This window comes from Rutilus rutilus, assembly GCF_951802725.1.
Source record: "Rutilus rutilus genome assembly, chromosome: 10".
In the NCBI taxonomy this organism is placed as follows: Eukaryota; Metazoa; Chordata; class Actinopteri; order Cypriniformes; family Leuciscidae; genus Rutilus; species Rutilus rutilus.
The window spans coordinates 27485771-27751554 of NC_140215.1; the positions used below are offsets into that span (position 1 = coordinate 27485771).

At 40.6% G+C, this 265784-nt stretch overlaps 7 protein-coding genes and 2 long non-coding RNA genes across 15 annotated transcripts; 4 read left to right on the forward strand and 5 right to left on the reverse strand.

The window, feature by feature from the left end:
• Positions 1-11189: 11189 nt before the first annotated feature.
• On the reverse strand, positions 11190-13773 carry LOC311299086. Of its 2 annotated transcripts, none has more exons than XR_014629054.1 (5): positions 13699-13773; positions 12914-12969; positions 12647-12805; positions 12361-12523; positions 11190-11510 (listed from the first exon to the last, which is right to left on the reverse strand). It is a non-coding gene; the product is annotated as an uncharacterized lncRNA (long non-coding RNA). The 2 variants fall into 2 exon arrangements; XR_014629055.1 differs by having other exon boundaries at positions 12888-12969; positions 13699-13749.
• A 23883-nt stretch (positions 13774-37656) lies between these two features.
• LOC311298600 (nectin 1a) lies at positions 37657-107675 on the reverse strand. 2 transcript variants are annotated; one of them, XM_084421675.1, is made up of 5 exons: positions 107524-107675; positions 48895-49206; positions 39640-39748; positions 38033-38181; positions 37657-37849 (listed from the first exon to the last, which is right to left on the reverse strand). In XM_084421675.1, exons 1-5 carry the CDS (start codon positions 107588-107590, stop codon positions 37827-37829), a joined length of 660 nt encoding a protein of 219 aa, XP_084277801.1. In that variant the 5' UTR covers positions 107591-107675; the 3' UTR covers positions 37657-37826. The 2 variants fall into 2 exon arrangements, with proteins under 2 accessions (XP_084277801.1, XP_084277800.1); XM_084421674.1 differs by having other exon boundaries at positions 38033-38184; positions 107524-107667.
• LOC311298996 lies at positions 72530-78502 on the forward strand. Its single transcript, XR_014629025.1, has 5 exons — positions 72530-72861; positions 73083-73110; positions 73267-73512; positions 73884-74045; positions 78031-78502. It is a non-coding gene; the product is annotated as an uncharacterized lncRNA (long non-coding RNA).
• Positions 107676-109826: 2151 nt separating the features above from the next.
• LOC311298181 (uncharacterized protein) lies at positions 109827-119477 on the forward strand. Its single transcript, XM_084420902.1, has 11 exons — positions 109827-110096; positions 110609-110932; positions 111059-111094; positions 111358-111510; positions 111602-111639; positions 113756-116263; positions 116480-116803; positions 116950-116985; positions 117281-117433; positions 117520-117557; positions 119013-119477. The coding sequence occupies exons 1-6, from the start codon at positions 110012-110014 to the stop codon at positions 114071-114073; spliced, it is 954 nt and encodes a 317-aa protein (XP_084277028.1). The 5' UTR covers positions 109827-110011; the 3' UTR covers positions 114074-116263; positions 116480-116803; positions 116950-116985; positions 117281-117433; positions 117520-117557; positions 119013-119477.
• A 10228-nt stretch (positions 119478-129705) lies between these two features.
• Positions 129706-145935, reverse strand: LOC311298972 (OX-2 membrane glycoprotein). The gene is made up of 11 exons (XM_084422343.1): positions 145578-145935; positions 144624-144736; positions 144461-144536; positions 144062-144382; positions 141948-142277; positions 138788-139072; positions 134605-134706; positions 133502-133562; positions 132892-133077; positions 130414-132400; positions 129706-129775 (listed from the first exon to the last, which is right to left on the reverse strand). The coding sequence occupies exons 3-8, from the start codon at positions 144528-144530 to the stop codon at positions 133504-133506; spliced, it is 1167 nt and encodes a 388-aa protein (XP_084278469.1). The 5' UTR covers positions 144531-144536; positions 144624-144736; positions 145578-145935; the 3' UTR covers positions 129706-129775; positions 130414-132400; positions 132892-133077; positions 133502-133503.
• Positions 145936-149057: 3122 nt separating this feature from the next.
• LOC311299076 (uncharacterized protein) lies at positions 149058-163238 on the reverse strand. Of its 2 annotated transcripts, XM_084422462.1 has the most exons (7): positions 163174-163238; positions 162822-163053; positions 161212-162582; positions 158686-158991; positions 152026-152082; positions 149928-150050; positions 149058-149114 (listed from the first exon to the last, which is right to left on the reverse strand). In XM_084422462.1, exons 4-7 carry the CDS (start codon positions 158837-158839, stop codon positions 149083-149085), a joined length of 366 nt encoding a protein of 121 aa, XP_084278588.1. In that variant the 5' UTR covers positions 158840-158991; positions 161212-162582; positions 162822-163053; positions 163174-163238; the 3' UTR covers positions 149058-149082. The 2 variants fall into 2 exon arrangements, with proteins under 2 accessions (XP_084278588.1, XP_084278587.1); XM_084422461.1 differs by lacking the exon at positions 161212-162582.
• A 414-nt stretch (positions 163239-163652) lies between these two features.
• On the forward strand, positions 163653-172781 carry LOC311298870 (uncharacterized protein). 2 transcript variants are annotated; one of them, XM_084422192.1, is made up of 4 exons: positions 163653-163959; positions 164179-164201; positions 164495-164535; positions 172169-172781. In XM_084422192.1, exons 1-4 carry the CDS (start codon positions 163934-163936, stop codon positions 172346-172348), a joined length of 270 nt encoding a protein of 89 aa, XP_084278318.1. In that variant the 5' UTR covers positions 163653-163933; the 3' UTR covers positions 172349-172781. The 2 variants fall into 2 exon arrangements, with proteins under 2 accessions (XP_084278318.1, XP_084278319.1); XM_084422193.1 differs by having other exon boundaries at positions 163790-163959; positions 164498-164535.
• Positions 172782-175511: 2730 nt separating this feature from the next.
• On the reverse strand, positions 175512-181215 carry LOC311298867 (uncharacterized protein). 3 transcript variants are annotated; one of them, XM_084422187.1, is made up of 7 exons: positions 180809-181215; positions 179834-179878; positions 177816-178118; positions 177243-177533; positions 176269-176383; positions 176092-176155; positions 175512-175969 (listed from the first exon to the last, which is right to left on the reverse strand). In XM_084422187.1, the coding sequence occupies exons 1-7, from the start codon at positions 180876-180878 to the stop codon at positions 175877-175879; spliced, it is 981 nt and encodes a 326-aa protein (XP_084278313.1). In that variant the 5' UTR covers positions 180879-181215; the 3' UTR covers positions 175512-175876. The 3 variants fall into 3 exon arrangements, with proteins under 3 accessions (XP_084278313.1, XP_084278314.1, XP_084278315.1); XM_084422188.1 differs by having other exon boundaries at positions 179834-179875; positions 180809-181023; XM_084422189.1 differs by lacking the exon at positions 179834-179878 and having other exon boundaries at positions 180809-181135.
• Positions 181216-206814: 25599 nt separating this feature from the next.
• Positions 206815-233472, forward strand: LOC311298599 (cilia- and flagella-associated protein 91-like). Its single transcript, XM_084421673.1, has 16 exons — positions 206815-206881; positions 213861-214018; positions 214829-214906; positions 215065-215121; positions 215241-215425; positions 217149-217326; positions 218688-218845; positions 224588-224770; positions 225285-225418; positions 225511-225624; positions 227902-227973; positions 228061-228207; positions 228867-229088; positions 230126-230277; positions 231168-231259; positions 232686-233472. Exons 2-16 carry the CDS (start codon positions 213885-213887, stop codon positions 232793-232795), a joined length of 2016 nt encoding a protein of 671 aa, XP_084277799.1. The 5' UTR covers positions 206815-206881; positions 213861-213884; the 3' UTR covers positions 232796-233472.
• The last annotated feature ends 32312 nt before the right edge of the window (positions 233473-265784 follow it).

Consider the following 265784-nt stretch of genomic DNA (forward strand, 5'->3'; position numbering starts at 1 on the left):
ACCTCTCGGACGAGTCATCGACTGACGAGAGTGAGCTGCAGGTGGATGACGGAGAAGATTCTCCTACTGATACTGCAGCGAGTGCTCTTCAGGCTGGGCAAGAGATGGCTGAGGAGGATGAATCAGATCCTCAACCTCGTCAGCCATCCTGCCCCATGTACGCTGAGTTGGTGGAAGTTATGGAGTGCGCCACTGACAAGCTTCAGTTGCCATGGAAACAGCGCGCTCAGGGAGAGATCGCTCGCGGCCGGTTAGACGATCGATTTCTCCCTGAACATAGACCACCAGCTCAACGGAGCCTCCCATTCCTTCCGGATCTTCATTCTGAGATCGAGAGGGCATGGGAGAAACCATACTCGGCCCGTACTCATCGACATCGGCGGGGTAATTTCGCTGATGTTGAGGGGATCGGGGAGTATGGTTATGTGTCGATGCCGCCCATTGACGAGACGTTTGCGAACTATCTCGTATCTGGGCGGGCGTCGACACTAAAAGCTCCGACTCTGCCATCCAAGCCTCTTAAAGCTTTTAGGCATGTAAAAGTGGTGGACCCCAGGTTCGTTGAGACCTTTCTGGTGAAGTCTTCACTCCGCACGCCGCAGGTGAACTTTTTTGGTTTTTGGAGAATTTGTGTGTATAACTAACACTTATTTGTATCTCTCTACAGAAGCCTTGTTCCCTGTATAGACCTAGGGGTCATTCTTAGAATAAAAAGGTAAGGTATGGAGACTTCAGGGCCCTGAAGCCTCCCCAGTTGGTGGCTGGAACGATCTAACGAGAAGCTCAAGGAAAATTGGCTTCCGTTTTGAGTATGTGATGGCCTTCCTGTCATAACATTTTTTATGAGTGGTGGGCCACCGCTCATTTCTTTTTAGCCGCAGGGCTGTTAGCCACCCTGGGGTAGAGTAGTTGGTCTTCCTAAAAAAAAAAAAAAAAAAAAAAGAATTTTTTTGCTTTAGGTTTAGACTGACGCTGGCGCTTCAGATAGATCTTATGTCTTACCTATTGGTTTGTGACATTGGTATCCTGAGTACTTCGCTCCCCTGAGCTCTGTAAGGTGTCAGTAGGTGAGTGTTTTACAGCCTCTCAGTCAAGTAGGCTGTGGCTCCTCCGAGCTCTCAGGTAGATCTATGCTTGTAGGTCGGCCCTAACCCGGGCCGCCTCTGTAGCTGGCCTAGGCTAGGTTTGGGATGTTGGAGGCGTTCTGCTAAGTATAGCTGCCACATTCATTATGTGTTAGGCTTCCTCCCCTAGATTTCAGCCTCCTCCCTTAAATGGGAGTTGTTGGCCAAGGCCCGCCCCTTTCACTGCATTCAGGGGTGGTAGAGTAATGCAGGGTGGTAGTTGAGGTATGATCCTTCAGGCAGGGTTAGGCTGTCTTTCGCTCTGCGATGTGATAGTTTGCCAGACCCTGCCGAACAGAGCTACTTGGATTAGGCCTCTAGAGCTGGCTCCACTCAGCCCGTTGAGCTGAACCACTCGAACGAGGGGTGAAGGTTGGTTGGCTTGCAAGCAAGCCCCGCTTCCCCAGGCTGGGCACAGGACAAATCCCTGTTACCCTTTGGAGCCACTTGCAGGCCCGCTCCCTGTCTAACATTTCAGGGGCATATGGTGTTACTCCCCCACTAAACGCGGGGTAGTTTTGAGTAATCCATTCTCAGCTCTGTATTATCTACCTCACACCACGATGGCTCCGGTTGAGCAGGGAGTTCTAACTACATTTCATTCCGGTTTTTGAACTCCGCTCCCTTGAAGCCAGAGCATTGCCATGAGCTGACGCCCATGCATTTAGTAGGTAGGCCCTTAAAATGGGGCCTCCACTAGGCAGAGTGGCGTATGTTGTACTCCCCTGCTATGAGGGTTTTGCTTTGTGCTGAGTACACTGCCTTTGGCGATGTGGTTAGGTACCAGGATGATGTAAGCGCTGTAGTAACAGTTTTTCTGCCTTGAAGGCTGCACAGTTAGGTAGTAGGCCCCAGCAGGCCTCCTTGACCGGGTAGCCCCTAAGTTAGGGCTCCTAGGCCAGCTCACCTTCGTTGGTTGGCCCTGGTAGTTCGGGCAGAAGACTCACTACCGAGTAGTAGGTCTTAACAGGCCTCCTCGGAGGTGGGTCACAACATTGTGGAGCATACACTAGGTCAAAACTTTAGGAAAGTTTTTTATTAGTATGGTTCCAGCAGTGTTCATTAAAGTAGCAGAAAGACTCGCTATCAGCTAGTAGGCTCGACCGGGCCTCCCTGTTAGGCGAGTCCCCAGCAGCAGTACACATCCAGCTGATTAGACCGTTTCAGGAAGTAGGCCTCTTCAGGCCTCCCTGAAGATGGGCTCCCACATTTTTTTGTGGGGATCAGGTAGTAGGCTTTACTAGGCCTCCCTGAGGGCTGAATCCCTCATACTGGGGCCCACTGTCAGCTGTGGTTTTCAGGTAGTAGGCCTCTCCAGGCCTCCCTGAAAGTAAGCTCCTTCATGTCATGGTTCTCTGGTAGTAGGCCTCACCAGGCTTCCCTGGAGTTGAGTTCCATCATACTTTGAGTTTCCACTTAATGTGGTTTTTCTTGAGCTCCCACGTTCTGTGGTTATCAGATAGTAGGCTTCACCAGGCCTCTCTGAAGGAAAGCTCCCACATACTGTGGTTGTCAGGTAGTAGGCCTCTCCAGGCCTCTCTGAAAGTGAGCTTCCACGTTCTGTGGTTATCAGATAGTAGGCTTCATCAGGCCTCTCTGAAGGTGAGCTCCCACATACTGTGGTTGTCAGGTAGTAGGCCTCTCCAGGCCTCTCTGAAAGTGAGCTTCCACGTTCTGTGGTTATCAGATAGTAGGCTTCACCAAGCCTCTCTGAAGGTGAGCTCCCACATACTGTGGTTGTCAGGTAGTAGGCCGCTCCAGGCCTCTCTGTAAGTGAACTCCCATGCACTGTGGTTATCAGGTAGTAGGCCTCACTAGGCCTCCCTTAAGTTGAGCTCCCACGTTTTGTGGTTGTCATGTAGCAGGCCTCTCTAGGCCTCTTTGTAAGTGAACTCCCATGCACTGTGGTTATCAGGTAGTAGGCCTCACTAGGCCTCCCTGAAGTCGAGCTCCCACATACTGTGGTTGTCATGTAGTAGGCCTTACCAGGCCTCCCTGGAGGGTTAGCTCCCACTTACTGTGCGTTTCCACTTAGCATGGTCTTTAAGGTAGTAGGCCTCTTCAGGCCTCCCTGAAAGTGAGCTCTCACGTTTTGTGGTTATCAGATAGTAGGCTTCACCAGGCCTCTCTGAAGGTGAGCTCCCACGTACTGTGGTTGTCAGGTAGTAGGCCTCCCCAGGCCTCTCTGAAAGTGAGCTCCCACGTTCTGTGGCTATCAGATAGTAGGCTTCACCAGGCCTCTCTGAAAGTGAGCTCCCACATACTGTGGTTGTCAGGTAGTAAGGCCTCTCCAGGTCTCCCTGAGAGTAGTTTCACAGTGGTGCTGGGTTTTTGTAAGCTAGTGGCCGCTTACTTTCAGTTTAGCAGACCTTATCAGGCAGCTAGCGAAGGTGAGCTTGCGCCCTGGCTCGACTCAAGTTTTTATTCTCTGCTACGGGTTCCCTCCTGGAACCTCTTTTTCCTGCTACAGCCTGGTTGCCTACCAGGTAGATCTAATGCTCCTCCCCTCACTGAGGGTCAGTATGAGTATGTGGTCTCCTGAGTCTGGTCAGTCGGTCGTAGGCCTCTCTTGAGGCCTCCCAGTTAGATCAGCCCTTAGGCCCTCACAGGCCTCCTCAGTGTTTTGAAACACAAACACTGAGTTGATCCGTGGATTGAGTAGAGAAACTCCCCTCGCTGGCAAGGGTTGTAAAGCACTATGCTGAGTCATACTCTCCAGGATATCCCGTCTCTGAGATCCGGTCCGAGTGGTTCACTGCCTGCTTCACAGTCCCTCGGGTTGGATGCCTTCCTAAAGGCAAGTGTCCAGAGGCTCTGTCTTCGGACAGACAGGAAGTGGCCAGACTGTAGTGTCTTATATAGTGACACCAGGTCAGGCCTGCCTGGTGGCGTTTCAGGCGGCACGTTCCCCTGAATAGTGACTGGCTGGGGTTCCTCAGGTTCCCTAGCCACATTCCCTAGAAGGGACCCCTTCTAAGAAGTTGAAGTTGTGGTCCTTGGCCCTTGAGCAGGCCCAGGTAGACCTTTCACTAAACTATGTTTATGGAGGTTTTCTGTGGTGTCATTTAGCTTGGGCTATGACCGTAGGGAGTGCTGTCACTGACAGCTCAGTGTGACCTGGGGGTGAGTGGTACTAGCGTTCATTTGAATTGCCGGTTCTGACAGTTGTCACTGCCTTTTGGCATGCACTCCCCTTAGCATGGTGGCGTTGGTATATCGTTCCCCATAGCGTCATTCTGACGTAGTGTAGAGTTCCCTTTCGAAAGGGAACGTCTCAGGTTACGACTGTAACCTATGTTCCCTGAGAACAGGGAACGAGACACTACGTCTTCCTGCCATGCCTCGGGGTCTGCCTGCAACAGTCCCTTCAGCCGATAGGATGTTGTCATGTTTGCAAAGCGCCCCTTTTATACTTGCAGGTTGCACGTTAATCATTCACGCTAATGATTCACGGGCTGTCGCCGGTCAGCATGATTGCTGTGAGATGATATTTGATTTCAGACAACTGTCACGCCTGAGGCGTTCCCCATAGCGTCATTCTGACGTAGTGTCTCGTTCCCTGTTCTCAGGGAACATAGGTTACAGTCGTAACCTGAGACGTTTTTAGCGAGTGGTGGGGGTGTCATAAAATATTTTTTAAATTAATTTGTAGTTTGTATTTAATGTGATCACAATTTAATAAAACGTAATTTATTAATGATATTGCTTTCATTTATTAAAAAGATTGTGTATTGAAATAAATCCTGCATAAATTCATTTTCTCAAACAGGCAGTGGTTTGAGTGAGAAAATTCCACTTGAATAGTAAATCGCTAGTCTCAAGTCTGTGGCCAGGGGAAGGCTTATGGTGCGTTCAAGTCCTCCTGGGAAGTTCGTACGTACGAGGTGGGAAGTCGTGCGGATTAGAACCCAGAACCCAGAACCTCTGACAAGCTTGGCAAAAGTTCTGCCACAACCACTTAAGTACACACTAAATAATGTCGGATCTATATATTAAATTGTCAGAGGTTCTGGGTTCTAATCCGCACTCGTATAGGTTTTTTTCTTTTTTTCACATCAAATCCGATTATGTTTATCAGTGATTGTATATCAGGCAAGGACACTTTTGTGTGCATTTTGTTTTGTAATTTCACCAAAACGAATAGTCTCCACAACGGATTGAAGCGCGCGTCCGGAGTGAAGACTGTGCGCAAGCCACAACAGAACACAGTATCCGCGCCACTGATCACAGCGGCAACGAGCACTTTGATCACTTTATTTAAAAAACAACACATTTCAGCGCTAGATATCCTCTTATTTAACAAACAAACTAACTGAATGCTCTGCTAGTTAACTGATGTTTTACTTATATGTATTGGTATATTAGTGCCGCGAGATGTTTCAAAAGTGGTTGGGACAATTTCAACCTTAGCAAAAAGTGGTGGGGACATGTCCCACCCGCAAATTACGCCTATGTTAAAATAACACTTGCCTGATGGGTTATGCTAGATTGGACGTTGACGTCACTTCTGTGAGTTGAGAAAAGTCAGTAAAAGTCCTGGCAGAAGGCGAAGCATGATGTAGTGTGATGACGATCCGAGATCCCGTGAGATCCATGTGTTTGGTATCTTGTCCTATCTTTTAAGTCACGCTACAGTAGTCTGAAGGAAATAGTGCTTTATTTGTAATTTAAAATAATGGTGCTGATGATTTTTAGAGACCCCCACAGGTGTATGATTTTACTGCTTACATGGGAGCTCATCCTCTCTCTATGGGAGATCAGCTCCCACTGGCTCCCACGTAATTCGAACCATGACCGTAAAGACACTGTTACATTGTTCACAGAGCTCATTGCACAAAGCATGATCACAAAGCAATGTTTCGAAAGCGCCCATCAGTACACCTTGTCACCGTAACAGATTTAGTCTTATTTGTGGATTTCTCTTATTTTTTGAGAAAAAAAAAAAAGACTTTGCTTTCTGCATGCTTCTTTCCAAAAAATATTACATTCCGCCCTCTTTTCCACCATGCCCCGTCATCTGCAGATTTACCTATCCCTTGTCCTAGCTTAGAAAAGATAATAGACATTAATCATTATCTATCCATCCATCCATCCTTCAAGGATGCAGGAGCCTGTCCCAGTGCTTCAGGTCACAGGTGGGGGACAGACACCCTGAATGGATGGCCAGTCCATCACAGGGCATTAGGCATTATATTAAAGAAAATCTGGCTGTCTTTTTATACAATATCTTTTAATAGCATGATCCAACCCTTATGGAAAGTACCCCATGCAAATCTCTTGGTATGGTGAAGGGCTTTAAGGCATTAGGATCAATTTCCAAAAGATGATTTTTTAAAAATATTTTAATAGCATGATCTAACCCTGATCCATATTGTATGAATAAACAAGAAATCCATGATCCAATTATAAAACCTGCTTTTAATTCCTCCAATACTCTAATTTTGTCCAATTTAATTAAACGTCCCTTCCACAACATAGCAGACCATATTTTTGACATTTATAACATTTCAGTGGGGAGGAATAAATGCACGTTCTGGAATTTTTATTTTTATTTTTATTTCTAATCGAAATGCAACATCACTTGGCTTTTCTACTTCAATTACTTTCTATAATTCTATAAAAATAAGAATTGTTTTAGTTTAATGGTGACTTTAAAGATGTTTATGTCCATTTATTCTTTGATCACCATTCCATTGCCATCTTTGCAATTATACCATAATGTGCTATGAGCATTAAGATCTCCACAACATGTACTTTTCCCTTATAATTGTAAAAAATTTACAATTTTAATATTTCCTTCTTTTATCCAAACTTCTTTTATAATATATTTCAACTTATTTCCTTTCTTCAGAACACTATATTTTATTCCTTTTTTGACAAATCTTACACACTTCCATACTGCCTTATGTGGATACCAGGGCTCCGAACCGGTTCAAGGAACGAAAAAAAGAAGAGAAAAAAAAAAAAAAACACATCAAAAATCAAATTAATTTTGGATGGAATGTAGAAAAAGAAGCCTAGAACATAGAAATAAATACTATACATTTTGGTCCCACATTGGTAATACCATCAATACCTCCTTGGCTTTTCCCTAAACCTGAGTTGCAAGGCAAGATGCAAACAAAGGAAATAATCATATAAAAGGATATAGCTAGTTGTAAAGCAGCACCTAAGTCAGGAATATTACAAAAGTATTCAAATATTCACAGACGGATCAAAGAATCAGGCTCTGGAGGTACAGCAGCAGCAGTTTACATTCCCTATTTTAAATACAGTATTGAAAAGAGAATTTCAGATCATGTTTCAGTATATACAGCGAAAATTATTGGAATTTGAATGGCACTTCAAGATGAACATCCTATGGATATAGATAGTGATTTGCTCAGATTCATATTCAGCTTTAAAATTAAAGTCAATGTCCAGGCAGGATATCTTGTATGAAATACTACAATATCTGTACAGAATATACAGAATATGAGTAAACATTTCCTTTTGGGTTCCAGCATATGTGGGGATAGATGGCAAAGAGGAGGTAGATAAATTATAGCAAAGATCTCTGAAACACACTGAAATAAATATTAATGTCTTACTGAGTAAAATTGAAGTTAAAGCAATAATAAAATCTAATCTAAACAGGATGTGGCAAGAGAGATGGGACAAGGAGACAACTATATATATTATTCAAAATAAAGTTGGGGTTGAGAGAAATAAATCCGTAAACAGAAAGGAAGATTCCATCATTTCTAGGATTCGATTAGGGCACACATCCCTTAATTACTGTTTCTCATAGGGAAAAGAGAATCTGAAAATTGTGTGGCTTGCCAGAAACAGTTGAGCATGAGTGGATACATTGCACAAAAGATAAAAGAGAAATCCGTTTTACAGAATAATTTAGTTACAAAATAATTAAGTTATCAGTAATAAGCATATTTCATAATGCACAGAAAGAGACAAGGTTTTATAGTGCTCTACTGATGTATCTAAGGGAAACAGGATTGTTTAACAGAATATAGTTTAGTATAAATTTTATTTATTTATTTAGAATTTATTTGCTTTACTCTGTGTCACTGCTTCACACTCCTGTCCAGTTGGTGGCGGTAAATGCACCTTTTAGCTGGTTTGCCAACCGCAATAAAACACCAAAAGAAGAAGAACTCAAATGTAATCGTTCTAAACAGAAAAGCTTATTTGTAACGGCCATCACCGGTTAATAATGTTATTTTATCGTTCTGTTTAATGTTTTAATTTGGCAGTCAACCAATCACAAATTCAAATATGCAAATATTATGTTGACACATCCAACGTGAATGAAATGTCAAGTCATCATATAGCTAAGTCGCAATGACAATGCACTGGCTTTAGTTTAGTTTTTCCGATACGTCACCAACCATCAAGCATTAGGCCTACATTTATGTGAAAATTAATAGCAGGTAATATGCAGCTTCTTGTGTGTTTTGAAACAAGCGGAAATGGCAGGATAGTGTAGAATATGGATTCGCACATCACGCATGTGCTTCTGTGAACGGACAAAACAGAATAAAACTAAATATATAAAAAGGAATAGGACTATATGCAAAATATATTTCACTTCAATACAGATTAACAAAAGGAAAGGAAAAATTGTGCTGAGTTTCGGTAATTGTGACGCACTCCAAAGTTCACGGAAAAGAAACGATGGCAGAAAGCGGCATCCTGCTTGTTTTCTTTATTTTACAAAAGCTTTACAGTTTTGAATCATTGCTTCTATCCATATGACCATAAATTACGGATTAACACTTTCCCCAGAGGAAAAAAAAATGTGATTGTCCTTTACCGCTGTCGTTAATCATTTAGCCTACAAAGTGTCCTCCAAAAGTCCTTCTTTGCATTTTTTTATAGTTCTTCTTACATTTGCTTGCAACTTTTTATATTCAATAAGATTCTTAAAACAGCAGTTCCTTTTTAACATTTTAAATGCTTTATTTCGAGACTTAATTACTTTATCACATTTCTTTGTCCACCACGGCATTATGCTTACCTTCTTTCTTTGGTATAGACTGCTTTGCGGCCTCTAGAATAGCTCTACAAATACAAAGATTTAAATCAAGATCAACATCTTCATTAATATGTTTTTTTCTCATTTCTTGATCACTAACATCCCTAAATTTCTCTCAATCTGCACTCCTAAAACTCCAATTCTTTAATCCTCCTGTTTCATATTCTAAACTCAATCCTACTTCTACCATAGGATAATGGTAACTTCCTATAGTTCTTTCTCTAACTACTTCCCAGAAGCAAAGCCAATGAATCCGACACTGTAAAATCAATAGCTGTCAAGCACTTACAATTTTTAATCTCCATTAACTCTTCTATCACACTCATTTTTCAACTGCCCCACAATGTAGTGGGCATTAGTATATTAGCATCTTTATGCCGATGATACTCAGCTTTATCTACCTATAAAAATGGGAGATAAGTACATTTTTAATCTCAAAACATATTACATATGTTTCCGTCATTGTCTTTTGATGAACGAATTCTATCATAGTAGCTCAAAATTGATCTGAAATTACTACTCTGCTTTGCTCTTTGCAATTTTTTTGTGTTCTTCCTCCTCCTTGTACCCCTATTTTTACAGTACTGTACCCTGCACCTCACAAACTTGTCCTTTGTCTCTGTGATACTGTAATTCTTGTTCTTTGTTGATATGAACCTGCAACCAGTCAAAATCTATTGAGCAGTCAGTGCTGTTATCAAATGGAAAGCACAATGTTCAGGGTCATACAATTTGTTCATTGTACAGTATACAACCTACAATGCACTGTACTATAGTATGCAATACTAAAAGCGACACACATCAAAGGAGTAAACGTGATCAGTGTGCTTCTTCTTGTCTTTGGGCATCATTTGAAACAGGTTAAATCAGTTTTGAGTGGTTGTGTTCAATCAATGACGTGTGTTCTCTATTTGTATTTGATTATTGCCACTTGTGTTGACCAGTGTGGATGACATGACATGCAGTTGGAGTATTCATTGATCTAAAAAAAAGCATCTGACACAATAAATCATGAAATATTAATCAGTAAATTGGAACGAATCGCGATCAGGGGGGTAGTTTTAAACTGGGTAAGTAGTTATCTGAGAGACAGACAACAATTTGTGAAGATAGGAGAGTATTCATCTGAATGTCTGGCCATGGCTTGTGGTGTCCCACAGGGCTCAGTGTTGGGACCAAAGTTATTTTTATTATATATTAATGATATTTGTAAAGTATCTGAAGTATTGAATTTTGTATTATTTGCAGATGATACAAACATATTTGGTTCAGGGGACAGCTTACAGCAACTCTTGGAATTAACCACTTCAGAATTTAAGAAAATAAAACAATGGTTGGACATCAACAGGTTATCGATAAATTTGAGTAAAACTACATTCATGGTATTTGGAAACTGTAAGTCAAATCATCAAGCACAGATACAGATAGAGGGTGTTAACTTAGAAAGAGTACATGAAAATAAATTACTTGGAGTGATCATACACTGTAAAAAATTCACCCGTAAATTTACAGTAAAATACTGGCAGCTGTGGTTCCAGCCCTTTACCGTAATTTTACGGTTTCAACAATGCTGTTATTTTACAGTAAAATACTGCTCTGTGGTTCCAGCCCTTTACCGTAATTTTACGGTTTCAACAATGCTGTAATTTTACAGTAAAATACTGGCAGCTGTGGTTCCAGCCATTTACTGTTATTTTACGGTTTCAACAATGCTGTAATTTCACAGTAAAGTACTGGCAGCTGTGGTTCCAGCCATTTACCGTAATTCTACAGTTTTTAATTTTATGGCTGTGCTTCACAAATTACTGGCAGTAATGGTTCCAGCTATAATTCTATAGTATAAAAAGTTAGAATATAAATACTGTTTTCTATTTACTCTATTGTCCGATATCTATTAACATCCCTATATTTACTCAATGGAAAAAATGAAGAAAATATAGATTATGGTACAGTATTGTTTGCCATTTATTTAAAACAGCTAACAAGTTTTAACAATACACTAACAGTTAAGGAAAAAAAGTCACAGAAAATACATTGTAAAATTTAATGTGAGGAACCAGTAGGCAAACAAAGAAACCTTACATTCAAAATGTCACATCAGCATCCAGGCAAGAGAGGAATTCTGAGTCTGAGAGGAAAATATTGAGAACCAATGGATGAAAAATCCTTGATAGAGGCAAAAAAACTGCAGAAAACATCTCAAACATCTCATCTGAAAGATCTGGCCTGAGAGGAAGTCCGGATCTGAGAGGACAAGGGATCCAATGGGTGAAAAAACGTCAAACGGCAAAAAACAGCCAAAACGTCCCACATCAGCCTTTGACACATCTGGTCTGAGAGGAAATCCAGATCTGAGAGGAAAGAAAATCAAGAAAATCTTAGTGGTAAAATAAATCACATGACAAAAACTAGTGATCACATATTCTACGAACACTTTTAAAAGAGACATAAAATGATCATGTTATTGTACATAACTAATCTTAGAGATTATCTATACTTTACTAAACACATCTCATTAAATATTCACAGTGCTGCAGTAAGTGAACTTCTTGTTACTTAATGACCCACGAATGTTTTTTTGTTTGTTTTGTTTTTGTAATAGTTGTTCATGATTCACTTGTTTGTTCTGAGCAGTTAAACTGTCCACTGTTCTTCAGAATAAAATCATCCCCCTGGCACCCTATATAACTAATGAGTAGTTCTCATTGTGAAAAGATGGATGTTAAAACCATGCAGTCACTATTGTAAAGGGTTTAATTGTTCAGAATGTGCTGGAAAACCAAAGACTGTGCAAGACATGGTGGATTTTTCTGAAGAACATTGGGCAGTTTAACTGCTCAGATCAAACAAGGTACTCATGAACAACCATCACAAAACAAAAACAACATTTGTGGTTCATAGAGGTAACAATGTAGTCACTTACAAAATGTACATTTTTATTACACTGCACTGCGAGTGGCTAATGGGATGTTTAGTAAAGTCATGAAAGATTATAATTGTTTGTGTAGCTAGCTTAAACACTTTGTTTGTCTATACATGTGACTGATGAAGACATTTTATGACCAATTAATGCAGAAAATCATCCAATTCCAAAGGGTTCAGATACTTTCTTACCACTGAATATGAATGTAGTTAAGAGGTGTTGATTCTTTTAGGAAGCTGCACAAATGTGAGTGTCAGTGGACATTTAAGTTTAGTTACCTAGACGAAGTTCCATTCAAAATCGATGAGGTTCTTCAGGAGAGAAGCAACTTTGGGATTGACAGTGGCAGACTTCTTGCTGACAAGTTTTCCAGTCTTCTTTGAAACCACCTTGCCTCTGCAGGTCTTCAAACCTCTTTCAGGGTTTATCCCAACAAATCGTCTAAGGGTAATAAAAAAAAACACACCCACACACACATTAAAAAATAAAACTTACAAAATCTACCTTTTATCAATTTAAATATTGGATTAAATATAAAGGGTACTATAAAAGGTGATAAAATACCTTTGAATGAATTCCAAGGTGCCACATGCCTCCTCTAGATACTGAAGATTGAAGACGTAGAACATTGCAAACATGGTTGCTATTGCAGTCAGGAATCTTGGTTGTATGCCATCACAAACAACACAATCATCCAGCGTTCAATACAGTTCTCTGCCCTCCCTGAAATGAATTTTATTTATTTTATTTTATTTTAAATAACAGTTTACACACAATATTCTCAATTTTCTGATTATTTACTCACTCTAAGGCCATCCATGTGAAACTCACCAAAGATTAGGGCTGTGTACTGTCTCAGTAAAACATTTACATCAAGTGAATGATTCCTAGAAGAAAAAAAAGAAGAAATAATTATTATTTCGTCATCTTAAACCAAGCAAAGACATTCGACGTCGAGCACGGAGAACATTGAATAGTGAAATGCCTCAGCTGTTGAGAACTGTCTGTCTTCAAAACTTGTTTCGCGCCGACAAGTCGAGAATATCCGCCTCGTCTTTCAGAAATAACCTCTTTGACATTTTAATAGTATGTAAGTTACATGTGAATCTCACAAAAACACAGGTAACAGTTACTCGCACCACTATCTATTTTGCTTTGAGAATTTGAACAGCTTTACAACATAATTTGCATGGAAACTAAACAAATTGACCACTAACTTTTAATTATTATAATGAATCTGGATATTTCGAGTAGTTTTGTAATTATTCTCCATCTTATGTGCATGATATTATACGATTTACATTAATGCATCTGGTAAGATTCGCATCGTGTAACATTACTGAATCAGAAATTCATGTAAATCGAGTTAAGGGTTACTACAAATGAAAGCCAAACTAATTTCTAAATGGTAACTTAACTTTAATCAAGCAAATAGTTCGCCGTGATAATCGGAGCTCAGAGAACATTCATTAGCAGGCGAAATGCCTCAACCGTTGAGAGCTCTACAAAACGCGATTCGCGCTCAGTAACAGCACAATCAAAAATACCTCATGAAAAAGGCGATTGTACAGGTTGGGGGAGCAACATAACAGAATAACAGTAAAGAAATAACTTACCTTGAACAGTGTCCTTCTTTAAGACCGTCTGAGTGTTGCGAAACAATTCTGTTATTTGACTGCTTTCTGTTCGAAATAGACCGCGTTGAAGATGCCCCGCCCCCACGTGCTATTTTTTTACAGTCCAAGACTGTTTTTTTCCAGAAACAAATGGGTTTACACATAAATGCTGTAAATTTACGACAAGTAATTAATTTATGGAACATAGACTGTAAATTAACAGGATTAAACTGTTTATTGAAATAACAGTATTTTACTGTTGGAAATTCACTGTATTTTTACAGCAATTTTTAACAGTGTAGATGAAAAGATTTGCTGGAAGCCTCACATAAAATACATCGAAAACAAACTGTCCAGAAGCATTGCAGTTCTAGCAAGAGCTAAGCACATACTGGATCTTAAATCTCTTCGCATCCTGTACTGCTCATTATTGTTACCTTATTTGAATTACTGTGTAGAGGTTTGGGGAAGCACTTACCAACATTCACTACAGCCACTCATAATGCAAAAAAGAGCTATGAGAATCATTCATAATGTCGGATTTCGGGAACACACAAATTCATTATTTTTGCAGTCTAGATTATTAAAATACCACGATCAAATTACATGTAACATGTGTTCATGCTCACATATTTAACCATTATTCTACACTGCTCTGTTCCTCCTTGAAAAACAGTCGGATGATTTCCGGGTTCTATGAAATATTTGTCGCCAGAACTATTAATCCAATACGAACACCAAATCAAATCAAATCAAACACAAAACCATGTTTAGCATGCCTGTAGATAAACAAGCATGTAGATAAACAATACATAAAAGCTATAATCAAAGAATAATTTACACTGATCACATAAACGACAACAACCACGAACATTCCAAGTTCGCTGCGCTGGTGATATTAAACAGAAGTTTGTATGTGTTTGTCGGATAAGTTAAATTCAATTCAATTCAAATTTATTTGTATAGCGCTTTTCACAATACATATTGTTTCAAAGCAGCTTTACAGAAAGTGCATTTCAGAAATGTACATAGAGAAATACAGTTAGTTAATCATGTATTGATTTAGGGCATAAACATAACGCCAGCATCGAGTCGTCTCTTCACTTGCTCGATCTTTCAGGACTAGCCGTTTCGCGAATCCTTCATCGAAGGAGGGGTTTATGTAAATATTGGCTTAGTGATGTCAGCAAGCCCGCAGGAATGTCGTATAGTCCCTATACCGGCCGTTTTCTGTAGTTCTTAGAAATTGATTTTTTTAAAAGCAAATATCTCCCTTTGCTTTAAACTTTGTAACTTTGCAGATGTTGTTTATGCTCAGACAGCAACACACACTAACTAAAGTTAGAAAAGTGAAATTGTGTTTACCACCCCTTTAAGGGGAAGGGGAAATTTTAAGACTAATAGATTTAGAACAACAAGGAAAAGATTATGTTTATCAATCTGCGGAGTTAAATTGTGGAATAAACTAGATGAAAACTTAAAGCAATGCCCTAACATATCCCTTTTAAAAAAAATGTATACAGAAAAGATTTTCAAGAAGTATCAAGAAGCACTGTAGTGAAAGTAGGAGTGCTCCTTTGTTATGATTTTAAATACTTGTTAGTAGTCACTTTGATGTATGTATGTAGGTATGTTTATGTGTATGTGAATATATATATATATATATATATATATATATATACATATGTATATGTATATGTATGTGTGTATGTATGTATATGTATATATGTATATATATATATGTGTGTATAGGTGTGTGTATGTGTATGTGTATGTGTATGTATATGTGCATAGATGCAGATAACAAAATAATAATGATAATAATAATAAAAAAATTAATTAAAGGAATGTAAGAATTAAAGGGGTAGGAGTACATAAGTTTTACTTCTCCCTACTCCTTTTCGTACATGAGATAGAAGTATATTCACACAGGAAAGTAAGGTACTTTGTTTGCTACTTATCTGTTGTTGTTGTTTTTTTCTTTTTTTTTAATGTTTTGAACATTAAACATTATTTTATATATTCTTCTCTCATGTTCGAAATAAAGATTTCAATAAAAAAAAAGGATATTTCTTCCAATTAAGGAATATAGCGAAATTGAAACCTTTTTTTTTTTTTTGTCTTTTAATGATTTGGAAGTTGTTATGCATGTTTTTGTTACGTCCAGATTGGACTATTGTAATTCATTGTACTATGGTATTTCTCATGCATCACTTTCACGTCTGCAGTTGGTTCAAAATGCTGCTGTCAGGTTTTTAACCGGGCTGTATAAAGCACTTTGGCCAACGTGTGTTGTTTTTAAATGTGATTGATTGATTAAAATGTCCTCATAATTCCACTCTCCCTCCTAAAAGTGCAAGTAGTTCATCCATTAAAGGGGCATTTCACCCATTTGAACATTGTTTTTTATTTAAAGTGGGTCATGTAGTCGAAATGTAAAAGAAATTTTGAATTTGGTGCCTTTGTGACCGAGAAAAGACAAAAAATAACTTCAGGACGCATTTGTATGAAAGACAACAACTCCCACAATGCACCACATTGCACAGCTCCGCAAGCCACTCCCACTAATCCAGAAAGTGCATATCTGCCTATAAGAGAAATCAATCTTCCGTCTACAAGTCTAGCTACCACCAGAGCTTGAAATTAATTTCACATTCACACAAAATGTCTAGTTAGTTGGCGAACTCATTAGTGCATTACTCCTCGTTTGTATTTCTTTCGAAAAGGTGAATTATTGCATGGTACCTGGATGTTCAGTCAGAACATATGCGGTGCGAAACTAGGAAACTAGTTCACAACACAAACGTCCGTGTCCTCGTCTGATTCAGAGATTTCGTCCAGGAGAAATTGTCATCGTTGAAATTCTTTGCCACAGACGGACTCTATCTCTGTGTTCGTAGCGGTTCGTAGTTGCATAGTGAGATCACCGGCGCCACCAGTCCGCCCTAACCCGAGCCAGTCCGGGCTCCTCGTCCGCGGCAGGCAGGTCTTCTGCCTCGGCTGCTCTTCGCTATAATGCGGCTTGTAAAGGTAGCCACAAACACCTGATTCAAGCATCAGACTTCCGAAATCCTCTTCCTCTAGTCTATATCATATTGAGCACTCTCCTCCACTATTGTCATAACTTTACATCTGTCTCCACAGCGCCTGTTAGCTTAGCTTCAAACAAGATGGAGGATATTGCTTTCAGTTTCAGAGAGTAAAGTCCCACCCACTGATCTGTAATAGGTCTGTAGCATGAGCGGGTCCCGCCCCCTGGGAAAGATGAGGAACGAGTGCTTGTAGTCTCAACAGAAATCCCCCCCTCTTACACTTCCTCCTACAATGACGCAAAATGACGATTTTTGCGTCATTGTAGGAGGAAGTGTAAGAGGTAAATAACGGATTTCTCCCGTCTCAGGGGAAAATGAGAGAGTGTTGCACGACCATTCAATAGTATGACTGGGTTTCTAACAATGCAAAGCTTAATGCAAATGGGTGAAGTGTCCCTTTAATTCCAGTGAAAGTCTATTACTGTCACAAACATCGGATAGGCAAGGTAAACTATATTGCAGGAGTGGATGAGAAAGCAGAGTGGAAGGTGACACGGGTAAATCAACTGGCAGGAGATGGATTATAGAATTACAGGGATTATAGAAGGTAACAATTTTAATGTTTCCTTCTTTAGTCCACATTTCAATGATTAAATATTCCAGCTCAACTCCTTTCCCCAAAACTCTATATTGTATGATTTGGTTTAAAAATAGTATACACCCTCCTCCCCTACCCTGTCTTCTATCTCTGCGTATACTATTTAATAACAAACTCTAATGCTGGTTTTAACCAGGTTTCTTGGACACATATGATTTCTGGTTTCTTTTTAAAATCTTTGATAAAACCTTTCAACTCCTGGCCATTTGATATCAAACTTCTCACTTTCCGTAAGACTTCCCGGTATCCCATCTACTTCAGGTCTCTTGTTGAAATCATCCTATTATACACCTCTAATATGGAAGTAAAATAATGTCAAATGTTTTTGAAATAAAAAAGCCTGTTGAATTGCACTACTTGAAAAAAATAAGCATTGCATTAACCATGGTTGCATTTTAATGCATTGTATTTTTAGGGCTTGCATTTTTATGGGCTGAAATTCAACAGGGTTGAATATTTAAGCTGTGAATATTTCAATTAAAAACATTTCAAACACATTTTCATTATTAAAAATTCAATAATCCATATTCACCTTTCATGTTTCACTTCCAAAATATTCAAACTGTTTAAAAATACAACCTATAATATTCAACAGGCAATTTTCGGTCCATTTTATTTCGCTTTGCAAATTCGCTTCCACAAATTCAGTGGTTCAAATTCGACAGTAAATTCAACATTGACATCCAGGAACTGCAGGAAAAGCAGTAGATTGCCGAGCATACTGTCCATCTGCTGTTAGTCGACCTCACCAGCAGGTGGTGCAAGCGCATGTTGTTGACGAAGACCAGCAACAGTTAGAACAAGCCATTCATTCATAAAACTCATTTACAGCAATGTAAGTGTATTAGTGATTATTATGACGGCTGTTTTATGTTAAATTCCGCATAAACACAACCAGCATACAGTATGTTACCCTGTGCTGCCTTCACAATTACAACATTTTTCATGCACCATATCTTCACAATCCTCAAATGATCTCCTCCAGATTTGGGACACCTCTGCTTTCCTTTAAAAACCACCGCTACTTGCCCATAATTCTGACAGCAGCGAAGCGGCATAACTTTGTAGCAGCGAAGCAGAGGAGGGATGTAAGGTCAAGTCATGTCACCTTTATTTATAGCTCTTTTTACAATACAGATTTTGTCAAAGCAGCTTTATAGTGAAAACAAAGTTTGTTTTGTTGTACTGCAGCTCTAGAAGAAAATAATGTCATTGTCCAACTTAAGCAAGTTCAGTGTTGATTTATTCCTGTTAAAAAGTAATTAATTTAGTTAATCTATACAGGAACTCTGGAGAAAACAGTGATATGCCATCGTCCAGCTCAGTTCTCATACAATGGTGTCAATGCAGGCAGATCAATAATATTGTTGAATATTAAGTGTCCCCAACTAAGCAAGTGCGGCAAAATGTTCTATTAAATAAATATGAATAACCGCACTCTCTAGTTTAGTTTAGTTTAGTTTAGTTTAGTTTAGTTTAGTTTAGTTTAGTTTATTGGTTTATAATAATGTGGACAACCTCTTTTAATGAAAAGAGCAGCTTTAGCCTCTACGGCTAATTTCCAGCTGTAGTCCCCAGCCAGTTGTTAATTGGCATACATCAATAAATACATTACAATTAAAACAAGGCTTAAGCAAGAGCTTAGACAAACAAACAAGGTGGCACAAAATTAAAACAGACAAGCAAGCACAAATTGCAAAGACATAAAAGCAGGTCAAGCAATAAACTAGAGAAAATTGACACAAAAAATAATCATAATCTAGTTATATCTCATATTTATTTATACCATGTCCACACAGACACGTTTCAGCCTAAGCCATCTCCAGTGTGTGGTGTGAAACACCAAAATGATTGCTTTTCAAACATCACAGGTGATTAACGTCATCAAATCATCTGCACCGTCAGATGCATCAGGTTACCAACATTGTAGAAACACACAGGGAATAACACAACAAAACAGGCCATAGATAATGCTCACATGTAACCCTTATAAACAATTACCAAAAAACAAAAAGACATGAGTAAAAAAACAAGAAAATATTAATAAAAGAAAAAAAAATTAATAAATTAAGTAAATTGAACACAAATTTAAACATAAGAATTAAATTGATTAAATTGATTTCAGATTAAATTGTTTCACAAGAAATTCACCGGATTCGACCCTCTCTACTGACTCTCTATTGCTATATTAGTGGACCTATGTAGGAAATAGTGAATGAAGGTACAGGGGGTGATTTCGAACACAGCCTGCTGGAGATTGCAAGAGGAATGTTTTCTTTGTGTATTTGTGTATGCCACTGCTTATACATGATCAATTTAGTTAATGTAGCAGCAATAATGAGTCACTCCAATGATCAATTATGCATCATCAAGATTCTTGCCCGCCAGAGGAGTTTGTGGAGGATTTTATCATGTAAAGCCATCTTGTATCATGGGAGGAGGGTACTATACTGCCCTACAAAGGCAAGAGACCTTAACTCGCTAGAGTGTGGAACTGAGAAAAATGACTTTAAAGATTTTTAGATTTCCCGCCAAATTAATTATAGGTAGGACACTGGAAGTCTGGCAATTAGATGTTTTAGTAATGAAAATTATCTACATAAAAAAATCTTGAGCTCAAACTTGACTTTTGACCACTATTTTAAAGGGGTCATATAATGGTACATGCACTTTTACAAGTTGATTGTACTGAAATGTGTGTTGGCAGTGCCTGTACACAACCATCATAAAATGATAAAAATCCATCCAGTGTTTTTTTTTTAAATCTTCTTATAAGTTTTCCCCCATCTCAAATCAAGCCGTTCGACCGTGTGATGTCACACGGTCGGACGCCCCTCCCACGATTGTTGATTGACAGCAGCGTTTCAACACAGACCCGCCCTCGCTCGTGAGCGAGCTGTCAATCATAGTCCGCGTGGACTGGTGTTATGCCGAATTTCGACCCCCGCCAAATTATTACCCCCCTAGTATTGGTAGGTAATAATTTGTCAGGGGGTCGAAATTCGGCACAACACTGGCGCGGTCAATGTTGATACGCTGGAGCACTGTCTATGAGCAGAATGGCCTCTAAGCGATTGTGGTGTTCTGTTCTTGGGTGTAATAAGGAACACAGCAGTCATTTTGATGTTCCTAAATCCGAACCGCTGAAGACGCAGTGGCTGAGTTTGTTTTCGAAGGGAATATTCTCCACGATCAACGTCAATGCTTTCATGTTTGCGTGAATCATTTCACACACCAGAGTGCTTTACAAACGAGGGTCAGTAACGTTATAAAGCTGGTTTTGATAAGAAGCTGCTCCTGAAAAAACGATCGGTACCAACTATTCGTGTTCCTGCTGCACCTCCAGAATAACTGAAGTGAGTGTAACGTTTTATTAACCTTTATATTAATTTTATATTAATCTTTGCAAATCGCTTGCTGCACGCTTCATGATGAATGCGGCTGTTTACACTCAGGGTACATTATGGCATGTTTTCTATGTACGATGTTCTCAATATAATTCATAATCAGTTATGGTTATTGTGTTACAAACGGTGTACGCACAGAACAGAGGGGCGGGGTGAGCAAAGCTCATTATCATTTAAAGACGCATGCACTTAAACGGCGTGCTGAAAACAGAGCTGTTTTTGACCAGGTAAAATGAGTGTTTTCTTACAATACTAATGAGAATTTTTAATTAAAGTATATTACAAACTTTTAATTTAGATCCTAAAGAATCATATTAGCTTGTACAAAAATGGCATTATATGACCCCTTTAAAGTTACTGTACTCTGCCTTTGTATTTTCAGCAAAAAGTGAGAAGTCATGCCAAGGCAAAAGGCAGTAATATTTGGTTGCTGATCACCTGTATAAAATCTAGTGATCATGGCATTTATTTTGTATGATTTACAATGACTTATAGCCATCTACTTATTGCTATCCTATGCTTTGGTTGCATTCTGATGGCATTATTAATACATTTGACATGACGAAATACCTCCAAATATATATTAGTCCAGAGTTGGTTCGACCGTGTTCAGGGCGGTGCTGAAGGCGCCGGCGAAGGTTTGGCACTCTGCCAGCTAGATGCATGAGTGTTTCAACCAGAACAGGTGTTACAATATATTCGGTTCCTGAAATATTTGGTTCCAATGGGTGGAGCTACCATGAATATTCACGAGACCATAGCGTGGGCGGGGCGACAAATACAAGCGAGTGGAACAGAAATTATTAGCGTGAGCGCCTCAGATCGCGTTTTGTCCTAAACTACTCCTAACTGTTCGTTTCTCACGAATGACTGAGATTAAGCTTTTTAAATGTCTATTATTCCATGTTTAAATAAATATTTACAAATATATTCTTGTGTTTTGATTCTGTCTCCCAAAGTTGTCTGTAGGCTATTATTGAAATAGCTTTTATGTTATAGGATGATAGCTCAAGACAACATAGGCTACTTGGAGTTGCATGTTGTTGCATGCTTTGAATGTTGCTTTACACTCAACTAAAAATCTTTTTGATACACAACTGTCAAAGGTTATCATAAATGTTAAGCTTCTGTTGCTTTAACAGCTGTTTTCTCTAGCAATGCTTTAGAACGCTGGTCAAAGTAAGTGATAATTATTTCAATTGTATTGATGTATACATAGCAAGGTCCAACTAAAGTAATGTTATACTCAGTTTGTGAAATTTGTAGTTTTGAATGTACCATTCCAAAGGTAACTGCACTTAATTGTAATAAAACAGAGACACAACTCTAGCAAATTGATTCATTTAATTTAGTTTTTTATTTGGCACTGCCAAATTTCAAATTTTCTTTCATTGATATCATGCATGGGAGTACAAAATTAAGGGTGTTTGCATCTAGGGCAAATAAAAACCTCAATGTATAAAGTATAAGACCTCATCTAAAAGTAGTATGTTTTGATCATGAAGAGACATTGAAATCACTAAGTGTTTCTTAACTCACCTCTCGTTGTGAAGGTCTGTGCCCTTCTAAGAAGGACATATTTTGCATTTTTTTTAGAAACACCATGAGGAACCTTTTAAGATTTTTTCAATTCATACAAGTTTTTAAACATTTCCTTATCTATATTGACAGCCAAAATGACAAATTCAACTAAGATGGGTAGGTTTATTTATATGATCTGTGGTTGAGACTCGTTATTCTTTTAAAACATCACCATAGCTAATTGGTTGTTGAATGCTTCACAAAATGAAGTTTTATGTAACAAAGTTCGGGAGGAGCATGTTCAGGTAATCATCCAATCAGCACAAGAAGAAGCCAGTATAAATAAAGCCTTCCCTTACCTCCTGTCTCATGACTAATTTCTCAGCATCCCGCCACCACCCCATCACCTCACATTCGGCTGGGTCTGCTCATAGATACCTATGATCTATACATTTATAGGGGAGAGTACTCTGGGGTCGGGCCGAATTCCGAGCTCGGAGCCCTCCCCCCGGACAGCAAGCCAAATACGCATTATAATATTACATCAGATTTCATTAACATGTGAACTCGTGAACTATATGTACTGAACCAATTATTTATTGGCCAAAACTGTGTACAATAGTAAATTGCACAGAAATGAGGTCAGAAAAGAAGTTTCTCAGGTGTGGTGGGATATGGACATATAATTGAAAAGTATTCTCATTTAAAGAATATAATATATATAATTTTTGTAATATAAAACAATATGCATAAAGTTATCTACCTATCCTAAATATGATCTAGACTGTTTAAAATTGATAAACAAAAACATCTGCCTCAACATATTTCTGTGTAAAAATTGAGTTTTTTTTTAAGTATTCATTCATTAACTCGCAATTACTTTTATAGTAAGATACAGTGTCTTAAAATTACATATTTTATTCATATTCATCTGTAAAAACAAGAATGTTAGACAAGAGAAAAACATGGGATCAGGGCAAAATTAATACAGCAGGACTAATCAAATATTTACTATATCACTGTATTCAAATATGTATTTATAAATATACCTTTCCTTAATTTTTTGGTATACCCATGCCTTCTACACCAGTGTGTTTTTGTGTTCACTTGTTTACAAAAAGATTACATAAGAATGATAACATTACTAAACTGATAAGATGTAGGCCTAATTTTTATCATTAATGGTTAGTCATTATTATCAATTAAGTTGACCAACGTTCTAAAGAATTGCTAGAGAAAACAACTGTTAATGCATCTAAAGCTTAACATTTATGATAACCTTTGATAAAGTAAAGGTTGTGTATCAAAAAGATTTTCAGTTGAGTCAGTATAAAGCAACTTCCAAAGCATGCAACATGCAACTCCAAGTTCTTATGTTGTCTTGAGCTATCAGCTTATAATTTAAAGGCTATTTTAATAATATGCAGACAACTTTGGGAATAAAGACACAAGAATATATTTGTAAACATTTATTTAAACAGCAATCACACACCTTTAAAAATCCTAATCTCAGTCATTCATGAGAAACAAACAGTTCTATAGAATGTCAGCAACAACTAATCTGGGAAAATTTGGAGAAATATGCCTTTATTGTAGGTCTTGCAATGCTTCCTACAGGATCAGGTCTGTAATAGTTCAGGTAAACTCAGAGTACATGCTACAAAACGATGAATTATTTATAAAATATATACGACTAGTTTAAGCTTAACTTCGTTCAACTTTATTACCTGTTTGAAATAAATAATCCATAAAACAAAACGAGGCGCTCACGGTAATAATTTCTGTTCCACTCGCTTGTATTTATCGCCCCGCCCACGCTATGGTCTCGTGAATATTCATGGTAGCTCCACCCATTGGAACCAAATATTTCAGGAACCGAATATATTGTAACACCAGTACCCAAACTAGGTGAGACGGGGCTTTAGTTCTTTGTTGTATTCATCTGTTCTGGCATGTGTAAAATGTTTCTGTCAACTCTGCATATATATCCTTCGCAATCGATATCGCAGGTTTGTCGACCATATTAAATGTTCTGACCGCGTTTGTGCAGGATAAAGCTCTGAGGACATCAGAATTTACAGGGACTGATGGCAACTGTAGTACACAGGCTACACCGTCATTACAATTTTAATGGACAGTAAAACAAAGGCAGATAACCATACAATCTGATAGGTAGCATTATTTGATATAACACCGGCACAGTAACTTCATATTGACGCGTGGCTAAACACAGGCATAGTACCGTAACTCAATTTGAGCGTTCCAAAACAAAGCCAAAGAGCGGTAACTGGTGTTATGGTGTTCTGCCTTGGTTTCTCATGGGCTTTTGGCAGTTACTGTTAAGACAACTCATTATTTTGTCAAAATTAGCTGTCAAAATTAATCATGTAACATTTCAACCTCCAGTCTGTGATATGGGTGTTCCTCAAGGCAGTATTCTTGGACCCTTACTTTTTCTTTTATACATTAATGATCTCCCTCAAGTGTGTAAATACTCAGAATGCTTACTGTATGCTGATGATACTGTGATTTTTTTTTCTCTGACTCAAATCTTGATGTCATAAATTCTAAATTATCATTTGATCTTCAGTTCTTACATGACTGTTTGAAAAAGAACCACTTGACCATGTATGTATTTTCACTCACCTAGAAAAAGTCTCTTTTATACTGATCCTATTACCTTTGCAAATCAAGATCTTGTCATTACAAAGACTTATAAATATCTTGGTGTGTTACTTGACACACACCTTACATACTGGGATCACATTTCTAATTTAACAAAAAAGCTGAATCAGAAACTTTATGTGTATAAAAAGATTAGATCATATCTTTTATTTTCTGTTTCTGAAACTTATCTACATGCAATTGTGTTTTCAACAATGTCCTACTGTCTTCCAATCTGGTCTCTTACAAAGGAAATTACTTAACCAATAGCACGATTATATAATCGAGCTCTCAAGATCCACAGTAATCTTCCAAAGTGGTCCCACCATTGCATTGCACTCACACGTTCACACGCTCTGACTTTCCATAATTATATAAACAGTCACGCTATTACATTTTATTTTCAGATTTAAAATAGCACTTCACCAACACTTGCTGCACTTCTTCCGATTCACAATATGAGACCAGTACGCCTCACTAGGTCAGTTTCACAGGCACTTATTCCAGTCCCTCCATACAAAAACAACTATGGTCAGAAATCCTTTTTTCATACATAAACCAAAATTTGGAATGATATTCCCCATCACATCAGAACAATACCATCCATCACATATTTCAAAAAGGCATACAAACTGTTTCTTCTAAACAGTTACACTTGTACTCACTGATTGTTTATTTATTGTCCGAGTCCTGTTTGCACTGTTTGTATTGTTGTTTTTAGTCGTTTGTATCTGTCTAGCCCATGCTAATGTCTCGTAAGTGTTTCTGACTTCATGTGCTGTAAATTGTTTTTTATGTTTTATGTTCTGCAGAACAGGAACCTGCTGGAAACCAGTTTTTAAACTGAGTCAGGCCCGTCTAAATTGTAACTTAGTGTTACTTTTAACCTTTCCTGTATAATAAATGAAATGTTTTTTTTGTTTTTTTTAAACAACGGAATTGACTCAGGATACTTATCCACATGATAAAGGAGGTCTTGAATGTGCCAAAAATATCAATAACTAATTTTCGACCAAAAACGAAGTTACAGTCTTTTGCCTTTGCACGGCAGTATAATGGGCCGTTGGACCCGATTGGACTATGACATTAGTCAACTGATGTCAGGGGGAGATTCCAGTTGCATACTGGCACAAGATGTAGATCTTGCTCTGCAGTTGAGTGGGTCCTCTTTTATGTTGGAAGAAGCAGAGGAGGGTTCCAATCCCTTAAACTAACTAAACAGTTCCCTCCTTCTTGTCCAAAACCTCTTGTGTCCTCCAATCCGGGCTCTCCATTGACCACAACATAGGAAGGGAAATAAATCCTCTAACTACCCTGCACTTCAGTGCTCCAAAGTCCAGTGTTACCATATCTGATGGTCCCGGAGGACCTTCCATTGTCATCTGTATTGCCTGTGATAGCTACTGCAATCTTGTGTGCTTGGGGCGTACACACAGCGACAGTTCCCCCCAAAACAGCGGTGTCTGCTGTAGCTCCTTCAGACTCAGCCAAGGAGGCCATCTCGTAACTCTCAGTGCCCCCTGTCACGGGTCATGGAGGCCATACCTGAACATTCTGTGTTCCCAGTTATTAACTCACCGTACCCCCTGTCAGCTCTGTTGCCACAACAGTGGGCATCTCTGAACTCTCTGTCCGCCCTGTCACGGCCACTGAGACTGTCTCTGATCTCGCTGTGCTCCCTGTCACGACCACTGAGACTGTCTCTGTCCACTGTCTCGGCCACTGAGACTGTCTCTGTCCATGTCTCTGTCCACTGTCTCGGCCACTGAGACTGTCTCTGTCCACTGTCTCGGCCACTGAGACTGTCTCTGTCCATGTCTCTGTCCACTGTCTCGGCCACTGAGACTGTCTCTGATCTCACTGTGCTCCCTATCCCAGCCACTGAGACTGTCTCTGATCTAGCTGTGCTCCCTGTCACGACCACTGAGACTGTCTCTGTCCACTGTCTCGGCCACTGAGACTGTCTCTGATCTCGCTGTGCTCCCTGTCCCGGCCACTGAGACTGTCTATGTCCACTGTCTCGGCCACTGAGACTGTCTCTGATCTCGCTGTGCTCCCTGTCACGGCCACTGAGACTGTCTCTGATCTCGCTGTGCTCCCTGTCATGACCACTGAGACTGTCTCTGTCCACTGTCTCGGCCACTGAGACTGTCTCTGATCTCGCTGTGCTCCCTGTCCCGGCCACTGAGACTGTCTCTGTCCACTGTCTCGGCCACTGAGACTGTCTCTGATCTCGCTGTGCTCCCTGTCACGGCCACTGAGACTGTCTCTGATCTCGCTGTGCTCCCTGTCATGGCCACTGAGACTGTCTCTGATCTCGCTGTGCTCCCTGTCCCGGCCACTGAGACTGTCTCTGTCCACTGTCTCGGCCACTGAGACTGTCTCTGATCTCGCTGTGCTCCCTGTCCCGGCCACTGAGACTGTCTCTGATCTCGCTGTGCTCCCTGTCCCGGCCACTGAGACTGTCTCGGATCTCGCTGTGCTCCCTGTCCCGGCCACTGAGACTGTCTCTGATCTCGCTGTGCTCCCTGTCCCGGCCACTGAGACTGTCTCTGATCTCGCTGTGCTCCCTGTCCCGGCCACTGAGACTGTCTCTGATCTAGCTGTGCTCCCTGTCCCGGCCACTGAGACTGTCTCGGATCTCGCTGTGCTCCCTGTCCCGGCCACTGAGACTGTCTCGGCTCTCGCTGTGCTCCCTGTCCCGGCCACTGAGACTGTCTCTGATCTCGCTGTGCTCCCTGTCACGGCCACTGAGACTGTCTCTGAACTTTCTGTGCTCCCTGTCACAGCCACGGAGGGCGTATCTAAACTCTCTGTGCTCCTTGTCTCTTTTCACCTGGCCCCACCGTGGTTTCCTACTCCACTGGCTTCATCATGGTATAGGCATTTACAATGAGAGCGCAACTGTAGTGGTGTTCAGCTCTGCCCTGGTGCTGTTCTGTCTGCTCCACGATGGTGGTCTCCTGCTCCGTCAGAGCCACCAGTTCCTCCAGCTCTGCCCTGGACCTCCGATCCTCTGGCTCTGTTGTGGCCATTAAATTCTCTGGCTCCATTATGTTCAGTAGTCCCTAGGGCTCCAACGTGGATTTCCATCCCTCCTGCATCGCCATGGTCTTTTCATTTGCAGAGACCGACTCTTTCATGTTCTGTGGCTTAAGCCTACCAACACTCCCTCTTGCATGCTCCACTGCCACCTCCTTCCTGAACTCTGTTCTTGTTGATCATCGCGTATGGCGCCAGTGTTTAAGGTTTACTTTCAGTGTTTACTTTTATTTTGTATTTTTTGTATTTTTATTTTCCATAGTTGCCCTAGTTTGTTACCATAGTGTTTGATTACCCATGTTATCCCGTGTATATATACCCCTATATTTCAGTTCTCTTTCGCCGGCTGTCGTCTTTGTGTTAATGTACAAATCTGTTATGTTTGTGTTTCCCTGTAGGATTATTCTCCTCCTTCTTCGTGTGGATTATCTTCTTTCTTAATTTAATAAATGTACTTCTTGCAAATCGATCTTTGCCTCACATCTTTTCCCTAGACTGTTAAGTGCAAATTGTGCATAGATCCCACCATCAGAGTACCTTTAAAGTGAAGACATGTTTGAGACATTTTAGAGAAAGAGACATGCCATATCCAGGGAAATGTGATCATTTCTGGTGTCATGATGAACACAAGGACTAAAACTGGATTCATGGACACACAAGGGAGTATGTATATTCTCAACTGTAGAGGTTGATGTGCAATTATCCCATCAAAACCCATGCATATGCAAGAAAATGTTTTTTTGAATAGCTGTCCACTGTAGTGACCTCTGTGTGTAAAAGGGGTAAAACCAAACTGTCCAACCTAAAACTGGACAGATGGCCACCCTATTTAGCATTCATTTGGCAAATATTGCTGTTTACAGGCTCATCATTTTCAGCTCCTCACATTCTTACCCGCATTCTTCTAAAAAGCATTGTGCTGGCCACTGTTTGGCCTTGATTTGATGGCTTCTTTGATTTGATTGGCCATCTTAAACATTTTGACATAGATCAATAATAACCAGAAAGACTTCAGAAAATGCCCTTTAAATGATTTATGACATATACAACAGTAAGAATAGCATGACCTATTACTCATGATTATTTTACTTCAATATGATTGGTTGAATCTGTGCAAAGCAAAAAACTGGCAGAACAAATTTAATTACTTCGTCTTGTGCTGGTCTGCGACACGTCACGTCATCACGTTGGAAAGGTCATGAAAAAAAGAAGAAAATAATAATAATAAATTAAAACAAAGATGTCGGACGATTTTGAAGTTGGAAGAGAAAATAGCTGTGTCCCAATTTAGGGGCTGCATCCTTTGAAGGCCGTGTCCATCGAATTGCAAGGCCGATGCGGCCTTCGGAGGACGCACCGAGACTCGTTTAAAGGGGAAAGTATAGCCGACTGTGTCATTGCGGCGTGACAAATGCTGTCCCAATTCGAAGGTACTTCGAAGGCTCCTTCAAAATGCGGCCTGCAAATACGTCCTTCTTTTCCCGTGAATGCAGGATACATCATAAGGATCCTTCGCAGCCTTGCCTACCCCAGAATTCATTGCACGCCGGAGACGAAATGGCCAGATTACACTTTTAAATGTAAGTGTTGTATTTCAATTGAATTGAGTAATCTAATGTATCTAATGCTAAAAATGTACATAATAATAATAAAAAAAATACAATAAAGGTTCAAATGTTGACTTATGTTACCAGTATGTGATTTTACATAGGCTAGTAAATACTCTAGCTAGTAAATACTTTATTATGTACATAAATTGCCCATGGTGAACTCCGATGTGATGCTCCGATTGATCGGCCGCCGATCATGATCGTCCGATATTGGCAAAAAATAGCTTGATCGGCGAACCCCAAAAAATCTGACCTCCTTTACCAGTAGAAATTGCTATTTGTGTGTTCAAAATATTTCTGCAAAAATTCTGTAATTCATTAATCAAGAATGCCTATAAAAAAAAACATTAAAATTCATTAGTAATAAAAAGTGTAAACCCTGAATAACAATTGTTTATTGAAACTTCTACAGAATTATGGAATTTCATAATTTTTTTATATAATTTTTGTATTGATCTACATCATTATAATAACTATTTAATAAAAAAAAAATATTTATATGTATTGCCACTCCCAGATTTTGTAAATAAAAAAAAAGTTTGAAAATAAGCAGCTTTGCAGATGTAAATTCAATTTCAATTTCAATCAATTTATTGCCATGTCAACAAGTTGATAGGAATTTGTCTTAGTACAACTCTCAGACGTAAATAACCTAAAAGACAAACATCATAAGTACAAAAAAAACAGACAATGTTCACCAACAATACCCAGCAAACAGTAGGACATTAGACCAAAACCCCGCAGAAAAAAGACAATACCCCTCGGCAGAGAAAGTTCACAGTGCATACCGTGATAAAGTGCTGCTAGCAGTCAGTGCAAGTTCAGATGTCTGATAGCCAGAGGGTAAGTGCTGTCTCTGAAGCGTGATGTGGAAGTCTTAATGCTCCTATATCTTCTTCCTGACGGAAGGAGATTAATGAGATGGTGAGCAGGGTGAGAATGGTCCGCTATGATGTTTTTAGCCTTTCTGATTATTCTGGTGGAGAAAAGTGAAGAAAGTGAAGGGAGACTACAGCCTATAATTTTTTATGCTCTGCGTACTACTCTTTCCATCCTAGCTTTGTCCTGAGCAGTTGTGTGACCGAACCAGACAAGCATGGAAAAAGTAAGCACGCTTTCAATAGTTGACCTATAAAAGTGGGTCATGGCAACTCGGCTGACTCTAAACTTTTTGAGCTGCTGCAGAAAGTGGAGTCGCTGGTGAGCTTTACTGATCTTAAAATTAGTGTTGAGCTCCCATGATAAAGATTCCTGGATTGTGGTCCCAAGGAACTGGAAGGAAGTGACCCTCTCCACCTCTACCCCATTAATGGAGAGCGTAGGGAGGGGACTAGGGGTCCTTCTAAAATCCACAACCAGTTCCTTGGTTTTTGGGATGTTAAGAATCAAGTTATAGCTTTCGCACCATTTCACCAGCCCCTCCACTTCTCTGCGGTAGTCAGACTCATCTCCGTTAGTAATAAGACCAACTACAGAGATATCGTCAGCAAACTTAAACAACAAAACTGAACTGGTGTGTGATTGACAGAATTGTGTGTATAAAGAGTACAGAAGTGGGGAAAGGACGCAGCCCTGAGGGGTGCCAGTGTTCAAAAACAAAAGTAGAAATATCTTCAAGGGCTTTCCAATATTGTCTTGAGAATCACTGACCTAAGTTGTCTCCATACTTCTGCAAGTCACAATCTGTGTATTTCTGCTCCATCTGTTCAGACAAATCACTCATTATTTAAATAACAAAGCCCTAATTATTCATAGCAGGTGCCGGTCTCATCCTCAGACATGCAGACGCGACTCAGTTTGACACGCTACATAATGCAGCTATCGTACAAATTGGACTCTGGACACCTTAAAACACTCCTTACACCAAACTACTCATCTAACTGAACTCTTATATCTACCATATAACACTGAGCCGACTGTGTTTTGTTTTGATCTAAACGTAACATTCGGTCACTGTGTTGGTTGGTGTCTCCCCTGTGGCTCTCTAGAGATGCAACGCTGTAGAGGGAGAACAACCAACAGCAGGAGACTTTACTGTCACTGGTTTATGGTAACCATGAAACATTGAGCTACTGGAGATATTTTAGTCACCCTCGAGGGTCGTCTCCTCTATTACAGGTCAGGTGAAAAGGGGACAGAGAAGTGACATATTGAAAAAGGAATCCTTCAAACTTGGTGATTTTAAAGACATTATTTTCTTTATGTATCATACCCATTTTCATATATTGTTATGATGATGTCTTCACCTTATACACTACCGTTCAGTTCAGGGTCAGTAAGGTTTTTAGTTTTTTTTAAAGGGGTCATTACATGGATTTCTTTTATTATTTTAATATGTTCCTTAAGGTTCACTTATAATTATATAAAGTTGCTTGCACAATGTGAAAAAAAAAAAATTCAACCCTCATTCTGAGCCTCTGTCTGAAATGATCCGTTTTTAAGGGGCGGCTCCTTTAAGGCTTGTCAGTAAATGGCCACTGTTATGATTGGCTAACTTCATTGCATAGGAAACAGTATCAACACCCTCTCGCATGCAAGTGTTTTGAAAACATTATCCATATAAAACCATAATTTACAGACAAAGCATTATGAAATCCAGTGTTTCCCTGGATGAGCCCTGCTCACTCGCTCTGTTTGGTTTCATTACAGCAGTGTTTCTCAAACTTGGTCCTGGAGGGCCACTGTCCTGCACAGTTTAGCTCCAACCCTGATCAAACACACTTAGCTGTGAGTTTCTAGTGATCCTGAAGACATTGATTAGCTTGCTCAGGTGTGTTTGATCAGGGTTGGAGCTAAACTGTGCAGGACAGTGGCCCTCCAGGACCAAGTTTGAGAAACCCTGCATTACAGTGTGCTCCTTAGCACTGGGAGCTCCCTCTGCTGTCCATAAGGTGCCTCTGCGCACCAGCCATTTCAAACCCAGCCTCCAGTATTTGAGCCACGCCTCCTTATTTGCATACACTCCTCAATCCTCAATCCTCAAATGCCCAATCCTAAATCCCCAAATTCCCAATCCTAAATCCCCAAATCCCCAATCCTAAATCCTAAATGGCTAAATGATTAAATGCCCAATCCTAAATACCAAATTCCCAATCCTAAATCCCTAAATGCCCAATCCTAAATCCTAAATGGCTAAATGACCAAATGCCCAATCCTAAATACAAAATGCCCTATCCTAAAAACCAAATGCCCAATCCTAAATACCAAATGCCCAATCCTAAATACCAAATGCCCAATCCTAAATACCAAATTCATTTTCGACTTAGACTTTTAGTTTTCGACTTAGACTTTTAGTTTGAAATTTAGAATTTTAGTTTTCGTTTAAGACTTTTAGTTTTAGACTTTTAGTTTTAAATCTGACCCAATAATCCCTCCATACTGTGAGGCCTAGCAAGTTTTGGTTTGAAACATTTTGTGGCCAATTGTTTAATTTTAATATATTAAAAAAGGCTACATTTTACAAGTAGCCTGGGCCTAAATGTGACCTCATCCCATCCCAAGTTCATCTAATGTGGGTTGGTAACTATCTGCTTGGCCTCCTTATGCTTCTCTGCCTTGTTATTTATGAAGGATGGCATTGGCTTACAGTAGCTTACATTATTTAATTTTTTGGATCTGATGTAGTTGGTTCCTCAACTACATCAGACGTTCATAATAATAACAGAAAAAAAAACTTGCTATAGTTTTGTCCTTTTTTCCTTTGTGGCAGTAACCAGTTTTGGTGTATCAAGTTTTACATTTTGCTGCCAACAATTAAATAAATAGTATTAAGAGGCTACAATTTCCAAGTATGCCTACTGTAAGTGTAATTTGATCCCATCCCATTAAGCTGATCTAATGTGTGTTGGTCTGCCTGACCCCTCTTTGTTTGGAATAATTTTATGTTACTCTGCCTTATTTGGGAAAGATGGCCTACAGTAGCCTTAAGTTATCTAATTTTCTAAATACAATTAAATAAACACTTGGTGGTTCTTCAAGATCTTGCCTGTAGCCTATTTCTACTGTTTTTGTTTTGTTTTGTTTTTTTCCAGTACAGTTAATACATAGTTAATGTCATTTCTACAAATGGTGCAAACTCTGCTAGATTATAGATAAAAGATTCCCATTCCCCTGCCATTCTGTGATAGGCAATGATCGGCAATCGGCAGATCATGATTTTGGTGATCGGTAATCGGTGATCGGCCCCAAAAATGCTGATCAGAGCATCTCTAATGTATATATATATATATATATATATATATATATATATATATATATACACTCACCTAAAGGATTATTAGGAACACCATACTAATACTGTGTTTGACCCCCTTTCGCCTTCAGAACTGCCTTAATTCTACGTGGCATTGATTCAACAAGGTGCTGAAAGCATTCTTTAGAAATGTTGGTCCATATTGATAGGATAGCATCTTGCAGTTGATGGAGATTTGTGGGATGCACATCCAGGGCACGAAGCTCCCGTTCCACCACATCCCAAAGATGCTCTATTGGGTTGAGATCTGGTGACTGTGGGGGCCATTTTAGTACAGTGAACTCATTGTCATGTTCAAGAAACCAATTTGAAATGATTCGAGCTTTGTGACATGGTGCATTATCCTGCTGGAAGTAGCCATCAGAGGATGGGTACATGGTGGTCATAAAGGGATGGACATGGTCAGAAACAATGCTCAGGTAGGCCGTGGCATTTAAACAATGCCCAATTGGCACTAAGGGGCCTAAAGTGTGCCAAGAAAACATCCCCCACACCATTACACCACCACCACCAGCCTGCACAGTGGTAACAAGGCATGATGGATCCATGTTCTCATTCTGTTTACGCCAAATTCTGACTCTACCATCTGAATGTCTCAACAGAAATCGAGACTCATCAGACCAGGCAACATTTTTCCAGTCTTCAACTGTCCAATTTTGGTGAGCTCGTGCAAATTGTAGCCTCTTTTTCCTATTTGTAGTGGAGATGAGTTGTACCCGGTGGGGTCTTCTGCTGTTGTAGCCCATCCGCCTCAAGGTTGTGCGTGTTGTGGCTTCACAAATGCTTTGCTGCATACCTCGGTTGTAACGAGTGGTTATTTCAGTCAAAGTTGCTCTTCTATCAGCTTGAATCAGTCGGCCCATTCTCCTCTGACCTCTAGCATCAACAAGGCATTTTCGCCCACAGGACTGCCGCATACTGGATGTTTTTCCCTTTTCACACCATTCTTTGTAAACCCTAGAAATGGTTGTGCATGAAAATCCCAGTAACTGAGCAGATTGTGAAATACTCAGACCGGCCCGTCTGGCACCAACAACCATGCCACGCTCAAAATTGCTTAAATCACCTTTCTTTCCCATTCTGACATTCAGTTTGGAGTTCAGGAGATTGTCTTGACCAGGACCACACCCCTAAATGCATTGAAGCAACTGCCATGTGATTGGTTGATTAGATAATTGCATTAATGAGAAATTGAACAGGTGTTACTAATAATCCTTTAGGTGAGTGTATATATATATATATATATATATATATATATATACAGTACTGTGCAAAAGTCTTAGGCATGTTAATACACACATTGTACACATGCATGTAACAACATACATTTACTCTGGATTAAAGTATAATTTTGAAGTACTTTAGATTGTTATTCAACTCCACTTCATCTCAGAGGCAAACATTGTACTTTTTATGAAAAACAGACTTTTTACACATGTATATTAGATTATGATATTAGATTTTTTTTTTTAAACTATGAACAGTATATAATAGAAACACTTAAAATATGTCCTGGAGGGCCACTGTCTTTTGAGTATGTGAGTTAATTTCTTTTATTCCTCCTCTTTCTGAGAAGATCTCAGTGACTGGCAGCCGTCGACTGAGTCAGCCCCGCAAACCTGTTTGTGGACAGTGGAAATATGCACTGATCCCAGATGATATCTTTCCAGCAGAGGCTTTACCAGCGTCTCTATTGTGCAGCTCATCCAGGATCTCCTGCTCAGCTCAATAACAGTCTTACAATCTATTTTATGTATACTGTTAATTTAAACTTTTATTTTGTTTTTCGTATTTTAAATGTAACTTATCTTGTAAATAGTTGTAAGTAAAAATGAATAGAACAATTTATTTTCTATCAAATGTACAAATTCATTGACAAGAAAATTACAGAATAATTTATTACATTTACCAACGCTATCTCACAACCAATTCGTACGAATTCGTACAAATGATAAAAAGTTGGCTAATTCGTACTAATTCGTACGACCTCACTCGTATGAATTTGTACGATTTGTCTAAACCCACGTGATGTGTAGGTTTAGGGGCGGGGTCAGGGGTAGGTCATTCGTATGAATTCATACGAATTGGCCAATTCGTAAAATATGTACGATTTTGCAAAAATCTTACTAATTCGTACGAGTCAGGTCGTATGAATTCGTACGAATAAGCCACCTCGTAGAATTACAAGAATAAACAATGCACATAAAATATTTTTTTGTTTCATTTACAAACTATAACTCACATAAAAATAATGCATACGATTTTTTAATTAACAAATTTGAATTCACATAAGCAAAAGTGTATTTAATCTGTCAAGAAGAGAAAACAATCTGTGCATTCTCTCCCTGCTCTCCTGTGATCTCCTCTCCTCTGTCTCTCTCTGAAACTTGATGTCCTCACTAGCTCGAGGGAGCTGCAGTTTGCTTACAAGGCAAACAGATCGACAGCTGATGCGATTTCAACTGTTCTAGAGCATCTAGGACAGACCAACACCAATGCCAGGATTCTCTTTGTTGATTACAGTTCAGCCTTTAACACTATAGTTTCATACAAACTAATCACGAAACTACACCATCTGAGGCTAGATGCACACACATGCAACCGGATTTTGGACTTTTTAACGGACCAAACACAGACAGTAAGGCTGGGAAAACACACCTCATCCACCCTGTCCTTGTGTACCGGAGCACTGCAGGGTTGTGTTCATAGCCCACAGTTTTTTCACACATGACTGTGTTGCTACTAACCCCACAAACCATATTGTCAAGTTTGTGGATGACACTACTGTCATTAGACTGATAACAAACAACAGTGAAACATAAGAGGTACAGAGACTGCACACACACATGGTGTGATGGCCTGCTGGTGAACTTCTACCACAGTGCCATCGAAAGTATAATAACATACTGTATGACATCATGGTGTAGTAACTGTAATCAGGCTTGACAGGAAAATTCTGCAAAGTATTGTAAGTACATCACAGGATACCATTGGGACCCAATTACGAGACTTAATGGACTTAATGTACACCTCACTTTGCTTGCCGAGAGCTCGAAACATCATAAAAGACCCATCTCATCCAAGCCATCGCCTGTTTAACCTTCTGCCATCTGGGAAGAGATACAGGAATATCACTGCTTGGACTTCAAGGAAGAAAAATAGTTTCTTTCCCAGGGCTGTGACAATACTGAACACCACTTCTGCAACCCATAATCCCTCACACCTCAGTGTGCAATAACCTAGGTTACAGAGAGTAACATGTTAATCACATCATTTTATATTGATGCTCTTTTTCATCCCATGTTTACTTATCTAATTTCTTGTTATTTAATCCTATCTTATGTTATTTATTTTCATTTTATGTAAACCCCATGTGTAGTTATTGTTTTATAATATTTGTTGAGCATGGTGACTTTTTGTAATCGTGTTGTTTACAATGACAATAAAGCTCTATTCTATTCCATTCCATTCCTCAATATGTTATGAGACTGTTATAGACTTTTATATTTTTGATATTATCTAGCCAGCATCTCCTCACCAAAAAGTGAAAGTTCATCACCTTCACTCAGTGTTTGTCCAGTCTTGTTTGAGTAAGTGTTTGTGAATGTGAATGTGAAGCAACTATCTTCTGTTGTTTTGTCTGTTAGATTATTATTAAACCCTGCATTTGAACTATATCCTGATCTTCATCTGTCTGTCTGCAACCTTGCTAACAACAGTGGGGTCCAAAGTCTAAGATCATTTTGGAAAAAAATAAAACAGGGAAAAGTCATAACTTGAAGAAAGTTTATTTTAAGATTCTTAAATTAAGCACAATTTCTTGGTCACTAAACAAATAAATAAATTCATATATTGTTTTTCTAACCTGATATTATAATTATGGTAAATGTTTTATTATATCCATGATGAAGTTTAATCCAAATTACATCCAGGATGAAGGACTCAAAGCTCAGAATGGTTGGCTTCTGTATTTAAAAGAAAAGAGATCCATGATAAATACTGTAGTCTAAACAAACTGCTGTATCTTCTTTCAAAACATGCACTCTCAAAAATAAAATAAAATGTGTGTTATGTCAGACATTCCACATTACAATCATCTAAATCTCTTGATAAACTTTGTTTTTGTAAAGTAAGCAAAAGGAATTCACCTTTTTGCCAGTAGAGTGAGCCGATTCCTGCACCATACTCGTTTGAAGCCTCACAGATATACAGGCCATTGAGGTCAGATGTCAGTTTCAAGAAGAAGAGTTTATTTCCTTCTGTTTTAATGGCATCATTGGGGATAATCTGGTGTGTGCTGCTTTAAAAAAATTAAAAAAGAATATGAAATCAGATTAGTTTTAGTTTTTAGACTGTAGGATGAAAATGCATGCTGCCATCTGAATGCTTAGTAATTTACAAAACCTGGCAAAAGACTGAGTGAAATATTAGGGCCTGTTGTCAGGTCACTCTCAGCACTTTTTTTGCAGAAGCAAATTGTGCCTAGATATCCACTAATATCCAAATGATTGGATGCAATTCCTTTCCCCATTTAACCAAGTTCCTGTTACTATATTTATTACCATGCATTACTGTACATGTTAGAGATGCTCAAGGATCTACAGAGTCACAGAGACGATGTGTGATGCAGAATGAATCAACTTTAATAAACACACAGATAATAAATACACAGAAGAGAAAATAACTTTAATGCGAAATAATGAATAAAAAGAACAGAGGGCTTAAATACACAGAGGAAGATCATTAACAGAACAGGTAACAGGTGAGAACTAATTGGTAATTATAGCAACTAATAATGAACTAGAACTCGGGCAAAAAGTGACAGGGAAAACGACACAGAACATAACTGTGACATACAGTTGTTACATAGCAGCATCTGCTAAATGTTGGATTTATAGAGCAATCATTACATAGCATTTTGTTTTATGTTTTTTATTTATAACTGAATTTGTAGATTTTTTTTGAAGAACACCTGACAGTTTAACTGGGATTCATGAACAACTATCACAAAAAAAGGGGGATTGTGGATCATCGAGGAACTGACACACAGTAGAGTCAAGTATATGTAAATATATGTAAAGTATATGTCATTATCTTTATTTTTTTAATTACTATTTTGCAGATTATCCCAGGTGTATGTTAATTTATGACCACAGATTTGCATATAAAAGGCTATATAATCCAAAAATTAAAGAGGTTCTCCCATATTGTATGTTAAGTTTTGTTCTTTAAGGGTGCATTTACACAACACTGTTTCAAATAAAACGGAAAATCTTTTTATGTATTTGGGATATTTATTTAAACCACATTTTGGGGGTCTTAAAATGTACACTTGAAAACAGGGTTTAAAGTGCAAGCTTTGCCGTCTCTGTGTAAACTGCACATTTGTAAAAAACAAAACAAAAAAAAAAACGTTTTTTAACCTTGATTTTTCAGGTCAACAACAATTTAGATCCGTTTCATAAAAAATGTAGAAGAAAAACAATATTATGCCAACATACAGGATTTTTTCCTCTATTAATTTACCCTAATATTGGATCAAATTTTGTTATTTAATCCCATTAGAATGAAATCTAGTTATGATGTTTTAGGTTTTTTTTTATTTATTTTTTTTACCTCAATATGACAATACATTATGGTAAATGCGGTACATGACAGAACTTTTCTTTTTTTATTGTTCTTTGATTTGTTGATAGTTAACGATATTAATATTATTTGAGTCACATCATGTCTACTTGCATATTATATTTCCTACCTGTGCCATCTGAAGTGTGTAGCTGGAGGATTGGCATCTGCCTCACACTGATACACTTCAGTATTAGAGAGATTTTGGAAAGGTTTCACAAAGACCAGCTGAGGGGGATCTTTAAAACACACAAACACAAACATATGACTGCAAAGTTCTCACAAACAATCCAGCTAAACAAATTCCTGTTTACATGTGTGCAATCAGTTCAAATGACAGATCAACTGACCAATCAACAACCAAATAATAAATCAAATAATAAATGTGTAAACTGGTGGATAAAAAGATAAATCAACTCAGTAATGAAAAACAAATAGGCCTATGTAAATTGAGAATACAATGCTTTTGAAAAAAGGAGTATGCTTAATTGTATTGAATGTGTACTGTACTTCAAATCTTAAAAGTTTTTTTTTTTTTTTTTTTTAATAAAAACTACTCATAGATAATATATTAATGAAATAAAAAGCAACTTAGCATATGGGGTACACTTTTCATTTTAAAGGGAAACTGTAATTTCAAATGAAAAGTTTTACTTTAAAGTACACTTTAAATAAATTTAAAGAATTACACTTATTTTGACATGTTGTCTAACATACTAAAGCGCAAACTGAATTCCTTAAAGTATATGTATTTTAAATGGACTAAATTGCAACTTCACAACAAATATACATGACATACAAAAGAAATGAAATTATATTTTGGTTCACCATAAATTGGCCTACTTGTCAGTACATTTAACCATATTTTAATATAAGTAATTATGAAATAATTATGTACTGTATATAAGTATGTACATAAATATGTACACTCCCCTCCAAAAGTATTGGAACAGTGAGGCCAATTCCTTTATTTTTTACTGTAGACTGACTTTGGGTTTGACATCAAAAAATGTATATGAGACAAGAGATCAACATTTCAGTTTTTATTTCAGGTATTTACATCTGTATCTGATATACAACTTAGAAGATATAACCTTTTGTTTGAACCCTCCCATTGCTCATGTGACCAAAAGTATTGGAACAGATTAACTTAAAATAGATTAAAGTGAATAAGACTTAATATTTAGTTGCAAATCCTTTGCTTGCAATAACTGCATCAAGCCTGTGACCCATTGACATAACCAAACGTTTGCATTCTTCTTTTGTAATGCTTTTCCAGGCTTTCCAGGGGGTGTTTGGCTCGATGTCATGGTGCAAAGGACCCTAGGTTGATTTTACTCCGAACCATCCCTTTAAGGTGAAAGAGAGTATTACTTATGCTGAAGCCATTAAAAAGGTTGACAAAGAAGCAAAATCAAGGGTTTAAGTAGGTATGGCCCCTGTAGCTTTACACTCTAGTCAAGCTCAAACGACTCAGAAATGCTATAAAGTAACTGAAGATACTTTAATTGTGGATAAGAAAAATGTCATTTTCAATTTCAATTTGTTTTTATGGTGGAAGTGGTTAATTGCTCAGCCCAAGTGGCAAGAAGAATTGATAGAATTAAAATAATTAAAAAAGCAGTAGAAAAGTATTTAGAGATTCATGATTTGTCAGTGGATTCCATTCATAACATGGTACTAGGGGTATCTGATAGTCAAGCACCATGTGGCAGTTAATAATGACTTTATCTATTCTACAGTGGAATGCAAGGAGTTGAATTGCTAATGGTCAGGAATTAAAACACTTTATTGAGGAACAAGATGTTAAACCAAACATTATCTGTATACAGGAAACCTGGTTAAAACCATCACTTGATTTCATAATATATATACGTAAAGAAATACGTAAAGACAGGGATACTGCAGGAAGTGGAGTGGCCACATTTATTCACCAGGGGATTAATTTACAGAACTTAAAATATAGATAAAGAGATTGAAGCAGTCCTGGTTGAGATTTGGGTAGGTAAAACTAAGATAAAAAATCTTGAGAGAGATGCTAGATGGTATGTGTGAGGGAGGAAATGGAAAGCTCGTATTATGTGGAGATTTTAATGCACATACCACTCTGTGGGGAGGTACTAAGATAGATGAAAATTGGAGCACTATTGAGGAGTTTATGGATGATTAAAAGTTGGTTTGTTTAAATGATGGAAGGAACACTAGGTTTGATGCATCTCATGGAAAAGAGTGAGCAATAGATCTCGAACCGAAAACAGGAAGTAAATACAGGTATGTGCGCTGGCTGAATTAACATTAATTTTATTCATATCTTTCACATCTACTGCAGTCAGATTCACCGTGTTCACTCTGAAGGAATCACTCACATGGCTGGGCACTTGTAATGACACATCAAGGATGTTAAGAGCCTAAAAGCAGGTTTAAAACTTGCCCCATTGAAGTCAACAAGGTGCAAATTTTAAAAAGAGGAAAACACGGTGTAGGCAACACCGATTTTTGTCGTTGTTCTCTGTACTGACAGCACTCCAAATTTACAAAAAAATTAGCTCAATGTTAAAATTGACCGGAGTTCTCCTTTAAGTGCCCAAAAATATTTAATTCAGTTTGCACTTATGTATTTTATTTATGCAATAAGTACTCTTTTTAAAAGTATGGTAAAGTGTACTTTTTCATAAGGAAATACTGAATGTACATAATACATGATAATTTTAAGTCTCATTGAAACTTGATAAAACGTACTCGGTTACTAACGTAACCTCTGTTCTCTCTAGAGAGGGAACGAGTATTGCGTAAGCTAGCTTACGCTGCGGGAAAGTCTCCTTTCTCGAGATACTGAAGCCAAAAATTATCCTAATTTTTTAAAACTTGTCAACGCAGTGCGGCAGCCTGCAGACCTAGGGCAAGCGAATCGCGTGCCCATTGGCTGCTCTGCGGCAACTGCAGCAGCCTATGGCTGAGCCTTGCGCGTGACGTCACGTCCAATGAGCGCGCTTGGCGCGCTTAGTGCGTCACAGCCCGTCATTAGGGGTGTGGCTTAGCGTATATAAGCAAGGAACAGAGGCTGCTTCACTGGTTTCTGTCGCATGAAGCGAAATGAGCTCGTGGCGAGAGCACGGCGGGTTACGCAATACTCGTTCCCTCTCTAGAGAGAACAGAGGTTACGTTAGTAACCGAGTACGTTCTCTTACGAGAGGTTCTCTCGTATTGCGTAAGCTAGCTTACGCTGCGGGAACACCTTTGTCAACGCCGTGCGCGCGCCCAGCATCCTGAATGAATCCCATGGGGAGCCCAGGGAACGCGAAGCGGAGCTGGGCGGCCAAGATACCACAGTACACAAGCACATAATATGGGGCAGGGAGCGTCACAGCCGGTCCAACTAACACTTCCATATAGTGTAGCTCAACCAGTAGAGCTAAATCAGCAGCGTAGCCCGCGCACAGACAGTGGGCTGGCTTACGCGAGACTTAGACTGATAGCACTTTGGCCTGCAAAGCGGGAACTTCCAGGTTGTAAAACCTAACAAACGTGGAGGGGGAGGCCCAGCCTGCCGCTGCACAAATGTCATGAATGGGAATCCCACTGGACCACGCCCACGATGAGGCCATGCCTCTGGTGGAGTGTGCCCGAATGCCCAAAGGGCACTGCAGGTTTTTAGATGCGTAAGCAGCTGCGATAGCATCGACTATCCATCTGGACAGGGTGTGTTTCGAGGCGGCGAGACCCTTGGTGCGCCCACCAAACGAAACAAAAAGCTGCTCTGAACGCCTGAAGGCGGCGGAGCGCGAAATATAGCTTCTCAGCGCCCTAACTGGGCAGAGGAGGTGACTATCTGCCTCGCAGCCAGTATTCGGCAGGGCTGAAAGGGAAATGACCTGCGCTCTGAAGGGAGTGCCCAAAATTTTTGGGACGTACCCATGCCTCGGTCTGAGAATAACTTTAGAGTCATTGGGTCCGAACTCGAGGCACGCAGCGTTAGTGGATAACGCGTGAAGGTCTCCCACACGTTTTACTGAAGACAGTGCTATCAGAAAAACGGTTTTGAGCGTGAGGTATTTCATATCCACAGTTTCTAAGGGTTCAAAGGGATGTGCTTTCAGTGCGTCTAAGACCAGTGAAAGATCCCACATAGGAACCGAAGGGGGTCGCGGGGGGTTCATCCTCCTCGCTCCTCTAAGGAAGCGGATGACAAACTCGTTCCTTCCTAATGCGCGGCCCGGCTCTGAAACAGAGAGCGCTGAAATGGCCGCGACATAGACTTTGAGCGTGGAGGGGGACCTGCCCGCGTCCAGTAGCTCTTGAAGGAAGCACAATACTTGCGAGACCCCACATGTCTGTGGATTGAGCCCTCTGGTAGTGCACCATTTGTTAAACACAGACCATTTAGACGTGTAGAGCCGCCTCGTGGAGGGGGCTCTAGATTGTATGATCGTGTTCATCACCCCTTCTGGTAGATCAGCATGTAATTGTTGAGGCTCCACGCATGCAGAGACCAATGCTCTGGGTGGGGATGCCAAATCGAGCCGCGGGCTTGAGAGAGAAGGTCTCTCCGCACCGGAATCGGCCAAGGGGCTGAGTCTGCCAATTGTATGAGTTCCGGGAACCAAGCTTGGTTCTCCCAGAACGGGGCTATGAGGAGCACTGTGTGGCGCGCTTTCCTGACTCTCTCGATGACCTGAGGCAGCAGAGAGACTGGTGGAAACGCATATAGCGGGCCGCTGGGCCAAGGCTGGGCCAGCGCGTCCTCGCTCTTCGAAAAGAACGCTGGGCAGTGTGCGTTGTCTTTTGACGCAAAGAGGTCGACTTTCGCTCTGCCAAAGCGGCGCCACAGCGACTGGACTGTTTGGGGGTGTAGAGACCACTCCCCAGGGGGAACGTTGTCCCTGGACAGTCTGTCGGGGCCCTCGTTCAGATGGCCAGGCACATGCGATGCTCTCAGAGAGCGCAGAGAGTGCTGAGCCCATACGAGGAGGCGTTCCGTCAGGGCGCAGAGTTGCTTTGATCTGACACCGCCCTGGCGGTTCACATAGGCCACTACTGAAGTGTTGTCCGTGCGGACTAGAACATGGTGACCATGGAGGAAAGGGAGGAAGTGCATGAGCGCTTTCTCGACCGCGAGCATCTCTAGACAGTTTATGTGTAGGAGATTCTCCTGGTCTGACCAGTGGCCAAAGACCGGTCTGGCTTCGAAGAGCGCTCCCCAACCTAGGTTGGACGCGTCTGTTGAGACAACTTTCCGGTGTGAAACCACTCCCATATTCACTCCCGTGTGATACCATTCGGCTGCTAGCCAGGGCTGCAGGGCTGAGACACAGACCTGAGTCACTCTGATTAGCGAGCCGCCGGTCGCCCAGGCTCGATGGGATACGCGCGTTCTCAGCCAGCGTTGAAGCGGGCGCATGCGCAGTAAACCCAGCTGAAGCACTGCTGCAGCTGAGGCCATATGCCCCAGAATGCGCTGAAATGCCTTCAGGGGAACCCGGTTGCCTTCTTTGAAGGATGCAGCGAGGCGCTGGATGCGGCGCGCGCGCTGCTCCGACAATCTGGCCGTCATCGCCACCGAGTCCAGTTCTATTCCGAGAAAGGAAATCGACTGCCGGGGCGAGAGCGAGCTCTTGGTCCAGTTGACCGCTAGACCCAGACCCTCCAGGTGGTCGAGTAGCGCTGTTCTGTGAGACACAAGTTCTGTCTCTGACTGCGCTAGAACGAGCCAATCGTCCAAGTAGTTCAGAATTCGCATTCCCTGACTCCTCAGGGGAGCGAGAGCCGTGTCCATGCATTTCGTAAATGTACGGGGTGCTAAAGACAGGCCGAACGGCAGGACTGTGTATTGATAAGCTCGACCGTCGAAGGCGAATCTCAAAAATGGCCTGTGACGGGGAGTTATCTGGATCTGGAAATACGCGTCTTTCAGATCGAGAGAGATAAACCAGTCTCCTGGGCGAATTTGCGCGAGGATCTGTCTGGTTGTAATCATCCTGAACGGCCGTCTCATGAGAGCCTTGTTCAGATGTCTCAGATCTAAAATAGGTCTTAATGCTCCGTCCTTCTTGGGAACGAGGAAGTAACGGCTGTAAAAGCCTGACTCGCTCAGGGAAGGATGCACCTGTTCTATGGCCCCTTTTCGCAGCAGCTTTGTTATTTCTGCTTGAAGCAGATGTGCTGTTTCCAAACTCACTTTCGTTTCCGTCTGCGCTAGAAAGCGCGGAGGGCGACGAGCAAATTGGAGCGAATAACCGTGTCTTATGGTGTTGAGCACCCATTCTGACGCGCCCTGAATAGCCTCCCATGCTTTTGCATGCATAGCTAGGGGTCGAATGGTCTCTGGGTTCAGATCGCCGCGTTGCGCGGGATGGGGAACCTGTATCAGAGAAGACGGGGCGGCGCGCGCGCCGCCGATGCTCGGACACGAGGGCAGAAGAACAGGGCTGGCCGACTGTGCAGAATTTAGTAGCTCGATCTCGGACGATGGAGCGTGAACTGCTGTCAAATAACCCAGGCGCGAGAGCGGCGTGGGGATTATGGTGTCTGAAAGTGGGCGCGCGTGCTCGTGAGCTGGCGCGGGATTTGCACTTATGACACGGCCAGTGTTTGGGGGCTTTATGAGGTTTGCAACCTGTCTGGCAGAGCGGGCAGTGGGCAGGTGTGAGCACAGGGCTGTGGGCACATTTCCTACACTTGATGCTCGAGCGGAAAGTTTCCGCTTTAAGAGATAGCGCTCTGGACGCGTTGCCATGGGAACCTGGTCTGTGTGAGGCAGTGAGCACACGGGAGTGGGCACTTTTTCTACACTTAATACCCCTGCGGCTTGAGCCGTAGCAATTTGAGGTAACTGAGTGACAGAGCGAGCAGCGAGTAGTTGTGAGCACGGGAGTGTGGGCACATTTACTACATTTAGTACTCGAGCGGTGTGAGGCCGCTTTATGAGAGAGCGCTCTGGGCGCGTTACCATGGGGATTGTACTTGTGTGAAGCAGTGAGCACATGGGTGTGGGCACATTTTCTACACTTAAAGCACTTATACTCTTTTTGAGATTTATCTGGGTCGCCGTGAAAACGGCGTTTGTGTGCAGGCGAGCGAGTGTTAATACTGGCTCGTTGGCTGCGGTGTGTGCTGCTGCAGTAGCCTGAACATAGGGGACTGACAGAGCTGTGCGTTTTGATGGCGGTCCGGCCGTAGCGGGACTCAACCATCTTTTCCTCCTTGCGGATGCTAGGAGGACTTCGCGGGCTCGGGCTTCAACGCGATCTTGGGCCGCGGGCCCCGTGGGGGCGGCGGTCTGTGACGGCTGGTCGAGCGCGACCTGGGGCGATTGCCCTGGCGTCGCTGCGAAGCGCTGGGGGGCCTGGAAGAGCGCTGGTTAGAGCTGCGCACAGGAGGCTGAGTTTGAGGGCGGCCTGTGGCTGAGCTCGAACGGCGGGGCAGGAAGAGGTCCATCGCCTGCGACGCCTTTTGTACCTCAGAGAACCGATCCACAATTCCGCTGACCGCAGGGCCAAAGAGGCCGGTGGGCGAGAGTGGTGCGTTCAGAAACACAGCGCGGTCTGACTCACTCATGTCCGCGAGCGTCAACCAAAGGTGTCTGTCGATGACGGTGAGCGCGGCCATGTATCTGCCGATGGCTTGAGCAGCGGTCTTGGTAGCGCGCAGCGCGAGATCCGTAGCGCTGCGCAGATCGGTTAAGGCAGACTGATCCGAGCCCTTCTCGTCCAGTTCACGGAGGAGGTCGGCTTGAAGGATCTGGAGAATAGCCATTGAGTGCAGGGCGGAAGCAGCCTGGCCGGAGGCGGCGAAAGCGCGGCCGGCGAGAGCTGAGGTGGTCCTGCAGGCTTTAGACGGCAGGGCAGACTTTGAGCGCCATCTAGCAGACGGCGGGCAAAGGTGCGTTGCCACAGCATCCTCAACGGCGGGGATGCCGTTATAGCCGTTCTCGGCGGCTCCGTCCACCTGGGAGAGAGCCGAGGAGACTGGCGAGCGGAGTCTGGTGGAGAACGGAGCGTTCCAGGACTTAGAGAGCTCGGCGTGGAGCTCAGGCAGGAAGGGTGCTGACCTAGAGGCAGGCGCAGGGCGGCGGCTAGGCAGAAAAAACCCATCAAGGCGATTGGGCTCCGGCTCCTTAGGTGGGGACCAATCCAGTCCCATTCTCTCGACCGCTAAAGTGAGGAGGCGGAGAAGCTCTGCGTCAACACTAGCGCGGGTTCGAGAAGACTCCAGAGTCGAGGGGGCGGAGCGGTGAGAGCCCGACCACTCCTCGCTGTCAGACGCGAGCAGAGAGCAGCTGTCAGCGGCATCATCTGCATCATCCCCCAGGGCGACGGCAGTGCGGGCAGTGGCCGGCCGCTGCGCGTCGGTGAAGGGTGGGGGGGAAGGAGAGAGCGAGGCTCGCGGGAGAGGTTCCGGCGAGCACTCAGCTGTAGCGTCCAGTTCCGGCGGCCTTTGAGAGCGACGTTTCTTCTTACGTGGCCCGGAAGAAGCGGCCGGAGAAGGTGGAGTTTCTTCAAATTTAGCGAGTCGAGCCCGTAGGGTCGACATCGGTAACTCCTCACACTGTTCGCAGCCGCCCTCAGAGAGAGCGCGAACAGCGTGGTCAAAGCCCAGGCAGAGAGCGCACAGCACGTGGCGGTCTCCGTCGCTGAGCGCGGCTCTGCACGAGCCACAGGATGTGCGAGGCATTTGAAACAACGCCTCGCGCTCTTTTAGATGCAAGTGTGTCGCGGCGGACACACAAACACACAACACAGAGCAGAAAAGGATATATATGCCGGATGGCGCAGCAGGCAGGGAAGGCTGAAGGCGGAGAGCGGCCGGCGTCCTCAGGCTGAGATCCTCGGCGTGCTGGTCGCTGGTTTCGACGGCGGCTTCCTCGGAGATCAGCGATGCGAAGAGCTTCGCTGAAGAGACAGAAATCAGCGAAGCAGCCTCTGTTCCTTGCTTATATACGCTAAGCCACACCCCTAATGACGGGCTGTGACGCACTAAGCGCGCCAAGCGCGCTCATTGGACGTGACGTCACGCGCAAGGCTCAGCCATAGGCTGCTGCAGTTGCCGCAGAGCAGCCAATGGGCACGCGATTCGCTTGCCCTAGGTCTGCAGGCTGCCGCACTGCGTTGACAAGTTTTAAAAAATTAGGATAATTTTTGGCTTCAGTATCTCGAGAAAGGAGACTTTCCCGCAGCGTAAGCTAGCTTACGCAATACGAGAGAACCTCTCGTAAGAGAACCATTTTTACTTAAATTTAGCAGACAATTTTATTCAAAGTTCTTCTGTTTATGGATATGAATCAGTGGAAAATGTGTCACTTCCCTTTTAATTACCAATTACTGTGAACCAGCTGAGGCAGGAATGTACTGTATGTATATCATAAAGTATAAAGGATCATGTCACTTACAGTGCACAACGATCTTGTGATCAATTCTCAGTTCTTCGTTCAACATAGCATGTCTGATCACACACTTGACAAGCTGTTGATTCATCTGTACAGTTGGAGTAGCAATCACACTGCTTTTGACAGTCAACGTCCCATCCAGGTGTTTCACAGTGCTGGTCGATAGCTTCACAGAATCAGATAAAGTGCCCAAATGCCATGACACCTCGGCAGCAGACTGCGCTGTGGAAACTGTGCAGGTCACCAAAGTAACCTCTGAGCGTCCCGCCACAGGGACCGAATCGGCAGTCACGCTCACATTCACGGGGCTCGGAGCTGGTGGGGACCATGAAAAACTAGATCAGTCAATCAAATCTTTTAGCGCATTTTAAGTGGAAAAAAGAGATTAAAACATAGATTTTATATATATATATATATATAAATATGTATATATATATATATATATATATATATATATATAGACCCTTGTATTTGGTATTTGATAGTTTTAATGGGATGGTCAAACTCAGTCCTGGAGGGCCACTGCAGAGTCCTGCACGGGTCCGATTTTGTAAATCCGCACCCGCCCGTACCCGCAGTGCTTAAAACCGCACCCGACCCGACCCGTTTAAAATAGAACCGACACCCGACCCGCACCCGAAATAAAATCAGTTTAGCCAATCACATTATAGACACAATTACAAAAATGTTTATTGCCAGGTCATACAGAAATTATTACACGACAATTAACACAAGGACAACTTCAGCCGAAGCTATCAAAAGGCCGGTACATGAAGAACATGGCTAACGTTACCACAAAACTGAGTAGCCTGTAACATTTTACCAATCGAACAGACGCTGCTACAACACTATATGCCACGCAATTTCGTCTAGCCTACATCTGACAATTTTGGGTTCAAACACGCCCTGCACTAGGGTTGCCAACTTTGTCACTATGGAATGAGGGACAAAAGGTGGGCTGGTTTTGTGCGAAAATACAGTGTATGATTTTTAGCAATTTGTCATAATGATAGCTAATTTAAAGGCATAGTTTGTTTCTGCTGAACACAAAGGAAGATATTTGGAAGAATGTTTGTAACCAAACAGATCTCGGTCCCCATTGACTACCATAGTATATATTTTTTTTCCTACTATGGAAGTCAATGGGGACCAAGATCTGTTTGATTTCAAACATTCTTCCAAATATCTTCCTTTGTGTTGAGCAGAACAAAGAAACTCATACAGGTTTGGAACAACTTGAGGGTGAGTAAACGATGATAGAATTTTCATTTTTGGGTGAACTATCCCTTTAATAAAATATTAATTCATAACTCATGCCTTGGCAACGTACAGTAGGTTTAATAATAGTTTGTTCATTTACAGCAGCTTTAACACAGACACATAGTAAAATTAATAGGTAACGGTTCAATTAAAGGACTGAGACAAAACACTTGTGACTCCTGCACTGTAGGTTAGTAAAATTCATGTTAATCTTGCATGTGACAAACTAAAAATAACATAGCTTATGTATGCTGTAGTTTTGCTTGGAATCAAATAGCAGACTCAGAACATGCAACCTCTGTGCACACAAACAGTGGTGGGGAATAAATGCTTCACATTCTTATTCACTATAAATAAAAAATTTAAAAAATTCAGAAATAAATAAATAAGAAATAAATTCAACTATATATAAGTTGGAAAACAAAACTTGACAAAACATTTAAGTGCAAAAGAAGAAAAGAGGGGCATGCCTCTGCTAAACCAAGTCTACTTTTTCCATGGATATTTTTGGCTGCCCTTGACCGATTCAAGCAGTCTTTTGTCCTTTTGTGCAGCCAGAGAAAAGTCCTTACATGACAGGTCACAGTTCACAGTTATTTGAAGTTCATTTTTGATGAGCTCTGTGCTGCATCTGTTTCTTGAGTCTGACCATTTAATGTTCATCAGAGAGAAAATCCTCTCTACAAAGGCATTTGAGCCTGGCACACTGAGGACAAATGAGACAATCCTGAACATGTTGATCAAGTTGGCTTTCCCTAGAATTTGGAAAACTGTGACCCACTTCTCACTGGTGGATTTTGTGGTATCCTGTGTGGCATTCTTTATTTCTTCCTTACTACCACAAAACTCTTCATAGAGTTGGTCCATACTCACGGTCTCTGTCATTTTGAGGGCAACCACCACCTGCTCCAGGTCAGTGAAGGAAAGCTCCTTATGTAGGCCGATTGGTTTCAGTTTCATCATTACATTTTCTGATGAGAAATCAAACCATTTGTCAATATATGCAATGACAGAGTCATAAAACTTCAGAAAGTCATTTTTTTGCTTTGATCTCTGTACTGCTGACACCTGTTTGTCCATCAGCTGCTTGGTCTGGTATCCAAAAAAGCTGTCTTCTTTACGCTGAAGCATCTTCACTTTGAAGTTTCCCACCTCCTCGTAAACATCTGTGATGCAGAGATTCGTTTCCTCCAGCTTTCTAACAAGTGTGTCAAACACACACCCCACGTTGTGGAAAAAGCACAGATAAATCTCAGCAGCTGCAGTTTTTTCTTCGTCCTCAAAAGTCCTCCTCAGTGCCAAAGGACAGGTCTCCCCAAGGGACCTGAAGTATGAGGTGAGAGCTGGCCAGCTCTGCAGGAGACGATCAACAGCTGGATGAAGAGACAACCATCGAGTGCAAACATGACGCAGAATTTCACGCCACTCAATGTCAACAAAGGCAAAAAATGCACGCAGTTCCTCTCTTCTGGAAGCAGATACTGAGAAGTGGCTGTAGATCTTTAAAACAAGTGACTCAATGTCCACTGAGAGCTGATCACAGGCGTGCTTGCAGGCGTTATGAGCTATATGAGCCGGGCAATTAGCTTTCAAAATGCGACTGTTGGCACTGCTCAATAACTGGTAAACAGAGTGGTGTTTTCCAAAGTTAACATTCGCATTATCTGCCGCATAGGCTGTGATGTGTTTTATGTCCAGTTCATACATTGTCAGGCAGTTCATCAGAGCTCGATGAATGCCATTTGCAGTTTCATCATTATCTTCGTAAAAGTCAAGTAACTTGCACTGCACTCCATCAGAGACAGAAAAATATCTCACGCACACTGGAAACATTTTTCTATTCCCCTTGTTTGAGGCATCGGTGGCAACAGAGTAAAACACAGGCTCACCTTCAGATGGAGATAGATCATTCAGGATATCCCGCACAGTCTTTGGTCCTAAAACATTCATTGTGATCATCTCTGCTTTCGTTCTCCCCAAGCGCATCTTCTTCACAACATTTGAGTCATGAAACAAAACACCGTTTAGCTTAACAAGACAGTCGTTGCTGTTATAGCTGAGTCCATGTTTGACGGTGTGATACACGTATGAGGCTTCACTTGCCGCTATTTTGTCAGTTTCCACAGTAGTTACCCCGAAGAATCCATAGATATTGCTTGCACCTTTAGCTAGTGTGGCCTTCTTGTGCATTTCTGTGGAAGCATGTTTAGTCAAGTCATTCTCACCTCCATGGGCAACTGAAAATTCCCTGCGACATAAACTACAGAAGGCTTTTGTTGAGTCACCGCTGACTGGCTTAATCCATATATTTTTTACTTCCCAATTTTTATTGTAGCTGCACAGTCTTTTCTTTTTTGCAGGTTGATCCATATTTGCAGTTTTACCATGCCAAATCGATTATCGACTTTTTTGTTTGTGTGTGGAGGAATTGGCGCATTTACAACGTATACTGATGCGCGTGAGAGGAGGGGGGCTGTGATTGGATGATGATGATAGGTCAGCTGTGAGGTGTCGTGTGTGTGTGTTGCCGTGTCGGTGATCATTCTCAAGTGTCGTGATCAGCACTGCTGTTGTATCAGTGATTAGATCAGCGCGGTAAAAAAACCGGACAAGTGAGGTCCCGTGCGGGACAAATCAATTAGGCTCAAAATGCGGGACGTCCCGCCTAATTCGGGACAGTTGGCAACCCTACCCTGCACACCACACATACTTAACAGTGTTAAATTTGAAAAATACTGCTCGATAGAACTGCTTGGTTTGTTACCACAGTTATCTGCGTGCTTCCTCGGCGATGAAGTTCCACATTTACGGCGATCCATCCAACACGAAAATGCATGCAGCAAAGCCTTTCACAATATTTTCTTAAGATAACTCCAAATTTCTCCCACACACTGGACTTGATTTTTTATGACGTATTGTCGACAACTTTACAATCTCCACTGCTACTCTTTTCTTCAACTCCTCAGCATCCATCTCGACGACTGCAAGCAGATCGCGCGCGCGGTTATGATGAATTTTTAAAAGTGAAAGTAGCCTAGGTAACGTTATAGATTCCTGGGAGGGCGTGGCGCGTGGGCACAAATAAACTGATGTGGATTTTAAATTATTTTATCAACTTGAAATACAGGCATATTTTTGTAGATGTGTTCCTAAAAATATGCATATATTTTTACGTTTGCCAGTTGTTTGTTTTAAACCCGTGTTTAGACCATAGACAGTATAAGAAGTGGACAGAGTCATCTCATTGGAACTCAATTGAGACAAGTGAAGCCCATTTTTAGCGATTTTTTTAGGACTTCCGTTCCTGACGCGCAGACTCAAACAGAGCTTGACGACGTAGATGTGACGTGAGCAACCGTCTGTCTTCTAGTAACTGTGGCATAAGAAATCTGAATCATTCCCTTCCGAAACTTGCAGAGACGGAGAGTGTGAGTAGGAGCTGTCCATGCGCTAGGAGCAGGAGAAACTTTTGCTAGGTATTCTGATTAATTATTTTGTCATTTTGCCTCCACGTCCCCCCGATTGCCCGCGAGCTTCTCCTCCTGTCCATACGGTAATCTCTCTACTGTGCGACAGAGAGTCGCGTGGTTATGACGCAATCGTTAGCCTACTTTTACAAAAACTGCTTCTATGGGGCTGTAACGTAAGATACAAGGTAATGGAGCATTTTATACATTGTCGTGTTTCTTTAGAAATAAATAATGGACAAATGGAGTCTTCAAACGCCTCAGATGTAAAGTTATTCGCTGTCAAAGTGACGCCAAAATGAATGGGAATCAATGGAATGCTAACAGCAGGTGAAGTTCTGCTACAAGATGGTGGCACGCGGCCGGCTTCAACTTCCGGTCGACTTCCTTCCCGCTTGGTTTAGACCCGTGTTTCCTCCGTGTCCGACCCGACCCGCACCCATATCCGACACAGTTGGATATTTTTCACCCGTTTGAGCAAAATTTGCTGGTCACGAACCCGTGCAGGACTCTAGGCCACTGTCTTGCAGAGTTTAGCTCTAACCCTGATAAAACTCACCTGCCCCTATTATAGTAATCCTAAAAGACTTGATTAGCTGGTTCTGGTGTATTTGATTAAGGTTGGAGCTACACTCTGCACGACAATGCCCATCCAGGACTGTGTTTGCCCATCCCGGTTTTAAACTAAACAATTGCTAATGAAAGCAAGCAAGCAAGCAACTTTATTTATATAGCACATTTTCAAACAACAGACGTTGCCCCAAAGTGCTTTACAGAAGCGAAAACATTAAAATCCTATAACAAAGCAAACATAACTTATTCGAAAGCTAAAGAAAATAAATACGTTTTTAAATAAGACTTAAAAGTGGCAACTGATGGAGCTGACCTCACGTGGAATGGGAGACTATTCCAGAGTTTGGGACCTACCACAGAAAAAGCACAATCTCCTTTTGATTTTAAATGACAACGAGGGACCTTTAAAGGAGAACTCCGGTCAATTTTAACATTGAGCTCATTTTTTTGTACATTTGGAGTGCTGTCAATACAGAGAACAACGACAAAAATCGGTGTTGCCTACACCGAGTTATTCTATTTTTAAAATTTGCACCCTGTTGACTTCAATGGGGCAATGTTTAAACCTGCTTTTAGCCTCTTAACATCCTTGATGTGTCATTACAAGTGCACAGAAAATGTGAGTGATTCCTTCAGAGTGAACACGAGTGAATCTGACTGCAGTAGATGTGAAAGATATGTATAAAAATGATGTTACATCCTGTTTTCGGTTGAAGTCCAAAGTAGTCGATTGCCGAGTTCACACGCGTGATCATAGGTAACTAAACCTATGCGCGTGAACTCGGCAATCGACTACTTTGGACTTCAACCGAAAACAGGATGTAAACACAGGTATTTGCGCTGGCTTAAATAACATCATTTTTATACATATCTTTCACATCTACTGCAGTCAGATTCACTCGTGTTCACTCTGAAGGAATCACTCACATTTTCTGTGCACTTGTAATGACACATCAAGGATGTTAAGAGGCTAAAAGCAGGTTTAAACATTGCCCCATTGAAGTCAACAGGGTGCAAATTTTAAAAATAGAATAACTCGGTGTAGGAAACACCGATTTTTGTCGTTGTTCTCTGTATTGACAGCACTCCAAATGTACAAAAAAATGAGCTCAATGTTAAAATTGACCGGAGTTCTCCTTTAAAAGCTATTGGTCAGAGGACCTGAGAACTCTAGAAGGAGAGTAGGGAATAATAAGATCACTGATGTACTGGGGGGCAAGGCCTGATATGGCCTTGTAAACAAACAAGAGAACTTTAAAATCAATCCTGAATTTATAAGGAAGCCAATGTAAGGATTGAAGTACAGGGGTAATATGGTCTTTCTTTCTCACCCCCATTAAAAGCCTTGCTGCTGCATTTTGCACTAACTGTAAACGGACTAGCATAATATGGAGGAGACCAATATATAGAGAATTACAATAATCAATATTTGATGAGATAAAAGAGTAAACCACGATTTCCAAATCCTTCCTGGATAGAAAATGCTTTAGCAATTGATCTCAGGTTAAAAAAGCTACTTTTAAAAACGGCACCAATCTGTTTCTTAAAATTTAATGATGAGTCCATAATTACCCCTAAACTCTTTACATGATCTTCAATCTTTATGGATAAGGAACCTAAATGATCAGGAGAGGTAGGTGAGATGGGAGAACCTACAATCAAAACCTCAGTTCTCTTACGAGAGGTTCTCTCGTATTGCGTAAGTAGCTTACGCTGCGGGAAAGTCTCCTTTCTCGAGATACTGAAGCCAAAAAATTATCCTTAATTTTTAATAATCTTGTCAACGCAGTGCGGCAGCCTGCAGACCTAGGGCAGGCTTACTAGCGTGCCCATTGGCTGCCCTGCGGCAACTGCAGCAGCCTATAGCTGAGCCCTTGGCGTGACGTCACGACCAATGAGCGCGCTTGGCGCGTTCAATGCGTCACAGCCCGTCATAAGGGGTGTGGCTTAGCGTATATAAGCAGGGCTCAGAGGCTGCTTCACTGATTTCTGTCTCTTCAGCGAAGCTCTCCACATCGCTGGACTCTGAGGAAGCCGCCGTCGAATCAAGCGACCAGCACGCCGAGGATCTCAGACTGAGGAAGCCAGCCGCCTTCGCCACCTTCAGCGTTCCCTGCCTGCTTCGCTATCCGGCGAATATATCCTTTTCTGCTCTGTGTGTGTCTGTCTGTGTGCTCGCCCCGCGACACACTTGCATCTAAAAGAGCGCGAGGCGTTGTTTCAAATGCCTCGCTCATCCTGTGGCTCGTGCAGAGCCGCGCTCAGCGACGGAGACCGCCACGTGATCTGCGCTCTCTGCCTGGGCTTCGACCACGCAGCCCGCGCTCTCTCTGAGGGCGGCTGCGAACAGTGTGAGGACTTACCGATGTCGACCCTACGGGCTCGACTCGCTATGTTTGACAATCCTCCACCTTCTCCGGCTGCCTCTTCTGGGCCGCGTAAGAAGAAACGCCGCTCTCAAAGGCCTCCTGAACCGGATGTAACAGCTGAGTGCTCGCCGGAGCCCCTCCCGCGAGCCTCGTTCTCTCCTTCTCCCCCGCCCTTCACCGACGCGCAGCAGCCGGCTTCTGCCGCACTGCCGTCGCCCCGGGAGACGAAGCAGATGACGCCGCTGACAGCTGCTCTCTGCTTGCTTCTGACAGCGAGGAATGGTCGGGCTCTCACCGCTCCGCCTCCTCGACTTTAGAGTCTGGCAGGTCCCGCGCCAGTGTCGACGCGGAGCTTCTCCGCCTCCTCACCCAAGCGGTCGACCAAATGGGACTGGACTGGTCCCCACCGAAGAAGCCTGCACCTAATCGGCTCGACGGGTGTTTTCTGCCTAGCCGCCGCCAAGCGCCAGCCTCTAGGTCAGCACCCTTCCTGCCTGAGCTCCACGCGGAGCTTTCTAAGTCTTGGAATGCGCCCTTCTCCGCTAGACTCCGCTCTCCAGTTTCCTCGGCTCTCTCCCAGGTGGACGGGGCCGCCGAGAAAGGCTATACTGGTATCCCCTCCGTGGAGGAGGCGGTGGCAACGCACCTTTGCCCGCAGTCTGCTAGATGGCGCTCAAAGTCTGCCCTGCCGTCCAAAGCCTGCAGGACCACCTCAGCTCTCGCCGGCCGCGCTTTCGCCGCCTCCGGCCAAGCTGCTTCCGCCCTGCACTCGATGGCTGTTCTTCAGATCCTACAAGCCGACCTCCTCCGTGAACTGGATGAGAAGGGCCCGGATCACTCAGCCTTAACGGATCTGCGCAGCGCTACGGACCTTGCGCTCCGTGCTACTAAAACCACTGCACAAGCCATCGGCAGATCTATGGCCGTGCTCACCGTCATCGACAGGCACCTTTGGTTGACGCTGGTGGATATGAGTGAGTCAGAGTGCGCTGTGTTCCTCAATGCCCCACTCTCGCCCACCGGCCTCTTCGGCCCTGCGGTCAGCGGGATAGTGGATCGCTTCTCCGAAGTGCAGAAGGCGTCGCAGGCTATGAACCTCTTCCTGCCCCGCCGCTCGAGCCCAGCCACAGGCCGCTCTCAAGCTCAGCCTCCTGCGCGGGTTTTCCGGCTCCGGCCGAAGGTATCTTAAGTGTAGAAAATGTGCCCACTCCCATGTGCTCACTGCTTCACGCAAACACGATCCCCATGGTAACGCGCTCAGAGCGCTCTCTCATAAGGCGGACACACGCCGCTCGAGTATTAAGTGTAGTAAATGTGCCCACAACTCTGTGCTCACACCTACCCGCTGCTCGCTCTGCCACTCAGTTACCTCGGGTTGCAACGGCTCAGGCCGAGGGTGTCTTAAGTGTAGAAAATGTGCCCCACTCCCATGTGTTCACTGCTTCACACAAACATGGTTCCCATGGTAACGCGCTCAGAGCACTCTCTCATAAAGCATTGTCTTTTCATATTTTGCACTGCTGTTGAGTTTCTCCAAGGTGCTTTTTGTCTGCCACTCTTCTTCCTGACCTTAACAGGAGCAATATCATCAATTACACTTTTAACTTTTGAGTTAAAAGAATCAAGGAGAAAATCAACAGAGTCTGCAGATATGCTTGGTGTTAAGGATATAGCCTTCATAAATAGGACACCAGTGTTCTCATTTAAGCATCTCTTCTTGACAGACACAGATCTAGCTTCAATGGCAGGAGAGATCAATATATCAAAGAAAATACAGAAATGATCAGACAGTGCTACATCCTTAATAACAATCGATGAAATGTTTAGACCCTTACTGATAAGTAAATCTAGAGTGTGTCCACGATTGTGTGTGGGTCCATGTATATGCTGAGTCAGATCAAAGGTTTTTAAAACACTTTTGATTTCTTTTGCCATACTGTTCTGTGCACTATCTATATGGATGTTAAAATCTCCAGCAATGGCAAAACAGTCAAACTCTGAGGTAATTGTTGATAACAGTTCTGTAAATTCCTCAGCAAAGGCTGGAGAGTATTTTGGAGCCCTGTAAATAATGATAAGTAAAATGCGTGGAGCACCTTTTAACACAATACACAGATATTCGAAAGACAAGTAATTCCCAAATGATATTTGCTTACATTGATAAATATCTTTAACCCTCTGGGGACCAAAAACGCGCCCGTGCGTTTTGCTTGTTTTTTTTTTAGCAATGAAAAATAAACACTTAATGCTCTGTTAATTTTGATCTTTCATTTTCGTGTAATACATCAATCGATCCTGTTCAGTTTCTATTTTTTTTTCTGTATACTCACAATAAAAATAAAGTGGTTTGCTTTTTGACAAATAAAGAAAAATGAACATGATGCGATTTCTGCCTTCTCTCTGTCAGTAAACTCCCATTTGAAACGCGTTCGAAAATGATCTATAACTCCGCGAAAATTCAGTCAAACAGGCAAACAGACCCACGGACATAAAGCTTGAGATCGCATCTATTAAATGAAGTAATTTTTATAAAAAACAAATATTCTCAGCTTCTGTAATCTGTATAAAAAGAGAGCGACTCCAGTCGAGCTCATTACGAGCCATTCAAAAGTAATTTGACCACTCCCCGGAGAGCGCGTGCTATTCAAATGCAAATTCTGAGAACCATTTCAGTCTGTGAAACGCCCCCACATCAGCTGTAAACAAAGCGCCGCGAGTGAGGCATAATATAGCCTACCTTATGGAGAAAAGATTCCTCAGAACAGTGCTGATATGAGGAGCAATATCTCCTGATATGAGGAGCAGATCCCGCTGAGGAGTGAGGTAGGCTGTTTTCTTTTCTCAAGTGTTGATGTGGAATAACGTTATGGAATAACGTTAGTGTAGGCCTATGTAAACCGCAAAAAGATGAATCGCATTTCTATAATATGACTCGCCTTTCTGTGAGATGAATGAAGGTTACATATTTGTAAAGACTGTTTAGCCTAAATATGAATCGCGCGTCTGTGTGAAAGAATAAACTGCTTTGCTATAGCCTACTGAGATGAGTAAAAATCGACTGAAATATGTTGAAATAAAATATATTTGTATAAGCAACGTATTAAACAGTTTTTAGGCTACTGTAGAATATACTGCCACATCAAATAAGCTTTTGTTTAGCAATTTCTGCTCATATCTAACGTTATATATATATATATATATATATATATATATATATATATATATATATATATATACAGTGCAATGCATAAGTGAATACACCCATGCTAAAGTTGACTAAAAAGAGGAATAAAAAATCATATTTTGGAAATTGAACTTAATGCCTTAATTAAAAAAAATAGGAAAAATCCAACCTTTAAGGACACCAATTTTCTTTGTGAATGAATAATGTATCGTAAATAAATACATGTTCTTCCTTAAAATACATGGTGCATAAGTGAGTACACCCCTATGTTAAATTCCCATAGAGGCAGGGAGATTTTTATTTTTAAGTATTTTTTTTTTTAAAAAATTAGGATACTATGCATCCTGATAAAGTTCCCTTGGCCTTTGGAATTAAAATAGCCCCACATCATCACATAGCCTTCACCATACCTAGAGATTGGCATGGGGTACTTTCCATAAGATCATCTCTCAATGCAAATCAAACTAGCTATTAGGCTAACTGAAATAAAACCATGCCAATCTCTAGGTATGGTGAAGGCTATGTGATGATGTGGGGCTATTTTAATTCCAAAGGCCAAGGGAACTTTATCAGGATGCATAGTATCCTAAAAAAAAAAAAAAAAATTCTTAAAAATAAAAATCTGCCTGCCTCTATGGGAATTTAACATAGGGGTGTACTCACTTATGCACCATGTATTTTAAGGAAGAACATTTATTTATTTACGATACATTATTCATTCACAAAGAAAATTGGTGTCCTTAAAGGTTGGATTTTTCCTAATTTTTTAAATCAAGGCATTAAATTCAATTTCCAAAATATGATTTTTTATTCCTCTTTTTAGTCAACTTTAGCATGGGTGTATTCACTTATGCATAGCACTGTATATATATATAAAATAGCCTACTATTTTTGTCAAAAATAAAGTCATAGACTAAGATGTTAGATGTTCCAATGTTGGCTATATTCAAACTAATGAATACATATGATAAAATGTAGGCCTATAATCTTTTTTTTTTTTTTTTACAAAGAAAGAGTACACTTGAAATATTGTTGAAATTGTAATGTAACATTTTTAATAAAATAGCAAAACATATTTACAAGAGAGATGTAAGCGAAATCTTACATGGTCAATGTAAGTCTAAATACATCTTTTGTCCTTGCATTGTGGCTCAGTCAGTGTCACACCTGGCTCATTAGGCAGAGTCATTATGCAGAGTGGGTGAACATTGTAATCTAAGGTGTAAACTACTCCTCCTCCTCGCATATTGGCTTTCCAAGCAAAACCTGTTTTACACCATTTAAATCAATGTATTTTTTTTTTTTTGTGAACGATAAAGCAAGACTATTTTCACATAATTTTGAAGCTAGAACTCAAAGGGACAACATCCATTATTCAAAAGTCTTGTGGGCACATATTTTGTATGAGTTTTGTGGTCTTAATTCAGCAACTTTCATTTTTATTTTTTCCAATAACCACGCATAAACATTATTCTCTTAAAAATACAAACATCTACATACACGTTGCTCGCATATTATGGTAGCCCTGTTTGTGCTATATAGAGTGAATTTACACCTTAGCCATTAACATGTTTATAAATAACTGAAAAAAGCACAAATGTCAAGGCATGTCAGAACATCTCAAGGACCCCAAAAAGCTTGGTCCCCAGCGGCTAGACCCCCACCTCTCTTGACAGCTCTATAGTTGTTATATACTGTATGATCCAAATTAGTTTTTTTTTTTTTACAAGGGATGAAGAATTGCATCTTTGAAACTATTTGGTACTACTCCACTCATCAATGAGATGTTAATTATAGTTGTTAGGCTAGAACTCACAGTATGAAAAACATCTTTAAAAAGATGAGTAGGGAGAATATCCAGACTGCAGCTACCTCCATTAATTTTCAAGACCATATCTGTCAGCTGTGCTGATGAAACTACAAGTCAGTGAAAAAGTTAGACGGCGCACAATTAATTGATGCTTTCTGCACTCTTGTCTAAGAGAGCGGGTCACATTTCTTAGCCAAGGTTGAGATGTTCCCTTTTGTTTCTTTAATTTAAGAGGGGCAATACAATCTAAGGGGCAAGAGTACATGATAAAAAAGCCTCAACCAGCACTTCAGTGTCCTCTCCACTTAAGACTTTGTCTGTAACATGTGATAAATAAAATTCAGAAAAAAGGTTTGCAGTTGAAGAATTAATGGCATAATGGACCTAACATAATGTAAAGGCTGAGAAAAAGTTGGATGGATATAAGAACAAACAGCATCGAATACCACTGAATAATGGTCGGAAATGCCTACGTCTGAAACCACCAAATTAGATACAGAAATACCAAGTGATAACACAAGATCTAGTGTATGACCTTTCTTATGAGTAGAACCAGTAACATGCTGTGTGAAATTAAAAGACTCAATAATAGAAAGAAATTCATTCACCAATGGCTTTGATGGGCAGCATAAATGAACATTAAAATCCCCCAGGACCAAAAGTTTATCACAGTGAGACACCAATGTAGAGAGAAAAATCAGTAAAATCCTGGATGAAATCCTTATTCAGTTTAGGGGGTCTATATACCAAAGCACAGAAAAAAGAATCAAGAGTATCAATCTTTAGTAATTGTACCTCGAAGCTCGAATAGGTTTCTGTGTGTGGATAGTAATCTGCATTTATTATTATTATTATTTATTATGAATTCTTTATTTCAGACTCATGGGTCCATATAAATAACTTACAACATCCATAGACAAAAACAACATACATAGTTTAAAATACATACAAGCTTTCTCTCCAATGCTTCCAGAAACAAGAAAAATACCTTGTTTCACTCACCACAATATACTTCCTCAAGACAGCAATCAACGTGAGTATATTATTAGCCACAAACATTTGACTTGCACTTGACCACCTTGGGACCTTAAGTAAAATTCTAAGAGCATCATTATATGCCACCTGTAACTTTCTCATCTTTGCTTTAGAATATTTACACCACAGGTGGGCTGTATAGAAAGAAGCACAGTATGCTCTGAATAGAGTTATTTTCACATCGTCTGAACACATAGAAAACTTACGAGCCAGCATATTGGCTTGCCCATACAATTTACAGCACTGGCGCTGCACATCATCATCATCATTTAAATCAATTTAAATCATCTAAATATAAAGAAGGAAAGTTAATCTTTTGGTCCTCTTGGGTTTTAACAATCATGATTACACTCTTTTTAATATAAAATTTTATGTCATGCTGCTTACCATAATTTGAGCAAATTCGAAGCAATTGTTGTAGGCCTACACTATACGGAGACATAATGACAACGTACTCGGTTACTAACGTAACCTCTGTTCTCTCTAGAGAGGGAACGAGTATTGCGTAAGCTAGCTTACGCTGCGGGAAAGTATCTTTTCTCGAGATACTGAAGCCAAAAATTATCCTTAATTTTTTTTAAACTTGTCAACGCAGTGCGGCAGCCTGCAGACCTAGGGCAAGCGAATCGCGTGCCCATTGGCTGCTCTGCGGCAACTGCAGCAGCCTATGGCTGAGCCTTGCGCGTGACGTCACGTCCAATGAGCGCGCTTGGCGCGCTTAATGCGTCACAGCCCGTCATTAGGGGTGTGGCTTAGCGTATATAAGCAAGGAACAGAGGCTGCTTCGCTGGTTTCTGTCGCATGAAGCGAAATGAGCTCGTGGCGAGAGCACGGCGGGTTACGCAATACTCGTTCCCTCTCTAGAGAGAACAGAGGTTACGTTAGTAACCGAGTACGTTCTCTTATGAGAGGTTCTCTCGTATTGCGTAAGCTAGCTTACGCTGCGGGAACACCTTTGTCAACGCCGTGCGCGCGCCCAGCATCCTGAATGAATCCCATGGGGAGCCCAGGGAACGCGAAGCGGAGCTGGGCGGCCACGATACCACAGTACACAAGCACATAATATGGGGCAGGGAGCGGCACAGCCGGTCCAACTAACACTTCCATATAGTGTAGCTCAACCAGTAGAGCTAAATCAGCAGCGTAGCCCGCGCACAGACAGTGGGCTGGCTTACGCGAGACTTAGACTGATAACACTTTGGCCTGCAAAGCGGGAACTTCCAGGTTGTAAAACCTAACAAATGTGGAGGGGGAGGCCCAGCCTGCCGCTGCACAAATGTCATGAATGGGAATCCCACTGGACCACGCCCACGATGAGGCCATGCCTCTGGTGGAGTGTGCTCGAATGCCCAAAGGGCCCTGCAGGTTTTTAGATGCGTAAGCAGCTGCGAAAGCATCAACTATCCATCTGGACAGGGTGTGTTTCGAGGCGGCGAGACCCTTGGTGCGCCCACCAAACGAAACAAAGAGCTGCTCTGAACGCCTGAAGGCGGCGGAGCGCGAAATATAGCTTCTCAGCGCCCTAACTGGGCAGAGGAGATGACTATCTGCCTCGCAGCCGGCATTCGGCAGGGCTGAAAGGGAAATGACCTGCGCTCTGAAGGGAGTGCCCAAAATTTTTGGGACGTACCCATGCCTCGGTCTGAGAATAACTTTAGAGTCATTGGGTCCGAACTCGAGGCACGCAGCGTTAGTGGATAACGCGTGAAGGTCTCCCACACGTTTTACTGAAGACAGTGCTATCAGAAAAACGGTTTTGAGCGTGAGGTATTTCATATCCACAGTTTCTAAGGGTTCAAAGGGATGTGCTTTCAGTGCGTCTAAGACCAGTGAAAGATCCCACATAGGAACCGAAGGGGGTCGCGGGGGGTTCATCCTCCTCGCTCCTCTAAGGAAGCGGATGACAAACTCTTTCCTTCCTAATGCGCGGCCCGGCTCTGAGACAGAGAGCGCTGAAATGGCCGCGACATAGACTTTGAGCGTGGAGGGGGACCTGCCCGCGTCCAGTAGCTCTTGAAGGAAGCACAATACTTGCGAGACCCCACATGTCTGTGGATTGAGCCCTCTGGTAGTGCACCATTTGTTAAACACAGACCATTTAGACGTGTAGAGCCGCCTTGTGGAGGGGGCTCTAGACTGTATGATCGTGTTCATCACCCCTTCTGGTAGATCAGCATGTAATTGTTGAGGCTCCACGCATGCAGAGACCAGTGCTCTGGGTGGGGATGCCAAATCGAGCCGCGGGCTTGAGAGAGAAGGTCTCTCCGCACCGGAATCGGCCAAGGGGCTGAGTCTGCCAATTGTATGAGTTCCGGGAACCAAGCTTGGTTCTCCCAGAACGGGGCTATGAGGAGCACTGTGTGGCGCGCTTTCCTGACTCTCTCGATGACCTGAGGCAGCAGAGAGACTGGTGGAAACGCATATAGCGGGCCGCTGGGCCAAGGCTGGGCCAGCGCGTCCTCGCTCTTTGAAAAGAACGCTGGGCAGTGTGCGTTGTCTTTTGACGCAAAGAGGTCGACTTTCGCTCTGCCAAAGCGGCGCCACAGCGACTGGACTGTTTGGGGGTGTAGAGACCACTCCCCAGGGGGAACGTTGTCCCTGGACAGTCTGTCGGGGCCCTCGTTCAGATGGCCAGGCACATGCGATGCTCTCAGAGAGCGCAGAGAGTGCTGAGCCCATACGAGGAGGCGTTCCGTCAGGGCGCAGAGTTGCTTTGATCTGACACGGCCCTGGCGGTTCACATAGGCCACTACTGAAGTGTTGTCCGTGCGGACTAGAACATGGTGACCATGGAGGAAAGGGAGGAAGTGCATGAGCGCTTTCTCGACCGCGAGCATCTCTAGACAGTTTATGTGTAGGAGATTCTCCTGGTCTGACCAGTGGCCATAGACCGGTCTGCCTTCGAAGAGCGCTCGCCAACCTAGGTTGGACGCGTCTGTTGAGACAACTTTCCGGTGTGAAACCACTCCCATATTCACTCCCGTGTGATACCATTCGGCTGCTAGCCAGGGCTGCAGGGCTGAGACACAGACCTGAGTCACTCTGATTAGCGAGCCGCCGGTCGCCCAGGCTCGATGGGATACGCGCGTTCTCAGCCAGCGTTGAAGCGGGCGCATGCGCAGTAAACCCAGCTGAAGCACTGCTGCAGCTGAGGCCATATGCCCCAGAATGCGCTGAAATGCCTTCAGGGGAACCCGGTTGCCTTCTTTGAAGGATGCAGCGAGGCGCTGGATGCGGCGCGCGCGCTGCTCCGACAATCTGGCCGTCATCGCCACCGAGTCTAGTTCTATTTTGAGAAAGGAAATCGACTGTCGGGGCGAGAGCGAGCTCTTGGTCCAGTTGACCGCTAGACCCAGACCCTCCAGGTGGTCGAGTAGCGCTGTTCTGTGAGACACAAGTTCTGTCTCTGACTGCGCTAGAACGAGCCAATCGTCCAAATAGTTCAGAATTCGCATTCCCTGACTCCTCAGGGGAGCGAGAGCCGTGTCCATGCATTTCGTAAATGTACGGGGTGCTAAAGACAGGCCGAACGGCAGGACTGTGTATTGATAAGCTCGACCGTCGAAGGCGAATCTCAAAAATGGCCTGTGACGGGGAGTTATCTGGATCTGGAAATACGCGTCTTTCAGATCGAGAGAGATAAACCAGTCTCCTGGGCAAATTTGCGCGAGGATCTGTCTGGTTATAATCATCCTGAACGGCTGTCTCATGAGAGCCTTGTTCAGATGTCTCAGATCTAAAATAGGTCTTAATGCTCCGTCCTTCTTGGGAACGAGGAAGTAACGGCTGTAAAAGCCTGACTCGCTCAGGGAAGGATGAACCTGTTCTATGGCCCCTTTTCGCAGCAGCTTTGCTATTTCTGCTTGAAGCAGATGTGCTGTTTCCAAACTCACTTTCGTTTCCGTCTGCGCTAGAAAGCGCAGAGGGCGACGAGCAAATTGGAGCGAATAACCGTGTCTTATGGTGTTGAGCACCCATTCTGACGCGCCCTGAATAGCCTCCCATGCTTTTGCATGCATAGCTAGGGGTCGAATGGTCTCTGGGTTCAGATCGCCGCGTTGCGCGGGATGGGGAACCTGTATCAGAGAATATGATGCTCGGACACGAGGGCAGAAGAACAGGGCTGGCCGACTGTGCAGAATTTAGTAGTTCGATCTCGGACGATGGAGCGTGAACTGCTGTCAAATAACCCAGGCGCGAGAGCGGCGTGGGGATTATGGTGTCTGAAAGTGGGTGCGCGTGCTCGTGAGCTGGCGCGGGATTTGCACTTATGACACGGCCAGTGTTTGGGGGCTTTATGAGGTTTGCAACCTGTCTGGCAGAGCGGGCAGTGGGCAGGTGTGAGCACAAGGCTGTGGGCACATTTCCTACACTTGATGCTCGAGCGGAAAGTTTCCGCTTTAAGAGATAGCGCTCTGGACGCGTTGCCATGGGAACCTGGTCTGTGTGAGGCAGTGAGCATACGGGAGTGGGCACTTTTTCTACACTTAATACCCCTGCGGCTTGAGCCGTAGCAATTTGAGGTAACTGAGTGACAGAGCGAGCAGCGAGTAGTTGTGAGCACGGAAGTGTGGGCACATTTACTACATTTAGTACTCGAGCGGTGTGAGGCCGCTTTATGAGAGAGCGCTCTGGGCGCGTTACCATGGGGATTGTACTTGTGTGAAGCAGTGAGCACATGGGTGTGGGCACATTTTCTACACTTAAAGCACTTATACTCTTTTGAGATTTATCTGGGTCGCCGTGAAAACGGCGTTTGAGTGCAGGCGAGCGAGTGTTAATACTGGCTCGTTGGCTGCGGTGTGTGCTGCTGCAGTAGCCTGAACATAGGGGACTGACAGAGCTGTGCGTTTTGATGGCGGTCCGGCCGTAGCGGGACTCAACCATCTTTTCCTCCTTGCGGATGCTAGGAGGACTTCGCGGGCTCGGGCTTCAACGCGATCTTGGGCCGCGGGCCCCGTGGGGGCGGCGGTCTGTGACGGCTGGTCGAGCGCGACCTGGGGCGGTTGCCCTGGCGTCGCTGCGAAGCGCTGGGGGGCCTGGAAGAACGCTGGTTAGAGCTGCGCACAGGAGGCTGAGTTTGAGGGCGGCCTGTGGCTGGGCTCGAACGGCGGGGCAGGAAGAGGTCCATCGCCTGTGACGCCTTCTGTACTTCAGAGAACCGATCCACAATTCCGCTGACCGCAGGGCCAAAGAGGCCGGTGGGCGAGAGTGGTGCGTTCAGAAATACAGCGCGCTCTGACTCACTCATGTCCGCGAGCGTCAACCAAAGGTGTCTGTCGATGACGGTGAGCGCGGCCATGGATCTGCCGATGGCTTGAGCAGCGGTCTTGGTAGCGCGTAGCGCGAGATCCGTAGTGCTGCGCAGATCGGTTAAGGCAGACTGATCCGAGCCCTTCTCGTCCAGTTCACGGAGGAGGTCGGCTTGAAGGATCTGAAGAATGGCCATTGAGTGCAGGGCGGAAGCAGCCTGGCCGGAGGCGGCGAAAGCGCGGCCGGCGAGAGCTGAGGTGGTCCTGCAGGTTTTAGACGGCAGGGCAGACTTTGAGCGCCATCTAGCAGACGGCGGGCAAAGGTGCGTTGCCACAGCATCCTCAACGGCGGGGATGCCGTTATAGCCGTTCTCGGCGGCTCCGTCCACCTGGGAGAGAGCCGAGGAGACTGGCGAGCGGAGTCTGGTGGAGAACGGAGCGTTCCAGGATTTAGTGAGCTCGGCGTGGAGCTCAGGCAGGAAGGGTGCTGACCTAGAGGCAGGCGCAGGGCGGCGGCTAGGCAGAAAAAACCCGTCAAGGCGATTGGGCTCCGGCTCCTTAGGTGGGGACCAATCCTGTCCCATTCTCTCGACCGCTAAAGTGAGGAGGCGGAGAAGCTCTGCGTCAACACTAGCGCGGGTTCTAGAAGACTCCAAAGTCGAGGGGGCGGAGCGGTGAGAGCCCGACCACTCCTCGCTGTCAGACGCGAGCAGAGAGCAGCTGTCAGCGGCATCATCTGCAACATCCCCCAGGACGACGGCAGTGCGGGCAGGGGCCGGCCGCTGCGCGTCGGTGAAGGGTGGGGGGGAAGGAGAGAGCGAGGCTCGCGGGAGAGGTTCCGGCGAGCACTCAGCTGTAGCGTCCAGTTCCGGCGGCCTTTGGGAGCGACGTTTCTTCTTACGTGGCCCGGAAGAAGTGGCCGGAGAAGGTGGAGTTTCTTCAAATTTAGCGAGTCGAGCCCGTAGGGTCGACATCGGTAACTCCTCACACTGTTCGCAGCCGCCCTCGGAGAGAGCGCGAACAGCGTGGTCGAAGCCCAGGCAGAGAGCGCACAGCACGTGGCGGTCTCCGTCGCTGAGCGCGGCTCTGCACGAGCCACAGGATGTGCGAGGCATTTGAAACAACGCCTCGCGCTCTTTTAGATGCAAGTGTGTCGCGGCGGACACAAACACACAACACAGAGCAGAAAAAGGATATATATGCCGGATGGCGCAGCAGGCAGGGAAGGCTGAAGGCGGCGAGCGGCCGGCGTCCTCAGGCTGAAATCCTCGGCGTGCTGGTCGCTGGATTCGACGGCGGCTTCCTCGGAGATCAGCGATGCGAAGAGCTTCGCTGAAGAGACAGAAATCAGCGAAGCAGCCTCTGTTCCTTGCTTATATACGCTAAGCCACACCCCTAATGACGGGCTGTGACGCATTAAGCGCGCCAAGCGCGCTCATTGGACGTGACGTCACGCGCAAGGCTCAGCCATAGGCTGCTGCAGTTGCCGCAGAGCAGCCAATGGGCACGCGATTCGCTTGCCCTAGGTCTGCAGGCTGCCGCACTGCGTTGACAAGTTTTAAAAAAATTAAGGATAATTTTTGGCTTCAGTATCTCGAGAAAAGAGACTTTCCCGCAGCGTAAGCTAGCTTACGCAATACGAGAGAACCTCTCGTAAGAGAACATCATCCGCATACATCAAATGATTAAGAATGCTATCACCTATCAGACATCCAGTCTTACAGTCATTTAACTCCACAGAAAGACCATCCATGTAGAGATTAAAAAGAAGGGGTGACAATAGTCCACCCTGCCGAACCCCATTTGTCATATAGAACGGAATATAGAACCCATTGTACTTTTAAGGTTTGATGTATATACCAAAAGAGTAAAATTCTTATAATATAAGGGGGAACTCCTCTTTCTTGTAATTTTAAAAAAAGCTTAGAATGATTTATTCGATCAAACGCCTTGGAAGCATCTAAAAAACACATAAAAACTGTGGAATTATGAGTATTATACTTACTAACTACTTCTTTTAATGAATATATGCATAGATCAGTGCCAAGCTTACTTTTAAAACCAAATTGGTTATCTGTAGTTATTAAATATTCTTTGATCCTATCCATGAGGATTTGCTCAAATATTTTAGAAAGCACACTTGCCAATGCAACTGGCCTGTAGTTTTCTGTCGCAGTTATTTTACCAGTTTTATCCTTAATAACAGGCAATAGTAATACTGTTATCATGGAATCAGGTAACACAGCATGAGATAAAAAACCTGAAAAACACAAAGCAAGTAATAAAGTAACCCTTGAACTAGCGTGTTTCAAATGTTCAGCTGTTATTCGATCAGGACCACATGCTTTATTCACAGCGAGTTTATCAATTGCGAACTTAACCTCATCAGGTGTAATAATCATATCTTCTTCATTCGACACATGACCAACTTCAAATTCTTTCCTCGCAACACAATTAAAAAGAGCTTCATAATGTTTTCTCCACAGGTTAACAATATTCTCGGCTCCAACAGCCCCATCAATACAAGTCGGCAGTGGTATTTTTCTGTTGTAGATAGCCTTAACTTCTTTCCAAAGGTCATAGCCATTATTATGCTGCAGGTTCTTAGCCATTGAGTTTGCTCTCATGGTCAGCTCATTCCTTTTTATATATCACAGAGCATATTTGAATTTAGCATTTGCCAGTTTCTTTTCCTCAAATTCTGGACCATACCTAGCTTTACCTGTTAAAACCCAGTTTTTAAACGCAACTCTGGCCTTCAGATGTAATTCAGAAACAAATTCATTCCATCCGGCCCTAAAATTCTATTTTTTAACCCTTTTTTGACAGAAAGGTCTACTTAGGTCTGCTTAAAAGCAGTCCACTATTTCATCATACATCTTACATAGCTTGTCGTTATGCTTTAGGTTCTTACAACCCGCATTAACACACACAATTGTCTCTCAGTGGGCACTTGTATATTGCTCAGCTTTTCCTCTGTCAATAATTTATATCTCCAAAGGTCATTTACTGTAAGCCTTGCCCAGTCTAATTTGCCACTTTTTATGGAGTTTTCACATTTAGTCATCTCAGGTAAACTTTCAACATTTAACATAATTGAAATTGGTATGTGATCTGTTGTAGCTAAGTCATATAATATTTCAAGTTTATCTAGGGAATCATGAGCATCTGCTGTACATATACAGTGATCCACCCAAGATGTTGTATTCCATGCCTCACTAATATATGTATAGCTTTCTTCTGGCAATAGTAATTGACTGGAAAGAGACAACTTGCTATCCTGGCAGAACCTGATTAGCTGTTGGCCAAACAAAGAATTATTATCAGATATATCAGCGTTTAGATCCCCCATTATAAATATACTTGTACATACATTATCTTTGATAAAAGCACTTATAAAAGCAAGCCTATTCATATATTCATCTTCATTTTGGCTGCATTCATATGGAGCATACACATTCAGAATCACAAAAACCTTTTCATTCTGCTCCACTTTGATTGCGATACACCAGTCTACCTCTAGCCTAATCACAGTGATCAGAGGATCGTATTTCTTATGCCAAAAAATGGCCACACCCCCAGGTATTCTGCCACGCAATATTCTCATACTTAAGTCAGTTGTGGATTCACCAACTCCATGGAAATCATCATGCAAGGAATTAAGTTTATCTAGATCTTGTTTAGATAAAAACGTCTCTTCCCATACAAAAATGTAATATATGGCCATATATGTACTTATATTTTAAATAGCATGACATATATCTATACATATATTTGACTTATCTGAGAACACAATATATGACTGCAACATATATCTACATATATTTGACTTATCTGAGAACACAATATATGCCTGCAACATATATCTATACATATATTTGACTTATTTGAGAACACAATATATGACTGCAACATATATCTATACATATATTTGACTTATCTGAGAACACAATATATGACTGCAACATATATCTACATATATTTGACTTATCTGAGAACACAATATATGCCTGCAACATATATCTATACATATATTTGACTTATCTGAGAACACAATATATGACTGCAACATATATCTATACATATATTTGACTTATCTGAGAACACAATATATGACTGCAACATATATCTACATATATTTGACTTATCTGAGAACACAATATATGCCTGCAACATATATCTATACATATATTTGACTTATCTGAGAACACAATATATGACTGCAACATATATCTATACATATATTTGACTTATCTGAGATCACAATATATGCCTGCAACATATATGAACATGTATGTGTCCAAACATGTAAAGAAAATATTTGAGTTCATCCATATATGATACCATATATCTGCATATATTACAGTAGCCTATAGTATTGGTTTCTCGCATATATGGACAGCATTAATTATAAATATGTGACATACATATTTGTTTTCAACATATTTAATAAATGTATGTAAACATACACTGTAACCCTTTACTGTAAATTTACAACGAATTTCTTACAGAATTGTACTGTATTTCCATAATACAGTATTAAGATGTATCTTTTACAGAACAGCTGTAAATATACAGCACATTTCTGTTTTCGTCCTGATAAATTCGTTACCATCATACTGACTGAAAAGTCATTGCATTGTGGGATTGATTTCTTTCGCGCTCAATTCAGTTCAAATGTTACGCGTCATGCGAGCAGCAGCAGACAGTAACGTTAGGCAGCTACAACAGGCAAACTCGTTTTGTCAGCGGGATTCAACTGAACAAAATAATCATTCCTGTTATCAAGATAAACAATGTCTGCGAATCTGTGAGCAATTTTAAAGCTTTTTTGAGGTTCGGTTCGGTTCGTGTTTCAAACATTAGTTGCCTGTGACGCAGCAGAAAATGGACGACGTTAACGGTAGCAGCTACCTGAAGACGGATGGAAGAATTTGTCATTGAATAATCTAACCTGCGCGTGACGATAAGTGGGATTTAGAGTTTGAGAAGATGGAGAATTGTTCAACTGAGTGATACGGTAAGCCAATATATAATTTTTTTTTTTTTGCGTTTTGTGTGATTGTTTTCACGTATTTGGTTTGATTTTGCGAACGCGGTTTAACGTGGCCGCGCAAGCAATTCACTGACTCTGTTCCACCTGTTTACCAAGTAACGTTAACTTCGACATTTCATATAATAGGCAACCTTTACCATGCTATTTGCATGACGTGCATTTGATATATATTTTTTTCGTTTTAGGCTTTGTAATCTGATGGCCATTGTTAATGTAAGTGCTTTTAAGTAGTGTTACAGTTATAGTCTATGTGGTAAAAAAAAAAAATGCTGTCAAATTCTGTCAGTTCTGTGATCGTGCTTTTGAATCGTTGTCAGAATTTTGCTAGCACATGAAAATCCATGTTCCTAATGCTGTTTTCAAATGTAGTAGGCCTATTCCTGATTGCCATCCCATGGTCCTACAACTACTCCCTAATTCAAAGAAGTTAGACGGTGTTATCCTTCAAGCAGATAAGTAGAGATTATTCAGCAAATCTCATTAATTTGTAATATGTTTTATGTTTTGGTTCTGTTGATCAAGGTTGTGCTGTCCTTTTTAAAAATTGTTTCAGGAATTTGCATCGCTGATGTCCAGCAATCTACATTTGCCAGAAAGTCCACGACTTATTTCCTGGTATGTAAACATTAAAGGGGTAGATGAAACCTAAAATGAAAAGCCATCATTTACTCACCCCACTGCAAAATATGTTTTTCTTAATAAGTGTTTTCTACAATTCTTACATGAAGAAGCATTTAATAGACACGTAAAAATTGTCTTGTTTTCTTAAAGAACAAGTCAAAATTAAGTGAGTTTATGCTTAAAACAAACAAAATTATATGCCAGTGCATTTTAGCATTCTAACCAATTTTAATTTTTAGTTGAAAAATGTAATTCATAGAACTATGAATAGACAACTACATCGAACCACAGTGGAACCCACAGTAGTTATTTTAATTATTAATATTATTTATTTATTCTTTATTTTTTTTTTTATTCCATTACAGGTCAATCTCTAAGCAACCAGTGCTGGATATTAAGTTTGGAAGGTCAAGGTGTGTGTGAAGGATCACAGCCTCTTCATCACTGGCCTGGCAGCGCTGTTTGCCTCCTCCTATAACTTCAGCTTGCAGTACCAGGAAGAGGCAGCACCTTGAGTTTGTTCAGAGGTTAGTCATTGGCATATTTGCCATTCTCATATATATATATATATATATATATATATATATATATATATATATATATATATATGAAGAGTTCAGATGCAAAAGCCTCTAAGTGCCATCTGAAATTTTCTTCTAGAATGATCATTTTTATTAAGCTCGTATATTTAAGTTCAGTATTTTCACTTAAATAGCAATGAAAATTACCTATTAATTGTCATTTAAGAGAAATTACTCAACTTAAATATACAAGCTTGATAAAAATGACCATTCTAGAAGAAATTTTCAGATGGCACTTAGAGGCTTTTGCATCTGAACTCTTCATATATATATATACAGTGTTGGGGAAGCTACTCTGAAACTGTAGTTTGACAAGCTACAAGCTACTCGTAAGTTAAAGTAGTTAAACTACAGTCAAGCTACCCTTTTGGAAAAGTAGTTAGCTACACTACAAGTTACTATCAAAAAGTAGCTAGCTACATTGAAACTACTTTTGATTTTTTTGAACAACGTATATTATAAATAACTGAATAAGTGTCTGAGGAATGTTTTAAGTAAAATATTTAGTGTTTAAAACAATGCAATACAATTATGATTTCAAAGAGTATTGTTTTATTACACACAACACTCAAATATCGTCTTGCTCTATCATGGATAATATGGGTGTGTCAACCCACTTCTGTACGTCAGTGAACCGTTAGCCGCAAGATGCGTGATTAAACAACAGGTGGCGGTAATGGCAAAAAAAATGTTTGTAATCTAACAAGAAGAAGAATATCCTTGCATCGCGCTGATTCGCGCTGGCTCGACAACAAAACGCAATGTAGCTTTTGCTCGCGCTACACCACTACTTGCTGCAAAAAGTAGTTAGCTACTGGAAAAGCTACACTGTTTAAAAAGCAACTGAGCTACTGCCAAGCTACTGAAAAATGTAGTTAAGTTAGTAGCGTCGCTACTTGTAGTTAACTACTCCCCAACACTGTATATATATATATATATATATATATATATATATATATATATATATATATATATTAGGGCTGTAGCTATCGATTATTTTAGTAATCGAGTATTCTACGGATTATTCCATCGATTAATCGAGTAATCGGATAAAAAATTGTGGTAATAAAAATAGATCCAAGTGAACAACAGCCTTTAAAATTACTTAAAGACAAATAGGTAACACTTTACAATATGGTTCATTAGTTACTAAGAATGAACAATATTTATTTCTACAGCATTTATTAGTCTTAGTTCATGTTAATTTCAACATTTACTAATACATTATTAAAATTAAAGGTTGTATTTGTTAACATTAATGTAATGAACTAACATGAACAAACAATGAACAGCTGTATTTTTATGAACAAATGTTAGTTACAAATGTAGTTATTGTTCATTGTTAGTTCATGTTGATTAATACATTCATGTTAACTAATGAGCCTTATTGTAGTGTTACCCAAATAATAACAAGCAATAATTATTGGTTCAAATAAAGTATTGAAGTAATCATATGGGTTTTATTGAACAACGCTGTTAAAATACACCATGTAAATATGATAACTAATGAACATAACATTTAATTCAAATGTCAACTTAATCTTTCATATTTGGTCACTTCTGTACGATAGAAATGCAACAGCTGCCGTAATTTCTTGAAAAGAACATGTGCACGTCAAAACATGCAAGCAGTGCAAGGGTTAAACTTTTATTTTGAAATCGCGATGAACAACAATTCGCACATGAGAATATATGCGATTGCGAATATATTTCTGAATATATTCAGAAACATACTTATGTATTCTCCTGTGTTGGCGAAGATTTATAAATGAGCTGCGTTACGAATCTTGTGAAACGGTGCAGCATGCGTGCAGATGAATGTTATATAAGCCACACAAACTCACAGCACGCAGAGATGGAGTTTGAGAAACCCGAGACGCTCCACGCATAAATGATGACAGTAAGTTACTATGAAACACGTGTCCGGGGTTTTGCGTTCCCAAATGCACATTATTGGAAACTTAAACAAACAGCACATGCAGAGACTGAGTATGTGTGGAGCAGCGTTTACTGTGAACAGAGCTGAGGTACTTTTAACACAATCTGCACGCATGTAAATAATTAAACCGTCATGCTTCTCTGTGGGAGAAAAAAAAACAGCGCATATATTTATTTAACTTAATCTTAGCCTTTGTGATTTCACAATATCATGATTGTAAACAGTTAAATATATCGCGTAGCCTTAGAAAACTGTGTAATAATGCGGTTCATGGACTCTCGTCTGTGGAATGCGCCACTTCCGGTATTTTGCCGGTTACTCGACACGGGTAAATTGCAATCGAGGATTTTTTAAAATCGAGTATTCGACTTTAATCGAGGAATCGTTACAGCCCTAATATATATATATATATATATATATATATATATATATATATATATATATATATATATATATATATATATATATATATATATATATATATACATATATTAGACTGAATTGTGTCACTAACCTTGACTTGACAGTATTTATTATGTTGACTACTGGTATGAACAATATGGCCCTGGTTTCCATACAGGGCTTAGCTTAAGCCAGGTCTAGGCCTTAATAAAATTAGGGTATTTAAGCAGATTTTATAATAATGTATCATTAAAAAAAAAAAAAAAAATTACTGGTGTGCATCTTGAGATAAAACAGTGGCAGTCATATATTTTAAGATATGTCAGTGCAAGTTGTTTTCAGTTGAAGGATTAGTGAAAATTCTGTCATTAATTACTCACCCTCATGTCGTTCCAAACCTGTAAGACCTTCGTTCATCTTCAGAACACAAATTAAGATATTTTTGATGAAATCTGAGAGGTTTCTGAACCACCCATAGACAGCAACGTCTTTGCAACTTTTAAGGCCCAGAAAGCTAGTAAAAACATTGTTTAAATAATCCATGTAACTAGTGCATTTTTTTGTAAATTTGGAGTGCTGTCAGTACAGAGAACAACGACAAAAATCGATGTTGCCTACACCGTGTTATCCTCTTTTTAAAATTTGCACCCTGTTGACTTCAAGTTTTAAACCTGCTTTTAGCCTCTTAACATCCTTGATGTGTCATACAAGTGCCCAGCCATGTGAGTGATTCCTTCAGAGTGAACACGGGTGAATCTGACTGCAGTAGATGTGAAAGATCTTGTTGAAACATCTACAAATGTCCATATATAGGTGAAAATGCCCCTTGAAATCAATTTAAGGTGGCAAATATTACCCCTTAATAAAAAATGTTAATTTCTGTCACTGCTGTAAACTGACCACTGCATAGAATATGAAAAATATGAATATCTTTGTCAGTCAGTTGTCAACAGGCCTAAACAAGCCATGGCACCAAGCACAGAAACACAATCAGTAAAATGTTATCTAATTATTATCAAGAAAACTTTGAAAATATCGATCGAGACATATTTTGTCAATATTGCACACCCCTAATGCATGGTATTAATTTTGATTTCTTCGGGTCTTAAAAAGCCTTAAATTTGACTTTAAAAAATGTGCAGAAACCCTGCATCATAATATTTAGGTTGAACCACTGTAGCTATAGATTTACCAATGTTTTTACCACTTTTCTGGGCTTTGACAGTTGCAATGATATTGATATCAATGGAAGGACAAAACTATCAGATTTCATCAAAAATATCTTCATTTGTGTCCCGAAGATGAAAAGATTAAAACTTTAAATCTGGCAACCCCACTTCCAAAAATTTAGTTAGTTGACAGTGCGCATGTAAACAGACACATTGAGTTGATGTATTTTACCAGGGCGGAAAAAATATCAGTTATTGATCACAACATCCAACATTGCATTTTTTTTTTTTTTCACAACATCCTATATTGCATTTTTTTTTTATGTTGTTCAGTTTTAGACAGCTTTTGTGCTGTCTCTCTTTGTCAAAATATATACACTCAGTTAATAATATTTAATTGTGTTTTTTTTCTGCCTTTTAGACGCTTTCTTGACATCAATCCTGAACGTGGATCAAAAACAAAGAAAGGACAAGTAACTTCAAAGAAAACTGGCCAAGTTGTGCAAAACGAACACCACTGTAAGCCTACAGGTGTCCTCACTTCTGCGAAACCTTGCAGACTTTGAATGGGATTTCGTTTGCACTTTTATGGACTTCAAAAAAGAAACAGCATTTCACTGTCGTTATAAAGCTTGGAAGAGCCAGGACATTTTTTAATAGAACTCTGATTGTATTCGTCTGAAAGAAGAATGTCAGATACACCTAGGATGACTTGAGGGTGAGTAAATCATGTGCTAATTAAAATTTTTGGGTGAACTATTCCTTTAATTAAGTGCTAACTGTTACCTGTTTGTTGTTAAGTGTTAAAATTGCATTTTATGTTTAAAAAGTAATTCAGCCAACATGTTCACAGAAGGCAATTTAACTAAATAAATGTTTTAAAACCCAGAAAATTTTGTTTTCTTTTTCCTAGTGTGACTACTCTTATGAAACCTTAAAGTATAATATTTGAATTATGTAATAATAAAAGCAGTATTCCCTGTAAAAATACAATTTATTGCTGTCGACAAGTTTAATAATGTAAAATGTGGTATATACTGTATTTGGTAATTACAGTGGAGTACTGCAAATGCTGTTTACTGTAGTAGTGTTGTAAAAATACAGTATGTGGATGGCAACCCAGCTGCCAGTATTTAACTGTAAATTTACAGTGAAAAGTTTTACAGTGTACATGTGATACTGATGCATTTTTAAAGCTGTGGCATATGGTTATGGTACTTTGTGGATGTATTTGTCAAAAATGACAAAGAAATACTATATTTGGTATTACTATATTAAAATACTATATTTGGTATTCACACAATAGACAAAATCTCCAACTATAGTCATTTAATTTCAAGGCATTCAGATATAAGATTTGTACCCCTAATATATGTTAAAGTATGTACTATTGAAATAAGTACATATATGCATGTATAAATATATGCGTCATATATGCATGTATACATATATGCGTCATATATGCATGTATACATATATGCGTCATATATGCATGTATACATATATGCGTCATATATGCATGTATACATATATGCGTCATATATGCATGTATACATATATGCGTCATATATGCATGTATACATATATGCGTCATATATGCATGTATACATATATGCGTCATATATGCATGTATACATATATGCGTCATATATGCATGTATACATATATGCGTCTTACATATATTTCACATTTATGTGCATATACGGGAAAATATATGGCACTTACATGAAAACGGCCATTTTTGATATATTTTGAAATATATGTTTCATATATGTATTTGTGTTTTACATATATGAATTTTGCATATATTCTCATATATGCAGCAGACATACATGGGCACTAACATTATATATGTAATTTACATATATTGACATATATTACATTTCTGTATGGGTTGTAAACATAGAATGTCCGCTTTCTCCAAGAGTTTGTCAATAACAATCCGTTGTGCTTTTACACTCATATTCCGACCCAAGCGCAGCCCTCTGGAGTTATATGACAGAACTCTAAGATACATCGTTCATTCTCATGACTTCAAAGCCGTAGACGCAAGCGCCTCAGATGCCGACACCCTTCTTAAGCTACTAGTTGTTACTACATCCACTGGGCCTGCATTTGCCCTGGGTTTGCGTGGCTCAAAAAATCGACGTACAAATACTCCATGAGGCCAAATCTGTGGCTCATATACATCTTCCACCTTATCACATTCAACCGTTACTTTAAAGGAGCTATATCGATTCTGAGCAGTGTCCATCTTTTGGCAAGTAACATCATGATGGAATTTTTCCTTCAAATAATTAGTCAGTGTCTCAGCGTCAAGATCAGGCAAAAACTTTGTGGCAAAAACACTCACCCGCTTTGTTTTCACAGCTTGTATATTCCCCTCAGGGCAAGTTCCAACAATACCGTATGGCTTCTTGCCTCTTGATTGATTTAGACGAGGTCTTGGTTGTGCATTCGCGTCCTCACTCACATGTTTCAGCCGGCGACCCTCCTTCACCACACGGCTCCATGCAGGCGACACGATTTTACCTCCGTCACACTATCCACTACAGCGACATCCAGATCCAACGTCCCAGTCAACGGCACAGCCCTCAGCCCACTCTGAGTCGGGGCCTCCTCCTCTCCAAACCGGGTGGCAGTCGCCGTCACACCACTCGCTCTGCCCAGCTCAGGCCATCCACAATCCGAGGACACACGACGCACCTCCCGGAGTCCACTCCGGGTCGGCTCCATGTCACACCGGGAGAAGGGCGCGTCCCCCCCTCCGCCAGGTTCAGATTGTTCAATCACACATACTCGTTGGTTTATCCCTGCCGTGGCAAGCCGAAGATCTTCACAGATAGTAGTCTGCATAGACATGGCCTGTCTCATATCAGAGATATCCAAGCTTAAATGCTCAATTTTCCCAATCAGGCAGGAAATATCAAGGCTATTGAAAGTAACCGGTGTTAGATCGTCTAGGTAGTGTGACACAAAACGAGGTATGTTTTCACCTGCTTCATTAAGCAGTTTTAAACAGCTCTTGACATTGTTCACATCTTTTTGCGGACCCTTATGTGCCACACAGCGTTGAGAGGAACTAGGGCAGAGATCAAAGAGAACTTTTTTAGAGTTCTCAATCCATTCCGTCCCAAAGTGATTCACAGCCAATAAAATGATGTCATCCTGGTTCAAAGTCTTCATCTTAATAGCGAGAAAGTTTAAAAATACATCCTCCACTATTACCTGTCCATCAGTAGTCGTGTATATTACTGGTTTAATTCGAGATTTACTCAAAGCACTGGGTGCATTCCTGCCACATGCACCCGCCATCTCATTGTTCACAGGTGTCTTGAACACCTTCAGTGTGGTCCCTTCCCATTTAAAAGTGTCTCGGAAAACAATGGCAACACCACCTCCTCGTCTTGCGGTCCAAGGAGAATTCAAAAAGTCATAGCCTGGTGGTGTCAATTCACCCAACGCCATCTGATCGCCAGGATTCAACCAAGTCTCAGTAATAAACAAAAAGTCCAGTGAACGCGTGTTAAAAAGTCATTCAAAATAAAAGACTTGTACGATATGGACCGTGCATTTAAGAGACCCGTTTTTATAGAGGTGACTTCTGTCTTTTCCAACGGGACACTGGCAGTATATTTTAACACGCTAAGATTGTTAACATTAACACCCCGTTTTACGTCGTTTAGACCATTCATGTGATGGCGGTGAGTAGACCAGATGACTGAAATGTGACTGTCAGAGGAAGCTGTCTGAAAACTGCTATAACAGCGACGTGATCCACGATGCACATACCGTGGTCGACGCGTAATTCCCAGGGCAGCGATTATAAACTCCGACTGGCAATCGGTGCGAAGAATTTAAACGTAGTAAGTCAGATGATGAGTAATGTAAAGCCATATCTAAAACAAAACAACAGTATGAGTATGCTGGCAGACAGACAGGATCCGATTGAAATTGATCAACAGGGAGAGTCCAACAAACCAAGACGAATAGCAGGGATAACATTATCAGTTTCCGCTTACAATCCAGAGTTAGTAGTAGACATTCAATCCTACCATAGATGAACACAATACAGGAATCAAGCAGCATCAACCTGGTACGCATCCTTTATCGCAGATTTTGACGAGAGCAGCAGAAAACAGTTGCGTGGTTCCAAAACCATGGATGACCATAAAACAGGAATCAAGCGGGATCAGCTTAGTGCATATCTTTCATCACAGATTTTAATGAGAACAGCTGAACAAACAGTAGCGTAGTTTCAAGAACCAGGTTGATGCTGCTTGATTCCTGAAAGCGTTTGCTCATGTAGAATATTTCTTGGCCGTTTTCTGTCATATGTTAAATATAATGTTTTAAAGATGTTTTATGTTTATGATTTATACTTTTTAAGGATGTTCCCATCTAGCAAAAACAAATTCTTAGAATGTTTTACTAACATTTCCATTAAGTTATGAAAATTTCGCTATCCTCTTATAATAACAAAGGCGTAGATTGATGACGCAGTGACAAGCGGAATTAATCTTTATTTGACGAATTAAACTTGTGAGGTAACACAGCGCTGTTTCACTTGGTCTACACTATCATACTAAACTGCACTTGAGTGTGTTGAAAGTTAAAATGTTATTCTATGTGTTAGTCTGTTGACTATATGAGACTATAGCAGTAAGCTAAATCAACATTAGAATAACACTGATCATATTCTAACATTTCATCATGTTGAGCTATATAACATTGATTCGTTTTATGTACATTTCTCACCTGTCTGGTAAAGTTCATGCAAGACTGGCGTCCCTGTCAAGTCATGACTCGTGAAGCTCTGTCAAATCGAAGTTTGTCGCAGACGTGGAGCTCTCGGCATCTCGAAAACACCACGCCGATATTGATCCTCGTTTTATTTCTACTTTTGTCCCAAAGTCTGCTTGCCATGGTCCATATTGTTTGAACAAAACAACAACAGCATGAGCTAGACGTAACGCAGTTGTCCACGTCTGTCGCTATGGTTATTATGGCAGTACAAGCAGAAACCAGGGATAACGCAGATATTCCGTCATTGACAGGCGACAAGTGACAAGGGACGGGCACTATTTAAAATTGTGAATTTCTCTGAATTTACAAATTCTTGTAAAGAATTTGGATAATGTACGTACACAACTGAAAGAAATATATAAGACTGTCCAAGTGGTTTTTGGATATTTTGATACAAAATTCTCACATATTGTTCCTTTAAGACGTCCAGTTTTTTAATGTATTAAGAAAGTTTTTCTTGGTTTATGTGAACTTTAAAAGAACATTCCATTCTATCATTTTGAAAATGTTATTAAAACTTTATTTCTGAAAGTTTTCTGATTGTTCAAACCATCTGTCATCATTCTGGTATCTTTCTCTGTCTCCCTCTTCTGGCCACACACACACACACACACTCACACATTACCTCAGTTCACCTTTAATTATCTTCAGCTGTTTCCAGTTACTACTTGTCATCACGCTAATTCCTTCCCTCCTGTTCTCTGTTTTCTCTAATTGCGTTTGCTACTTAGTTCCCCTTTTTCCCTGCTTCTTTGCCAGATTATTTCGTACGCTACTGATGCTAGAAGTCTTTTTCTTATCTCCTGTCCGAGTCCCTGTCCGAGTCCCTGTCCGAGTCCCTGTCCGAGTCCCTGTCCGAGTCCCTGTCCGAGTCCCTGTCCGAGTCCCTGTCCGAGTCCCTGTCCGAGTCCTGTCCGAGTCCTGTCCGAGTCCTGTCCGAGTCCACGACCGATTATTCTTCCAGCCAGGCACAGGTCTATTTCTATCTGTTCAGTAGTAACCATTTGTTCTGCACTCTGTCCAGCCTGCCGGTTGCTGACGATCTCCCTGGACATTCGCCTCTTCATCCGTTTGCTGCTAATTCTCATGAGAGATCAGAGGACAGTGCCCGCTGGATCCTTTTCCCAGACTGTTTGCTGCTGCCTACTTAAGACGAGTCTTTCTGTTATCTGTTATTAGAGCATCAGCCTTGTTGGTGCCTTTTCTGTTGTCTTACTAAGAAGAGGAAACATTTTTCTGTTGAAACTCACCTTTTTCTCAATTAAAGAGACTGTTCATCTATTTCGCATTTGGGTCTTATCTTCATCATCACAACATCAGTGACAAGAAAGTATGTTAACTATTAATAACATTAATAAGAACGTTCCATAAACATTCTTTTAAGAATGTTTTGTCTTAACATTTACATAACTTTTAAAGAACATTAGTGAAAGGTATGGTGTAGGGCTGAGCAAATATGGGCAGAACTCTTTACTGCCCTAGTACTTTAAAAGGCCTTTTAAAGGTATACATGTGAATTAAACATGGCACAATGGCCTTCATCATCACAGTATGCTAATGCCTAACTAGTGCAGGGATTTCATCAGTATGCTGATTGAGGACTTTTGGGACACTCCAGGCACAGGATGGTTCTATCGGGAGAGACAGAGTCGTTTGCACCTCAATGACACGTCTGTACCATTTGCTTCACAGGACATATGCTTTCAACTACATACTGTTTATTTACTAGTGTGTTCTAATATGTAACTATGCCATGTTTGGTCTCATCTGACAGCCTATAAACTGAAATGAATGGTGGTGAACTTAATAGAGATATTAAAGTATTCTAATGTACAATCTAGGCACTATTGGTTAAACATGCATTGAGGAGAATATGTTAATGTTCTTCTCCCCCTCTTGATCACTACCCATTTGCCTCATCTTTTGGTTTCCTGTCGGTCGGTTTAGTGTTGGTATTCAACTCATGTTTAACAATGCTTTGCTCAGGGTATAAGAAGGAAAGGTAACTTGATCTAGGAGAAAGGCTTTAACCCTGCCACTCCCGCACACCGGTGCGTAACCTCATACCACAAGAAAGGCTTTTACGGCCTCTTCTGCACAACAGTGCATTATTTGTTACAACTAAGTTTCTATACATTATGTTGTTCCATTCTACTGTCTGTATATTTAAACATGTAACTTAATAAATAACTTTGCCTGCTTTAAAGGCTTTGGGAATCTTTCCTTTTATCACTGATTACGTTGAAAGCTAAAGTGATTATAACTTTCGTTATCTAAACCAGTGGTTCTCAAACCTGTCCTGGCGTACCCCCAACACTGCACGTTTTCTTTGTCTCCCTAATAAAACACACCTGATTCAACTCATCAGCTCATTCACCCATGTTATAATGAGCTGATGAGTTGAATCAGGTGTGTTTGATTAGGGCGACAAAGAAAACGTGCAGTGTTGGGGGTACGCCAGGACAGGTTTGAGAACCACTGATCTAAACGTTCAGGTTAAATCCTATGTTTTACTATCAGTTCTAAGAAAGACTTTTACCTTTAAAGAATAAGAGGTTAAAGAATAACAACAACTTCAATGGAGTCAGATTAATTATATTGGAGTCAGATAAATATTTGAATTATACACGTCATCCTTCAACTGCCTTTTGTTCCAATTATTGGTTCAAAATAGCAGCGTAAGTTTCCAGCATTACAATGGTAAGCTGGTTTTTGTTGTTGTTTGTTTTGTTTTTTAGATGTTTGTACACAATGCCTGATGAAGTTCATATGTCTCCAGACATCTTGGAGTTTGTGACCACGACCCCTGTGATCACGACCAATGGCTTTCTGGGTATGTTTCTACACTGTTTAGCTCAGGAAACATTTTCTGCATCCCAATTTTACTATTTAGTCCATGCCCTAAAAGTATGCACTCTTTTTGTGAAAAACAATGTGAAGACCAAACATATATTTATAAAACTGAACAAAAGGGAACTGGAGCGCTGCTGAAATCCCTTGTATCCTCCGGTGCTCTTGGAAGGGTAATAATTGAAAAAAACGTAGGAAAACATCCAGGTCCAGGCACTCAGTGGATACAAAAAGTGATACAAAAGTCTTTATTAGAGGGCTAAAAAATTTAAAAACACCAACGCGTATCGGCCCACTGGCCTTCATCAGGGTGTTAGTGACAAACAAACAGGAGCAATACTTATACAGTGATTGATTTCAGGTGTGCCACTCTGGCACATGTAACACAACTCTTTGGCCACTAGAGGCAAAAGTTAGGTTCATACAAGTAACAGGCAAAATACAATAAAAAAGATCTCTTAGTGGAAAAACAACACTTCAAATATCTAATATTCTCCACACAATATATAAGATCAATACGTGTGAATAGGCTACAGTTACCTCTCATAACTCTAGTGTCATAGACAAGATGATTCAAAACAGCATTAACCAGAAATGGGTACTACATTCGACGACAACAAACTGTACCTATAGAGGCATAAAAAAATCACAAAAAAGGTGAGAGATCAAAATCCTCATTAAGACCTGGATGTTTGGTGGCCCTCAGAGAATAGATCCAGTATGTCTCCCTTTGTTTGAGACGTCTAATTATGTCCCCACCCCTGGCATCAAGGCGAATAGCCTCAATGCCCACTACTCTTAAGGTAGAATCCCTCCCATGATTAGCATCCATATAATGTTTAGCCATTGGATAATTGATATTACCAGTCCGGATGGCATACCGATGTTCAGCTAGCCTGTCTCTTAGGGTGCTTTCACACTTGGTTCGATTGTCTGTTCCGAACCCGAGTTCGATTGCTCCCCCCTCCCCCCGATGGACTGTGTTCACATTATATTATTTGCATCCGAACCGTGGTACGCTTGCATCATTAAGCTGCAGCTGGCGCGTACTCGTGTTGCTTGGTAACTGCTATGAAAAGGCGTCAAAATGGATAGAATTGCTCGCTTCACATTTCTTTTTCTTTTTTTTAACCTTTGGTTTTGTTTTCAAAGAAAATATACAGAAACACACTTGCGTCTGTCTGCCGCAAAAGTATTAAAACCGTTCCAAAGACAGCGGGATGTCCGCCGAAGACAATTTTTGTGGAGGCAAGCAGAAATCATCTCTCTGCTTGCATGCGTCAATCCCTGTTTTCGTCAAGGTAAGCGTATAGACCCTTTTACAGTTGTTAAACACACACGCACGCAGACACGCACCACATTATACGTCATCAATAGCGGTTCACTTCCGCGATTTGGTACGATTGCGTTCATATCAGCAGCGAATCGTACCCGAGTACACATGAACCGTACCCCAGACCACCTTTTTAAGCGGACTCGAGTACGGTTCGCGGGTGCGCACCCGAGTTCGGAAAACAGCGTTCACATCATCCAAACGAACCGAACTATGACGTCATTCGAACCCGGGTGCGCACCAAAAGTGCTAGTGTGAAAGCACCCTTAATCTCCTTTTGGTGAGGCCTATGTAAAAACAACCACAGGGACATTCCAAACGATAAACAACATGGGTAGTATTGCAATTTATAAAGCTGTTAACAGTGTAAGTCTTGTTATTAAAAACATCAACAAACATGTCAGTTTTAGTCATATTCTCACAATAATTACAATTACCACAAGGAAAGTTTCCCTTGGGTTGACGCAGCCAGCATTCACGTTTAGGAGCAGGGAGGTAACTCTTTACTAATTTATCTTTAATTGTGGGGGCCCTCTTGAAGCTAATCCCAGGGGGTTCTGTGAATATTTCCCGTAAAGTCGGGTCACATTCAATAATGCTCCAGTTTTTTCTTATTATGTGTTTGATCTGAACAGCCTCCTTGCTGTAATGAGTGACAAAATAGGGTTTCTGAGTTGACACTTTTTTGGGTCTAGACTGGAGCAAGCTCTTCCTTTCAAGTGATTGGGCTCTATCATGAGCTTGAATCAAAGTTTGTGACCGATAACCTCTTTGTCGAAAACGCCGCTGCATATCCGTAGATTGATTTTGAAAATCCTGATCTGAATCACACATACGTCTTAGTCTCTGGATCTGTCCAAAGGGTATGTTATCAATAAGCCATGGAGGATGAAAGCTGTTTGCATGTAATAAGGTATTGCGATCAGTTGCCTTCCTGAAGATAGATGAATGCAAGAATCCCTCATTATCCTTTGAGATCCGTAGATCCAGAAAGTTTATGGCGTGTAAGTCATAGTCCAGACTAAATTTGAGGTTCTCATTCAGGCTGTTGACATAGGCATGAAAGTCTACAAGTTCATTTTCTGACCCTGAAAAAATAAGGATCACATCCCAGCCCAGCCCTGCCCCAGCCGTATATAGAGCACTTACTGTAGTCATTACGGTCTCGCTTGAATTTTGTTATTTTGCCTAGCTTCAATTTCGTTGACAGTTTTTCAAGATCTTCTTTTAATTTGTTTTCAAAAGGCAACCTGTGTTCCTCTGATTCTGTCTGAATGAGCTCAGATTTCAATTCATCAATCTGAGATTGTACAGCTGACTTTTGCTTTCTGGCTTCTTCAATTAGCAAGAGGATTAAGTCTAGGGAGCATTTGTTAAGAATTGCTTCCCATTTATCCTTAAAATCCACATTATCATAACCAAACGAGGGAAATTTGTTCAATCTCAAACCTCTTGGAATCATATCTTGCCTCCTTTTAAAGATAAAGTCTTGTGGTGGGGCAGATATATTGATGATGTGATCCTTATTTTTTCAGGGTCAGAAAATGAACTTGAGGCATGAAAGTCTACAAGTTCATTTATGCAGCGGCGTTTTCGACAAAGAGGTTATCGGTCACAAACTTTGATTCAAGCTCATGATAGAGCCCAATCACTTGAAAGGAAGAGCTTGCTCCAGTCTAGACCCAAAAAAGTGTCAACTCAGAAACCCTATTTTGTCACTCATTACAGCAAGGAGGCTGTTCAGATCAAACACATTATAAGAAAAAACTGGAGCATTATTGAATGTGACCCGACTTTACGGGAAATATTCACAGAACCCCCTGGGATTAGCTTCAAGAGGGCCCCCACAATTAAAGATAAATTAGTAAAGAGTTACCTCCCTGCTCCTAAACGTGAATGCTGGCTGCGTCAACCCAAGGGAAACTTTCCTTGTGGTAATTGTAATTATTGTGAGAATATGACTAAAACTGACATGTTTGTTGATGTTTTTAATAACAAGACTTACACTGTTAACAGCTTTATAAATTGCAATACTACCCATGTTGTTTATCGTTTGGAATGTCCCTGTGGTTGTTTTTACATAGGCCTCACCAAAAGGAGATTAAGAGACAGGCTAGCTGAACATCGGTATGCCATCCGGACTGGTAATATCAATTATCCAATGGCTAAACATTATATGGATGCTAATCATGGGAGGGATTCTACCTTAAGAGTAGTGGGCATTGAGGCTATTCGCCTTGATGCCAGGGGTGGGGACATAATTAGACGTCTCAAACAAAGGGAGACATACTGGATCTATTCTCTGAGGGCCACCAAACATCCAGGTCTTAATGAGGATTTTGATCTCTCACCTTTTTTGTGATTTTTTTTTATGCCTCTATAGGTACAGTTTGTTGTCGTCGAATGTAGTACCCATTTCTGGTTAATGCTGTTTTGAATCATCTTGTCTATGACACTAGAGTTATGAGAGGTAACTGTAGCCTATTCACACGTATTGATCTTATATATTGTGTGGAGAATATTAGATATTTGAAGTGTTGTTTTTCCACTAAGAGATCTTTTTTATTGTATTTTGCCTGTTACTTGTATGAACCTAACTTTTGCCTCTAGTGGCCAAAGAGTTGTGTTACATGTGCCAGAGTGGCACACCTGAAATCAATCACTGTATAAGTATTGCTCCTGTTTGTTTGTCACTAACACCCTGATGAAGGCCAGTGGGCCGATACGTGTTGGTGTTTTTTAATTTTTTAGCCCTCTAATAAAGACTTTTGTATCACTTTTTGTATCCACTGAGTGCCTGGACCTGGATTTTTTCCTACGTTTTTTTCATATATTTATAAAAGTTCACAATATTGTTGCAGATGAAAGAAATATTTTTCATCAGGTCATATTGATTATTAATCACTCAAACTCCTTTATCAGTGTATATCCCTTTTCTGGGTACCTGTGAAATACTCATTTCAACATAATCAGAATTGGGACACACTAATTGTACATTTTAGTCAGGCCTGGCCCACCAAATCAGGAGCTTGTAACCAGATAAACCATCACAAAATTGGTGCACAGAGTCATACCAAGTGATCCCAGAGCAGGGCCATCATTAGGGAACTGCGCTTGAGGGGACCCTGTGGCGAACGGACCAAGGCAAGCTCAATTTTGGGATCTCTGTGTTTATAAAGCTCTGTGTTCAATTCAGCTCCAGATTTTGAGTGGACGGGAGAGAGAAAAGCTAGGGCTGGGTCTGCCTCCTCCAAAGGCAGCGCTTGCAGGTTCACTTCCTGGTCCTTGAAGGTAGTGGTAGGAACCTTGGGCAAGTATCCAGGCCGGGGTCTCAGGAAAACGTGAGAGTTGGCTGGCACGAATTCTAGGCACGATTCGTCGACCGAAAATGCTTGCAGGTCCCCTACCCTCTTGATGGAAGCCAGAGCAGTCAGGAGCACTGTCTTTAGTGACAGGATCTTTAACACAGCTGACTGCAGTGGTATAAAGGGCACCAGAGACAGGTCCCAAGAGGGTATAGAGGGGGGGCGAGGCGTATTCAGTCTCCTCGCTCCCCTCAGGAACCTGACGACCAGGTCATGCTTTCCCAATGACTAGAAACGAAGGGTCCAACCACGGGCTGAAGGTTTGGAGGCAGTGCGGGGTGACGTGCCGCTCTGCCATGCTCATCTCAGGACTTGACCGTGAAGCCAGTGCTGAGGCGGCAATCCGAGCGACATTACTGCAGCTGTGGATGCCATATGCCCCAGGAGCCTCTGAAAAAGTTTCAGTGGGACCGCTGTCCTGCTCTTGATTATACTCAAGCAGTTCAACACTGACCGGACGCGCTCCTCTTTGAGTCGCACTGTCTGGTTGACCGAGTCCAACTCCATACCGAGATAAGAGATCCTCTGCACAGGGGAGAGTTTGCTCTTGTCCCAGTTGACCCGAAGGCCCAACAGGCTGAGGTGAAAGAGCACCATGTCCCTGTGTTCGCACAACTGATCTTGAGACTGAGCCAGAATCAGCCAGTCGTCGAGATAGTTGAGAATACGAATGCCGCGTTCTCTGAGTGGAACAATGGCTGCCTCCGCGACTTTTGTGAAGACGCGGGGCGACAGGGACAGCCCGAAGGGCAGGACTTTGTACTGATATGCCCGTCCCTCAAACGCAAACCGGAAGAAAGGAATCGAAAAAGTCAAAAAAGAATCGAGACATGAAAGTACGCGTCCTTCATGTCGATCGCTGCAAACTAATCTTGGGGACGGATGCATTCGAAAATGCATTTCTGCGTTAGTATCTTGGATGGGAGCTTGAGCAGGGCCCAATTCAAGGTTCGCAGGTCCAAGATTAGCCGTAACCCACCACCTTTCTTGGGTACAATGAAGTACGGGCAGTAGAAGCCGGTCTTCATATCGGCTGGAGGGACCGGCTCGATCACGTCCTTCGCCAGTAGGACATCGACCTCGCCAGTAGGACATCGACCTTTGGCAAGACAAAGGTGGGCGCCGGACGAACTGAATCGCATAGCCGAGTATGATGGTATGGATGAGCCAGCGAGACGAGCGGGGAGCGCTAACTAGGCTCCCAGACACCTTGCAAGCGGGACCAACGGTACCACAGACGTACCCGGGGTGGGGCAGTGAGGTGGAACACAGGGACTCGGCTCGGGAGGCACTGAGGCTGCCCGAAGCGGAGTCGAGTGTGCCACGCAACCTGGTTCCAGGGTGGGGCAGAGGGTGTGTGGGAAGGCCTGGTGGCATCCCCGAACCACACACTGCTGCCCGCTGGCGATAGAGGGGGATGGGAGTGGAAACTTTCAGGAAACTGCTCTCTCTGGTGCTGAAGCACCCAGGGATTACCGCGGCTACACAAACAAGACGATAGTGCAAGCCTGGTGTGACAAGGCTCGAAATTGTGACCATTTTAGTCGCATATGCTCCTGAAATTTAATCGGTGCAACCTAAAAATATATTTGGGAGCATTTGTGCAAGTGCAAATAATGGTTGTGGTGCGACCTGTTTTCATTTCTCTAAAAAACATTTGCAAATTACTTCACAGTGTACCTTATGTACACTGATACGCGATGGCCGGACCATCATTCTATCCAACATTATATAACCAATCCAGGGTTTTTCCTGCATTGAATTCTTTTGGCGGCCAAATCCGCCACGATTGTCAATCCGAACGTCTATCCGAACGTCTTGTACTTCTGAACGGGTGACCCACGTGACGACCTGACGTGACATCAGCGTCTTGAAATTAGCAGTTTTTTAACCATGCAAGTATCCAAGCTGATGTGTAAAGACTATACATTGACATTAAAGGCAATACATAGAGATATTGTACACCTAAAACAACACTAAAATATTAACTGCATCCTGCTGTACTGTAGCCTAGCCTACTTGAATAAGCCTTTTACAGTTTTTCTGAATAGCTAAAACACTAAACTCCATTCTCTGAACCAAATTATCAATACCCTAAACCAATTTGTCGAATAAATCATTATATCTGCAAAACTTTAAACAAGTTCAGGCAATTAGACACTGTTTGCAAATCTCCTGCACTCTTTTTTCAAAACTCTAAAGTCTAAACACATTCTCACTTATTAAAACATATCACACTGTGATATATTTGTGTCACAAAACACTAAACACAAGGGGCAAAACTTCACACACAACGATTCAAAATTGTTCACACTGATTTCTAATGATTTGATCAAACCAACTGTATAATATGAGCCAGTTCAGAGTGTACAGGTGACACAAGTGCACTGATGATATGAACAATATATGGAAACAATCTGAGAGGGAGAGGAGGAAGAGGATGTGTAAGAGGACGAGAAAGAGCAAGGTGTGGACCGTGTTGTCAAGGCTGGATGTGTCAGACGGACTAGAAGGTTTTTCTCTTCGTCTGGCAGGAGACAACATTGTCTGTGATGTGGACAAAGTCCTCAGGCCAGAGCCAGCAAGAGGACATGATGTTGAAGCAGAATAATCTCTCATTGTCCTTGCAACTTACAGTATTGCTTTTCATTTAGAGTTTTATTTGACATTTTTGGCTTTTGCAGTTGAACTGCAGTATTTTTACAGTATGCAAGTAATAACAATAATAATAATAACCTTTATTTTCTATAGTGCCTTTAACTGTCCATCTCAAAGCGCTTTACAGAAACAAATATACACCATATAAAATAATACACAATATAAAATTAAAGCAACAAAATACACCATATAAAATAATGCACAATGAAAGATTTATGCAAATATTAAATTAAAAGCTACCCTAAAAAATGGGTTTTACGGTAAGATTTAAAAATGCTAAGAGATTTGTGACAAGTGCTGATACAGACATTCAATAGGCTTACTATTCAATACAGTAAAATACTATATTTGCAGTGCATACAGTATACAATATGTTCACCTTTTCAGTTGCAATTACTGGACTTTATTATGTAATTGCAAAAATTGTTTACTGTATACAATATTATTATTTTCTGTAACGTTTTGGATGCTTTGTTCTCCTTTTTTATGTAGCGTCTAATGAATGATTTGTAGTGCTTATTTTATTGACTTGTGTATGATCTGAAAGCATTGTTTGATTTTTAGTACAGCAATTGTTTGACTTTTTGAGAAGAGTCAATGGTTTTCTGAGTTTAGTTTGAAAATTTCAATATCAAACAAATAACAAACAAATAAAAAGTGGATCAAATCTAATCAAGCATGATCTTTTATTTCAAGAACGTCTCGGTTACGTATGTACCCTCGTTCCCTGAGTAGGGAACGGAGACGTTATGTCAGTGACGACGAATGGGGTTTCGCTTAGAAAGCCTCTCACCTTCGAGTATACAAAACGAGCCAATGACAAGAAAATGCCATGGGGCTGCGGAATTTGCATAGCATAAGTCCGCCCCACATCGTGGGTATATAAGGAAGTACGCTGGCAACATGCAGATATGTTTATTCGCTGAGGAGCCAAGACTGAACTCCGGCGTTCCAGCGGTACAGCGGAAGTTGCAGGGAGACGTAACGTCTCCGTTCCCTATTAAGGGAACAAGGGTTACATACGTAACCGAGGCGTTCCCTTTCGTGGTCACTATGTCAGTGACGACGAATGGGGTTCCCAGTCTAATCACGCCACCTCGGCTGTCTTCCAGTGCCCTGCGTAAGTCTGAGCTCCCTGTCGTGAGACTGGCACAGACGAAGGACTCCAAGCTAACACAGGAATACCAAGGTAAACTGGGAAGCATATCTCAGTGGAAATATGCAATCATGCCCAGCCCGAAGGGGGGGACTTGGAATACACATATGACCCGGAGGGGCTGCATATGGAGTATCACTGGGGTATCCAGCCGCAGGTGGAATATTTCAACCCCAGGGGTGGCAAAGTGGCTTGCCAAGGGAAAGGAGCACTGTCTTAATTGACAGGAACTTAAGCTCCACTGATTGCGGAGGCTCAAAGGGAGCACTCTGCAGGGCAGTTAGTACCACTGAGAGGTCCCAAGAGGGAATGAGAGGAGGGCGAGGAGGATTCAGTCTCCTCGCTCCTCTCAGGAACCTGATGATCAGGTCGTGCTTTCCTACGGACTTACCTTCAACTGCACCGTGATGTGCGGCAATGGTGGCAACATATACTTTCAGGGTGGAGGGAGACAGTGATCGGGCATTTCGTGGGTTCTTCACGTCGAGAAGAACACCAGTTGACGAAGAGGTTCCACTTCAAGGCATAGGCATGTCTCGTGGACGATGCTCTAGCGGAAATGATGGTAGCCACCACCGCTGGTGGTAGGGTACTCAAACCTGCCTCGTCCCGTCCAGGAGCCACACGTGGAGGTTCCAAAGATCGGGACGAGGGTGCCATAGGGTGCCCCGTCCCTGAGAAAGCAGGTCCTTCCTCAGAGGGATTGGCCAGGGAGGTGCTGTCGCGGGGAGTACTAGTTCTGGGAACCAGGTGTGGTTGTGCCAATACAGGGCAACCAAAATGCTCCTGGTCCTCCCTGATCTTGCGCAAGGTCTGCGCAAGAAGGCTCACTGGGGGAAACGCATACTTGCGGAGGCCCCGCGGCCAGCTGTGCGCCAGTGCATCCGTGCCGAGCGAGCCCTCGGTCAGGGAATAAAACAGGTTGCAGTGGGACGAGTCGTGGGAGGCAAACAGATCTACCTGTGCGTCCCCGATCAAATCAGTGGATGAGTCCTCAGACTCATCCACTGATGAATTCTCCAGTGAATTCCAAATGAATGGAATTCATTTGGAATTCATGGGTCCAAATGAATTCTCAGACCCCCTCACATCAAACTGGCTGAGCCCATTCCTGGACCACACCTGTGGACATCACCTGGCCCAGGGATCACGCAGGTACTGATGTCGCCCATAGAGCGAGGTCAGTAGTGTGCGTGGCGGATCGACCAGCCCGGACATGGGAGGCATAGCGTCCCTGCGTGGGGGCATGGTCGAGTTTCCACATTCTGTCAGTGTTGGCCAGGGAAGGACCAGCGTTCCACAGCGGCCTGGTCTGACAGAACTCCCGAGTCAGCACTGCCTCGATGGCGAAGGCAACACACAGCACTGCATGCCTGTGCCACGATAGTGACAGAGAACATACAGCCCATGATCGCCATGCGATCGAGTGCAGCGAAGGCGGAGGACGCCCGCTGGCCGCGATAAGTCACGAGGACTCTCGCCAGCCGAAGGCGTCCTGATGCACGTCCGGGAGAAAGGCACTAGGCGCGAGTGCTGTAGAGCAACACGCGCCCAGGAACCAATCGTAAGCCTACAGCTCTCGGGGGGAGGGCGGCGCCACTCCAACCGATGCTTTCAGCTGCCCAGGAAAGCATGGCCATCAGCTCTGGATCTGACTCGACTAACGCTGACACTCACGAGGGAGGCAACGTAGTCAAATCCTCATTTCCAGAGGAATCAAGCCCGCCTTGTGATGCTGTGAGTGACATGACACCATCTGCTGGAGCCCCGAATGAAAACACTGGGTCCCCGAGAGGAACCAGGCACACACGGAAGCCCCACGGTTTGCGATGTGGAGGGGGGCGTGGCCCGAGGAATGCTTGTTGGTATTATGACACACCGTAACCCTCAGATCACCTTGGCCTGTATTGGAGAATTTCATCTGTCACATACATGGGCCAAATAAGTGCTGTAATTTTAGTAAAACTAGGCCTGGGAATATGGGAGGACAAAATGATGGGAAACAGAGAAAACAGGTCAAAAGAAGACAAAATGATGGGAAACACAGAGAACAGGTCAAAAGAGTATGTGAGGATAAAAACTGGGAAAGGTTGTGTGAGGACAGGATAAAAACTGGGTAAAAGGTTGTATGAGGACAAGAGTGGAAAAGTACCTAAAAACCATATATGAAGTCACTTTTAATAAAGCGCATGCGTAAGATCTCGCCGCCAATAAGAATAAGACATCGATGCAGGTGTTTCTAATCGTGGCGAAGGGACAAGGTGGAGCTGAAAGAAAAAGATAACTATACTAACGCTAATTGGACACCAAGTGATAAGAAAATATATAAGACTTGAGTGCAGGTCATTGTAAGATCAGATGTCCGGATGGCCAGCCGGCTTCTCCTTTATTGTCTGTACAATAAAGTTCATTCTGCTGACCTGGAGCCTCGACTTTGAGAAACTTCTTTGAGACCTGAACCAAAAAGAACTTTGAATTTGCCACAACACCACCAACCAAAGTATCCCCTCTCGAGGAAGAGATAGATTGGGGTGTGGCAGGACTCTACCCACACGGAGATCATTGAGTCTCGATCTATAAACATCGCGATGGTCATGTTCCCACAATGAAAACATGACTCATCCACGAGCGCTGCCGAGCGTGATTAAGCCCAACACGTGAAACAGCACTCGTGACCATTAGGCAGATGAATCACGCGCCCACATCCAGTAAATACACGGACAAGCCGTCTTGAAAAAGACGTGCCGCGTGCAGCTCTTTTAGAGAGAGGAAAAAGCTCAGCAGAGTGCTGAAGCGCCCAGGGAGAAACACACACACTGTCGGCAGATCACTGCACAGATCAGCAGTAGGCAATGCGATCTCGCTGGAACGCGTCGTCACACCAACACACTGAAGGGGCCGCTCGTCTCGTAGAGTGAAGATGATTCAGAATGGCTTGCAGGAGTGAAGAGAACTCTTGGCTCTGAAGCGAAAACATATCTGCATGTTGCCAGCGTACTTCCTTATATACCCACGACGTGGGGCGGACTTACGCTATGCAAATTCCGCAGACCCATTGGCTCGTTTTGTATACTCGAAGGTGAGAGGCTTTCTAAGGCTACGTTCACACTGCAGGCTGAAACGACCCAATTCCGATTTTTTTGCCCCTATGCGACCTGTATCTGATCTTTTCATGACATTCTGAATGACACAGATCCGATCTTTTCAAATGCGACCCAGGCCACTTGGGTATGTGGTCCCAAATCCGATACGTATCCGATCTTTTGAAATGCGACTTCAGTCTGAACGGCCAGGTCGCATGTATCCGACCCGCACGTCATTGATACACGACAAACGTCATAATTCTGCGTTGAAGTAGTCGTCGGTTTGAAAACGGACTGGTTATTCGTCGAGCTGAGGTAAATCTGCCGAACGGGTCGACCTCGACGAGCCCGTTAATAAAAAAAAGAAAATAAAAAAGCCCACGGCCACCATCATTATATATCCAATGACTAACGTTATGTTAACTTGTTTGTGCTGATATTAGATAGGTCAGCAGCTGCTGTCTGGCTCTTGTGTAACGGTCGCTGCGCGCGCTCGTGTGTTTTGTGTGTGTGTGTGTGTGAGAGTGAATCACAGCTAGTTGACGTTTAGCAACTTCCGCAAACAACAAGTGACGTCGTTGACCGTTGAGTACTCTTCTGCGCACGCGGGTCACTTCTGGGTCATTTCACGTTCACACAGGAGATCACAAAAGGTCGCATTTAATTGGAAATGTGAACGGCCTTGCTAAAAAATCTAATTTTTTCAAAAAATCGGAATTGAGCATTAAAGGGACACTCCACCCATTTGCATTAAGCTTTGCATTGTTAGAAACCCAGTCATACTATTGAATGGTCGTGCAACACTCTCTCATTTTCCCCTGAGACGGGAGAAATCCGTTATTTACCTCTTACACTTCCTCCTACAATGACGCAAAAATCGTCATTTTGCGTCATTGTAGGAGGAAGTGTAAGAGGGGGGGATTTCTGTTGAGACTACAGACACTCGTTCCTCATCTTTCCCAGGGGGCGGGACCCGCTCACGCTACAGACCTATTACAGATCAGTGGGTGGGACTTTACTCTCTGAAACTGAAAGCAATATCCTCCATCTTGTTTGAAGCTAAGCTAACAGGCGCTGTGGAGACAGATGTAAAGTTATGACAATAGCGGAGGAGAGTGCTCAATATGATATAGAAGAAGAGGATTTCGGAAGTCTGATGCTTGAATCAGGTGTTTGTGGCTACCTTTACAAGCCGCATTATAGCGAAGAGCAGCCGAGGCAGAAGACCTGCCTGCCGCGGACGAGGAGCCCGAGTTAGGGCGGACTGGTGGCGCCGGTGATCTCACTATGCAACTACGAACACAGAGATAGAGACCGTCTGCGGCAAAGAATTTCAACGATGACAATTTCTCCTGGACGAAATCTCTGAATCAGACGAGGACACAGATGTTTGTGTTGTGAACTATCCTAGTTTCGCACCGCATATGTTCTGACTGAACATCCAGGTACCATGCAATAATTCACCTTTTCGAAAGAAATACAAACGAGGAGTAATGCACTAATGAGTGCGCCAACTAACTAGACATTTTGTGTGAAAAGAATTTTAAGCTCTGGTGGTAGCTAGCCTTGTAGAGGGAAGATTGATTTCTCTTAAAGGCAGATATGCGCTTTCTGGATTAGTGGGAGTGGCTTGTGGAGCTGTGCAATGTGGTGCATTGTGGGAGTTGTTGTCTTTCACACAAATGCGTCCTGAAGTTATTTTTTGTCTTTCCTCGGTCACGAAGGCACCAAATTCAAAATTTATTTTACATTTCGGCTACATATATGACCCACTTTAAATAAAAAACAATGTTCAAATGGGTGGAATGCCCCTTTAAGCCCTGCAGTGTGAACGCAGCCTAAGAGATCTCAACACTGACTCAATCCTAATAAAATTACTAATTTATCATAAACTTTCACAAATAAACATCATAAATGTTAAAGTGGAAAAGTTAAAACCATGTATAAGAGTTCTAGTATTACATTTAGATATAATCTGCCTAATATACTTTGTAATTAAGTTTCGTTGATTTTCATGTCTGCCACGTATAAAAAATGAGCAAAAACAAGTTCCTATGTGCTTACGTGTTGTTAACACGTTCCTATGGCGACCGTTGGAAGTGCGAGTAACTGATCGTCTTCCCAACGTGTTGTTTACGTGTGAAAACACGTTGTAACACGTTTATGTTTTTCTTACCTAAGTTTAACTTCTTATGCTTCGATTGTATCCTCTAACTAGTCCACATTTGATTATTGCAATGGCTGATTTAGAAAGTTATGTGCGGTGTATTATTAAAGTTGAATAAAGTAGCAGAGGCTATTATTAACAAACCGGGCATGCTTTGATGGCTAATTCGGAAAAGCACAAGATATTCAACATATTTTTTCTCCATCTCCCATTAAAACGGAAGTTTCAGAAACAGACAATGTCTCATATTTCATAAAAATACGCTTTACCAAACATTCAAATGCAGCGAAAACTGCAACCCTATCTGCTTTTGTATGCCTAAATATTATATATAATATAGTAGGCTATATAAATATTATAAAGCCTATAAAATATACTGACCATTAATATCAGACAAATCGATTTTATAAATGTAACAATTGTGATCTCAGATAAATATAAAAATGTTTATTCATACTCTATAGAGGTCAGATCTGAATCTCAGGAGGATAGGCCTGAAGACTAAAAATGTACTGTGTAATGTTATGTATTTGTATTATTTTTCTTTATTCATTTTCATAATAATTTCATAATGTATTTTGTCAAGCCAAGTCAAGTTTTATGTGTCTGTGTTGAGTGCATGAGGAGACTATAGATAGCATGGAATCATGTGAAGATCATGTCACATGAGACAGGTGGATGAGCTATATTTTGTAGAGGGTGTGTAGGGGAGAACCGGGGCGAAAGTAATGCGGGACGAAAGTAACAAAGCGATTTTCTCAGAGCCCTGACTATATTAGCATTTCAAGCTATGACAGCACGTTTAGTACGCAACCCTTGATGGAGCTGCCAAATATCACGTGATTTCGTCATCGTTTCCCGCGGTTAGTACATGACTTCAACCCATTGTGGTAATTAACGCATTAATTTACACTTTTAGTTAATAAAATAAGTTATTAAGGAATTAATACATTATGACACATTTAATTAATAACTATTCAGATATTACTTAATCTGTTAATCATTTAGAATCTTTATTAGTTGCTGATGCAGTAATCATTAATTAATGGTTTAGTTCTTCATGAGTCTGTCATGATCCTGCCATCTAGTCTTTAATTTTCCCTGGTCTTGAGGCAGGATCATGGCAGACCCATGTTTTATGTTTTATGTAAGACATTTAGTCATCATTGCTTTACCCTTGTCACCTGTTTCCCTCATTAGTTTCTCCCTATTTTATCCCTTTGTGTTTGCTGTCCTGTGCCGGTTCATTGTTAATCAATGTTAAACCTACTGTGAGTACCTGTTGAAAGTCTTGTCTTGAAAGAAGCGTTTTTGTTCCTGTCTTAGCTGTTAGTTAATTGTTTAGTTAACTGTCTAAGTCTTAGTCTAGTCTTGTTAGTCTTATACAGTCATTCCTGTCTTGTTTTGCCCCCTCGTGGGTTTTGTTTTCCCTTTTTGTATATAATAAACCTTGTGTGTCCTGCAAACTGTCTGCTATTGGGTTCATCCTCCAACCTCATAACAGAATGAACCGGCCAACATTCGAACCCAGCAGACAGAAGGTCCTCGCCTGTCGAGTCCCAAGCGGACCTTTTTATAGAGTGGTGGCACAAGACGAGCTCTGACATCAGAATTGGCAAGCTGCCGATTCCTCCTCAGGGAGAGAGGTCCATTAAGGAGTATGCTCGGCTCGCTCATGAGAAGAGACTCTTCCTTCCTGACATCCTTCTCAACCGCTACTTCATAGCGGGTCTCAATGCTCCTCCGCCTCTTGCTGAACGGGAGAGGGAGTCAGCATCGGAGTCTTCCTGCCCGGAGTCCTCCTCGCCTGAGCTGGGCTCCCCAGTTCCTGTAACGGTTCCTGCTTCACCTCCCTCTCCTGTCACCAGTCTGGCTACCATCTCCGCTCCGCGACCCAGGAGAAAGAAGAGGAGGAAGGGAGCCTCCCGTCCTTCTTCTCTGGCTGTCCCAGGTGCTGTTCCAGAGCCCGCTACTGCAAGCGCTGTCCCAGGCGCTGTTCCAGAGCCCGCTACTGCAAGCGCTGTTCCAGAGCCCGCTACTGCAAGCGCTGTTCCAGAGCCCGCTACTGCAAGCGCTGTTCCAGAGCCCGCTACTGCAAGCGCTGTTCCAGAGCCCGCTGTCGTGAGTGCTGAAGAGAAGGCAGCGGCCGATTCTGCTGTTAAGGCTGTGATAGAATCCGTATCAGCTCACCAGGAGATGCCAGTCATCATCGCTGCCAGAACCCTGTCTGAATATTTATCCCGTCTTGTCAGTATTCTTGATGTCCCAGTCAGTCCTGTTTTGTCCCCAGTCCCTGTTCCTAATGCTCCAGAGAGCGCTGATCTGAAGCCAGCCACTGAGAGCGCTGTTTCTAAGCCAGCCACAGTGAGCGCAGTTTCAAAACCAATTGCGGAGAGCACCATACCCGAATCTGCCGCCGTGAGCGCCGTACCCCAGTCAGCTGCCGTGAGCGCCGTACCCCAGTCAGCTGCCGTAAGCGCCGATCCCCAGTCTGCTGCCTTCGACGCCTCAACTGAATTTGAAGTGAGAAGCGTCGATTCCGGATCGTCTTCCCAGATCTCTGTCCCTGTTCCAGCTCCACCATTGTCTGTTTCACCACCTGCCTTGTGTCCTGCGCCTTCGCCTGCCTTGTCCCCCGTCATGAGTCCTGTTATGTCTTCGACTGTTTCCCCTGCCCGGATTCCTGTTTTTCCTCCCGGTGTTTGCCCTGTCACCACCTCACCCCAGACAGTTTCCCCCAAGACTGTTCCCCGTTCGTCCCCGTCCCGGTCTCCCCGGACTCCTCGCCCTAAACCCTCACCCCGTCAACCAAGTACTCCTGTCTCACCTATTCATCCTGGACTGTTTCCCCCTAAGAACTGTGTGTTTCCTCCACCTCCTCTGCCTTGTTTATTGTTTTTGATTTTTCACCCCAACCCTGTCATTGTTTTTTCATGTATGCCTTTATTGTTATTTGTTTTGTTTTGTTGGTTTGTGTCCTTGTCTCAGTCCGTCATGTCCCGTGTTTAGTGTCCCCTTGGGGAGCGTCTGGAAGCCGCTCCTTAAGGTGGGGGTTCTGTCATGATCCTGCCATCTAGTCTTTAATTTTCCCTGGTCTTGAGGCAGGATCATGGCAGACCCATGTTTTATGTGTAAGCACATGGCCATTTGTTTGGGCTGTGTGCTTGCGTTGTCTCGTTCTCTGCCCCGCCCCCCTTGTTATCCTTGTTTAGTCATCATTGCTTTACCCTTGTCACCTGTTTCCCTCATTAGTTTCTCCCTATTTTATCCCTTTGTGTTTGCTGTCCTGTGCCGGTTCATTGTTAATCAATGTTAAACCTACTGTGAGTACCTGTTGAAAGTCTTGTCTTGAAAGAAGCGTTTTTGTTCTTGTCTTAGCTGTTAGTTAATTGTTTAGTTATCTGTCTAAGTCTTAGTCTAGTCTTGTTAGTCTTAGGGGCCGCTCACATATCGCGTCTTTTGCGCGCGCAAGTTCGTTATTTCAAATGTAGCCGCGCGGTATGCGCGCTCATAATGGAAGCGACGCGGTCGCGGTGCGACGCGCTCGTTTTTTCCAAGCGCGTCCGCGCCGCATCGAGATAAAAACATCTCAACTTTTCAGAATGCCGCAAGCGCACCGCAGGTCACGTGACAAGAACCAAGCTTAGCAACGACAGACGCCTCCGGAGCGCAACCACCCGAGCGCTTTGGAAAAAGGAGAACGCGGCGCGCCTAGCGTTTTCGACGCGTTTTTATGCGCGATATGTGAGCGGCCCCTTATACAGTCATTCCTGTCTTGTTTTGCCCCCTCGTGGGTTTTGTTTTCCCTTTTTGTATATAATAAACCTTGTGTGTCCTGCAAACTGTCTGCTATTGGGTTCATCCTCCAACCTCATAACAGAGTCATACATTAACACATGATTATCTGTGCATTAGTTAAGCATGAATTAATGCTTATTAGTGCACCCGTATTGTAAAGTGTTACCACAATATCTCTATGTATTGCCTTTAATGTCCATGTATAGTCTTTACACATCAGCTTGGATACTTTCATGGTTAAACTGCTAATTTCAAGACACTGACGTCACGTCAGGTCGTCACGTGGGTCACCCGTTCAGAAGTACAAGACGTTCGGATAGATGTTCGGATTGACGTTCGATTGGTCGTTCGGATGTTTAATTTTGGCACGGATCACGCGCCATAAATGGTTAAAACAACTGACCAACACTGAACTCACGGTCTGAATCGGTGTAAAACAAATCGGTAACACTTTACAGTAATGTCCCATTTATTAAATTCTAGTTAACTACATTACAGGGCGTGCAGAATTATTAGGCACGTTGATTTTCTGATCATATTTTTTTTCCAGGCACATTTGACCAATTCCAAACCACATTAATCATAATAATACATTTATTTAATCATTTATAAGTGATATATAATTGTTCATGAAGGCTGGAAATGAAAAATGCCTTATTTTCAGGTGTGCAGAATTATTAGGCACGTTTTCTTTTACAGATAAAATAAGCCAAAAAAGAGATTTAACTCAGACTGAAAAGTCAAAAATTATTAAATGCCCATGAGAAGAATGCAATACTAATGCAATTCTAGAAATTGCAGTTAAGGCAGGACCATTGGACAGTGAAATACTCATAAGGTCAGCAGGGTCAGACAAATACAGGTGGAGAAGAAAAGACACATGTCAACTGCAAAAGAATTAGGAATTAAGGTGAAGAATTAAGTGTGAAACCATCAGGAACCCTTTAGTCTACAGCGCCACTATTTTCCAGAACTGCAACCAACCTGGAGTCTCCAGAAGAGCAAGGTGTCAGGGTCTCAGAGACTTGGGTTAGGTAAAGAATCCTAAAATGTACCCCCTCTTAATAAGAATCACAAGCTGAAGTGTAGTAAAATACATGAAGACAGATTGAGAGCGACTCTTGAAGGACCAGCACCACATCCTCTTCTACCACTTTTTGAAGAATTCATCTTACAGAATCTGACAGTAAGTTTTGGGAGTTAATTTTTAGTCCATCTCTGCAAAATGGACTTCAGGGTAGGATATGGACTAAAAATAAACTCCCAAAACTTATTAAAACGTATTCTGGAAGATGAACATATTTCCGCTTCAAATATTGTGCGTAGTTAACAGTGAGTGGTGGTTTCAGACACTATTTATTAAGGTGCATTTGTCAGTGCCGCACTCGTACTGACTCTTATTCTGCCTGACAGAAAGAAAAGCTTGTAGCTTACTGAAGGCAGAGCGTTTTGACCAATCAGATTAAAGCGGCGTTTCAGCGCCGTCCACGTGTGCAAATGAAATATCAAACCCATAAACCGAAATGAAAAATCAAGCCAAAATCTCATTTTTCGTTTTTTAAACCAAACTAAAAACGAATAAACAAGCTGGTTTTCATCTCTCGTTATTCCATTCCAAACAGGAAATGAAATGATCAAAAAATACACAGACCCTGCCCGGTATAAATATAATTCAACAACACAAACTCTGTTTTTACTTGGCAAATTTGTTTTCCTTTCAAGTAGGCTATAGCCTGCAAGTTATCCTGCTTTTTGCCATGGCTTGCCATACTGCCCAGAATAAACAATATTTTCTCCACACAAGATGTTTAAAAACCCTGCATGTAGTTTTTGTGAAGACGAGCGCATATCTGAATGGTTCCAGTTCTGTTTAGGCTATTGTAGTTTGTAATGCTTGTTATGTTCCTAAATTTATATAGGCCCAACACATTTAAACATCCATCCATCCATCCACTGACTGACTGACTGACTGACTGAGCTTCCTTTGTGAAAAATAGCAGACCATCTTTTTTTAAACTGTTATTTAAAACGGTGGTCTGCTGTATTTATAATAAGCCCATTTGTGCAGTCGAAGGACATTCTGAATATGAGCCTACTGTAAAATTAGCTGGTTTAAAAATGTGGATTGATCAGTGCAGAGTTACTCCAGACGCATCCCGGTGCTATTCGTATTGGAATTGTGTAATCACAGATTATGAACAGATGTTTTCAGAGGTGGACAAAGTACACAACTTCCTTACTTGAGTGAAAGTACAGATACTACTGGTCAAATATTGCTCCGTTACAAGTAAAAGTTGTTAAGACCGATTTTTACTTAAGTAAAAGTACAGAAGTAGCCTACTTGTTTTTAAAAGTAGCCTAATTAAGTATCAAAAGTAAATGTCAATGCATTGTCTTATTATTGTTGCATTGTTGTGTGTAATACTTACAGTATAACTTATGCCTCTGAATCTATGCCTGCCTACCCGCATATCAATATCAAATTTATTTCTAGAACACAGTGGGACTGAATGTGAGATTGAATAAGTTACTCAATAACGTCCACAATGGTTTTGGACACCCAAATGGCTGTTCCCTCAAATAGTGCCCTATTTAAAGTTTTTTGGCTTTTAGTATGAATATATTAGCCTTACTGTTATCTATAAGCTAGTGTGCACCAAAACAATGACAAAATTCGCATTTAGAAGACCAAACCCAACGTTGAAAATGAAAATCAGGTTGACGTCAGAATCCAGCGCCATATTGACATTAATCTCCAACATTGGACAGATGTTGTATTGTGGTTGAAAACAAGGATATGTTCCAGTGAGTGGTGGTTTCAGACATTATTTTATTAAAGTGCATTTGTCAGTGCCGCACTCGTACTGACTCTTATTCTGCCTGACAGAAAGAAAAGCTTGTAGCTTACTGAAGGCGGAGCATTTTGACCAATCAGATGAAAGGGGCGTTTCAGCGCTGCCCACATGTGCAAATGAAATATCAAACCCATAAACCGATTTGTAAACCACAAACGAAAAATGAAAAATCGAGCCAAAATCTAATTTTTCGTTTTTTTAAACTAAACTAAAAAACGAATAAACGAGCTGGTTTTCATTTCTCGTTATTCCATTCCAAACATGAAATGAAATTATCAAAAAGCATTTTTTACTTATGTGGTAAGATAAGGGAAAATGAGGCAGAAGTACAATGAAAGTATCTAAAGTAATTTCAAGATATTTTCTATCATTTTAAATGATCAGAATGCATCTATGACAAAGGATTCTACATACTGTATAAACTGACCATTTACATTAATCTGATCCAAACCCATGTGAAATTTTACAGATAATTAAAAACTAATTGAATAATACAATTTCCTTTTACACATAGACATTAATTTCTTAAAGCTAACTTAAACATAAACATAAAATCAAACCAAATGTCTTTAATTGTTTTAATTGTTGTTAAGTTGTAATCTTCCCAAAAACAGACTAAACAGAGAGTTTGAGTAAAATGAAATAACAACTGAATTAGAATGAATAAATAAATGTCACTGAAACTAATAAAACATTTTAGTCAAAAGATTATTTGCATGGTAGCTTTTCGGCAATGTCGAACATGTTAGGCAATTAGGGACTACAGGTGGACAGATATAAAATGATTATGGTGAAAATCATCTTCTGGTTCTCATCAGAGAAGCATTTGGTGTATATATATATATGATTAACACCTCCAGCCCATCATGAATATCGCTTGGCCCATAGGACCTCAAAGCTGGAGCTGGTCCTGATTTGAGTACTAGGATTGGTATGGGAACTGGGATGCAGCAACACTTTCATTTTCCTGTCATGCAGGAGGCTAAAGAACAACCATTTATTGTGGCTGGTATTGTGTTATAGTATAATTGTGAGGTTAAGCATTCATGTAATTAAATCACTAAAAACCACATGGTCTGTTTGTCTAGATGTGATGATGACACAATATAAATAGCTCTGCTTTGGAAGCATATAATAAACATTCCATTCCATGTCATAACTAAACACAGCTGGGACAGAATAAACATATATATAATGTTTTCTCAATGAAAATAAGACTTTAACTGGTCCTGTTGACTGCTATAGATTCATATTGGTTTACTGCATGCATAGATGAATCGTGATAAGAAGACAAGCGTTGTCATCATGCAAATACTTTTCATACAGGCTATATCAATATTTTTTAAGTAACATTAAATATTTTATTTCAAATGTTATACTTTCTCATCAAATGAATTTTGAAACAAGAAGAGCGGTCTGACAGTATGATCGAAGGTTTCGATTCCCTTCACTTCGCGTAAAACGCGGACAGTATTTCCACCGCACCGCACCTAGCTCTTTATAAATGGTGTTGTGTGTGGCTAACTTCACCTTTCAAAAAGAAAACTAAACGACATCAATGCAAATAAAACGCATAATGAGCAAAGCATTATCACATGCAAACTACACATTATACAGGCTATTTACAGATATGAAAGTAGCCTACTTTTAAGGTATGCACTTGCTTCCTTATCAGTTTACATTATATTTTGTGTCGATTCCTAAACTGTCGTCAGATTACTTTTGTGCACTTTGCCAATATTTACCCAGACCGTGTCATGAAAAATTGTTTCTACATTTCTAACAGTTGTTTAACCACGACATTATTTCAAATTAGAAACATATTAAACAGGTTATCGCTTACCTTCTGTCATACTGGTGAGAAGAAAATACGAAACAATAACAGTGGTAAAAAAGTGACAGGAAAACATGTCTTTTATGGCACCTCATCCGTGTTAACTGAGTAAAGAAAGCCTCACTTCACATGATCCTATCTTGTCACCTCCGGTAAGCCTCACTGGGAAGTGAACCTTAACCATTAGCGTGGATGCAGTCAACATTCTCGAACCACTCTGATAATAAATAAATAAAAAGCACACACACGGGCGCGCACACACACACACACACACACACAGACCGAGACAATTGTTCAGCATGATTTAAGAAAAATGTAAAAATGGTCTATTGAGATTTATATTTAAATGTTAACTTTTAGCCCCATCTGCCTTCATAATACCCATTGTAAAAAAAAATATTGTGTCCTATTAGAAGCACCCAGTAGCCTACTGCAATGTTTTTTTTTTTTTTTTTTTTTTTGCTGCACTTATGTTGTAGCTCCTCAAACTTTACTTTACATGGTCCCCTAATCCTCCCCGAATCTTCTGTCTCCATCACTCTACCAATAAGCTGGTGTGTGTTCTGGCTCTACGGATTTTGTCGTATCATAAAGGGGGATGCTTCCGACTGGTGGTGGTTGAGGAGATTTTCCTCTTATAATGTAAACTTTTTGAGTGTTGGGAAAACTGCTATATACATGCAATTTGTTAATATTATTGTAAAATCCTCAGATACTCCCCTGCTGCGCACAATTGCCTGCATTTATTTTTATTTTATTTATTTTTCGATGTGTAAACGATAGACAGAGGATAAATGTCACAGATTGATTTCTTGGCTGAATTCAATGAACACAAATTTCAAAGCTGCAGTACAACTTAAAGTTTTGAATGCACTCTTAACCATCCAGGGTTGCCAAGTGGGGCTATACTACGATACAGTGGATTTCATTTAGCATAATAGTGACTGTAAAATATGTATTTTACGAGAATGGCATATATCAATCCACAAGTTGTCCTTTCAGGCTGTGCTATTTTCATTCAGTTCTTCAATTAGGAATTAAGTCAGTTATGTTTAAAGTGAATGCAAACGAGAAAACGCATGTGTAACAGTATAATGGATCCGTGCGGCAAGTCTTAAAGTGACGGGAGCCTAATATACCTGCTGCCAAATTATGAGATGATATTAAAAATATCTATATGGCAGTTTTTCGCCATGGTATCGATGTAAAAATTGTGGTCAGTGAAAATGCTGAGTGGCTAGTAACTGTGGAAAACCACTAGCAACAGTGGCTGATGAGCAAAAAAGTTAAAAGTCTATATAGTGTTCTGTCTAAAGCATTTCTGTCTAATACAGTTTTAAAGCTTCATTGAATGAAGTCTGTCCAGAACATGTTGCACCGTTGAAATATGTTTGGCATGTTGATTGTGCAACTACACAGGTGCTACACAGGTACATTCTTGCTTTGTTTCTTACTCTTGTGAGTTTATTTTTCATATTTGTGCCATACCTTTTCATAAATAAGACATTATATCACAACTGCTATAGTATTTAATTAATTTTTTGGTTTATATTTCACGGTTTTGTTTTACCAAAGTTTGTCTCTTTTCGGTATGGCTTTGAAATGGGTACCATGCTTAACACATTGTCTAGATCATGGTAACAAAACACACACACACACACACACACACACACACACACACACGAGCGCACACATTGTGTTTTCCTGTTTTATGGGGACTTTCCATATAATGATTTTTATACTGGACAAAGTGTATATTCTATCCCCTAAACCTTAACCTACCCATCACAGAAAACTTTCTGCATTTTTACATTTTCAAAAAACATATTTTAGTCTGATTTATAAGCTGTTTTACTCATGGGGACCAAAAAATATCCCCACACGGACAAATATTTTGCATATTGCCATCTTTGTGTGCCAACCCTCATAACATAGGGTTTACCTGGGTGCACACACACACACACACACACACACACGCACGCACACGTTGTGTTTTTGTTTTTCCAGTCACATGCTCATGGTTGCATGCTTATGGTTGAATGAGCTTTGTATAATAAGTTCAGACGCAAAGTTTAAGTTTAACCAGACAAGAACCTTTAAAACTATTTATAATATTCAACATAACTTGATATTTGAACAAAATTTGAATGTGTGAGGTTGTTTTTCACGTACATTGTATAAACAGCAATGGGTGTTTGTGCTCCAGTAAGGTGTAATAACTGTACATCAAGTATGCAAAACAACAAAACCACAGAGCAAAAGTGCTCTCCTGTCCAAAATCATGTGAAGCTCACTCACTACATCTGCAAAAGCACACGGAGCAGGATGATTGCATAGTGCGTAGGTAAAGGAAATGGAAACCACAAGTATAAGAATGAAGAGCACAAGTGACAGAAATAAGTGTTTAGTTGCGTGATTTAGATGGTGACTGTGAGGACTAGACTGGATTAAGTTATATTTTGAAACCGTTTTTTATCATACCTGGCTTGTGTTTAAGATGGATTGGCTATACCTGAGGAAGAAAGCTTTGTTCCTGGACGTGTTTGTAGTTTTCATGCTCCGTGTGAACACTGATGCACAAGGTGAGTTCAAGGTGAGAATATTCTAGTGAATTAGAATTTTAGTAAAAGTTTAACCAAATGTGGAGGTGCAGAAGGAATTTTTCAAATAAAAGTTGCAAGTGGAGTTGAAAACATAAGTTCAATAAATTCAAATATATTTCACAGTACTAATGAATATTTTAGGTGACATAACAAGCAAACATGGTATGTTTAAAACCACACCTTAGTTTAGATTTCCAGACACTTTTTATTTGTAGACATTATTGCAAAAAAAGATGTATGTTATCAAATTCTAAACATAAATCAGTGTAATATTGCAGTGTAACAAATGCTTAAAAGCTAATGTTTTACCGTTGGACATTTATAGTCTGTTTGCTATTAGAACAGCAAAGCAGTAAAGTGGAACGTTTATATGTTCATTTCCATAGCATTGTCTCTTTTTTTTTTTAAACGTGTAATTGTTTTAATGTTGTAACTTTACTGTTATTATTGTCTTCATACAATGAAGATAATGCTGCAATGTTATGTTTTAGGTCATGCCCCCACATGTGTCTTTAAAGTTCAGAGAGGGGCTGTTCATAAAGTCTGTACAAACAAGCCTTTCAAGATCTCCTGCAATCTGAAGTTTTGTGATCATCAGACAAGCAATATAACCTGGACTAAAGAAAACTTGAATGGATGGATTCCAGTGTCTGGAGGTCAAATGTCATCATCACAGTACTATTCAGCCCCTGATCTGTTGACTTCATATTTAACTATCACAAATATAACTAAGAATCATGACGGCCGTTACAGATGTGAACTGCAGTTACCAAACTCGACAGCAGTTAGCCATTTTATTAATATTTCTGTCTCTGGTAACTATATTCTATCAACTTTTTTATGTTAACAAATAAGATTATGCAAGGACGTCAAAACCAGCTGTGGTAATTAACTTCAAATTTATTTGAAACTAACAAATTAGGTCTGTTTTTTTTCCACAGATGACAGCCTGGGAGATGAAAAGTATTGCACTGGAAGTAAGAGCAGTTTCAGTCTAATCACAGAGTGATGTGCATGTTCTTCTTAAAAATGTTGATAAAACAAAACAAAACAAAAAAAACATTATGATTCAATTCAAGAAAAAATAAGTATTACTACATGGGTGAATTTGTGTAATATGCAACAGTTTTTGCTATTGAGATGACGGGAAAAGTCCCAGTTATCCTGAATGAACCCATGGATGCGATTTGGATGCTCAGCCAGCTTAGAGTAAACATTACTTCTCATTTTCTTTTCTTAGTAACAAGAGAAGGAGACAGTGAGACAGACAACACTGATACCAGCTTTAATGCAAACCTGTGGTGGATGCCGTATCTCTTTATCTGTATGGCTGTAGTGATTCCTGTTTTCATATTAATGCTCATCTTTATCCTGTGTACTAATGGATGTAAAAGTAAGTCATTTTGAGCTTTTGATTATTTTAAAATATATTTAAGTTTTAGCATGATCCTGATTTTGTCCCTTTACTGATATCACACTGTCAGCTTTGAGAAGAAGGAAAACAGAGAAAGCACAGGTTCAGGTATGTTTTTATAAATTACTCTGATTAATGTTGGAAAATACTGTACCTTTACTGTACAAATACTTTATTTTTAATTCCAATTCAGTTTTTGACTGAAATTGCAAAATATGTGGAATTGTACCTTGATTTTCATTTTATGAATGTAGAATTACAAAATTAAATGAAAGGAAATTCATAAACTGCTATATGAAGTTAAGTTAAGTTTAATACAGTTAAGTAATAATGTTTTGTATAAATTATGTTATCACACATGAAATTAATTTACACATGACATTAGCAACCAATGTTTGAAATGCCAGCATTTAGACATTTTTAATTAATCTAAATTGAATTGTATATACTAAATTAACTTATTTTTTTCTGTCGTTTCACATTTTGGTCCAACAGTTCACAATTCCCCATAATATTCTAATTAAACCTTCAAAATGAAGTCAAACAAAAGCAGCTTAAAAGATTAAAAGAACCTTAAATGGAAATTTAGAAATTTAGGTAGATGGGAATTTTCATGCATATAGTTGTGTTAATATTGTCCTATGTGAACATGTTCTGCATTTATTTTCCCCAGGTTTTTTTCTTCCTTTTTTTTTCTTGAAAATTGTATTTGAATGTGCGGCAAATTGAATGCACCCCCTCAATGTCAAATTTGGATAGGAGGAGAACATTTGCCATCTAACTCAAAATAACTGCTTTCAACGGATCAATCTTTATTTATAAACAAATGTATTTATTATAGTAGTATTAGAAATAGATTTAGTATATTTTTTTTAATGTAGGCCTACATAAATAAATAAATAAATATACAAAAACAGATTTTTATGTAAAATTCACTGTATAAAGACCCACATTTCTAACTTTCATTCATGAGGATAACATGGATAATTTGACATGGTTTAGTGTAAGATTTGTGCCCATCTTTTGGAAAATGCAGTTTTAAAAGTAACAAATTATCGCTATAAAGGGATGGTTCGGAGTAAAATCAACCTAGGGTCCTTTGCACCATGACCTCGAGCCAAACTTCCCCCACAGAAGCCTTTTTTCCCTTGGTTGAACATTATTAAAGTTAGAGCTTATTTAGAGATATCAGCCGAATGGCTTAGTGCAGGCACTAATGGATCCAAGGAGGTATCTCGTAAATTACCCCACTAATAATGCCCAGAATGGCACCAAACTTCTACAGTAGTACAAATGGGTTCTGTACTCATAAAACAAGGCATTGGAAAGTTTATAATAAGTATATCAGGAGTTTATTTAAATAACACTTGCCTGACAGCTCATGCTACTGCTTCAGGGGTTTGGGAAAAGCAAGTAAAAGTCCTGGCAGAAAGCGATGCATAAGGGATGTAGTGTAACGACGCCCAGGTCCAGGAATGCACTAATATTTTACCAGTTTGCAACAATTATTAGTTAACACTAAGTTCTTAACACTTCGGAAAAAAAAATAATTCGTTGTTACACTACATCCTTATGCATCGCTTTCTGCCAGGACTTTTACATGCTTTTCCCAAACCACTGAAGTGACGTCGACATCCGGGTTAGCAATAGCATGAGCCGTCAGGCAAGTGTCATTTAAATAAACTCCTGATGTACTTATTATAAACTTTCCAATGCCTCGTTTTGTACTACTGAACTACAGAACCCATTTGTACTCGGTGTCGTGTTAGCGGGCCTCTAAGTTAATAACTAATGATCTTTGAAACGGAAGTGAATCGATCAAAATTAACTTTAGCTGGACAATAACTTTATTCTAGAGGGCTGTAAAGCCAAAACAATCTCTGTTACTTTAATTTCCAATTATCAATGTAAAGCCGCTTTGAAACAATATATATTGTTAAAAGTGCTAAATGAAGGTGACGACTTGACTTATTGGAATTAATACATGATGAGACATTTAATTAATAGCAATTCACATATTACTTAATCTATTAATCATATAGACTCTTTATTAGTTGCTGTGCTGATTCAGTAATCATTAATTAATGGTTTAGTTCTAGCTGTGCATGAATTAATGCATATTAGTGCACCCGTATTGTAAAGTGTTACCACTATTTAATTCTTAAATAATGATTTTTGCACAACCATATGCACTTTGTTAATGATTGTCCTGTTATGTTTGCAGTATACAGCAACATCTGTCTTGTCGTCACCGAGCCCCAGAGTTCTGAAGCATGATGAATTTGTCTGTGTCCAGTACTCAGAAGAAAGACATCAGCACTCTCGTGACAGCAACACATGCAGTTCAACATCACCACCTGCACAGTCTACGTCACATCTGTCAGATTGCGGGGGTGATGATTGTTTGTCCAACAGGAGAGATAACAGATCAAGCCAGGTTGTATATGCATCTCTGAATCACCTCACACCAACACCATCATCTACTGCACCCCGTCCGACAAGAGAGGAGTTTTCAGAGTATGCATCAATCCGGGTCTCCTGATATCACCTCTGTGGGTTATACAACCAGACAAAGTTAAGCAGCATTTTCAAGTTTTGTAAAGCTGTACAGTACTGTCTGGCTAACAGGAAAAAGGAGATGTGTGCATGTTTTCACACCACACGGTACAAATCATCACATGACGTTACGTTCCTCGTTACATCACGGAAAATTGGAGTTCAATGTGGTTTCTGAGTGAAACTCACAGCACTTATCATAGGTGTCTGATGCAACACATCCATATCCTGTCTTCAAGACTTGTTACATTCTAAGCACTAAAATGAAAAAGGTAATACATGTAACAGCTATGTTTGTTACATAATTGATTGTTGTGGAAAATATGTTGTATTTTAGTGATTTCCAGTTGTTCTGTCAGCTCGTGATTTAAAATACACTTAGGTAATAGTTGTTTTACATTATTTAAAAATGATAAAAAATGTCATTAACATTATTTGTATTAGTCATTTATTTCATACTAGGATAGTTTATGATTATAAGTAATCAGAACAGTTTTAAGTTTTACATTTATATAGTGTTTCTTTCAGCACTCAAAGAAAAAGAAAAAAACCTTTTGTCCCCCTTCTTTCCCCTAAAAAATCCCCTTTGTCCCCTTTCTTTCCCTCTTCTGTCTGCTACTGCCCTACTTACAAAATGATTTAGGCCCTTTTGGCAATTATTAATAATCAGTGTCAGGTTGCACAGACTTCTTAGACAACAAGTTAATCATCTACTTTTCTTCTTTAGGACTGGTCTTAGTCAGTTACATAAAACTATATAGATTGGTCTAAAAGAAATCAGAAAAGTAAAACAGTTGGTCAGACTAGTTCTTAACACAGTCTTAATAAAGTTGCTGTGTTTATGCAACTGGCCCCATAGATGGAGCCATTGCTCTAAAGTCACCGAAATTAAGCAGTTTGAAGAAACATATTGACCTGATACTGATGGCTTACAGTATTTTTCCATTGTTGAAACAAAACTATGTTCATACATGGTTGACTGGTTGATTGAATACTTTATAAGGTAAGTCACAAGGAAACTGTTGAAGTGACTTAAGGCCCATTTGCACCAAGAATAATAACTATAAAAAATAACTATAACAATAACTTTAGTGCCATCCAAACCTAAACATTCTGCTTATTATGCAGTTCTGTTTCTTTAAATGCTTGAGCTCTTTAAAGCAAGATGGATTCTGATTGGCTGTCAATGTGTTTATCAATCATCAGCTGGAAAACATTTGTTTTAAAGGGATTCGATATCGTTTCTCTCGTTATAGTCGTGTTCTGAACTAAATTGTTTATGCGTTATACTGTCGTTCTTCTTCACCTTTACCATAAATGTACTTACTGTACATCCTGTTGGATTGCTCACAAGGCTATGACCAATATTTTCTGTATTGGGGTAACATGTCTGCTGAATTAATATGTGTATATAAATGAAAAATAAAGGGAGAAATTTGAAGTGTTGTTTATACTTTATTACCTCCTTAGCCAAAGGTAATAAAACATTTTTTACAAACCCCCAAATAAGTTGCATGTACACATAAAAGAGGCTAAACCTTGGAATCTGTGTAGACCATCCAATCTTTATACAGCAGTGGGGAAAAGGCCTATACCTGAGTCACATTGCCAAGCATTTATAGAGAAAGAAAAGCCAGGACAGGAAGCGTGCTTTTTGTGTTAGAATTAGATCAGCAGAGTAACTGACACATAAAAAGAATTTAGATTCTACATACACAGAATTCAAAAAAATAAAAATAAATAAATAACTTTCACATAATGAGACTGCTGGAGTCACACATGACAAGTATAGATGGTTGGATTTGCTTTGTGTATTCTTTAAGTGCAATAACTGCATGAAGTATGCAAAAAAAAAAAAAAGGGACACCACAGACCAAGAAATGTTCTCCTGTCCAAAGTCATGTGCAAAAGCACACACAACAGGATGAGTGCATGTCGCGAAAAGGAAATGGAAACCACAAGTATAAAAATAAACAGACCAGTGACAGAAATAAATGTTTAGTTGTGTGATTTAGATGGTGACTGTGAGGACTAGACTGGATTCATTTATATTCTGGAGACCATTTATGACATACCTGGCTTGTGTTTAAGATGGATTGGCTATACCTGAGGAAGAAAGCTTTGTTCCTGCACATGTTTGTAGTTTTCATCCTCCATGTGAACACTGATGCACAAGGTGAGTTCATATTCATATATGATGTCCAAGAAAAAATCCACTATTGATGCTGTGATTTTCGCGGACTAATTTGGGCTCATGAACGTTCTATTGAATTTATTTTTAGTAAAAGTGGAGCCAACTAGCATCACGGGTGTAAAGTTTATGATGAAACTGAATCATGTGTGTTCTTTTGTCATTGTCTCTCTACATTTGCTGCAATGTTTTATGTTTTAGGTCATGCCTCCACATGTGTCTTTAAAGTTCAGAGAGGGGCTGTTCATAAAGTCTGTACAAACAAGCCTTTCAAGATCTCCTGCAATCTGAAGTTTTGTGATCATCAGACAAGCAATATAACCTGGACTAAAGAAAACTTGAATGGATGGATTCCAGTGTCTGGAGGTCAAATGTCATCATCACAGAACTATTCAGCACCTGATCTGTTGACTTCATATTTAACTTTCACAAATATAACTAAGAATCATGACGGCCTTTACAGATGTGAACTGCAGTTACCAGACTCGTCAACAGTTAGCCATTTTATTAATATTTCTGTCTCAGGTAACTATTTTCGATCAACTTTTTTATGTTAACAAATAAGATTATGTAAGGCCGTCAAAACCAGCTGTGGTAATTATATGAAACTTCAAATTTATTTTTATTTTAAACTAACACATTTTTTTTTTTTTTTTTTTTTTTTTTCACAGATGACAGCCTGGGAAATGAAAAGTATTGCACTGGAAGTAAGAGCAGTTTCAATCTAATCACAGAGTGATGTGCGAAATGTTCCACTTGTCTATGCTTTTATATGATTCAGTAAAAAAAAAATTATACTATATATAATTGTATTATATAAATTTGGTTGATGCTCCAACCTTGGACATTGCTTCTCCTTTTAAAAAAGAATGTGGATGCTTTTTATTTAATTTTTTAGTGACAACAGAAAGAGACACAGATACCAGCTCTGATTAAAACAGATTGCGATTTGGATGCTCAGCCAGCTTAGAGTAAACATTACTTCTCCTTTTCTTTTCTTAGTAACAAGAGAAGGAGACAGTGAGACAGACAACACTGATACCAGCTTTAATGCAAAGCCATGGTGGATGCAGTATCTCTTTATCTGTATGGCTGTAGTGATTCCTGTTTTCATATAAATGCTCATCTTTATCCTGTGTACTAATGGATGTAAAAGTAAGTCATTTTGAGCTTTTGATTATTTTAAAATATATTTAAGTTGTGGCATGATCCTGACTTTGTCCCTTTATGATCACTGTCAGCTTTGAGAAGAAGGAAAACACAGAAAGCTCAAGTTCAGGTATGTTTTTATAAACTACTCTGATTAATGTTGTGAACATAATACCTTTTTAATTCTTAAACTACTTGCTGGTGTGTCATTCGGAACTAAATTGAAAGCCTTTTAAATTCAAGTCAGTAAACAGGCTAAATTATGAAGAAATGAAGAAAGTTTTCAAATGGAATGAAATTCATCACTGATAAAAATAATTCTGTGGTGTAGTAAATACTAAAGGAAAAAAACAAAACAAATGCAATTTTTACCTCCATAAATTAGTTCAGGCAATCAAATAAATAAATAGATAAATAGATGAATAAATAAATAAATAAATAAATAAATAAATAAATAAATAAATAAATAAATAAATAAATAAATAAATAAATAAATAAATAAATAAATAAATAAATAAATAAATAAATGAATGAATAAAAGTTAATTATATATTGGTACTCATTTTAAGATTGTAGAAATTAAAGCGTATATCGTTATAAAATTAAGTAATCCCATTCCCATCATGCACTGGGGATTATGAATAATTAATTAGGTTGCATTGTTCACTGTTTTCCAGCTGTATTTACACTGTTTTATCATTGTAATTAGGTTTATTAACTTTTTCTGTGACATCCGGAAGTCATTTTCTACTCAAAATGACACATTCAAAAAGAATCCAATGAATGTTACCATTATTGTGTATTGTGTACCAAGTATTGAGATCTCTGTGTTCAAGTACCACATTGCTTTTAAATTGTAGATGTACTGTATTATTCCATACACTTTAAATGAATGACTTAATTCAGTTATATTGTTTCAATAAAATGTACTTGAAACATATTATTGCAAAGTGAACTTAAGTAGAAAGTACTCAACGAACTTTATCTGGCCAAGTTAAAGTAACTTATTTTCTTTGTAAATTTACTTAACTTAGTTAAGTAGATTTTATCTAATTCCATGTGTGAAATTTGCTTAAAAATTGGCATGCAAAAACTTCCAAAAGTTGTTTTTTTACTTCAGTGATGTTAAAATGTCCACAGTTATGTAGATGTAAATACAACTGATTTCCAGAACATACAGTTATATTATATGCACTCTAATTGAACTTAGGATATCACTCACAAACTAATTATAAAATAAATATACAAAATAATTTAGTATATTATAATAATAATAATAATATAATAATTTAATATATTAGTGCAAAGAGTGTTACTCATAAACATGTTATGACACACATGAACATTATCAGTGTATCTCATATCTATGTTTCAGACATCCAAAGTCTTTAAAATAGCATTAAACAAAAGTGGCTTACAAGATGCGAACGTTCAACCGAGCACCGTTTTAATTGTCTTTTTATTATAATTTTTTTATTACAATTTAGAAAATTCCTCCTGTGATTCTGAGTAAAATTCTCTAACTCATAAACTGTTAATGAGCCCATTTTTAAATTCTTAACTTCTTGTCCTGTTGTGTTTACAGCATGCAGATCTTCTGAAGTGTGATGAATTTGTCTGTGTGCAGTACACAGAAGAAACACTGACCACAACACATCCGGCTTTACCTGAACTGTCTACACTTTTGTGTATGCATCTCTGAGAAGTATATTCAGGTTGTATGTGCATCTCTGCTTCACTTCACATCAGCACACCATCAGGAAAGTTATCAATAAGAACATTTTTAAAATATGTTCCCCTTGACACAAATCTTTATGTAGATTTGTACAATGTATATGTTTAGTATAGTTGATTATCCATTGATCATTTAGAAACATTTATTTTTTCAAAAAGTTTTGTGTTCTTTTAGAGGCTCATATTTAATACCCTGCTAATGCATCAGGGTCTGTTTTGAGCCAGAAGAGCTATGTACATCTTTTTTTTTTATCCATAATTTTTAGTACGAAAATGTAACTTTGGACATGTGATGAGACTGTCAAAATACACATCATTTATTTTATATATATATATATATATATATATATATATATAATTTATTTTTATTTTTATTTTTATAAAAAAAATTAAGAGACATAAATGTTACACCTGTTTTGACCCAAAAGTGAAGTGGACATATCTATTAGTTAGATTTCTGACTTCTGAAGCCTCTTTACTTCACTCACACACATTCTTCCTTCCTTCTGGGACTGCATTTTGTTTATAAACATGCTTGCATATGCATACACGCAATGATTTGGAAATTAAAATGAAATGACAAAGTAATGTCTGTTTGTAGATTAAAGTTTTATGGACCAAATAGTAAAAAAAAAAAAAAGGGTTTTGAAAAAGGAGGAGTCCACATTTCACTCCACCTTTTGATGATTCGTTGCTGCATGAAAAGGAGATTCAGGCTGTTTATCATCTTTCTTCATCTCTGTGAAAACATGGTAACATTCAAAGCTTTCAAAATTGGACATTTACTCATTAATGAGAAATTACTGATCAAATACAATATGGTTTTAGTTGAAAAATATTTTAAAAGCATTTCATAATATTGTTTTAAAAGCTTAAGTTCCACAGGGTTCAAACAGACCCAAGAATAATATACAATATACAGCTCGATCACGTCTACTATATATGATGGCAATGATTGTCGGCTTTCCTGTAGCTCAAACAGTAGTAGAGCGTTGGCGCTTGCAACGCTAAGATCATGGGTTCGATTCTCAGGGAATGCAAGAACTGAGAACTGATAATAATGTAAAATGTGTACCTTGAAATGCAATGTAAGTCGCTTTGGTCTGCCAAATGCAAATGTAAATGTTATGAACCATTGATATTAACCAGTAGATGGAGCCATACCTCTAAATATTGCTCTAGTCTACCAAAAATAATCAGTACACATGACTGGAATTCACATAAGTGTAGGGGGAGAGCGGCGTAAGTTGTCACACGGGTAAGTTGTCACACTGTCCATAACTCCAACACTAGAGGCTCTATCTCAAAAATCAAATAGCCACTTTATGTGACTTCTTCTTCTATAGTCAACTTCCTGTTCACATGTGGTCAAGATCACTGTAATCTGAGGTTAGCACAATTTTCTTATTTTTCTGCTTAAAAGTAAAAAAAAAATCACTTTACATTTTATGCAATACAACTTTGTTAGGTATGAATGTTTAAAATTATTATTTTGCACAAAATAGAGGAGACAGTAACGTGTCTTTTGGTACTTTAGCTAAAGTGATATGTTGAGCTAAACTTGAGATTTAGCCAACATTAGCTCACATGTCAATATGGGGCAAGTTGTCTCAATGACTTTGGGGCAAGTCGTCACATGTGACAACTTGCCCCTGTACAAATAAACACAGCCCCAGCACCAACCTGTCCTGCCTAGCACGCCCAGTTGCTTCTGCTATCACCAGCTCACCCTTACCCAGCAATGCTATTGCTGACAGTGGGCTACCAACTCCAGTGGACATCCGGCCATATCCAAAAGATGGCCCCCGAAAACCAGCCAGCAAAGGAAGAAAACGACGCAAATCAGCAATACTTACTGACACGCCAGTGAAGCAGAAACTAGAAATAGAAAAGAATAAGTCTCAATCTAGCAAAAAGCTGAAAAACAAGGCAGCTACATTTATATTTAGTCATTTAGCAGACGCTTTTGTCCAAAGCGACTTACAAATTAGGACTAATTTAAGCGAGTCATTGTGAAGAGGCAAAAAAAAAACCACAAGAAGTGCTCAAAATACGAAGTTCAGGCATTGTTCAGAGTAGCATATGCGTAAAATGTGTAAAATGCAACAATTGGGCCCATGATGCTTGCACCTCAGGCCAGGCAATTTATGTGTGTCAGAATTGTGACTCTGGAGATGAGTCCGATTAGTCAGATACAGGGCATCTGTTTTGATCAGAGGTTAAGTTGAGCAGGTTATCTGCAGCATTCCATTCAGTTATCAGGATCTATGTGCAAGCCATAGAACGTTTGAGTTTAAAGTTCAAAGTAAAGTGGTTTTGCCACTTAATTGAAATGTGCATTATTTGGATTTAAATAATTGTTCCCCTTCGTTACGGGGAACTCCCGCTGCGTCATATCAACGCTACGGGGAATGCCTTCGGCATGCGTTATCTGAAGTCACTATACAACTATTCCAATCTGGATTGGTGTGCGTCATCGTGCGTCATGACGTTGCATGTGACGGTGACCCGGACGCTATATAAGGGTCACAGGAACAAGGAAATGACAGCTTCTGTTCTTCAGCAGCGTTCAATGTCAAACTGTACGTCTTATTTGGTGTTGTCTGTCAAATCTACTATGGCGAAGGCAGTGTGCGTCTCCTTGATTTAAGAATAATTAAAGAAGCAAAGGATGGCGCACACTTGCTTTGTGGTGTTGGGTTGTGAGCGGAGCTTGCACGGACAGTTCTCGAGGGCACTGTCTATTTTGTGCAAACTGAAAGGATTCTGTGACTGGGATATCTCGCGTTTGCCGAGGCAGCGCGTAGGTTTATGTCTGCATTGCAATACAGAATCTATATAGTGGCTCGGATCTCGCGTTTGCCGAGGCAGCGCGTAGATTACGGCTACTCTGCAATAAAGATTCTGTGACTAATCTCGCGTTTGCCGAGGCAGCGTGTAGATTAATGTCTGCATTGCAATACAGAATCTATAGTGGCTCGGATCTCGCGTTTGCCGAGGCAGCGCGTAGATTACAGGTCTGCAGGGTGTAGACTCTGAGTTTACTCTTCCGCTCCCGCCTGAGCCTGTTTAAAAAGAATAAAATAGGCTTGCGTTCCTAGTGCATCAGCTCGCGTCTGTCGAGGCAGCGCGTTGTCTGTTTGCATTGGGTTCGCACGTGGAGCAGTGTTTACAGGTCTCGCGCACGGTTCGGAAGCCCGCGTCACTGCGGCTTCTTCCGACCGTGTTAAAGACCCGGTGTTTGATTTATCTGATTCTGAGGAGTCAGATACTATCAACACTGAACCACGAATATTCACCACATTATGAGGAGTTGCTGGAGAAAGACTGGGGCTGTAATGAAATTAAATGTTTGGTAATTTAATAAGAAGGAAGCGTCTAAAAAGAGTGCTTCCTGCAAACCCAGTCAAAATCCTTGTGTCAGAGTCTTCCTTTTTCAAACGATCTCCATACTGAGGTACTGAGATTGTGGAATAATTGAAGAAGAAAATTAAAGGGGAATTTAATGATGCAGGGGGTAGAAGAATATTTCTCCCAGATATCGTATTACCTCTGATGACTCAGACACGTCCCTCCAAAATTAAAGTGGAGCTAATATAAATATTATCTCGAATTTGGTAGGGAAGGCTTATATGGCGGAATGTCAAAAAAAAAAAAAAAAAAAAAATGCATACCTACATATGGTAGTCCAGGTCCCTCGGGGACAGTCACCAGCTCCTCATATTCTGGGAAGTCACCTCTTCCCCTCCCCTTCCCCCTGTACAGGGCTTGGGGTCAGAGGAGACGTTCTCATAAAAAAAAAAAAAAAAAAAAGCCCCTAAGTCAGGTCTGAGGACTGCCTTTCGGGCTAAGAAAAAATAAACTATGAGGTCCTGGCGTAAAAACGCCGAACCTTTAAGGGCACTTCATATTATTTTCGGTTAGTTCCTGCCGATCTATCGCTTCAGGTCACCGAATCTCAAAACCTGAGGTCAGTCTCGAGGGACTGATCTCCTTATTAGATTATTCATCGGTTACGTCCTGCCAGTAAACTGCTTCAGACCACCGATAAGCACATTATATCACCTGAGACTAACCCAGAGAAATTGATTCCTCTTGTAGATTGTTTAGACGCCTGGTCAGGCCTTCCGAATATATCTAAATGGACCCTGGGTATAGTTAAAGGATATAGAATCCAGTTTAAAGTAAGACCACCCGATTTTAACGGGGTATTTCACACACTGGTTTTCTTACATCAGCGCCAGGTGATGGAAAATGAAGTTGAATCTCTTTTAGCAAAAGCAATAGAAATTGCCCCTAATCAGGAGAGGGATTCAGGTTTTTACAGCCGTTACTTCATTGTTCCGAAAAAGGATGGTGGACTTCATCCTATTGTAGATCTTAGAGTATTGAATAAATCTTTGAGGAGATTTAGTTTCAATATGCTCACTATACCCAGTATCATTCAGCAAATCAGATCTGAAGACTGGTTTGTGACAATAGATCTCATGGATGCTTATTTTCATAACTTCATCATCCATTATCATAGGAAGTTCCTTAGGTTCGCTTTTGGGGGGAAAAGCTTACCAATATAGGGTTCTTCCTTTCGGCCTAACTCTATCCCCTTGCACTTTCTGTATGGATGCTGCCCTTGCTCCACTGAGACTTCAGGGGAACCGCATCCTAAATTATTAGATGACTGGCTTATTCTGGCAGAACCAGAGACGCTAGCAATCCAACATCGAGATGTTGTTTTGCGTCATCTTCAGTGCTTGGGGCTAAGGCTCAATGTCAAGAAAAGTTATCTGTCTCCTCTTCAAAGAATAAAATTTCTTGGAGCTGAGTGGGACTCGCAATCTATGCAAGTTCACTTGACCCAGCCATGTATTTAAAGTATCGTGGCTGCAGTTAGAGCTATCAGGTTAGGCCAGGCCATCACTGTCAAACATTTTCAAGGAATTTTGGGCCTTATGGGGCCCTACAGTGGTGGCTCGGGACCAGGGGGTTTTCCCCAAGGGGCAACCCCTTCCGTATGATTAGAGTTACGTCCAGGTACCTTCGTTCTCTAGTCATATGGAAAGACATACGGTTCCTGTCCCAAGGCCAGGTGCTTGGAGCTTCGTGTCCCAGAAAAATTCTGACCACGGATGCTTCCCGCAGGGGCTGGGGTGCGGTCATGGAGGGCCGGTACACCCGCGGGGTCTGGAAGGACCATCACCTCTCATGGCACATCAGTTGCCTGGAGATGCTGGCAGTATTCTTTGCCCTCAGGCATTTCCCTCCAGACCTCAGAGGCCATCAGGTCCTTATTGGGTCTGATAATATATCGGTGGTTTTCTATATCAACCATCAGGGGGGCTTGAGGTCTCGTCCTCTGTGCAAATTGGCCCATCATATTCTATTTTTGTCTAAGGACAAATTTCTCTCTGTGAGGGCTATGTATATACCTGTGGTTGATAATGTGGGAGCAGACACCCTGTCGAGACAGGGGCCCAGGCCAGGGGAATGGAGGCTCCACCCCGAGGTGGTGGAGCTTATATGGGAGAAGTTCGGCCAGGCGGAGGTAGATTTATTCGCTTCTCATGAGAATTCTCATTGCCCGCTCTGGTTCTCTCTCTCGCATCCAGCCCCGTTGGGTCTGGAGGCCATGGTACAGACGTGGCCGAGGCAACGTCTGTACGCCTTTTCCCCCGGTCGCTCTACTCCCTGGAGTTCTGGAGAGGGTCAGAGGATTTTGAGTAGATCTTATTCTCGAAAAACCACACTGGCCTTCTCGAATAGGGTGATCTGGTGGCCGAGGTCATCAGATCAGCTACCTCCAGAACTCCCCGGCTCAGGAAGTTTTAATTGAGTTAGCTGGACCCAGCCTTTTACTGCCCTATGGCTTCAGTACTGGGATTCTTCTATACTCTAATCGGGACCTCTCGTCCACGCTCAGAGCCGCTATGGCGCCTACGGCCTCCGTATGCTCTCAGGGTGGTCCACCCGGGTCGTCCCATGACCTCCATATTTCCCTGTAGCCTTCTAGGATGAATCCTGTTATCCTTGCAGGCTGACAGGTCTGTGGAAAGAAAAGCCCCTGTCGGTTCTGCGGGATACGTGTATATATGTTAGATTAAAAGAAAATCTACATATTTTGGAAATCTGTTAGCTTTCTAGTAGGAAATTTCCCCGGTCACCAATAAGGGTACCGGAGGCTATCTTATGATTTCCTCTGGCTCTTCATCCTTCGTTGCTATAAGTGTGACAGGAGAGCCTTCTAGGCTTTTAGGGTTATCCACTAATGGTGCCTTGGAGTCAGTGTCCTGCCTTTTTAGGCATATGTATATATTGGACCTCACTTCTGAGGCTGTTAACTCAGCCTTTTTCTTACACCAAAAAAGACAAGAATAAAATTCTTAGTATAGTGGGTTCTATAAATTCTCCCCTGTCCTTAGCAATGATCCTCACCTTCAGAGTGCTTTCTGCCTCTGTATGCTGCGTCAAAATCTGGATGAACCCTGTCTCTGCAGGCTATCATATTAAATTGCTTAGAGCCTTTATTCGGCTCTGCAGAGTATATCTATATAGGGTATTAAATGGGAGTTTGTTAGCTTTCTTTGAGATATTTCTCCCCGGTAACCAAGGTACCGGAGGCTATTCTAAAAATTCCTCAGGCTCTTCATCCTTCATTGCATGTGCGGTGTAAGCAAGAGAGCCTCTTAGGCTTCCAGAGATGATCCACTAAAAAGGTGTTAGGAGTTAAGTGTTCTGCCTTTCATTAATCAGGCCTATATACTTGGACCTTAATATCGAGGTTGTTGATGCAACCTTCCCTTTGTACACCAAACAAGAAAGAATAAAATTCTTAGCACAGTTGGATCTTTCACTCTCCCTTGCTTTAGTGCTCTTGAGTGTGCCAGATGTTTCACACCAGGGGCGCCTGTTCTCTGTGGGGGCTAGCTGGTACTCGTTCCCCGTAGCGTTGATATGACGCAGCGGGAGTTCCCCGTAACGAAGGGGAACGTCTCGGGTTACTGGATGTAACCCTGGTTCCCCGAGAGAGGGGAACGAGACGCTGCGTCCCCTCTCCCCACCTTCGGGGCGCCCTGAGAACAGCTGCTTTGAACCTTTTTCGAAGCTGTCATTTCCTTGTTCCTGTGACCCTTATATAGCGTCCGGGTCACCGTCACATGCAACGTCATGACGCACGATGACGCACACCAATCCAGATTGGAATAGTTGTATAGTGACTTCAGATAACGCATGCCGAAGGCATTCCCCGTAGCGTTGATATGACGCAGCGTCTCGTTCCCCTCTCTCGGGGAACCAGGGTTACATCCAGTAACCCGAGACGTTTTTCCAGGTTCTCCAGGCATGGATGTTTATATTTCCAGGTCTGTTTTGAGTTTAAAAGTTAAAATCAATATTCACAATTAAGTATTTGTGTTCTTATTTTTTAGATAATCTAGTGTGACAACTTACCCGCCGATGGGGCAAATTGTCACAAGTGCACACTCGCTATTCAACAGTCTACAACTCTGTAATGAGATAAGATATGAAGATGTTATGAATACAACATATGTGCCCAAGACTTCCTTCTTTCATTTGGTATGAGATTTATACCATTTTGATGTATGGTGCTCAGTAAATGTTAGACAGTGTGAAAAGTGTGACAACATACCCCGCTCTCCATACATTTTTGTTTAGTTTTTGCCTATGTTTCTGAGTAATAAGCATAAGGGAACATAGTGAAGTGACTTATTCTGTGAGAATGTACTATTGTGTCATCTCCACAATAGTACATTCTCACAGAATAAGTCACTTGCCACAGGATATTGCCACATCCTGTCATTTTGCTTTCAATGCTATACATACATAACTAATATTTTCTGTAGTTTTTTTAATACCATGGCTCAAAAATTACTCAGCGATTAGATAACATTAAGTAAATCTGAATCCTCATAAGATTAATGTCACAAATACTAAAAGTCACATCATGGTGGCAGTAACAACAGTCAGATTGTCACGATCACCAGCTGGAGTGCCCTTGAGAGCCACCAGGGGGCCCTCCATCACAGACTTTTGCCATTCCATCAAAGACTTCGTTCAAAATACAAGATTATAATTATAAAGGTTGGAATACACTAGGTGGAATACACAACTTTGAAAAGCTTTGAAAAAAAAAAAATCTGTATTGTATAAAGGCTTTAATAAAGGTGAATTGACTTGAGCCTACTGTAGATTTTTGCCTTTATTTACAAGAGGAGTCAAGACTAGTTGTCGAAAGTCAGAGCAGGTCTACAGATTCTAAGTAGTCATTGTTCTGATTTTTGCCAACTAGTGTTAACTCTTCTCCTGTTCAGATTTTAAAAGTTGTGTAGTGTCTTCCGGCCTTAAACCTCACATGTCTCAGACTAGAGGAGGCCAGTGGAGTCACAAGGCCAAAACAAATAAGTGTCAAATGAAGCAGAATCTGGGCTGTTAGTCACACAGGACAACCCGCAATCTTCTTAACCTCTCTCTGTAATATCATGAACAAACTCCTGTCTGTTTTCACAACGGATCAAAGCTGGTATCAGCAGCCTGACGTGAGAACACAAGGGGCAGGTTTAGATCTATTAATCTGGAACTCTTCAGTGTGAAAAGAGTTTAATTTGGAAAGATCACAAGTACTGAAACACATTTTTCCTGGAATATTGTCAAAATTTATGACGCACTGTGAGGAACCAAAATTATGCCTATTCATTAAACTGGCATCCAATTTACTAATATGCATTTACTAGAAACTTTTTTTTGTGACTTACATTTTTTATGATTTTTGGCATTGCTAGCTAAACTCTTTACCAGCTATAACTTAAAAAAAAAAGCTCCAGGCATATTTTGTGTAATTTTTTTAATCAACATTTGATTTACACAACAGGAAAGAAAACTGTTTTCCTATCTATCTGCTTTAAAGCGCTTTAAAGCCATACACAGTATATAAACTGGACTCAGCGACCCCATAGGTTTCAACGGAGAGAAGTGAAGCAAATTAGAAGCCCTCACTTCCTGATGGCTGATCGTACTGCGCAGACTCAAACTGAGCTTGACGACGTGGATGTGACGTGAGCAACCTGCCTGACAGTTGTAAGTTTTCTAGTAGCTGTGCCAAACGAAATCTGAACCATTCCCTTCCGAATCTCGCAGAGACAGAGAGCGTGAGTAGGAGCTGTCCATGAGCTAGGAGCAGGAGCAACTTAATGACTCTCTATGGGCTTCTCCCTTGACTTTATCGGACTTTATGCCTCCACGTCCCCCCGATTGACTGCGAGCTTCTCCTCCTGTCTCTACGGTAATTTCCAGAGAGTCGCGTGGTTATGACGTAATCGTTGGCCTACTTTTACAAAAACTGCTTCTAAGGGGCCATAACGTAAGATACAAGGTAATGGAGCCTTTTATACATTGTCGTGTTTCTTTAGAAATAAACAATGGACAAATGTCAATTGAGAAATGTCAAAGAGTCTTTAACCGCCTCAGATGTAAAGTTATTCGCTGTCAAAGTGACGCCAAAATGAATGGGAGTCAATGGGATGCTAACAGCAGGTGAAGGCTTGTTAGCCACACTCTAAAAACTCCTGGGTTAAAAAATAACCCATAATGGGTTATTTTTGACCCAACTCCTGGGTTAAAAAGGGACCAACTAATTTATGGGTTATTTCAACTCAGAAAATTGGGTTATGCTTTTTGACCCAAATTCTGGGTTAAATACCTGACCCAAATGTTGGGTTTAAAAAACCCAACATCTGGGTAGAAATAACCCAAAAATTAGTTGATCCTTTTTTAACCCAGGAGTTGGGTCAAAAATAACCTAACTTAACCTCACTATCCCAGTATGCCTTATTTCAGAAAATAAAACTTTGTTTTACATTATATTACACACTTCAAGCACTTTTACATTTTTATTGCATTAAATTAAAATCTATATGAAAAAACACACACTTGGACATGTTTATTTTCCTATTTATTTTAGGTCACACTGTAATAACAATATTAGAAATAAAAAATAGAAAAATAAACAACAATTCTCAGAAGAGCCTCAGGAATTTAAGCCTGGGGCCAACTTTGGGGAGAAGATTTTTGATAGTGTCCTCATCAAAGAGAAGAAATGCCTCCTCATCTATATCTTCATCTGAAAGACAGAAAACAAGACAACATGAGTATTGTTAATAAGTTGAGACAATTGTGAACCACTCACCAGACACTCTTTCATTATCAAGCTAACAAATAATCACTTTTAAGGGAATGCAGTGGCTTTTTTTTTTTTTCTTTTTTTTTTTTTACGTGGCCCAAATTGCTAGTTAACTAATGTGGTTCTTTTGCAGCATTAACGTTACCCATTTTGTGTGAATGACATCTTTTCTTTTATTAAAAAGTGTAATGACATTAATGCAAAGGTGAATATCTTGCCCATTCTTATGCATAACAGCTTAAAGACAAGGCACAACAAAATCTTGCACTGACACATTTAAGTCTTATTAAAAAAAAATGTAGGTATAGAGAGATGATGATATAAGGGCAATAAGAGTAAAAAGCTCACCTCTAAAATTCTCTGTCAGCTCAGACAGCTGCCACTCAGTTAGCTTATCAGCGACAAAACTGTCCATTCAAGATGACCTGGAGAAAACATAGCAATATAGAGGTTAGGTTAGCAACAATTTGAAGACTTGACCCGCTTCTTTAACTCTCACTACTTCAGCCAGTAGAGCACTGTATAATATGATAAGCACGGCGCAGCTGGAAAACATAACTCAACTATTGTGTTGCCTCGTCGCTCTTTAGCCGCGGCTATGGGGTTTGCACACCGGACGAGAAGCGCCGCGTCGCGTCTCTAGGACAACTCGAGGTATCGCTCACCGGACGTGCAGTCTCTCAAGGGGCTCACACACCGGACGCGAAGCGCAGTGCCACGTCTTTAAAATTCGAACACATTATTCTCTATGAGTGTACACACACCTGCGGCGCCATCCGGCGTCTGTCCGCGACACCCATAGATATATACATATATAGTGTATCTATGCGCGACACCCAGCAACGGCTCAGGACCGTGTTCAAAATCGCGTCCGGTGTGTGATAACGTTACCTCGAGTTGTCCTAGATGTTGTCGTGATAGCCACGGCTACATGCCAACCACAGAATTACCACGGCTAACGCTAGTCTCTACGTATTTTTTTTAGCAAATGGTGATAAACTAGCAACAGGGACATGGACACAGAAAAGTTTACAATACATCAACACTGAAAATACTCTCTTACCTTGAATATAGATGAAGTTGCACCGATGAAGCACAGGCCAAAACGGATCAGCGCGAAAGCGACGGTTATTTCAAACGACTGTTGTGAGAAAATTCCAGAACAACTGCGGGCGAGAGAGAGAGAGAAAGCCAACCCTATAACCCAGAACATGGGTTACTCTTTGAAAAATAACCCAGAAACCCAAACAACCCATGAATTGGGTCAAAATATTAGCCCTATAACCCAGAAAATGGTTACTCTCTGAAAAAATAACCCATAATTTTAACCCAACACAAATAACCCAGAAAATGGGTTGAAGAAATAACCCAGGAGTTTTTAGAGTGCAATGGCGGCTCCCGGGGGTGGTACGGAAATCGAGCGCTTGATTACCCCCCTGTTTAAAGCAGGGCTATGCATTTTCGGGAATTTCTTCGCTGTATTCTCGCTTATTGCTCGCAGGTTTCACTATAGAGCTCCCCCTACAGCTTCGGCATTTGACATATTTGACAACACTGTTGAAAAACTCGTTGGCAACTCTCAGATACCAGAGGCTATAGATCAACGACATCAAAGCAGATGGGACAGTCTTTAAACCGTCTTCTTCATTCGGGTTCGAACAGCATGAGGGAGACAGATACGACAGAATTTTAGCAGATTTTTTTTTTGCCGTAAAGCAATTCGTTACATCGCGAGACCTGATATCACGCGATACTTGGGCCCGCCGGCCCAAAGTCGCAAGGGTGGTTTTTCCATACTGTCTATGGGTTTTTCGGCTCACAGGCGCTTGGGGGGTGCGAGACGACCACCATTCAACCCGAAAAAAGTCATATAACTATTCCAGTGACTCCAAAGGTGTTCAGTTAAGGTAAAAAAGTTACTCAGTTCACTTTTAAACCATCCCATGTGTACCAATAATGTGGAAAACTGAATATTCCATAAAAAAAAAAAAAAACTGCATCTACTGGACATAATTTTTCTCTTTCATGTCTTGACCACCAAAACTGCATCACATTAAATAGGCGCTGATGTAATGAAATAGACACTCTTTGAAATACAGTAGTCAACATTTGAAGTGGATCAAAACCTTTCATCAAAGTGAACAATACCCGTTCTTGTCCTAGTATACGTTAAACTACCTTGACTACTATACGTTAACTTAATACAGTGATGATATTCATTTCAAGAGATCATAAAAATTAAAAAAAAAAAAAAAAAATCTTCTGTTGCCCTCAACAAAGCAGCAATGCTAAAAGACTGAAACTCCACAATAAAGTCATTTCATTTCATAACAGATTCAATCAAATCAAAGGCCGGACTTTCTTTGCTTATTGATGCGAAGTTACAGAAATTCATTACATAAACAAGTAAATACCATTTACACAATAAATACAACATCCATATATCACAAAAGGAAAATAAAGTACTTTATTCCATAATTTGTTGAATAGACAGAATTCTGAGTGAATTTTTTTATTCTAATTAAAGGTGTGACCTATACTCTCACATTTTCAAGAATATGGCAAAATTATTTAACATACATGGGACAGAATCAAAACTTTTTCACCTTTTATCAGTTGTTATTACACTGGCTTGCACATTTGCACATGTTTAAAGCAACATGATTTCCCAGAAAGGAAGCCAGCAAAAATGCAATATTCGTCAGCCATTTAATTCCACAGCAGACTGCAGATAATGCATTTCCACTGGTATAGTGAACGCTTGGAGAAGCTGTCACGACCTCTCAGTGTTATCTGAGTGCATCTCCAGCATGGTTTAGTTTTCCCACCACTGCTCTGGGCTCAGAGACCAAATAACTTAAAGTTCAAGTTAGTCTCTAAATATCTAGTTCAGTCTACTTAATCATCATCAACAACAACAAAAAAGAATGAGATAGAAAATATTTAACGATTTCCTAATAGTATTCAAAGACTAGAGTGAAAAACAACTGTGTAGTGTTTAATCTACCTCACTGGACTTAAATCCTTTCATCGGCAGTGCGAATGTCCACCTTAAAAAATGAAGGGACAAAGCAAAATCAAGATGATAATAAACTATATATTTGATCATAATAAAAGTTTTTAGAAAACTGAAAAAAGATATAACTATGCTTTTTTCACTAGAGAGTGTAATTCACGGTAGCTTTTAATTAAGAGGCTGTTTACCGCAGAACCAATGGGTGGAGCTTGGCGTCCAGCCACACCCTAACCTTACTCTACCCTATAGTTTTCTTATACTTTTTTGAGCGGATAGCTATTTTTTTCAGAGAATACAAGAAGTTTTTATCGTACTTTTAAATTTAGGGCTTCAGATCCCAGACAGTAACAGTGTCGGCCAAGATCCGGCCCACATCCGGGCCGTGTGAAATCCATGTGTACCAGATATGGGCCGGATCTGCGCCGACACTATGTTGCTGTCTGGGATGCATTCTGGGTGGGTAAAATAACAGTATTAAAACAGACAAATACTAACTTAATTAAATTTCCTTCTGTGTCGAGATACCTTCTGTGTCTGCCTTCTACGACAACCTTCATAATAGTGATGGATTTACAAATTGTTCAGAATAGATCATCTTTCCTCACGTAGGGATGTGTCACTGGTTGGAAAAACATGGAACATGATAACATGAGATTTCCGTCTTCACAGGTGTCTCAGCATATCCGTCTGCCACGGTCAAAATGGTCCACTCTGTGGAAACATGACCGAGCACAGAAGTGACTGTAACATCATAAGTTGTTAAGATATGCATGTTAAACCCAATACTCTCACAGTTGTAACCTGACTATGTTTTAAATTCCAGAATGATATGAATGCCAGAATATGGGAACATTTTGAAAATTAAAGATTTGTGGATCTGAATTTAAGAACTCTACCGATGTATAATAATATGACATATGACTATGATTTTTATAATATGACATTTCAAATAATAAATACTAATATGTAAAACAATTGTTAGGGTAATTACTCACACACAATAAATAAAAACTTGATTCATTTCTCATTTCAATAGATCAGGTCTGAAAGATTTGTGTTAAGGGCATACAAGGCCATCAGAGGGAAGCAGAAATAGGTCACAGGAAGAGGCTTTGCACTTCCTGAAGACACTTACATTCAACTGTCTGTTGCTCTGTCTTCTCGGCCTCTTCTCTGTAATTGATGCTCTTCAGTCTCTGCTCATGTAGAACATGTGAACATCACAAACATACACACAAAAATCATAAGCCATAATGGTTTCACATTAATTAAATGTTATCTATTACTTCAAGTGTAAATGTGTTTATATATACTGCATATGTATATATATGTATATATATACATGACACTCTGGAGGGCGCAGGCTGATTGTCCTTTACATGCAATCTGCAAGCATTCACATTATTGGCCTCTGCTGATCCTGCAGTATATTATAGTACATGCACGCATATCATACAATAACTTTAATACACCTTTTCTTTTAATACACCAATTTTTTAAACCATTAAAAAATTAAGTTGTTGTTTTGTATGACAAAATAAATCAAATTAACAGCAGTACAAAGATTACTTTACAAGGTTTGTCCTTTTCATCCTCTTTGGACAACTTAATTTGTCATTGACCCATGTTTGTTTAAAGAACCAGACAGTAATGAACTCTCTTGTCAGGAGCAGCAGCAGTAGTTTGACTTCAGAATCACTATGTTGGGTGTTTTACATTAAAATAAATTGTGCCGTTACTGGCTTGAACAATCTAGTAAGCCTTAGGTAAGTAAACATCATGGCCACACATAAACAAGCTGCTATGGATCATTTGAATGAGTTATGTTCACTGCCCTGAGCAAAAGGCCACAAAGTGAAGCTGCACACATACTGTGTCCATGAAGCTCATTTAAAGGTTGTTAATTATTCTACTTTCAAAACTAGACATCCACTTAGAGCTCAAACTGGAAAATTAAAGACAATATTTGCTTTTAATTGTGACAAACTATTTTCAATGACACAACTTAGAGCAGGAGCAAAACTGGCGTCAATTTGTCAGATAACTGGACAGACATCTAAGAGCACAACAGGATATCGATATTTGCATGGTGGGATCTTAAACTTAAATAGGCTGGCCTGATGATGACAGAAATTTGTTTTTGTATATTACTTTGTATGATTTTGATAAAACATTTTGCTGAGCTGCATGTTCTGGATTGTTCTCATTGGTCTTTAAGATATCTATATGAATACTCACCATCCTTACGCAGGACACACTTCCACAAACAGAAACAAAGGCAGAGGACCAGAAGGAACGCTACTGTAGTCACAGAGATCAGGATAGTAAGTGCAGTACCAACTGGTGAGAGAAGCAGAGAAAGCCAAAGACTATTTTAGAGCATTTGTTCTGAATTACTATTTCACCTGAGGAATTCAGAATATTTTATTATTGAATGTTTCTTCAACTTCAGGTGCTTTTATGTCACAGGGGTTGATTTTTATAAATCCTTTAAAAAATTTACTTTGTCCTTTTCTTATAGTGAGCTGTGTTTGAAATGTCCCGACGTGTATAGGCGATGCACAATCAGGAGTTTCAGTTTAAGTTCTGATCCAGTTGACTTTTCTTCTCGAGGGAAGAAAGTCATTTGGCCTGTGTTTTTAATCGCTCAACGCTGATATGGTTGCTGTGGAGAGGCTTCTGTGGTGTAAAACTAGAACAAAGGAAACCTCTAAGGGTTATTTGGAAGAGCCTTGATGCCAGTGGCTCAGGGAATTGAGGGCGTAATGAATAATACAAAATATATATAAAAAAAATATATAGCACACCAAGTTGTGTGTTCATACCCTCCTGATGCCCTCAACAGATTGTCTCGCCAACCCTGCCACCTCAGTGTTTTTTTTGCGTCAAATTTTAGATCTATGAGGCCTAAACAGTACTCTTTGGACATCCAGTTTCAAGATGCTAATCATCAAACTTCTAGTGCCACAAATTCAATTCTAGGATTGGTTTGTGACAATAGATCTAAAGGATGCATATTTTCATTTTGAGATTTTGCCAGGAAGTTTCTCAGGTTTGCTTTTGGGGGTGAAGCTTACCAATATCGAGTACTTCCTTTTGGCCTAGCTCTGTTCCCACACACGTTCACTAAGTCCACGGATGCTGCTATGGCTCTGCTGCTACTTATAAATATTTGGATCAGTTAATCAAATTAACTTCATGTAGCTGAATTAACATTACCATCAGTTAATCTGTTCATCCAGCGAACACTCAGTATTGATCGTCTATCAACTCTTCAGAAAGGATATTTTCATGGCCACAGAAAAATAACTCTTTCTTAGCATGTAGCTGTGATCATAATCGTTAAATTGACATTGATTTATAAGCAGACCTACACATTATACACATAATCACGTATACATGAGTAAAGTGAAAGTGACCAGTAACCAGAACAGAGTAGAAGAATGAAGTTATGAACAGAGTAATTTAAACTCCAGGAAGAACAATCAGTCCCTTAATACTGAATACTGACTCCTTTGTTATCAATTTAGTATACTGTACAATACTTGCATTTGTATTAGCTGTTGAAGATCGTCCGGATATACAGTTGTGAGGAGAAAGTCTTGATAGTTTGGTACAATGGTGCTGAAGTTGTAATCGATTTCTTCCACGTTGAATGAAGCAATGGAGAACTTGTGGAGTTAGTTGACTCTGTTATGGTCGAGGAAGGTACACATGGCTCGATGTGTGTGAAGCCTGCCAGCACAACTGCGGCGGCGAGGCCGGATGGGGTCTCACGTGAACAGCAATCAGGAGCAGAAGTCAACGAGTGCTAAGGGAACTTTGTGTTGGCTTTTAAGTTTCACAGAGGTCACACCTTTGAGTTTTGGCTTGACCAATGAGAAAGTTGCCATTCTTAAGCGGGAAAGTTCCTTTGTTTGAAAAGCTGACTCATTTGCATGATTGGAGTAAGCTGGCAGTTTGTGTCCATTTATACTTTAAATCATTAAAGTGTCCATTTATTTGTGTCCATTTATCATTAAACAAGGAATATTTTGATAGGAGACACCACCTAGATGGGACTACATTTACTAGTTCTATCATCAGGCATGCACACTATACAATATTAAAAGACAATAATACAAACAGTAATAATACACAAAGTGTACTTGGGAAATGCATGTTCATTCATTAGACAGATTTGAAAAATTAATTAGTGGAAAGTATTCCATTTCTATGGGACTGCATGTCTGTTTGTTGTAGCCTGTACTTTTCTGTGCAGGCACTATCTCCCAGCGGAGTGTCTTTGAAGTGTATGAGTTGGGGGAAAAGGGTGGTAATTCTCAGTGGGGAAACCAGACTTCACAGACTCGTGGGTGAGAGGTTGTGAAGATTAAGTGTTACAATGGTGCGTTTGATCTGTCCAGTCATTACACAGAAGAGCTAATGGCATATCCTCACTCATATATAGCATTTGGGGCTCAGGTTAAACCTCAGGAAGAGTGTGCTTTCTCAAAAACAGAGAACCACTTTTCTAGGGGTAATGTGGGATTTAACCAAGATGCAGGTACATCTGTCTCATGCACATGTCGATTTTATCCTAACCACTATGAGAGACATCAAGCTAGGCCAGCAGCTTTCAGTACTGCGAATTCAAAGGCTGCTAGGTCTCATGGCAGCAGCAGCCAACATTATTCCTTTTGTACTTGAGACCTCAGTTTTGTCTCAAGAGCAGAGGATTTTATCCTCTGAATCATCCTTCTAGAGTCGTAAAAAAGTCAAGTGCTGCAGACTTAGTTATTTGGCTTGATTCCACAACAGAGGCCTGGCACTAGGGGCGTGTTGTCGTCACAAGTCTCTCACAACGGACGCCTCTTTCACAGGCTGCGGTGCGGTTCTCAATGACCAGCCTGTGGCCTTTGGGAGGGCCCTCATACCACGTGGCACATAAAGTACCTCGAGATGAGGGCAGTGTTTTTAGCTCTGGAACACTTCATCCCACAGTTGAGGGGCTACCATGTGTTGGTCCTCGTGGACAACAACTCGGTAGTGACTGCATTTGCGCTCTCTTTTCAAGCAGGTGCAGCAGATCCTTCTCTGGGCAGAAAACAAGTTCCTGTCTGAGAGCAGTTTACGTTCTGGGGCAAATAAATGTGGGAGAAGACATCCTGTCTAAGCAGGGGCCGAGGCCTGGGGAATGGCAACTCCATCTAAAGTGCAAGGGACAATGCTGAGGTAACTGAAACAATCAAAAACTCTATAACTCCTTCCACTTGGAAGTTAAATGCCCTGAAATGGCAACTGTTTCTATCTTGGTGTGAGCAAGTTTGAGCTTGATGTGGATCCAGTTAACTGCCCTGTCAGTCCAGTACTGGAGTTCCTTTAAGAGCATCTCACAGCAGGGCTGGCTCTGGCTACCTTAAAAGTGTACGTGGCTGCCACTTCCCCTAGCCGCAAATCTCTGTTTGGATGCACCCCTTAGTGCCTCAGTTTTTGTGAGGTGCCAGACAATTGCGGCCAATCTGCAAAGTGCAAGTTTCTAATATTGTTCACTCTAATATTGTTCACTTTCTAATATTATTTCTAATAAAATCTAATATTGGTCCTGGGAGCCTTAACAGAGGCCCCATTTGAGCCCTTGGAATCAGTCCCAGACAAGATGCTGACTCTCAAAGTAGTCTCCTCTTGCTTAGACTTTGTTCCAGGTGATGTTAGAGCTACATTACACCCCAGACCAGACAATAGTCCAAAGTTCTGGCTGGTCAGCAAGATATCTTGAAAGCTTTCTTCCCTCCCCCTTATGAGACATGAGAGCAAGAAAGCCTGCATCTGTTATGTATGGTCCGTGCTTCGAGGATCTATGTCCGCTGCTCAGGCCAGTGGAGAAGATCTTCTCAGCTTTTGGTCTGTTTCGGTGGTCGCAATAAAGGGAATGTGGTCACCAAGCAGCGCATTGGATTACTGATGATGTCACCCTCTCCATAAGGCACGTGAAATGGCTTTGCCTCTAGAGGACAGGGCTCACTCCACTAGAAGAATGGCCTCTTCCAAGGGTCTTACTAACACATACACTTCATGATGTATGTGCTGTGGCTGGTTGGTCCTCTCCACACACGCATGTAACCCGGTTCACCGAGACGGGAATGGGACACTGTGTCGCGTTATGCCTGTGCGTCTTCTTAAGACAAATTAAATCTGTCAACACACATTTCTGTCGATGAGTCTATTTAGTATTCCCATAGCATCGTGCCACGACGCAGCGACTCGTTCCCCTCTCAGGGAACTGGTTTGCATACGTAACCTGAGATGTTTTCAGGTCTGAAAGCTACAGTAGGTTTTCATAGTACAATGAACCCATTTACCTCAAACGATCAAGAATTTGTTTTTGTATTCAATATAAACCATCGTAAGCAAAGTGCATAATAAAATAGTTCACACTCACTTTTAGTGTTCATGGAAACAGCAATGGCATTCTCCAGTCCTTTATGATGAACAAGACATTTGACAGAGATATCCTTCAGGAGTCCAGCCTGGATGGTCAATGTACTGATGACCAGAGTCGTCCCGTCACTCTGCTGGATAGCGGTGGTCAGAGGTTGACCAATGATCCGGTCATTTCCTTCCACGTTCCATACTATCTCAGCCTGTGGCCTGGCGACGGCAGTGCAGTTAGCCTCAATCACACCGGGAGATACGGTCTTGTAGCTTACTTGAGGTTTTGGTAGTACTGTAAATGTATATGATACAAGATATGGGTTTTGTGTCTTACATAGTTTAGTCTGTAAAACATTTCAAACATTTTATTTAGTCAGGATTCACAGCTACATGTGAATGACCATCAGTGAAGATAGATGACTTGAACCTGCAGAGTGAACAGTTACAGCATCCTAAAACAGCATTAACATTAGAAATGACCAAATTGTCCACCCAATTATAGACATTTTGATGATACTCTGTTTGTTGTTAGGATGACAAATGTTTTAAAATCTAAATTTTAGGCTGTTTGCCTCAGCGATTTAACTGTGCTCGTAAATATAAAAATGTGTTGAGATGGTCAATCAAATAAAAGAAGGCAGGATTTACTGTTCACAGATACAGAACATGAATTCCAGATGCTTCAGTTTTGAATGTTAAAAGAGTGCAAGGTAAGATTTAAATAGCTAAACATGTAATATTTGACAACTGTTTTACAATAGAACTGGTGAATGACCAACAGTGATATCCATTGGTGCAAACTACTCAACTTTTTTTCAAAAGTAACTGTTTTAAATTAAAAATACAAGATAAATAATTTCAGTGATTTATGTAATTTATAACTAAATGTGTTTTCGACATATTAGACATAGGAATAAGAGAGTATTTGTGCACATTTTGAAATAAATATATTATTTGCGAAGAGTTAAAATTGACTTCTTCTTGTTCTTTTTCTGTTCTTCTTACTTTTTCTTTATTCACTTAAATAAATTTAAATCCTTTAATTATTTAATTGTTTTAAATAAAAAGACCTTTGCAAATAGTCCCCTCAATGTCAAAGACATGACTACTACCTTGACAGCATCTACCAGCAGGGGCCAACAGAGCCATGCTAAAAAGCTAAACCTAGACCCCTTGATCCGGACACATAGGCTGCGTCCGAAAACTTAGGCAGCTGACTTGTTGCCTCGCTGCCCTATCAGGCAATGACTTTGCAGGCAGCGTTTGTGCACGAAGGTTCGTATCAAAACTTATTTTGGACAGACTTCTGAGGCAGCGTAACTGAGTGAATATTTAATGACTACAATAGTAATTTCTCGCTAGAAATGACATCATAAGTGGAAAACATTGATAAAAAATTTACATTTACACAGAAAATGACTACCAGCCGCAACTTTCAGATGCCATCTTTATTTTTCTAGCTCATCTGTCAAAGAATAGAATAGAATAGAATGAGGCATTTATATAGCGCTATATATCAAAGAATGGAAAGCACAGGATTGTGGGATATCAAAGGCAGCGAAGGATACATCTATGCTGCCTTCAAAAATCTATCAGATGAAGGTATCTCAGGACACAGGAAGTGAAACTAACATTGTATTCGGACGTGCCTTGATGCCTTTCAATCTTGGAATGCGTCCTACGAATGCCGACATTTATCAGTTTTCGGACGCAGTCGTAATCATACATTGACTCTGAATGATAACCGTTTGTGTTGGCTTGAAAACCAAGAGTCGGCTTTGTACAAAAACAGATCCGCATGCCTTCTCTGAGTGTTTACAGCCCACATAGTTTCACCAGTATTTCAAAGCAACAAAGATGCCCATTCAAACCACAGCATAGCCCAAAAAGAGGTATATGCTTGTCATTCCAACAGAGGATAAGCAATTCACATTCTTACAAAACCATGACACCAGAACAATACAAGATTGGTATGAATAAGAGATGAGTGAATGTAATTAAATTAATAGTTGATATACTGTCATTATTTACTCACCCTCATGTAATTCTGAACTCATATGACTTTCTTTCTTCCTACTTTCAAATATTGATTTGAAAAACACAAAATATTTTCTCTTCATACATTGAAAGTCTTGCTGTTTTGGTCCCACTGACTGTCATTGTACAGTATGAACAAAAACATTAATTAAAATATCTGTTCCACTGAACTGAAGATATAAAGTCATACAGTTTTGGAACAACACAAGGTTATAAGTTAATAATGACATAATTATAATGTTGGGGTCAACAGTCCCTTTAAGTAATCATTGGTGGTTGCATACTCTAGTTTGAGCAAATCCAACAGTACAGAGCAAAAGCAAGAAGTGAACATCAATCAGAGAGAGACAGGGCAGGAGAACAAGAGCAGCACATAGAGAAAAGCACTGTGTTAGTGGAACAGTGACACAGTCATTCACTGACACAGTCTGAATAAATCATAGATCTCACAGTCTCACCCTCCTACAATGAGTTTCTTTCATATCTCTCTCTCTGTCTGTTGTCATCATTTTCACCAGTGCTTTCGTGTTTAGCCTTGTCCTGCCCTCGCTACCACTCTGTGCAACAGCCCAACCAGCTATATACACTGAGCTGGATTTGTGTTTCACTCAGTTCAGAGTCTAAAAATCAAATATCACTGTTGAAAAATACACTCTCAACAGACTAATTTTATTATATAAAGTTAAAAAATTTATAATACATAAAATTTATATAATAATTATGTTAAGCTTGTGTGTATTTGGTTAAAGCTGTTAAATGGATAGTTCACCCAAAAATTAAAAAAATTCTGTCATCATTTACTCATTGTTGTTGTTCCAAACCTGTATGAATTTTGTTCTTCTGATGAACAGAAAAGAAGATACTTTGAAGAATATGGGTAACCAAACAGTTGATAGACCCCATTGACTTGGGTCAATGGGTTCCATCAGCTGTTTGGTTGTGAACAGTAAACACTACCTTCTATGATTTCAATGGCCATCTTGACACTGATGAGCGCTGTTAGCTCACTGAGACAGACCAACCTAAAATTAAACTTTTAAAACTTATTGTCATCTTAATGACAAATATTGGCATTATCCAACTAATGAAGATTTCACTGTAACAGTGGATTAAAACCCTGATGGGCTTACCAAAAATAGTAAGGCAACTTGTGGCACTCTTTGTGCCATCCGGGTATGTGTGGAACTCACAGGTGTAGCAGGCCTCATCTTCAGCTCGGACCGGCCATAAAGTGAGCTCTGTGTCAGACAGGGAAGGGTTCAAGCTCGCACGGTCCACAAACTCTTCTTCAATTACAGGGTCACTCTGCTTTGCAAAAAATGCAACTTCATGGGATTCTGCTTTATTCACAATCTTCTTCCACAACACCTGCTTGACTTTCTCTGGCAGGGCATACCGACAGGCCAGAGAGGCTTGTTTACCACCCACTGCAGTCTTATTGCCCTCTGTGATCACCGTTGCTGTAAAGCAATCAAAATAAGTTTATAGCATACTAACAATGGCATGACAATACAGTATACATGTAATCTGTTATAGATATGTATACTAATGTGTCCCTAGACAAACTGCATTAAACAATTGAGGTAGACTTGAGAGATCTAGTGAGACCCAGATGAGACAAATATTCAGGTCAATAGATATAGCTATAAAGAGCATCCAGAATACAACCCCCACATGATCAATGATGTATTGGAGTAAGGGAAGGACAGTAGTCAACACATCCTTCCTAGAACTGATTGGCAGATGCTGAGCATTCATGAGATGATGAGACCAGCTGGATCTCTGCCTGAACCAGCAGATGTTTCTCATCTACATTCACATTCTCCTCCAGAATCCACCACGTCACATCCAAAAACACAACCGTACTGTTTTATTGTTCCCACAAAGTTATTTTATATGAGTCAAAGAACAGAAACTGATTAGATAAATGAGTTGATTATCAGTGTTTCAAAGCATATATATATATATATATATATATATCATTCATTAAGCAGTTGCTCTGCATATCCCCCTGTGGCTATAGCTCCTTCATCTTAAACTGATGTTCTATCACACTATAATCCATTGCGCTCTGAAAGGTCACAAAACTCTGGGCTTTTGATGGTACAAGGGAAATATAAAAGTCTACTAAAGCAGCTAAAGCTTTTTCCCATTTGTCTCCTGAACTCTAGAATAGCCTTCCTGATAATGTTCAGAGATCAGTTTAAACACACTCTCTCTGTTTAAATCTAGACTTAAGACACATCTCTTTAGCCAAAGCATTCACATAATGCTTCTCATAAACTTGTCCTACAATTATACCTGATGAAATAGTATGAACAGCAGCTATGCTAATTGTTTTCGTTTTACTTCCTGTTTCTGCAAACTTGTGCCAGCTTCAGTTTGGATCCATGCAACTTTGGATCAACATATAAAACTATCAAATATTATCCTTATATTGTTATATTATCCTGTATATCCTATATTGTATTTATTAAGAGCAGAGGTTGCAACTGCTGCCTATAAAAAGTACAATCAACCTGGATGTTTAAATCATTTAAACTTTAATTGCATTAAACTGACTTAAAAAAATTAAGCTAAAATGAGCTAAATCTTGTATAACAAAAAAGTTGAAAATTGCTTACTTATTTTAATGAGTTAAAGCAATGTAAAAACATGTTGTCATAACTTATTGATCATACTTTTTTCACATGTTTGCTGTGTCTGCTTAACTCAATACATAACGTTATTTAAACCACATAGCTGTATATTACTGCCATTTGGATATTATTACTTCAATATTTTCTGCTTTGAAACAAAAAGTATAGCTAAAAGTGCTATTCATATAAACTTGAATTGAGTTGAATTGAATTGAATTGAATTGAATTGAATTGAATTGAATTGAATTGAATTGGATTGAATTGGATTGAATGGAATTGAATCACTACACAGAAGTGGTGTGTTTTGTTCCTGAATGAATCAGCGTTTTTTAACTAATCGGTTTTTACTGAATGATTCAATGACACATTCATCAATCAATTCCTGTATAAATCAGCATTTTTTAACTTATCAGTTGTGTGAATGATTCAGTGATTTACTCATTCAAACTTGTCGCCACCTACTGGTGTAACAATGTAATCTGCAAAATGAGTCAATGAAAAATCCCGACCATCAATTAAAGTCTCAGTGTTGTTGCATAATGATGTTCACGTCAAATAGAAGTTGCATAGATGCCTTTTCCAAAAATATCTCAACCAAGACTCACCTGTAACAGTAAGGCAGGTCTGTCCTTCCCTTGAGCCTTTTGGATAAACATCAAAGATGCAAGTGTAACAGCCCTCATCCCTATAGCTGACACGTTTGATGGTGATGGCACTGGCATCCCGTGGAGAGGCCGCTAGCTCCACATGTCGTTGACCACTCACGCTGTCTTGTTGACCAGGCTGGTAATTGATTAACGTCTGGTTCTGCACATCCAGCCAGCGGATCTGATTAACTGATTCTCCTTTAGCCTTGACAAGCGTACAGCTCAGAGTAAAGGGCTGTTCAACCAGGGCCTCCAGACGTGCCGGAGCTGAGACCCTGCCTGAGACACACCAATACTGAGACTAATCCAAATAAACCACTTACACACAGAACAATGAGACTACTGCAAATCACACACCTTGTAGTCTGGACACCATTACCAAAGACATACAGATCTGTAGACATCTTGCCAAGGAGACCACAAACATTTTAGCCTAGTGGAAAGGAAGTATTTTAGTAACTATAGCACCAAATTATAAGCAATAATTGTAAATAATTGTATATTTTTTTGTCTTTTGTACCTTTTGTATTGTGAGAGCATTTAACAGTCCAGGTTGGTCTTGTGTGATGAAATTGAAGGTGGTGATTTCTGTCGATTAGAGTCGTTTCCAACATCTTACTGAAGGGCTGCCATCTGTGTTCACATTACAGACAAAAAGAACATTTGTGAAAGTATACATTTGTAAAAAGGAAGGATCAGCAATGTAATTACAAGTAAAAAATAAGATTTAAACATTTAAAATAGATTTATAGATTTGATATGTGCATTAAAATGTTACAGTACATGTAGTTATAGACACTTAATATAAAAGAGGGACCAATTTCCTTTGCTTACATATTTCTTTACCAAACTAAAATTTGTATTATTATTTTTGACTTGATGATCTGGACTGTATAGAGAAGGAAAAACAACGTACCACAGTGTCCAGTATCAAGCTCAAATATATAAGATGAGTTTACGTGTTATTTCATAGTTTTCACAACTTTATAATTCCTAAAATAAATAAATAAGAATGTATATTTGTGTCCAAACCAAAGACTTTATTCTTGATGTCAATGAATATTTCAGAAAAACACATTAAAGTGTGTTTGGGCAGTGTCATCTATAACTACACTACAACAACAACATTCATGATATTAATTATTCATCTTTAAGAGGTCAAAATTATTCCACAAGGGTTATATAAATATTAATAAATATATGCTTAGTTTAGTAGACAGAATTTGCTGAGACCCAGTTAAACAGTTGATTGATTTTTCTTTTAATTTTTTTTTTTCTGTATATCTGAATCAAAATAATGTTTACACATTGAAATAAATTGTAAGGTTAGTAAATATTAGACCTTGATTTTTAATAAACTGATCATTTAATAATGCTCAAATCAAATCAAATCATCTGACAGAGCCTTTTAGATAATAAAATGAGGCTAAAGTTTGAAATGAAAGTAACCTAAGATGGTCAGACTGTTACATACCTCTATGTGGTGTAGATTCCTTCTGCTCTCAGCTGTACATGCACAACACACTCTTCAACACACTGATTCAACTGGACTGCAACCGGTCTTTTCTCCACCCATAGTAACACACTGTATATACCAACATCAAGCACGTGATGGCTCTGTCTCTGTCTCGATACTCATTGAGCTGCCTACTTAGAAAGCATTGTCAGGCATCATAGGCATCTCAGCTCGCACACACATACTCAAATGGCACCAGTGCCCAAATACGAAGCTAAAAATTGAACAGCCACATAATGTATAAAACTATATTTTAGCTTGTGCTGTATTTTAGCCCAGCCTATAAAGCTAGAATGCATGTCTTTACAAATCATTTTCAGACAAGTCTTAAAATAATCATTATTGATGTACAGAGTATGTACTGGCATGTTACATTTCATTTGTGGTTCCACTTTATATTAGGTGGCTTTAACTACTATGTACTAACATTTAAATTAATAATTTGATACAATGCATGTATTGTGTATAGGCTACATGTTTTTTTTTTTTACATTGTACTTATACTGTAAACCAGCATGTAATTACAGCTGTAGTTAATTTATGTGGTGACACTTCATTTTGATAGTCCACTTTAGACATTCTAACTGTAAGTAACTTTGCAACTACATGTCAACTAAATTTCATTAAAGTATTAGTAGACTGTCTGCTTAATATCTGCTAGCACTTTATTTTGATGCTCCCCCAACAGACATTCTACTGACTGTAAGTAACTTTGCAACTGCATGTCAAATTATTCTACTAACCCAAACCATGACACCTAACCCTAACTTAACCGTCTACTGCAGTCTAATTTACTAATGAGAGTTAGTAGACATGTAGTTGCAAAGTTAATATTAGTTAGCAGAATGTCTATAGTGGACCCTGTTGACCCTTCCCTTCGCTTTTAACCCACCCTTAAACCCATATCCCCAAAGCTGTCCCTATCCCTACCCGTATCCCACCTCAATATTTTGTGTAAGTACATAGTAGGTAAAAACACCTCATATACTGTAAAGTGTGACCCATTTTTCTATTTAATGCATTGTAATATGGGTGTCAGGTCTTGGGGAAGGAGAGAGCGAGGACTGAGTAATGAATGGGCTCGATTTAAAGTTCAAAACAAAACAAAAGACAAACATAAACTACCCTGTGGGGGTAAAACACAGTCCTGGGTCGGCGGTGACAGGACTGGAGCAAACCACGGCTGTCTGGACAGGCAATGAAAACAGGGCAAGGCAGGACACAACAGACACCTGTACAGGGAAAACATCCACAAAGATTAAGCACAAGACAAAGCACACAGGGGTAATAAATAGGGAGGGAGACCAAGAGGGGAGACCAAAGACCAAAACCGACCAGGTAACAAGGTGGCAGGGCCAAGAATAGAGACTGACAGAATGGCACATGATACACAGAAACAAACAAAAAAGCCATGTGCAAAAGGCACATAGAAAACAAACATGACAGAAGCCATGGGCTCACAGAAACACATAAGACAAGTAGAAGAGTGCAACAAACAAACTTTCATCCGCCAAGTGCTCAAACAGAAAACAACAAACAAGACTGACAGTATGAAACTGAACCGAAACAAGACTTGAGTGTCAGAACCCAGACACCATGCCCTGAACACCCGAGCACACAGCCCAGAGGACAACCCAAAGCCATACATTCACACAAAGGATAAGACAAACAATACATGAGTGTCAGGAACCTGCTGTTACGACTAAACCAAGAATGCAACCAATCAAGGTGACAGAACCCTGACAGGCAGGCATAATGGAACCTCTGGCTAAACTGTAGTTTTTTTAGCACTGGTTGAGGTTAACTTAATATGTATGCCTTAGTTTAATACAAGGGCTCGGTTTCGCAGACAGGGCTTAGATTAAATATAATCCTAATTTGATACAAACTGAAACTTAAATTGAAACTGTAAAGAGACCTCACAGCTCAGGACTGTTTCAGTCTGACCTCTAGTGTTCAAAATGGGACTGACAATTTTACTCAAATCTGAATTGAAAAGAAAAAAATCTACAAATGTGTCAGTTTTTTTTATGTCCAGAGATTTCTGTTTTATTTTGCATGATCTGTTTGCCTTGGTCTATCTCAAGTAGGATGCCACACCACTGTTGTGGTAAAAACTGCTCAATCACCAAAATACAACAGAAGTAGAAAAGTAAAAATTAACAAATACAGTAGTGGTATTTTTGTTAGCCATCAAATGCTTTCCATATTGACACACTTAAGCGTGATTTCTTTAATAATAAGACACCACAGTAAAAAAAAAAAAAAAACACAAAAAACCCCCAATGTTTACAGTAACTGAGATGACAACAAAAAAGCATGTGCACCAATTTCTGTATAGCAGCCTTGACCACAACACACCACAGATGTCACAAACTTGTTGGCCTCATCTATCACACTGACCATACAGTATTCAAATTTCTTTGAAAGTCCTCAACTAGTCATTAGTCACTTTGTTAGTTTTATTCATTGTTTAGTTTGTTGGTTAAAGGTGCAACATAATCTGCACACATTTAATAAAGCACACAACTGCAGCATTTTCTCTGTAGTTATAAAGAGGTCAGTTAACCACTGCTAGATCACCACAGAACCACTGTTTAGAGATTTAGAGACTTTTCAGTTTGACAAACAAGCCATTTGCTCAAGCCATTTGCTCTTCAAGTCTCTAAATCTCTAAATAACAGTTGTAGATAACTATGTACTTACATTTAGACAAATATGAATAATTGTTTGATTGAATTCATTTTCTGTTGCAAAACACTTGTGCTGCTATTGATGTGGGATACGGGTAAGGTTAGGGACAGGTTTAGTGGTATGGGTATATGTTTAAGGGTGGGTAAGAGAAGGGTAATTATAGATGTAATTACAGAAATTAATTACAGATGTATTTATATGCAGATTTTTTCAAAAATAAGTACGATGTAAAAAACAATTAAGTACACAATAGCATTGTTGATTTTTTTATTTAGTTGTAAGTACATAATAGTTAAATGCACTTAATATAAAGTGGGACCCACAAAACAGTAAAATAATAATACAAATTGTTATGTTGCTAATAGATACCACAAATACAAATACAAAATGTGTTCTGACATTTTACACAACAATTTCACTGCCAGTGGTAAGCACAGATTTCAGCGGTGAACTATCAAAAATGTACAACATATACACTTAACACATATGAACAGCAACAGAATATAATAATAATAATAATCACTTAACCATAAACCAAAAAAAGTTTGTTTTTTGTTGAGGGAACCAGGGTGGTGTTAACTTCGGTTTTGGCCTGCAGAAATGCATCATCACTGCAGCGCTAACATTTATTTCTAAGGAAAAACAGAGGTAAGCTTATTCACAGCGGCATCATCATGGGTTTTTACCTCTTTACAAATTAGGGGGCCTTTATCTGGTTTTGTTATCTGACATCCTTCTGCCCACCTGTGACCTTTTATTTCCTTGAAATTTAAGCTGTCTGATTTGCGTAGATGGGCTCTTCTGCAAAACAGAGCAAAAGCAAAACCTGATTAGGTAGTAGCATTTCAAATAATTATTAATTTCATTTTATATGTACTTTGATTATGCATTTTCAAATAAATACTGTCCTGTCACATGTACTGTATGTTCAGTTTTGGTTTTGTTTCACTGTGTTCTGTTACTTTTTTGCCTGCTTTAGTTCTCTAGTATGTTTCCCTGGTTGTAAATGAGTTCCCACACCTGTTCTGTTTTATCCTTAATCATGTATTTAACCCCTGTGCTTTGTTCAGTGCTTTGTTCAGTATCGTCAATGTGGTTTTCTGTTTTAGGTTTATTAAAGATGTTTTTTCTTTCTCCACTCCTTCTTCATGCGCTTTATTACACCCATATGTGACACCTAAGCTAAAGGCAACGCAGTAACTACACCAACAAATTTTGATAGAGTTGTTGAGTGGGTTTTGATAGAACTTTCCCACTCAATTTTCAATGAATCTGAGCATCCTGCATATTTTTGCTGACCTCATATGTCACTGGACAGATTATAGTTCAGACACAATTTCAATCATAACAAAATAACAAAACGTGTTATATTTAATTACATAAAATGAATATAGCTATTGAATGAGTTATATTAACCTAGTTTCTGGATAGTACTTTTATGAAGTTTTGCATTACCACACTAGTTCACATTGACATTAATTATAAAAGAGGAAAGAAAGATATAGGGTTCGTATAACATGAGGGTGAGTAAGTGATGCATTGAAAACATTTTTATTTGAAGTAGTCATATGATTAATATATAAGAGAGAAATAATAAAATACAATAACACTAACCTGAAGTGCAGCAACACTTTTTTCTACATTTAAAGATGAAAATAGCGGCTACAATTAAGAGGACTGCAAGTGCCGAGCACACAGTTATTGCGATCAATGCCGTGCCAGGAACGTGGGTTTCTACTGCGAAAGGAAAAGAAAGAAAACAAGATCTGTATGATGTATGTATATATGTAGCATTTTCCATATTGTAGTCAAGTGGATTTTGTATTTTCAGTAGCACCTCACTGCAGTACACGAGATCCAGGGGGCGGAGTTGGATCCAGATCTAAGGGGTGGAGATTGGTAGGTTTAGGGGTGGGTTTAGTGATCAGGGGGTGGAGATGGGTAGGTTTAGGTATATGTAAGGTGGGAGGAGATGGATCTGAATCCAACTCCTCCCCCTGGATTTCGTGTTCTGCAGTGAGGACCATCTCTGTATTTTTGCTACTCTGTTGCTTAATGGTGCATTGCGCAAGTCTCTGAGTTTTTGCAGAACTATGCCCCCTTCTGGCGACACGCGAAACTGCAACCAGAGTTGTGCACGCGGTCATGTGGAGTTTGCGTTGGGGTTTGGGATGAACTAGAAGCCGGTCTCATGAAAAGTTGCTTAATGCACCTTTAAGGCCATGTTATAAAAATGTTATTAAAAATAAAAATGTTTTATTTTGTGTGTGTGTGTGTGTGTGTGTGTGTGTGTGTGTGTGTGTGTGTGTGTGTGTGTGTGTGTGTGTTAAAAAAAAAGAAAAAAAGTGTCACAACAACGCTGCCTATTGGGTGATCAGAAACATGACTTGCATAGTTAAAGTGAGGTAAAGGGGTGGGAATATGAAAGATATTTCCTAAACATAACCTTGTGCTGTTCCTTATTTTTAAATAATGTCACAGTGTTATTCAGGCCTTGGGATGAATGAATGAATGAATGAATGAATGAATGAATGAATGAATGAATGAATGAATTAATTAATTAATTAATTAATAATATGACCTCTTTAAAATGTTTAACTATACTTTTTCTTCGTGGGGAAGGGACATATTGCTTTGCATATTGCACAATGCCCAGCATCATTTTTTTTAAGTATTTGTTATGAATTTGTGAATTTGTAGGTGACTAAGCAAAGTGTGAAAAGGCTAAATCAACATTTTCTTTGTTATATGAGGAGTAGAATGTGCCTTTAATCTAATGTTCACATTAAAGGGATAGTTCACTTTGAAATTAATTTTTGATATGTTTTAGCTTACCTCAAGGGCATCCAAGATGTAGGTGTCTTTGTTTCCGCAGTAGTTTCAATTTTGATATTTTTAGGTCAAACCGTTCTTGTCTGTCAGTCATATAATGCAGGTCGATGGTCACTGGCTCAAAACACAAGCACAGAGTCCAAATTAAAACAATTCCCCACGTCCAAATGAAACAATTCCCCATCATAAGTACACATTGATGGCCTAAGACACGAAACGAGCGGTTTGTGTGAGAAAACGAACAGTATTTATATCGTTGTTATCTCTTGAAAACAGCACACGTCCAAATGATCTGACGGCGCGGGCGGGTATAGATATATACATAGATGTCGCCTTGGCTACGGTTTCGTTCCAATGAACTGCAGTAGCGAAGGCGACATCTAGTGTATACATCTATACCCGCCAGCGGGCGGGTATAGATATATACACTAGATGTCGCTTGGCTACGGTTTCGTTTCAATGAACTGCAGTAGCCAAGGCGAGATCTATGTATATATCTATACCCGCCTGCGCCGTCAGATCATTTGGACGTGTGCTGTTTTCAAGAGATAACAACGATATAAATACTGTTCGTTTTCTCACACAAACCGCTCGTTTCGTGTCTTAGGCCATCAATGTGTACTTATGATGGGGAATTGTTTCATTTGGACGATGGGGAATTGTTTTAATTTGGACTCTGTGCTTGTGTTTTGAGCCAGTGACCATCGACATGCATTATATGACTGACAGACAAGAACGGTTTGACCTAAAAATATCAAAATTGAAACTACTGCGGAAACAAAGACACCTACATCTTGGATGCCCTTGAGGTAAGCTAAAACATATCAAAAATTAATTTCAAAGTGAACTATCCCTTTAAATTAAGTGAATGAAAAGGTACCTGATGGTTTCAATGTTGTGGTGTAGAGTGTGCTGTTTGGTGGTTCAGTCTTCAAGTCTTCAGCAGAAAAAAACAAATGATCATTACCAAAGAATACACATTCCTTACAGCAGTGTTTCCCAACCCTGCTCCTAAATTTCCCAACCTTGTTTACAATTTAATGTGAACATTCTGTAAGGCAGTGTTTCCCAACCCTGCTCCTGAAGGACCCCCAACACTGCACATTTTCTTTGTCTCCCTAATCAAACACACCTGATTCAACTCATCAGCTCATTAGAAGAAACGTCTCAGTTACCAATGTAACCCTCGTTCCCTGAAGGAGGGAACGGAGACTTAGTCGATCGTACCGACTGATGAGGGATCACGCCAGGGAGCCAGATGTCTAGTATATAAGCCAGATATAGTATACAAATCAAGCCAAATGAGCTTTGGTAGGTGCGCAATCCACGCCCTGCCCTGCAGCGCAGGTATAACAGGGAAGTGGATGCACCCACCATTCATTTTTTTCGCTGAGGAGCCGAACGGAAACCTGGCAGCGGTGGTCCAGTAATAGTGGCAAGGGGACTAAGTCTCCGTTCCCTCCTTCAGGGAACGAGGGTTACACTGGTAACCGAGACGTTCCCTTTCAGTTGGGTAACGTTCGACTTGGGATCCTCTAACACGCCACTATTACTGCCACCTTCCAGTGCCCAGAAGAAAGCCTCCTAATCTTTTCGCTGCAGTTCTGGGGTGAAGAAGATAGGGCTAAAACCCGGGAAGTTACTGCTGTTCCACCCCTGCTAGTAACCTTTGGATAACACTGGGAAAGCATCCCCTACGAAGGAAGGAGGGACGCTACGGAACTCACAACCGGCCCACGGGGGGGGGGTATTGTGAGAATACACATATGGCCTGGGCGAATACGAACAGGACAACATATGGACAAGAATAGATCCGGCTAACGGGGGAACCATGAGCGGCAACTGCTGTTGCCAAGGGAAAACACGAGCCTAAGGCCATACCGTGGAGTTTACACACATGGACCCAGTCCGAGGAGGGGATACAACATGCGGTCCCCCACAGCCTCCAACAAGTTCCACAAGCTTACTAGTGGTAGACCTGGTACCAAACGCTCCGCCACGTCCTATACCAAAAGGGGACTGGAGGAACTAAGGTTCAGAGAGGTACCTAAGTGAAAAATGTGTACCCCGGCCCAAAAGGGGGGGAAGGGTAACATAGCAAGCCGACATGAGCGTGCTTGACTCAAGGGTGCCCTCTATTTGAAGAGAGCACCTGAGAAGCTACTGGCTCAATACGTAAGCTATAAAACCTAGCAAACATATTAGGTGTCACCCAACCCACAGCTCTACAAACATCTGCCAGTGAGGCACCCTGCACCAGCGCCCAGAAAGCAGCAACACTCCGGGTGGAGTGGGCATGCAACCCTGGGGGACAAGGTACACCTTGGGTATTGTACGCCAAGATGATGGCATCCACTATCCAGTGGGCCAGCCTTTGCTTAGAGACTGCTTTCCCTTTCTGCAGGCCTCCGAAACAGATGAAGAGCTGATCTGAGGTTCTAAAGCTTTGCGTTCTGTCCAGATAAATCCATAAGGCACGGACTGGACAGAGAAAAGCTAGGGTTGAGTCTGCCTCCTCCAGGGGCAGCGCTTGCAAGTTCACCACTTGGTCTCGAAAGGGAGTAGTGGGAACTTTCGGCGCATATCCGGGCCAAGGTCTCAGTGTCACCTGAGAGTCAGCCGGCCCGAATTCCAGGCACGATTCGTCTACCGAGAAAGCGTGCAGATCCCCTACCCTCTTGATAGAAGCCAGTGCAAGCAAGAGAACTGTCTTGAGAGACAGAATTTTTAACTCCACTGTCCACAGGGGCTCAAAGGGAGGTCTCTGAAGTGCTGTTAACACCAGAGAGAGGTCCCAAGAGGGTATGGAAGAGATGGAACCTGACAATCAGATCGTGCTTCCCCAGGGATTTCTCACCAACTGCATCGTGATGTGCGGCAATAGAGGCAACAAACACTTTGAGGGTGGAGGGAGACAGCCCTCACTCCAACCCCTCTTGCAGGAAAGAAAGCAAGCACTGATCTGACCGAACAAACTCTGGGGTTTTCTCCGTGAGAAGAACACCAATCGACAAACAGGTTCCACCTCGATGTATAAGCCAGTCTCGTGGAGGGGGCTCTAACAGAGGTGATAGTGTCTACGACAGCTTGTGGTAGACCCCTCAGAACCTCCACTTCCCGTTCAGGGACCAGACCTGGAGTCTCCACAGGTCTGGACGTGGGTGCCAAATGCTGCCCTGCCCCTGAGAGAGAAGGTCCTCCCTCAGGGGGATGGGCCAGGGAGGGGCTGAAGAGAGAAGTATGAGTTCGGAGAACCAGGTCCGGTTGGGCCATTAAGCGGCAACTAGCAAGACCTGCTCCTCTCCCTCCCTGACTCTGCACAGTAACTGTGGAATTAGGCTCACCGGGGGAAACGCATACTTGCGTAGACCCGTCGGCCAGCTGTGTGCCAGTGCATCCACACCGAGAGAGTCCTTGGTTAGTGAATAAAACAACTGGCAGTGGGTCGTTTCTGGAGAGGCAAACAGGTCTACATGTGCGGCCCCAAAACGATCCCAGATCAGCTGAACCGACTGGGGGTGGAGTCGCCATTCCGTAGGCTTTATTTGTTGTCGTGAGATCCTGTCGGCGGCAAGATTAAGCAGACCTGGAATATGAATGGCATGAAGCGACCTCAGATGCTTCTGACTCCACCAAAGGAGGAGACGGGCGAGTTGTGTCAGATGACGTGAACGTGCACCACCTTGCTTGTTGATGTACGACACGGTCGTGGTATTGTCCAATCTGACCAGTACATGCTTGCCGAGCAGCTGCGTTTTGAGGCGTTTCAAAGCAAGTAGTACAGCTAACAACTCGAGGCCATTGATATGCTAATGCAGCTGAGGACCTGTCCAGCGTCCTGCTACTGCATACCCGTCGTGCGTGGCCCTCCAACCTGTCTTGGAGGCATCTGTGAACACCACCACATGCCTGGACGCTTGTATCATGGACACACCGGACCGGAGAAACACAGCGTCTGACCAAGGTTGGAAGGTTTTCCGGCAAGTTCGAGAAATTGCAACCGGGAACCTGCTGTCTTTCCACTCCCTCCATGGGACCCGGCCAAGAAGCCAATGCTGAAGTGGTCTCATATGTAATAACCCCAGTGGCGTGTCTGCCGCTGCAGAAGCCATATGCCCCCAGGAGCCTCTGAAAGTATTTCAGTGGAACCACCTTCCTGCTCTTGAACTTATCCAAGCAGTTCAGCATCGACTGGGCACGATCCTCCGTTAGACGTGCCGTCTGTTTGACCGGGTCCAACTCCATAACGAGAAAAGAGATGCTCTGCACGGGGGTGAGCTTGCTTTTTCCCAGTTGACCTGAAGACCCAATAGACTGATATTCTGGAGCAGCAAGTCTCTGTGTTCGCACAACTGTTCCCGCGACTGAGCCACTATCAGCCAGTCGTCGAGGTAGTTGAGGACACGAACGCCCTGTTCTCTCAAGGGAGAAATGGCCGCCTCCGCGAGCTTCGTAAAGACGCGGGGGGACAGAGACAGTCCAAAGGGTAGGACTTTGTACTGATACGCCCGACCCTCGAACGCGAACCTCAGGAATGGCCTGTGTCGCAGCAGGATGGAGACGTGAAAGTACGCGTCCTTCAGGTCTACCGCTGCAAACCAATCTCCTGGACGGACACATCTGCATATGTCCTTGAGTACTATCATCTTGAACGGGAGCTTGTAAAGGGCCCGATTCAAGATGCGTAGGTCCAAGATTGGTCTTAATCCACCTCCTTTCTTTGGCACAATGAAGTAAGGGCTGTAAAACCCTCGCTTCATGTCGGCTACAGACACCGGTTCTATTGCATCCTTCGCCAGTAAGACAGCAATTTCCGCACGCAAGATTGGGGCAGATCTGCTCCTCACAACCGTGGAGCGAACGCCAGTGAATCTGGGTGGGTGCCGGTGGAACTGAATCGTGTAGCCGCGTGCAATGGTGCCCAGGAGCCAGCTGGACGGTCTGCAGAAGTCTTTCCAGGCTTGCAGAAACCGTACCAGGGGGGCTTGTGGCACCACTGACGTACCAGGAGGAAGGCAGCGAAGTGGAGGGCAGGGACCCAACCCGGAGGGCCCTAAGGCAATGTGGAGGGGGGTCTGTGTACGTATTACACGAACCTGCCTCCACCTGGTGGCATTGAGTACGGGAGGAGGTAAACCTGGGTCCTTGAACCGTACTCGTCTGCCAACTGGCGACACGAGGGGATTGAGGCAGACCAGACTGATCTGGGGTGTCTGATAATCTGAACCTCTTGAAACCCAGGGTTGAGAATTTCTGTTCCTTTGGCGATTCGGAAACCACTGTACTCCGGAGAGACAATGGTGGAACAACAACCACCAGAGAAACTTTCGTCCCCAACCCTGGGTGGCCTGTATCAGGGACGCTTACTCTTGCCTCCTGGTCTGGCAAGATCTGACACAGGCTGGGCAGCCTGCCTACGGCTAGCTCTATGCTGAGGCCCGAGCTGTGGTGGGGGCCTAACAGGCTGAGCTGCCTTAGGGGGGCGCCCTCGGCGACGTACTGGTGGAGTGACTGCTAGCGGCGACGGGGTGAGAGGCTCAGCAGGCCGTCGTGGCAGGGTGTGTCGGGCTTCCTCCACCTGCGACTGAGCTACAGAAGGCTGTTGGGCACCACCCACAGTAGCGTCGCCGAACAACCCCGTCTGGGAAATTGGGGAGTCCAGGATCCGAACCTTGTCCGCATCCTCCAGATCAACCAGACCGAGCCAATGATCGCGCTGCTGAACCACCAGAGTGGACATTGCCAGACCGATCGCGCAGGTTGCCACACTTGTGCTCCAAAGAGCCAAGTCGGTTGCCTTAGAGAGCTCACCCATGAGCTGACAGTCTGGCCTACCCTTTTGCACGTCCTGGAGTGTTTTAGCCTGAAATAGCTGTAACAAGGCCAAGGCGTGCATAGAGGCGGCGGCTTGCCCACAGGCTCCATAAGCCGCATCTGACAAAGCAGACAACGACTCCAGAGCCTGTGAGGGGAAACACGGTTCTCCAGAGCCGGATGTAGCGGCCGCCGGACACAGATGTGCCAGAACAGACCGCTCCACCGGAGTGATCGCCGTATAACCACTCGTCGCACTGCACTCAAGGGTAGCGAGGGGGGAGGAGCCATCCTGGTCACTTAAGGCAGTAAAGGGTGCCTTCCATGACCTGGTTAGCTCCCCATGCATTTCGGGAAAGAAAGGTACTGGAGCGGTGGGCAGAGCCCGACCCGCTCCAAGAAACCAATCATCTAGCCGAGACTGAGCGGGCCCGGGCGGAGGATTCCATTCGAGCCCGACAGCCTCTGCGTCCTGTTTCAGCATAGCTGACGACTGTGGATCTGACTCAGGCCATGCTGTACAACCCAGGAGGGACAGCACGGGAGAATCGTACCCGACAGTATACAGCTCGCCCTCAAATGTAGTGGTCGGCATCCTGTCCCCCTGGTGGATTTCCAATGGAACGTTTAGTTCACCCATTACAGATGATTCAGTGCGCTCAACACTAGAATCCAAAGGTATCGATGTGAAGGAGTTGTGATGAGTCCACGGGGAATAATCTCTGGGCGGAGCCTCAAACACAACTCTGCGATCACCTGACTCACACCACCCACGAGGGAGTGGCGCAAAATCAGGGACTCTACATTCGCGAGCGAACGAGAGTCTAGATCTCAACACCGAGATAGGCATATTTTCACACAGAAAACATGCACCATCCACAAAAGCTGCCTCAGCGTGTTGTATGCCCAAACACGCGACACAGAAATTGTGACCATCACAGAGGGCTAGGGAACGACCACATCCAGCAGCGCACAGGTAGAAAGACATCCTTCTTCCGGAGAAGAAAGATGAAAAACTCACCCGTGTTTACTTCCTTGGAATAACGCCCTTCACCAGTGCTGGAGCACACAGGGATGTCCGCGGCGACACTGACGGGAAACCCAGTCAGTGAAGAACTCACTTTCCTCGCCCTTAAACCGGCCGTCAGCCAACCAACACAAAGGTTGCTGTGAGAACAGCAGTTAAGAGATTCAGAAGCTCGCGATCACCGCTGCCACACGCTGTAACGTCAGCACTGGGAGAGCTTCCAACAGAAGTGGCGACACACACAGGCTTGTTATTAAAGTACACTTTCAGAGATATTGACATAACAACCGATCGGCTCCGAAGCGAAAAGAATGAATGGTGGGTGCATCCACTTCCCTGTTATGAGTATAAGTCAGTATATCGTGAGTACGCTGCAGGGCGGGGCGTGGATTGCGCACCTGCCAAAGCTCATTTGGCTTGATTTGTATACTATATCGAAGACATCTGTCTCCCTGGCGTGATCCCCCATCAGTCGGTACGATCGATTAAGTCGAACGTTACCCGACTGAAAGGGAACTCTAGGACCTGAAATGGGTGTGTCAGAAAGAGGAGACTTTTACATTTTACTTACAGAATGCTTACAGAATTGATGATATTGTTATTGACTATAGCTTCTGCCAAAGATAATTACTCTATCATCCTATTGTCTGGTTATCTTGAGAAATGACCTTAAGTAATTTATAATATATAGAACGGTACCATTAAGTACTTGAAGAAAAATCTGCTCTGTCTCCGTCCTTTGATCATGGAAAATGATGGTGCAAGAGTAGTTCCCAGAGTCTTCATCTTTAATATCTTCAATGTGAAGTGTACCATTCTCCATTATTTGCATCCCAGGCCTCTTGCTGAACATTTTTGAATGCTTTATATTTAGATTGATGCTGGCCAGCAGGATGGTTTGGTTGATTGTGTGGTATTTCCATTCGATCAAATTAATGGTCCCCAATGAAAATTCATGGAGATTTAATATTGCAGTCTGTCCCTTCCGTATGGATGTGTGTATACCTTTTACAAGAGAGATAATCAAGATATTAATCAATTAAAGCAGGCATGTTAATGGCACATATTGCAGTCAAGCCATTAATTTTAGAACAACATTTCTAAATATTTTTTTATTAAAACATTTAACAATGAAAAACATGTTGAAATGATTGGAGATAGTTTGCTTCAGTATAGAGTTTAAAAAGCTTTTGCACCGGTACATGTTAGGAGTCAATAAGACACCATGTAGCAGATAGTTAATGAGCATGGATGGAAACATCTGTGGAAACTTAAAACTGTGGGACAAATCCAGTGGATGTTTGCAAGACTGAAAATTGTTCACCCCCTGTGGTGAAAATCAAGTTTTTAATGTAGGTTATGTCTATGTGGTGTTGTTATGCTTTAAGACAAACCATGTGCAAATTAATCAGTGAAAACAATTTCTGAGTATTTTCTCCTTAAAACGTCTCAGGTTACTAGACTGTAACCCTGTTACCTGAAAAAGCGGTAACGAGATGCTGTGAACACCCCAATGCAGGGGTGACAGAGCCTTTGCAGGAGCTGGCCCCAGGTTATGGAACAAATTGCCGTCATCTATCAAAACAGCGTCCACAGTGTCTGAGTCTTTTAAAAACCTATTTGTACTCTTGTGCGTTTAATGTCTTGTGAATGTTTATTTTTATTTTGGGATAGATATTTCTTGTACAGTACTTTGGTCAACCAAGGTTGTTTTAAATGTGTTTTATAAATAAATTAAACTTGAAACTTGAACATGTGTGGCAAACACGCCAAGAATTTGGCTTAAATAACCTCTGATGGTGACATTATCAGACGTCAGGTGTGTTTCCAGGTCACTTTGTCTGAACAACAACCTGAACACGCCCCCAGTGCGGCAATGCAGCACTTGACCAGTCCAGAGGTAAAGTCTAAGCAGGATGGCGAAACCGACAGAGCCTGCAAATCCACAATTATCTTTAGTGATGAGATAGCCATATAAGAAAACAATTTTTAGAGTCAGAAGCTTGACCGCCACTGACTCTGGTGGTTCAAAGATGTTGTCGACTAGCCCCTTAAGGACCAAAGCTAAGTCCCACGAGGGAACTTTCATTCTGACGGGTTGTCTCAGTTGCCTAGCTCCACGAATGAAGCAGGCGATCAGAGGGTGTTTCCCCACTGAAACCCCATCAATCAAAGCATGGCAAGCCGAATTGGCAGCCACAAACACTCTGAGAGTAGCAGGACATATGCATGCTGAAAACTTTTCCTGCAGAAACTTCAGCACTTAAACAATCTGGCAGTGAACTGGGTCTGCATGATGTATAATACGCTACCTTTCAAAGACGAGCTACTTAAGGGCGTACATTCGTCTAGTGGAGGGAGTCCTAGCACTTAGAATAGTCTCTATTACATCCGCTGGAAGTCCAGCATCTCTAAACTGGTCCCCCTCAGGGGCCAAACATGAAGGTTTAAAGCTCAGGCCGGGGATGGAATGTTGTCATCATCAGAGGTTATTTAATGCGCAATGCGCAGCATTGTGTGTAGCTTTTGAAAGGGAACTGCAGTGAACCAAAGACAGTCATAAAGGCCGGGACACACCAAGCCAACAGTTGGGCAATATCATTCTTAAGTGTCAGTCAGCTTAGTTTTTTTTACGCAGTCAGGGTTTTTTGGGCCGATTCAGCATGTCGAATCGGTGTTGGGCCTATGGGGAGAGAGAGAGTACTCTCTCTCTTCCCATAGGCTGTGATTGGCTGTTCAGCTTAGCAAATGAGTCAGTGCACGAGAATAAAAGCGAAAATGATGAAAGCGAGCAAAGCCAAGACGGTACAGACAGAAGGCAGGCATAATTTTACATCATCTTACATGAGCATTCAATGCACAAATATTTTCATGATAACATGAGCTGACTGGAATGAAGGAAGTGATCAGCTTGATTGATATTCAAAATGCTAAGCAAGTGCTGCTTTGTTTAAGGTTTGTACATCTGCAGGTCTAGTAACAGTTTTCCTTTTTGAATGACGAAAATAGACTATTGAAATCTGCTGATATAGACAGATATTTACTTGCACACAGGCTCAGAACACACATGCTAGTTGACAGTTGCCTTTAGTCATTTTGGTGTGGTTAAGCGCAGCCTTTTGGCAGAGACACGGCCAACGAGAGGCAACAACACAGTCAGCTTTCGTCTGCACTAGCTTTTTGAGTGAGGCTTGGTATGTCCCATACTTAATGTTTGATACATACCAAACTCCAACGGCAGTAGAGCTTGGTTCACCACGAACCTCCCAGTCTTGGGGTGAATGAGACCGATCACAAGTATAATGGATCCAGAGTTAAGGTCAGTTCGAGAGGCAATCAAGTAAAGTCCAAAGTTCCAAGTCCAAATCCAGTTGTTCCTGAGATCATCCCTCTGTCCACAGTACTTCCTGTAGTGCCACAGCTATGCTGTGTTTGTGGGCTGCATACACTTCCTCAGTAGCAGCGGTGACCACTACAGTTACTCCCAAGACTCCTCTTTCCTAAACTCTCTGTTTGCCATCACGGCCAAGAAGGCTCTATTTAGGCTATGGAGGCTGTCCATGATCTCTCTGTGCTCCATGCCACAGACACGGAGGCCGTCCAAGAGAGTTCTATGCTCCAATTCACGGTAATGAAGGTCGTTCATGTGTCTGGTCTGCCATGGCCTCCTGACCAACCAAATCCGCCATGGCGACCTACTACTTTCCTGTGGTGGTTTTTGCTTCCACTAGCTCCACCCTGGTGGCCCCCATCGCTGCTGGATCTACCATGGCCACCTGATCCTCCATAGTCTCGTCCACTGCCCCACGACCCGGGTCCGCCACTGCTTCATTGTTTATGGTCTCGTCCATTGCTCCACAGTCCAGGTCCACCACTGCTCCATGGTCCAGGCTCTCGTCCTCTTCATGGGCCTGGCCCTCCATCCCTCCCCCTGGTCCAATCCACCACCCTGTTTTGTGCTTTGGGTGGGTGTTTAGCTAAGGATTCTGGAGTCGCCTCTTTCGAGGGGGGTATATGTCCCGTTTGGTTTTGGGTTTTGTGTCATGTTTAGGTTATGTTGTCAAAGTTATGCTCCTGGTTTTGACATCTGTGCCACACTCCGATAAGTCAGTAATTAAAACCCAAATATTTATTTCATCTTAAAGGTATCTTAAAGGCAGTCATAACCCAGCTAACAGTTCATGGAATATTTTTTCGGATTTAAACCAAAAAATATATACTTGTTTCAGAACATTCAGAGAACATTAAAAAGTTCCTAATGTTCCTATAATGTCTGCAAAATGATACAATAAGAATGTTTCTGTCACATTATGTTAAGCCTAGTTTCTTTATCATGGACTTTTAGTCTGTTTTCATGTTCAGCATGTGTTACTTTGTTCAATTTTCTCGCTCCTCATCATCATTAGTTAACATGTGTCAGCTGTGTTCCATTAATCATCCTCATTTGTGTTTGCTATATAAGTTGGTCCCTCACATTCAGTCTCTGTCCGATCACAGTCATGTGTATGTTGCTCAACCTGTTTGCCTGTCTTCTGAATTGTAATAAAATCTTTGTATTGGACATTATATCTTCTTCGTCTGCCTTCCTGCTTGCACCTATAACGACTGATTATTGTTTAATTCTTTGGAAAATAAATCACATTTAGTACTACTTAACAGCATCCTATTATAGTAAAAAAGATTATAGAAAAAAAAAATTATACTTTGTGTTCTGAATAAAGATTAATGTTAAGAAAACCCTATGAGTTACATTCAGCAATTGGTTCATAAAACAATATTTAATGTTTAACCATAACCCAACTTAAAAATAATATACATAAGGTTATAACTCTCACCCAAAGTAAGCTGCAAAAGAGTAAACAAGATGATGCTCTGATAATTTTTCATCCCCTCTGAAATCCACCATAAAGAAACGTGTCTGACATCAAAGCTAAAATTGCCGAATACTTGCTGTCTTGCTCTGTTCAACTTTTGTAATATCCTGATGGCAGAAAGTGCTACAACGTGGAGGTGGTTTTACTGGATACACTGCCTTTGATGCATTCTTGGTGGTCTCATACTGCTTATCTGATAAAAAAAAAAAAAAAAAAAAAAAATGAATGTGCTTCATTGAGCTTAAGGCATACACTTATAAGCAGATTGCAAAAGAAAGTCATTAATATTTTTTAATATTATAAAGCAACTTACGGTCAATAACACAAAGCAGATCATGGTAAGAGAGTAAGCTATTATTTGTATGTACTGTGTGGTCTTGAAGGAAATGCTTAACTTCCTGTACCTAACAAGCATCAACTGTCAGAAACCAAACATCACAGGTCACACTTTGAACACACTTAAACAGTATGATTAATTGTGTTATTAGCATTTAAACATTTAAACATTAATTCATCTTTACATATAAAGAGGAATTAACAACAATTCATAGATAGTTTTGAGGAACTTGTTCTCCAACTACTCATCTACATGAAAGAATATATCAGACACTGTATTGCCTGTTTTTCCTGGTGACAGCTATTTGCATATATTTGACATGTGGAAGATTAGTGAAAAAAAAAAACAGATCAGTCTCAGAAAAGCTGTCGTGGAATAACAAATAACACACACAAATTAGACAGATATGAGATAGCATAATGACCACTAATAGAGGTGGAAACACGCAGTCGCGCACACATGAACGAACGCTTCTTCATTTCATGCACTCGGAGGCAAATGAAAACCACAGAACACAGGAAATACAAGCCGTCTGTTGTTTGACTGCTTTACACCGAATGACTCTCTCCATCCCTCTCTTGTTTTATATCTATCCTTTCATATTTTATTCTGCCTGATTGGCAGGTTGGAAACTCTGGGTTTAGACCACACTGGCAGTTTCAGCCGTCTGCAATTTGTGGTTGTAGCTTTAGTATTTATACTGCGGCAAACAAACCATATTGAGCTTGTTGGAACTATGGGAAATTTAAGTTGCAAGCGAAGGTAGGCCATCTGTAGAGCTTGATGATTTACTGAGATTATGTACTAGAAGTCTATTCAGGTTCTGTTTTATTATTAATATTATTATTTTTGGGAATTAGTAAGTAATCTAAGTTATGTTGTAAAGTCTATTGGCTGAGTTCTACTTTTTCTAAATGTTTCGGAAATGGAAAATTGCATTGTGCATGTGACTTTATATAATTTAAATATTTGTATCCTCAGGAAGAAGAAACTTGAAAGCGCTGGTAAGAGAATTTAGTCTGATAATAATATACTCTGAAATAGCATGTTGCAGCTAATGCATTAATGAGGAAGTGCCTTTTTACTTGAGTAGGCAAACCTTTGGCAGAGGTTCAAGCATGCATTCAGTTTTATGTCAAAGTTCATGTGGTTCACACAAAACTCAACACTTCTGTCGCTGACAGTCAATTTTGTGAGGATGTACATTAAAGGACAGCTATGATACTTATTGTGTACAATGAATGGCTACATTGTGAAGTGACTATTTATTGACATGTAATTTGTATGTTTTGTCTAGAAGATAATGACAAAGAGAGAGCAACAGCAGCAAACACACGGGTAAGAATGCCAATAATTCATAATGTTAGGAGTTTAATAGACTGCTTATTTGACTCATAAAGGGTTAGTTCACCCAACAATTTAAAATCTGTCAGTAATTACTCTCCCTCATGTTGTTTCAACCCCGTAAGACTTTCGTATATCTTCGGCTCACTCCTTCATAGGCTTCTATGGGATCGAAACTTGCTGGCCCAGAAAATTAGTAAAGACAATGTTTAAAATAGTCCAAGTGACTACAGTGGCTCTACCTTAAGTTTATCAAGCGATGAGAATACTTTTTGTGTGCAAAAAAACAAACAAAAATAACGACTTTATGTAACTATTCATTTTCTTCTGTGTGAGCCTCTGACGCGAGTTCATGAGAGCACCACAACACATACGTGAGAACTGAGAAGATGACGCTCACGATAATTTGATGGGAAAGTGTGAAAGGTAAGCCATTAATTTTGCGGCATTGGTAAGGCACTTTTATGTTTCTAGTTGGTTTCTCACGATTCGGACATCCAGGAAATGCACACTTTAGAACCATTTTAAACACAACATCGAGACCCATCTGCGTCATCTTCTCAGTTCTCGCGCATGCGTCGTGCCTTAAATAAAATATTATTTTAATTTTATATACATGAATAAAGTATGTAGCCATTTTATATCTGTAGTACTGATGTTCAAACTCGCACATCTAATAACATCATGTTAAAACACAAGGGCGTTAGTTTAGATCTTTGTCAGTTTCATCATAGGTATTTTTGGTTCCTTCTCAAAAAACGGTTGTTGTGTTAGCTTGTTTTGCATTTCGGGGATTCATGAAGTCTCCTATGAATGAGTCTTTTTAATGTAGTATTCAAATGATAAACATTTAGTCTCAGTGTTTTTTCCTGTTTCTCCAAATGATGCTACCAATGTGACAGAAATAGAATCCAGGTGGGAAAGTATGTCAAAGCGAATGACTTGAGGTGAAACTTACGTAACTTATGATAAATGTATGATGCTGGTACGCCTAGATTAGACAAATAGAAACCTTGAATGCAATCAATGTAAAGTTCATAATTTATATATTTTACAACATTGATAAAAGCATATAAATGATGATTGGATTACCCCAATAGTAATATTATTCTTCAGTGCAATGTTATTAAGTCAATGTCAAATTCATAAATAATTAATACAGTAATTTTGAAAAAAAAAAAAGGGATATTGGCTCATTAAAGAAGACTGCTGACCTCAAGCCTTTATGGAATACATAGACATACAGGATGCACTCCCTTAATGCTTCTGCCATGTAATTGTTGAGTTGATTCATTCATTTTGAGCTGTAATTTTACATTGTGTAAAACTGGATTGGATTTTTTTGGGATTTGGAAAAGTAAGACAGACAAGAATAGGACATTTCGGAAAGGAGCAGCATTTTCCTCTGAAATAGCAGAGACTGAGGGCAGCAGTGAAGGGGTGCTTTTCTTTTACAAGCATCTGAGAAGAGCAGCATGCCCCTTACAGGAGAAAAGTATCATCAAAGTGGTGCTCTTCTGAAGTTCTGTTACAAGCAGCTGAGAAGATCACCATGCCCCTAAATGCAGTTACCTGAATGAGCTTAAGGCAACAAGATTTATATTCACTCTAAGCCTGGTCAAAATGTGGATGTTTCTTTTCTTTCACAATGTATTTCTGAGATAAAAATATGGATGACCCAAAACTTTTTGTGTCTTAATAGTGATACGACTGGGGTCTTGCTTATTGGCTCTCCTCATCAGCTTTGTAAAGCTGGTTCACTAATGTTAACCATAGATTGCTCTGTTTTGGAGTTCCAAACTAAATAAAAACATTTACGAGTTATATTTGATTAGAGTTTGTCTTTGACCCACATGTGCAATATATTGTTAAGAATTCCTTTTTTCATCTCAGAAATATTGCTAGACTTTGCCTTATGCTATCTTTTCCTGTGACTGAAAGGCTAATCAATACTTTTGCTTTTTCCCACATTGACTACTACAATGCACTTAATGCTGGGGTTCCTAAAACCACACTCAACAAATTGCAATGTGTGCTAAATTCTGCTGCTAGGATCCTGACTGGAGTCAGAAGAAATGAACAGATTTCTCCAATACTGAAGTCCTTGAACTGGCTCCCGGTCAGGTTCCGCATTGATTTTAAAATCCTGCATGGTCTGCCCCCTCAGTATCTGTCTGTGCTTTTTTAACTGTATATATCCCTAAGCGTCATTTGCGCTCCCCTGGTCTTTTGGCTGTTCCACATACATGTTTACGATCTGTAGGGGACGGGGCTTTCTCATATGCTCCTAGACTCTAGAACGCAGTTCCTTCTCATTTTAAAGATCTAAGCATTTTTAAATCCAAACTAAAACCTTTTTTTTTTAGGATAGCTTTTTCTTGATGGTTTTAATTATTTTGTATTCCAGTGTGTTTTTATGTTTTTTTTGTACTCTTTGTATTTCTATCTGTATTATTTCTCTCTCTTTGTATTTTTATTGTGTAAAGTGCCTTGAGAAGCTGCTTTAAAGGCGCTATATAAAATAAAGTTTATTATTATTATAACAAGGATGTTGCCAATAACTGAAAAGTTTAAGCAGCTAGCATGTTGCTCTTACCCAGATGACGTAAACAAATTCGAATGTTCAAGTTCATGAACTTGAATCTGAGGTGAAATCCGTGTGGGGAACGAATTCCTCACGCTAAATTTATTTCATTTATGTCGTGCAGCGATTTTCGCTTGATTGGGCTGCACATATCAGAAGATTAATACAGAGGCAGCTGACTTTGATGGAGGAATTAGTAGCTTTAATCGCAAACTACAATTCCTGTTCATCAATAAGGTGAGAACCAGACCCATTATAAACCTAAATATACTCGTTTTAATTAAATTAATTGAAAAGTGTACTGTCCTATAATACTAAAGTAGTAATAGAAGATGTTGGCTGTCATAATGATGACCAACAAGAGCATGCATCTTGTTGGTTACATACAAATTCCTTAAACTGAGAATATTTGTTTTCGGTTTGAATTAGATCATTTAAAATGCTTAAAATTTAGGTCAGACTTGACTTACTTTACCTAACCTGAGAATAAAAAAATAGTAAGTTTAAAGATGTTAAAATACACACCTCAAAACAAGGTCAAAAGACTGGCTGAAGTGACCTATTCCCATGATTAGTACTGTCCTCTCTGTCTCCATGTGGAACGAAGGACTACATGGCTTACATGGGGCATTGGGTAGGTTATGATGTTGAGAGTGTGCTTGTTAACATAGGGGCTTGCCGACATTTGCACAGCCTCTTGGTGACCTCATAACACAGTTCAGCTGCTGTGGTGTTTTCCATGGGGGACCCATAGTGTCAGTCATGATACCACGTTGAAGTGACTGGTTACTATTTTAACCTCCATTGTCCATTCCCTGATGGAGAGATTGAGACATAATGTCCCTTCTGCCACAACGCTGAACTATTCCACTATTATACAAACTTGTTATCACTGTGAAGCTGCTTTGATGCAATCTGTATTGTAAAAAGCGCTATTTAAATAAAGGTGACTTGACTTGACTATTCCAAGTATACTTAAGTACACTTTAAATATACTCTTGTATTTAAGTTTTGAAATGCAGAATTAACTCAGCATAAACTTAAAATGTATTTTGATGACATTACAATTGCAATTCAATTACTGTAAGAGTGTTGAACATAAATTAATATTATACTTATAATAAACTTTTAGTGATTTTAAAACACACTGCAATCGCATTTTAAGTAAACTTGAAGTGTGCTAATGGCATCATTATCGTGTGCTTCAAATAGGCTACAATAAAGTAATCTTTATAAATAATGGCACAGTTTAAGAATTTTTGCCTTTTACTGACATTTTACAGACCCGAAAGTGCGTTAAACTTGAAGCTGTGTAAGAAATAAAGCCAGCAAACAAAACATTAAATATCATCTGCAGAATGTTTTGCTTCCCTTTTACCTGACATGATCTTTCATTAACGCTGCAGGAAGTGATTGCATAAATCGAGATAACATTTGGTTTATTATTGCGCACGCACTAAAACATAGTTCCGTTCATTGGTGGAAGAATGTGAACGTGCAGAACTGCTTGTGTTTCAGTGCATGCGAATTTTTTGCAAAACATACAGAGATGACGTTCATGACAACTTTGTATACAATATACAAACTGTATATGTCATCAGGAAACAAATGAGAAAAGAAGAGTTAACAAAAACTAAAAATGTAAAAATTAAAAATAAAGAACATGAGGGTAAGATATTAAACTATAAATAAAAGATAAATCTAAAAATTTTAGAAATATTTTACAAATATTGGCATGCTATGTTTAAATAAGTTTCTTAGGAAATGTTAGGTAATGCAGGGTCCAAAGATGAGACGGCAAGTTTTAAAGTTGAGACACTCACACACAGATATATAACGCGTATTTTAAAAACTTAAAATACATTTTTATGTGCAACAGTTATGTTAACAGTAATAATAAGAAATGTCTGTTGTAAAAACAGCTATTTGGCTGATTGACACCGTGCTGCGTTGTCATGGGAACATCCCAGGTGAAAATAAATGAGGAAATTACGTTGTCTTTCGTTGCTCCCTTCACCAAGTACGTTCCAAACGGCTACAGAATGGCACACTAGTGCCCTGCTCACTCCAAAGTGTTCACTTCAAAGGGAGTAGAAGGTCATAGGGACGCTCACGAGCAATAAGCATGTCCCAGCCGGGTTCGTCACTTATTGGGGTCCCCTGGAAACATTTCCGTTGTGGTCTGTGCTATTTGCAGCGCGTTTCTGTATTTGGTTGTGTTGTGAGTTTTTGGAGCACACATGTGTTATGAAACTGATGAAGATGTTTTCTTAAATTGCAGGAGTTTTTCTATTTTTCAGTTGTTCGCATTGAGCTCTCTCGGCCACCGTAGAAAAAAACCTATGCCAAAATGTATTTAAAATAGGCCTACATTTATTTCATACTAACTATAATACAAACCCATTAATATATTTACTGACATATTGCTTGAGACTTACTGGTATAAATATTATAATTAAACATTATTTGGAGTTCTTCTTTATTGCACAATGCATATTCCTTAATATTAAGCCTGTGTTTAATATCGCTATTAGTAAGGATAGTATGATCACTGTATAATTTAAATTAGGGGTGGAACGGAAAACAGAAGTCACGGTTCGGTTCATACCTCGGTTCAGACATCACGGTTCGGTACGAGTTCGGTACAATGGAGAGAAAAGCAAAACAAAAATGCAGAAGGCTTGTGCATGTCTCAGGCTGTACCACCAAAGGAAAATAAATTACTTAAGCCTTGTATTTTTTAAATAAGTTTTATTAATAAAGTAAAGGCATAGAACCAGTTTATTTGTAGTGCACTGACAATAGTTTTATATAATTAGTTTATTAATAAAATTAATGAAAAGACAAAAAGACCTTGAGATATGTTTGGTAATAGTACCTGAATGAATTTAAAATTAATTTGCTATATTTCAGATTCATATATTTGGTTTCCTTAAAATTTTAATTAACACTAACTTTATTCTCATCTGAATTCTAAATAATTTATTTCTGTATAAAATAATACTACCATTAAAAACAAATTAGATTTTTTTTTTATCACTAATGACAGTTGTAGGTTACAGTTTGACAAGAGTTTACAGTTTGGCACAAGCACAATGTTGTGTTTTATTGCGAGTGTATACAAATATAAGTAAACACTTTGCAGTTTGAATGATGTCCTATGAACAAAATGACGGAGTATGTTTTTTGTTTCCACTGTTCGATCGCGCCCGCGCCTCTCTCTCTCTCACACACACACACACACGCACGCACAACATATTCCAGCATTGCAATCTTGACATCGCAGCCTGTTCACATAGCCACAGATGGTGCGTCCCAATTCGCATACTATCCGTCCTAAATAGTATTCGAAAATAGAATTAGTACATCCCAAATCGTAGTATGTTGAAATGAGTGTTCCAAAGATACCCGGATGGTCTACTATTTCCGGTCAGAATCCGAAGTGCAGATCGATGCGCACTATAACGGCTAATATTGCCCACAACCCATCGCGCGTTGGACAAGGATTTGGTTAGAACTACAAACACGAGTGAAAAGTGATAAAAAAACTACAGACATGGAGGACGCGCGAGTCTGGCGGTTATGTAGATAAAGGGGTTTGAGTGATTAATTATCAGTATCTAACCTGACGAAAATGTATTTATTCAATGTTGTCTACATTATATTGCATGTGCAGATGCATTGTGAACTTTTGTAAAGATACGTTTAGCCATTAACTTTTAAATGCATCATTATATTCAAATTGCAAACACATGAGGAGAGTCTCCGCATGAAAGACCCACGACTGGCAGATAAACCTGCAAATACATTTCTCTCCGAAACGGTAGGAAATTAAATTAGATTGAATGGAGGATTTTAACTGTGACAAGATGATTGACAGGGCAGTTTGCGGTGACAGGATGCATGCGACAGATCTGTCCGTTGAGATGACGAAATAGTATGTCCCAAAGCTTGCCTACTCTTTTGCTACACACTCGTATGTACTTTTTCTTCACAAAAAGAGTACATACTTTTAGGACGTAGTATAAGTAGGCGAATTGGGACGCAGCAAGAGTTTCAGAGCTAAGGCGGAGCTACAGATTAGGTGTCCCTAAAGAACCCGCGTATCTAACAGTAGTTCCGCATCAGTAATTAATTTGCACTCCAGTTTTATACTGTGTATTCTTAGTGTATATTCATGCACCGAACCGTGACGCCCGTACCGTTTCGGTTCAATACGAATACATGTACCGTTCCACCCCTAATTTAAATGCAAGATATTTAAAGTGTAAGTATACTTGCAATAGTTTCACTTCAGGACAATCAAATATAGGCTACTTCAGTATATCTTTAGTTACACACCAGCACTACTTCCGGATAACTAAAGTGGATTAAGTACAAAATTAGTTGTTTAAATTTAGCAGACTCTTTTAGATTACCTATTTAGTATACTAAAAGTACAATTGCAGTGTATTTATATTAAGCACATAAATATGTAAATGTATTTGTAGTATAGTTAGCATAAAATAAATGGTTTTAAAATACATTTTAGCATATTTACTTTTCACTAGGGGAACTAACAAGGAAAAATAATTCGAATGCATTTATTAATCTTTTTTTAATGGCAATTTCTATACATTTACTGATACATTACTTTTAACATTATTTAATCAACCTGAGGTTACATGAACTAACAATGAACAGTTGTATTTTTATTAACTAACTTTAACAAAGATTAAGAAATACTGTAACAAATGAGTAACTCATTGTATTTTAGTTAACATTTTAGTTAAGGCATTAACTAATGAAACCTTATTGTAAAGACATTTAACCACAGGGTGACACCACCCTGATTTATTCTGCTTCTTTAAGCCACACAATATGAAAAAAAAGTTCACAGTTTCTCTGACAATATCCCATTGTTATACGTAGAGTAAACATTAGGGCTGTGACCTTCGTCTCACACTAACACAATGAATGCTGCTTTTTTTTTCTTTTTTTTTTAATGCCAGTTAAAAGACTTCCTCATCATAATTCGCAGGCTTGTGTTTTCTCTCTGCACAGACAGAAGATGTCCTCTATGCCTCTATTGACCACACTACCATCAATCCAGAAAGGCCTGTTCGAGATTTGGAGGACACCGATTGTGATTATGCCGTTGTAAAGCTCCCTCAAAAGACAACAGACATGGCCAAACAAAAAAGCAGTGAGGACTGTTCAGATGATTATGTGCTCATGGGTTGAGCACTGAAATGCTTATGTGGCTGAAATCAGCACATTCAGCCGGAATGGACACCTGAGATACACAAACACAACTTTGAGCACTTGTTGACTTTGTATAGGTTGGAATGATATTTAGAATTTTTATTATTCATTTTAATTAATTTATGGAGGTTTTCATTTCAGATCTGTTTTTTATTTTTTTTATTCCCCTACTGCATATTTACAACATGATTTTCGATATTTTGATGCATTGTAAGTAATAACTGCCTTTATCTATGTGCACAGTGAATAAAATTGCATATTATGTTTATCTTCCTGCATGTGTATGTGTTATATAAATTTGAATAATGAAACTCAAGAGAGATTTATATTTTTCTAATGACTCCTGAAGTTCTCAATCATCAAAGAATAATCAAATGTGTTTGGTTTGATGAATAAATGATTCATTTACATACACTGTAAAAAAATTACTTTTGTTTGACTTAGAAAAATAAGTGTTTAAAATGTTTAGTTTAGTTAACTCGAAATAAAAAGCTGCATTATTGAAATAAAGCTGTATTAAGTGTCAACTTGTATATTTGGTTGTCACAAGAAGTTAAATCCAGGAAAATCATTATAACGCAACATTTTAAGTTGTAAGAAAGTTAAAAACTTGAGTGAAACAACAACAGGGCTAGTTGTCACATGTGTCGTGTAACTACCTACAGGTCCAGTTACACGAATGTGTGTTTTCTGTGTTTTGTATGATGATTTCAAACATGCATTGTTTTGTGAATTCTGTCATCCAAACTAAAATTCTAGTATCATCATATGTTGGGTAAACAAGTGAACAAAATAAAACCACACTGACATATAATCAGATAAAAGTTAATTACATGTAATGAAGGAACATACTTTTAATAAATGTCAGGGGCAATAATAGGGCATGTATTCATATGCATTTCGTATGTTGTAATTTTATAATAGTAATGTAATTTTATTTTAGTTTCATCAACAATTGAAAAGGCCTAAAATGGACTGTCTATTGGCAGAGTGTGTTGTGACAACTTTCCCCATATGTGACATGCAATGTAAATTGTATCTTTTTTTAGTTAATAATGATAGAAATGTCCAAATAGCTTTTTTTGTATCAAAGCCAAGAAATGTACATGAATCAATTCTCAAAAATAAATGTACCATGAGAAATATTCACTGAAGTAAAAATTGTGAGAAGTAGCCTCAAGAAATTTACTCAATATATAAATAAAGAGTTAAGATTTAATCATGATGACCGAATATTTACTTATTGCTATGTTTTACACCCCTGTTAATGTATAGCTTTAATAAACATTATTCAGAGCAGCGCCATGACAGAAGAAGAAGAAGAAGTTTTATTTATATAGTGCCTTTCCGTAGCCCTGTTCCGTTGACAGGTATGAACGCGAGGCTGTGAGGGAAAGATTTATACAGTGTTTTCAATGGCATCCGCTAAAAAGCTGTATAACTCCAAGATCACTTATAATGTTGTCTGGAGTTTTTTTGTCCACTGACATTTCTTGGAAAGGTATTTTTGCAGTGTTTTGTCAGCAGAACAATTCAAAAACACATTAAATAACAGTACAACCCACGGAAGAGATATATCCCTCACAGCCTCGCTTTCATTCCCATTAAAAATCAAAGATGGTGATGCTGTAAATAAGGTCTATAGGGGTTTCAATTAAATTATACTACCAATAAACAACCACTTGAGGGAGCAATCTGCTTTTCGTGTTGTGTGCCGTGAAAGTAGAAGTAGATTGTGAGACAAAGGTGCAAAGCTTTAAAATCTAAACTTGAATCTAATGAAAATTTACTCTGTCATAGTTCTTGGGGAATCCCACGACAACATCAAAAAGGATTTTGGTCAGCATCCCACCAGTTTCAGTTTCTGGAGGAGTATCTGTGTGATAACTGAGGGCGTACCTGATCTTCTGTTTCCAGTTACAAGCATTCAGATAAGTGTAGGTATACAATTACCCCTAAGTTTCCACATCGTTCCACTGAATCACCCTGAATCAAGGGGACAGTGTGACTGAGTGTGTCTGACTCGCCATCACCTGACCACAAATCTCACAGTGTGACATTCGTATGTTACACTGAGGGGGGGTATGTTAAAAGCAGGTAACAAGTCACATACTCAATATTTAACATTGATAATTTGTGGCCTATTAGAAAGGCCTCTTTTAACAAATACAACCAACGTCATTGGTTAAAAAAAAAAAAAACTCTACAGTCTTAAAAATAATGCCTCTTACTGTCATAGATGGTTCCATGAAGAACCTTAAACATCCATGGACAAAAAGGGATGCCATAAGAACCATTTTTGGTTCCCCAAAGAACCTTTCAGTTCTTAACAGTTTTTAAACTAAGCATGTTTTTCTTAATGTGAAGAACATTTTATCAATCAATAAACATATAGGTCCCACTTTATATTAAGTGGCTTTAAGTACTATGTACTTACATCGACAGATAAGTACAATGTACTTAGTGTGTTCATGTGGTATTGTAAAGCACTTTTGCTGCTATTGAGGCTATCACTGTGATACGGCTAAGGTTAGGGACAGGTAGTATCGGTCGGTTTAAGGGTGGGTTAAGGTGTAAGGGAAGATTCAACAGTGTAATTACAAATGTAATTACATAAACTAATTACAGTTGTAATTACATGCAGGTATTTTTTAAACATAAGTACAATGTAAAAACACGTATGTACACAATAAGTCCATTGTATCAAATTATTAGTTTTAATAGTTAGTTAATAGTTAATAGTTTTTCTACTGTTAAGAACCTTTTGTGCAATGAAAAGGCACAATGGATGTTAAAGGTTCTTTGTGGAATCATCAATGCCAATAAAGAACCTTTATTTTTAAGAGTGAGTCAGTGGAAAACTGTTATTTAGATTATTAACAAGTTCTTCACATGACTTGGATCTTTTAAGAATTGTTCCCTGGAACATTCTTTTAATGGCACAAAAAATGGTTCTTCTATGACATTGCTACAACACTTATTTGGAACCTTTCTTTTTTAAAAGGTTGAGTTGATGTGTTAAACTCAAAGACTAAATACGAACATAAGCAATACTGAAATGTGATAAAGTGATAAAATGTATTTATATAATTTGAATTCTGTGCAATATGTAAAAACTTTAGTATTATTAGCGGACAATGGGTAGATTTTTACCTTTTACTCTCTGAAAGGAAAGATATGTACAAATGATTAATATCTAACCAGGCACTGTGTCTACAAATCTACATATTAGTGATATCACTGATTCTGAAGTTGTCCCAGTCATTCTTCATCATATACTAGCACAAATGTTCCTCTGCCATTATGTTTCATGATTTGACTCAGTGTGACTTTTGTTCCTCAGTCAGGCGCTGTTTGCTTTGGGGATGCTCTCATGAGATGACTGTTTTTCCACTAGTATTGTTTTTCATATGCAATTTTAACCACAGACATGTCTTTGCCCTCTTAAGTCTCAGTGCTCTTCTGGTATCCTGTTTCATCATGAAAAGTGAGTGTGTGCTGTGTCGATCAGGCATTGCAGAGTTCAGCTGAGGAGTTGTAGATGGAATTGACTCGCTGGATATAACTTGCATAAGGCTCCACCTCTTCCACATCAGTAGGCTAAACACACAAACTTATGCTTTAGTGAGCAATACAAAGCACTTTTACAATGGACCTTACATAGTGAATAACTGAGTTTAGTGTACGATACAAAACAAACGGGTTTGACAGAGACGTCTCACCTGGGGTGGTTTGTCTTCAGCTGGTGGTGAGATTTTGGATTTGCAGCAAAGCATCTTCAATGAACTAAAGAGAGCACAAAGACAATTAGATATCGATAAGACATTTCTGTATTAATTAGTCATCATACCATGCAAAGCGATTCAACAGCAGTGAATCAAGGCAGTAAAATAACCCACCTTATGTGCTTGAGTTTTCTGCGTAGTATGTAAACCACGGCCAGAGACACAAGAATAAAAACAACAGAACCAGATGATATGGCAATAATATCCCATGGAAATGTTGTTGTTTTTTCTGAAGAGAGAGAAGAGAGATTATTTCCATTGTAATAATAATTAATGTTACACAGGTTACATTTTATTTGAAGGTGTCCTTGTTACAGTGTAATTATACATTTACTAAGTAATATTAAGTAACAACATGTACTTACTACAGACTTAGGGTTAGTTGCATGTAATTAGGCATCATTTACTATTATTACTATAACAAGACATGTAACGTAACAAGATCACTGTAAAATAAAGTGGTAACGTTATATAGCAGAAAAACAAGTTTCACCCCCATTTGTTAAAAAAATTCAATAAAGTCTGTAACACTTTACAATAAGGTCTAATTTGTTAACGTTAGTTATGAGTGAGTAACAAACTATGAGTGAAATATTATTAATGCAAGTTTATAAAATATAATTGTCCATTGTTTATTCATGTTAGGTCACAGTGAATTAACTAATACAACTTTTTTTTTAAAAGTATTATACATCAGCATTAACTAAAATTAATAAATGCTGTAGAAGTATTGATCATTGTTAGTTCATGTTAAATAATTCATAAACCAATGTTAACAAATTAAACTTTATTGTAAAGTGATTCCATAAATCTGTAAAACTAAAACCGATTCCTTTTTAATACAAGCCAAATGTGGTCAAATTTGCTTCATATTTCATTGCAAAATATTAGCAAATTTGACTCTGTGGACTTTTAGAAAGTAGCAACCTTTCCGAAACACAATTCACACTCTCACTGGTTTATTTGTCCAATAACATGTCCAACAATGTATATACATGCATTAAATGAGAATTCAAAACAGAATTTACTACTGATCCACTTTAAAAAAAAAACAATTGTAAATTCCTTTTCAAATAAAGTGTGTTCACCTGGTAAAGTGTGTTCAGGCCTAATATGAAGTGTGCTCTTCTGTTGCAGAGAGCCGGACACAGAGGGGTACGAGGCCACACAGCTGAGGTTACTGATGGTCACATTATCAGGAAGATTTACTCGATTCTCAATAACAAAAAACGTGTCAACCTTCTTGACAGAAGTGTTTTTGAAGGAAAAGTTCAAGGCAGGTTCCCAGTGAAGAGTGGGTGCCGTCTTTTTATATGTGGCCTTACAGACAGCAATCCTCTGACCATTTTCTCTGACCAGATCAGTTTCCAGGCGGGTCACTTAAAAACATAGAACTTTAATTTGAATATCGTTATGATATCATCATTATATATTGTTGTCTTCATTGCTATCTCTAAATACAATTTTTTTTTGTACAACAAATTTAATTCTTCACTGGTTCATGATGACTACAATGAAACAGAGAGATGTAGTCTATCACTGAATGAAACTTATAATAACATCAGTTGTTAGTGATCAGTTAGTGGAATTACACCTAACCTGCATTTTAAAATCTTCAAAGTTTTTACAATAGTGTTACAATAATTTGAAAATGAACTCACCGCTTACAGAGACATTTTTAGCTCTGCTTCTTCCTTTTATTGATAAATCACAAGAGTAAAATCCTTCATCTTCCATTGAAATATTGGGAATGAATAATGAAACTCCATTTGAAGTGTTGTGCAGCCTCTTTCCATCATTACAAGTGTCGTCCAGTTTGGGTGACAAACCAAGATAACATTTTCTGCCCTGCATGCTGATGTTCCACACAATAAAAATTAATTCATTCCATTTGACATCAGTGACATTATTGGCGCACCATAAAGTCGCATCGTCGCCTGCCTTAAAGATCTGCTCTTTGAAATCTGAAAGAAATTTGTTTTAATTGTATATAAATCAGATTAAAAATTGGATTAGAGTAAAATATCTGTTTACTAAATAGATCAATAAAACTGTGATCTGCATTTGACATATTCAAGTAAATTCAAATTTAATTCAAATATATAAACATACACGACTGGTCAAAAGTTTGAAATAATATTTTTTAATGTTGTTAAAAAAAAGTCTCTTATGTTCACCAAGTCTGTGTTAATTTGATAAAAAAGTATTTTAATATAATAATTTTAATAATTTTAATATATATATATATATTTCTGTTTTCATATATAAGTGAAATGTATTCCTGTTGTGACAAAGCAGAATTTTTCTGCATCATTACTCCAGTATTCAAAGTCACACAATTCTTCAGAAATCATTCTAATATGCCAATATTAATAAGAAACCTTTCTTATTATTATCAATGTTTAAAACAGTGCTGCTTAATACTGTATTTTTGGGTAAACTGTGATACACTACCATTCAAAAGTAAGAATATTTTTTTTGTTATTTTAAGGAGGCATTCAATTAATTAAAATGGACAGTAAAGACATTTATAATGTTACAAAAGATTTCTATTTCAAATAAATGCTGCTTTTAAATTTTCTGTTCACCAAAGAATCCTGGAAAAAATATAATGTTTTCAACATTATTATTAATAATAATAATAATAATAATAAGGACCATGATTCATTTTTTTTTATTCATCAATAAATGATGAATCAGCATATTAGTATGGTTTTACAGGAGTAAATTACAATTTAAAATAAAAAAACGTTATTTTAACATTACCGTAGTACATTACCGTTTTCACTGTATTTTTAATCAAATAAATGCAGCTTTGGTGAGCATAACAGACTTATTAAACATTGAAAAACAAAAAAACTTCAAATTTTTGACCGGGAGAGTAAAATGTGGGTATGACCATTTAAAAAAAAAAAAAAAAGGCAACACTTTACAATATGGTTCATTAGTTAACATTAGTTAATGTATAAACTAACATGAACTAACAATGAGCAATACATTTGTTACAGTATTTATTAATCTTTGTTAGTGTTAGTTAATAAAAATACAGCTGTTCATTGTTTGTTAATGTTAGTTCACAGTGCATTAACTAATGTTAACAAAAACAACCATTGATTTGTATTAATGTATTAGTAAATGTTGAAAATGATATTAACTAAGATTAATAAATGCTGTAGAAGTATTATTTATTCTTAGTTCAAGTTAGTTCTACGGTCAACTAATGAACCATATTGTAAAGTGTTAACAACATTTTTATTTCCCTCTACAAGCTAAACTTATCTCTCCCTGCCATGCCAGACTAGTTTTATCCTTTGGTGTGTCATTTCCTTTTTTTAAACCTAAAAATAGTTACAACACATACAGAAGCTCTATCTAACAATAGATGTAACACAGCTGGCACTTTCCATCAATAGAGTTAACTTTAGCGTCTCAAGACTTTTTTAAAGCATGAGAAGCAGAGGTTTTTTTTTTTGTTTTTTTTTGAGTAATTATCTCAGTTTAAAAACATCTAATGTATGTTATTCCCCCGCAAAATAGTGATTAAAGAGTTCATGTTTTCTTAAGGTCAAGATCCTCTTTCACCTAAAATGTCAGTATTCTGTTGTACCCTATTCATGAAAAGTGCCAGTTTATTTATATAAATGAAAAAAGTAAATGATAAAAGTGTATATTGTCTGACCTGTCAGTTTTTTTTCAATCACATCATCTTGATTCTGTTGTTCTTCTAGGACAGTTAGTGCACAGCATGTTAGTAACCGGTTAATGTGAGCGCTCAGCACATGGAAACAGAATCATTCACTCAAGTGTGCATTCCAGTTAATTTTCGTTACATTACATAAGTAAGTGTGGGGATATTGAAGGCTTAGTACATTTATTTGTTATATTTCTTGTTATTGTTAGTCAGAGGTGTACAGTTTTCTCCAAAGATTAGACAAACATTATTACTGTAGCACAAGAGGAACAAGCCCTAAAAGAATATGTAGTTTGAACACCTGGCCTAAATAAACGACTGCCATCCCACCCCATCTACCGCATTCAATGATATTATTGTAAACAGTCAGACCACAAATGTCATTTTGTTCCAAGTAAATGGCTACATTTACTGTTCTACATTTACAGTTTCTTTTCAGCTGCTACTGTCACCCTCAAAAACCTCAACAACTCATCTGCCCCCAAGAATCCCCCCTGAGAGGAAGAGCGCTTCGTCATGGCATGTCCTCTCAAAATAGCAACAAACACATACAGAAACAAACACAAAGCCTTCACATGCACGTGTGAGATCAGATTCCTCATTCTGTTGTACATCCATTATGAGCTCCACTGAAGCATAAGTTCACTGCAAATGTCTTTGCATTTTAAGTTCAAGAAAATAAAAGTAGACTTTTTCCAGTTGATCAAGTTCAGCCATATTGATTCACTTCACACTTTCAATATACTTTGTCTGACTGATTAAAACAATTCTAAAATGTTCACCATTAAGCAAATACCCATGTATTTTGGGACACTTATAAAAATATGAATTTAATAAGAAATAAAATATCAAGTCAAGTGGCATCTGCCAACAACGGATGCTAGACTAAGAAGGCCAGCTCGTCTATATAGGCCTAAAGATCTAAAGAGTATCATATTAAAATGAAATTAAATTGAAACTCACCTCTTGTGTGACTTCTTGCCAAAAAGATACTTAGGAGGACAACTACCATCAGTGTCTTACTGTTCGCCATCGCTACAGTACAAATCTCCGGTCAGACTCCTCTTCGCTCACCTTTAAATGTACTTTTTTCTCTGTACTCCCGGGTTATGCACACTTCTATACTTGTAGTCAAAGTACCTTTTTCAAAAGCATTGAAATGCCAAGCATTCTCTCTCTTTTTTTTAAAATAAACTTAGACTGACTTTATCAAAGTCTTAAGAATAAAGTAATACATGCTGAAGTTTTTCACATCTGTTTATCTCTCTATCAAACTTCACTCATTCTCTCTTTCCCTTCTCTGAGTTCTCCTCCTTTTGTTTCCTTCAGCAGTGTGACGCTGTTGTACACTCCTCCATTTTTTTTATCATTTCATATTCTTCTCCCACATCAAAATGCTGACTTCCTGTCTTGTTAACCACGGCAGTCATGTGAGAGCGTTTTCTTAGTGCAAGAAGACTGCAGTTTGGCAGTGTGTGAGGTGTTGAAAGTGATATTTATTGGTTAATTTTGGTGTTTTATCTAGCTGGTAGAATGAATAGAGTAATGTGACCTTATAACATCTGCTGTAATCCAAAAGAGAGATCAAAAGGCTGTTTGGATCATTTCAATTTATTATTTCTCTCACTATCTCTGACAAATGACAGACAATCATTTCCAGTGAAGAACAGTAGCTACATGGAGTTCTGATAATCTGCGTATGAGGAATCATTGAAACCAATTTGAGCGTTTGGATGTGTTGAAATATTTGACCTTTTGCGGCTAGGCCGAATTCATCGGCCTGTGATCTGAGCATGTGCTGAACATTACCAATATTTGTTCACTAAAATGTTATATTAAGGGTAACTCTCGCCAAAATGCAACCTAGGGTCCTTTTTTTTAATCTACCCGAGGCAAACTTTCGTGTAAAAGCATAATTAGAACCATTATGATGATGCTTCAAGCAAAGTTTCATGTTGTGTCAAGCCTTCAAAGTGTTTTAAAAATAGCGATTTTTGATGCTATCATAGAAGCGCCCCAAGTACTCCCATTCAAAAGGCAATTTGACTGAAAACAAAAATACGGTCAAATACGGTCGAACTTGCCAAATAAGTGGTGTTTCCGTTCTAATTATGCTTTTACACAAAAGTGTGCCTCGGGTAGTTTAACAAAAATACCCTAGGTTGCATTTTGGCGAGAGTTACCCTTTAACTATTTACGTGGATTAGTTCAAGAACACTTTTCATGTTTTTCTTTCAGACGTACTGGCAGTCAGTTGTTTTGTGTGGATATATTCATATATTAATTATTCATTCATTTTACGAGGGTAATTAAGTGGAGGCAATGACTGTTTGTCAATGCTAATGCAGCTTTAGATGATATCTTACAGCTTCCTGTAAGAAAAATTGTCAATTTCAACAAATAAGAGGTTTAGCAGCAAGATAAACCGTATGACAGTATGAAAAATGCTTCTTCTATTTTAGTTTACAAAAAAGTTTATACAAAAGAATATATTTTAACTGGTTTGCCCAAGCAATGAAAGTCAATGGGGTCCAAAACAACATTGGAAAGAAAGAGAGAGAGAGAGAGAGAGAGAGAGAGAGAGAGAGAGAGAGAGAGAGAGAGAGAGAGAGAGAGAGAGACATGTTCCATAAAATATATATTTAAAATATTTATGAATCCCCACAATACAAACTTTTTTTTTTTTTTTATTCAACATACTGAACCATTGTGCTGCAACAAATACAATGTGGTACTGATCTCACTGGGTTGAATTTTGAATGTTTAGGTGTATAATCATGTAGCAAAATTTCAGTTACTGGACAATCCTTGCATGTTGAATGAGGTTATGAAAAACAGCACAGTCAGTTAATTATTGTGCAGATGTTGTGCATTGTTCAGACAGATGCAGTCACACAGGATGTGGTTAGGCATGCCCCCCTTCAATCACACATTGATATTAGCCATTGTCAGATGAAATGTGTTGGTGCGGTGAGATGTAAGATGAAGTGCTACAGATTAGAAGCACGCGCTCTTTGCAATCTGCAATGCAGTCAGAAATGACCTTTTTTCTGCTGACATATAACAAAACCTTCATTATCAACGTCTTCCCCTGACACAAACACCCAACTGTTCTTAATAGTTCTTTGTTTACCTCTCTGCTGAATGTATAAATTAGCTTTAAAAAGAGCTTTAACCACACAACTTGACCTTGTGAGCTCCATGCTTACTTAAAAAAAAAAATCCACTTATTATTAGTGGGGTTATTTTTAGTTTGGAAAGAACAGTCATCGCCCTGAAAACGTTTGAGAGTGAGCTGGCAGCAGCTGCTGAGGAAGTTCAACTGGAAATCTGTTTAAAAGTCAATTATAATATGAGACCAATATATGGGCTTTACTGTGGTTTTCTGACCTGAATGAACAATTGTGGTCTTCTATGTCTCCATACAGTGGTTTTAAGTTTGAAGTGGCCACACAAGATATGATGGTATATTACAGTATGTGTGTAATCAGAACAATATCAGTGTTGGAGATGCATTAGTACATTTAAACTTTACTTGTAGACAACTTGTACTTTGGAGACACACATAAATACACGTCTTCTGAATGTATCAGTGGGAGAAACTCACATTTGCACAGTCTTAGGAATCTTCCCAGAAATCACCAGTGCTAAAGTGGGCCAGAGGAAACTATATTGCTCAGAGGTTGCTGTTTGATAGTACATGTTTATATAAAGGGATACTTCACCTATTAGCATTCAACTTTGTATCAGTAGAAACCCAGTAGTATTTTCGAATGACCGTGCTTCCCTCCCTCATGTCCCCCTGAGATGAGAGATTTCTGTATTGTGTGTCTGGAAAAAAATCTCCTTTTTTGGCCAGAGGCTACAGAGGCTTTTTTGGCCAGAGGCTAGAGACTACAGCCAGTAGTAGGAGCTTGTTCCGTATGTTTTCAACCCGCCCATAGGGGTTGGGATCTTACGATAAAACGGCGTCTTTTCAGTTTCGAGTCAACTATAGCATAGTTGTATCATTTCTTCCGATACTGCCCTCTGTAACCGGTAGGCGTGGCTTGGGAGTGGCATCGTAGGGCAGCGAAAGCAAGTGCATTCTGGGAGTTGTTGTCTTTCATTCACATGAGCCAAAAATACATTTTCTGGCTTTTCTCAGTCTAGAAGGCACCAAGTTCTAAAATAATTTCACATTTCTACTACACAAATGACCCAATTTAAATACACATTAATATTTCCAGTGGTGAAATATCCCTTTAAGTATCAACCTAGTTTTGTAATGAATAGTAAATTGACATAGTAATAAAAATAGCAGATCAGAATATTTGGTCCTGGAAGAATTTGATGAGAAATGTTCAAAGGCCCACTGAAGTGCCTTGGAACACGCAGCATTGTATGATGTGTTGACGTAATTTCCACTGAAACAGGAAGCTAAGGCGGGACACATTGAATGGCTCCTCCCCCTTTTCAAATAGCTAATAGCGTTTAGTTTACCTCACAGACTGCAATTCATACTTGACAGCACCATGGAAGTGAATCCGAGCGCTGAAGATACGTTGGATTCAATAGTAGAGGTGTGAATAAATTCTAGCCATTTCATTCCTAACCAACGTACAGTTGGAAAACGGAATAAAACTCAAGTGTTTGAGCAACCGAACACACGTCTCCAATCCATACTGCACCGTGACGGGTTGCTTTTGCCAGCTGGTATTTATAGCATAGGGGAGGGACGCTTTAGTTTCTAGAGAGCATTTGATTGGACAGAAGATGTAATGACAAGCTGAAGTCCGCGGTGATGTCATAAAAATCTGTTATCCATTTTAGCGGAAGTGAGGGACAGTAAGTTTTGAATGCTTAAATCTCCTAAATGTGAATTTTGTCATTGGTTTGGAACACACTAGCTTATTCATAACCTCAAGGCTAACATATTCATACTAAAAGCTAAAAAAACACTTACATTTTGGTTTCAGGGGGCCATTAAGCTTATATTGAAATATTTTACTTTTGAATATGATATGATATCTTGGACTATGATATCTTGATCTTGATAACTCTGAGCACAGTCATTGTTGGAAACATGTCCAATTATCTGAAGTAGGATTTTGAATTTCCAAACATCCTTTATTATGTTTAATATAATGTGTTGGGTATGTATGTATATCTATCTATCTATCTATCTATCTATCTATCTATCTATCTATCTATCTATCTATCTATCTATCTATCTATCTATCTATCTATATCTATCTATCTATCTATATCTATCTATCTCTATCTATTTATCTCTATCTATTTATCTCTATCTATCTATCTCTATCTATCTCTCTCTCTTTCTCTCTCTCTCACACTCTCTCTCTCTCTCAACACACACCCACACAAACATCTATTTAATGTGTGCAATGTGTTAAAGTTAAGAGCACAAGCCACAAACAAACAATCCACTAAAATGTTACTGCGAAGACTGTGTCACTTACGGCAAATCAGATCATCTGCGGCAAAATGCAGTGTAGGAGCATGAGGTACTTTCGGTTGTGTGAACGTGTGATCATGTATCTCACCACCTCTCTTCACTCTATCTTGAGAACAGACAAGAGCCGCCAGTTCTCTGCCAGCAGAGGATGGAAGCAGTTGCAGGCTAACCCAACCACATGCTGTAAAAAAAGAGAAAAACAGCCACAGGTTCACTGTTCGCACACCAGTGAGTTTTATGAAATTGTATCATAATAATGAATCATTGTTACACATAGATGCAGTTGTCAGGCGATAACGGAGAACATTAGGTTAAAAGTCAGAAGGTAATCCAACAAATATTGACAAAGAAATACAAATGATGCATTAACGTAAACATAAATCAGACAAACACTGAGAGAAGGTGAGGAACTAATAAACACATGATGATGAACTAAATGACAAACAGCTGTGATGATGATTAGTGTCCATGGAAACTGTTGAGTGCCGGGAAATTCAAACAAAGGTACACATGCGACTAATGAAAACAAACTAAAAGTCCATGAAATCGAAACTAAGAATGAACACAACTGAATAAGTGTGACAGTCATTTACTTCACTATATGTTTGAGTGTGTTAGAAAATGAAGGTGTTTTCATAGAGAAAGAGAAAACACAAAGGAGATCAATGCATCTCATCTAGTATTAAAAGCCCTCGCAACATGCCAAATATGCGTATTTCATACTATATCTGATTATATGTAAGTGTGAACTTTTAAACCTTTTTAAACTTTTCACGGTTAAGGGGATTTCAGACGACTAAAGCGTCAGCACTGACGAATAATATCTATGAAAAGAGAATCGTCAATTACACCAGATATGTGTTGGTAGTCTGTTGAGTCTTCCAAGGTGGTGTTCAAAGATCAGTTAATCACAGCACCTTTGTTTTGTTCCTGACTGAATCAGTGTTTTTGAATAAATTGATTGAATGAATGGTTGGCGTCAATGAAAAAGTTGCTAGCTAGCCTGGTAGCCTATAGTCTCAGCCTCAGACTTTTGGCTGCACGTCTAATGCATATGGCACTCAATATTGGAAACACTTCAGGAGTTTCAAAGTCGTCATCTGAATTCTACTGGCTTCTTCAGCGGTTCACCTTGAAACAAAGCCGTTGTGACGCCAAACCCCAAAATGGAAGAAGAAAGCAGTGGTGTTCAACTAAATAGTGAATTTTCAAAAGAATGTGAAGAATGTGAATTTCATGGCATAGACTCATCCAAGATAATACCCGTCCAAGAGTGTTACATGCCAGTGTCTTGACGAAAAATGCTATCTATCAGATAGTGCTACCAACACTATATTTCCATTGCTTTAAGGGTAGGGTTAGGGTTTCGGTAGGTTTGGACATTAATAAAGCCTCAGACCACATCACATCACATGAATGTTACACTGGTAGCCCAATCTGATAGGTTGCGCAAACAGTCAGAACACCGGTCTGTTATAGTAGGGACATCGACTTTATATTTTGACGTTGCTTTACATGTCAGCCTGGGCAGTCCTTTGCCAATGAAAGCTGCTATGGAGTCCAGACCTTCTGCTGTCAATCTGCAGGTCTGGTAGCTTAAAACAATAATCTATTATAGCAATGTATGATATCAATATGATATACAATATATGACATTACAGTGTTTATATATATATCACAGACACATACGTACGCGCACGCACACACACACACACACACACACACACACACACATACACTCACCTAAAGGATTATTAGGAACACCTGTTCAATTTCTCATTAATGCAATTATCTAATCAACCAATCACATGGCAGTTGCTTCAATGCATTTAGGGGTGTGGTCCTGGTCAAGACAATCTCCTGAACTCCAAACTGAATGTCAGAATGGGAAAGAAAGGTGATTTAAAGCAGGGCTCAGTAGTTTCGCGATTTCTTCGCTGTATTCTCACTTTTTGCTCGCAGGTTTCTCTCTAGAGCTCCCCCCGCAGCTTCGGTATAGATATTTGACAACACTGTTGTAAAAACTCGTTGGCGATTCTCAGACACCAGAGGCTAGTAGATCAACGACATCAAAGCAGATGGGACATTCTTTAAAACATGTTCTTCATTCGGGTTCGAACAGCGTGAGGGAGCGCAATAATGACAGCATTTTAGCAGATTTATTTTGGCCGTAAAGCAATTGTTTACATTGCGAGACCTGATATCACGCGATACTTCCTGCCGCGGCGGCCGGCGGCCCGCCGTCTCAAAGTTGCAAGTGCGAATTTTCCGCTCACGGGCACGGGCGAAACGACCACCATTCAATCCGAAATAAGTAATATAACCATTCCAATGACTCCGAAGCTGTTCAGTTAAGGTAAAAAAGTTACTTAGTTCACCTTTAAGCAATTTTGAGCGTGGTATGGTTGTTGGTGCCAGACGGGCCGGTCTGAGTATTTCACAATCTGCTCAGTTACTGGGATTTTCACGCACAACCATTTCTAGGGTTTACAAAGAATGGTGTGAAAAGGGAAAAACATCCAGTATGCGGCAGTCCTGTGGGCGAAAATGCCTTGTTGATGCTAGAGGTCAGAGGAGAATGGGCCGACTGATTCAAGCTGATAGAAGAGCAACTTTGACTGAAATAACCACTCGTTACAACCGAGGTATGCAGCAAAGCATTTGTGAAGCCACAACATGCACAACCTTGAGGCGGATGGGCTACAACAGCAGAAGACCCCACCGGGTACCACTCATCTCCACTACAAATAGGAAAAAGAGGCTACAATTTGCACAAGCTCACCAAAATTGAACAGTTGAAGACTGGAAAAATGTTGCCTGGTCTGATGAGTCTCGATTTCTGTTGAGACATTCGGTAGAGTCAGAATTTGGCGTAAACAGAATGAGAACATGGATCCATCATGCCTTGTTACCACTGTGCAGGCTGGTGGTGGTGGTGTAATGGTGTGGGGGATGTTTTCTTGGCACACTTTAGGCCCCTTAGTGCCAATTGGGCATCGTTTAAATGCCACGGCCTACCTGAGCATTGTTTCTGACCATGTCCATCCCTTTATGAACACCATGTACCCATCCTCTGATGGCTACTTCCAGCAGGATAATGCACCATGTCACAAAGCTCGAATCATTTCAAATTGGTTTCTTTACTGTACTAAAATGGCCCCCACAGTCACCAGATCTCAACCCAATAGAGCATCTTTGGGATGTGGTGGAACGGGAGCTTCGTGCCCTGGATGTGCATCCCACAAATCTCCATCAACTGCAAGATGCTATCCTATCAATATGGGCCAACATTTTTAAAGAATGCTTTCAGCACCTTGTTGAATCAATGCCTCGCAGAATTAAGGCAGTTCTGAAGGCGAAAGGGGGTCAAACACAGTATTAGTATGGTGTTCCTAATAATCCTTTAGGTGAGTATATATATATATATATATATATATATATATATGTATATGTGTGTGTGTGTGTGTGTGTGTGTGTGTGTGTGTGTGTGTGTGTGTGTGTGTTTCCTAGTCAGAAATTGGACATGAATGCCCTCTCAAGTCGTATTTACTACTGGGAAAATTAAGATACCCAAGTTTCCGAGTTGGGCATGCCCAAAAACTTTAAACATGGCAAAGGGGAGAACAATTGTTGCTGTGAGTGGTAACCTATTCTATATCAGTTTTTTCTACAACAGCTACATCGCCTTGTCTTCTTGTTAAAATAGTGCATATTTACATATATATGAATGTTCGTCCTCTAGCGAAGTCCCTGCTCGCTTGAACTGACACTTTGACTCTGAGTGGCAATGTACCAGCAATGTGAGAAGTGCCGGTAAACTGCAAGAAAAAGTGAAGGTGCGCTAAAGATTTAACTATATAGAAGTGCCGGTACTGCATGTGTGTGTGTGTGTGTGTGTGTGTGTGTGTGTGTGTGTGTGTGTGTGTGTGTGTGTGTGTGTACAAATGTTGGAAAATTTTGTATGATTCAGACAGTATGATTTATGATTCACAAACAGAAAGTTTAACATAATCACACTGACAAAAATACAAGATCAGGATACCATAGAAAACCAAATCCAAGAGTGTAAACCAATACAAAAAGTCAGAGAGCACTCAAAATAGTGAGTTCAGAAATTCAGAGAATGTCAAGACTTTACAAAACAAAATGATACACAAACTATTTATAGGCTACACAAGTGAAAGAAAGACATTTTTAGTTGAGTAGAATTAGCAAAATATTGTTTCACTGTTTTTGGCAGCCTCTGTTGACAAGCATCAGGCATTGCAAGCTCTGTTTTTTAGACTGACCTACCAAAGAATTGTTGCATTATTCCAAATAAATAGATTAAGATTCACAAATAAATGTAGAGTTCCACAAAAATTAATAAAATTCACAAATATATAGATTAACATCCACAAATAAATGTAAAGAGTTTCACAAAAAAATTATACAATTCACAAATAAATAAAATGAGATATTTACAAATGTGTTTTATGTCACAAACACAACTGTGCCAGACATTCATTTGTGATTAATTTCCTGTGCATTTGTAGATCCCCACACGCATTTGTGGATTTTGAGTCAAGACCATAGACTGTAAAAAAATATGGACGTAGTGTACGTGACTTCATCCGTTGGTTTGTGAAGAGCATTTTTGAAGCCCAAAGTGGGCAGAGCCGGCCGTCAACATCTTGGTAGCGCTACACTCCCGGATAACCGAAAATGGGCAAAGAGGCGGGATTAGCTGAGGTGACGTGATGGCTAACAGACAGCAGACAAGTGGCCAGCAGCAGGGGGCGAATGTTTGTAAAAATTTGAAGCTTCCCCGGGCGCTGCCATTGATTAGCGGACCCAATTAAAGAGAGATTGGCATGGAGTACTTTCCATAAGATCATCTCTCAATGCAAATCAAACCAGCTATTAGGCTAACTGAAATACAACCATGCCCATCTCTAGGTATGGTGAAGGCTATGTGATGATGTGGGACTATTTTAATTCCAAAGGCCAAGGGAACTTTATCAGGATGCATAGTATCCTGGATCCATGAAGTAACTGGCCTTTTAAAAAAAAATCTGCCTGCCTCTATGGGAATTTAACATAGGGGTGTCCAGACTTATGCACCCTGTATTTTAAGGAAGAACATTTATTTATTTACAATACATTATTCATTCACAAAGAAAATTGGTGTCCTTAAAGGTTGGATTTTTCCTAATATTTTTTAATAAGGCATTAAGTTCAATTTCCAAAAGATGATTTTTTATTCCTCTTTTTAGTCAACTTTAAAATTTAAATGGGTGTTTAAATGGGTGTCTAAACTTATGCATAGCACTGTACACTCACAACAAATTCTGAAACCACGGACAACCCTATATTTGAACGTACGAACCTGTACGCTTCCACTCAAGTCTCTCAACTCGCATTGATTGATTACTCTGAATTAAATAAACGTTTTGGTGGATGCGCGGTCGTAGCGGTCAAGACTAACCGATTCATGATTTATTAGAGATGCCACCAAATATAGATTAAAACTAAAGTAACGAGCCTGGTTTGAAAATGTAAGAGGTAGAAAATACAGATATTTGTGTAAAATGTAAGGAGTGGAAGTAAATGTTGTCAGAAAAATAAACAGTGAAGTAAAGTAGGCCTACTGGTGAATTGCTCTAATACTCTATTTTACTCTATTGCTCTAAATTGCTCTAATTTTTTTTGCATTTCAAACTTTTGTGACATATTGCGATGTGTAGCCAAAACATTAAATCCACACACAATATAATTTTAAAAACCATTTCAAAGGATGAGGCGTATCGTTTTTTCAGATATTTAGCATTTTTAATCAGCAAAAGATCATTTCATAATAAATAATGTTAGAATTTGGAAAATTATTTAGAGATGGCAAGGGAAGACAAACTTAACTTTATTTTGTCCTCCTCATGATGAGAGTTTTGATTAGATTAGGCTACATTGTTTGTTTTAAGGGTTAAAGCTCTGAGCAAAATATAAAAATGGCCCATTCTTTTCTTAAAGTCCCCGTGAACCGGAAGTTGCAACTGACTTTATTTCAGTGTTGTGATGTATTTCCGAGAGAAATGGAATACTAAGGCTGGATCCCAAATGGCACACTCCGGCCTTGTGGACCTCCTTCGAGTTCACACTTGGTGACGTCAGGAAGTGCAGACCTAAAGGGCGCTGGCCTCAAGTACACGAGGGCACGCGAGAGTGTATTTTGGGACAGGCTTTATGACATCATGTCACCGAAAGTCAAACAGCCACGAAACTCCTCCCCTTGTTTATCTGATTGGGCGTTCGCAATGATTCCTGGCTAGGTAACTCGTGTGGAGGGTGCGAAAGTGCGGGCTTCGCCGAAGTCCACATCAAGGGCACAAAGGGCAGCTCTTGGGACACCCTACAGACTCGTAGACTTGGCGGACACACGCAATTTAAGGCCACGAGGCCGCGAGTCCACATGAAGTGTGCCATTTGGGATCCATCCTAAATGAGGAAAAATAGAGGGCGTGGCTTGTTTTTTCTAAGCCAAATTTTTTTGGGTGTGGACTGACTTGCACAGATGAATTGTTCACCACAAAACAAACAATTTGCGCTAATAAAGTAAATATGGCAATTTTGATTTCATGTAAACCCTGCACCCCCAGTATGTTTTCTCAGTCCCAAGGCCTTCTATGTGCAACACTTGTGTATATATAAAAAAAAAAAGCCTATTAAACCATCTGATCTAACCTCTAAAAAAGTATTGTCCAGAGAAGGAAACCTATGGAATTCCAAAGCTGCCAATATTAAAAATAAATAACTACATAAATAAATATACATAGAAAAGCAAAAAAACCAAAATAAATAATTATTTATACATTTATTTCCTTATGTATATATATTTTTTTTTCCATATTTATTTATTTATTCTTTTATTTATTTCTACATTTATTCATTTCTACATTTATTTATTTATACATTTATTTATTTTTACATGTATGTATTTATACATTTATGTATTTATACATTTATTTATTTATTCATTTATTTATTTATTTATTATTTTATTTCTTCCTACATTTCTTCCTGCGTAGGGTAATGAGGAGGGCGTGGTTTACCTCAGACATAGCAATCGAGCTCAGAGTAAGCGAAGCCGAAGGGTTGAGGCCACAGTGATACCCTGTGGCGAAATACAATAAGTATAGCTCACTGACGTTGATACGGTCTGTGACTGCAAGGTATATGATCAAAATCCTAAATCTTACTGTGTGACATGGATAGGCTACTCTTTATTCCGGACATGGCCGTAGAACATCGTTTGGTCTGGATTTGTAAAATGTCCTGGACTAACAAACATGAAACAGGGACTCTGAAACGGAAGCGCTTGATATTTTCCATTTTTCGGTCAGAACTCACGGAAAGGAAGCAGGGCACATATAGGCTAGAGTGAAGTCGACACAAGCATATTGACCAATGCTTTTGAAACGAGACCATTGTATTTTAATGTAGCCTAATTTCCAAAAACAACACTGACAGCAACAGAAAAAAAATTTTTTATTCTATTAAGCGGTGGTAGTCTTTAGCCTACCTCCATAAACTCATGTCCAGGGACAACCTTATTAAATGTATGAACGTCACGTTAATCCACATTGATAAATTCAGTTAGAGGATAAGACTGTAGGGCAGTTAGCCTACCACTAAAATCCAACCAGTTGCATTTTAATGTAGCCTAATCTGAATGCGAATCCGCAACCTCTCATGTCCAAATGTATTGTAATAAACCTAGAAAGTTCGGACAAATTGTTGCGGCTAGAGAAATCTACTCTACAAAGCAAACAACATCATAGGGGTAGAAACAATAATCTTTATTTAATATAATTCATGCAATTACCAAACATGTCAGACTGGGTCATGTTCTTGAAGTCCCAAATACTAATGTTAATCAGCCTGGGCGAACAACACCACGATGGAGCATGCTACACAGAGAACACCGCAATAAATAGGCCATACAAAAGCTAGCACACACGCAATAAATAGCCAAAAGCTAGAGAACACACATCACCCCCGTAGGACACTGCACACGTTCACAATGCACGTAAACTTCACACCCAAGATGCCATCAGACTACTACATAAGAATTCAGTTCATCATAACACTCCCACCCCATCATGAAATGGTTATACTGCCAGGTTTAAAATCACTCACACACACACACACACACACACACACACACAAAGTTCAACACTTTCCCGGGATTCGAGACCCTCCCCCGGGGTCTAGGCTTTTGGCGCTGGTTGGCAGAGGGAGAAGATAGACACCAGTCCAGCGCTCGGGAGGCCTCCGAACTATAGCGGAAACGGAGCACCCCTTGCTGAGAAGCTGCGCCGCCCACGCACTCCTACACCCGGCCTTATCTACAGGTTAGCCCGCTAAGCTATCTTTGCCGCCAGCAGCCCTAAATAGCATGCGAACGGCACCCACCCCCCAACTTTGAGTGCAGCTTGGCGTTAGCAACAACACACTGCTTCTCAGAGAGCCCCACCCTTCGCTGTGCCCTTCTTTTTATCTCCCTGCTTCCCATTGAAACTCACGCTCATCAGTGCGAACAATCCATTAACTCAACCCACTCTTCCCTCAAATCCCTCCCCCCCCACACACAACAGTCATAACAATGCATTTATCCAATGTCACTTCATTACACTCCCCCCACCCATAAAGCAGACTCGTCCTCGAGTCGAATTCAAAACATTTCATAGTCCAGGGACCACGCTGGTGCCCTCCTTGGTCGTCCTTGGCGTGAGTCTTTGGATAGCGATGCACCTTGCTGGGCCTCCCCGGTCATTGCAGAATGGCTAGTCATCGATGTCTGCATGTGCCCAGTGTCTGAAGATTCCTGACCACCTTGGCTCTGTGTGGCCGGAGCCAACCGGTCTCTTTGCCCTTGTGATCCCACTGAGGCAGCCCAGCTTCCTGGCACACTGCTTGCTCCCCTTGTAGGTGTGCCTGGGGGCACCTCGGGTCTGGCCCCTGGCACTACCACCTCGCTTTCTCGACCCGCTGTAGAAGCTGAAGTCTGCAGCCAGGTCTCCTTAGGTGGGATGTCAGCTATTCGTGGGCTCTCTGCACCCTCTTGGTTGGTAACCTCTGTTACAGAAGAAAGACATGGTTTGAGTCGGTTGAAGTGCACCACTATTTCTGTCCCCCCCTCAACTGGCACAGGTCTATACAGAACTTCGGTTATCCTCTCTGTGACTTTATAAGGGCCCCTAAACCTTCGTTGTAATTTTGGACAAAGCCCCCTCTTCCTAATTTACCCCCGAACCCACACCAATTCTCCTTCAGAATAGTATTGGAAATGTGCTCTGAAGTCATATTCTCCCTTCTGCTTCACAGAGGCTCTTAGCTGATGGGCCTTTACCGCCTCTTCCACTGTAGACAATGTCTCCAACAATCTAGCCACATACTCTGAAGCGGAAGAGAATCTTTCCCCATCACCCAGGTTAAGTATAACATCCACAGGAAGGACTATCTCTTTCCCAAAAACCACTTTGTAGGGTGTAAACCCAGTACTGGAGTGAACGCTGCTTCTATAGGCCATCATTACATAAGGCAACAAGATGTCCCAGTTAGCTTGATTATCATCTACAAACAGAGACAACATGGAGGCCAGTGTTCTGTTAAACCTTTCAATCATTCCATCAGATTGAGGATGATAAGGTGATGTCCTGGTCTTATGAAGGTTCAGCAACTGGCACACTTCTTTAAATAACCTAGATTAAAAATTTCGGCCCTGATCAGTATGGATTATCCTGGGGGCTCCGAAGCGGCACACCCACTGTTCAACTAACAACTTGGCCACCGTCTCAGCTTCCTGATTAGGAAGAGGGAACGCCTGCGTCCATTTGGAAAAGTAATCCCCAATAACTACAATATATTTGTTTTCCTTGGGGGTTTCGGGGAGAGGTCCCAAAATGTCCAACGCCACCCGCTCATATGGCCTTGATGCTACCACCGATTGGAGTGGGGCCCGCCAATGTTTCCCCACAGCTTTTCTGGACCCACAATCCACACATTCGCGACACCATCGCTTCACATCCCCAAACCAGCCCAGCCAATAGAAACGGTCTCTCACTCTTGCTTGCAGTTTCTGTATTCCCAAGTGTCCACCCATAACATCATTATGCAACTGTCTTAAGATTTCTGACACCATGACAGTGGGAATAACCACCTGGACCTGGTTTGCGGCATCCGAGTTCGATGGGGGAAACCTCACCAACCGGGAACCCTGCATTTGTAACTGGGACAATACCGGTGCATACTTTTGTAAATCGTCCAGTGGTTGCAAACAAGTCCCTCCCTCTTTTTTTCGAGCAATGATCTTTTGTAACTCGGCATCATCCCACCGCTGCCACCAGTGTAATAAACCTAGAAAGTTCTGACAAATTGTTGCGGCTAGAGAAATCTACTCTACAAAGCAAACAACATCACAGGGGTAGAAACAATAATCTTTATTTAATATAATTCATGCAATTACCAAACATGTCAGACTGGGTCAGGTTCTTGAAGTCCCAAATACTAATGTTAATCAGCCTGGGCGAACAACACCACGATAGAGCATGCTACACAGAGAACACCACAATAAATAGGCCATACAAAAGCTAGCACACACGCAATAAATAGGCAAAAGCTAGAGAACACACATCACCCCCGTAGGACACTGCACACGTTCACAATGCATGTAAACTTCACACCCAAGACGCCATCAGACTACTACATAAGAATTCAGTTCATCATAACACTCCCACCCCATCATGAAATGGTTATACTGCCAGGTTTAAAATCACTCACACACACACACACACACACACACACACACAAAGTTCAACACTTAACTTTCCCAGGATTCGAGACCCTCCCCCGGGGTCTAGGCTTTTGGCGCTGGTTGGCAGAGGGAGAAGATAGACACCAGTCCAGCGCTTGGGAGGCCTCCGAACTATAGCGGAAACGGAGCACCCCTTGCTGAGAAGCCGCACCGCCCATGCACTCCTACACCCGGCCTTATCTACAGGTTAGCCCACTAAGCTATCTTCGCCGCCGGCAGCCCTAAATAGCATGCGAACGGCACCCACCCCCCAACCTTGAGTGCAGCTCGGCGTTAGCAACAACACACCGCTTCTCAGAGAGCCCCACCCTTCGCTGTGCCCTTCTTTTTATCTCCCTGCTTCCCATTGAAACTCACGCTCATCAGTCGTCAGGTGCGAACAATCCATTAACTCAACCCACTCTTCCCTCAAAAGCGCAGCACGCAAAACATAATCAACAGCTACAGCGGAGCGAAAAGAAAGAGAAGATTGACAGCAGTTGAATTTCGGGGCTGAGCTCCGTCGGGTTTGTCTTGACAAAGTCGGACCAACAACAAGATCTAAAAGCTGCTGAATTTGCTGCCGTGGCAGGCAAAATTTATTTTGAATTGCAGATTCTGACATGATAGCCAGGGGACTAAGGTTTTCACGGATGAAATAGTGCACATAGAAATGTCTCTGTGGACGGCGCCGTCTTTGATTTCAACCCGTTATATTCGCTGTAGGCTATCACTGCCATAGTTTGACCAAACTCCCCGCCACAATCATTCCCTTTAAATAGACTCCATAAGGCCGGTGACACACTGGATGCGTGGCGTAAGCGTCTCAGCTGCGTGGCGTGTCTGGTTTTTTTTCGGCTCCCATGTTAACAGGTTAGAGCTTGCACACTGCCTGCGTGACACGCGCGAGACAGGCGCGACTCGAGAAATAGAAATAGAACCGACGCCTATTTTTCACGCGACACGCAAGCGTGTTGGAAGCGTTTCCAGGCAAAATAGAATAGGAAAAGATGTTTATAAATCATTTTGACACGAATACATATTAATACATGTCATTTTGATGTTTGAAAGTGTCTAGGGTTTGACATAAATGCAAATATAAATGCAATTTAAAAAAATATTATCGATTTTCAAATACTGCACCTGTCAATACAGAACGAAATATTCTATAGCCTATATTGCCGTCAACACTGCCGACGTTGTCTTTGCTGATATATATTTATGTTTAACATGAAGTATAGGCCTTCCACAACTCTCTCCCCATATGTCAAATATATCACCAATGAGGCTTATCATATGTCACCTAGCAGCAGCAGCGCCGCGTCAGACACACTTCTGGTGTGCAAAGACATGGAAAACACCACGCACACGCCACGCAGCTGACACGCAACAGAAACGCCACGCTCACGCCACGCAGCCAGTGTGTCACCGGCCTAATGGTTTGCCAGCTGATGATGATGATGATAACAATAGCCTAATAATACTTAATAATAATAATAATAATAATAATAATAATAATAAAAAAAAGAAAGAAAGATTTCTGTCAGGACCACTACCGTCAAATATGATTGACAATTAGTATACAGTTTGGATTGGCGGTATGGTTTCGTTCTGGGCGAGAACTCGGATAGATAAGAGCAGGGAGAGCAGCAATAACCCCCCTTGGGGTAAACAGAACAGAACCAACATGAAAATTTGCAAATATATTTAATTCAAGATTTTAAAAGTAGGCCTACAACATATTCGATAATTGTTCTGATTCAAGGGGAATCAGAATGTCAAATCCTGACTGGGTGAGAGGAGGAGCTGGGGATGGAGGAGGGTAATTAGCTCCTGAGAACGCGATAGTTGCTGATAAAACTGAAGGAGCTTATATATGTATACGGTGATAGGTGTCGTATTCCTATAGGTAGATGTGGATCAGCTGATGCGAGCTTGACTAACCTGACCTGCCAGAACTAATGCTACACTTGATGATAATAATAATAATACAAATTAAAAAGTTATGTAGGCTACTAGCTATTTTTTTAATATGTTTTTGGCAGTTTTTGGGCTACAGAAATTTTTACAAAATTTAACAATAAATAATTTGATTTGATCTTTGAAGTAGCCTATTAGATAGAGATAGCTTCGATATTTGATCACTATGGTTAGTTACAAAGACTTTACTATTCTGAAAATAATAACGAGATACAAACCTGTAAATATTCAATCGACTTTTCTTAAATTCAAAACAAAATATGAATGCATTCGTAATTTCCATTTCTGAATAGTTGCTATATGGTCACGCAGGTTTGCGCATTAAACTCATGGCCCCGAAAAATAGCCTATCAACAATTATGTTGTTTCCCCAAACATGACCCCTCTCAGCCAACTTTTTGAACATTTGGTCATTTATTTATTATTATTATTATTATTATTATTATTATTATTATTATTATTATTATTATTATTATTATTATTATTATTATTATTATTTAAATAACGCATAGGCCTACTGTATATAGATCCAGAAACAAATCCACGGCTGAACCGCTTCAAAACATCGAGTTGTTTTTGATTCGGTGTATTTTAAGGAATCAAACTAGTGGATTGAACTCACTCATTAAGACAGTGACTTTCTGCCACCTGGTGTCTGTTTTAGTTTCATATTAAACGTAGGCCTATCACTTCATTGATTCCATCATGACATATTTATGTCTTCAAAATGTAAAACACTTCCTAATATTCACGAGTTCACATCTACATATAATTAGTACAATAAGTTTGTGTATTTGGCGTGCTGTCCGGGGAGAGGGCTCCGAGCTCGGAGTTAGGCCCGAACCCAGAGTACTCCCCCCAGTTGGTAAGTGTAGATGGAACTGGAAGTGAGGAGATGGGGTGGAGGAGGGATGCTGACAAACTTTCAATGAACAGAGATAGGTCTGCTGTGAATTTATACTCTGTCATTGAGTTGATTCCTGATTAATCTCCAGCTGTGCATAATTTGGTTAATTATCTGAACCTGCTCCTCCCGAACTTTGTTAATAAAACATAATTTCACGAGTTCACATCTACATATAATTAGTACAATAAGTTTATGCGTATTTGGCGTGCTGTCCGGGGAGAGGGCTCCGAGCTCGGAGTTAGGCCCGAACCCAGAGTACTCCCCCCATAAAAGCCAGGTGAGCGCAGGACAGCAATCGTAAAATGTGGAATTAATCCCCCCAAAATGTGCAGGGCATGAGAAGGAATTTACTAAAAACAAGCTTGACTGTTCGACCGGGAGGGCTCTCGCGACATCCGACGGGAACTTGGATGCTCACAGCATCGGACGGATAAGCCCATTCGGCAGTTGAACTGTCAACTCGATGACGCAAGATTTTTACGAGTGTGATTTGAGAAAGAGTTTAGCCATTCAACTGCGAGGGCCCTCGCAGCATCCGACGGGAACTTGGATGCTCACGGCATCGGATGGGTAGGCCTCGCCAGCGGAAGGGAGGGCGCCCGCTGGACTCTGTCGGGGGGCTCGACCGGCACTTCGAAGGGGGCTGGGACACGGGAACAGAACCCTCGCGGCCCGACGAATGGGGAGCCCACACAGCGACACAAGCGCGGCCGTCCCACGACGACTAAGACGGACAGACTCTCACTGCGATTTGAAAGGGAGGGCTCGATCAGCGCTTCGGAAGGGGGACAGAGCCCGGCCCTTGAACGAGAAGCCGTTATGTGTGCGAACGGGGGAGCCTGCCATTGTTTGTAAAAAAAAAAAAAAAAAAAGCTGTATTGTAGATGTTTATTGTATCGAGCTTGAACGCAGCGAACCAAATGATACTGGAAGTGGGTTGGAACTTGGTACTGGTACTGAGAGTGACAATGGATGGAGCGCAGCAGGTGATGGAAATTAATGATTTAATTATGGCTTGGTGAGCGTTTTGATGTGGAAGCGGCTGGATCTGATGTAGGTTTTGAATGCTTCTGATGTGGGCCGAGTAGGGATTTGAACATTGAACGTTTATACGCGAGTAAATCAAACGAGAGTGGTACAGTTGGATGGGGGTTGGCGGATTGAAAATATAAACGAAGTGACCTTTTTGCTCGATCAGTTTACTACTTGTTTAATGAAGAAAATATGGTTTCGATATCTACGATCTGTAAATCTGAGATTGAAGGATGGGTATTTGAGTCAACGTTAGATGTGATAGTCAATTCGGAGCGGTGGAGAAAACCGAAGATAGCTAGGACAGACGAGCTTCCAGTGTGCAGACGGAGTTGGTGGAATGGTATGCGAGACAGAGTGTTGGAATACATTTGGTGAGTATATCAATTGCAATAGATTGACTGGTATCCGGACGAGTGGGATAAGTTCTTGAATCCTTTAATGAGCAGGGATGTTTGAGATTTATGGCGGGGGCAGGCTTACCGTAGACTAATTTATTGAAAACTGAATGCTGGTTAGATAGCTCTATTAAGCTTTTTATGCTTCTGGCACCAATGTCCTGAATTTCTGGAAAGAGTAATGGGAGAGAGTCAGCGATTTGATTTTGCGCTCCTGGAACGTGTTTGGCAGTTATTACAAACTGATCAAGCGGAGTTCCAGATGAGGCACCTGAGGAGTGGCAATTAACGCAGGTGAGTAAGAACGACCTTTGTTGATACAGTGCATAGTTTAGTTTGTCGCGATGGACCAGGATTCTGTTAGTTGACCACTTTCCCCCCTGGGAAAGCCGTGACGACGATTGGAAGGAGCTGTCAATGGCTTAAATCGAGGGGGAGAGAGATGTAATCATAGAAAAAGGTTAAGCCATTCCACTGATTAGAGTAAGTGATCCATAAACTTAGGGCGAGGAGGTGTGTGATGAAAGGGCGGCCTTGCGGAATTGTGTATAGCATGGTTTAGGTGGCCGAGCGGTGAGAAGAATTTGCGTTTGGAATTATTTGGGCAGTCTATGAGGTTGGACGGAAGGACTGCCTCCGCTGTGAGACCGATGCTTGCAGAGAAGAGAAAACAGATGCATGCAGTGTCCGCTGGGAGACCAATGCTCGCTGGACAGAGAAGAGAAAAAAAATGGATGCATGCAGTGTCTGCTGGGAGACCAATGCTCGCTGGACAGAAGAGAAAACTTAGATGCATGCTACAGTACATCCTCTGGGAGACCGAAGCTCGCTGGACGGAGAAAGGCTGTAGCAGAAGATGAGATTAGCCGGAGAAACAGTTCTCCTGCTGGAGCAGACACATCCCTGCTAGCAATAGAGAAAATGAACTGGAGTAACAAATCCTGTGGGAGCAAAGGAAACCTCACTGCTGTGGCAGTAGAGAATTAGCCAGAGAAACAGCTTGCGGGAGCATAGGAGACATCACTACTGCGGCAGGGGAGAAAGTAGCTACAATAACAGAAATCCTGAGGGAGCACAGGAACCTCATTGCTGTGGCAGTAGAGAATTAGCTGGAGAAACAGTTCCTGCAGGAGCAGAGGAGACATTGCTGCTGCGGCAGGGGAGAAATAGCCAGTAACAGAAAACCCATGAGAGCGAAGGAAAACCTTACTGCTGTGGCAGTAGAGAATTAGCCAGAGAAACAGAGCTCTTGCGGGAGCAGGAGACAGCCTTGTTACAGCAGTATAGAAAATTAGTCAGAGAAATAGAGTTCCTGCGGGAGCAGAGGAGACATCACTGCAGTGGCAGTAAACAAGATTAGCTAAAGAAACAGGGCTCCTGCGGGAGCAGAGGAGACAGCCTTGTTACAGCAGTATAGAAAATTAGCCAGAGAAATAGAGTTCCTGCGGGAACAGAGGAGACATCAGTGCTGTGGCAGTGGAGAAAATAGCCGGAGTAACAGAAAACCTGTGGGAGCAGAGGAGACATCACTGCTGTGGCAGTGGAGAAAATAGCCGGAGTAACAGAAAACCTGCGGGAGCAGAGGAGACATCACTGCTGAAGCAGTGGAGAAAATAGCCGGAGTAACAGAAAACCTGTGGGAGCAGAGGAGACATCACTGCTGTGGCAGTGGAGAAAATAGCCGGAGTAACAGAAAACCTGCGGGAGCAGAGGAGACATCACTGCTGAAGCAGTGGAGAATTAGCCAGAGAAACAGTTCCTGCAGGAGCAGAGGAGACATCACAGCTGTGGCAGGGGAGAAACAAAATTGCGAGAGAAACGGAAATCCTGTGGGAGCAGGGGAGACACTGCAGTGGCAGTAAACAAGATTAGCTAAGGGAACAGAGCTCCTGCGGGAGCAGAGGAGACATCACTGTTCAATGGAGAAAAAGCCGGAGTAAGATAAAACCTGTGGTAGCAGAAGAAAACATCACTGCTGCGGCAATGGAGCAAATAGCCAGAGTTACGGAGAACCTGTGGGAGCAGAGGAAACATCACTGCTGTGGCAGAGGAAAAAATAGCCAGAGTAACATGAAACAAGGAAATGAGCTCCTGCAGTGTGTGGATGAGCAAAGGGAGGAGGAGAGTGGGGCTTGGAGAGCCGATGGTCATCTTTTTGTACGTTAATCTAAGACGCGATGAAGAGGAGGTTAGAGATGAAATCCTTGCAGGATTATGCATTTCTGTTGTTTAAGTGGCCGAGCACAGATATCAGTTTGTTTAGAACGATATTGACTGTCTGAGAGGTGGACGAGATCCGAAAGTCCTATTTATTTATTTATTTATTTATTTATTTATTTATTTATTTATTCTTTGCCGTGAGGACTGGAGATCAACTGTGTTCAAATTAATGGCCAGGATTCGATGAGGCTGAACCCATGGTTTTAACCTGCGTTTGGAATCCAGCACTTACCTAAACTGTGCAGGGCTGAAAGATCAATTATTGAACGTTTGATGATTAACAACGTCAAAGTACACTCTGATTTAGATCACGATTGTTCGTTTATCTGTTGCTGGTTTCTAAGGAGACAGCTTACGTAAAAGACGACGCTTTGCATGAATTTAGTTTAGGCACTTTGTGTTTGTTTAATTTTGTTTCATTTAAGGATCACTAAACTATTGGTGTGAAGCACATTGCTTGTAACCATGTATAAAAACATTTATGCTATAACTAAGTTTCTACGCGATTTATGCAGATAAATTGCAGGACATAGTTAACGATATAAGTTAGGATAAAGATTCTGAGCGCATGCGTTCAGCACGTAATGCACGAGGCCGCGAGCTAGGCTTACTTGTTGTGAGTTTTAGCCACAAGAAAGCAGCGCGTTAATGACAGAAAATAATTTGGACCGACACCATTTAAACCGTGTTCCCCTCGTTATAACTGAACAACTGAATGCGATGTGAAATTTAACCACGGAGCGGAGCGCTCACGGAGTTCAGCCAACGGGGTTGAGAGCGTAGGCTGGCCGACCGGTACTGAATCTGCGGCGCTGTTCTTTGAGGGCCTGCGGCTTCGGCCTAGAGCTGCTGGAGAAACCAGTTCTTTCGTGTGAAGAGGGTGGCATTGCCCGAAACGCGAGCGTGGTGCTTTGCAGGCCTTATGACCATTCTGGAAGAAGCGGAAGAAGTTTGCTGGTATTTCGCCCATGGTGGCAAGGACCCGTTTATTTGGCTTGACGCCCGCAATATAACACCCGAGGATTCTGGCAAATATTCCAAAAGGACGGAAAATTCCTTCATCGGATGGGAGAGCTTGATTCGGACATGTTGGGAAGATAGGGCGCAGCCAAATGCTGACAAACTTTCAATGAACAGAGATAGGTCTGCTGTGAATTTATACTCTGTCATTGAGTTGATTACTGATTAATCTCCAGCTGTGCATAATTTGGTTAATTATCTGAACCTGCTCCTCCCGAACTTTGTTAATAAAACATCATTTTGTATGCACTTGTAGGCTAATTGCTGTGTAAATGCATTAAGATCTCTTCTGTATTGATGACTCTGATGAAGCTCTGGTTGGATTTTAGTGGTAGGCTAACTGCCCTACAGTCTTATCCTCTAACTGATTATATCGATGTGGATTAACGTGACATTCATACATTTAATAAGGTTGCCCCTGGACATGAGTTTATGGAGGTAGGCTAAAGACTACCACCACTTAATAGAATAAAAAATAATAATTTCTGTTGCTGTCAGTATTGTTTTTGGAAATTAGGCTACATTAAAATGCAATGGTCTCGTTTCAAAAGCATTGGTCAATATGCTTGCGTCGACTTCACTCTAGCCTATATGTGCCCTGCTTCCTTTCCGTGAGTTCTGACCGAAAAATGGAAAAAATCAAGCGCTTCCGTTTCAGAGTCCCTGTTTCATGTTTGTTAGCCCAGGACATTTTACAAATCCAGACCAAACGATGTTCTACGGCCATGTCCTGAATAAAGAGTAGCCTATCCATGTCACACAGTAAGATTTAGGATTTTGACCATATAGAGCTGGTAAGTCCCGCTCCTTCCGTAAAACCCCGCTGGACCTCTAGGTTGAAAAATCATCAATGCAAGTGAATGGGAGAAAATAGTTATTTTCTGGTCCCGTATGAATTGTGCCATGAATGTGAACATATGTTGTCTGTGAATTTTTTATATAATCTTTCACTAGTTCACACTTACAAATAAGTCAGATAGAATAAATGCATATTTGGCGTGCTGTCCGAGGAGAGGGCTCCGGGCTCGGTATTCGGCCCGAACCCAGAGTACTCCCCCCGTATTCCTGGCTGTGAAAGAACAAGCCAAGGGTGAGGAGTCGGGGTCGTGGAGGGATGCTGAAACTGTCAAGGAAGTTAGGTGAGTTGACAGAGTGAATATATATATGCTTCCTCTCATGCTGATAGGGTAGACATGGTAATAGGCTCTATGCACGATCGCTTCCGCGTTTTGTCTCAGCCCGCCCAGTTACATCCGGTGCTGCGTCGGAAGCCGTTTTTGCATTAGGTGGAGATAATGGCAAATTACACTCGCTGTTTACAAGAACTTCCAGCGGTTAACGAGAATGATGTTAACAATATTGTGAGGCAGTTAACTGTCACAGATAAGAGTAAGAAAGAGAAGTTCTTTAAATTATAAATTTCGAGCTACATCGACAACTTTGAGGGTGAGTATTCTCTCATATCGCTCGAAATCCGACTAGCGAATCAGTTTCTAAAATCGTTGTCTCCGTTTCTGAGAAAATGAATTTTATTGAAGTGAATTGTCCTATAGAACGCGCTATGCGGAAGTAAAGACGCTGGCTGAGATCCTACCGGAAACACGTCAGCAGCGTTCGTGCATAGAGCCTATTGTTTGATGAGATGATTGATAGATTGGTTGATTGATTATTTGAACGTGCTCCTCCCGAACTTTGTTTATAAAACATCATTTCATGTTACGAGTTTGACAGTATATGGTATGATTCTTCGGCTAGCAGTTGTGGAAAAGACATAACGAGAAAGACTACATGTCGCCTATGTGACGTCACCCCATAAAGTTGACTTACCCGTGGTTTTCGCTATAACCTCAACGATTTTGTCCTCTCCCTGAAAGAAGGCGGTGAAGTGCACCAAAGACACAGTCATGTTTAGCGGGATCCGTGAGCTAGTGTCCGTGGTGACGTTTCAAACGCGTCGAAAGCAGCGAAGAGTTGTAATCCACAAAGTGCTCTCACACAAAGTCTAACCGTATCAAACTTCTACCCGCTAAATTGTAGCATTCTTCACACAAAAGATTATATAAAAAATTCACAGACAACATATGTTCACATTCATGGCACAATTCAAACGGGACCAGAAAATAATTATTTTCTCCCATTCACTTGCATTGACGATTTTTCAACCTAGAGGTCCAGCGGGGTTAGCGAAGGGGGCGGGACTTACCAGCTCTATACCTCGCAGTCACAGACTGTATCAGCGTCAGTGAGCTATACTTATTGTATTTCGCCACAGGGTGTCACTGTGGCCTCAACCCTTCGCCTTCGCTTACTCTGAGCTCGATTGCTATGTCTGAGGTAGACCACGCCCTCCTCATTACCCTACGCAGGAAGAAATGTAGGAAGAAATAAATGAATAAATAAATAAATGTATAAATACATAAATGTATAAATAAATAAATGTAAAAATAAATAAATGTAGAAATAAATACATGTAGAAATGAATAAATGTATAAATAAATAAAAGAATAAATAAATATGGAAATATATATATATATACATAAATAAATGTATAAATAATTATATTTTTTTCGTTTTTTTGCTTTTCTATGTATATTTATTCATGTATTTATTTATTTTTATATTCCATATTAAATAGTCTATGTCTAAACCACGTGTCTATATAAAGCTTTTATATAAAGCTACGAATGAATAAAGATGAGTTCATCATTCATCAGACCGGAAAAACAACTTATTTACATTACGGCTCTGACATGCGGATGTTGGGTTTGTATTGACTGCCCTCTAGCGGTGTTGTAGCGGCTGTCTCCATGGTGACCATTAACGTTACCTGTCTTACAAATAAAACACATAACCTTTATCCAGTTATAAGCAAACATGAGCGACTCGGTCACACGCACATTTCAGAAGAAAAATGAGGGCAGAAAGGACTTCAGACAACAGAGGACATATGATTATTTGTACGGTGAGTTACACAGTTGCAAATCATTATTTGACTTTTACAATATAAATATATTTTAGAAAAAAATGAGATAAGGCTATTATGGGTAGCCTAAGTTATATATTGTGCCGTTTATCATAAAAAAGTATTGAATTGTGGGTGATGATGCTGTTTTTAGATCCAGTATATACATTGTCAGCTGATGTGGATCACGCCAGGGAAAACTTCCGTGCTCAGGCTTCACTGGATCGAGTGGTAAGGCGGTGTGATAATAACTTACTCATCCTTGCACTGCAGCCACGTTTGATTTTGTGCTGCAGTAGAAAACACTGGAGACCGGAGAAACACACGCTTCGCAAAGTCTTGTTTAAGTTATCTTCCACTGCAACTGAAGTTCATGTTTGGTTAACTCTGGCTGACGTGGGATTTGGCGAAAACACATTTTTTTACCTAAAAGAAAAGGGCGAACTTGATGCATTTGTATTTGAACTAACTTACATGTAGAGATGGGCATAAATAACGTACATGGAAATGTATTTAAAATACAAATCCCAAATACTGTGTGAAAAAAAAATGTATTTAAATACAAATCCAAAATACTGTTTGAAAAATGTATTTAAATACAAATACAAAATACTGTTTGAAAAATGTATTTAAATAAAAATACAAAATACTGTGAAAAAATGATTATTTAAATACAAATACAGTATTTTGTAATTTGAAAATACACAAAATTGGCCATCCAGTGCAAGTATAGTGAATGAAGAAACTACATGGCCTACTGACTTTTCATTCCTAACCACACCTCTTTCTTTCTTTCTTTCTTTCTTTCTTTCTTTCTTTCTTTCTTTCTTTCTTTCTTTCTTTCTTTCTTTCTTTCTTTCTTTCTTTCTTTCTTAAACTTATGCAAAACAGCAGCCGCCATTTATATAGGCTACTTATTTCTGGTTACAATGTAGTCTATTACTTGTGGTGAACACTATTAAAAAATACTATATGTATTCGCTACAACAACCGCCTCGCTCTACATTATCCCTTACATATCAACTAGCCCTAACATGCAGTAATGCTTTAAACACATTTGACAAGCTAGTTGATAAAAATCAACAACCGGTCAAGACTGATTGGCTTACGCTATTTTCCCACTTGTCTGTGCTCTTTTATTCTTTCATGTTAACTGAAGTGACTAAGCACTATTTTAACTTTAATTAACAAGTAGAACTGCTCTTGACATTCTCACGTTATAAAAAAAAAAAAATAATAATTTCTGACCCAATGCTGAGCTAGTGAATGTCTGAACTAGTTGATGCACAAAAACAGTACCCAGATAAAGAGGTTGACTGGCAAAAAGTATTTTATGTATTTTGAAAATACAAAAATACTCATTTTAAATGTATTTAAATACAAACAGGGCTCCAGACTAACTTTTTGCCTTGGTTGCACTGGTGCGCCTAACTTTTTTATTTAGGTGCACCAGCACAAAATTTGGGTGCACCCAAATTTTTCCTCGGATGTATCACCTTTAACGCCACAATTTTAAGGTCACCTTTTTATCACGCTCTATACACATTCATATATATTATGTAAATGAATTTAAACAAGAAGGTGTAGGTAAAAACTTTTATTTATTTTTTGAAGCACAATTATTAACGGTATTCCTACTCTTACCGATACTGCTTATCGATACAGTACTTTAACTGTATTCTTATGGTTCTTTTTGTTTTATATATAATAAACAAAGATAAACAATAGATAAACAAAAGATAAACAATTAAACAAAGATACACTTTATATAGGCCTACACAGTGCTTTAATTTCAGGAAGGCCTACTACTGTTCAGGCATGGTCTAAAAAGAAATCTAATAAAGTAATAAAATGTAAAATAACACTGTAAAATTTATCATAAATAGATTAATGCTTATCAAAGCTGAAGTTATTCTTTCGAGAGCTGTGAGTGATTTTTCTCTTGTTGTTTGATTTGCAGTAATGGCGCAATCGTCAGCATGTTTATTAGACTGCGGCCCCTTTAAAGTCCCTGTAAAGTCAAAATTAAGTATGTGTTCTGAGTTTGTCATACCACCGAAAAATGTGTTATTAGACACCCAGCCCAATTTCAATGATTAAAAAAGCCGCCAAGTAAATAAAATAAGCTATCAAAATCTCGAAAAAATGAGCAGTAGTCTCAGCTCTCAAACGCTGGGGGCGTGTCCGCTGGCTGCGCTGAAACCACGCCCACTCGCGGGAAATATGACTATAAACGCGACGGGAGGATGAAGGCCGAAGCGGACAGCGGGAGATAGTCGGTTCGGCCCCATTCACCAGTAACAGCGGATTATCAGTGAATTCCAGTTGTCTCCAACGAAAGTAAACTATCCTGATCTCTACAGAGGCGGGTGTGGTGGTGATCATCAGCTCTCCATCAAGGTAACGCGTTAGCTCTTCACAAGATAAATCCACCTCTTCTTGATATGATCATTTTTCGGAAATTTAAATAAGGACACCGATCTGTTTTCTAAGTGATTGCATCCAGGGAATACGCATTTACATGACGAAGGCATAGCCAGAGCCGTGGGCATAGTAGCTAGCAAACTGTAGGCTGTCTGATAGTAACTCGCGATTGAGCGATAGGCTTAGTGACTCCGTGCGTCATCAAGTAGGGGCCCAATCAAGCTCAGGGGGTCGCAGTGCGTCATCGAGCCCCCGTTTTAGCCCCGCCCAAAAAATCCGGCTCACAGCAAGGGTGAAAAACTGTTAAACGGTCTAACTCCACAATTTAGTACTTCACAGTTCTCAGTCTTGGTAACATGTTTTAGCAATACATTTCTAGCACTTATAATGTGTTTAGAATTTTTTTGTAGAATTGCCTTTACAGGGACTTTAAGACCGGGTGCAGATCTAATAGGCTACTGATGCACCATATTCTCCCAACTATTTCCATAACTACGTCCATTTAAGACATAAACTGTTTTTAGTGAATCTCAAAGCCGGTAATTTTGACACGCTTTTGTGTACAATTGATCGTTTAGACGCGCACAATCTGCACATGAAACCGAAAGTATAATTTGCTTGTCTCGGACTGTTTCGGAGCGTGCGCCGCCATGCGAACAACATCTCTTGCGCAGATTTTTGTGTTTTTAATAGCTCTTTCAATTATTAAACGCGTCCCGCAATTTAGCAACAGTAGCTAGACTGCATTTACAACAATCACCGATCGTGCTGATTCTGATTCTGAGTTTTAGGGAGAAATGACAGCGTAGGCCTAATGCTGCGAAGGGAAGAAGTTGCGAGTAGATAGTTTTTAATGGTTTTACCTCAATATATTATTTTTTATAATCTTTGGAAGCCGAAATTTAAAATAAAATCAGACTAATATAACAGACCGTGTAACCAGGCTACGTTTGAATGTTTAATTCAGTCCTTCCTCCGTCGTCACTCATTAAGCAGGGCTGTCGTGTACGTGCGAGCTGTGGCATCGCGTGAGAGAAGAGTGTGAGTTCCGTCAAAGGAGAACAAACGCCAACAAACGTTCGTGCAGAGGCAGCGGATGCGAGGACGTTAGGTGCACCGGTGCGACCTAGGAAAAATGTTAGTCGCACACTTACAAAATTTGGTCGCATATGTGTACATTTGTACCAGTCGCACTGTGACATTTTAAATGATACCAAACATGAAAACACTCTATGATAATCATTCACATTAAACTATACATTTTCTTGGGTGAATTCAGGTGATCATCTGAGCATGAGAGAGAGGGGGTGAGGGGAGAGGGAAAGAGATGAAGTTGATTCGGAGGTGAGACTTTCGTCTCGATGGTGCACGAGAGCCAGTTCAAATGGTAATCTCCAGAGAGGTCCTTTTGTCCTCTCAGGGTCTGGTCACCCCCGAAACAGACTGTCCGGCATTTTGTAATTTCTCAATTCTTACACATGTATCTGAAATACTGCCCATCCCTGCATGTAGGCTAATTTCATAATTATTTCTATTGTTTTTTTAAATTAAATGTGCTGTCGAATGTACTGACAGACATTCACGGTAAACTAAAATATACTTCAGTGCCAATCTTTTGAAACTTGAATTATATCTTGTATTTATTAAAAAACACCATATAGTTAAAACTATAATCAGGTTGTACATGTGTCAACACATAAAAAGTAAAGTAAAACTTTTAATTTGTCATTATTACAGCGTACGTATTAAAATTACTTTTTAAGAAACATGATTTTTAAATCATCATTCTATTGAATGTGCACTTGCAGCCTAATTCAAATATGATATATAAGTGCACTAAAGTGCACATTCAATAGAATTTAGCACAATTATTTTTTAGAAGGATTATTATAAATTTTTTTATGAAACTATATGACGCAATTCACAGCTACAAGGATAGTGTTAGCATTTGTTGTAGGACGAGAAGAACACCAGGTGACGAAGAGGTTCCACTTCAGAGCATAGACGTGTCTCGTGGACAAGGACCTAGCAGAAGTGACGGTAGCCACCACCTAAGGTGGTAGGGTACTCAAACCTGCCGCGTGCCCTCTTGCCATACCCATCTCGGGACTCGATAGCAAAACCAGTGCTGAAGTGGTCTCATATGAAGCAGTCCGAGCAGGATGGCTGCCGCTGCGGATACCATATGCCCCAGGAGCCTCTGAAATAACTTTAGTGGAACCATATTCTTGGCCTCGAATTGACTCAGGCAATTCAGCAGTGACTGCGCACGCGCATTCATAAGCGACTGGCGACTGAGTCGATTTCCATACCGAGTAAAGATATTCTCTGCACGGGTGAGAGTTTGCTCTTTTCCCAGTTGACCTGAAGGCCCAGACGTGCGAGGTGCTGGAGCATAAGGTCCCTGTGTTCGCAAACCTGCTCTTGAGAGTGAGCTAGAATCAGCCAGTCGTCAAGATAGTTCAGGATTCAAACTCTGTGTTGCTGAAGTGGCACAAGGGCTGCCTCGACGACTTTCGTGAAGACTCGAGGAGACAGGGCTAGCCCGAATGGAAGTACCGTGTACTGGTATGCCTGCCCCTCGAAAACAAACCATAGAAACGGTCTGTGTCGAGGAAGAATGGAGACATGGAAGTACGTGGCCTTCACGTCAATCGCTGCAAACCAATCCAACTGACTGGCTGTCAACATCTTGAATGGAAGCCTGTAAAGGGTTCAGTTTAAGATGCGTAGGTCCAGGATTGGCCGTAACCCACCACTCTTCTTGGGTACAATGAAGTAGGGGCTGTAGAAGCCAGACTTCATTTCGGCTGCAGGGGTGGTATCGATCGCACCCTTTGCCAGTAAGGTGGCAAACTCCGTACGCATGACAGCCATGGTATAGCAGACTCCCCGGAAGCGGGGAAGAGACCGTACGAACTGAATCGCATAGCCGAATCCTGATGGTTCTCGTGAGCCAGCGGGACAGATTAGAAAGCTCTAGCCAGGCTCCCAAAAACTGAACCAGTGGGGTCATGTGAACCACAAACGTACCCACGATGGGGCAGCGACAGAGGAGGCCAGGGAAGGACGAGCATTCCGCGGCGACCTTCTCTGACAGGAGTCTTGCGACAGAGGGGGACGAGAGTGGCGAGGCGGAGCGTCGCATACTGCCATCCTCTGGGGGTTCAGAGATGGGAATGTCAGTTCTTTCTTTAAGGGAGAACAAAATATTCTCCCCCGACCCTCCAACGGGGGAAGGAGTGGCCCTGCAATCACCTCCTGTGAAGAACTGCAACCCATCTCTGAGCTGCCCGTAGCAGGAGCGCCACTTTGCCTGGCGTTTGGCAGGCTGTGGGGCTGATACGGGCTGGGGCGCCTTCCTGCGGGTGCGGCCCGGGTGGGAGGAGCGGGAGCCACAGGAAGGTGTTAGGCTGTGCCCCGCTCACCCTTGAACATTCAAGGTTTGATAAAAGCATTCTGTAACTTTCAGATCTAAGCGTCCTTCCTATAAAAAAAAGTACATTTAATTAAAGTAAACTGGAGAAACATATTGTACTGTACTTCTACTACTTTTTGACAGCTTGTTTCATTCTAAGAGTTGGAGAAACAGTGTACAATGGTCATAAAACACTAAATTATGTCTGGTGTTGTGCAAAAAATGTAACAAACATTATAAGTGTGACAAAAAATACATGATATGACCTTGTGTCATTTTAAAGGGGTCATATAATGCCATTTTTGTACAAGCTAATATGATTCTTTAGGGTCTAAATTAAAAGTTTGTAATATACTTTAATTAATTTTAACTCATTTTACCTGGTCAAAAACAGCTCTGTTTTCATCACGCCGTTTCAGTGCCTGGTTCTTTAAATGATAATGAGCTTGCTCACCACGCCCTCTGTTCTGTGCTCACACCGTTTCAAAAACAATAACACCATATCCATAACGCGTTTTTTATTATAAACATGGGATTATGAATTATATTGAGATCGTCGTACATAGAAAACATGCTGTAATGTACCCTGAGTGTAAAAATAGCCGCATTCATCGTGAAGCGTGCAGCAAGCGATTTGCAAAGATTAATATAAAGATTAATAAAATGTTCCTGACGCACCTCCAGAAGAAGTGAGTGAGTGTAACATTTTATTAATATAAAGATTAATAAAATGTTACACTCACTCACTTCTTCTGGAGGTGCGTCAGGAACACGAATAGTTGGTACAGATCCTTTTTTTCAGGAGCAGCTTCTTAGTAAAACCAGCTTTATAACGTACTGACCCTCGTTTATAAAGCAGCCTGGTGAAATGATTCGCGCAAACATGAAAGCATTGACGTTGATCATGATTCGTGGGGAATTCCCTTCGAAAACAAACTCAGCCACTGCGTCTTCATCGGATCGGATTTAGGAACATCAGAATGACTGCTGTGTTCGTTATTACACCCAATAAACACCACAATCGCTTAGACGCCATTCTACTCCAGCATATCAACAAAGGCGGACTACTATGACGACGGCTGTCACAGCTTGCTCAGGGCGGGTCTTGTGTTGAAACACGGCTGTCACTCAACAATTGCGGGAGGGGCGTTGGATATTGTGACGTCATAATATCGAACGGCTTGATTTCAGAGAGGGTCAAACATATAAGGAGATTAAAACAAAACCACTGGATGGATTTTTATCATGATAGGATGGTTGTGTACAGGCACTGCCAACAGACATTTCAGTGCAATCAACTTGTAAAAGTGCATGTACCATTATATGACCCCTTTAAGTGTACAAACAATTGTGTTTTGTTTCTATTAGCGGAAGGTTCCAGAGTTTAACAGCATGTTTAGTAACCTTGAACACCACCCCCCTTACACCTTACGTCTTGAATCCACTGACCCTGTGCCTGCATTTATTGACCGGCGTTGGCGGGGCATCGCTGAGCAGAGGAGGCAGGCCCTGCAGCGACTGACAGGGTAAAATACACCTGAACACCATATGAAGACAATAGTTGCCTACTTTACAAATACTATAATAGATGGGTGAAGGACAAAAAATTAGTGAATGAATTTTGACTGAAGAAAACTAAGCCTGGTTTCATTACCACTCTTTTTGCATTGTGACATTTTGCATTTTTAAGCACATTTCCCTCACAAATTCTCCACCAAATGATTTGGCTGTTTGTTTGTTTGTTTGTTTATTTATTTATTTATTTGGGATACAGTATTGCTTCTTCATTGTTTGTGGATTATATTTAGGATATTTGAATCTGTTATCTTGCTCTACTACAACAAAAGAATAAGTGAGTTTAGCTGGTTGAGTTGCGTTATGTGTTTAAACTCACTGTTATGGTTGGGGGCGTGACTTTTCCAAAACACACTCGAAGCGGTTGACCAATTACAACACACTGGTCCAGCTGACCAATCAGAGCACATTGCACTGGTAGGAGGTTCTTCATAGAGACAGGAACTAAAAAGAGCATTACTGACAGACTGGGAAGAGAGGAGCTACAACAATGAAAAATATGTGAAAATTAATCTTTTTGTTTTTCAAAATCAAGCATGCAAACCTATTCTAGAAGACCCAAAAACAAAATCAAGACTTTGAAAAAGGGCATTATAGGTTCCCTTTCATTTCTTTAAAAAATTATATATATTATATATTATTATATTATATATATATATATATATATATATATATATATATTACTGACACCAAACTTTTAACGGCATGTGTATGCTGTAATTGCATATTTATTAATCTTTATATTTCTGTGTCTGTGTAAGGGTTCTGTCTGGGGTTCATATGCATAGTCAGAACCCTGATGATGTGACAGGAGTGGACCGCTGGAAGTTTTTCAAACGGTAAGACACACATGCAGAAAAATTAGTGTGGGTGACACCAACTAAACATTTTGATTTAGCTAGAATTATTTGAACAGTTAAAGCGTATAATAAACAAAAATAATGAAATAATCTTTCCCTGTCCTTCTCCCTTTTTTCTCCCATTGTCTTTCTCTCAGTCCTCTTATTCCTTTTGCTCAACAGATTCCTTCTGATGTTGTATTTGCTTTGTCAAAGTAAGTCATGAGGTGCTTGTCACTTCAGCCTTGATCTGTCAATAAAGTTATTCTAGTCTATATGATCAAATACTTGACTTTATTATATCTTTCTATGAGTCTGTCTAATTTTCTCACAGATCTGACCTCCTTTCTGCTCCTAATGGAGATGATAAACAGCCCCCCACTCCGTTCCACCGGAGCGTGGGAGTTCAGACTGACTATCGGGAGAGTGAGACACAGACAGACCCCTACACTCCAGACCATGTGGTTCGTCCTGGGACAGCCTCCCCTGAGCTGCTCACACTGGCCACACTCACATGGGGTAAACCACATTAATATAATATAGTTGACAATGAGATCCGTTCATACCAAAAACTATAACTGTTACTATAACGATAACTGTAAAGTTTTAATAATTGTTCTAATTCTATGAGAATAGGGAAGTCCACACCACAACTATAATGATAACAAAACAGAATTGACCCTTCGCTAAGCCACGCCCGAAAACCGCCACTGGCCAATCGTGGCTTAGCAACCGTAACTAGGCGCGGGAGGTCTGGCAAGCTTTCGAGCGAGGGAAATATGCCCATGCGTTGTGCGTATGGATTGTGCAAATCTGATACCCGGTATCGTAAAAGTTTGGACGGGGTGATGGATTTTGTTCTCTTCCCGAAACCTAAAACCCAAGGGGAGAAATGCCGGGCGTCATCTTTATTTATATAGCGTTCTTAACTATGTAGATTGTTTCAAAGCAGCTTTACATTGATAATAGGAAATTAAAAGTAAAGTGTTTTGGCTTTATAGCTGTAGAATAAAGTTATTGTCCAGCTCGTGGATCAAGCAGTGTGATTAAAGGCAAGACGGAGGCTCACTGACATAACTTAACGTTACTTAAAAATATATTTCAGCATTTTGTTAATCGACGGCTAAACTAGTTGCCCAATCCGATCGCGACTCTCCCGGTGTTAGTTCTAGTATAAGTAAAAGGTAGTTAGTAAAAGGAGGGAACATCAGGGGGCTTGCCGGAGATCTCCAAGGAAAAGGTTGGTATGCAAACTTAATCAGTTCATAACAGTAACGTTAGTCACTTATGTGACCCACGACGTGTGAGCTGTAGCCTGGCGCACTAAAAATATAAGCGGGAGAATGAACTATCATTGCAAAGTGGTCAGGCTAATGTCTTGTGTTTATTCCACAATACTTATGGATAAGCTGTTTGATTTATAAATATTAGATTTTCTAATTTCACTCACCCTGCTGTGCATGCACATAGCTGTTCCTCAATTTGTGTGTTTCCCATTTGAATGGTCAGCGTATGAGGCGCTGCTGCTTGCGCTGGGACCTAACGTTATAGGCTTTAGCTTCAATTTTGATGAAATTATTCTCTAATCGTTTGCATATTATGTCGTGGATATATCCCTCGAATGCATACTGCAGTCCCTTTTGTCTTGCTCTCTCAGATTTTCACCTGTTCGCCAAAAATGACTAATTATCTCCTTGGGAATGTCTGAAACCGGTGCATACATACTGTAATAGACGTGCCAGGCGCAAAAGCTTGACAGGCGTAGCAACAGTAACTAAGGAGGGCGGGGCTTAGCGAAGGGTCAATTGCAATATCATTGGAATCACTTTCAGAACATTTTTCCAGCTGATGAACAATAAAAACATTAACAGCCAATCAGAATCCACCCAAGTTTAAAGAGCTTGAGCATTTAAAGTCACCTTGAAATCAAAATGGACATGCTTTTTAAAGGAATTTAATTTTTTTTTTAATTCATGTTCCCTAACCTTTAATCAAAATAACTTCTCTTCTCTGATGATGTTTTTCTCGGCGTGAGGGCTGGACAACCTGTCAGTCACATGACATCACAGCAATAGTAAACCACAACCATCCAATGATCCAATTAATTCCCGATAAAGAAAGTTCTTGTTCGAGAAGCCGTTTCACTTGGATATATGTCACAATAGGGAAGAAAATATAAGTTATATTTATACAGTAGTTAATGTTCTTGGTGTGAATGGCCTTATCACTGGTTGTTTTCCAGGCTGTGGGCTGCCTGCAGGGCTGGCGGAAGTGGAGATGATCGAGAGGGCGAGAATGAAGAGAGCATGGGAGGCAACTCTGCCCCCGCTGGACGACCTCTCTCAGCTTGACAAAAGAAGAAGGATGATGGAGGAGATGGAGAGGAAAGAGTGGGCCTTCAGAGAAGAGGAGATTGAAAAGTGAGCACTACCTGAAGTAACAAAAAAATGTTAACCTGAAGTTTGCCAAAAAAATGTTTAAGTAAATGTGAATCTTTTGAAGAATATCCTGACCACTCTCTTCCATATAATAACAGTGGACTGGGTTTGTCAATGTCCAAAATGACAACTTAAAGGACAAGTTCGGTATTTTACACTTAACGGAGAACTCCGGTCAATTTTAACATTGAGCTCATTTTTTTGTACATTTGGAGTGCTGTCAATACAGGGAACAACGACAAAAATCGGTGTTGCCTACAACACCGAATAGAATAATTATTCTATTTTTAAAATTTGCACCCTGTTGACTTCATTGGGGCAAGTTTTAAACCTGCTTTTAGCCTCTTAACATCCTTGATGTGTCATCCGAGTTCACGCGCGTGATCATAGGTAACTAAACCTATGCGCGTGAACTCGGCAATCGACTACTTTGGACTTGTAACAGGATGTAAACACAGGTATTTGCGCTGGCTTAAATAACATCATTTTTATACATATCTTTCACATCTACTGCAGTCAGATTCACTCGTGTTCACTCTGAAGTAATCACTCACATTTTCTGTGCACTTGTAATGACACATCAAGGATGTTAAGAGGCTAAAAGCAGGTTTAAAACTTGCCCCATTGAAGTCAACAGGGTGCAAATTTTAAAAATAGAATAACTCGGTGTAGGCAACACCAATTTTTGTCGTTGTTCTCTGTATTGACAGCACTCCAAATGTACAAAAAAATGAGCTCAATGTTAAAATTGACCGGAGTTCTCCTTTAAAGCCCTGTTTACAGATCGTTTCTGATGAAATAGAACGGTTAAGATTAAAATTTGGACACATGCTGCTGGCCCGAGAATTTTAGGTTTCTTTTTAAACTTTTGTTTACAAAGACGTGAAACTCACCGAGTGGTCAGGGGTGTTCACTGATATGCTCACACAAAAATCACTGCAAAAGATGCTTTCCAACAGGTTTTATCTTAGTTTTTGTCCAACTCCATTGACTTGTATTGGATGTGCTGTGAGGTACGGTATTACTCCGCCGGAAGTGGGATTGTTTGTATTATTTATGTAGGAGTGTCTATTATTCAAGCTCTCAACGGAAGAATGTACGGGTGTGAGGCGTTTGGAAAAATAGGTCCATAGTTTTACAACGAATGGTAAAACACCTGTTGGAAAGCATCTTTTTTCCCTGAAACATCTTTCAAAATATCTCCTCTTGTATTATGCAGAAGGGTACCATATGCATTTTTTGGGGATAAACAAATTAATTTAACAACAGTATAATGAAATTCTATCTGTACTTCTGCAATGCACAAACACATGCTGACTTTTGTTTTACTTGTGCTTTATTAGGCTGCAGGAGGCACGACAGACCCTTCTGGTGCAGCTCTTGCGTCAGAGGGAGGAGAAGCAGGAGGAGGTCAAGATGGAGCGACTGGAAGTGAGCTTTTCCAAGCTCCAGCAAGAGAAGGATGAGCGGATTAAGAAGATACGCAAAGACTACATCATATGTGAGGCCACAGTTAGATAAATAATCATCATAATGAAGTACTTAAAAAGGGCCCATTTTTTACGTCAGTCCTCATGAAATCAGAATTGAAGTTTTGTTGCTTTTAGACCATGTGTGTTTGCTTTGAGACCATACACTATATATTACAGGGATGGAATTTTTCTAATATTTAATGCATGTATTTTATAATGTAAATATATGGTCTGACGCGCTGTGTGTTTTAGAATGAGTGTGGCATTTTGTTAATTTATACGCAAGCAGCTCATGATCCAGTGTTTTCAGTCTCAGGCGTGCATTGAAAAATGCAATTCCCAAATTTGTAACGAGAATTTATAAATATGTTGTCAACAAAAGATAAACTTTAAGGTCTCCCAGCAGTTTTCCGCCCAAATATAAGCTCTGTAGTTTAATGTTTCAAAGCAAAGAAGACAGCCATAGATATTTTTATTGTAATTTGACTGTTGTTCTGTTAAATAAAATGCGAATTATTATTATTATGAATGTGCAATAGTATTATTGCATTAGTAATATACACTGCCCGTTGCAGTTTGGATTTAAATAGGCAAATACTTAAGAGTTTATGACTGGATCATTATTGCAGTGATTATTATGTTTCTAGCATGTTAAATGTTTGGCAACAGGTCTTCTAACCCTAATTGATGGAGTGTGTAGCTTTTCATTTCTTAAACAACCACGTAGGAAGACACATCATGGCCATATTCCAGGATGACAATGTCAAGATTCATCAGGCTCAAACTGAAAGAATGTTAGAGGGAGCATGAAGAGTAATTTTCACACATGAATTGGCACCTCTGAGTCCAGAACTTAAATTGTCTCTTAACTCTTGCATTGTCAGTACAAGATTTTGACCAAAAATTGATGTACCTCTTAACACTGCTTGAAGTGGGCCGGTATGCACCTGTACTGCGTAATAATAACACCACCCCCTAACCCCTCCACCACAACTAATCCTAAACCTACCAATACTAGTATACATCGTACTTTCAGAGCCTTACAAACTAAACGGATCAATTGTCTGCACAATATGACTGAAGCGCGGTTAATATGATTGTGCATGATTGGCGCACAAATCACTATAGAACGTCTCGGTTACATATGGTAACCCTCGTTCCCTGAGGGAGGGAACGGAGACGTACGTCGTCTGGTGACGGACGAATAGGAATCTCGCTAGAGAGGCCAATCTACTTTTGAGTGAAACTACTGTAAAACAAGCCAATACACATTGGCGTGCAATCATTTGCATCAGCTGTGCAGCCTCGCAGCGCAGGTATTTAACGAGCAGCTGGTGCGATTGCACTTCAGTTTTTTGCTGAAGAGCCAAGCCTGAAAAGCTGGTCGCCCCGGCGGTTAGCAGCAGATGTGGCGACGGGACGTACATCTCCGTTCCCTCCCTCAGGGAACGAGGGTTACCATATGTAACTGAGACGTTCCCTATCATCCGGTCACTACGACGTACGTCGTCTGGTGACGGACGAATAGGAATCCCTACCAAAGCGCCACAGCTGCTGCACCCCATCCAGCGCCCTGTGTAAGCCTCCACACCTTCTTGCCTGGAAGGACGATAGGAGAGGCCTTACACCGAGAGTATCCATCACTGTTGTTCCGTGATAACCCATACAGTGAGATTATTGGATAACACTGGGAAAGCGTGCCCGATCTGAGGGAGGGGAACGCTGCGGGAGCCACATTCTTAAGGAGAGTTATGTGGGAATAGACATATGGACTAACCAAAGGGTTGTACTGCATATGAATAGAGGGTGACTTAGCCCAAGGGAAAGACACAGGCTTCCGTTTAGGAGCAACCGTGGAGAATACACACATGGGATCCCCGTAGGATCAACCATGTGTGACCCATCCTAGACACGGTTCTCAAGGATTCAGCGGATAAAGGCCTGGCACTGGACGCTCCGCCATGTCCGTGCCAAGGGTGTTGGAGGACTCAACAGGTTTTGACTCTGGAGCAATAAGGATGCACAGTAGGATGCAGCAAGCCAACAGAGCCTGTACTCTCAGTGCTTCTACCCGTTTAGGGTGAGGACACGGGCTCTACACGTAGGCTATAGTATCTAGCGAACGTGTTAGGTGTCGCCGAGCCCACAGCTCTACAGATATCTGTTAGCGAGGAGCCACGTGCCAGCGCCCATGAGGATGCAACGCCTCTCATGGAGTGTGCATGCAACCTGAGCGGGCAGGGCACGCCTTGAGCTTGGTAAGCCAAGGCGATGGCATCCACTATCCAGTGGGCCATCCTCTGCTTGGAGACAGCCTTTCCCTTCTGCTGGCCTCCGTAACAGACAAAGAGCTGGTCTGAGGTCCTGACACTTTGAGTTCTGTCTGGGACAGAGCAAAGCCAGGGCTGGGTCTGCCTCTTCCGGGGGCAGCGCTTGCAGGTTCACTACCTGATCTCTAAAGGGAGTGGTAGGAACCTTGGGCACATAGCCAGGCCGAGGCCCGAACTCTAGGCACGATTCGTCGACCGAAAATGCTTGCAGGTCCCCTACCCTCATGATCGAGGCCAGTGCAATCAGTAGCAAAGTCTTCAAGGAGAGAAGCTTTAAATCTGCTGACTGCAAAGGCTCAAAGGGAGCATCCTGAAGTGCTCGAAGCACCAGGGAAAGGTCCCAAGAGGGTATGGAAGGGGGACGAGGAGGATTTATTCGTCTCGCCCCCCTAAGGAACCTGACGACCAGGTCGTGCTTTCCCACTGTTTTGCCATCTATGTGGTCATGATATGCTGAAATAGCAGCAGCATGTACTTTAAGGGTGGAGGGAGACAGCCTTTGCTCCAACCCTTGCTGCAAGAAGGAAAGCACTGACCCTATCGAACATCTTCTGCGGAACACGAACAGGTTCCACTTCAAGGCGTACGCACGTCTCGGCGACGCCGCTCGCGCAGAAGTGATGGTGTTAAGTACCTCTGGGGGTAAGTCACCTAGAACCTCCGCATTCCCTTCCAGGGCCCAGGCATGGAGTTTCCAGAGGTCCGGACGCGGGTGCCAAAGGGTGCCCCGTCTCTGAGTCAGAAGATCCTTCCTCAGAGAAATGGGCCAGGGAGGGACTGTCACAAGAAGCATGAGTTCTTGGAACCAAGTCCGGGTGGGCCAATAGGGAGCCACCAGAAGGGAAGCCATCCTCCCTGACTTTGCACAGGGTCTGTGCAAGTAGGCTCACTGGGGGAAATGCATATTTGCGGAGGCCCCGGGGCCAGCTGTGTGCCAGTGCATCCGTGCTGAGTGTTCCCTCGGTCAGGGAGTAAAACAACTGGCAGTGGTAGGTCTCTGAGGAGGCAAACAGGTCTACCTGAGCCTCTCCGAACTCTCTCCAGAACAGCTGAACCGCCTGGGGGTGGAGTCGCCATTCTCCCGGGAGCACAGCTCGTGATAGCTCGTCGGCCACACGGTTGAGCACACCGGGGACATACATGGCTCGAAGCGACCTCAGATGCTTCTGACTCCAAAGGAGGAGATGGCGGGCGAGTTGCGACATTTGACGGGAGCGTAGACCACCTTGACGGTTGATGTACGCAACGGTCGCAGTGTTGTCCACGGACCAGCACATCTCTGCCCTGTAGCGGCCTCTTTAGGCGGCTCAGAGTGAGACGTACTGCTAGCAACTCGAGGCAGTTGATGTGCCAATGCGTTGCTCTGTGAGGCGCGCTGTCTGTGCGACCGAATCCAACTCCATACAGAGAAAAGAGATCCTCTGCACGGGGGCGAGTTTGCTCTTTTCCCAGTTGACCTGAAGGCCCAGCTGGCTGAGGTGCCTGAGCATGAGGTCCCTGTGTGAGCATAACTGATCTCGAGAGTGTGCTAGTATAAGCCAGTCATCGAGATAGTTGAGAATGCGAACACCCTGTTCTCTCATGGGAACAAGGGCCCCCTCTGTGACTTTCGTGAAGACACGGGGAGACAGGGCCAGCCCGAAGGGCAGGACCTTGTACTGATATGCTCGACCCTCGAATGCAAAGCGCAGAAACGGCCTGTGTCCAGGAAGAATCGAGACACGAAAGTACGTGTCCTTCAGGTCGATCGCTGCAAACCTATCTTGGGGACGGATGCATTCGAAAATGCGTTTCTGTGTGAGCATTTTGAACGGTAGCTTGTGAAGGCTCCGATTCAAAACTTGCAGGTCCAAGATCAGTCGTAACCCACCACCTTTCTTGGGTACAATGAAGTAGGGACTGTAGTGCCCTGACCTCATATCGGCTGGAGGGACCGGCTCTATCACGTCCTTCGCCAGTAGGACTGCGATCTCCGTGCGCAAGACATGGGCATCGGCTGCTCTCACTGAAGTGGAGTGGATGGCTCGAAACTTGGGGGGACGCCGGGCGAACTGAATCGCATAGCCGAGCCTGATGGTCCGAATGAGCCAGCGAGACGGACTGGGGAGCGCTAGCCAGGCTCGCAGAGATCGTACAAGCGGGACCAAAGGGACCGTAGGCGTTCCCAGAGTGGGGCAGCGAGGTGGAACACAGGGGCTCGGCTCGGGAGGCTCTCTCTGGGAGGCGGCCCGTAGCGGAGTCTGAGTGTGCTGTGCAACACTTACCTGGTTCCACGAGGCCGGAGGTGCAACTTGGTTGCGTTCTCGAACTGCACACTGCTGCCTGCTGGCGATAGAAGAGGCGGATGAGAGTGGTGAGGATTCTCTCCCCCCACTGCTCTCCAGGCCCTCTTCGGACCCAGAGACGGAAGAAACTGCTCTTTTATTGAAAATTTGGGTACCGCTGGTTTTGAGGCCAGCGGCGGAACAAAAACAAAAGGAAAACAAGGATTTTCCACCCGGCCCTCTTCCGGGGGATGGAGCGATGCGGTCATTGTCTCCTGGAGAGCAGTCCCTGCCATCTCTGGGTCGCCCGTCCTAGGGACCCTTGTTCCTGGCTTTGCCGCCCTTCTTAGCGGGGTCCTGGACGGGTGGGGCGGCCCGCCTGCGACTGGCTTTACGGCACCGTTTAGATGGAGGCTGCTGCGGCGGCGCGGGAGCAGGGGCAGACGCAAGAGGCCGCGCTCGGTTAAGCCTTGCCGGTTAGATCCGACGAGCACTTACAGGACCGGGAAGGAAGACACGGTTCTCCGCGCCAAGTGGAGTTAGGGCACAGTTGCATGGCAACAGCCCGTTCCACTGGCGGGATACGCGTGTATCCCTTAGCATACAATGGGTACATGACTCATCCACAAATGCTGCCTCAGCGTGTTTAATGCCCAGACACACGAGGCAGCGTTCGTGACCATGCCCTGAGGATGGTCTTTTGACCGAAAGCTTGGTGATTCAATTTGCTTAAAGGATTTAAGTGTGCAGACAGTTTATTTATTTTTTGAGATCTTCAGTCTTGTTTGTCTGGCACCTTGGTGATCGTGAGTGCGGTGTAACTCCTTCAATATAATTTAAATAATAAAATATTCTGTAAATAATAATAATAATAACATATTATTAACAAAATAACAAAATAATTATTGTTGTTGTTGTATAGTCATATTGAATGGGGAAAACTGTACTAGCACTAGACTTTTATTCTGTTGGTTTTTATGAGTCATGATAAAAAGTCATCATTCCCAAAATCACTTATTTAAAACTAAATAAAGCATAGCATGTATTGAGAGCTGTCAGGGCATTTGGGGGTTTAAATCAGATTACTGTATGTGTTTAAATCAGATTACCCTCATTTATAAAAATAAGCATTTAAAAACTGACATAATTTGAACTAACGTCTTTCTGTTTCTCACAGCAATGCGGAAGCTTCTTGCAAAGCGCAAGAATGTGGAGGGAAAGCTGGAGAGACGTGATATTATAAAGGATTATTCTGATTATGGGTCTCAGACATACGCTCCTCTGTCTCGGTTTGGCCAGATCCCCGAGCAAAATTCCAACCGCTATGTGGTGAAGAGTCCCTTTCTCAGCACGTATCAAGGTCTGCTTCTGCTTTCACATCAGCTCGGTTGATTTCCACTCTTCAGGACACACTAACGTTTCTTGTTAATTATGTTTTATCAATTTCTTCACATATACACGCACATATACTTTCTTTCTTTTTAAATTAAAAAATCTTCTTTCAAAAAAGTATTTCTCTTTTCTTTAATTAATTCATTTATTCTTTCAAATCACTTTCTTTCTTTCTTTTTCTTTTTTTAATTAAAAATGTTCTTCTTCCAAATCAAATCATGTGTCTCATTGAGGAAAGATGTGCTATGACTTTTCTAAGCAATTACAATGATTTCTAGGCTAACAGTGTTCACCTGGTGGATGAAAAAAGGGTTAAAAAAAAAAAATCTCTCCAGATCAAAATGTTATAGAGACTTAGGGGTTGGATCTTTTCACACACAGCACACTGCCAGGCACACCACTGACTTCTTTTTCTGAAAAATTCTTTCATCTCGTTTAAAATAAGGGATAAAGACCTGCAGTATCATCTCTGTGTTTCTTAGGTCTGTTAGAACTGGAGGCAGGTCTTTCTCCATCTGTCCTCGAGCCTCAAATTAAAGTGCCAAGACCTAAAGTGACTAAAGGCTTCATCACACGCTCAGACCGCAGAGATCTAGAGCTCATGAAGACTCATCAGGTAATGATGCTGGGTGCTTTTCACACTTACTCACACTGTGGGAAGAGAAAATGAAGTGGCAGATATCACCCTGAGCTCTCCTTTCCCACTAGGCTCTGAGAGAGAAAAAGGTCAGCAAGGTGGAAAAGAAGCCTCTGCGGTTCCTCTTTAAGAAGGAAAAACCTGCTCCACGACCCCTAACCCCTGTGGTGGATGAGCCCCCTGAGGTACAGCCCATGTTCATGCTCTAGAGTCTAGACAATTCAGGTCTTCCTTCTGACGTGCAGTTTGCAAGTCAAAACATGTCTGAATACGGGCGGTTTGGATAGCTTTAGGTATAAGCACATCTATGTGATTCTCTAAACTCACTTACATTTTCGAAGAAATAATCATACTTAAGTGTTCCTAAAACAAATTCATGGTTTTCATGATAATGTCAAATTAAAAGTTTTACTCTAGTGTATTTTATGATGTTTTAATAATCTTTTGTTGTGCTTTAAAGAAGTGCAGTTATTTAGATTTGTTGACTAACATTCTAAAGCACATACTAAAGTACTTGATTAGAATTTTAACTGTAGTGTGTTATTTGATATTACATTTACATTTTTATGGCCAGGGGCCAGTTGCATAAACACAGCCATTATGTTAAGACTGTAGTATGACCAACTAGAAGTTAGTTAGGGGTAATCTGTCTTACTTTTGGGTATCAAATTAGACCAATCTAAGATTTTATGGACCTGACTTACAAAAGTCATGAGCAGACTTAAAGAAAAAAGATTGATGACTGACTTGTAAGATTAGTCTTAGAAGTTTATGCAGCCGGCCTGGTTCCACAGACATGGCTAAGATTAAACCAGGATTATGCCTTAGTTCAGTTTGGACAGTTATTTATAGACAGATTTATAGATTTATAGACAGTTATTTGGGCAGCTTTTATAAACAGGTTCTAAAAAACATTACTGGTGTGCATTTTGAAACAAAACAATGGCACTGACATATTTTAAGATTAAACAGTTTAAATAAATATACATTAATGTGTTATTACAAGTAAGGGTTAATGCCCGACGAGGTGTCCATTGTCAGGTATTAATGGATGACGGCGAGCGCGTCGGACGGTTGCCTCCACCGAAGTCCATTAATACTTCCAATGGACACCTAGAAGGGCATTAACCCGCTTATACCATGGTCACTTGCCAAATAACACATTTTTAAAACATTAGTTTATATTTTAATTAGGTTTACAATCAAAATCTAAAGTTTTTACAAACAATAACTTGGTTTCGGAGATATTTATAGTCCGCTCAGCTCGTAGAACCCTTCAGTTTTGTTTTGATACAATAAATTGTTAATGGATACTTTGACTGCCTGTTGCTATGGTTACTCACAGCTGATGTAGCCAGCTCATTTCTTTATTAATTTCAAATGGTAAACAGTCAGTTTCACCAGAACTCCTTTACTAGGTGTCCTCTATCACTTTTTAATGGACACCCTGCAGCCAATCAGAATCGAGTATTCACCCAGACCATGGTATAAACATATTTAAATACATGAAATACAAGGTTAAATAGAAATTACTAAATTGATGATTAAAGCATTAAGCATAAAGCATTTTAGTTTACCATAATGCTTGTCAGTACATTCGGCAATACACTTTAACCGTTTTTTAAAAAGTTTTTTACCATATTTCAAAGACAGTAGAATTATGAAATTACATATAAAGATTTACTTAAGTCCTACTTTAGTGTCAAAAGCACTCTAAAGTTCTACTAATTGCATTTAATATAAATTTGAACTATAATATATCATCATGCAATTGCAATTAACATACAAGTTCCACAAAACATTACATTCAGTTTCAGAAATTCTTTTAAAGTATATTGTTTCTGTAATAAGTACTCTTAAAAAAAAAGTGTTCTAAAGTGTACGTTTTTTTCACAATGTGGTCAAAGGTCTTAATAGAACTAAAGTGACCTGAAGATACTATACCGTTCAAAAGTTTCTGGTATATGATTTTTTTTTTTTAAGGAAATCAATACTTTTTTTCAGCAACGACACATGTTGTCAAATTGATCATAAGTGACAGTAAATAAATTTCTAATGTTAAAAAAAGATTTCTATTTTAAATAAATGCTATTCTTTTGAAAAGTTTATTAAGCAGCAAATCAGCATATGAGAACGATTTATGAAAGATCATGTGACACTGAAGACTGGAGTAATGATGCTGAAGATTTACCATCACAGGCTTAAATTACATTTTAATATATTAAATATAAATCAACTAATTTAAAATGTAATAATATTTCATAATATTGCAGTTTTTACTGTATCATTTAATAAATAAATAATAAATGCAGCATTGGTGAGCATAAGAGACTTCTTTCAAAATCATTAAAAAATAAAATCTTACTGGACCCAAACTTTTGAACTGGGTCTTTGTATCATTTATTATGTCATTCTGTGTGTATGTCTCATTTATCATTCTGGGACATCAATATCTATAACAGGGAGATGAGGAAAAGGAACTGGCCGTCATCTTTCTGCAGAAAGTGCTCAGAGGAAGATCCACCCAGAAACAGGTAAGGCTCAGTAGGGGAGCGTGTTTTTTAACGGATGTCTTGTGTAGTTGTTGATGTGAATGGATAATGACGTCTGTTGCGTGTCAGATGTTCGAGGCAAAGGAGAAACGATTGGAACTGATCCAAGAACTGCGTACCACGCACGCACTGCAGAAGGAGGAACGGGACAAGAAGGAGGCGGAAAAACAGGTCACACTCGCCTTGCAGAGTCAGAGAGACATCCAGTCTGACAGAGTAAGACCGGAGATATAAATGCTTTAGATGATAATAAGCACCTATACCATGAGAACTTTGACAGATAAAACTACATATTTATCTCAGTACAATCACAATATGGCTTTTGAGACATTCACAACATCACATCTGCTTTAACATATACCACTGATCTTTTCAGGCTTTCATGGCTTCTCATGGGTCATGTCATGAAGTTTCAGATTTTCCTGCTATGAAAACAATATTCATATATTTGTATTTAATTTTCAGAGCTAAAAATTTCTCCCTCCACCCCATCAGTGAAAATTATTAAAACTACTGTAAGCTATTTTTAACAAAGTCTCTGATCATTACAGTCTGATCTTAACCATTTGTGGAGAATATTTTATAATAAATTGATCGATAACTCGTGAAAAAGTGCAGCATAGCATACATTTCATGTGAATATAAGGAATGGTGCTTACATTTAAGACTATTTTAATATATATATATATATATGTAAACAGTGTAATCTCAGGAAAAAAAAAAATATAAAAAAATAATATGTTGGAGCCTTTAAATAATTAGTTTCACGGTCTAAAAGAAACAATCACTGTGAACAAAACAATGATGCAAGAATTGACTATAATAAGCTATAGTAACTCAATTATGAAACTGATTAGATTCTGTCTTTCTCTCAGGTGTCTCAGATTGAGTCCTGTGTTGCTGGCCTGTCTGGGGGAGTGATCGTGGACATGCTGGACTTTTTGTCTAAAGAGTTGGTCCGGCTGCAGGAGGAAAGGCGAATCCACGCCTATACGCTATTGGCTGAGAGAGACCGGCGTATTCGTGAGGCTGAGGAGAGTGGAAGGCGGCAGATAGAGGAAAGGAGACGCAGAGAGGAGGATGAGATATTTAAACAGGTCACTAGAACATCAGTGTCAGTGGACAATAAATGTGCTCTTATTTCTACCCGACAAAATCCCTTGAACATACTCTACCGTTCAAAAGTATGGGTTTGGGTTTTTGAAAGAAATTAATATTTTAATGCAGCAAGGACACATTAAATTGATCAAAAGTGAATGTACATTTTTTTGTTAATGTTACAAAATCTTCTGTTTCAAGTAAATGCTGTTCTTTTGAACTCTCTATTCGTCAAATATACCTTAAAAAGAAACTGTATCATCGTTGGCACCAAAAAAATTTAAATTAAGCAACACAACTGTTTTCAACATTGATAATAATAGGAAATGTTTCTTGAGCAACAAATCAACATATTAGAACAATTTCTGAAGAAGGATCATGTGACAAGATTGGAGTAATGGTGCTGAAAATTCAGCTTTGCATCACAGGAATAAAATAGTTTGTCAAGAAGGCAAAACCTTCAATCTTCAGTCAGAAAAAGATATCTAAAATATCTCAAATAAGGATTTAAAAATATATATAAATATACTGTATATCTAATTAAAACACTTCAACATGCAACGTTTAAACAACTATAAAATCAGAAAAGGACTTTCTCTGTCGGCACTCCTGCTCGTGTGATGAGAGATGACACTGCGCAGTTCATGCACGGCTATTCAAAATGTCTCAAAGCACAATAGTCACATAATATTCTATTTCAACATGAAAACTACAGCTAGCCAAATTAAAGAAAAGTGATAATGATTCTTAGATAGATAGAAATATATCAATTTAGATTCTAGCATGAATTAGCAAACTGCTAACATGTTTTAGCATTGCAAGCATGTTTCTACTTTGAATTAACACATTGCTACCGTGTTTTACCATTTGTTGCTAGCATGATTTAACATATTGCAAGCATGTTTTAACATCTCGCTAACATGATTTAGCATTATTGTTTGCTTTTTCTAACATGATTTAGCACGTGTGTCTAGCATTAACAATGTTAGCATGTTTCTAACATCAATTAGCATATCTGTATATCTTTTGTTATCAGGTGGTCAAGGTGCACCAGGACACCATAAATATGTACCTGGAAGATGTAATCCTGGGCTCTGCTGCTAACCAGACAGCTGATGCCCAGGCCAGAAGGGAAATACACCGTAAGGCTGAGGAGCTGGACAACATCAGCTATGCCATGGAGGAGACGTACGTTTCTAGTCTCGAATGCTATGACATCCATTGCTTATTGATGACAATGAACCACAAACTCTTATAATCATGCTGGTCTTTTCAGCGCGGTAAAAATCTTTCAAAATGTCAAAACAAAACACTTCACTGCACTAAAGAAAAGGAATAAAATAAATAAATGCACCTTTAGAATTCAGTATATTGACAAGATTCTGACATTCAAGACATGTTTGTCACTGACGCTTGAATACGCCAGAGGTTTTATTAGATTCAAGATCACTGGTGAGCTGCCAAGGATGAATCACTTGAGAATAGACGCAATTTTTTTTAGTTATTTTACTATTACTTTAACCACAATCTCTTCATTCATACTCTTTAAGTGTTTAGCTAGCGGAAGCTATGAAATAGAGACCTTGATAAAATAATGCATGTAAGGTGTACAAATGACTCACTTCTGCTTTCAGAAAGTCCTGAAAATAAAATATACAACGCCATGCTTAGATTTGTCAGACTCAGCAGAGTGACTTCCACCCATTGTGTTCAGCCTATTCAAAAACTCTCTTATACTTCAAGGCAAAATGCAGAGAAACACAGTTACAGCCTAAGAAATATGTAATGTATGAAAAACATCTATGTCCACATATTCCTTCCCTCAATAAATAATAAATTATGGATGTCAGATGTGACAGCACAGCTGTGGGAAATCACTAGAATCAGATACTGTGTATTTGCAGTCATATAAATAAACTAATACACATTGAATAACCAAGTTACAGAGACCATTGTTGTGTTTCCTTCGGCGAGACTGCCAGCATTGATTGTTTTAGAGCATTTTCTTTGTCACAAACCAAATGAATCAGCTCTAATCGGCCTGTGTTGTGTCTTTCTTGGTCTGTGTATACGTGCAGGAGGAGCAGTCAGCAGTCAGAGGAGATTGTGGCAAATCTCGTCCACAGATTCCTCATTCCTGAGGTGCAGAAGGAAGATGTCAGAGAAAGAGGTGGGTTATTCAATCAGGCAGATAATCAGTAAAATGCCAAACTATTACAGGCCAAGCCAAATTAGTCCTCAATGTCATTATCTTCTCCCCCTCATGCCATTTAAAGAAAGCATTAAAAGGATTTAAGGAACAGAATGTACCAAAATTCAAGTCATGCTATACTGTATGTTTCAATCTTATTACGAGGACTTTAAAGCGGTGTCATTTCTACCTGAAAACATCTTAGCATCACACTTATAACTTTTTTTTATAATATGAATAATAAAATTAATCAGTTTTTTGGCATTAATACTGCTAAGTGTAGTGCACTACATGAATGTCTTAAAAAGATTTGAAAAGCCTCATGCAGATCTTTTTCATGCATAAATTGCCACCTGACCAGTATTTGTTAAGCTTGACTTTTTAGTGACCTGTGAATTTGACGTTATCAGTATGTGTGTGTATCACAGTCATGCCATGTGGCCTGTGTTAAATATTCAATTAATTATCCTTGCAATTTACCATGGTTAGTTTTTAATTTGCCAGTAAAAGTGGGTTGTGACCATGACTGTCAGCCTCCATAACCAACAAAAAAGCTACATAAATTATCAGAAAGGAACATGAAAGTGTTCTAATTAATTGTGATTTTTTTTTTTTTTTTATTGTTGAATGGTGCTGTTATAATACAACACAGAAGTGGCACACCCACTCTATTATTAGGCTGACTTGTACTTGAAACCACATGACATAAATATTTCGAGATGTTATCACTATTTGACATACTGATCTAACAGTGGTATTTGCTTTAGAACCCGTTGGACATCAAGTGGCGACCCAACACAGTACAAAAAGGTTTATTGTACAAAAGTAAACAAAATGTCCTTAAAATCAAAATTTTATGAATTTAGATGAATAATTCTAAAATAATAGTAAGTGTAATAATAATGATTAAATATCTATAAACTGTTTAAATAATTAAACTATTAATTTCTACAACCAGTAATTCCTCACAAAAAATACTTTGTGGTATAAACCGTGCTTTTGTTACAAGTGAACCCACATTTAATTTAGTCATATTTTCATATTTTCTTTAACCTTTGTTCATGGTTTGAGGATAAGGGAATGTTACACAACCTTTAGCATCGGCCTAATTTGGCTGCTTTTCCCAAGTGACAGATGAATTTGTGCCAAATCATCATGCCTGTTATATTTAACCCTATAATAGTACTAATATAATATAGTAAAATATATATTAGCATAAATATAGGTTAATACTAATTTCTGTAACATATCCTTACAATATTTCAGCCGAATATAAATTATAAATGTAAACTAGATGTTTTCTGTCTTACCACTCTATCAGAACAGACATAAGAGCCAATCTCTGGTTGCGGCCCACTAGTTGAAACCCACTTTAAAAATGCAAACTTTGCTCATTTTCTTTTAGTTCGCCAGAGCCAGAGAAGACATCTGCAAGCAGCCCGTGCAATCATCAGTAGCAGTCTAGGATCTTCAGAGGTCTCAAATCGAGGAGGAGATGGAGAGGAGACAAATTAGACCAGGGGCGGCTGGCCAATAGAGGGCGCTAAATCATCCGTCTGTAGCCGGAGCCATTGGCCCTGTATCCTGGTGGAGACTAAGATTATACAGAGAAGTTACTGGTCCTAAAATAAACTTGTCAAAAACATCACTTCTATCATTTAAGGTCTGTAGTATTATTTTAAAGACTTCTTTTTTTTTTTTGTTATCAAATTTTTATTGTTTTAACATTGTTTAAACATGACATATAATGACGAAGACAAACAATCAGTAATTACCCCAGTATGAAAAAAACAAACAAAAAAATACAAATAATAATAAATAAAAATCAATAAATCAATAATTAAGATAATAAAAATTAAAAATAAATATATATAGGGCACTATATCAGTGGGATAACAAAAATACAGAAATAATAAATAATAAACAAACATACAGAAAATACTTCAAAATATACACAAATATATATAAGTACTACAGATTATTAGAATTGTTAGAAAATATCCATAAAAAAAAAAAAAAAACACAGTAGTATAGAGCTGAAAGAAATCTACGACAGTTGGAATATATGATTAATAATAAGGAAAAAATAAATTAACCAGATGAACAAGAACAATAAAAATAAAATAAAATGACCATAAAACCAGAGAGAGAGAGAGAAAGAGAAAGAGAGAAAGAGAGAGAGAGAAGAGAGAGAGAGAGAGAGAAAGAGAGAGAGAGAAGAGAGAGAGAAGAGAGAGAGAGAGAGAGGGAGGGGGGGGTATTAATTCAACTCAGTAAATCCTCGAGTTTTTCCAATGTTTGGGCCCAGAGTCTAATGCTGTCCTCTCTTGCGCCATGAATGCGTGCAGTGGACAATTCGAGATACACCACATCTATAAATGTGAGAACCCAATACTGCTTATTAAGAGAATGTGGAGGTTTCCATCTCGTTGCTACTATTTTCTTAGCGGCTGTCAAACCAGCTAAAAACACTCGTTTCTGAGTTTTGTTAAGTTGGATATCAGAAAGATCATCTAAAATAAAAACAGATGGGGACAAAGGGGCCGAAACATTCAATAAAGTGGACAAACTTTCTTTAACCATATTCCAAAAGTAAGCAACCCCAGGGCATTTCCAGATCATGTGAAAAAAAGTACCAATTTCCCCTGTATGGCACAGCGTGCAATTAGGATCAGGTTTAAGCTTCATACTATAGAGTTTACGTGGAGTCATATAAGTCCTATGAATAAAATTAAAATGGATTTGTTGATGATCCGGGTTCCTTGAGGCATGCATTACCATCACCCAAACACTGTCCCAATTCAAACTGGGGGAAAGGTCCGGAATATCTGCTCGCCATGAAGAGTCTATTGTCAGAGGAGGATGCATTTTTTCCAGAAAAAAAATTATATAATTTAGAAACCAAACCTCTTGTTCCCCGAGTCTCACGTAACACTTTAAGTAAAGGGTGATCTTTAAGAGGAGCCAACCAAGGAACCCCATAAGCCTTCATGGCTGCCCTCAACTGTAAGTAAAAAAAAAAGGTAGAGCTCTGAAGGTTAAATTGAATGGAAAGTTCTTCAAAGGAGTGAAGGCCTTTATCACCCATTAAATCACCCAAGGAGTGAATTCCTTTGTCGAACCACTGTCGACATTGGCCAATCTTTATTGGGCGCTTACCAATTAGCAAACCATCATTATTAAAGATAGGAGAGTAGGGATTCCAATTAGAACGGACATTACAAGCTTTTTCTGCTGCTCTCCAAACCGACAGAGCGTGTGACACTAAAGGACCGAAACGGAGTGTACACTTTTTTAGAGGAATATTGGCAAATAAAAATTCATCTAGCTTCAGAGGAAGAACTAGATTTTCCTCCAAGGAACGCCACGAAACATCCATTTTGTCATTATACCAGCTAAGCAGGGGACGTAGTGTAAAAGCCCAGTGATATAGCTTAAAATTCGGAAGTGCAAGTCCACCCTACGAATCTATCTCGTTGCATTGTGGAAAGTTTAAGACGTGGACGTTTGCCATTCCATACAAATTTGGTAATTGCTCTGTAGCCTATCCCAAAAACGAGAAGGGGGAGGCAAGGGCAGCATAGAACTCACAAAGTTAATTCGAGGGAGTACATTCATTTTGATAATCGAGATGCGCGATCTAAGAGAATTTGGAAGTGATGACCAATTATCCAAGTTACAAGAAATTTTAGACAGGATGCCCTCATAGTTGGTCTTAATTATATACTGCAATGAAGCACCAATCATAATGCCCAAATACTTAAATTGTTTGACCACTGGTATACCCGAGGGTAGTGCCGAGTTTCTCATTGCGTCGTTTAGTGGAAGAAGTGCCGACTTTGTCCAATTTATTCTATATCCGGAAATCTCGCCAAAACTGCCAAAGATAGTTAAAATGTTAGGAATGGACTGCAGTGGATTGCCTAAAAAAAGAAGGATGTCATCTGCATACAAAGAAATATGATGGTTGGTCCCACACATTGTGATTGGGGTGATACCTTTATCTATGCGTATTGTCTGGGCCAGTGGCTCTAGCGAGAGTGCAAAAAGAAGCGGGCTTAGAGGGCATCCCTGTCGAGAACCTCTGGCTATGTTGAAAAGTGAAGAACAAGTCTTACCTGTCAAAACCATGGCTGTGGGGTTCGCATACAGCACCTTGATCATATGGATGTAGGAGGACCCCAGAGCCATGAGCTTCAACACAGACCACAAATATGGCCATTCCAGCCGATCAAAGGCTTTCATAGCATCTAGGGAAAGGACCGCGGTAGGAGGAGTCAACGAAGATGACCCATGTATTATATGGAATAACCTCCTAACACTATCAGATGCTAATCTAGTCCTAATAAAGCCTGTCTGGTCAGTGTTGCCAACTTAGCGACTTTGTCGCTATTTTTAGCGACTTTTCAGACCCCTTTAGCGACATTTTTTCAAAAAAGCGACTAGCGACAAATCTAGCTACTTTTTGGACAAACCTCAGTAACCTCCAAATGTTGTCAGCACAGTCCTGCGAGCGCGAGGTTTGCGTTCTCCTTGCCGTCACACACCTCTCTCTGCGTCTACCCTGTTCAGTGAATGGCTGAGAGAGGAGCAGCAGCACGGAACAGACGTGAATGAGCAGTGTTGTTTCCACGGACGGACTTATCACTTATCTTTTGTTTTATATTTAAAGAATTTAGTTTGACCGTTTTATTTTATTACTTGTGCTTATCACTTGTAATACTCACTATAACAGTGCTTTAGTTCACCCAGTTCCCGAACTCTCTCAATTCAGATAATTTTACACATATAAAAAGATAGTCATTCAACAGCTACTCGTTCTATTGTCTGACAAAAAAATATAGTAAATGAGAACAGCTTTATTGGACATTCGGCTATATTATATTATATTATATTATATTATATTATATTATATTATATTATATTATATTATATTATATTATATTATAGTAGGCCTATGTTATATTAAAATACATGTGAGCATGATTTTAACGAGAAAAAACATTAGGCAGGCAGAACGCAAGTACGCCGCGATGACGTTGTGAATATGCTAATTGACGTATGACGTCATCTAGCGACATTTAGCGACTTTTAGGGGAGGCGTTAGCTACTTTCCTTTGAAAATAGTTGGCAACACTGTGTCTGGTCACAGTTAACAAGCTTAGTCATGGCCGGCTGGAGCCTCCGTGCGAGCAATTTAGCATAAATTTTCAAGTCAGCATTTAGAAGTGACAGAGGCCTATAATTTGAACAATCATTGGGGTCCTTGTCTTTTTTGAGCAAAAGCGTAATAACTGCAATATTCACATCTCTGGAAAAGGACCCTCTCTCAATAGCGGCTTGAATCATATAGAAGAGTAGGGGGCCCAGACTGTCCCAGAACGTGGTATAAAATTCTGGTGGAATTCCATCCAACCCAGGGGATTTACCGCTACACATATCAAAAGCAGCCTCCTTAAGCTCAACTAAAGTTATGGGGGTATTTAATTCTAGAGAGTCTTCCTCAGACAGCCTAGGAAGCAGTGTTTTGTTTAGAAAATTGTTTTAAAGACTTCTTTAAAGTCATTGTTTTACTTTTAAAACATTTAAATACAAATTGTCCTCTAAATGTATCAAATCTGAACTGCCTGTAGCATGATTTATTTTAACATCTCCATCTATGATTTTCAACTGAAACGCTGTGCTTCACTATAAATAGCTTATTAACACTTGTGGCACAGGCTCAGATAGCAGCTTTTAACTGACATTGAGACTTCAGGCATTCAGGACTGGTACTCTGCACTCTCAGCAACTTTTATCATAGTTTCATTTTACTTTCTTTTGACTCTAGCCCAACTTAATACATTTGCCAGAATTGACACATATTTTCAAACACCCATATTTTATATTTCTCCACGTTCAAAACACTAACAAGCTGTTTGTTTAATCAGATGCCTTTCTTCACATTTTACATTTAGCAACAGTTAATCCAGTAATACTGTTTCTGCTTATTTGATCACATTTCATCTCAGTTTTAGTTGTCAAGTTCTCAGTTACTTTAATGGTTTTTTTTGTTGTTGTTGTTTTTTTGGAGTTTATCAATCTGCAATTAGGATTCACACTAACTTTGAGGAGGCTAGCACTCTCTGCTTGTGATTCATCTTTTGCAGTTATCATTGTAAATCATCCGTGAGATGATTAAAACACAATCATCCCTTTAGTTACTTTTACGTATTTTGCAACTCATATTTTTAGTCATTATCTGTAATCTTACATCAACCTGTATTCATCAATTCACTTATAAAAATATTATTATAGATCTTTCCTTCAAAAGGATTCCTTTAAGACTTCAATCTTTTGATAAGAAAGTAGTTATCTCTTATTCCTTCGACGAAAACTTTGATATCGTCATTTAACCCTTATGTGCTGTTGGGGATGTTTTCATCCACAATGGGGTATTTTTGAGTCTAAATTTGGCCATAACTTTTTCTGTGTTTCAGCAAATTGAATGATTTTTGGTGACAAATCTTATTTTGACACATATTTTTGGAAAATGCTTTGAAATTTTTCAAAAACTCAACAGTACACTGTGGGCAAATTCACTACCCTTTCGTTATGTTTCGTGGCTGAAAACAGCCACTACTTTAAACTGCTGTAAAAATGTATCAGATAAATATTTTTTCAATTTGTTTTGCATGAATCTATTAATCAACCTCAGTCCTGCTCAAAAATATTAAATGTTTAAAAAAAATCAGGATTTTAACTCTTTAATTGCCAGATTCGTAAATGATGTCACTGATTTGGGGGAAAAAAAACACAAAATTACTCATTTTCAATATAAAATGTGATTGTGGACTGTCTTGGACATGTCAAAGATTAGAAACAACATTGGTTTTGATGCATTGTTAGTTTTTGTGCAGCATCAGATTTTAACTTTTTCTCCCTCATTTACTGTTCGTGGCTGTTTTTGCCCCATTGACTTCCATTATAACCACATTTTTTGATTGCAAAGCCATGACACCATATAATCATGCATTTTTCATTGTTGGTGGTTTTCCCTGTTTAGGCCGTGGGCCAAGTCTGTTTTTCTCCTTTAGTTTTCGATTTGATAGATCTCCTCCAGGGAACTGGTTCATTTTTTATAATTAGCTATATAAATAGTTGTTGAGCACATTACTGCTTGTTTCCAACTTCAATTGTTGCACATTAAAAATATAACGTAGATATAATCTCGCTAGTTAACCACAAAATGTTAGCCGGAGTAAGAACCAATCAAAGCTCGTGTTGTTACCTTGTCAACTTGAGTTGGCCAATCACGTCATTATTTGATCCGGTGCCCGAAGACCCGGATGTGAACTGAAGTCGCGGACGCGGTGGCCGTTCAGTGGCAAGTTCTCCGTTGGACCAGAGAATGACGGGCTCACGGTAGGTAACTGGCTCTAGCATTATCCGAAACATTGTAAAAAGTCTGAATGTATGGGTCTTGGCATATGTACGCCGTCAAAATAGCTACCGCTATCAGTATTTGTACAACTAATGTAAGCCAAGAACCGAATGCTACACACGTGGGTAATGTTAAGCTATTTGTCGTTTTAAATGTAACGTTAGTATACAAGTTGGCTAGCGTTACCATCTGAAGTAACTTAGTATGGTAGGATCAGCTTTTTGTGTCAGTTATGTATTGATTATTTCTGCATATGAGGTATCCAACTGGTAGGAGATGGAGGAGCTCTTTTTGGAAGGCTTGGGCCATCTGATGCAGAACGCAAAACCCGAACCCGCATGCAGTGTCATCACTGACTTCCTCTGGCAGCAGTTGGGCTTTATCTTCATTGTTATGGGACACACACCAGGTAGGGGACAGAACAAAGGGGGACAAATAATGTGTTTATCAAAGTTTGTTACTTTTAATCTAGTAATCTCACTGTTTAGATATGGAAGAAAACCATGTAATGTCTTTGTTTCAAATAAAACATTCCTAAAAAAAACAAAAAAAACAATGACTTGTGTGTTCAATTCAGTGTCAACCTTACACTATTCACTGTAATCTTACACAAAGATACAAAGTGTTCAAAAATATACATTAATTAAAATCACATTGTGTAATTAAGATTCACTGGTATTGTGAGATTTATTTAACATACATTTTTAAACTAACTACAATACACACATACATAGCCTACATGATGCACCAATACACAATTATCTTAATAGAGAATTAGTAGAATTGATGGATTTGATTAGGGATGTCCCGATACCACCTTTTCACTTATGATACTTTGGCTATTTGCCGATACCGATATCAATCCGATATTTTTATTTTATTCTTGAACTAATACTAATAATAATAAAATATATGGAAGCACTTTGCTCAATTAGCCACATAAAAACATCTCACTCAAATGGAGAAATTATACTTCTACAGTATACAGACCCTTTCCAAAAAATTAGAATATCATGGAAAGTTTATTTATTTCCATAATTCCATTCAAAACGTTAAACTTCCATAGATTATAGATTCAGGGCCGACAACTTAAAAACGATTTCAAGTATTTAGTTGTTTATTTGTACATAATTTGGGCTTCCAGCTCATAAAACCCACGAAAACAGGATTTCAAAAAAAATTGAATATAACATGAAATCACACAGTAATTACACAGTGATACCATGGTCATTGAACCAGGTTTTGGTTATTTTGGCAGTGTGGGCAAGTGCAAATCCTGCTGGAGAATGAAGTCAGCATCTCCATAAAGCTTGTCTGCTGAAGGAAGCATGAAGTGCTCTGAAAATGTCCTGGTAGACGGTTGCGTTGAGTGGACAGCACAGTGGACCAACACCAGCCGATGACCAACACAGACTGTGGAAACTTCACACTGGACTTCAAGCATCTTGGATTGTGTGCCTCTCCATTCTTCCTCCAGACTCTGGGACCTTGGTTTCCAAATGAGATGCAAAATTTGCTTTATTAAATCCAGAATCAACGCAGCCAGGACAGGGGATCTACCAGGACATTTCCAGAGCACTTCATGCTTCCTTCATTTTCCAGCAGGACTTGCACCGGCCCACACTGCCAAAAGAACCAAAACCTGGTTCAATGACCATGGTATCACTGTGTAATTACTGTGTGAGTTCATGTAATATTCTAATTTTTTTAAATCCTGTTTTCGTGGGTTTTATGAGCTGGAACCCCAAAATATGTACAAATAAACAACTAAATACTTGAAATCGTGTGGGCCCTGAATCTATAATCTATGTAATTATGGAAATAAATGAACTTTACCATGATATTCAAATTTTTTGGAAAGGGTCTGTATAGTCCACAACAACAGTTGATAATGAAAGACTGCCACCCTTTATTCAAAAGACCTTGAGATATGTTTGGTAATTGTACCTGAATTAATTTAAAATTAATTTGCTATATTTCAATATATTTGTTTGCTTAAAATTTGAATTAACTACCAGTAACTTTATTCTCATCTGAAAAAAATAAATAATTTATTTCTGTAAAAAACAATACTACCATTAAAAACACATTTTATTTTCTATTTAATCAATGTAGAATGTGTAACTTAAACTTAAACTTAAATAAACAGATTAGTGCTCGGTTTGAGGACAAGAAATGAAAACCAATGCAATATGATGAATGTCCAAAAGATGAGATCATTTTTGCTTTTAAACAGCGTGTGTGTGTGTGGTTGGGGACAGTTGTAGGTTACAGTTTGACAAGAGGCAGTTTGACAAAAGTACAATGTTTTGTTTTACAGAAATATAAGTTGGCTAAACACTTTGCAGTTTTAATGATGTCCTGTATGAACAAAATGACAATGTATGGTTTTATGTTTCCACTGTTCGATCGCGCCCGTGCCTCTCTCTGAAACACACACACACACACTGAACAAATGATGCCCATCTTGTTTGAGAAAATAAGGTTATTGGGCTTTTTGCCTTAGAAAAAACATGTACGTTAACGTTATACAGCACTTCATATTGTCGCATACTGGCTGTCAATCGCGTCCCGCTCTGTTGTTATGCGGTCTATGAAAATAAATAAGGTGACAAAAGCACCCACGGGTGATCAATAGTCTTCTGACGGTAAGTGCACAATGTATAGTATAGCTCGTGTAGACAAAAAGTATATAAAGCATATTTTAATAGCAGGATTTCGTTATCAAGAGAGCAACGTTACGGTATCAACTATGCTGGTTGTCAGGGAGACGTGACAGGTTGTCAGGATACGGGTGATTTGTTTACGTTTTCTGACGCTACGATTTAGCAGTCCTACAAATTTGCCCGTTTAAAATTTAAGAGTTTAAATCGATATCTTCATCAAATGTGCACACATCAAAGTTGGAAACAATGCTTACACTACTTATAAGAATTTTTACATGGCACCTGTAAACAAATTACTTAGTTCCTTGGCAGGGATCAGTGAAATTCACAATTTCGGGGTCCGGCCCACGGCCTAGTTGGGAAGAGGTAAAATTTGTAATTTTTACTGTTGATAACCAGGTGGAACCATTAACCCTTTAGATAGGCCTGTGCCAAAAAAAAAGCTTAGTTTGTGGCTTTTACATGGAGTTATATGGAGTTTATAAGGAGTATAATAGCATAATAAAGTGTGTGTTTGTGTGTGTGTGTGTGTGTGTGTGTGTGTGTGTGTGTGTGTGTGTGTGTGTATGTGTGTGTGTGAACTCACCTTGATGCGTCTGAGAAAATCTAAATATGCACCTCAGCTCTCAGAACTACATGGAGTAAACAAAAACAAAGTAAGTGTATTTATGCATCTGCTGCCTTTTGATGGTGAGAAATGCAGACTAAACAAAAACAAAGCAAGTGGATTTAAACACGTGCATGCAAGCCTGCTGGTCATTTGATGGTGAGAAGAGCAGCAAGCAACATGAGAAAGGGCTTGACTTGTAGTGACTCCAGGGCCGACGCGCTATGCCTTCGCAAGGGTCCAGAACATGGATTCCGTGTTCAATCTGTTTTTTACGGAGGAGATGATTGACCTCATTGTCAGCATGACTTGCGTCAACACATACATATTTGTACAGTAATACAAACATGTATGACTATGCCTTGTGATGGCATAGCGCGTCGGCCCTGGAGTCACGCTTCGCCGTTTCTCCCAATCCACCCAGATCCAGGATCCTCCGAATCCTCCTTGCCTTCAGTGGAAGAGGATGATGAGGGTGCCACATCCAAATCAGGATCTGACTCTCCTGAGTCTGTGGTGTCAGAGGGAGAAGACGATACATCCTGCAGCTCGCTGGAAGGGTCAGGCTGCATAATCATCTCTAAAACTTCACTACAAGTCAAGCCCTTTCTCATGTTGCTTGCTGCTCTTCTCACCATCAAATGACCAGCAGGCTTGCATGCACGCGTTTAAATCCACTTGCTTTGTTTTTGTTTAGTCTGTATTTCTCACCATCAAAAGGCAGCAGATGCATAAACACACCTACTTTGTTTTTGTTTACTCCATGTAGTTCTGAGAGCTGAGGTGCATATTTTGATTTTCTCAGACGCATCAAGGTGAGTTCACACACACACACACACACACACACACACACACACACACACACTTTATTATGCTATTATACTCCTTATAAACTCCATATAACTCCATGTAAAAGCCAGAAACTAAGCTTTTTTTTTTGCACAGGCCTATCTAAAGGGTTAATGGTTCCACCTGGTTATCAACAGTAAAAATTACAAATTTTACCTCTTCCCAACAGGGAAAACCACCAACAATGAAAAATGCATGATTATATGGTGTCATGGCTTTGCAATCAAAAAATGTGGTTATAATGGAAGTCAATGGGGCAAAAACAGCCACGAACAGTAAATGAGGGAGAAAAGTTAAAATCTGATGCTGCACAAAAACTAACAATGCATCAAAACCAATGTTGTTTCTAATCTTTGACATGTCCAAGACTGTGATAAAAGGTTGATTAATAGATTCATGCAAAAAAAAAAATGAAAAAAATATTTATCTGATACATTTTTACAGCAGTTTAAAGTAGTGGCTGTTTTCAGCCACGAAACATAACGAAAGGTAGTAAATGTAAACAATGCACAAGGGTTAAGCCTGTGATCTACTTTCATGCCCACATTAATACCAGAAATTTCTGTTACTTTCACATTTTCTCACCTTCTGACCTGCTGACCATAATTAAAACCGTCTCTGTCATCTGGTGGGTTCATGTGTCAGTTACAGCAACAGACACCTTGCCTATAGTTTGATCATTGAGCTTGCAAACAGCTCCAACTTACTGCATACCCTTGAAGCAGTGTGTCCCAATCAGGAATGTAAACGGAGCCACTGATAAGCAGTTCTCTGTATTCTTTTACAGTCCACGAGTGGCGGATTCAATTACAATAGCCGAATCATAATCTTCATCGTCATTATTGGCAGCACATTAATTTTCATAAGCTGCACAGAAAATCACTCAACATATTCTAAGGGGTTTTCACAATATTTCTGTTTAACTTGAATCACATTTGTCCAAGGAAATGATCCCCAACCCATAATTACATTTACTTGCTTTTTGTAATCATCGGAAGCAATACAAGGCTAAAAATAAAAAAAAATAAGTTTCTTTCTTTGTGTAGGCTATTAGGCAGTCAAGTTTCCAAACAGAATCAAAACCCTGACTACCCATTTTCTTATTAATCTCACATTTCTTTGAAGTCAGAGCTTCAGAGCACAGCTGCTTACAGCGTTTGTTTCAGGACTCTTCATAAAGTATAACATTTGTAATATATGCCATCAATTTCATTAAACCTGTTTTGAAACAGTATTCCTCAATCATATGGAAGTAAAATAATGGCAAATGTTTTTGAAACAAAAAAGCCTGTTGAATTGCTTGAAAAAAATAGGCATTGCATTAACCATGGTTGCATTTTAATGCATTGTATTTTTAGGGCTTGCATTTTTATGGGATCAAATTCAACATGGTTGAATATTTCAATTAAAAACATTTCAAACACATTTTCATTATTAAAAATTCAATAATCCATATTCACCTTTCATATTTCACTTCCAAAATATTCAAACTGGTTAAAAATGCAACCTATAATATTCAACAGGCAATTTTCGGTCCATTTTATTTTGCTTTGCAAATTCGCTTCCACAAATTCAGTGGTTCAAATTCGACAGAAAATACGTTGACATCCAGGAACTGCAGGAAAAGCAGTAGATTGCGGAGCATACTCTCCATCTGCTGTTAGTCAATCTCACCAGCAGGTGGTGCCAAAGCGCGTGTTGTTGACGAAGACCAGCAACAGTTAGAGCAAGCCATTCATTCATAAAACTCATTTACAGCAATGTAAGTGTATTTGTGATTATTATGACGGTTGTTTTATGTTAAATTCAGTGTCTTCACGGTTACTCTTCCTGTGTAGCCTACATGCATCTTTCTCTACCGTGAACGAGATTAATGTTATTCCCCGATGCGGATGTACAGATCCAATGTTACATTTTTTGAGGTTGACATATATTTCTCTTGGTTGTTTAGTTGTCTTAATTTTATATTGTGGCGATGTGCCTCATTCAGGCTATTAGGGTTTCCCTCAATACTTCAGGATTCCCCTGCTGGACATATAAAACGCTTAACGTAGCTTAATGGACTAATTACAGTGGTATAAAAGACCAAACTCGCAGGCAAGCAGATGGACTCGCGCAAAGAATAACGCGCAAAGTTTAATGCTGAGCCTTTCCCTGTGATAGACAGGCATAAAGTTGGCTTGACGTTGGACAGTCGCACATTTAGTCTCTAAAGTGTATACGTCTTTGGTATACACGTTTCTAACTTCGATAGCATTTGAATAGAACAACTTACAGTCATAAAACCAACTGTAAAGTGTTCATGTAGTGTCAGGCATAATTCACACCCTTTGGATTTTTGATATTTATTCAAATAAATTGAAGTTTGCTATTGAAGTTAGAAACGTGTATGCCAATTAGTTGGGGGCCTTAAGCACATAAATAGGTAATTTCGCGCAAATTCATCTAAAAGTGCCAAATTTGGCACAGATGTAGCTCAGGTCATACCGAAATTATTTAGCTAGGGCGCCGAAGCCAGCGACCCTCGGGGCCAAGATGGCGGCCAAATCCAATATGGCCACTGCCCGAAAAGGGTTCTGGTGTGGCGAAGTATCCGGTCACTTTGAAGTGATGGGTCCGGGCTTAGGACCCAGTTAGTATGCCAGTAGTATGCCTGATCTAAATCTGTTCTCGCGATAACTTGTAGCTAACGTGAGCTGTTTTAGGGTTATTATGTGGTAGCTTTATGTAGAATGCTAAATCCCGCTGCTATATGCAAGGTAAGATTAAATTAAATTGTATATTGTACATGTAAATTGTGTATATTCTATAGCTAATATTTAAAATCTCAAGTTGCGTCAATAGCAGAGGAGATAGACCGCGAAATAAAAAAAATACTACTGTTATTGTGTATGAAATGTAGTTTTAAGAGTTTTTCAGTAGATAATGTAGTTGTTTCAATCTCAAATAAGTTGTTTGTTTATACAGATAGCGCCTATTTAAAATTTTGATCTGACATTTTCGGAGTTGTGAGATCCAAGGCATCACCGGGTGCTCAGCGCTCATGTATCCCGCCTGGAACAGCCTTACCTCGGCTAGTGCTGCTGACGTTTGCCGCTGGCTTATGTCTCTAGTCTAGTGGTTAAACATGAGATGTAATTCGTCTTGTGTAGGCTATATCTAACGGACGATCTTTGATCTCATTAATCTATCATTTGTTCCCTGGTAAATCGTTTTGGCTGAGGGCAAAGTTTAGTTTCATAACTTTATATAACGTTAAATTATTTAGGTTATTTATCTTTAACGTTGTAGCCTGCTGACTTATGTTTGACTGAATCGTTTAACTTACTTTATTTCTTGACTTGTATAGCTTCTTATACCTTTCAGGCTACTTATTCTTTTATAATGGCTATTAAAGAGACAGGGTTGTGTCATTTTATTTTATATAGCCTATGTAAGAATATTTTAATATATATAAAATATGATATCACCAACACGGCATGTATTTTTTTCATGTATGGGATGGGAAGTATTTCAGAGTATGTTGTCTTGAAAGAAATCAAGCATCACTGACAAAGGCTCAAAAGAGGCCATGACTTTCTAAAAGATCTTTTAAAAACAGATTGTTTGTGTTTTTTGTTTTACTTTTAGGACTGGAGAACATCTGGCAATGGGACGTCACGACTTCTTTTCTGTTTGTTAAATGCTCAGTTAGGTTTGGGATCTCTGCAAAGGAGTACCTTCTCACAACATAGCGACACTTTATGGTTAACTTAATGAATTACTAACGTAATGATAGCAGTAGCACCAAAACGTACTTTGCAAGATTAAGCGCTGTTTTATATGGATTAACCCTTTCATGAATAGTGGTCACTACAGTGGACAGCTATTAAAAAAGCATTTTCTTAAATTTGCACGGGTTTTGATGGTATAGTTGCACATCATCCTCTTCAGTGGACCCACCCTGGAGCATCATCCTATACATTGCAACCAAGTGGCAAGCCATTGTGTTTCGATTTTTTTTCCCCTCCAAACCAAGATGGTCAATGGTCAGTCAGAAATGCCAATGTGTCCCAACTCAAACCATTCCTGCGGCGTGACATTAACCTGAATGGTGAGAAAGGCAGTACATTACAGTAGATGGTCCACTTTTTGAAGTAAATGTTTATGGCAAATTTAAAATATTACATATACAACCTTTTTCAGTGAATATTCATGATGACCATGATTATTACTGCCTGAAGACAGACATGGCAGGAGGTGATGCATCACGCACAGGTATGCTTTATTTGATTTGCGTTTAAAAATGTACAATAAGTAACTTTGACAAAGATTTGTGACTGATCCAAACGTGTTTACAGAAATTGTTCAGTTTTCAGTGGATCGCTTTCACATCTTGGAGCTAAAAGAGGTAAGATGTCAAATAAATGGAAGTCTGTTATATATTATATAATATTATATATGTAAGACAATTACAAAGCATTTTTTTTTCTAGGAAATGTATATGAGCATTTTGAGTGAGGAAACCGACAGAAAGCGGCCACTCATTCAGTTTCCGAGATGCCAGGCCACAGTTGAAGATTTCGAGACACTGTGTCCACAGAAAAAAAGTTTCCCATGGCTGAATGACCACATTAGAATTTTAATTTGATAACATTTTTGAGACATATTTGTAATATCTCTAGTTAGTCCCGGTTTCCAGAAAACGTCCAAACAAAAAGCTGCAAAAGCGCCAAATTTCATCCCAAAATTTCACTGTATGCGAGTCTCTATTTGCCGAAATGGAATAAATGCTTTGTGGGATCTCCATATCTCAGCTCTGGAAGGCTCTAGAGCCTCCAATCAAGCATTCATGTCTATGTCTCAGCACCCTCTAACAGAATAAAAAAATAAAATAAAAAGTTTCTCAGATATTCTCGAAACCGTGGATTCTGTTAGAGGGTGCTGAGACATAGACATGATTGCATGATTGGAGAAATTTTGGGATGACTCAGGCGAGCCCTCCATATGCGTCCAATGGCAGCTTATTTGTATGGTCGTTTGTACACGAACCTCCTATATGTACTTCTTATATTATTCAACAACATTTTATTGAAATCTACTATTTCTTTTAGATTCTTGACACAAGGATTGCACAGCTCTGTAAAGCATATGGTGGAACTGCTTTACAGGTTCACACGTTCGTTCTCTGGTGGCGATCCTTCACTATCAAGAAACATGTGGATGACAGTCACATTTCTTGTCTGAAGGTAAATGAAAATGTATGAAATAAATTTCAGGGGCAGGGGACACATTTACTTACTTATTTACTTAAAAATATTTTATAGGACTTTGTTGAGAATGACACGGTCCTTATTCCAAGAATTGTTGGTGGACAGAGCCATGAAAAGGGAAACCACTTCATTTTGTGGGTATGTGTAAAAAAAAAAAAAAAAAAAGTTTGCTCAACAGTTGTTACTCTGGTTAAAGCGGTTTCTGTTTATGTTGTAAAGGTCCTGGATGGTTTGCTAAATCATATTCGAGTTTACGACCCCACTGGCAACTACAAGTCAATTTCTGCAATGGATCTGGCTATACTATGGGGGGGTAACTGTGGGGTTTTGGTTTGTACAGTAAGTTAAATAAATACTTTTATTCATTTTATTTAAAAAAAAATTTTATTACATCTACATTACTTTAACAACTGTGTTTATTGCATTAGATGGCAGAAATGGAGGTGAGGAACTAATGGACCTCTATGAAAAACGAGGTGATACAGGGAGACGATCTGTGGCATCTGAGAAGATATCACGCATCATCAATGGCAGCATATGCTGTTCAGCATATGACGTATAAAAGGTATGTGTAAAATGTGTGTCCTCATGCATATAAACCAACTTAAAAGTTTAATAATTCAAGTAGATCGATGATTTTTAAAATATAGGACAGTCGAGGAGGTGGAAAAAAAAGGAATTTGTTCTATTGTCAGTGACACTGAAATTCAGGTACATATAAGATTTTACGAAATTTAAAATGTCTAGATATTGTTTGCTATACTAAATATTTTTTTCAGGAGTTGTTCCAAGGAACTTTGACCGCGGCGTGCGCGTGAGCACGCCAATGATGCGCACCGCTGCGCTTGCGCTTTGGTCGACGCAACAACAAAACGTCCTTGCGCGGCGCAAGCCATTGAGATCAAATTTGATCAAAATTGTCTTTGATTGCGCTGATCGATTGCTCCTGTCTGCCTCGCTGCCTGCTGTGAGTGTGTTTGCTTCGGTGCTGTAAGCTCCGTCTTAGCCTCGTATTTCTTTGTTTTGAACCATCATTTACTACAATTTGTAGTTGTTTATACTAAATACAGCTTACCCAACATCTCAGATTGACATCGCTAGCTTCCGTTACTACTAACACAACACGCTAATTCGCTACTGCTAGCCTGTTAACGCGCCACCCGTGCGCTCAGCTGTTTTATTTATTTATTTTTCTCTCGCGCGCTCACGCCTTTGAGTTCATAAAAGCTCAGGTAAGTAATAATCAGTCAACAAACACGGTGAGTAATGTCTTGTCCTGTTATTGTCACCTGCACTTCATGTCACATGTTTAGCATAGACTTCTCTGTTGGCAATGTAGGATTTATATGTGATAAATGTAAGGAGACAGTTAGGCTGACAGAGAAGATTTCAGAATTAGAGATACGCATCCAAACTTTAATTGAGGATAGTAAGAGTGCTAGAGCTTTAGATACTATTTTGGATGCGCCTAGCATAGTGAACTCTTTACATGATTCGGTTCCAGCTGAAGTAGAGCCTGTGCAGCCGGGCAAATGGGTGACAGTGAGGGATCGCTCTAGTCGCGGATCAAAAAAACACTCTTCCGTTCCGATTACCACAACAAATCGATTTGCCCCGCTCAGTGAAACACCCACTGAGAATTCTGTTGATTGTGCCCTAGTAATTGGTGATTCGATCACACGGAACGTGAAAATAGAGACACCAGCGAACATAGTCACATGTTTGCCGGGAGCCAGAGCGCCTGACATCAAAGCAAATTTAAAAGTGCTGGCTAATGCTAATCGTAAATTCTCTAAGATCATTATTCATGTCGGCACTAATGATGTTCGACTCCGCCAGTCGGAGATCACCAAAATTAATATTAAAGAGGTGTGTGAACTTGCAAGTACGATGTCAGGCACTGTAATCTGCTCTGGCCCCCTTCCTGTTCGCAGGAGTGATGAGATAGTTAGTAGATTGTGTTCACTGAATCGCTGGCTGTCTGAGTGGTGTCCGTGTAATAATATAGAATTCATAGACAATTGGAAAAGTTTTTGGGGCAAACCTGACCTGTTGAAAAGAGATGGTATTCATCCCTCCTGGGATGGTGCTGCTCTTCTCTCTAGTAATATGGCTCATAGTCTTAGAGCTCAAACATGACAAATTGGGCACCAGGTCAGGAAGCAGACAGACTGGCTAAACCAACCGTCTGCTAGCGGCCTCGCGTCACCCAGGTCAGATAAATCCCATCACATAGAGCCTCTTTCACCTAGCTATCATTATATAGAGACTGTGTCTGTTCCCCGATTTTGGAAATCCAAAAAATGTTTAAACCTATCTAAGGTTAAAAATTTAATTGATGTTCAACAAATAAAAAACAGCTATAATACAGATGAGCAAATGCTAAAGCTTGGGTTGCTGAATATTCGATCGCTTACTTCAAAAGCACTCATTGTTAATGATATGATTTCAGATAATAACCTAGATGTGCTGTGTTTGACAGAAACCTGGCTAAAACCAAGCGATTACATTACTTTAAATGAGTCCACCCCGCAAGACTACTGTTATAAACATGAGCCTCGTCTGAAACGCAAAGGGGGTGGTGTTGCTGTAATTTATAGTAATATTTTCAAAACCACTAAGAAATCAAGTTTCGAATATAATTCTTTTGAAGTGTTAGTGCTTAATGTAAAAATATATAGTAAAAATGATAAATCACGTTTGAGATTTGTGCTGGCTACTGTAAACAGGCCACCAGGGCACCATACAGACTTTATCAAAGAATTTGCGGACTTTCTATCAGAGTTAGTATTGGCTGCAGATAAAGTACTAATTGTTGGTGATTTTAATATACACATCGATAATGAAAAAGATGCATTGGGTTTGGCATTTAAAGACATTGTAAACTCAATTGGAGTTAGACAACACGTGTCAGGACCTACTCATCGTCGTAATCATACTCTAGATCTAATATTATCACATGGAATAGATGTTGATGCCGTTGAAATTCTGCAGCAGAGCGATGACATCTCAGATCATTATCTAGTCTCGTGTAAATTACATTTAGCCAAGGCTGCAAAGCCGACTCCGTGTTACAAATATGTTAGACCTATCACTTCTGCTACTAAAGATTGCTTTATTAATAATCTTCCTGATCAGTTTCATCATTTTAGCATCCCGGATAGCTTAGAAAAACTTGATATTGCAACAGAAACTTTTAACTCTCTCTTTTCCAGCACTTTAGACACAGTTGCTCCTTTGCGCTTAAAGAAGATTAAAGAAAATAATCCAACGCCGTGGTACAACGAGCACACTCGGGCCCTTAAGAGAGCAGCCAGAAAAATGGAGCGCAACTGGAAGAAAACAAAATTAGAGGTATTTCGCATTTCATGGAAAGAGAGCTCGATTGCTTACAGAGAGGCTTTAAAAGCTGCTAGATCTGCTTATTTTTCAAACCTATTAGAAGAAAATAAACATAATCCTAGGTATTTATTTGAAACAGTGGCTAAACTAACGAAAAAGAAAGCTTCAAACACAGAAGGTTCCAAGCAGCACAGCAGTAATGACTTTATGAACTTCTTCACTTATAAGATTGATAATATCAGGGATAAAATTATAACTATGCAACCGTCTACTACAGTATCGCATCAGGCAGTGCATTGTAGTCTCCCTGAGGAAAAAATTGGATTCATTCATTGCTATAGGAGAGGAAGAATTTACTAAACTCGTTAAATCATCTAAATCTACAACATGTATGTTAGACCCTATACCGACTAAGCTACTGAAAGAGATGCTTCCAGAGGTCATAGATCCTCTTCTTAATATCATTAATTCCTTTTGTCTCTAGGATACGTACCAAAAAACTTTAAGCTGGCTATGATTAAACCGCTTGTTAAAAAAATGCAACTTGATCCTTCAGAATTAGTCAATTACAGGCCGATCTCGAATCTACCTTTTCTGTCAAAGATACTAGAAAAGGCAGTATCTTCACAACTATGTTCCTTTCTAGAAAGAAATGATATCTGCGAGGATTTTCAGTCTGGATTTAGACCATACCATAGTACTGAGACTGCTCTCGTTAGAGTAACAAATGATTTGCTCTTATCATCCGATCGTGGTTGTGTCTCTCTATTAGTGTTACTCGATCTTAGTGCTGCGTTTGACACCATTGACCACAACATTCTTTTAAATAGACTAGAAAACTATGTTGGCATTAGTGGAATTGCACTAGCATGGTTTAAATCATACTTATCTGACCGTTATCAGTTTGTAGCAGTAAATGAAGAGATGTCTTATCAATCACAAGTTCAGTATGGCGTACCACAGGGCTCAGTACTAGGACCGCTGCTGTTCACTCTGTACATGCTGCCATTAGGAGATATCATTAGGAAGCATGGAATTAGCTTCCACTGTTATGCCGACGATACTCAGCTCTATATTTCTTCAAAACCTAACGAAACTTACCAATTCACTAAATTAACAGAATGCATAGCTGATATAAAAAATTGGATGACTCGTAATTTCCTACTTCTAAATTCTGAAAAAACAGAGATTCTAATTATTGGACAAAAAACTTCCTCACGTAATAACCTAGAATACTGTCTAACACTTGATGGCTGCTCTGTTAAGTCTTCGTCGTCGGTTAGGAACCTGGGTGTGCTCTTTGATACCAAACTTTCATTTGAAAGTCACGTGTCTAGTATCTGTAAAACCGCATTTTTCCATCTTAAAAATATATCTAAATTACGTCATATGCTCTCATTGACAAATGCGGAACAATTAGTCCATGCGTTCATGACCTCAAGGCTAGATTATTGTAATGCTCTACTGGGTGGTTGCCCTGCACGCTTAATAAACAAACTACAGCTAGTTCAAAACGCAGCAGCTCGAGTTCTTACCAGAACCAGGAAGTATGAGCATATTAGCCCGGTTCTGTCAAAACTGCACTGGCTCCCTATTAAACATCGCATCAATTTTAAAATATTGCTGATTACTTACAAAGCACTAAATGGTTTAGCTCCGCAGTACTTGAGCGAGCTCTTAACGCATTATACTCCTTCACGTCTATTGCGATCTCAAAATTCCGGCCAGTTGATAATACCTAGAATATCAAAATCAACTGCTGGCGGTAGATCCTTTTCCTATTTAGCACCAAAACTTTGGAACAGCCTTCCTACCATTGTCCGGGAAGCAGACACACTCTGTCAGTTCAAATCTAGATTAAAGACACATCTCTTTGACATAGCGTTCACATAATACATTATAGACTTCTATAATTCAATGTTAGGCTGCATAGATTAGGTCAGCTGGAACCGGGAACACTTCCCATAAATCCTGATGTACTTGTTACATCATGAGAAGAATGGCATCTACGCTAATTTTAGTGTCTTTGTTTATCCCAAGGTTTTCCCGCAGCCTGCCGGATCCAGGCCGTTTCCAGATCTGATGAAGGACCTTCGCCTGGACCCGGTGTCAACGCAGTGCTGAAGTGCCGGATCCCTTTCCCACTCTACAGATAACGCGTCGTCGGGAAAACTCAATTTGCGTATCTACCCCGAATTGATAAAATAAAATAAAATTCTGAATCAAAACTATAAGGAAACACCAGTAATTTGTTTAGGTTTGGTTTGTAGGGAATTCCAAACCTGCACACATATATTCAAACGCACATAACTATAGAACCCGTTCTTAATGCGCATCTGAACGCCATCAGCGTTTCTCACAGGTTCGCGTTTAAAGTCTGTGTAGAGAGAATGGTGTCGTCTTGGCGGCCCTAATTTAAAAACAAATGATCGTTGCGACGGAAGCGAATCAATCAAAACTAACTTTAGCTGGAAAATAACTTTATTGAAGAACCGCTATAAAGCCAAAACAATCTTACGTTAAATTATACATTTATCTCTGTAAAGCTGCTTTGAGACAATCTACATTGTTAAAAGCGCTATATAAATGAAAATGACTTGACTTGACTTGACTAGATGAATGGGTTTTATAGCGCAGCGCCGCGCATACCGCGTCCTGTGTGAAAGGCCCATAACTCTTCTTTTCTTAATCTAGTTATTTACTAGGTTGTTTAGGGATAGGAAAAAGGATGTGAGGAGAGCAACCAAAAATGCACCTAACCACCATATTTGCTGGCTGCGATCAGTGACCATAGACTGTATATAAACTGGACTCAGCGACCCCATTGGATTCAACGGAGACAAGTGAAGTCAATTAGAAGCACTAACTTCCTGATGGTCGAGCGTACTGCACAGACTCAAACTGAGCTTGACGACGTAGATGTGACGTGAGCAACCCGTATGTCTTCTAGTAGCTGTGCCAAGAGAAATCTGAATCATTCCCTTCCGAAACTTGCAGAAACGGAGAGTGTGAGTAGGAGGTGTCCATGAGCTAGGAGCAGGAGTAACTTTTGCTAAGTATTCTGATTAATTACTTTGTCATTTTGCCTCCACGTCCCCCCGATTGCCCGCGAGCTTCTCCTCCTGTCCATACGGTAATCTCTCTACTGTGCGACAGAGAGTCGCGTGGTTATGATGCAATCGTTAGCCTATTTTTACAAAAACTGCATCTACGGGGCCATAACGTAAGATACAAGGTAATGGAGCCTTTTATACATTTTCATGTTTCTTTAGAAATAAATAATGGACAAATGGAGTCTTTAAATGCCTCAGATGTAAAGTTATTCGCTGTCAAAGTGACGCCAAAATGAATGGGAGTCAATGGGATGCTAACAGCAGGTGATGGTCCGCTAGCCAATGGCGGCGCCTGGGGAAGCTTCAATATAATATGAAACCCTGCCCCCCTATCAGTGACACTGACAGGTTTCTGAGAGGCGGGCCAGAAACGAGACAGACACGCCCTCTAGTAATAGATTTTGACCGGAAGAGAAGTCGTTTCGAGGGGGGAGGGAAGGGTAACATATTTGATAAAAGATTATAAGGGTACATGAATTTAAAAAAAAAAAAATGAAGTGCACAGATAAATCATTTATAATAAACTCTACAATATTACATATACAAATACGAATGGTAAAATTAGATTTCATGACGACTTTAAAAAAGCTTAGCTGTAGGAGTTGGCTTTTCTTTTTTTTCCTGAAATAAAAGTACTTATATTGTCAGTTTTTGGTTGAAATCCTCTTACCTGAACATTTTTCTGTGCTCTTTCACGATGTGGAGCATGTTTAAGGGTCACGGCTATCATATCTTCCACACTCTGGGTCTTGTGGTGTGGGTACATCTTCCTGCAGGCACCTTCAAATAATACATAGTTCAAAGTAATTAGAACTAGATCACAGACAAATGTAGAAAGTACTATTTCCGATAGTATTATTAAACATCCATGGTGTTCTCATTACAGACCATTATTGCTAATATTTATATGCTGAGTTTTAATGAACATTTTTCAATCAAAGAGAATGAATGTATCAGATTCCACTTTTTACAACCTTGGAGACAGGATCTCATGAGTAATGTTTTGGACTTACGTATGATCACATCATTGATCAGCAGATGCTGAAATGCACGTTTACTTTTTCTCCCTTTGTAGCTGTATTCAGCCCAAAGGGAATTTACTCCTATTTTCTTTAGCATTCTTCTAATGCCATCCCCCAAACTGCCTGCACTCTGAAGACAAAGAAATTGAATCTACAAACAAACAACAACAATCAGTAATCAAAGAAAAGTGGCAAGAAATTTCATAACATAACATAAAACAGCATTTGTTTCAGCACATACAATCTTCTTGCGGAAATCAACCGCTTTCAGCTTTTCGCACAACTCTTCCAATTCCTCCACTGACTTGCATGGCTCCTCCAGCACGTTGAATAGGTCCAAGGCAGAGGTGCTTGGCTGGCTTACAGACTGCATTCCAATTGCAGTTTTAATGTCGGCATGGTTCAAAAACCCTTATGATGCAAAAAAAAAAAGAGGACCGTGACGTCGCCCGGTATGGCGCAGCCGGGGCCCCACCCTGGAGCCAGGCCCGGGGTTGGGGCTCGTATGCGAGCGCCTGGTGGTCGGGCCTCCCCCCATGGGGTCCGGCCGGGCTCAGCCTGAAGGAGCGACGTGGGGCCACCCTCCCGTGGACCCACCACCTGCAGGAGGGACCGTAAGGGGCCGGTGCTAAGTGGATTGGGCGGCAGTCGAAGGCGGGGGCCTAGACAACCCGATCCCTGGACGCGGAATCTAGCTCTAGGGACATGGAACGTCACCTCTCTGGCGGGGAAGGAGCCTGAGGTTGTGCGTGAGGTTCAGAGATTCCGACTAGAGATAGTTGGGATCACCTCTACACACGGCTTGGGCTCTGGAACCACACTCCTCGAGAGAGGATGGACTCTTCACCACTCTGGAGTTGCCCATGGTGAGAGGCGGCGGGCTGGTGTGGGTTTGCTTATAGCCCCCCAGCTCAGCCGCCATGTGTTGGAGTTCACCCCGGTGAACGAGAGGGTCGCTTCCCTGCGCCTTCGGGTCGGGGATAGGTCTCTCACTGTCGTTTGTGCCTACGGGCCAAACGGCAGTGCAGAGTACCCGGCCTTCTTGGAGTCTCTGGGAGGGGTGCTGGAAAGTGCTCCGACTGGGGACTCCGTCGTTCTACTGGGGGACTTCAACGCCCACGTAGGCAGCGACAGTGACACCTGGAGGGGCATGATTGGGAGGAACGGCCCCCCTGATCTGAACCCAAGTGGTGTTCTGTTATTGGACTTCTGTGCTAGTTACAGCTTGTCCATAACGAACACCATGTTCAAGCATAAGGGTGTCCATCAGTGCACATGGCACCAGGACACCCTAGGCCGGAGGTCGATGATCGACTTTGTGGTCGTTTCATCCGACCTCCGGCCGTATGTCTTAGACACTCGGGTGAAGAGAGGGGCGGAGCTGTCAACTGATCACCACCTGGTGGTGAGTTGGATCCGATGGCAGGGAAGGAAGCTGGACAGACTCGGCAGACCCAAACGTACTGTGAGGGTCTGTTGGGAACGTTTGGCCGAATCTCCTGTCAGAGAGATCTTCAACTCCCACCTCCGGCAGAGCTTCGACCAGATCCCGAGGGAGTCTGGAGATATTGAGTCCGAGTGGACCATGTTCTCCACCTCCATTGTCAACGCGGCCACTCGGAGCTGTGGCCGTAAGGTCTCCGGTGCCTGTCGAGGCGGCAATCCCCGAACCCGGTGGTGGACACTGGAAGTAAGGGATGCCGTCAAGCTGAAGAAGGAGTCTTATCGGGCCTGGTTGGCTTGTGGGACTCCTGAGGCAGCTGATGGGTACCGACGGGCCAAGCGGACTGTAGCCCGGGTGGTTGTGGAGGCAAAAACTCGGGCCTGGGAGGAGTTCGGTGAGGCCATGGAGAAGGACTATCGGTCGGCCTCAAAGAGATTCTGGCAAACCCTCCGGCGCCTCAGGAGGGAGAAGCAGTGCCCTACCAACGCTGTTTACAGTGGAGGTGGGCAGCTGTTGACCTCGACTGGGGTCTTCCATTGAGGAAGCAGAGGCTGAGGGCTCGGAGGCGGACTCGTCCATCACCCAAGTTGAAGTCACCGAGGTAGTCAAGAAACTCCTCGGTGGAAAGGCACCGGGGGTGGATGAGATCCGCCCTGAGTACCTCAAGTCTCTGGATGTTGTGGGGCTGTCTTGGCTGACACGCCTCTGCAGCATCGCGTGGCGGTCGGGGACAGTGCCTTTGGACTGGCAGACCGGGGTGGTGGTCCCTCTTTTCAAGAAGGGGGACCGGAGGGTGTGCTCCAACTATAGGGGGATCACACTTCTCAGCCTCCCTGGGAAAGTCTATGCCAGGGTACTGGAGAGGAGAATCCGGCCGATAGTAGAACCTCGGATTCAGGAGGAACAGTGTGGTTTTCGTCCCGGTCGTGGAACACTGGACCAGCTCTATACCCTCTACAGGGTGCTGGAGGGCTCATGGGAGTTTGCCCAACCAATCCACATGTGCTTTGTGGATTTGGAGAAGGCATTCGACTGTGTCCCTCGCGGCATCTTGTGGAGGGTGCTCTGGGAGTATGGGGTTCGGGGCCCTTTGCTAAGGGCTATCCGGTCCCTGTACGACCGGAGCAGGAGCTTGGTTCGCATTGCCGGCAGTAAGTCAGACTTGTTCCCGGTGCATGTTGGACTCTGGCAGGGCTGCCCTTTGTCGCCGGTTCTGTTCATAATTTGTATGGACAGAATTTCTAGGCGCAGCCAGGGGCCGGAGGAGGTCAGGTTTGGGGACCACACGATTTCATCTCTGCTCTTTGCGGATGATGTTGTCGTGCTGGCCTCATCAAACCAGGACCTCCAGCATGCACTGGGATGGTTTGCAGCCGAGTGTGAAGCGGCTGGGATGAGAATCAGCACCTCCAAATCCGAGGCCATGGTTCTCAGTCGGAAAAGGGTGGTTTGCCCGCTTCAGGTTGGTGGAGAGCTCCTGCCTCAAGTGGAGGAGTTTAAGTATCTTGGGGTCTTGTTCACGAGTGAGGGAAGGATGGAACGGGAGATTGACAGGCGGATCGGTGCAGCTTCTGCAGTAATGCGGTCCCTGTACCGGTCTGTCGTGGTGAAGAAGGAGCTGAGCCGTAAGGCGAAGCTCTCGATTTACCGGTCAATCTACGTTCCTACTCTCACCTATGGTCATGAGCTGTGGGTCATGACCGAAAGGACAAGATCCCGGATACAAGCGGCCGAAATGAGCTTTCTCCGCAGGGTGGCTGGGCGATCCCTTAGAGATAGGGTGAGAAGCTCGGTCACTCGGGAGGAGCTCAGAGTAGAGCCGCTGCTCCTCCACATCGAGAGGGATCAGTTGAGGTGGCTCTGGCATCTTTTCCGGATGCCTCCTGGACGCCTTCCCGGGAAGGTGTTCCGGGCATGTCCCACCGGGAGGAGACCCCGGGGAAGACCTAGGACACGCTGGAGAGACTATGTCTCCCGGCTGGCCTGGGAACGCCTTGGTTTCCCCCCGGAAGAGCTGGAGGAAGTGTCTAGGGAGAGGGAAGTCTGGGCATCCCTGCTTAGACTACTGCCCCCGCGACCCGGTCCCGGATAAGCGGTAGAAGATGGATGGATGGATGGATGTCGGCATGGATTTGGTCTAGTTTCAGGAGTATTCTCCTTTCCAAACCATCAAAAAGCTGAGAGATTTCTGTGAAAACATCGTTTATATATATATATATCAGGGGCGTAGCCAGAATTTTATTTTTGAGGGGGCCCATCTTAAAATGAAGGGGCAACTAATATATATATATATATATATATATATATATATATATATATATATATATATATATACACACTCACCTAAAGGATTATTAGGAACACCTGTTCAATTTCTCATTAATGCAATTATCTAATCAACCAATCACATGGCAGTTGCTTCAATGCATTTAGGGGTGTGGTCCTGGTCAAGACAATCTCCTGAACTCCAAACTGAATGTCAGAATGGGAAAGAAAGGTGATTTAAAGGGATACTCCACTTTTTTCGGAAATATGCTCATTTTACATCTCCCCCAGAGTTAAACAGTTGAGTTTTACCGTTTTAGAATCCATTCAGCCGAACTCCGGGTCTGACGGTACCACTTTTAGCATAGCTTAGCACAGATCATTGATTCTGATGAGTCCAGTAGCATTTCTTTCAAAATGACCAAAGAGTTTCAATATTTTTCCTATTTAAAACTTGACTCTTCTGTAGTTAAACCGTGTACTAAGATCGACGGAAAATGAAAAGTTGCGATTTTCTAAGCCTATATGACTAGGAACTACTCTCATTCCAGCGTAATAATCAAGGAACTGTGCGGCTGTTCCATGAGTGCAGCAGGCGTAATGATATGACGCAGCGCCTGAAAATAGGTCTAATAGGTTAGACAAACTTAGTCCCGGTCACGTTGGAAGAAGTTACCGGGCTGGGGACTATTTTCAGGCGCTGCGTCATATCATTACGCCTGCTGCACTCATGGTACAGCCACATAGTTCCTTGATTATTACGCTGGAATGAGAGTAGTTCCTAGCCATATAGGCTTAGAAAATCGCAACTTTTCATTTTCCGTCGATCTTAGTACACGGTTTAACTACAGAACAGTCAAGTTTTAAATAGGAAAAATATTGAAACTCGTTGGTCATTTTGAAAGAAATGCTACTGGACTCATCAGAATCAATGATCTGTGCTAAGCTATGCTAAAAGTGGTACCGTCAGACCCGGAGTTCGGCTGAATGGATTCTAAAACGGTAAAACTCAACTGTTTAACTCTGGGGGAGTTGTAAAATGAGCTTATTTCCGAAAAAAGTGGAGTATCCCTTTAAGCAATTTTGAGCATGGCATGGTTGTTGGTGCCAGACGGGCCGGTCTGAGTATTTCACAATCTGCTCAGTTACTGGGATTTTCACGCACAACCATTTCTAGGGTTTACAAAGAATGGTGTGAAAAGGGAAAAACATCCAGTATGCTGCAGTCCTGTGGGCGAAAATGCCTTGTTGATGCTAGAGGTCAGAGGAGAATGGGCCGACTGATTCAAGCTGATAGAAGAGCAACTTTGACTGAAATAACCACTCGTTACAACCGAGGTATGCAGCAAAGCATTTGTGAAGCCACAACACGCACAACCTTGAGGCGGATGGGCTACAACAGCAGAAGACCCCACCGGGTACCACTCATCTCCACTACAAATAGGAAAAAGAGGCTCCAAAATTGGACAGTTGAAGACTGGAAAAATGTTGCCTGGTCTGATGAGTCTCGATTTCTGTTGAGACATTCAGATGGTAGAGTCAGAATTTGGCGTAAACAGAATGAGAACATGGATCCATCATGCCTTGTTACCACTGTGCAGGCTGGTGGTGGTGGTGTAATGGTGTGGGGGATGTTTTCTTGGCACACTTTAGGCCCCTTAGTGCCAATTGGGCATCGTTTAAATGCCACGGCCTACCTGAGCATTGTTTCTGACCATGTCCATCCCTTTATGACCACCATGTACCCATCCTCTGATGGCTACTTCCAGCAGGATAATGCACCATGTCACAAAGCTTGAATCATTTCAAATTGGTTTCTTGAACATGACAATGAGTTCACTGTACTAAAATGGCCCCCACAGTCACCAGATCTCAACCCAATAGAGCATCTTTGGGATGTGGTGGAACGGGAGCTTCGTGCCCTGGATGTGCATCCCACAAATCTCCATCAACTGCAAGAACTACATTTCTAAAGAATGCTTTCAGCACCTTGTTGAATCAATGCCACGTAGAATTAAGGCAGTTCTGAAGGCGAAAGGGGGTCAAACACAGTATTAGTATGGTGTTCCTAATAATCCTTTAGGTGAGTGTATATATATAGCCTAGGCTATAGCAGCCTACGACATGGCTCGGCGATTATTATCTTTTACATGAGTCTACGAGGGCGATTATAAAAAGTGTCAATGATGTCATCTTACTCAGCAAATATATGAAGCCGGTAATAAGCCGAGGATCCGGTCCGAAATGTAAAATGTAGGCCTATTTGCAGTCTTGATAAATCTACATATAACCTTAAGTTATGGTAGGCATATTGATTAATTTCACACAAGATTTGGCTTTTTTATTTAATTTTAAATTTGTTTACTGGATCAGCGATCAGTAAAGCTTCCATGAACTTCGGTAATGTTAGTTTGTTTTTAATTTGTCTGCATTGTTACTAGAGCACATGCTATATCTAGCTGAAGTGTATGCTAACCAAACTACGACCGATTTCGTCTCAAAGAAATTGAGCATTGTTTGCGACTTGTGAAGTTTTAAAAAGCTGCAGAAACGAAGTATCTCTGCTGCGCCAATTGTAGCGAACTCTAGAAACCCTTTTTTTAAAGACTTAAAAAAAATACAGTTGTGCCAATACTGCAACCCCCACGCCTGGGGTACCCATTCTGGAATTGGAATAATATACCAACAATTTCATGTTTATCATCCCTTTTTTTTTTTACTATCTTAGGAGTGCAGATGATATTCAACAGTTGCTGCAGCATATGTAGAGAACAACCTCTCTGCTAGCTGACCGGTTGGCAAACACCTCCTCCTCCTCTGCACTACCTTCTTTATCCCTGCCAACCTCCTCTGTGCCATTGCTCCCATACCACTCATCGTCCTCTGTCCTCTGCATCCAGGCCATCCTCGTCTCTGCCATTGCTTCCATACCATTCACATTCATTGTCCACTGCACAACCTTCAACATCCCAGTCAACCTCTGTGCCATCGCTTCCATACCACTCGTTGTCCTCTGCCCGAGCGCCTGCATCCTGGCCGTCCTCCTCTGCTTGTCTTTCGCTAAACACCCACAGAGATGATGAGATTCAAGCCAATCTTGCTCGCCTTTTCAGACCAAACAATTTACCTTTGGGAGGATGGAGAGGCATATCCCGTAAGACAAAAAGGGAGGTACCCTAGACACATTTATTTGTGTGCCTTCCAGAGCCTGATGCTGTTGCTGTGCCAAATCCTGAGGAGGCTCGTTTTTTGGAACAGTGTGGTATAGGAAAGAAGATAATAACCTTTCTGAACAACATGGGTGATCATGCCTATCTCACAGAACATTTATACAAAACTTACCCACCACTCAGTGAAGCTGGTGGTTTACACACTTGCAAAGAGTGACAGAATATAAGGTCCCTATTCCGGCATCAGGATACAGTCTAGAGTATCTACGGCGATGTGTGGACATCAAGAGGGCACCTCTGTATATAATCCCATTACAGCGGTCACTTAGTCTTTGTCCGCCTGTGGAGGCACACTAACTGATAATCAATTAACCATTAATAAATGAGATGCAAAACCAAGAAAATGGTATTGCTTTGGTAGCTCATGCTTACAGAAGCAAACATATTTTGTTGTGAAAATGGTGCTCCAATGTTGCCTGGCTGTACAATATTTGGTGTTTGGCTGGTTAAGGATAAGTGCTACCAGAATGGTGTGTCGATTAGAACACAGGAATGAGTCCAGAAGTTACTTCTCAATTGATTTATTGCCATTTGCTTGCTTTCTTCATTGTCCCATTTCCTTAATGTGGCTTTACAATTTCTGCATATTGCTGGTGTCTACAATCAAAACAAAGTTAACTTTACTGATACAAATCATTATAATAATAATTATACATTCACATAACCATAAAGAAAATCTTTAACCAAATTAGACAAATCAACAGTTACCAAATTAATATCAATACAAAAGGTTTAAATAAACTTACAAAGTCATAGACGCAGCAAACACATGCAGCAAGCAGTCAGCACAAAGAGAGGCACACTAGTGAGGTTGATTGGTAATTATCCAGGTGAAGAAAGTTCCAGGAAGTGGGCGTGTCTCCCAATAGAGTGACAGGAGAGTGACCAATTGGGATTTTTAACACTGGCAATGCAACCGGCGCATGCTGGCTTTTTAGGGGCCAAGCACCGAAGGTGCGGAGGCTCCTATTGTATCTGTTCCGGTTCTTATTATTCTTCCGTTTCTTCTGACTGGGTGTCGTCGGCTTAAATAAATGCTGCCCTACTGTGCTTACAGTACTTGCTGTGCTTGATGTACATTTATTTACATGTACATATAATTTCTGATGTTTTGTTCTTCCGGCTCCGCACTGCTCTTGGTGCTTAAATGCTTGCTGCGTTGCTGTGCTTACAGTACTTGCTGTGCTTGATGTACATGATGTGCTGGCTGTGCCTTGAAGGGCTTTACCCCTGTATTGCTGCTTGCAGCTATATATATATATTTTTTGTACCATACACAATATTATCATTGAGCGCTGTTATTGTTTTAAGTGTAATGCTCTGACATCTGCCCATTGTGCATTATATTATATTTGCATTATGCACTAAACCATTCAGCCTCCTTTCTCTTATATTCAACAGGTATTTTGTAGATTTGTTTGTATTGGATGCACCTATCATGAAGGAAAATTCACGTAGGATACTACTATAGCAAAGTCCTTTCTGTTTATGATGTTATAGCAATGGCTTACCCAGATGTTATACATTACAGACTGATTACTTAAGGTCATGTTTTTGGATGGCGAAAAAACATTTACATAATCTAAAAAAGAATTCTGTCTTGTCAGCCTACTCTGCCTATGGAAGCACCATCTGAAGGGTCTCCAGTTTTCCAAGTTGAAGAGTAAGTAAACACAAATCTGTCTGTCTACCCCCAGGTTTTTGTTGGGTCTCAAAAGTAAGTGCTCACTCACTGCAGGCCTCCAATTTTCACTGATTCATTGCACCAAAACTGTTGTGACATTCAATGCAATTCAGTTAAAGTGATTTAGGCATAGGTGAAGTATCACTTTAATTATGTCTACTAACTGAATACATAAGTTTGTAAAATGTAACTATTTCCTGACAGGCCAGATTTGGTGTCTGTACTACAGAGGCTGGAGAACCAGTTGGACGCTGGACCTGCACCTGCAATAAATGTAATGAGAGACACCGTTTTACCAAGTACCTTAAGAGCATTCAGTCGCCTGAGTTTTTCAACTGAAAAGAAGCTGAATGTAGTATTCATTGACGCTGAAAACACCGGAGAAGGAGCAGTGGATGATGGAGGGCCCACAAGGGAGTTTTTCCGACTGCTTAATGTGGAGCTGAAAAACAGCCAATACTTTTGTGGTCCAGACAAATCAAAGAATTTGACTTTGGTGTCTCGTGGTAAAAAACAATGTTCACTGGCAAAAATCAAAAAGATTTGTTTTGTTATGAGTTTTGTAAATTTGTGAAATTGTTTTGTTTGTTTGTCTTTCAGCTGTGCTGGCAGGCGAGTACAGATTTATTGGGAAGATGTTGGCTGTGTCAGTCATTCATGCCGGCATTACACCATAATTTTTTTCAGAAAGACTGTATAGTCTCATTTCTCATTGTCCCAGTCTTCCTGTTGACATTGATGAAATAGATGACTGGGAACTGCGGCAGATGCTTCAAAAGGTAAGAAATACAAATAAAGTTAATCAAAGTTTGACATTGCCTTGAAAAAGCCGGACCAGGAAATGTGACATAGTTTTAACAGCTTTAAGTTAGAAATGTATAAGTTTGAAACTTTTAAAAAAGGTTTTAAGGTTTGCTTTAGTTTTTTTTTAAGTTTTTTTTAAAGCTAGAGTGTTTGATCGATTGAAAGATATATAGATAGATAGACTGGTCATCATTTTTATGGAAAGCTTTAGAAAGGATGTTGTCAGAACAAACTGGCAATGTTTGGGGAAGCTACTCTGAAACTGTAGTTTGATAAGCTACTTGTAAATTAAAGTAGATAGTCAAGTAAACTATTTGAAAAAGCTACACCGTTTTAAAAGCAACTGAGCTACTGTCAAGCTACTGAAAAATGTAGTTGGTATCGTCAATACTTGTGGTTAGCTACTCTCCAACACTGCAGTCTGATGGTCTAATCCGAGTTTGGTGAATGTAGCATTAAAAGCTCTAGGAGTAGATGCGTTTAGAAGTTTTAGGGGCGTTGGAGACACCCCTAGGGCCCTATCTTGCACCCAGCGCAATTTACTTTGTACACCGACGCATGTATCATTCCTATTTTGCACCCGCGCAAAGCGGACTTTTCCCTCCACAGAAGCACGTCGGTTAACTAAGAAATACACTTGCGCTCCCCGGGGCGGTTCAGCGCAAAGAGGAGGCGTGTTCCGGAGCAAACGTTCCCTCATGCTATTTTCCTGTTCCATAAAACAATTGCGCCACTGACCAGAAAAAACCTAGTCTAAAGTCAGTGGCGCGTTGCGCGTTGTTCATTATGCTATTTTAAGGGCG

Excerpts from the sequence above, each read along its gene's own strand:
- LOC311298600 (XM_084421674.1), bottom strand. The coding sequence starts at position 107,590 with ATGTTTTCCTGTCACTTTTTTACCACTGTTATTGTTTCGTATTTTCTT. Across the intron at positions 39,749-48,894 it reads TCACAAGATCGTTGTGCACT|ATCCCCCTCAGCTGGTCTTT; the intron begins GTAAGTGACATG and ends TGTGTTTTAAAG. Across the intron at positions 38,185-39,639 it reads ACACACTTCAGATGGCACAG|CAGCACACACCAGATTATCC; the intron begins GTAGGAAATATA and ends ATTTTTTTAAAG.
- LOC311298181 (XM_084420902.1), top strand. The coding sequence starts at position 110,012 with ATGGATTGGCTATACCTGAGGAAGAAAGCTTTGTTCCTGGACGTGTTT. Across the intron at positions 110,097-110,608 it reads TGTGAACACTGATGCACAAG|GTCATGCCCCCACATGTGTC; the intron begins GTGAGTTCAAGG and ends GTTATGTTTTAG. Across the intron at positions 111,511-111,601 it reads GTGTACTAATGGATGTAAAA|CTTTGAGAAGAAGGAAAACA; the intron begins GTAAGTCATTTT and ends TCACACTGTCAG.
- LOC311298972 (XM_084422343.1), bottom strand. The coding sequence starts at position 144,530 with ATGTTTGTGGTCTCCTTGGCAAGATGTCTACAGATCTGTATGTCTTTG. Across the intron at positions 142,278-144,061 it reads GACCTGCCTTACTGTTACAG|CAACGGTGATCACAGAGGGC; the intron begins GTGAGTCTTGGT and ends ATTGCTTTACAG. Across the intron at positions 133,563-134,604 it reads GTGTGTCCTGCGTAAGGATG|AGACTGAAGAGCATCAATTA; the intron begins GTGAGTATTCAT and ends CTACATGAGCAG.
- LOC311299076 (XM_084422461.1), bottom strand. The coding sequence starts at position 162,873 with ATGAAAAATTATCAGAGCATCATCTTGTTTACTCTTTTGCAGCTTACT. Across the intron at positions 152,083-158,685 it reads TTTTCTTCAAGTACTTAATG|ACTTGAAGACTGAACCACCA; the intron begins GTACCGTTCTAT and ends TTTCTGCTGAAG. Across the intron at positions 150,051-152,025 it reads CACAACATTGAAACCATCAG|TAGAAACCCACGTTCCTGGC; the intron begins GTACCTTTTCAT and ends TTCCTTTCGCAG.
- LOC311298870 (XM_084422192.1), top strand. The coding sequence starts at position 163,934 with ATGGGAAATTTAAGTTGCAAGCGAAG. Across the intron at positions 163,960-164,178 it reads AATTTAAGTTGCAAGCGAAG|GAAGAAGAAACTTGAAAGCG; the intron begins GTAGGCCATCTG and ends TTGTATCCTCAG. Across the intron at positions 164,202-164,494 it reads GAAGAAACTTGAAAGCGCTG|AAGATAATGACAAAGAGAGA; the intron begins GTAAGAGAATTT and ends TGTTTTGTCTAG.
- LOC311298867 (XM_084422187.1), bottom strand. The coding sequence starts at position 180,878 with ATGGCGAACAGTAAGACACTGATGGTAGTTGTCCTCCTAAGTATCTTT. Across the intron at positions 179,879-180,808 it reads GGCAAGAAGTCACACAAGAG|AAGAACAACAGAATCAAGAT; the intron begins GTGAGTTTCAAT and ends TAACTGTCCTAG. Across the intron at positions 176,156-176,268 it reads AGAAAACTCAAGCACATAAG|TTCATTGAAGATGCTTTGCT; the intron begins GTGGGTTATTTT and ends TGCTCTCTTTAG.
- LOC311298599 (XM_084421673.1), top strand. The coding sequence starts at position 213,885 with ATGTTTAGTAACCTTGAACACCACCCCCCTTACACCTTACGTCTTGAA. Across the intron at positions 218,846-224,587 it reads ACGCAAAGACTACATCATAT|CAATGCGGAAGCTTCTTGCA; the intron begins GTGAGGCCACAG and ends TGTTTCTCACAG. Across the intron at positions 225,625-227,901 it reads TGGTGGATGAGCCCCCTGAG|GGAGATGAGGAAAAGGAACT; the intron begins GTACAGCCCATG and ends TATCTATAACAG.